A 288,358-nucleotide genomic window follows, 5' to 3' on the forward strand; every position below is an offset into this window, starting at 1 on the left:
CAGAGATTTCCTGTTCCAACTCTTTGATTAAAGCTTCAGCCTTTTTTTCAGTTGTTTTCTTCTTCGTTTTGATCGTGTTGATGAGATTGGCCTGGCCTCTCTCAACAGACTTCTTCAGAGCAGTGAAGACCTGAACACCTTCTGCTATCTCTCTGTCTGCTTCTTTCTGACTGAGGTCCACTGAGTGTTTGATCTCCTCAATCTTCAGTTGTCTCTTCCAGATCATCTGCTGAGTTTCAGCCTCTTTCTTCCCCAACTCTGCCTTCTTTCTTTCATATCCTTCTTTGAGAGGAACCACATCATGCATCTTGTGGTCTGAAACATGGCAGAGCATACAGACACATGTCTGGTCGGTCTTACAGAACAGCTCCAGAGGTTTATCGTGCTTCGGACACATCCTGTCTTCCAGGTTCTCCACAGGGTCGATCAGCTGATGTCTTTTCAGGCTTGAAGCTGTCAGATGAGGCTCCAGGTGAGTCTCACAGTAGGAGGTCCGACACACCAGGCAGGACTTCAGGGCCTTCAGTTTGGTTTCAGTGCAGACGTCACAGGGAACTTCTGCTGGTTTGAAGACTTGTTGCACTGAGCTGCTGCTGCTGCTGCTGCTGGCTTTCTGTTGAGCCGACTGTCTGAACTGAGCTACCATCTCAGAGATTAAAGGGTTAACGTGCAGCTCAGGTCTTGTGTAGAATTTGTTATTACACATGGGACACTGGCACCAGTAACTTGTATCCCAGTGTTCTTCGATGCAGTCTTTACAGAAGTTGTGCCCACATGGTATAGTGACTGGATCAGTGAACAAATCCAGACAGATGGTGCAGAAAAACTGATCTTCAGATGGCAGGTAGCTTGCAGCAGCCATATCTACACACATAATGAGAAAGAAAACAATTCATATCATATATTGTTTTAAAGAAAGAAGTGTGATAACTTGTAACAAACCATGAGCAACCGTGACCATTTAACTCTGACAGGGTCAAGCATGCAACTCTGGCTTACAGCAATGAAAATATAGGTTCTCGTTTTTTTCTATTGAAAAATAACACTGCTCTTACTTTGTGTCTTGTGTGTGTGATGGACCGTTGGAGCTATGTGCAACTCAAGGCATATGCTCGAACAGGAAGTGCCTGGACGCTGCAATCATGTTGCGCGCACTATCCGTGCTGAGTAGTGATGGGAATTCCGGCTCTTCTTGGTGAGCCGGATCATTTGGCTCGGCTCACCAAGAAGAGCCGGCTCTTTCGGCTCCCAAACGGCTCTTCAGTGTGCCACATATTATACCTTTTATAATTAAATCAAATGTAGCCCTGTTTTGATGTGTATAGGCCTATGTGTACACATATATCACTTAAATTAATCAATTTATCCTTTATACTGAAGTATTCAAAAGTAAAAATTACATAAATACGTAAATGATTTGCTGTGGCCAAATGTTTTCATTGCATTTACAGACTCTTATAACTCTCTGATACCACCCCATGAATGCACTGACTTGCTTGTAGAACCACGCTACACAAAACAGATAGCAACACCTATAAAAACTATTTTTAAAAGGGCTACTGTATCGACATTTTAAAATTATTTTTAAAGAAAAGGCCGATTCTGTGAGCTGCAGCTGACCACGCTCCCCTGCAGGAGAGGGGAGCGTGCTCTGAGATCAGCTGCTGGGCTCTCAGAAGAGGGGGAGAAAAAGAGATCTCCCTCCTCCGTGCTTTATTCTTTGAAGTAAGAGAAGCAACGGAGCAGAAACCCTCCTTTTTACGCAGCGGTCCAGACATAGACATCAAACGGCGACACATATTCAGTTGATATTTACTTTGGCATTATGGCAGGGATATCTAGATACTTTCCAAGGTTTGACATAATGAATTGTGCTACTTTTAAAGCAAGCAACGATGTTTTCAAATCTGTAATCAAAAAGCTCCTCAAAAATACTATTGAAGCAGTTCCTGCCGTTGCTACGTTAGTTCAAACAGTAACAACGGACTATTTTTCTTTAGCAATCAATAAAATCATCTTCTAAATCCATAAAAGCATTTCAATTAATATTGGGAGTCATGCCGTTACTTTGTTGAGAATGTGGCCATGTAATAAGCGGGATAATGTGCACATTGCACATTGCATAATGTGACTTCATGCCGATCTAGATCCCTCCGCAAAAAAGAAGAAGAACCGGCTCGTTCGCGGGCGCGAACCGGCTCCCGTCGTTCACTTAAAAGAGCCGGCTCTTGGAGCCGACACATCACTAGTGCTGAGTGTGAATCAGAATCAGAACACCTTTTATTAGTCCCACAGAGGGGAAATGTGCATCGTTACAGCAGAAAAGAGCCACAGACAGCTTAATGTTACCTATGTTAAGTGTGCTGACTTTTGTATAATGTCCCACTGTCTGGCTACCTGCATAAAGTCAAGTGCTCGGCGCAGTTGTCGGCGAAATGTCGCTCCTCTGTTTTCATTGAAACAGCTCCTTATATCCGTTAGCGCAGCTAGCTAGCAGCGGGCGGCAGGAGCGGGGCTGTCAGCATCAGCTTGTAGATGGTATTTTAAACTCGATGCGCTCTGAAACTACGGGGCGACCGAGGACAAAAAATACACATGCGTTAATCGCGTTAATATAATTAGTGGCGTTAATTTTTTTTTGCGTTAACGCATTAAAAAAATGAAAAGCCCTAGTCAGAAGTGATCAGCCAAATGTAACTAGAGAATGCAATTCCTGAAGACATTTTTAGTGGGAATGCTTTATGCTGAAAAGCTGACGCTAAACTGCTAAGCTGAAATGTAATGTGTAAGAAGAAAGTGAAGAATTTAGATTGAAATGATACATGAACATTGGGGGCTTGAATGTGTGATGAGAGAAGAAAAGAAAGTAAAAAGCCTCGGAAAAGCAGTAGAGTATTTGAACTGCAAACTTTTGAACTAACTTGATGGCGAATGATCCGTCGCCATGCCAACAGCATTTGATGACATCCCATAATACGCTTAGATGAGTAGATGGCTGCATCGTTACCAAACCTGTGAAGTTTTGGGCCGTTTGGAGCATTTTCACTGAAGTTATGAGAAAACCATGTTTCATGGCGAGCATTGTGTTGCCATGGCAACGGCATTTGAAGAAATCTCAAAACTGTCCCGTAAATGTCTTCACGGCTGGACTGTTAGCACACATGTGAAGTTTGAACATTTTCATAGGAGTTATTGCAACATCGTCTTTTATGGCGAGGGATACGCCATAAAAGACATGGAAACGGCATATGATGAAACCCCATAATTGACGTAGAGCTGTTGAGGTATGGAGAGGTGATATACAGATGAAGATTGTGGGACGACCGGACCGTGTCCATTGGAGCTACAGCGACATCGTGTTTTTTGGCGAGGGATGCGTTTCCATGGAAACAGCCTATGGTGAGATCCCAGATTTGGCGTAAAGCTGTTGAGGCATGGACCGGTGATATACAAGCAAAGTTTAGGGGACGATTGGACCGTGTCCATTGGAGTTACAGCAACATCGTGTTTTATGGCGAGGGATGCGTTTCCATGGAAACGGCATATGATGACACCCCATAATTGACGTAGAGCTGTTGAGGGCAGGACCATTAACCATTATCTGAAGTCTGCTGCTCTGAGCATGTCAGTTGGAGTTATGACATCATCATGTTCCATGACACAGGTGTTTATATTTGAGCTAACGACGTGTCAAGAGATCGAAGGTTTCCATGTATGGTGATCAGTGAGAGGAGAGCATTTTCATTGTTCTGAATGACAGATAAACCTCTTACATGTGAACGCTTTTTGAAGAACCGTAACAGATATCTGTGAAATTTCAAAGCGTGAAGCATGTCAAGGAACTTGAGCATCTGAAGTTTGCTTTTTGTGTACTTTCAGGTTAATAATGTGGCCTTTTTAGTAGATTAACTAAAAGGTGTGCGGCTGCTGTGGTGGGGAAAGATGAGGCTGAACTTACAATGGGGTTTAATGGAGACATGTTGAATGTTTTTGTCACTTCATGCACTCAAGAGGCATTTTGTTTAATTTTTTTGCTTAATTTTTTTATATATTTCAAGCTACGAGATGTTTTCCTACGTTTGTCATAAACAATTATGTCTCAGGAATGTAGGGTTTGGGAATTATGGCAGTTTAAAAGAAAATATGAAGGCACAATTAAATCTTTCCTCCACTCTAACTGTGACATCACGCACTCTAAAATCTGAAGAAGGCCTCTGTACCAAGGTTTGAACAATGTTTAATATATCTAAAAGTAAGAATCAGATTTAAAAGTTGTGTTACACGAATAATGTCAGAAAGATGTGTAACATTTTAAAGTTGGAATGAGGTTTATGAGTGAAAGTATGAAGGAGCAGTTAGCAGTTGAAGAAGGAGCAGTTGAAGTTGCATGAAGATTGTTGAAGTCTGAAGAGTTTCTCCATTGACTTCCATGTTAAAAATGTAATGAATGATGGGATGTCTCTCTGGAACTATGAAACTTATGAATGATAAAAGCAATAGCCATCGATTCCCGACCGAGCTGAACGTTTTGATGTTCGAACGGAGTTTCTGCGATGTGGGAGAAGAAGAAGCGCAAAATAACCTGGCGGAATAATAAAGAATTTTGTGCGTAGCATAACAGATAGTTGGAATGCTGTGTCAGCATTCCCAATAAATAAGAGCAGGAGAGCAGAAGTGAATCAAAACTCCTCACCACAGAGATTCAGTTACAAGTAGTGTTGTAGTCGAGACAACCTTATCCGAGACCAAGACATTACCAATACATTACCAAGACCGAAGAGTAGCAAGACCAAGACAAGACCAAGACTTTAAGAGGGCGAGACCGAATCAAGACCGGAACCTGACTACTGTGAATCCAACACTACATGATACACTTACAATACCATGTGTAAGATACCATAGTCAATTTGATCTGAAAGATCCACATCATCATAAAAAGATAAAATATATAAATTCAACTTCATCATATTTATTCAAAAAGTTATCCTTTTCATATAAAAACAGTAACATAGTAAGAACATAATATAAAACATCATAATATAAATGTTACGGTATATAGGTCTAAGCAACAAAGAACAAAACAACCAACCAGGAACCCCCACACACACACACACACACACACACACACACACACACACACACACACACACACACACACACACACACACACACACACACACACACACACACCCCTTCACTGCAAGACCGTTTGAGTGTAGCAGCTGGTATAGACCATAGCAACATGAATGTCGCCAGTTGTCATGACTCAACTTATACTGCAACACAAGTCTCGAGTACTACAACACAAGTTACAAGTTACTAAATCAGAATCAGAATACCTTTATTAGTCCCACAGAGGGACATTTTACAAAGTACTAAAAGCTGATACAAAGAGACTGTTTAAGCTGTTTAAAGTGGACTCTATATATGGTCATGTTGTTAGAGTTGGGTGGAGATTTCGTCTGAGTAGAGCTGAAGTTTTGTGTTAATCCTGCTTGTTTAAGGGTAAATATAATCAGATGTACTCACCAGTGTTTGACAGAGACTCTGCTGTGTTGTTGAGAAAGATCTGATGAACTCAGTTTGTATTTTCTTTAGACAGAAACAGAGACTAGTCTCGACTGCAGTGTGGCTGCCTCTCTAAATAACATAACTTTCGTTTCCTGAGTGTGACGTGTAAGCTCTCCTCTTTCCACTGTAGCTCCTCCTCTCACTGCAGCTGGTGCTTCCCTCCCTCTGATCTGCATGGGTATTGAGAAATACCAGGTTTTCTCTGATAGTTAGGGAGCAAAGGCTCTGCTTCACAGGTGTGTCAAGCTGTTTCTTATCTTTATTATGATCAGGTTTTACTTTAATCAGAAGAGTTCAGTTACATTTATTGGACACACATGTCAGTTAAATGTCAGGGATGACATAATCCACATCCATACAACAAGTACAATATGTATCTACTCTAAAACAGAAATCTATATACAATAAAATAAACTAAAGGCCTTTTAGACATTGAATATGTAACATTAGTTGTCATGATAACAAGGAAGAGGAGTGTTTTCTCTCAGGCAGCATCCCTTATGGATCATTATGGCATTTTGTTGCCTGAATTAAAGCAATCATGTTATCCTGTTCTCACTTTTTCCTCGTGAGATATTGGGTCTCGATTGATGAGGTTGTTAGGAAACATAACAACATGTTAAATTCCCTCATTAAGCTAAGAAAATATTGTTTTAGCTACATCATAACTAACTTATTGTGCATTCACAACTGTACAATCCAGTTGTAATTTTATTTTATGGCCCCAAAACACATCACACCACATATTTAAGTAAGACGTTTGATTATATTCGCTCATTATATTCCTTATAGTGAAGACAGTGGATAATAATGTTATCTGACTATAATAGACTTAATAGACTGACAATTATTGTTACAGTGGATGAAGGGGGTGGGGTGTCTAAAGTCAAAGATGAATCTTGATTGGGCCAAATTTGACCCCGAGTCACTCAAAACAATGCTGCTGGGTCTTCCCAGACCCGAACACCAAATTATACACTTTTTTTTTTGAGACCTTCAAACTTAGCTAAAATTGTAAAAATCCGTTTTGTAGTGTTTATATGGCTGTTGTGGAGGATATCATGAAGCCTTGTTCCGATAAAAAAAACTAGTGCGTAGTTATTATATAATTTGAACTTGAAACGGGTCACGGGAGACCCGAACACAACACTAGGGTTAAAGTGACGTGCACATTTTCCCTGGCTTAAAAGCAAAAGGGGATACTGTTCCAGTTTAAATTTGACGTTTTTAATATGTGAATTTCTGATTCCAATTGTGTGTACTGGTCATTTAAAAAACAAACAAACAAGGAAACTGTTTACCGATTCAAATCACAGACCAGTTTAGTCGACTTGTATTGTTACAGGTCTACGTGTTGCAAGGACCTTTGATAGTCTGATCATTTGATGTCCCCACATCTGGACCAATTAACAAAAAGCTTTGCCAACTAGATGAGTTTAGAATACAAACTCTAAGTCTGATAATCGCTAATGATACATGACCAATGCAATGTGTGCTTATTGAAAGTAGGACGAAAAACATGTTGTAATACTGTTTGCAGTCTACACAGGCCTAAAACTTCCTTTATCGTTCAGACATCTCCAAACAAACCAGTTGTTAAATGTCAGTGAACTGATGCCAAAGTTAATGCCCTGCCCAGAGGCTGAGTTTCCACAGAGGAAAGTTGTCGGATGGCTGCATTAATCAAAATTCATAGGCTATAGTATATTATTTATTCAAACAGAGGAGAATCAAAATATTATGTTGGGTAACACTTTATATTAAGGTACACAATTTCACCATCAACTAGTTGTTAATTAACATGCATATTAGCAGTATATTGGCTCTTTATTAGTCATTATAAAACAAATATTAATGCCTTATTCTACATGACCATATTCTACAAGTAATAGGCCATTAGTTGAGAGATTTCCTCAATAACCCTCTAATTAGTGCTTACTTATTGCAAGTAAGGAAGTTGTTGTACATGAGGTTTGGTCTTAATATGCTCTGCTCAATATGGGCCTAATAAGGCAGTTGTACCACAAGAATAGTAATTCTCCCATAATAAAACTTAACAAATATGATCTGTTCTTATGTAACAAGACATGGTACTATAAGTGTTAATTAAGTCCAAATAACTCAAAATTAGGTATTTCTATCTAAGGATATGTTCCCTATTTTAAAGTCAAGTCTTGTTCATAACCAATAAGCTAGTAATTTGACTCTAATTGACCTGAACAGGTTCCCTATTCTAAAGTTGCCTCCTTTTCACACTTTGTAAATACATGATAGCACACAACTACTGAAATTAACCTCAACAGTACATGAACAAAGTAGGCTCACGTTGAAATATCTGTTTTATTAATGAACAACTAAAGAGAGGTTCAGACACATCCCAAAACATGTCAAGTTTCTCCAAGGCTGAGAACACATATGCAGCCTGTACTTTTTAACAAAAACTGATTTTTAACAGTTTATGTATTTGTGATCATACTGTGTGACCTGCGTGTATGTACTTACACAATAGCTGTACTGTTCTCCCTATGTGTTTTACTGTCTCAGTGTGAACATAGATTAAACAGCCAGCCAAACTCTTTTGAGAGCCAGGGAATGAGCAGCCATGCTCCTTTATTGACTTATCTGACATTCAAACGGAGTGAAACTATAAAAAAAGTTAAAAAGGCACTTACTAACCTTTTTTATAATTTTCGAATCATAAATCTAATCGATAGATTTAATTATGATCAATAGATTTATGATTAGAAAATTATAAAAGTAGGGTAGACATGTGGAGATGATCCGACTGAACAAAACGTGATCCGTCTCTTAAAAGTGTTTCAACCACAGACCTTATTTCGAGCTATTTTCCAAAATCCTATGGAGAAATTTCATTGGGTTTTTTTCGAGGGAACCGGAAGAAACGTACTTCTGGGTTTTAGGACGCGTCACTGTGGCACTCTATTGAGGAAAAACTCTCAACTAATGACCTATTACTTGTAGATTACGGTCATGTAGAATAAGGAATTAACAAGTGTTTTATAATGACTACTAAAGCGCCAATATACTGCAATATGCATGTTAATTAACAGCTAATTGACGGTGAATTTGTGCACCTTAATATAAAGTGTTACCAACCTGATGAACTCAGTTAGTTTTAGGTTCCTTTTGAGAGAAACCAATGTGTCTTATTCCTTTCAACTACTACCTGTTACTGAAGCTCTTTTTAGAGGGATTTTGATTCACAAACTTTAGAGTTGAAGATGTTACTGTACCTATAGATGAGTTAATTTTGTTAAAGCAAATCACTGAGCTCTGTAGGCACTCTATGAGAAGCAGAAGTGTAAGAATACTTCATATCACTTGCTACCCTTAGCCCAAAAAATCTTCCTGGTTAATTAGGATCATTGATGGATGCCTTTAAGCATTTTTAGGGTTGTTAGAAAAATGTAAACTCTTGTAACATCAGGCTTATTTTTTGCCACCAACTAAAATCTCTTGACAAAGACATATACATATGCAGGTAGCATGGTCATAGTTGAACTATTACATCGACCACCATTGAAAAAACCCATTTGTCCTTGGTCATGATGAGAGGTTATCCTGTACATGTGTAACACAAACTGTGTCTCCTCATCAGTGTTTGGTTTACAGTACAGTGACTCCATTTATCTTTCCTTTGTGTTGTGCTCCATCCAGTGGACACTCTGTGCCATAACACCAGGAAGTGGTGGAAGTGTGTCATTATAGTGTAGTACAACAACAGCAACAAAAACACAATGAACTCAGTGCTGAGGACTATAAGGTATTATCCTGTTAAGTTTGCATTAAATAGCAGAGTACTATTTTTGCAATACCTTTTACTGACTTTTTTAAAATCTGGCTTGAAAGGCCTTATGAAAATGTTAGGAGATGTTTCATGCATAACTTCGAACAACACATAAAACAGCAGTTATTGTTGTTTAGAATCTAAAATCAGCTAACATGTAATCCTGCTTACCTTAAAATATATATACTGTATACTGAGATTTGAACCACTGAAATATAAAATAAAATAAAAGGCTATTTGCCATGTTTTTTAAAATCTTGCCTGATTTATAGATTTGTTTTTGATCCTTGACATACGGAGACCCAACAAGTTTTCCTATTGTGTTTTTAAGACTTGTTTCCTGTCATCTGAAATAACACTGAACACATTACTCAGACGAACAACAAAGACCAGTGACCTTGAAATTAGTATATTTGTATTTTTTATTTAAAATTGTGCTTGTGAAGATTGTTATCTTGGATGAAAGACAACATATTTAATCCGTTTCACATTGAGTTCTTGTTGAGTTCAGTGATTATAAAAATGTGCTGGGAGGGAAATCATTTGAAAAGGCATTTTTGCAAAGTATAAGAAAAGGAGGGTTTTGTGTATGCATGATGAGTTAAAACTGAGAACCTGGGAAGAGGTATATTCTGGCTTTTTGCCAATCACGTTAGTCATGTGACCCTCATCACATTTCACCCAGTTGTTTCTACCCCCCCTACCAAACACACATGAGTGTTGACACAATGCAAACAAATGTAGGACATCATGTTGATTCAGCGTTTTATATCACAAAGGAGGAAACTAGTTTTATAAAGATATGGCAAAACTACAGGAAGTAAATGGTAGGTCTAATTGTTATACCCTTAAAGAGTATCATTCAATAAATTTAAATGTTTCCTTATATGAGTTGTTGCCATACATACTCGTATAATGCTAAACTCTGTAGTTAGTTACTTATTTGTACTCATCAAAGTGAATGCTATCTCACTGATATCAGCCCCACTGTGTTCTGCTCGACAGCCGTACAATATCCAATCACTGATAGTGGAAACAAACATTTCTTCCTACAAACTTTTACACAAAAATACATCAACTTATATTTTTTTAATTATGAATTAGCCACAGGAAATGTGTCATGAAATACAGATGATGTGTAAACCAGGCCTTCCTGTTCAGTGTTTAGTGCTCGAGTCTCTGCTTTCTCAGACCAAACATCTAGTTTATTTGACTGTTTTCTTAACTCACAATCACATTACAGATGTCTTTGATTCATAAGCCATTTTACCAGTAATCAATTATAAAACCTGGAATGTAAATATACAAGTTAACAGTTATTAACCAAACACATTTTAACACAAATGAGGATTTATCATATTATTTAGCTTCATTTGAGTTTTTCTAGCAGTATAACTATTACACATATTGTATTAAGTACACAGTAGAGGCATTAATAGGCCTTTCTATTAAATGAAGCTTTATAACAATTTATTATAAAACATTTAATGTTATTATCAATTCTAACTATAGCTTGACAAATTTGATGTCATTAGAAACAACCTTTTTTTTTTTTTAAAGTTACAATAAATCTTTAGCTTTACCAACGATCATAGATATTCTCCATATGTGTTACGATTAATTGTTGAAGAGATAATTATTGGATTGTTGAGTAGATTAATGAATCCACTTATGTGTTGTATACAGAATCTAAACCATATGTTAATCAGTCACCACAGTAAACGTATCTTTTGGAAAATAAGATGGAAACTATACAGTTTTGACTCTAAAAATCGATGTTCGTTTCCTTGAATGAAAACAAATCAACAGATGAAATAAGATGAGTGATTAGGTGACTCTGACAGGAGAGATGATCAGAGGTGCAGTGTTTTCACGGCCACATTTAAGACCAGGACTAAAAAATGGGTAGAGTTTCTCAGTGAAGGAGCAGCCAGTGAAGGAGTAGATCAGAGCTGCAGCATCTACGTCAAAAAAGGAGACCAGACCCTTCTCATAATCCACAAACACCCCCACCTTCTTTGGCCTTGACTTCAGAGAGAGACGGACAGAATGAGCATCATTGGCTTCGTACTCATTTCCATTTGTCAGACATATAGTCCAGTAACCGAACTGAGAGCTCAGTGTGATCTCTCCCTTCCTGTTGATCGACTCTCTGGCCACTCCTAAATACCATTCAGTCTTTCTTTTAACTTGAACCTCAAAGTAAAATCTGCCTGAAGAGAAACTCTGCTTTCCTAAAACACAGATATCATCAGAGAATCTCTCTGGGTTGTCTGGGAGCCTTATCTTTACATCACCATACCTCACTTGTTTCCCATCATCAGACAGGATGAAAGTGGGATTTGCAGTATCAGGATCAAGAGTCACATCCACTGCGTACCTCTGGACCCTCTTCAGCTCAGCTTCAATCAGCTTCTTCATCTCTTTACTGAGTGTCTCCTCCAGCTGAACCACAGCTCTCACCACAGCTCCCTTCACAGTCCCTTCATATGATGATGGAGGGATGCTGACCTTTGTCCAGTCCTTGGTGGGTGATGGGTGTTGGAGGTTTAGGGACTGGACACCCTGGAGAACGTGGAGGTGGTCTTCAGACCGTGAGAGATGCTCAACCTTTGCAACTCTCTTCTTCAGCTGAGAGATTTCCTGTTCCAGCTCTTTGATGAAGTCTTCAGCCTGTTTCATTCTCATGTTCTGCTTCCCTTCTATTGTTTGGATGAACTCATTCAGGTTTCTCTCAACAGACTTCTTCAGAGCAGTGAAGACCTGAACTCCTTCTGCTTTCTCTCTGTCTGCTACTTTCTTACTGAGGTCGACTGAGTGTTTGATCTCCTCAATCTTCAGTCGTCTCTTCCGAATCATTTCCTCACTTCTAGCCTCTTTATTTCCCAGCGCTGCCTTCTCCCCTTCATATCCTTCTTTCAGAGGAACCACATCATGCATCTTGTGGTCTGAAACATGGCAGAGCATACAGACACATGTGTGGTCGGTCTTACAGAACAGCTCCAGAGGTTTATCGTGCTTCAGACACATCCTGTCTTCCAGGTTCTCCACAGGGTCGATCAGCTGATGACTTTTCAGACTTGAGGCTGTCAGGTGAGGCTCCAGGTGAGTCTCACAGTAGGAGGTCAGACACACCAGGCAGGACTTCAGGGCCTTCAGTTTGGTTTCAGTGCAGACGTCACAGGGAACCTCTGCTGGTTTGAAGACGTGTTGCTCTGAGCTGCTGCTGCTGCTGGCTTTCTGTTGAGCCGACTGTCTGAACTGAGCGACCATCTCAGAGATGAAAGTGTTGACCCTCAAATCTGGTCTTGTATTAAAAGCCTCTTTACACATTGGACACTGGCACCTGTCACTTGTATCCCAGTGTTCAGTGATGCAGGTTTTACAGAAGTTGTGTCCACATGGTATAGTGACTGGATCAGTGAACAAATCCAGACAGATGGAGCAGAGAAACTGATCTTCAGATGGCAGGTAGCTTGCAGCAGCCATATCTACACACATAATGAGAATGAAAAGAAAAAACATTTAAAACATCAATCATCAATTCAAATCATATATTGTTTTAAAGAAAGAAGTGTGATAACTTGTAACAAGCCATGGGCAACCGTGACCATTTAACTCTGACAGGGTCAAGCATGCAACTCTTCAAATCATTTCTATTGAAAAATGGCACTGCTCTTCTTACTGTGTGACCATAACAATTAATTTCTACGAGCTGCTTCACATTAAAAGCCTCCAACTGTTTCTCTAATGGAAAGACTTTATTTTGAAACAGCTAGAGGAAATGGGTAAAAGCATTATGTAGGAAGTGATCAGCAAACCATAATAATAGCAAGAAAGCAGAAGTGAAAACAAATTCCTCACAACATAGATTCAGTTACAAGTTACTAAAGCACTAAGAGCCAGTGGCGGCCAGCCCATAGGGGCGCTAGGGGCGCCACCCCCCCTCTTCCCACATGTTTGATTGTCATTAAAAATATATTTGTAAAAAAAAAAAATTATTTTATTTTTGTATCATCAGTCAAATGTATAATTTACAATAAAATCTCGTTTAAAATTGTTTTACGATGTCTAAAGTTACTGATACGTCACATGTTTCCCGCCTGGCGTGTATCATTACCCTCTCTCGTCCGGGCGGTAAGAAAGGAGCCCTCAGCCAGAGCAGCAGCAGCCAAGCTGACTGTTGCTATCTGTAAACTATGCCGCCGAAACATAATTTCCGCCAATCAGCGTCGTCAGATCTGATGCTCAAAGGGCGCCCTGTCAGCGCCCTGGCCTGTGTGTCTGTGAGTTGTTTAGACTCGTATCCAAGGTGACGCTACAGTAGTTGTCGAGGATGGCTGCGTCTGCAGGTGGAGACTTTGGTGCTAGTGGATCGCCGGAGCTGTAGATTAACATTTACATGCTTATTGTAGTTGTAAGGGCAATGCCTGTAGCACCATGGAGCAGCATATGTGTGGGCTGGACCTGTATTTTACAGGAAAGGAGTGATCAGAGGGTCGAGTTGTTGATTCTTGTTCAGTTTTCATCTTCCTCATCCTCTCAGACTTTGAGTTGCGCGTGCTGCTAAAGAGACGCGCTACCATGGAAACCAAACAATGGTGTAGCTAAAGTCAGAGTGGAAACAGACGTGAGTAAACCTGTTTTACGTCAGAAATCGGGAGAAATGCGGGAGTCTCCCGCAAAAAATCGGGAGGGTTGGCAAGTATGACACACACACACACACACACACACACACACACACACACACACACACACACACACACACACACACACAAAATAATAATTTGAGTGTTCCCAAAAGCACCAGTGTTCTGTTTGTGTGGGCCTACTGTACTGTTGCACAGTTTTGGAAGATTCATAGCTAACCACACTGAAGATTATGGATTATCTCGTATTTTTAAGCCCACCCTCTAACATAACCAGAAGTCATAATTTAAGGGGTCATTTCTCAAAAGATATTTCCGGGGGACGATCCCCCGGACCGCCCTAGTATGGTTTGGTCACCATTTCCATAGCCCCACCAAAAATATTTTCCGCCAGCCGCCACTGCTAAGAGCTGATACAAAGAGACTGTTTAAAGTGGACTCTATATCATATGTATGGTCATGTTGTTAGAGAAAAACAAGTTGGACGAAAAGGGTGGAGCTTTCTCCTGAGAATGGCTGTTTTGTGTTAATCCTTCTTGTTTAAGGGTAAATATAATCAGCTGTACTCACCAGTGTTTGACAGAGACTCTGCTGTGTTGTTGAAAAAGATCTGATGAACTCAGTTTGTATTTTCTTTAGACAGAAACAGAGACTAGTCTCGACTGCAGTGTTGCTGCCTCTCTGACTAACTTAACTTTCGTTTCTTGTGTGTGACGTGTAAGCTCTCCTCTTTCCAGTGTAGCTCCTCCTCTCACTGCAGCTGGTTTGTTCCCTCCCTCTGATCTGCATGGGTATTGAGAAATACCAGGTGTTCTCTGATAGTTAGGGAGCAAAGGTGGTGCTTTACACGTGTGAGGAGTGAGGTGTGTCAAAGCTGTTTCTAATCTTTATTATGATGAACCTTTTCAGTTACATTCATTTGAAACACATGTCAGTAAAATGTCATGGATGACATAATCTACATAGTTAAAGACTTATTTCCATTGTAGAACTTAAACTTGAACTATACTGGTTTCCCGTCTCCCACCGCATCAACTACAAAATACTGCTCCTTACTTACAAAGCCCCCCCCCTACCTCACTGACCTCCTCACCCCCTACCAACCCCAACGGTCCCTCAGATCGACCTCAGCCGGTCTCCTTTCCATCTCTAAACCCAAACTCTGCAGCTTCTGGGACATGTTTTATTATTATGATTAGTAATGTAGACAACATAGCTTCATCAAATGTACAACAAGTACAATATGTATCTACTCTAAAACAGGAATCTACGGTATATACAATCAAATGAACTAAAGGCCTTTTAGACATTGAATATGTAACGTTAGTTGTCATGATAACAAGGAAGACGAGTGTTTTCTCTCAGGCAGCATCCCTTATGGATCATTATGGCATTTTGTTGCCTGAATTAAAACAATCATGTTATCCTGTTCTCACTTTTTCCTCGTGAGATATTGGGTCTCGATTGATGAGATTGTTAGGAAACATAACAACATGTTAAATTCCCTCATTAAGCTAAGAAAATATTGTTTTAACTACATCATAACTAACTTATTGTGCATTCACAACTGTACAATCCAGTTGTAATTTTATTTTATGGCCCCAAAACACATCACACCACATATTTAAGTAAGACGTTTGATTATATTCGCTCATTATATTCCTTATAGTGAAGACAGTGGATAATAAAGCTTATCTGACTATGATAGACTTAATAGACTGACAATTATTGTTGCAGTGGATGAAGGGGGTGGGGTGTCTAAAGTCAAAGATGAATCTTGATTGGGCCAAATTTGACCCCGAGTCACTCAAAACAATGCTGCTGGGTCTTCCCAGACCCGAACACCAAATTATACACTTTTTTTTTGAGACCTTCAAACTTAGCTAAAATTGTAAAAATCCGTTTTGTAGTGTTTATATGGCTGTTGTGGAGGATATCATGAAGCCTTGTTCCGATAAAAAAAACTAGTGCGTAGTTATTATATAATTTGAACTTGAAACGGGTCACGGGAGACCCGAACACAACACAAGGGTTAAAGTGACGTGCACATTTTCCCTGGATTAAAAGCAAAAGGGGATACTGTTCCAGTTTAAATTTGACGTTTTTAATATGTGAATTTCTGATTCCAATTGTGTGTACTGGCCATTTAAAAAAAAACAAACAAGGAAACTGTTTACCGATTCAAATCACAGACCAGTTTAGTCGACTTGTATTGTTACAGGTCTACGTGTTGCAAGGACCTTTGATAGTCTGATCATTTGATGTCCCCACATCTGGACCAATTAACAAAAAGCTTTGCCAACTAGATGAGTTTAGAATACAAACTCTGAGTCTGATAATCGCTAATGATACATAACCAATGCAATGTGTGCTTATTGAAAGTAGGACGAAAAACATGTTGTAATACTGTTTGCAGTCTACACAGGCCTAACACTTCCTTTATCGTTCAGACATCTCCAAACAAACCAGTTGTTAAATGTCAGTGAACTGATGCCAAAGTTAATGCCCCACCCAGAGGCTGAGTTTCCACAGAAGAAAGTTGTCGGATGGCTGCATCAATCAAAATTCATAGGCTATAGTATATTATTTATTCAGACAGAGGAGAATCAAAATATTATGTTGGGTAACACTTTATATTAAGGTACACAATTTCACCATCAACTAGTTGTTAATTAATATGCATATTAGCAGTATATTGGCTCTTTATTAGTCATTATAAAACAATTATTAATAGGCCATTAGTTGAGAGATTTCCTCAATAACCCTCTAATTAGCGCTTACTTATTGCAAGTAAGGAAGTTGTTGTACATGAGGTTTGGTCTTAATATGCTCTGCTCAATATGGGCCTAATAAGGCAGTTGTACCACAAGAATAGTAATTCTCCCATAATAAAACTTAACAAATATGATCTGTTCTTATGTAACAAGACATGATACTATAAGTGTTAATTAAGTCAAAATAACTCAAAATTAGGTATTTCTATCTAAGGATATGTTCCCTATTTTAAAGTGAAGTCTTGTTCATAATCAATAAGCTAGTAATTTGACTCTAATTGACCTGAACAGGTTCCCTATTCTAAATTTGCCTCCTTTTCACACTTTGTAAATACATGATAGCACACAACTACTGAAATTAACCTCAACAGTACATGAACAAAGTAGGCTCACGTTGAAATATCTGTTTTATTAATGAACAACTAAAGAGAGGTTCAGACACATCCCAAAACATGTCAAGTTTCTCCAAGGCTGAGAACACATATGCAGCCTGTACTTTTTAACAAAAACTGATTTTTAACAGAGTTTATGTATTTGTGATCATACTGTGTGACCTGCGTGTATGTACTTACACAATAGCTGTACTGTTCTCCCTATGTGTTTTACTGTCTCAGTGTGAACATAGATTAAACAGCCAGCCAAATTATTTTGAGAGCCAGGGAATGAGCAGCCATGCTCCTTTATTGACTTATCTGACATTCAAACGGAGTGAAACTATAAAAAAAGTTAAAAAGGCACTTACTAACCTTTTTTATAATTTTCGAATCATAAATCTAATCGATAGATTTAATTATGATCAATAGATTTATGATTAGAAAATTATAAAAGTAGGGTAGACATGTGGAGATGATCCGACTGAACAAAACGTGATCCGTCTCTTAAATGTGTTTCAACCACAGACCTTATTTCGAGCTATTTTCCAAAATCCTATGGAGAAATTGCATTGGTTTTTTTTCGAGGGAACCGGAAGAAACGTACTTCCGGGTTTTAGGACGCGTCACTGTGGCACTCTATTGAGGAAAAACTCTCAACTAATGACCTATTACTTGTAGATTACGGTCATGTAGAATAAGGAATTAATAAGTGTTTTATAATGACTACTAAAGCGCCAATATACTGCAATATGCATGTTAATTAACAACTAATTGACGGTGAATTTGTGCACCTTAATATAAAGTGTTACCAACCTGATGAACTCAGTTAGTTTTAGGTTCCTTTTGAGAGAAACCAATGTGTCTTATTCCTTTCAACTACTACCTCTTACCTCTTTTTAGAGGGATTTAGATTCTCAACCTTTAGAGTTGAAGATGTTACTGTACCTATAGATGAGTTTATTTTGTTAAAGTGAATCACTGAGCTCTGTAGGCACTCTATGAGAAACAGAAGTGTAAGAATACTTCATATCACTTGCTACCCTTAGCCCAAAAAATCTTCCTGGTTAATTAGGATCATTGATGGATGCCTTTAAGCATTTTTAGGGTTGTTAGAAAAATGTAAACTATTGTAACATCAGGCTTATTTTTTGCCACCAACTAAAATCTCTTGACAAAGACATATGCAGGTAGCATGGTCATAGTTGAACTATTACATTGACCACCATTGAAAAAACCCATTTGTCCTTGGTCAACCTGAGAGGTTATCCTGTACATGTTTAACACAAACTCTGTCTCCTCATCAGTGTTTGGTTTACAGTACAGTGACTCCATTTATCTTTCCTTTGTGTTGTGCTCCATCCAGTGGACACTCTGTGCCATAACACCAGGAAGTGGTGGAAGTGTGTCGTTATAGTGTAGTACAACAACAGCAACAAAAACACAATGAACTCAGTGCTGAGGTCTATAAGGTATTATCCTGTTAAGTTTGCATTAAATAGCAGAGTACTATTTTTGCAATACCATTTACTGACTTTTTTAAAATCTGGCTTGAAAGGCCTTATGAAAATGTTAGGAGATGTTTCATGCATAACTTCGAACAACACATAAAACAGCAGTTATTGTTGTTTAGAATCTAAAATCAGCTAACATGTAATCCTGCTTACCTTAAAATATATATACTGTATACTGAGATTTGAACCACTGAAATATAAAATAAAATAAAAGGCTATTTGCCATGTTTTTTTAAATCTTGCCTGATTTATAGATTTGTTTTTGATCCTTGACATACGGAGACCCATCAAGTTTTCCTATTGTGTTTTTAAGACTTGTTTCCTGTCATCTGAAATAACACTGAACACATTACTCAGACGAACAACAAAGACCAGTGACCTTGAAATTAGTATATTTGTATTTTTTATTTAAAATTGTGCTTGTAAAGATTGTTATCTTGGATGAAAGACAACATATTTAATCAGTTTCACATTGAGTTCTTCTTGAGTTCAGTGATTATAAAAATGTGCTGGGAGGGAAATCATTTGAAAAGGCATTTTTTCAAAGTATAAGAAAAAGAGGGTTTTGTGTATGCATGATGAGTTAAAACTTCAGAACTTGTGTTCAACATGCAGTTTATTTTAATGTTTTTAACTCACAATCACATATTTACAGATGTCTTTCATTCATAAGCCATTTGACCAGTAATCAATATAACACCTGGCATGTAAATATACAAGTAAACAGTTATTAACCAAACCGTTTTTGACACAAATGAGGATTTATCATATTATTTAGCTTCATTTTTCTAGCAGTATAACTATTACAGATATTGTATTTAATACACAGTAGAGGCATGTATAAGCCTTTCTCTTAAATGAAACTTCATGACACAATTAAATATAAAACATTTAATGTTCTTATCAATTCTAACTATAGCTTGACAAATTTGGCGTCATTAGAAACAACCTCTTTTTTAAAAGTTAAAATGAATAAAGCTTTATCCAACGTTCATAGATATTTTCTATATGTGTTACGATAAAGTGTTGAAGAGATCATTATTTGATTGTTGAGTAGATTAATGAATCCACTTATGTGTTGTATACAGAATCTAAACAATATGTAAATCATTCACCACATTAAACTTATTTTGTAGAAAATACTCTAAATATTGATATTTGTTCCCTTGAATGAAAACAAATCAACACATTAAATTAGATAAGTGATTAGGTGACTCTGACAGGAGAGATGATCAGAGGTGCAGCGTTTTTACGGCCACATTTAGCACCAGGATAGAAGTATGGGTAGAGTTTCTCAGTGAAGGAGCAGCCAGTGGAGGAGTAGATAAGAGCTGCAGCATCTACGTCATAAAAGGAGACCAGACCCTCCTCATAATCCACAAACACCCCCACCTTCTGAGGCCGAGACTTCAGAGAGAGAAGGACTGACGGACCAGAAAGAGCTTTGTACTAATTTCCATTTCTCAGACATATAGTCCAGAAACCATGTGCTGGGCTCAGTGTGATCGCTTCTTTCCTGTTGATCGACTCTCTGGCCACTCCTAAATCCCAGTCGGCCTTTCTTTTAACTTGAACCTCAAAGTAAAATCTGCCTGAAGAGAAATTCTGCTTTCCTAAAACACAAGTACACGTAGAAATCCTCTCTGGGTTGTCTGGGAGATTCTTTCTCACATCACCATCGCTGACTTGTTTTCCATCAACAGACAGGATGAGTTGAGGATGTGCTGTATCAGGATCAAGAGTCACATCCACTGCGTACCTCTGGACCCTCTTCAGCTCAGCTTCAAGCAGCTTCTTCACCTCTTGGCTGAAAGTCTCCTCCAGCTGAACCACAGCTCTCACCACAGTCCCTTCATATGATGATGGAGGGATGCTGACCTTTGTCCAGTCCTTGGTGGGTGATGGGTGTTGGATGTTTAGGGACTGGACACCCTGGAGAACGTGGAGGTGGTCTTCAGACCGTGAGAGATGCTCCGCCACAGAGCTTCTCTTCTTCAGCTCAGAGATTTCCTGTTCCAGTTCTTTGATGAAGTCTTCAGCCCGTTTCATTCTCATGTTCTGCTTCCCTTCTATTGTTTGGATGAACTCATTCAGGTTTCTCTCAACAGACTCCTTCAGAGCAGTGAAGACCTGAACTCCTTCTGCTTTCTCTCTGTATGCTTTTTTCTCACTGAGGTCAACTGAGTGTTTGATCTCCTCAATCTTCAGTCGTCTCTTCTGGATCATTTCCTGAATTCTAGCCTCTTTCTTTGCCAGCTCTGCCTTTTTACCTTCATATCCTTCTTTCAGAGGAACCACATCATGCATCTTGTGGTCTGAAACAGTGCAGAGCAAACAGACACATGTCTGGTCGGTCTTACAGAACAGCTCCAGAGGTTTATCGTGCTTCAGACACATCCTGTCTTCCAGGTTCTCCACAGGGTCGATCAGCTGATGTCTTTTCAGACCTGACATTGTCAGATGAGGCTCCAGGTGAGTCTCACAGTAGGAGGTCAGACACACCAGGCAGGACTTCAGGGCCTTCAGTTTGGTTTCAGTGCAGACGTCGCAGGGAACTTCTCCTGCTTTGAAGACTTGTTGCTCTGAGCTGCTGCTGGCTTTCTGTTGAGCCGACTGTCTGAACTGAGCTACCATCTCAGAGATGAACGTGTTAACCCTCAAATCTGGTCTTGTATTAAAAGCCTCTTTACACATGGGACACTGGCACCTGTCACTTCTATCCCAGTGTTCAGTGATGCAGTCTTTACAGAAGTTGTGTCCACATGATGTGGCGACTGGATCAGTGAACAAATCCAAACAGATGGAGCAGACAAACTGATCTTCAGATGGCAGGTAGCTTGCAGAAGCCATATCTATACACACAAGAAAGACAATAAAAAACATTTGAAACATCAATCATCAATTCATATTATATATTGTTTTAAAGAAAGAAGCATGAGCAACCGTGACCATTTAACTCTGACAGGGTCAAGCACGCAACCAGACAGCAATGAAAATATAGTTTTTGTCGATTATTTCTTTATTTAAAAATAACACTGCTCTTCTAACTGTGTGACCATAACCATTCATTTCCTCTAGCTGCATCAAATTAAAAGCCTCCAACTGTTTCTCTAATGGAAATGTTTTATTTTTAAACAGCTAGAGCAGGGGTGGCCAACCAGTCAGAGGTTAAGAGCCACATTTTGTCTATGTTACTGCAAAGAGCCACATCAAACACACAGTCACTGATACCGCTTGTTTCAGTTTTTTATTTTCTGGAGAAAAGATTTCAACCACGTCACTGATGCATTTTTGTGGCATTGGGATATATATTTTTTAAATCCTCTGGAGCAGAGAGAGAAGCTGTGGATTATTGTTATTGATTAATGCATCAGTGTTTCTTAGGGTCAAAAACACTAAACTCACAACTTAAAAAGAAAGCGTTTAGTTTATTTAATAAAAGAGCACATGTTCAATGTGAAAATCGACAGTAGTTATAGATTATTTGTAATTTGGTGCTATATATATATATTTTTTTTTTTTTTATATATAGGCTATATATTTTTTAAACACCTTGAATTTCAGGGGGGGCGCGGGGCTCTGTTGGCGCCCCTCCAAGACAATGGTAGGGGAAACACTGGATAGTGTTTCATCAACGATAGGTTTTCCCCCCCTCAAAGGTGATTGGTTCTCAGCATCCAGGTATTATTGTGATTGGCTCTTGGGCCACATCAAAATTAGACGCGCTGTCATCCTCTCATACTGACACCTGACACCACACATACACACTTAGGGAGAGCCGGGACGAAAGTAACGGAGCGATTTTATACGAGCCCAAACAACTTTGACCGGCCAAATTACGTCAGAATGATCAGCATTCAATACTTAACAGACCTACTAAATATCAGGTTTAACTGTCAGGAGTAGTGTTGTCACGATATCAACATTTTGGTTTCGATACCAAGTCAAGAATTACGATTCCAATTATTTTTCGATACTTTTCTTTAAAAAAGGGAAACAGTCTTAAATGTAATTAGTGTGCTTTATTTCACACCAGAACCATAACCATAACGCAAACTTTTAAAAAATGAGAACAATAAATAAAATAAATCACAAAAATTCTTATTAAATACAATTAATACATCTCTTACAGACAGGCCTCGTGTTGTCCGTAGGCTTGCCCTCACTGTCAGAGATATAGCTAAAATACATCAAAATGTCGCATCTGGCGTCTTTTTTGTCAACAAGCCGAGGCGCAGCGGCAGTTGCACTCCCACTTGCAGCCATGCTTCTCGTTTTCTCACATGCTCTGGTAGCTAGCGCGTGGACGAGAGAGGGGAGGCACTTGAGCGTGCTTGAGAGGGGCGGGACTGCAGGCACGGCTGCAGTGCAGGGATTGGAAGCAGAGCGCTGAACACACACGGCTCTTAATAAAACGGCGCATTCTCACCGGAGTACTTTCCCCCGTCATTCTTAAAGTACCGATACTAATGAAACGGAGGAATTGTAATGTTTTTAACGGCAGGGTATCGCGGTATACCTTTCAAGTATCGGTACACCGTGCAACACTAGTCAGGAGTCAGTGTCTCTCCCCCAAATTCACACATATACAACTCGATATGAACTGAAGAGCCGCATGAAACTAGGCAAAGAGCCGCATGCGGCTCGAGAGCCGCGGGTTAGCCATACCTGAGCTAGAGGAAATGGGTGAAAGCATTATGTAGGAAGTGATCAGCAAAATCTAATAAGAGCAGGAGAGCAGAAGTGAATCAAAACTCCTCACAACAGAGATTCAGTTTCAAGTTACTAAAGTACTTAGAGTTGATATAAAGAGACTGTTTAAAGTGGACTCTATGTCACATACTGGTTATGTTGTTAGAGAAAAACAAGTTGGACGTAAAGGATGGAGTTTTCGTCTGAGTAGAGCTGAACTTTTGTGTTAATCCTGCTTGTTGACAGTGTAAATATAATCAGCTGTACTCACCAGTGTTTGACAGAGACTCTGCTGTGTTGTTGAGAAAGATCTGATGAACTCAGTTTGTATTTTCTTTAGACAGAAACAGAGACTAGTCTCGACCGCAGTGTGGCTGCCTCTCTAAATAACTTAACTTTCGTTTCCTGAGTGTGACGTGTAAGCCCTCCTCTTTTCAGTGTAGCTCCTCCTCTCACTGCAGCTGGTGCTTCCCTCCCTCTGATCTGCATGGGTATTGAGAAATACCAGGTTTTCTCTGATAGTTAGGGAGCAAAGGCTCTGCTTCACAGGTGTGTCAAGCTGTTTCTTATCTTTATTATGATCAGGTTTTACTTTAATCAGAAGAGTTCAGTTACATTTATTGGACACACATGTCAGTTAAATGTCAGGGACGACATAATCCACATCCATACAACAAGTACAATATGTATCTACTCTAAAACAGAAATCTATATACAATCAAATAAACTAAAGGCCTTTTAGACATTGAATATGTAACATTAGTTGTCATGATAACAAGGAAGAAGAGTGTTTTCTCTCAGGCAGCATCCCTTATGGATCATTATGGCATTTTGTTGCCTGAATTAAAGCAATCATGTTATCCTGTTCTCACTTTTTCCTCGTGAGATATTGGGTCTCGATTGATGAGGTTGTTAGGAAACATAACAACATGTTAAATTCCCTCATTAAGCTAAGAAAATATTTTTTTAACTACATCATAACTAACTTATTGTGCATTCACAACTGTACAATCCAGTTGTAATTTTATTTTATGGCCCCAAAACACATCACACCACATATTTAAGTAAGACGTTTGATTATATTCGCTCATTATATTCCTTATAGTGCAGACAGTGGATAATAATGTTATCTGACTATGATAGACTTAATAGACTGACAATTATTGTTACAGTGGATGAAGGGGGTGGGGTGTCTAAAGTCAAAGATGAATCTTGATTGGGCCAAATTTGACCCCGAGTCACTCAAAACAATGCTGCTGGGTCTTCCCAGACCCGAACACCAAATTATACACTTTTTTTTTTGAGACCTTCAAACTTAGCTAAAATTGTAAAGATCCGTTTTGTAGTGTTTATATGGCTGTTGTGGAGGATATCATGAAGCCTTGTTCCGATAAAAAAACTAGTGCGTAGTTATTATATAATTTGAACTTGAAACGGGTCACGGGAGACCCGAACACAACACAAGGGTTAAAGTGACGTGCACATTTTCCCTGGCTTAAAAGCAAAAGGGGATACTGTTCCAGTTTAAATTTGAAGTTTTTAATATGTGAATTTCTGATTCCAATTGTTTGTACTGGCCATTTAAAAAAAAAAAAAACAAGGAAACTGTTTACCGATTCAAATCACAGACCAGTTTAGTCGACTTGTATTGTTACAGGTCTACGTGTTGCAGGGAGCTTTGATAGTCTGATCATTTGATGTCCCCACATCTGGACCAATTACCAAAAAGCTTTGCCAACTAGATGAGTTTAGAATACAAACTCTGAGTCTGATAATCGCTAATGATACATAACCAATGCAGTGTGTGCTTATTGAAAGTCGGACGAAAAACATGTTGTAATACTGTTTGCAGTCTACACAGGCCTAACACTTCCTTTATCGTTCGAACATCTCCAAACAAACCAGTTGTTAAATGTCAGTGAACTGATGCCAAAGTTAATACCCCACCCAGAGGCTGAGTTTCCACAGAGGAAAGTTGTCGGATGGCTGCATTAATCAAAATTCATAGGCTATAGTATATTATTTATTCAGACAGAGGAGAATCAAAATATTATATTGGGTAACACTTTATATTAAGGTACACAATTTCACCATCAACTAGTTGTTAATTAACATGCATATTAGCAGTATATTGGCTCTTTATTAGTCATTATAAAACTAATATTAATGCCTTATTCTACATGACCATATTCTACAAGTAATAGGCCATTAGTTGAGAGTGTTTCCTCAATAACCCTCTAATTAGTGCTTATTTAAGTAGTAAGGAAGTTGATGTACATGAGTTTTGGTCTTAATATGCTCTGCTCAATATTTGACTTCCTGTTGCTGATGGCTGTTTGTCCCGCAGCTCCCCGGCTAAACAGGCCGAAACTCGCTCAGCCAGTCCAACATCTACCAGCATCAACAGTCTTCAAATACCAACTGCTGCCATAGAAAAAGCCCCACCCAGAGTCCTGAAGCTTATTTGTACCTTTAGGAGATTGTGTCCAATATGTTTGACATATCCCTAATCGATAGATTTATGATCGATAGATTTATGATTATAAAATGATAAAAGTAGGGTAGACATGTGGAGATTATCCGACTGAACAAAACGTGATCCATCTCTTAAATGTGTTTCAACCAAAGACCTTATTTCGAGCTATTTTCCAAAATCCTATGGAGAAATTGCATCGCTTTTTTGTCGAGGGAACCGGAAGAAGCTTACTTCCGGGTTTTAGGACGCGTCACTGTGGCACTCTATTGAGGAAAAACTCTCAACTCATGACCTATTACTTGTAGAATACGGTCATGTAGAATAAGGCATTAATATTTTTTTTATAATGACTAATAAAGAGCCAATATACTGCAATATGCATGTTAATTAACAACTAGTTGAAGGTGAATTTGTGTACCTTAATATAAAGTGTTACCAACCTGATGAACTCAGTTAGTTTTAGGTTCCTTTTGAGAGAAACCAATGTGTCTTATCCCTCTCAACTACCACCTGTTACTGCAGCTCTTTTTAGAGGGATTTTGATTCACAACTGGATTCAGAGTTTTCCTGACTTCACATGAGGTGAAGATGTTACTGTACCTATAGATACTTTTATTTTCTTAAAGCGAATCACTGAGCTCTATAGGCACTCTATGAGAAGCAGAAGAGTAAGAATACTTTATATCACTTACTACCCTTAGCCCAACAAATCTTCCTGGTTAATTAGGATCATTGATGGATAGCTTTCCTGCCCTGAGCCTGTTTTTCAGGTCTCAGGCTCGAAAATGACATTACCTGAACAAATGAACATATCTTCCCTTCTAAAAGGGGAACATTAATAATATTTTTTCTCAAAGCAAGGATCTGTGAGTTGGATGTAGAACAGTCAGAATCAATACAGATGTTTTTATTTTAAAGTAAATTCAGATTGAACACAGTAAAAAAAAAAAAATTATTGTGTCCGTCCAAAAAAAAAAAGATTACTTACTGTATAGTGAAAACCACCCTTGAATGATGGGATGGTAGACTAAAAGCTTTAGGAATGTAAACTACAACATATAATTACCCTGTATCAAAATTGATGCAAAACAAAAGAAATGTGACCGTTTTAGAGAGATCTAGCAACAAAAAAACACTGCTAAACAGGCCGAAACTCTAGGGTAGGGTCATTTGGGTAGATTTGACATATCTCTGACCCCCCATGGTCGATTTTGATGATTGACATCTCTTTTTAACCGCTAGAGCCAATGGAATCGAGGGGAGGTTCCACATACACACACACATTAGCAAATAAGGAGTGAGAGTGATTTCCTAAATACCGAGGCCCCCCCCCTCTTCCTGTTCATCGCTCTCTCTGTCCTCTACTCTGTCTCTTTGTTCAATCTCTCCCTCCTTGTTCACTTTTTGCTCCTCCTCACTTGTTGCTCCTGCCAGTGACTTAAAACAATTCAGCAATTTAGTTAATTTCACTTGTTTGTTTGCATTATTTTTTTTAAATCTGTTTTGTTTGATTCTCAAAAGAGAAAAAAGATGTAAGCAAATTGTGTTTTATACAATTGTATGTTATTATGACATCATAACTGCAGTAGATGTATGTTGTTTAAAAAGTATGCCTATTGTCTATATTGTAAATGAAGACTACGTTATAGATGGATAGATCGATAGATGGATGGGGTTATTAAGCCTACATTATTTTTGTGTGACTTTACCTGCAGTTCATCCCTGACTTCCATCACTTTCTCTTTCTCTCTCTTTCTCTCTGCCTGTCCTGTCTCTTCCTTACCAAAGCTGAGCTTCGACTGACGTAGTGTTTTCATTATATCTGAGTCAGTGTAAAAAGAAAACAATACAATGTTATATCTTCAATGTTTTACTCAAATTGAAATGAAAGGAAAGCATTACAACGTTTGTTAAAAGGTAATCCTTCTGACATTGGATGAATGTAATTAACTTGGCTCTCTAGCTAGTTAATTCACGCAATTTAAACCAAAATATAGCCTATAGCAAAGTATAGCCTATAGCTGCAATATAAGTTAGTGTGCATGTTTTCGGACGTCCACTGACTAACGTAGTGCGTTCACACAGGATCTGCTGGTCATATGATGTCCTGATGAACAGAAACACAAGCAGCTGCTGGACTCAGATCTCTAGATACCTCATCACTCCTCCGCTGCTCCGACACAAGTCCGGGCTGCGGTGGTTTGTTGATACATGTCGTCTTCTTCTGTTTGCGTTAACTGAGGCTACGTAGTTATGCAGTGCCCCCATCGTCTGTAAATGGAAGTACTACAAAGAATCCCTTTTAGTGCAGTTATTTCACAAGTTTAGTTATACACAGCTCGGAAAAAATTACCGAGGTCCGGACCTCTGTGACCTCAATGGTGGATACGGCCCTGAAGGTGAGCATATCTCCGTGTTTTGCTAAAGCTACGTGTTGTGATGTCTGTGTTTGCTTCCCCTGTCGCGAGTTCTGATCGCTCAGTGATGATACTAATACCTATATAATCTGTGTAATCTCAGTTTTAATTGGATATCTTGTATGTGCAGTTACAATAAGTGATAAGGGTATCTTTACCTTGAGTTCTGTCCCAAGTGCGTTAGCATTTTTTCAATCAGGGTTCATTTAGACCAGAGGTGCCCAGTACGTCGACCGCGGTCGACCGGTCGACCGCGGGGGCAATACTGGTAGATCGCGAGTCATTCATAAAAAAAAAAAAATCCAGCTCCGTTAAAATAGGCAAAACAGGTTTTGATCCCTCCTCCCTTGGCCTCCCTGCCACTTAATTCAGGAGTTTACTTGATTGACAAAAAAAGCAACCTATCGCTTTCCAGTCTGTTAACCCAGAATGCAAAGCGATACAAAATCAGTCAAATGCCGGGAGAGACAAACAACAAAATGAGTGCGGGAACGAGCAAAAAGCTAAAGACATACCAGAGAATGTTTTTTTGTGATATCACATTCAAAGGTTATTTGCCTTATTTGTAAAGCAAGCGTCGCTCTGCCAAAGAAAGGTAACGTGGAGAGGCATTATCGGAGTGTTCACAAGGCATATGACAGCGACTTCCCTCCGAGTAGCGAGTTGAGAAAGAGAAAGGTCATGTATTATTGCTACACAAACATTATCTCTTAGTCTTAGTGTCGCCAACTCGTTTCTAACATGCAAAAAGACAAACAAATGCGTCTATGGTCGGTGTATTTTCTATCTTTCCAATCCAGAAGAGATCTCTCTCTCCCCCATCTGTTTGCAAGGGGGCGGTTTACACACACGCAGCTGCTACATGCAGCAACACACGGAGGAGATGGTGGAGAGAAGCGCTCCAAGGTGTGGTTACATGTTACCCATCTTGAGGTGGATAATGCTCGTCACCAAAAGTGTTTAGCATGTAAGGGCGGTAACACGAGCAATTTGTCTAAACATTTAGCAAAAGTGCACCACATTCGGACGGAGGAATGCACCGGGTTCGACTGTCTTTCTAGTAGCTCTGTAGCCCCATCCACGAGTAACGTTTCCACGTCAGGTGTTATGTATGCTAGCAGCAACACACGGAGTTAACTACATTATACAAACATGGGTTAATGATTAGAGGTAACTGAGTTATTTATTTTGTTAAAGCTTCAGCTATTCTGTTTACAGTTCTGTCATCAGATTATTTAATAAGATTTGTTAAAACATTGTTGTTTCTTTTGATGTGAAATATTATTTATTTAATTCAAATAAAAAGCAATGTTAATTTTGTTCACAATTTGTTAAGTTAATTTAATAATATATGTATTTTTGAATCAAGTATTCATCTTTATTGTCTTCATTGTTAGTTTCCACATGCCTAAAACAACCTCAAACTAAATCTAAAAGTTGATGGCTAAATAAGAACGTTTAAGAAATTGTGCAAGGCACACAGTAGTAGTCCGAATAGTCGATTAATCGTTTCATTAATCTATAGATTAATCGATAATCAAATTAGTCGTTTGTTGCAGCCCTATTGTAGTTATCCCATGTAAAAATAAAACGTGTTATTCAGCAACCCTTGCAATTTGGGATTTTATTTTTGGTTGGTAGACCTCGGTTAGCTGGTCATTTCAAAAGTAGCTCACCAGCCAAAAAAGTGTGGGCACCCCTGATTTAGACGCTTCTTATGAGACTTGTGTTTTGATTTGGTAAAAATGGTTCATATCGTCAGTTAGCTGAGTTTCTTCCCGTTAATCTGGTATAACACATTAATAGGTTTTTAAATATTAAGAAGCCCTGGGACACAGTTTCGTGAAAAAAAACTCGCAGCCCCCTCTACAGGGGGCTCTCGGGCTAAACAGGTTAAGCATTTTTAGGGTGGTTAGAAAAATGTAAACTGTTGTAACATCAGGATTATTTTTTGCCTCCAACTAAAATCTCTTGACAAAGAAATATGCAGGTAGCATGGTCATAGTTGAACTATTACATTGAAGACCATTGGAAAAACCCATTTGTCATTGGTCAACATGAGAGGTTATCCTGTACATGTTTGTCAAAAACTGTGTCTCCACATATATCAGTGTTTGGTTTACAGTACAGTGACTCCATGCTTATCTTTCCTTTGTGTTGTGGTCCATCCAGTGGACACTTTGCGCCATAACACCAGGAAGTGGTGGAAGTGTGTCGCTGTAGTGTAAAACAACCAAAACAAAATGAACTCAGTGCTGAGGTCTACAGTATTTTTAGAATGGTTTTGATCCTTGACATACGGAAAGCCATCAAGTTTACCTTTTGTGTTTTTAAGACTTGTTTCCTGTAAGCTGAAATAACACTGAACACATTACTCACAAAAATAAACGGTCCCACATTACCCCAATACTCAGATCTCTTCATTGGCTCCCTGTAGACTATAGGATCCAGTTCAAAATCCTCACCCTCACCTACAGAGCATTGCACGGTCAGACTCCTGCTTATGTGGCTGACCTAATTCATCCATACATCAGCCCGCCCACTCAGGTCACACATGCTCAATTGACTGTCTGTCCCACGCACTCACCTTAAGACTCGCGGTGATCGAGCGTTCGAGGCCGTGGCTCCTAAACTATGGAACGCTCTGCCCGCACACCTACGGTCCGCCGAATCTGTTGACTCCCTTTATAACGAATTTAAAGACATTCCTGTTTGGGCAGGCGTTTGGGTAACCGGTGCTTGATTTTATTCTATTTTATACTATGTTTTATTGTGTTTTTATTGTGTTTTGGGTGCATTTATGACTGCTTAATCACGTGGCTTGAGTGGTCATTTATTATTGTATGATTCCTATGATGTTTTATTGTTTTGTCAAGCACTTTGTGACTTATCTGTGAAAAGCGCATTATAAATAAACTTTACTTACTAACTTACTTACAAACAACAAATACCAGTGACCATGAAATTAATATGTTACTTTTGTTCTTTAAAATTGTGCTTCTGAAGATTGTTATCTTGGATGAAAGACAAAATATTTAACCCGTTTCACATTGAGTTCTTGTTGAGTTCAGTGATTATAAAAATGTGCTGGGAGGGAAATCATTGGAAAAGGCATTTTTTCAAAGTATAAGAAAAGGAGGGTTTTGTGTGTGCATGATGAGTTAAAACTGAGAACCTAGGAAGAAGTGTATTCTGGCTTTTTGCCAACCCCCGTTAGTCATGTGACCCTCATCACATTTCACCCAGTTGTTTCTACCACACACACAACAAACACACATGAGTGTTGACACAATGCAAAAATAAAACTAGTTTTATACAAATATGGCAAAACTAAGGAAGCTAATGGTAGGTCTTAAGTCCAACTATTATATCCCTAAAAATTACCATTAAACCCAACCCCATTTTTCTTTATATTAATTGTTGGCATTTATACTCTGTAGTTAGCTACTTCCTTGTAAAGAGTTGTTTTTGTCTTTGCGACTCGTAAAAGTGAATGCTATCTCACTGATATCAGCCCCACTGTTTTCTGCTCTACAGCCAATATCCAATCACTGCTAGTGGAAACAAACATTTCATCCTACAAACTCTTCACACAAAAAGCCATCAACTTGTATTTTTGTTTATGTGAATTAGCCACAGGAAATGTGTCATGAAATACAACTGATGTGTAAACCAGGCCTTCCTGCTCAGTGTTTAGTGCTCGAGTCTCTGCTTTCTCAGACCAAGCATCTAGTTTATTTGACTGTTTTCTTAACTCACAATCACATATTTACAGATGTCTTTGATTCATAAGCCATTTTACCAGTAATCAATTATAAAACCTGGAATGTAGATATACAAGTTAACAGTTATTAACCAAACCATTGTTAACATAAATGAGGATTTATCATATTATTTAGCTTCAATTAACTTTTTCTAGCAGTTTAACTATTACACATATTAAATGTAGTACACAGTACAGGCATTAATAGGCCTTTCTCTTTAATTAAGCTTTATAACACAATTAAATATGACACATGTAATGTTATTATCAATTGTAACTATGGCTTGACACATTTGGTGTCATTAGAAAAAACTTTTTTTTAAATAAATCTTCATATTATCCAACGTTCATAGATATTCTCCACATGTGTTACGATAAAGTGTTGAAGAGATAATTATTTGATTGTTGAGTAGATTAATGAATCCACTTATGTGTTGTATACAGAATCTAAACCATATGTTAATCAATCACCACATGAAACTTATGTTGTAGAAAATAAGATGGAAACAAAATAAAAATAAATCAATACATGAAATAAGATGAGTGATTAGGTGACTCTGACAGGAGAGATGATCAGAGGTGCAGCGTTTTTACGGCCATATTTATGACCAGGACAGAAGAGTGGGTAGATTTTCCCGTTGAAGGAGCAGCCAGTGAAGGAGTAGATAAGAGCTGCAGCATCTACGTCATAAAAGGAGACCAGACCCTCCTCATAATCCACAAACACCCCCACCTTCTTAGGTCGAGACTTCAGAGAGAGAAGGACTGGAGGATCATCAAGAGCTCCGTACTCGAATCCCTTTGTCAACAATATAGTCCAGTAACCGCACTGAGGGCTCAGTGTGATATCTCCCTTCCTGTTGATCGACTCTCTGACCACTCCTAAATCCCACTCGGTCTTTCCTTGAACTTGAACCTCAAAGTAAAATCTGCCTGAAGAGAAATTCTGCTTTCCTAAAACATAAATACATTCAGAAAACCTCTCTCGGTTGTTTGGGAGATTCTTTTCGACATCACTACATTGAACTCTTTTTTTATCATCAGACAGGATGAGACAGGGATGTGCTGTACGCGGCTCAAGAGTCACATTTACTGCATCTTTCTGGACCCTCTTCAGTTTAGCTTCAAGCAGCTTCTTCATCTCTTTACCGAGTGTCTCCTCCACCTGAGCCACAGCCTTTACCACCGTCCCCTCATATACCGCTGGGGTGAGGCTGAATTTTCTCAAGTCCTTGGAGGGTGGTCGGTGTTGAATGTTTAGGGACTTGACACTTTGTAGAAAATGCAGGTGGTCTTCAGAGTGTGTGACCTGCTCCACCTCAGAGCTTCTCTTCTTCAGCTCAGAGATTTCCTGTTCCAACTCTTTGATGAAAGCTTCAGCCTTTTTTTCAGTTGTTTTCTGCTTCTCTTTGATCGTGTTGATGAGATTGGCCTGGCCTCTCTCAACAGACGCCTTCAGAGCAGTGAAGACCTGAACTCCTTCTGCTATCTCTCCGTCTGCTTCTTTCTCACTGAGGTCCACTGAGTGTTTGATCTCCTCAATCTTCAGTTGTCTCTTCTGGATCATTTGCTGAGTTTCAACCTCTGTCTTCCCCAACTCGGCCTTCTTTCTTTCATATCCTTCTTTCAGAGGAACCACATCATGCATCTTGTGGTCTGAAACAGTGCAGAGCATACAGACACATGTCTGGTCGGTCTTACAGAACAGCTCCAGAGGTTTATCGTGCTTCAGACACATCCTGTCTTCCAGGTTCTCCACAGGGTCGATCAGCTGATGTCTTTTCAGGCTTGAAGCTGTCAGATGAGGCTCCAGGTGAGTCTCACAGTAGGAGGTCAGACACACCAGGCAGGACTTCAGGGCCTTCAGTTTGGTTTCAGTGCAGACGTCACAGGGAACTTCTCCTGGTTTGAAGACTTGTTGCTCTGAGCTGCTGCTGCTGCTGGCTTTCTGTTGAGCCGACTGTCTGAACTGAGCTACCATCTCAGAGATGAAAGTGTTGACGTGCAGCTCAGGTCTTGTGTTGAACTCTTTTTTACACATGGGACACTGGCACCTGTCACATCTATCCCAGTGTTCAGTGATGCAGTCTTTACAGAAGTTGTGTCCACATGGTATAGTGACTGGATCAGTGAACAAATCCAGACAGATGGAGCAGAGAAACTGATCTTCAGATGGCAGGTAGCTTGCAGCAGCCATATCTACACACATAATGAGAAAGAAAAGAGAAAACATTTGAAACATCAATCATCGATTCATCATACATGGTTTTAACGAAATAACTTTGATAACTTGTAACAAGCCATGAGCAACTGTGACCATTTAACTCTGACAGGGTCAAGCATGCAACTCTGGCAAACAGCAATGAAAATACAGGTTTTGTCGAAAACATTTCTATCGAAAAATGACACTGCTCTTCTTACTGTGTGACCATAATTATTAATTTCCTCTAGCTGCTTCACATTAAAAGCCTCCAACTGTTTCTGTCATGGAAATATATTTATTTTGAAAGAGCTAGAGGAAATGTGTGAAAGCATTATGTAGGAATTTATCAGCAAAATCTAATAAGAGCAGGAGAGCAGAAGTGAATTAAAACTCCTCACAACAGAGATTCAGTTACAAGTTACTAAAGTACTATGAGTTGATACAAAGAGACTGTTTAAGATGTTTAAAGTGGACTCTATATATATGGTTATGTTGTTAGAGAAAAACAATTTGGACGTAAAGGGTGGAGCTTTCTCCTGAGAATGGCTGTTTTGTGTTATTCCTTCTTGTTTAAGGGTAAATATAATCAGCTGTACTCACCAGTGTTTGACAGAGACTCTGCTGTGTTGTTGAGAAAGATCTGATGAACTCAGTTTGTATTTTCTTTAGACAGAAACAGAGACTAGTCTCGACTGCAGTGTGGCTGCCTCTCTGACTAACTTAACTTTTGTTTCTTGTGTGTGACGTGTAAGCTCTCCTCTTTCCAGTGTAGCTCCTCCTCTCACTGTCTGCTGGTTTGTTCCCTCCCTCTGATCTGCATGGGTATTGAGAAATACCAGGTGTTCTCTGATAGTTAGGGAGCAACGCTGGTGCTTTACCTGTGTGAGGAGTGAGGTGTGTCAAAGCTGTTTCTAATCTTTATTATGATAAACGTTTTCAGTTACATTCATTTGAAACACATGTCAGTAAAATGTCATGGATGACATAATCTACATAGTTAAAGACTTATTTCCATTGTAGAACTTGAACTTGAACTTTACTGGTTTCCCGTCTCCCGCCGCATCAACTACAAAATACTGCTCCTTACTTACAAAGCCCCCCCCCCCTACCTCACTGACCTCCTCACCCCCTACCAACCCCAACGGTCCCTCAGATCGACCTCAGCCGCTCTCCTTTCCATCTCTAAACCCAAACTCTGCAGCTTCTGGGACATGTTTTATTATTATGATTAGTAATGTAGACAACATACCTTCATCAAATGTACAACAAGTACAATATGTATCCACTATGAAACAGAAATCTATATACAATCAAATGAACTAAAGGCCTTTTAGACATTGAATATGTAAAACATTAGTTGTCATGATAACAAGGAAGAAGAGTGTTTTCTCTCAGGCAGCATCCCTTATGGATCATTATGGCATTTTGTTGCCTGAATTAAAGCAATCATGTTATCCTGTTCTCACTTTTTCCTCGTGAGATATTGGGTCTCGATTGATGAGGTTGTTAGGAAACATCACAACATGTTAAATTCCCTCATTAAGCTAAGAAAATATTGTTTTAACTACATCATAACTAACTTATTGTGCATTCACAACTGTACAATCCAGTTGTAATTTTATTTTATGGCCCCAAAACACATCACACCACATATTTAAGTAAGACTTTTGATTATATTCGCTCATTATATTCCTTATAGTGCAGACAGTGGATAATAATGTTATCTGACTATGATAGACTTAATAGACTGACAATTATTGTTACAGTGGATGAAGGGGGTGGGGTGTCTAAAGTCAAAGATGAATCTTGATTGGGCCAAATTTGACCCCGAGTCACTCAAAACAATGCTGCTGGGTCTTCCCAGACCCGAACACCAAATTATACACTTTTTTTTTTGAGACCTTCAAACTTAGCTAAAATGGTAAACATCCGTTTTGTAGTGTTTATATGGCTGTTGTGGAGGATATCATGAAGCCTTGTTCCGATAAAAAAACTAGTGCGTAGTTATTATATAATTTGAACTTGAAACGGGTCACGGGAGACCCGAACACAACACAAGGGTTAAAGTGACGTGCACATTTTCCCTGGCTTAATAGCAAAAGGGGATACTGTTCCAGTTTACATTTGAAGTTTTTAATATGTGAATTTCTGAGTCCAATTGTGTGTACTGGTCATTTAAAAAAAAAAAAAAAACAAGGAAACTGTTTACCGATTCAAATCACAGACCAGTTTAGTCGACTTGTATTGTTACAGGTCTACGTGTTGCAGGGAGCTTTGATAGTCTGGTCATTTGCTGTCCCCACATCTGGACCAATTACCAAAAAGCTTTGCCAACTAGATGAGTTTAGAATACAAACTCTGAGTCTGATAATCGCTAATGATACATAACCAACGCAATGTGTGCTTATTGAAAGTCGGACGAAAAACATGTTGTAATACTGTTTGCAGTCTACAAAGGCCTAACACTTCCTTTATCGTTCTGACATCTCCAAACAAACCAGTTGTTAAATGTCAGTGAACTGATGCCAAAGTTAAGGCCCTGCCCAGAGACCTGAGGCTGAGTTTCCACAGAGGAAAGTTGTCGGATGGCTGCATCAATCAAGTTCATAGGCGATAGTATATTATTTATTCAAACAGAGGAGAATCAAAATATTATGTTGGGTAACACTTTATATTAAGGTACACAATTTCACCATCAACTAGTTGTTAATTAACATGCATATTAGCAGTATATCGGCTCTTTATTAGTCATTATAAAACAAATATTAATGCCTTATTCTACATATTCTACAAGTAATAGGCCATTAGTTGAGAGTGTTTCCTCAATAACCCTCTAATTAGTGCTTATTTAAGTAGTAAGGAAGTTGATGTACATGAGTTTTGGTCTTAATATGCTCTGCTCAATATTTGACTTCCTGTTGCTGATGGCTGTTTGTCCCGCAGCTCCCAGGCTAAACAGGCCGAAACTCGCTCAGCCAGTCCAACATCTACCAGCATCAACAGTCTTCAAATACCAACTGCTGCCATAGAAAAAGCCCCACCCAGAGTCCAGAAGCTTATTTGTACCTTTAGGAGATTGTGTCCAATATGTTTGACATATCCCTAATCGATAGATTTATGATCGATAGATTTATGATTATAAAATTATAAAAGTAGGGTAGACATGTGGAGATTATCCGACTGAACAAAATGTGATCCGTCTCTTAAAAGTGTGTCAACCACAGACCTTATTTCGAGCTATTTTCCAAAATCCTATGGAGAAATTGCATCGCTTTTTTGTTGAGGGAACCGGAAGAAGCTTACTTCCGGGTTTTAGGACGCGTCACTGTGGCACTCTATTGAGGAAAAACTCTCAACTAATGACCTATTACTTGTAGATTACGGTCATGTAGAATGAGGAATTAATAAGTGTTTTATAATGACTAATAAAGAGCCAATATACTGCAATATGTATGTTAATTAACAACTAATGGACGGTGAATTTGTGTACCTTAATATAAAGTGTTACCAACCTGATGAACTCAGTTAGTTTTAGGTTCCTTTTGAGAGAAACCAATGTGTCTTATCCCTTTCAACTACTACCTGTTACTGCAGCTCTTTTTAGAGGGATTTTGATTCACAACTTTCAGAGTTTTCCTGACTTCACATGAGGTGAAGATGTTACTGTACATAGATAAGTTTATTTTGTTAAAGCGAATCACTGAGCTCTGTAGTTACTCTATGAGAAGCAGAAGAGTAAGAATACTTTATATCACTTATTACCCTTAGCCCAACAAATCTTCCTGGTTAATTAGGATCATTGATGGATGCCTTTCCTGCCCTGAGCCTATTTTTCAGGTCTCAGGCTCGAAAATGACATTACCTGAACAAATGAACATATCTTCCCTTCTAAAAGGGGAACATTAATAATCTTTTTTCTCAAAGCAAGGATCTGTGAGTTGGATGTAGAACAGTCAGAATCAATATAGATGTTTTTATTTTAAAGTAAATTCAGATTGAACACAGTAAAAAAAAAAAATTTATTGTGTCTGTCCAAAAAAAAAAGATTACTTATTGTGAAAACCACCTTTGAATGATGGGATGGTAGACTAAAAGCTTTAGGAATCTAAACTACAACATATAATAAGTACCCTGTATTAAGATCGATGTAAAACAAGAGAAATGTGACCGTTTTAGAGAGATCTAGCAACAAAAAAACACTTCTGGGGTCATTTGGGTAGATTTGACATATCTCTGACCCCCCTTGGTCGTTTTGATGATTGACATCTCCTTTTAACCGCTAGAGCCAATGGAATCGAGGGGAGGTTCCACATACACACACACATTAGCAAATAAGGAGTGAGAGTGAATTCCTAAATACCGAGGTCCAAACATGTTAGGGGGGTTCGGGGGTATACCGCCCCCCCCCCCCCCCCCCCCCCCCTCTTCCTGTTCATCGCTCTCTCTGTCCTCTACTCTGTCTCTTTGTTCAATCTCTCCCTCCTTGTTCACTTTTTGCTCCTCCTCACTTGTCGCTCCTGCCAGTGAATTAAAACAATTCAGCAATTTAGTTAATTTCACTTGTTTGTTTGCATTCTTTTTTTTAAATCTGTTTTGTTTGATTCTCAAAAGAGAAAAAGATGTAAGCAAATTGTGTTTTATACAATTGTATGTTATTATGACATCATAACTGCAGTAGATGTATGTTGTTTAAAAATTATGCCTATTGTCTATATTGTAAATGAAGACTACGTTATAGATGGATAGATCGATAGATGGATGGGGTTATTAAGCCTACATTATTTTTGTGTGACTGTACCTGCAGTTCATCCCTGACTTCCATCACTTTCTCTTTCTCTCCCTTTCTCTCTGCCTGTCCTGTCTCTTCCTTACCAAAGCTGAGCTTCGACTGACGTAGTGTTTTCATTATATCTGAGTCAGTGTAAAAAGAAAACAATACAATGTTATATCTTCAATGTTTTACTCAAATTGAAATGAAAGAAAAGCATTTCAACGTTTGTTAAAAGGTAATCCTTCTGACATTGGATGAATGTAATTAACTTTAGCTCTCTAGCTAGTTTATCCACACAATTTAAACCAAAGTATAGCCTATAGCTACAATATAAGTTAGTGTGCATGTTGTCGGACGTCCACTGACTAACGTAGAGCGTTCACACAGGATCTGCTAGTCATATGATGTCCTGATGAAGAGAAACACTAGCAGCTGCTGGACTCAGATCTCTAGATACCTCATCACTCCTCCGCTGCTCCGATACAAGTCCGGGCTGCGGTGGTTTGTTGATACATGTCGTCTTCTTCTGTTTGCGTTAATCGAGGCTACGTAGTTATGCAGCGCCCCCATCGTCAGTAAATGGAAGTACTACAAAGAATCCCTTTTAGTGCAGTTATTTCACAAGTTTAGTTATACACAGCTCGGAAAAAATTACCGAGGTCCGGACCTCTGTGACCTCAATGGTGGATACGGACCTGAAGGTGAGCATATCTCCGTGTTTTGCTAAAGCTACGTGTTCTGATGTCTGTGTTTGCTTCCCCTGTCGCGAGTTCTGATCGCTCAGTGATGATACTAATACCTATATAATCTGTGTAATCTCAGTTTTAATTGGATATCTTGTATGTGCAGTTACAATAAGTGATAAGGGTATCTTTACCTTGAGTTCTGTCCCAAGTGCGTTAGCATTTTTCAATCAGGGTTAATTTAGACGCTTCTTATGAGACTTGTGTTTTGATTTGGTAAAAATGGTTCATATCGTCAGTTAGCTGAGTTTCTTCCCGTTAATCTGGTAAAACACATTAATAGGTTTTTAAATATTAAGAAGCCCTGGGACACAGTTTGGTGAAAAAAAACTCGCAGCCCCCTCTACAGGGGGCTCTCGGGCTAAACAGTTTAAGCATTTTTAGGGTGGTTAGAAAAATGTAAACTGTTGTAACATCAGGATTATTTTTTGCCTCCAACTAAAATCTCTTGACAAAGAAATATGCAGGTAGCATGGTCATAGTTGAACTATTACATTGAAGACCATTGGAAAAACCCATTTGTCATTGGTCAACATGAGAGGTTATCCTGTACATGTTTGTCAAAAACTGTGTCTCCACATCAGTGTTTGGTTTACAGTACAGTGACTCCATGCTTATCTTTCCTTTGTGTTGGGGTCCATCCAGTGGACACTTTGCGCCATAACACCAGGAAGTGGTGGAAGTGTGTCGCTGTAGTGTAAAACAACAAAAACAAAATGAACTCAGTGCTGAGGTCTACAGTATTTTTAGAATGGTTTTGATCCTTGACATACGGAAAGCCATCAAGTTTTCCTTTTGTGTTTTTAAGACTTGTTTCCTGTAAGCTGAAATAACACTGAACACATTACTCACAAAAATAAACGGTCCCACATTACCCCAATACTCAGATCTCTTCACTAGCTCCCTGTAGCCTATAGGATCCAGTTCAAAATCCTCACCCTCACCTACAGAGCATTGCACGGTCAGACTCCTGCTTATGTGGCTGACCTAATTCATCCATACATCAGCCCGCCCACTCAGGTCACACATGCTCAATTGAATGTCTGTCCCACGCACTCACCTTAAGACTCGCGGTGATCGAGCGTTCGACGCCGTGGCTCCTAAAGTATGGAACGCTCTGCCCGCACACCTACGGTCCGCAGAATCTGTTGACTCCCTGTATAACGAATTTAAAGACATTCCTGTTTGGGCAGGCGTTTGGGTAACCGGTGCTTGATTTTATTCTATTTTATACTATATTTTATTGTGTTTTTATTGTGTTTTGGGTGCATTTATGACTTCTTAATCACGTGGTTTGAGTGGTCATTTATTATTGTATGATTCCTATGATGTTTTATTGTTTTGTCAAGCACTTTGTGACTTATCTGTGAAAAGCGTGTTATAAATAAACTTTACTTACTAACTTACTTACAAACAACAAATACCAGTGACCATGAAATTAATATGTTACTTTTGTTATTTAAAATTGTGCTTCTGAAGATTGTTATCTTGGATGAAAGACAAAATATTTAACCCGTTTCACATTGAGTTCTTGTTGAGTTCAGTGATTATAGAAATGTGCTGGGAGGGAAATCATTGGAAAAGGCATTTTTTCAAAGTATAAGAAAAGGAGGGTTTTGTGTATGCATGATGAGTTAAAACTGAGAACCTGGGAAGAGGTGTATTCTGGCTTTTTGCCAATCCCCGTTAGTCATGTGACCCTCATCACATTTCACCCAGTTGTTTCTACCACACACACAACAAACACACATGAGTGTTGACACAATGCAAACAAATGATTCAGCGTTTTGTATCACAAAGGAGGAAACTAGTTTTATAAAAATATGGCAAAACTACAGGAAGTAAATGGTAGGTCTAATTGTTATATCCTTAAAGAGTATCATTCAATAAATTAAAATGTTTCCTTATATGAGTTGTTGCCATACATACTCGTATAATGCTAAACTCTGTAGTTAGTTACTTATTTGTACTCATCAAAGTGAATGCTATCTCACTGATATCAGCCCCACTGTTTTCTGCTCGACAGCCGTACAATATCCAATCACTGATAGTGGAAACAAACATTTCTTCCTACAAACATTTACACAAAAATACATCAACTTATATTTTTTTAATTATGATTTAGCAACAGGAAATGTGTCATGAAATACAAATGATGTGTAAACCAGGCCTTCCTGCTCAGTGTTTAGTGCTCGAGTCTCTGCTTTCTCAGACCAAACATCTAGTTTATTTGACTGTTTTCTTAACTCACAATCACATATTTACAGATGTCTTTGATTCATAAGCCATTTTACCAGTAATCAATTATAAAACCTGGAATTTAAATATACAAGTTAACAGTTATTAACCAAACACATTTTGACACAAATGAAGATTTATCATATTATTTAGCTTCATTTTAGTTTTTCTAGCACTATAACTATTACACATATTGTATTAAGTACACTGTAGAGGCATTAATAGGCCTTTCTATTAAATGAAGCTTTATAACAATTGATTATAAAACATTTAATGTTATTATCAATTCTAACTAGCTTGACAAAGTTGGTGTCATTAGAAACAACCTTTTTTTTTTTTTAAAGTTACAATAAATCTTTAGCTTTACCAACGATCATATAGATATTCTCCATATGTGTTACGATTAATTGTTGAAGAGATAATTATTGGATTGTTGAGTAGATTAATGAATCCACTTATGTGTTGTATACAGAATCTAAACCATATGTTAATCAGTCACCACAGTAAATGTATCTTTTGGAAAATAAGATGGAAACTATACAGTTTTGACTCTAAAAATCGATGTTCGTTCCCTTGAATGAAAACAAATCAACAGATGAAATAAGATGAGTGATTAGGTGACTCTGACGGGAGAGATGATCAGAGGTGCAGTGTTTTCACGGCCACATTTAAGACCAGGACTAAAAAATGGGTAGAGTTTCTCAGTGAAGGAGCAGCCAGTGAAGGAGTAGATCAGAGCTGCAGCATCTACGTCATAAAAGGAGACCAGACCCTCCTCATAATCCACAAACACCCCCACCTTCTTAGGCCTTGACTTCAGAGAGAGACGGACAGAACGAGCATCATTGGCTTCGTACTCATTTCCATTTGTCAGACATATAGTCCAGTAACCGAACTGAGAGCTCAGTGTGATCTCTCCCTTCCTGTTGATCGACTCTCTGGCCACTCCTAAATACCATTCAGTCTTTCTTTTAACTTGAACCTCAAAGTAAAATCTGCCTGAAGAGAAACTCTGCTTTCCTAAAACACAGATATCATCAAAGAATCTCTCTGGGTTGTTTGGGAGCCTTATCTTTACATCACCATACCTCACTTGTTTCCCATCATCAGACAGGATGAAAGTGGGATGTGCAGTATCAGGATCAAGAGTCACATCCACTGCGTACCTCTGGACCCTCTTCAGCTCAGCTTCAATCAGCTTCTTCATCTCTTTACTGAGTGTCTCCTCCAGCTGAACCACAGCTCTCACCACAGTTCCCTTCACAGTCCCTTCATATGATGATGGAGGGATGCTGACCTTTGTCCAGTCCTTGGTGGGTGATGGGTGTTGGATGTTTAGGGACTGGACACCCTGGAGAAGCTGGAGGTGGTCTACAGACCGTGAGAGGTGCTCAACCTTTGCAACTCTCTTCTTCAGCTGAGAGATTTCCTGTTCCAGCTCTTTGATGAAGTCTTCAGCCTGTTTCATTCTCATGTTCTGCTTCCCTTCTATTGTTTGGATGAACTCATTCAGGTTTCTCTCAACAGACTCCTTCAGAGCAGTGAAGACCTGAACTCCTTCTGCTTTCTCTCTGTCTGCTACTTTCTTACTGAGGTCCACTGAGTGTTTGATCTCCTCAATCTTCAGTCGTCTCTTCCGGATCATTTCCTCACTTCTAGCCTCTTTCTTTCCCAGCGCTGCCTTCTCCCCTTCATATCCTTCTTTCAGAGGAACCACATCATGCATCTTGTGGTCTGAAACAGTGCAGAGCATGCAGACACATGTCTGGTCGGTCTTACAGAACAGCTCCAGAGGTTTATCGTGCTTCAGACACATCCTGTCTTCCAGGTTCTCCACAGGGTCGATCAGCTGATGTCTTTTCAGACCTGACATTGTCAGATGAGGCTCCAGGTGAGTCTCACAGTAGGAGGTCAGACACACCAGGCAGGACTTCAGGGCCTTCAGTTTGGTTTCAGTGCAGACGTCACAGGGAACTTCTCCTGGTTTGAAGACTTGATGCTCTGAGCTGCTGCTGCTGCTGCTGATGGCTTTCTGTTGAGCCGACTGTCTGAACTGAGCGACCATCTCAGAGATGAAAGTGTTGACGTGCAGCTCAGGTCTTGTGTAGAACTCTTTTTTACACAAGGGACACTGGCACCTGTCACATCTATCCCAGTGTTCAGTGATGCAGTCTTTACAGAAGTTGTGTCCACATGGTATAGTGACTGGATCAGTGAACAAATCCAGACAGATGGAGCAGAGGAACTGATCTTCAGATGGCAGGTAGCTTGCAGCAGCCATATCTACACACATAATGAGAAAGAAAAGAGAAAACATTTGAAACATCAATCATCAATTCATCATACATGGTTTTAACTAAATAACTTTGATAACTTGTAACAAGCCATGAGCAACTGTGACCATTTAACTCTGACAGGGTCAAGCATGCACCTCTGGCTAACAGCAATGAAAATACAGGTTTTGTCGAAAACATTTTTATTGAAAAATGACACTGCTCTTCTTACTGTGTGACCATAATTATTAATTTCCTCTAGCTGCTTCACATTAAAAGCCTCCAACTGTTTCTGTCATGGAAATATATTTATTTTGAAACAGCTAGAGGAAATGGGTGAAAGCATTATGTAGGAAGTGATCAGCAAAATCTAATAAGAGCAGGAGAGCAGAAGTGAATTAAAACTCCTCACAACAGAGATTCAGTTACAAGTTACTAAAGTACTATGAGTTGATACAAAGAGACTGTTTAAGCTGTTTAAAGTGGACTCTATATCAGATGTATGGTCATGTTGTTAGAGAAAAACAAGTTGGACGTAAAGGGTGGAGCTTTCTCCTGAGAATGGCTGTTTTGTGTTAATCCTTCTTGTTTAAGGGTAAATATAATCAGATGTACTCACCAGTGTTTGACAGAGACTCTGCTGTGTTGTTGAGAAAGATCTGATGAACTCAGTTTGTATTTTCTTTAGACAGAAACAGAGACTAGTCTCGACCGCAGTGTGGCTGCCTCTCTGACTAACTTAACTTTTGTTTCCTGAGTGTGACGTGTAAGCTCCTGTAGCTCCTCCTCTCACTGCAGCTGGTTTGTTCCCTCCCTCTGATCTGCATGGGTTTTGAGAAATACCAGGTGTTCTCTGATAGTTAGGGAGCAACGCTGGTGCTTTACACGTGTGAGGAGTGAGGTGTGTCAAAGCTGTTTCTAATCTTTATTATGATGAACATTTTCAGTTACATTCATTTGAAACACATGTCAGTAAAATGTCATGGATGACATAATCTACATAGTTAAAGACTTATTTCCATTGTAGAACTTGAACTTGAACTATACTGGTTTCCCGTCTCCCACCGCATCAACTACGAAATACTGGTCCTTACTTACAAATCCCCCCCCCTATCTCACTGACCTCCTCACCCCCTACCAACCCCAACGGTCCCTCAGATCGACCTCAGCCGGTCTCCTTTCCATCTCTAAACCCAAACTCTGCAACTTCTGGGACATGTTTTATTATTATGATTAGTAATGTAGACAACGTACCTTCATCAAATGTACAACAAGTACAATATGTATCCACTATGAAACAGAAATCTATATACAATCAAATGAACTAAAGGCCTTTTAGACATTGAATATGTAACATTAGTGGTCATGATAACAAGGAAGACGAGTGTTTTCTCTCAGGCAGCATCCCTTATGGATTATAATGGCATTTTTTTGCCTGAATTAAAGCAATCATATTATCCTGTTCTCACTTTTTCCTCGTGAGATATTGGGTCTCGATTGATGAGGTTGTTGCCTAATGCTGAATCATAACAACATGTTAATTGTCCTCAATGCACTGTATAAAAAGAGACAATACAGAATGATATCTCCCAGTGATTGAACCTCTTAAATCAAGGTCACTTTAAATATTAAAAGAAACAGTTAAAACCATGAACAAATAAAAATCTTGCTGTTTTACAGGTGGCTGTTAAATCCATTTCTTGGTTTTTAATTTTGACTTTTTTGTGTCTCTGTTGCAGGAAGGAGAAAGCAGCAGGTAGCCATAGAGATGGCGGGCATGGCAAAGGTGAGCACAAACAGTTCTTATCGTGTTGTAACGCTTCCTCTTATCTCCTGTCAATCATTTACAGTGTGCTTCATAGTAAGAGGAAAATGATCAAGTTGCAAAATATATACAAATATTTCTTAGTTTCTCAAATATATAAAACATTTTACCTGAGGAAATCTCTGTGCAAACATCTCTGTATATTATCTACCATATTGGTGTTGTTGTTGTTGTTGTTGTTGTTGTTGTTGTTGTTGTTGTTATTGTTGTTATATCACTGATATTTAGTTTTCCCCATAAACCCATCAATTCAAGAATTCCATTAAAATGCAATCCATAATTCAGATTATGTACCAACATTAATTATTATTATTATTGTTAGTAGTAGTGTTATTAATATTAGGCATGATAAAAGTGATTCTTAAAACATTATTTCTATTATTATTTTTATTTTAATACAAATATTGTTTAATTATTATTATTCTAATAAAAATAATAATAATAATACTAATAATATTTTAGTAGAATTGGTAAGCACTATTTTTAGGTTTTATTTTAAAAGCTTTACTTCCTGTATTAGTCTTTTATTTTATATTATGATTTATCTAGTCCGATCACGATCGACCGGTCGATCAAGAGTGTGGTGCGGGTAGATCGCGGACCGTTAAAAAAAAAAGTAACAAAAGAAAGAAAAATAAAATTAAAATAATAATGTTTGAAAAATACGTTTTTAGATATAAACCTATCATCCACCACCCCATTAGCAGGTGCCACTTGATTGACGTATATTTGAGACACCTCAATAATATAATACATTAACCGTGCTTTACGTGAACCTCATCATGACACAAGAGACAACGGCAGGACTGTAATTTCCCGTGTTCAGTGAACGCAACAGAGGCAAGACACCAGACCAATCAGAGAGTTGCATGGAAATACACGTGTGCTTGTGTCATTAAAGCTCGGCTCTGTGTGTGTGTGGCAATAGCGCATTTAGTGTGATAGAGAGGGAGAGAGAGAGGGAGAGAGGGAGAGAGGGAGAGAGGGAGAGAGGGAGAGAGAGGGACCGGTGCTAGCAGGGACCGTGATGTTAGCATCTGGTTAGCTAGCTGCACTAACGGACATAAGGAGCTGTTTCCACAACAAGCTGGAGGACAGTCCTCTCCTGTCAGACAGAGGGGCTCAGGTGAGCTGAAGGACCCTGAGTGTTTAGAACGGTTTTGTCACAAATTATTCAAAAGATTATTTGCGCGGCACACCTTCATATGATCATTATAGTTATACAAACAATAAGAGAATAAATGAAAACCAGGTATGAAATAGCCTACTCGATGGCAGTAAAACAAGAATACAGTTTAAAAGTAATGTAATGTAATGTAAAAAGGGGAGTGATTTGTAAAATATCCATAAAGAAAAAGAAAATCTGTTTACAGTTCTGTTTCATATGGGTGCGTGGAGAGGTATCCATAGATCTCTTCATGTTGCTCTCAAAGTGCACCAGATTGATGCTTTCAACCCTCAATATTTAAAAAAAAATCTTCCCGGGGGAGCATCCCCCCGGACCCCCCTAGAGGAGGTGAGGTCCGCCCCCCAATAGCACTTTACCCCTGCCTATATGCCGTGAGCTGATTATGGAGCCTTCATTGTAACAGTAATTCAGATGCAATTAGCCTATATAAAAGGCCTCAAATTGGAAGCATTGTCTGGGCCGTCTTTTTCACTCAATTCTGCAATAGGTATATCTCGCCTTTCACTTAGGCCGAGGTCGGTGATCTTGGGCTTAAAAAGGTTGGTGACCACTGATCTAGTCTATATCAATATCAATATGTCAAACTCAAATACACAGTGGGCCAAGAAAAAATCTGTACTAGTCGAGGGCCGGACTGGATCAATTTTTATTGCAAAACTTATTGAAATGAACTTATTGCACATATTATACCTGGAACTAACAAAGCTTAAATTATTGCCTATAAAAACATTAAACATTAAATAATCAGTTGCATTCATTTCTTATGGCTCTATCTGCAGATTTTCTGGAGTCATTTCTTATGATTACATTTTTCCACAGGCCAACAACAGCTTCAAAGAACTTTTCCCTCAAAGAAAAAAACAAACATGCCCTGTTGTCTCAAGAAAGAAAGTGCAGAAGGAAACATTGAAACTCAGTTTGCTGCTCTGCTATGCTAGTTCAGATACTTGGCATCTCATCTTGGGTGCAAGGTCATCAATGTTTGGGGCCAGGCTCTGAGCGGAGGTGTGCGTGCAATATACCGGAGGGCCAGATCTAATAGTAATTAGAAATTATCCTGCGGGCCGAAATTAAATCCACCACGGGCCGGATTTGGCCCCCGGGCCTTGAGTTTGACACATGTGCTCTAAGGTTTCCCTTGACAAAGCTGTGCTGTATCGAGTGTGCATTTCACAATAAGCGTTTGCATCTTGAAAAGTACGAGTGGCTCACAGATCAGATCTGATTATTGATCACTCAGAAACAGTTTGACTTCCTGTTGCTGACGGCTGTTTGTCCCGCAGCTCCCCGACCTGAAGGACGCTGAGGCGGTGCAGAAGTTCTTCCTGGAGGAGATCCAGCTGGGGGAGGAGCTGCTGGCTCAGGGTAACACACACACACACACACACACACACACACACACACACACACACACACACACACACACACACACACATACACACACACACACACACACACACACACACACACACACACATACCTCCACACACACAAACAGAGCTATTGGCTAGCTAACCAACCAGAGGCAGACTGGGCTCTGGTTTCAGACAGAGGGTGAAAAGAGGTGCTGCAGCACAGACAGTATGAGAATAATAAAGAGCTTTTCGAACATTAAAGGATGGAGACATGTCACAGTAGAGTTACTACATACTGATATGAACCTGAAAATGAGCATAATAGGGCCCCTTTAATAACAATGTTGAGATACTTGTACTTGAGGTAGTTGTACTTAAGTAATACTTTAGTATTCTAGTTTAGTTTGACAAAGTGTTACCCTTTAAATAACAAAAACACATTGACTTACATCATATGATGCAGTACTGTACTACCAAGTAATGGCTCCATAATGACAAACTACAACTTTGGAAAACATTATGCTGATAATACTTCTTTACTTTTACTTAATTAACATTTTGAATGCATGACTATTTTTAGGCTGGCTTATTAAGTGAAGTGTCTGAGTACTTCCCTCACCTGTGTGTCCTCTCCACAGGAGACTATGAGAAAGGCGTGGACCACCTGACCAACGCCATCGCAGTGTGTGGGCAGCCCCAGCAGCTGCTGCAGGTGTTGCAGCAGACTCTGCCTCCACCCGTCTTCCAGATGCTGCTCACCAAACTGCCCAGCATCAACCAGGTAGCACAACTCTTACAAAAACAAAATCAAACTGCTGCTGTTGCACCAGGTATCACACGTTGCTGCTGGGATAAGGTCCTTTGTCCAGGCAAGAATTTTAGCTGTGCAGTTTATTTTCTTACGTTTCATCAATTAAAAGAAAAAGGAATAATGTTCTTACATCTTCTCTTGTCTTGGTCAAAGAAAACATATATTCTATTTCTCCACATATCTACCATTAAGCACCAAATCCCCCGTTTCCACCTTCAATCGAAAACATAAACATATACTCTAAATTAATGAATTAAAATGACACTAAATAGGACTTCCGGAAGATGGCGACATGAGTAGCAACACTATCTTCTACCTCTCGCAAGTTGGACAAAATAAACCCTCATAAATGCTCAACTCGATACCTAAAACCAGGAAATGAGGAGAGGGATCAGACGAAGTAGCCGAAGAAATAACAGAAAACAAGAAACAGCGAAAGATCAACCAGGAGTGACAGAAAACTCGAAGCAAGAAAACAACGGAGACGAGGACGAAGAAGCTAAAATTACGGAGACGGGCCATTCCGAGACACTGCGAGCCGGTCGGAGGCGAAAGAAACAATGATTGAAATGTCGAATCCGACTCACCAGATGCAGGAAAAAATGGTAGACCTTGAAGGAAGATCAAGGAGGAATAATATCCGAATATTCGGGGTGCCAGAGGAAACAGAGGGGGAGTCGGTTACCAAATACGTGGAGCAACTCCTGAGCACTGAGCTGGAGCTACAGGAGGGTAACGTTATTAATCTCAACATTCAAAGAGCGCACAGAGCCCTCGCTCAAAAGCCGCCTCCGACCGCTACCCCCAGGTCAATAGTGGTCCATTTCTTGCAATTCGACACGAAAGAAGTCATTCTTAAGAAAGCATGGCAGAAGAAAATGAGTGTAGGGGGCACACGCATATTCTTTGACCACGACTATGCAACCGAGTGGTCCAGAAAAGAAAGTCATATCTAGGCATCAAGAAAGTATTGAAGGACAGAGGAATACGTTTCCAGACACCACTCGCTAAAATATGCATTTATTGGGAAGCCGGAGTGAAGACCTATGATGACGCCATAGACGCCGCCAGGGACCTGAGGGAGAGGGGACCCGAGATGGAGGTACCAGGCGGAGCCGCCGCACCTGTGGAGGAGAGGAGGGCGCAAAGCGGTCTGGCAACGAGTCAAGGGAAAGGAAGGAAGACACGACGAGAGAAATGTTGCAAAAATGGAAAGCGTAGGACTGTTTTGCTTGAATAACTTTCATTGAGGATTGAAGAAATATACAGGCTTTTTTTTTGTATTGGATACCAACGGAGAGAGGTAGGCCAGTGTTAATGTTGGACATGCCTAGACAGCACGTAACCCCATGAGTTGGGTATAGTCTCAAGTCTAGAGAGGGGTCCTCTTACGGGAGGATTTCCCCTGCACCCACCAACGGGGTATTGGGGATGTTAGAACCCATTTTTGTTTATTATTACATGCTACTTGTTGGACGCTTTTATTCAAAGCAACTTACATACTGTGGACAATCCACACAGGAGCAATTTGGGGTGAAGTGTCTTGCCCAGGGACACAACAAGATGCTGACTGCAGTGGGGTTTGAACCTGTGACCCCCTGATCCCAACACCAAGGCGTTAACCACTGCGCCACACGCTTATGTGTGTTTTGTTAACGACTGTTTAGCCCAGAGCTTTGAGGGAGCATACCAGAAGAATAACCTACCAATACACATAAATGGTTAACACTAAGATATTGTCGCTAAATGTGAATGGTCTTAACGTACCAAAGAAGAGAGAAAAGGTTATTACAAAGTTGAAAAAGGAAAATGTGCAAATTATATTCCTCCAAGAGACTCATTTAACATATTTGGAACATGAGAAATTAAAGAAATAGGTCTAGAATGTGTGTGTGTGTGTATAGGTCAAAAGTTCAGAATGTTCTATCTAGTTTCACATGCCTGGTTTCACATGCCTGAAACAACAAAGAAGGAAACATACATCCTTTCCATTCACAGCCAATTTAGCATCTTTTTATCAATGGTAAGCTTAATAGAGGTAGGTGAGGTAAAGGTCAGGTCTGACACGCCCACTTACACAGCAGAACAGTCAACAATTGACTATTTTTAAATCTGACTTGAAAGGCCTTGTGAAAATGTGAGATGTTTCATGCATAACTTTGAGCAACAAATGAAACAGCAGTTATTGTTGTTTAGATTCTAAAATGAGATACAATATAATCCTGCTTACCTTAACATATACTCAGTTTTTAACCACTGAAATATAAAATAAAATAAAAGGCTATTTTGCCATGTTTTTTAAAATCTTGCCTGATTGATAGATTGGTTTTGATCCTTGACATACGGAAACATATCAAGTTTTCCTATTGTGTTTTTAAGACTTGTTTCCTGTCATCTGAAATAACACTGAACACATTACTCAGACAAACTAAGACCAGTGACCTTGAAATTAGTATATTGATTTTTTATTTAAAATTGTGCTTGTGAAGATTGTTATCTTGGATGAAAGACAAAATATTTAACCCGTTTCACATTGAGTTCTTGTTGAGTTCAGTGATTATAAAAATGTGCTGGGAGGGAAATCATTTGAAAAGGCATTTTTTCAAAGTATAATAAGGAGGGTTTTGTGTATGCATGATGAGTTAAAACTGAGAACCTGGGAAGAGGTGTATTCTGGCTTTTTGCCAATCACGTTAGTCATGTGACCCTCATCACATTTCACCCAGTTGTTTCTACCACACACACAACAAACACACATGAGTGTTGACACAATGCAAACAAATGTAGGACATCATGTTGATTCAGCGTTTTATATCACAAAGGGGGAAACTAGTTTTATAAAAATATGGCAAAACTACAGGAAGTAAATGGTAGGCCTAATTGTTATATCCTTAAAGAGTATCATTCAATAAATTCAAATGTTTCCTTATATGAGTTGTTGCCATACATACTCGTATAATACTAAACTCTGTAGTTAGTTACTTATTTGTACTCATCAAAGTGAATGCTATCTCACTGATATCAGCCCCACTGTGTTCTGCTCGACAGCCGTACAATATCCAATCACTGCTAGTGGAAACAAACATTTCTTCCTACAAACTTTTACACAAAAATACATCAACTTATATTTTTTTAATTATGAATTAGCCTCAGGAAATGTGTCATGAAATACAAATGATGTGTAAACCAGGCCTTCCTGCTCAGTGTTTAGTGCTCGAGTCTCTGCTTTCTCAGACCAAACATCTAGTTTATTTGACTGTTTTCTTAACTCACAATCACATATTTACAGATGTCTTTGATTCATAAGCCATTTTACCAGTAATCAATTATAAAACCTGGAATGTAAATATACAAGTTAACAGTTATTAACCAAACACATTTTTAACACAAATGAAGATGTATCATATTATTTAGCTTAATTTTACTTTTTCTAGCACTATAACTATTACACACATTTAATTTAGTACAAAGTAGAGGCATGTAAATGCCTTTCTCTTTGACAAAGCTTTATGACAAAATTAAATATAATACATTTAATGTTATTATCAAATCTAACTATAGCTTGACAAATTTGGCGTCATTAGAAACAACCTTTTTTTTAAGTTACAATAAATCTATAGCTTTATCCAACGTTCATATATTCTCCACATGTGTTACGATAAAGTGTTAAAGAGATAATTATTTTATTGTTGAGTAGATTAATGCATCCAATTAAATGTTATTATGTAAATCAACCACCACATTAATCTTATTTTGTAGAAAATAAGATGCAAACTATACAGTTTTGACTCTAAATATCGATGTTTGTTCCCTTGAATGAAAACAAATCAACAGATAAGTGATTAGGTGACTCTGACAGGAGAGATGATCAGAGGTGCAGCGTTTTTACGGCCATATTTAAGACCAGGACTGAAGTATGGGTAGAGTTTCTCAGTGAAGGAGCAGCCAGTAAAGGAGTAGATAAGAGCTGCAGCATCTACGTCATAAAAGGAGACCAGACCCTCCTCATAATCCACAAACACCCCCACCTTCTGAGGCCGAGACTTCAGAGAGAGAAGGACTGACGGATCATCATTGGCTTTGTACTCGAATCCCTTTGTCAGCCATATAGTCCAGAAACCATCCTCAGGGCTCAGTGTGATCTCTCCCTTCCTGTTGATCGACTTTCTGGCCACTCCAAAATCCCACTCTGTCTTTCCTTTAACTTGAACCTCAAAGTAGAATTTGCCTGAAGAGAAACTCTGCTTTCCTAAAACACTATTAGCTTCTGAAAATCTCTCTGGGTTGTCTGGGAGATTATTTTCAACATCACCATCACAGACATGTTTCCCATCACCGGACAGGATGAGATCAGGATGTGCTGTATTAAGATCAAGAGTCACATCCACTGCGTACCTCTGGACCCTCTTCAGCTCAGCTTCAAGCAGCTTCTTCATCTCTTTACTGAGTGTCTCCTCCACCTGAACCACAGCTCTCACCAGAGTCCCTTCATATGATGATGGAGGGATGCTGACCTTTGTCCAGTCCTTGGTGGGTGATGGGTGTTGGATGTTTAGGGACTGGAAACCCTGGAGAAGCTGGAGGTGGTCTTCAGAGCGTGAGAGATGCTCAACCTTTGCAACTCTCTTCTTCAGCTGAGAGATTTCCTGTTCCAGCTGTTTGATGAAGTCTTCAGCCCGTTTCATTCTCATGTTCTGCTTCCCTTCTATTGTTTGGATGAACTCATTCAGGTTTCTCTCAACAGACTTCTTCAGAGCAGTGAAGACCTGAACTCCTTCTGCTACCTCTCTGTCTGCTTCTTCCTTACTGAGGTCCACTGAGTGTTTGATCTCCTCAATCTTCAGTTGTCTCTTCTGGATCATTTCCTGAATTCTAGCCTCTTTCTTTCCCAGTGCTGCCTTTTTACCTTCATATCCTTCTTTCAGAGGAACCACATCATGTATCTTGTGGTCTAAAACAGTGCAGAGCATACAGACACATGTCTGGTCGGTCTTACAGAACAGCTCCAGAGGTTTATCGTGCTTCGGACACATCCTGTCTTCCAGGTTCTCCACAGGGTCGATCAGCTGATGTCTTTTCAGACCTGACATTGTCAGGTGAGGCTCCAGGTGAGTCTCACAGTAGGAGGTCAGACACACCAGGCAGGACTTCAGGGCCTTCAGTTTGGTTTCAGTGCAGACGTCACAGGGAACTTCTCCTGGTTTGAAGACTTGTTGCTCTGAGCTGCTGCTGCTGCTGGCTTTCTGTTGAGCCGACTGTCTGAACTGAGCCACCATCTCAGAGAACAAAGTGTTGACCCTCAAATCTGGTCTTGTATTAAAAGCCTCTTTACACATTGGACACTGGCACCTGTCACTTCTATCCCAGTGTTCAGTGATGCAGGTTCTACAGAAGTTGTGTCCACATGATGTGCTGACTGGATCAGTGAACACATCCAGACAGATGGAGCAGAGAAACTGATCTTCAGATGGCAGATAACTTGCAGCAGCCATATCTACACACATAATGAGAAAGAAAAGAAAAAACATTTAAAACATCAATCATCAATTCATATCATATATAGTTTTAAAGAAAGAACTTTGATAACCGCAGTAGACAAAGGGTGTTGCTATAGCAACACATCATGTCTTTGTTTACACCTATGGTTTACACGCGAAATCGGGGTGGGGTCATATGACCCGCTGGCGGAAATAGGTATAAATGGCAATTTCTTTGGCGATTTCTTCAATCTGACTTCATATTGACAATTTTTAACAACAGAGGGTGCTACATAACACACTTTCAGGAAAAGTCACGGACTGGGAGACTTTAATATTTTATTGAAAAAAAGTTACATACAATAAAAAAACAGCTGTGGGTCAAATTGACCCGATGGCGGTTCTAATCCCATGTAATTGTAGAATGAACACAGTCTTCCTTTGAATATGTATAAGTCAGGTGTCTTGAGTAGTCAAAATTACCTACAAATCATTGTACACATTTGTAAATATTATTTTCCACTTGTTACCATTGTGAGTCTATTTTTATGCAGCTCTGCGTGAATTTGTGGCTACAATTCAGGCTAATACGCTACCAGAGGTGGAATAAGTACTCAGATGTTGTACTTGAGTAAAAGTAGAAGTACTCAGATCTTGTAGTGAAAGTAGAAGTACTCAGATCTTGTACTTGAGTAAAAGTAGAAGTACTCAGATGTTGTACTTGAGTAAAAGTAGAAGTACTCAGATATTGTACTTAGGTAAAAGTAGAAGTACTCAGATCTTGTACTTGAGTAAAAGTAGAAGTACTCAGATGTTGTAATTGAGTAAAAGTAGAAGTACTCAGATATTGTACTTAAGTAAAAGTAGAAGTACTCAGGTCTTGTACTTGAGTAAAAGTAGAAGTACCAGAGTGTAGGAATACTCTGTTACAGTAAAAGTCCTGCATTCAAAATGTTCCTCAAGTAAAAGTAGAAAAGTATTCTCATCAAAATATAGTTGAAGTAGATACAGTAAAAGTAGTCATTGTGCAGATTGGTCCATTTCAGAATAACATATGATATGTTTTATAATGATTGATCATTAAAGTGTTATCAAAGCTGGTAAAGGTGCAGCTAGTTTGAATGACTTTGTATACTGCAGGGTAGCTTGTGGATTTACTCCAGGTGGAACTGATTTAACACTTGATTAGATTTCACATCATTCATCCACATCTGTGAAGTAACTGAAGGTATTAAATACATTTAGTGGAGGAAAAGTACACCATGTACCTCTGACTCGTGTTTACTGCCAACCTAAAAGTACCTAAAAAAATAGTAATCAATAATGTATTGAAAAGTTATTTGGCTGATTGTTGTATATCGGCTCCGCCAGGTTATATGGGATGCCCAGTCTACGTACAGATGGGTTACTCATTTTGAAATATTAAACTTAGTTTTCTTTTCTTTAATTTTTCATCCTCATGTAGAATGCTATCACGAAACACACATTTGGTTGTTTATAGCATAAAGAACATCTGATTTAATATGAGGTAGGGAAATAATAATTTGAGTATAAGTACGTGTATATAAATATGTCATTTACAACAGCTGTAAGATGCTTGAAAATGCACCTTGAAAATGCTGGAAAAGTGCTTGAATTTGACTTTGGAAAAGGTGTAAGAACCCTGAATCAACCTCACAACAAGATGTGTGTATATTACAATTATTAATGTCATATTTCAAGATGATTACTTAGATATTACAATATGGTTGGTTGAGCTGGAGTTCATTATTGAGCTTACACGTTAACATCACAGTCATCTGAAGAACAAACCCAAACCTTGTTCTTTTTATGAATTGCATCACCAAATTGGTATCAAATAAACAGTAAGCATTGGTAACACAACTTCCAAAGTTACAGTAAAATAAAAAGGACCCTGACTCGGACAATACACAATCCAACATGTTCAACGAAGAGAATCAGTTATATTGTTTGTACACATGGTACTTTACATATATCTGTTTGTTTAAGGTGTCCAGGTGATGCAGACAGGCTGGACCAGAGAGTGAGAGACAGAACTGGACTCCTCACAGCAGTGAACTTCAGCACAGGTACAAATACTATTTTTTTCATACTGTACAAAGAATCAAGAAAGTATTGACTTTAATACACTGATATACATTCCATTAAACAATACTAGATCACCTACACATCAGTGAAGTTGAGGGTTTTTTCTGTGCAAAAAGTTACATTTAGATGTTAACAAGCAATATGATTTTGTCAGCTTTCTAATTTAATGTATTAAAGGCAAAGATATTTAACACATAGTGAGAACTGCTACTATTTATCTCTCAATATTGTCTGTAAAAAACGTGGTAAAAGTTATTGTTTCAGTGAGACAACAGAGCAAGCTTCTACAGTTGCACTACGTTTTGATAACAGTTCAATATTATTTTGATAATAACATATATTTCAATGTTGATGAACTTCATACTTTTCATTCATAATCTGATTGTCTTTGTAGCTCACTGTTGAAATAAATAAAAAAACATTACAATTACAAAATAATTATATCTACAGCCCCTAAACACACAAACACACCGCTTTCATAAATAACACACTTCTTCTGCAATAATATGTTTTATGTTTCCTGTAATTTTTGTTAGGAAAGGACATGCCTGAAAGACACGACATTTTCTCCTTCTCTGAGGGTCAAGAAGAACATCCAAGAGGAAAATTAAAAGCTGATGCTATGAGATTTTAAGACCAGTACACTACTTTTATTGTAACAACAGTCAGCTGATCGAATGCACCTATTTCCACATCTACAATCCATCAGCTGATTATTTCTATTTGCCTCGCTTTATGAGCTTCACATCACTTGTACCACAGAGTTTGCAACGTCACAAATAAATGGGGCCAATCTTCAGTCAGATATGAATGTGTAATCTAACATTTTCAGTAAGAATAATGGACAAAAGGAGTGCAAATACAATTTATTGAAATGTGAACCAAAAGTTAATCAAATGTTTTGAATTAAACGCACATATGGACAGAAGGTGTAAACCTATTAAATGTATAAGTAAACACATTTAGTCAAATAAAGTGACAGATTAGGCCTGTGCAGTTGGTATCAGCTTTGCCCAGCATGGGCTCCTCCATCAGTCCCTCCCCCCAGTCCCCCCAGTCCCCCACACAGAGGTTTCTCCCTGAAGTCTCTGCAACTTTCTGGACACCACGCTGTCTCAATCCGTCCACACTGAATATGAGAGGGGGAAAATGAAAATAACAAATGCTTGAGACAATAAGAAACATAAAGTTGACTGTTGAGTTGCTCAGTTTTTTTAGATTGTCAATACTATTACTGTATAACTAATGTATCAGGTTAAGAGGCACATTCAAATAAAGATTGGTCTTTAAATACATGTTGTCTTTTGAATTGTTTGTCTAAAGTCAAGGATCTAGAACTGGTACTTAGTTTTAATGATACAGTCTGGTTATTATGCTGTTTGGAGGAGACCTCACAGCTAAGAGCACTAACTAGCTACCATCACATGTACCTTAGCTTGACTTAAATGTATTAAACGTATAATTAAGTGATATCAAAATATAAATAACTAATGTCATGCAAACATATTAATATTTGCTTGATTCCAATGTTGAATTTAGCACAATTGCATACAAACGTTAAGGGATTTTAAGATTCTGAAGTATTAAGCTAAAAACTCAATAACTTAGATTATTATTTATAGTTTTGCTGAATAGTTTCATGTCCGCTTACCTTAGAAACGTAAAATACCACGACAGTGTGCCTTTGGGGAGCATGTTAGCTTAGCTTGGTAGCTTCAGCTAGCTCTGGAACTTTCAGCTCGGTGGCACCAGGTCCCGCCTCGGCTCCGCCTCTTTGCCCTTATTTGGAGCAGGCGGGAGTTGAACTCTGACGTCACTGTCGAGCCGTTAGTGGCCGACTCCGCCTAAGGGCTTCTCGGCAACTCTGCAGAATCCTATGGGTGACGTCACGGACCCTACGTCCATTTATATATACAGTCTATGGTTTGATTGTCATTACAAATTAAAAATATATTTACATTTTTTTTTTTTTTTTTTTTTTATCATCAGTAAAATGTATAATCTACAATAAAATCTCGTTTAAAATTATTTTACGATGTCTTAAACTACTGATAAGTCACATGTTTCCTGCCTGGCCCCAGCGTGTATCATTACCCTCTCTCGTCCGGGCGGTAAGAAAGGAGCCCTCAGCCAGAGCAGCTGCAGCCAACAAGCTGACTGTTGCTATCTGTAAACTATGCCGCCGAAACATAATTTCAGCCAATCAGCGTCGTCAGATCTGATGCTCAAAGGGTGCCCTGTCAGTGCCCTGGCCTGTGTGTCTGTGAGTTGTTTAGACTCATATCCAAAGTGACGCTACAGTAGTTGTCGAGGATGGCTGCGTCTGCAGGTGGAGACTCCGGTGCTAGTGGATCGCCGGAGCTGTAGATTAACATTTACATGCTTGTTGTAGTTTTAAGGGCAATGCCTGTAGCACCATGGAGCAAATGTGTGGGCTGGACCTGTATTTTACAGGAAAGGAGTTAGCAGAGGGAGTTGTCGATTCTTGTTCAGTTTTCATCTTCCTCACCCTCTCAGACTTTGAGTTGCGCGCGCTGCTAAAGAGACGCGCTACCATGGAAACCAAACAATGGTGTAGCTGTATTAAAGTCCGAGTGGAAACAGTGAGTAAATCTGATTTTGTCAGAAATCGGGAGAAATGTGGGAGTCTCCCGCGAAAATCGGGAGGGTTGGCAAGGATCTCACACACACACACACACACACACACACACACACACACACACACACACACACACACACACACACACACACACACACACACACTGCAAGACCGTTTGAGTGTAGCAGCTGGTATGGACCATACCAACATGCAACATGAATGTCGCCAGTTGTCATGACTCAACTTATACTGCAACACCGGTCTCGAGTACTACAACACAAGTAACAAGTTACTAAATCAGAATCAGAATACCTTTATTAGTCCCACAGAGGGACATTTTACAAAGTACTAAGAGCTGATACAAAGAGACTGTTTAAGCTGTTTAAAGTGGACTCTATATATGGTCATGTTGTTAGAGTTGGGTGGAGATTTCGTCTGAGTAGAGCTGAAGTTTTGTGTTAATCATGCTTGTTGAAAGTGTAAATATAATCAGCTGTACTCACCAGTGTTTGACAGAGACTCTGCTGTGTTGTTGAGAAAGATCTGATGAACTCAGTTTGTATTTTCTTTAGACAGAAACAGAGACTAGTCTCGACTGCAGTGTGGCTGCCTCTCTAAATAACATAACTTTCGTTTCCTGAGTGTGACGTGTAAGCTCTCCTCTTTCCACTGTAGCTCCTCCTCTCACTGCAGCTGGTGCTTCCCTCCCTCTGATCTGCATGGGTATTGAGAAATACCAGGTTTTCTCTGATAGTTAGGGAGCAAAGGCTCTGCTTCACAGGTGTGTCAAGCTGTTTCTTATCTTTATTATGATCAGGTTTTACTTTAATCAGAAGAGTTCAGTTACATTTATTGGACACACATGTCAGTTAAATGTCAGGGATGACATAATCCACATCCATACAACAAGTACAATATGTATCTACTCTAAAACAGAAATCTATATACAATAAAATAAACTAAAGGCCTTTTAGACATTGAATATGTAACATTAGTTGTCATGATAACAAGGAAGAAGAGTGTTTTCTCTCAGGCAGCATCCCTTATGGATCATTATGGCATTTTGTTGCCTGAATTAAAGCAATCATGTTATCCTGTTCTCACTTTTTCCTCGTGAGATATTGGGTCTCGATTGATGAGGTTGTTAGGAAACATCACAACATGTTAAATTTCCTCATTAAGCTAAGAAAATATTGTTTTAACTACATCATAACTAACTTATTGTGCATTCACAACTGTACAATCCAGTTGTAATTTTATTTTATGGCCCCAAAACACATCACACCACATATTTAAGTAAGACTTTTGATTATATTCGCTCATTATATTCCTTATAGTGAAGACAGTGGATAATAAAGCTTATCTGACTATGATAGACTTAATAGACTGACAATTATTGTTACAGTTAATGAAGGGGGTGGGGTGTCTAAAGTCAAAGATGAATCTTGATTGGGCCAAATTTGACCCCGAGTCACTCAAAACAATGCTGCTGGGTCTTCCCAGACCCGAACACCAAATTATACACTTTTTTTTTTGAGACCTTCAAACTTAGCTAAAATTGTAAAAATCCGTTTTGTAGTGTTTATATGGCTGTTGTGGAGGATATCATGAAGCCTTGTTCCGATAAAAAAAAACTAGTGCGTAGTTATTATATAATTTGAACTTGAAACGGGTCACGGGAGACCCGAACACAACACAAGGGTTAAAGTGACGTGCACATTTTCCCTGGCTTAAAAGCAAAAGGGGATACTGTTCCAGTTTAAATTTGAAGTTTTTAATATGGGAATTTCTGATTCCAATTGTGTGTACTGGTCATTTAAAAAAAAAAAAAACAAGGAAACTTTTTACCGATTCAAATCACAGACCAGTTTAGTCGACTTGTATTGTTACAGGTCTACGTGTTGCAGGGAGCTTTGATAGTCTGATCATTTGATGTCCCCACATCTGGACCAATTACCAAAAAGCTTTGCCAACTAGATGAGTTTAGAATACAAACTCTGAAGTCTGATAATCGCTAATGATACATGACCAATGCAATGTGTGCTTATTGAAAGTAGGACGAAAAACATGTTGTAATACTGTTTGCAGTCTACACAGGCCTAAAACTCCCTTTATCGTTCAGACATCTCCAAACAAACCAGTTGTTAAATGTCAGTGAACTGATGCCAAAGTTAATGCCCCGCCCAGAGGCTGAGTTTCCACAGAGGAAAGTTGTCGGATGGCTGCATCAATCAAAATTCATAGGCTATAGTATATTATTTATTCAGACAGAGGAGAATCAAAATATTATGTTGGGTAACACATTATATTAAGGTACACAAATTCACCATCAACTAGTTGTTAATTAACATGCATATTAGCAGTATATCGGCTCTTTATTAGTCATTATAAAACAATTATTAATGCCTTATTCTACATATTCTGCAAGTAATGGGCCATTAGTTGAGTGTTTCCTCAATAACCCTCTAATTAGTGCTTATTTAAGTAGTAAGGAAGTTGATGTACATGAGTTTTGGTCTTAATATGCTCTGCTCAATATTTGACTTCCTGTTGCTGACGGCTGTTTGTCCCACAGCTCCCAGGCTAAACAGGCCGAAACTCGCTCAGCCAGTCCAACATCTACCAGCATCAACAGTCTTCAAATACCAACTGCTGCCATAGAAAAAGCCCCACCCAGAGTCCTGAAGCTTATTTGTACCTTTAGGAGATTGTGTCCAATATGTTTGACATATCCCTAATCGATAGATTTATAATCGATAGATTTATGATTATAAAATTATAAAAGTAGGGTAGACATGTGGAGATTATCCGACTGAACAAAATGTGATCCGTCTCTTAAAAGTGTGTCAACCACAGACCTTATTTCGAGCTATTTTCCAAAATCCTATGGAGAAATTGCATCGCTTTTTTGTCGAGGGAACCGGAAGAAGCTTACTTCCGGGTTTTAGGACGCGTCACTGTGGCACTCTATTGGGGAAAAACTCTCAACTAACGACCTATTACTTGTAGATTACGGTCATTTAGAATGAGGAATTAATAAGTGTTTTATAATGATTACTAAAGCGCCAATATACTGCTAATATGCATGTTAATTAACAACTAATTGACGGTGAATTTGTGTACCTTAATATAAAGTGTTACCAACCTGATGAACTCAGTTAGTTTTAGGTTCCTTTTGAGAGAAACCAATGTGTCTTATCCCTCTCAACTACTACCTGTTACTGCAGCTCTTTTTAGAGGGATTTTGATTCACAACTTTCAGAGTTTTCCTGACTTCACATGAGGTGAAGATGTTACTGTACCTATAGATAAGTTTATTTTGTCAAAGCGAATCACTGAGCTCTGTAGGCACTCTATGAGAAGCAGAAGAGTAAGAATACTTTATATCACTTGCTACCCTTAGCCCAACAACATTTCCTGGTTAATTAGGATCATTGATGGATAGCTTTCCTGCCCTGAGCCTGTTTTTCATCTCTGACTTCCATCACTTTCTCTTTCTCTCTCTTTCTCTCTGCCTGTCCTGTCTCTTCCTTACCAAAGCTGAGCTTCGACTGACGTAGTGTTTTCATTATATCTGAGTCAGTGTAAAAAGAAAACAATACAATGTTATATCTTCAATGTTTTACTCAAATTGAAATGAAAGAAAAGCATTACAACGTTTGTTAAAAGGTCATCCTTCTGACATTGGATGAATGTAATTAACTTTAGCTCTCTAGCTAGTTAATTCACGCAATTTAAACCAAAGTATAGCCTATAGCTACAATATAAGTTAGTGTGCATGTTGTCGGACGTCCACTGACTAACGTAGTGCGTTCACACAGGATCTGCTGGTCATATGATGTCCTGATGAACAGAAACACTAGCAGCTGCTGGACTCAGATCTCTAGATACCTCATCACTCCTCCGCTGCTCCGATACAAGTCCGGGCTTCGGTGGTTTGTTGATACATGTCGTCTTCTTCTGTTTGCGTTAATCGAGGCTACGTAGTTATGCAGCGCCCCCATCGTCAGTAAATGGAAGTACTACAAAGAATCCCTTTTAGTGCAGTTATTTCACAAGTTTAGTTATACACAGCTCGGAAAAAATTACCGAGGTCCGGACCTCTGTGACCTCAATGGTGGATACGGCCCTGAAGGTGAGCATATCTCCGTGTTTTGCTAAAGCTACGTTTTGTGATGTCTGTGTTTGCTTCCCCTGTCGCGAGTTCTGATCGCTCAGTGATGATACTAATACCTATATAATCTGTGTAATCTCAGTTTTAATTGGATATCTTGTATGTGCAGTTACAATAAGTGATAAGGGTATCTTTACCTTGAGTTCTGTCCCAAGTGCGTTAGCATTTTTTCAATCAGGGTTAATTTAGACGCTTCTTATGAGACTTGTGTTTTGATTTGGTAAAAATGGTTCATATCGTCAGTTAGCTGAGTTTCTTCCCGTTAATCTGGTAAGACACATTAATAGGTTTTTAAATATTAAGAAGCCCTGAGACACAGTTTCGTGAAGAAAAAAAACTCGCAGCCCCCTCTACAGGGGGCTCTCGGGCTAAACAGGTTAAGCATTTTTAGGGTGGTTAGAAAAATGTAAACTGTTGTAACATCAGGATTATTTTTTGCCTCCAACTAAAATCTCTTGACAAAGAAATATGCAGGTAGCATGGTCATAGTTGAACTATTACATTGAAGACCATTGGAAAAACCCATTTGTCATTGGTCAACATGAGAGGTTATCCTGTACATATTTGTCAAAAACTGTGTCTCCACATATATCAGTGTTTGGTTTACAGTACAGTGACTCCATGCTTATCTTTCCTTTGTGTTGGGGTCCATCCAGTGGACACTTTGCGCCATAACACCAGGAAGTGGTGGAAGTGTGTCGCTGTAGTGTAAAACAACAAACACAAAATGAACTCAGTGCTGAGGTCTACAGTATTTTTAGAATGGTTTTGATCCTTGACATACGGAAAGCCATCAAGTTTTCCTTTTGTGTTTTTAAGACTTGTTTCCTGTAAGCTGAAATAACACTGAACACATTACTCACACAAATAAACGGTCCCACATTACCCCAATACTCAGATCTCTTCATTGGCTCCCTGTAGCCTATAGGATCCAGTTCAGAATCCTCACCCTCACCTACAGAGCATTGCACGGTCAGACTCCTGCTTATGTGGCTGACCTAATTCATCCATACATCAGCCCGCCCACTCAGGTCACACATGCTCAATTGACTGTCTGTCCCACGCACTCACCTTAAGACTCGCGGTGATCGAGCGTTCGAGGCCGTGGCTCCTAAAGTATGGAACGCTCTGCCCGCACACCTACGGTCCGCAGAATCTGTTGACTCCCTTTATAACGAATTTAAAGACATTCCTGTTTGGGCAGGCGTTTGGGTAACCGGTGCTTGATTTTATTCTATTTTATACTATGTTTTATTGTGTTTTTATTGTGTTTTGGGTGCATTTATGACTTCTTAATCACGTGGTTTGAGTGGTCATTTATTATTGTATGATTCCTATGATGTTTTATTGTTTTGTCAAGCACTTTGTGACTTTGTCTGTGAAAAGCGCGTTATAAATAAACTTTACTTACTAACTTACTTACAAATAACAAATACCAGTGACCATGAAATTAATATGTTACTTTTTTTATTTAAAATTGTACTTGTTAAGAACGTTATCTCGGATGAAAGACAAAATATTTAACCCGTTTCACATTGAGTTCTTGTTGAGTTCAGTGATTATAAAAATGTGCTGGGAGGGAAATCATTGGAAAAGGCATTTTTTCAAAGTATAAGAAAAGGAGGGTTTTGTGTATGCATGATGAGTTAAAACTGAGAACCTGGGAAGAGGTGTATTCTGGCTTTTTGCCAATCACGTTAGTCATGTGACCCTCATCACATTTCACCCAGTTGTTTCTACCACACACACAACAAACACACATGAGTGTTGATACAATGCAAAATAAAACTAGTTTTATACAAATATGGCAAAACTAAGGAAGCTAATGGTAGGTCTTAAGTCCAACTATTATATCCTTAAAAATTATCATTAAACCCAACCCCATTTTTCTTTATATTAATTTTTGGCATTTATACTCTGTAGTTAGCTACTTCCTTGTAAAGAGTTGTTTTTGTCTTTGCGACTCGTAAAAGTGAATGCTATCTCACTGATATCAGCCCCACTGTTTTCTGCTCTTCAGCCAATATCCAATCACTGCTAGTGGAAACAAACATTTCAACCTACAAGCTCTTCACACAAAAAGCCATCAACTTGTATTTTTTTTATGTGAATTAGCCACAGGAAATGTGTCATGAAATACAAATGATGTGTAAAACAGGCTTTCCTGTTCAGTGTTTAGTGCTCGAGTCTCTGCTTTCTCAGACCAAACATCTAGTTTATTTGACTGTTTTCTTAACTCACAATCACATATTTACAGATGTCTTTGATTCATAAGCCATTTTACCAGTAATCAATATAAAACCTGGTGTGTAAATATACAAGTTAACAGTTATTAACCATACACATTTGAACACAAATGAGGATTTATCATATTATTTAGCTTCAATTAACTTTTTCTAGCAGTTTAACTATTACACATATTAAATGTAGTACACAGTAGAGGCATTAATAGGCCTTTCTCTTTAATTAAGCTTTATAACACAATTAAATATGACACATTTATGTTATTATCAATTGTAACTATGGCTTGACACATTTGGTGTCATTAGAAAAAACTTTTTTTTAAATAAATCTTCATATTATCCAATGTTCATATTATATATATTCTCCACATGTGTTACGATAAAGTGTTGAAGATATAATTATTTGATTGTTGAGTAGATTAATGAATCCACTTATGTGTTGTATACAGAATCTAAACCATATGTAAATCATTCACCACATTAAACTTATTTTGTAGAAAATACTCTAAATATTGATATTTGTTCACTTGAATGAAAACAAATCAACACATTAAATTAGATGAGTGATTAGGTGACTCTGACGGGAGAGATGATCAGAGGTGCAGCGTTTTTACGGCCATATTTAAGTCCAGGATAGAAGTATGGGTAGAGTTTCTCAGTGAAGGAACAGCCAGTGAAGGAGTAGATAAGAGCTGCAGCATCTACGTCATAAAAGGAGACCAGACCCTCCTCATAATCCACAAACACCCCCACCTTCTTAGGTCGAGACTTCAGAGAGAGACGGACTGGAGGATCATCACTGGCTTCGTACTCAAATCCCTTTCTCAGACATATAGTCCAGTAACCATCTTCTGGGCCCAGTGTGATCTCTCCCTTCCTGTTGATCGACTCTCTGGCCACTCCTAAATCCCACTCGGTCTTTCCTTGAACTTGAACCTCAAAGTAAAATCTGCCTGAAGAGAAACTCTGCTTTCCTAAAACACAAGGACAATCAGAAAACCTCTCTCGGTTGTTTGGGAGATTCTTTTCGACATCACTATATTGAACTCTTTTTTTATCATCAGACAGGATGAGACAGGGATGTGCTGTACGCGGATCAAGAGTCACATTTACTGCATATTTCTGGATCCTCTTCAGTTTAGCTTCAAGCAGCTTCTTCATCTCTTTACCGAGTGCCTCCTCCACCTTAGCCACAGCCTTTACCACCGTCCCCTCATATACCGCTGGGGTGAAGCTGAATTTTCTCAAGTCCTTGGAGGGTGGTCGGTGTTGAATGTTTAGGGACTTGACACTTTGTAGAAAATGCAGGTGGTCTTCAGAGTGTGTGACCTGCTCCACCTCAGAGCTTCTCTTCTTCAGCTCAGAGATTTCCTGTTCTAACTCTTTGATTAAAGCTTCAGCCTTTTTTTCAGTTGTTTTCTGCTTCTCTTTGATCGTGTTGATGAGATTGACCTGGCCTCTCTCAACAGACGCCTTCAGAGCAGTGAAGACCTGAACTCCTTCTGCTATCTCTCCGTCTGCTTCTTCCTGACTGAGGTCTACTGAGTGTTTGAGCTCCTCAATCTTCAGTTGTCTCTTCTGGATCATCTGCTGAGTTTCAACCTCTGTCTTCCCCAACTCAGCCTTCTTTCTTTCATACCCTTCTTTTAGTGGAACCACATCATGCATCTTGTGGTCTGAAACATGGCAGAGCATACAGACACATGTCTGGTCGGTCTTACAGAACAGCTCCAGAGGTTTATCGTGCTTCGGACACATCCTGTCTTCCAGGTTCTCCACAGGGTCGATCAGCTGATGTCTTTTCAGGCTTGACTTTGTCAGATGAGGCTCCAGGTGAGTCTCACAGTAGGAGGTCAGACACACCAGGCAGGACTTCAGGGCCTTCAGTTTGGTTTCAGTGCAGACGTCACAGGGAACTTCCCCTGGTTTGAAGACTTGTTGCTCTGAGCTGCTGCTGGCTTTCTGTTGAGCCGACTGTCTGAACTGAGCGACCATCTCAGAGATGAAAGTGTTGACGTGCAGCTCAGGTCTTGTGTTGAACTCTTTTTTACACAAGGGACACTGGCACCTGTCACATCTATCCCAGTGTTCAGTGATGCAGTTTTTACAGAAGTTGTGTCCACATGGTATAGTGACTGGATCAGTGAACAAATCCAGACAGATGGAGCAGAGAAACTGATCTTCAGATGGCAGGTAGCTTGCAGCAGCCATATCTACACACATAATGAGAAAGAAAAGAGAAAACATTTGAAACATCAATCATCGATTCATCATACATGGTTTTAACTAAATAACTTTGATAACTTGTAACAAGCCATGAGCAACTGTGACCATTTAACTCTGACAGGGTCAAGCATGCAACTCTGGCTAACAGCAATGAAAATACAGGTTTTGTCGAAAACATTTTTATTGAAAAATGACACTGCTCTTCTTACTGTGTGACCATAATTATTAATTTCCTCTAGCTGCTTCACATTAAAAGCCTCCAACTGTTTCTGTCATGGAAATATATTTATTTTGAAACAGCTAGAGGAAATGGGTGAAAGCATTATGTAGGAAGTGATCAGCAAAATCTAATAAGAGCAGGAGAGCAGAAGTGAATTAAAACTCCTCACAACAGAGATTCAGTTACAAGTTACTAAAGTACTATGAGTTGATACAAAGAGACTGTTTAATATGTTTAACGTGGACTCTATATATATGGTTATGTTGTTAGAGAAAAACAAGTTGGACGTAAAGGGTGGAGCTTTCTCCTGAGAATGGCTGTTTTGTGTTAATCCTTCTTGTTTAAGGGTAAATATAATCAGATGTACTCACCAGTGTTTGACAGAGACTCTGCTGTGTTGTTGAGAAAGATCTGATGAACTCAGTTTGTATTTTCTTTAGACAGAAACAGAGAGTAGCCTCGACTGCAGTGTGGCTGCCTCTCTAAATAACATAACTTTTGTTTCTTGTGTGTGACGTGTAAGCTCACCTCTTTCCAGTGTAGTTCCTCCTCTCACTGTCTGCTGGTTTGTTCCCTCCCTCTGATCTGCATGGGTATTGAGAAATACCAGGTGTTCTCTGATAGTTAGGGAGCAAAGGTGGTGCTTTACACGTGTGAGGACTGAGGTGTGTCAAAGCTGTTTCTAATCTTTATTATGATGAACGTTTTCAGTTACATTCATTTGAAACACATGTCAGTAAAATGTCATGGATGACATAATCTACATAGTTAAAGACTTATTTCCATTGTAGAACCTGAACTTGAACTATACTGGTTTCCCGTCTCCCACCGCATCAACTACAAAATACTGCTCCTTACTTACAAAGCCCCCCCCCTACCTCACTGACCTCCTCACCCCCTACCAACCCCAACGGTCCCTCAGATCGACCTCAGCCGGTCTCCTTTCCATCTCTAAACCCAAACTCTGCAGCTTCTGGGACATGTTTTATTATTATGATTAGTAATGTAGACAACGTACCTTCATCAAATGTACAACAAGTACAATATGTATCCACTATGAAACAGAAATCTATATACAATCAAATGAACTAAAGGCCTTTTAGACATTGAATATGTAACATTAGTTGTCATGATAACAAGGAAGACGAGTGTTTTCTCTCAGGCGGCATCCCTCATGGATTATAATGGCATTTTGTTGCCTGAATTAAAGCAATCATATTATCCTGTTCTCACTTTTTCCTCGTGAGATATTGGGTCTCGATTGATGAGGTTGTTGCCTAATGCTGAATCATAACAACATGTTAAATGTCCTCAATGCACTGTATAAAAAGAGACAATACAGAATGATATCTCCCAGTGATTGAACCTCTTAAATCAAGGTTACTTTAAATATTAAAAGAAACAGTTAAAGCCATGAACAAATAAAAATCTTGCTGTTTTACAGGTGGCTGTTAAATCCATTTCTTGGTTTTTAATTTTGACTTTTTTGTGTCTCTGTCGCAGGAAGGAGAAAGCAGCAGGTAGCCACAGAGAGGGCGGGCATGGCAAAGGTGAGCACAAACAGTCCTTATCGTGTTGTAACGCTTCCTCGTATCTCCTGTCAATCATTTACAGTGTGCTTCATAGTAAGAGGAAAATGATCAAGTTGCAAAATATATACAAATATTTCTTAGTTTCTCAAATATATAAAACATTTTACCTGAGGAAATCTCTGTGCAAACATCTCTGTATATTATCTACCATATTGGTGTTGTTGTTGTTGTTGTTATTGTTGTTATATCACTGATATTTAGTTTTTCCCATAAACCCATAAATTCAAGAATTCCATTAAAATGCAATCCATAATTCAGATTATGTACCAACATTAATTATTATTATTATTGTTAGTAGTAGTGTTATTAATATTAGGCATGATAAAAGTGATTCTTAAAACATTATTTCTATTATTATTTTTATTTTAATACAAATATTGTTTAATTATTATTATTTTAATAATAATAATAATAATAATAATATTTTAGTAGAATTGGTAAGCACTATTTTTAGGTTTTATTTTAAAAGCTTTACTTCCTGTATTAGTCTTTTATTTTATATTATGATTTATCTAGTCTATATCAATATCAATATGTCAAACTCAAATACACAGTGAGCCAAGAAAAAATCTGTACTAGTTGAGGGCCGGACTGGATCAATTTTTATTGCAGAACTTATTGAAATGAACTTATTGCACATATTAAACCTGGAACTAACAAAGCTTAAATGATTGCCTATAAAAACATTAAACATTAAATAATCAGTTGCATTCATTTCTTATTGCTCTATCTGCAGATTTTCTGGAGTCATTTCTTATGATTACATTTTTCCACAGGCCAACAACAGCTTCAAAAAACTTTTCCCTCAAAGAAAAAAACAAACATGCCCTGTTGTCTCAAGAAAGAAAGTGCAGAAGGAAACATTGAAACTCAGTGTGCTGCTCTGTGATGCTAGTTCAAGCAGATACTTGGCATCTCATCTTGGGTGCAAGTTCATCGATGTTTGGGGTCAGGCTCTGAGCTGAGGAAACCCTCAGGGTGGAGTGAAGGTGTGCGTGCAATATTCCGGCGGGCCAGATCTAATAGTAATTAGAAATTATCCCGCAGGCCGAAATTAAATCCACCACGGGCCTGATTTGGCCCCAGGCCTTGAGTTTGACACATGTGCTCTAAGGTTTCCCTTGCCAAAGCTGTGCTGTATCGAGTGTGCATTTCACAATAAGTGTTTGCATCTTGAAAAGTACGAGTAGCTCACAGATCAGATCTGATTATTGATCACTCAGAAACAGTTTGACTTCCTGTTGCTGACGGCTGTTTGTCCCGCAGCTCCCCGACCTGAAGGACGCTGAGGCGGTGCAGAAGTTCTTCCTGGAGGAGATCCAGCTGGGGGACGAGCTGCTGGCTCAGGGTGACACACACACACACACACACACACACACACACACATGCACACACACACACACACACACACACACACACACACACACACACACACACACACACACACACACACACACACACACGCACCTCCACAGAGCTATTGGCTAGCTAACCAATCAGAGCAGACTGGGCTCTGGTTTCAGACAGAGGGTGAAAAGAGGTGCTGCAGCACAGACAGTATGAGAATAATAAAGAGCTTTTCGAACATTAAAGGATGGAGACATGTCACAGTAGAGGCACTACATACTGATATGAACCTGAAAATGAGCATAATACATTTATAACAATGTTGAGATACTTGTACTTGAGGTAGTTGTACTTAAGTAATACTTTAGTATTCTAGTTTAGTTTGACAAAGTGTTACCCTTTAAATAACAAAAACACATTGACTTACATCATATGATGCAGTACTGTACTACCAAGTAATGGCTCCATAATGACAAACTACAACTTTGGAAAACATTATGCTGATAATACTTCTTTACTTTTACTTAATTAACATTTTGAATGCATGACTATTTTTAGGCTGGCTTATTAAGTGAAGTGTCTGAGTACTTCCCTCACCTGTGTGTCCTCTCCACAGGAGACTATGAGAAAGGCGTGGACCACCTGACCAACGCCATCGCAGTGTGTGGGCAGCCCCAGCAGCTGCTGCAGGTGTTGCAGCAGACTCTGCCTCCACCCGTCTTCCAGATGCTGCTCACCAAACTGCCCAGCATCAGCCAGGTAGCACAACTCTTACAAAAACAAAATCAAACTGCTGCTGTTGCACCAGGTATCACATGTTGCTGCTGGGATAAGGTCCTTTGTCCAGGCATGAATTTTAGCTGTGCAGTTTATTTTCTTACGTTTCATCAATTAAAAGAAAAAGGAATAATGTTCTTACATCTTCTCTTGTCTTGGTCAAAGAAAACATATATTCTATTTCTCCACATATCTACCAATAAGCACCAAATCCCCCGTTTCCACCTTCAATCGAAAACATAAACAAATACTCTAAATTAATGAATTAAAATGACACTAAATAGGACTTCCGGAAGATGGCGACGTGAGTAGCAACACTATCTTCTACCTCTCGCAAGTTGGACAAAATAAACCCTCATAAATGCTCAACTCGATACCTAAAACCAGGAAATGACGAGAGGGATCAGACGAAGTAGCCGAAGAAATAACAGAAAACAAGAAACAGCGAAAGATCAACCAGGAGTGACAGAAAACTCGAAGCAAGAAAACAACGGAGATGAGGACGAAGAAGCTAAAATTACGGAGACGGGCCATTCCGAGACACTGCGAGCCGGTCGGAGGCGAAAGAAACAATGATTGAAATGTCGAATCAGATGCACCAGATGCAGGAAAAAATGGTAGACTTTGAAGGAAGATCAAGGAGGAATAATATCCGAATATTCGGGGTGCCAGAGGGGGAGTCGGTTACCAAATACGTGGAGCAACTCCTGAGCACTGAGCTGGAGCTACAGGAGGGTAACGTTATTAATCTCAACATTCAAAGAGCGCATAGAGCCCTCGCTCAAAAGCCGCCTCCGACCGCTACCCCCAGGTCAATAGTGGTCCATTTCTTGCAATTCGACACGAAAGAAGTCATTCTTAAGAAAGCATGGCAGAAGAAAATGAGTGTAGGGGGCAAACGCATATTCTTTGACCACGACTATGCAACCGCAGTGGTCCAGAAAAGAAAGTCATATCTGGGCATAAAGAAAGTATTGAAGGACAGAGGAATACGTTTCCAGACACCACTCGCTAAAATACGCATTGATTGGGAAGCCGGAGTGAAGACCTATGATGATGCTATAGACGCCGCCAGGGACATGAGGGAGAGGGGACTCGAGATGGAGGTACCAGGCGGAGCCGCCGCACCTGTGGAGGAGAGGAGGGCGCAAACCGGTCTGGCAACGAGTCAAGGGAAAGGAAGGAAGACACGACGAGAGAAATGTTGCAAAAATGGAAGGCGTAGGACTGTTTAGCTTGAATAACTTTCATTGAGGATTGAAGAAATATACAGGCTTTTTTTTTGTATTGGACACCAACGGAGAGAGGTAGGCCAGTGTTAATGTTGGACATGCCTAAACAGCACGTAACCCCATGAGTTGGGTATAGTCTCAAGTCTAGAGAGGGGCCCTCTTACGGGCAAGCCCGCCTTAACCTGCCATCAGGCCCTGGGGCTGATAGTTTTTGTAGGCCCCCTATTTAAACAACAAATCCAAGTCATTTATAGCCTCGGCAGGCTCTGTGATCGCACTTCTCCACTCTGCTCTACACGCGCCTGGTCCTCTCTTCCATATGAGTGACGTATCGGGCCTCCCTCATGTATTTGTCCGGTTGCCGTTGGCTCCCCTCCACGTAGCAAGTCCTCGTCGTCCTCTCCATCTCCTCCAACAGATAATGTCCCTCCTGTCTGTTTTTCCTCTCCCGCTACTCCATCGCTATGAGAACCAGACGGCCTACTTGTCTCCGAGGCCCCGCGGCCGGCACCGCTCGCTCGGTACAGAACTCATCTGTCCTTCCTCCTCATCCTGGCCTACAGGTTTAAAATAACCTGTAAGCTTCGGCATTTTTTGTAACAGCTGCTTGTCTCGAAACTCCTTTTCCCTCAACAATTTCCTTTTCCGAGCGCCACTCTCAAACTTTTTCTTCACTCAATCACTCGCAATTTGAATAAGTCACATGTGAAACATATTCTCATTCTGACGTGTGTGTGTGTTTGTGTATATTTGCGTTTGTGTGTATTGTGTTTGTTTCCCGGGGAAAACACTCACGAGAAACACCGGCTGTTGTAACGCCTGCTGTGACCTCAAGTTACTCCGTTCTCCGCTTGTAATTATGCCTTTACAAACTTCAAAGTTGTATTTATCATCTGAATCTGCCGAAACAAGTTTAATATTCTGAAAGCCAAGACTTTGTTTTTTTAAATCAGATGAAGACAAACTGTAACGGACCTTGCTTTGTTATCTATGATTACTATAGGTCTTACATTAATAATTTCAGTGGAGGGAGGGGGGCGGCGCTGTGGAACAGCAGAGTGGTGAGGGAGAGCTGTTGCCTTCCCTTTACAAGCTTCAAAAATGTATTTATCGTGTGATTTTGGAAATTAAAGTTTCATATTCTGAAAGCCAAGACTTTGTTTATTTAACTTTTTTTTTTAAAACACCCGAAATAAAAAAAATAAAAAATTGAATTTTTTTTTTTTTTTTAATTGGCTCATGATAGGCCCCCGATCTCCGTAGGCCCCTGGGCTTCAGCCCAGGTCAGCCCGTGCATTAAGGCGGCCCTGCTTACGGGAGGATTTCCCCTGCACCCACCAACGGGGTATTGGAGATGTTAGAACCCCAGGGTTGGAACCCATTTTTGTTTTATGTTTATTATTACATTATTACATGCCACTTGTTGGACGCTTTTATCCGTAGCAACTTACATACTGAATACTGAAGCTGAATACATACTGAATCCCCACAGGAGCAATTTGGGGTGAAGTGTCTTGCCCAGGGACACAACGACAGTGGGGTTTGAACCTGTGACCCCCTGATCCCAACACCAAGGCTCTATCCACTGCGCCACACGCCTATGTGTGTTTTTTTAACGACTGTTTAGCACAGAGCTTCGAGGGAGCATACCAGAAGAATAACCTACCAATACACATAAATGGTTAACACTAAGATACTGTCGCTAAATGTGAATGGTCTTAACGTACCAAAGAAGAGAGAAAAGGTTATGACAAAGTTGAAAAAGGAAAATGTGCAAATTATATTCCTCCAAGAGACTCATTTAACATATTTGGAAAATGAGAAATTAAAGAAATATGGTCTAGAATGTGTGTGTGTATAGGTCAAAAGTTCAGAATGTTCTATCTAGTTTCACATGCCTGGTTTCACATGCCTGAAACAACAAAGAAGGAAACATACATCCTTTCCATTCACAGCCAATTTAGCATATTTTTATCAATGGTAAGCTTAATAGAGGTAGGTGAGGTAAAGGTCAGGTCTGACACGCCCACTTACACAGCAGAACAGTCAACAATTGACTATTTTTAAATCTGACTTGAAAGGCCTTGTGAAAATGTGAGATGTTTCATGCATAACTTTGAGCAACAAATGAAACAGCAGTTATTGTTGTTTAGATTCTAAAATGAGATACAATATAATCCTGCTTACCTTAACATATACTCAGTTTTTAACCACTGAAATATAAAATAAAATAAAAGGCTATTTTGCCATGTTTTTTAAAATCTTGCCTGATTGATAGATTGGTTTTGATCCTTGACATACGGAAACATATCAAGTTTTCCTATTGTGTTTTTAAGACTTGTTTCCTGTCATCTGAAATAACACTGAACACATTACTCACACAAACAACAAAGACCAGTGACCTTGAAATTAGTATATTGATTTTTTATTTAAAATTGTGCTTGTGAAGATTGTTATCTTGGATGAAAGACAAAATATTTAACCCGTTTCACATTGAGTTCTTGTTGAGTTCAGCGATTATAAAAATGTGCTGGGAGGGAAATCATTGGAAAAGGCATTTTTTCAAAGTATAAGAAAAGGAGGGTTTTGTGTATGCATGATGAGTTAAAACTGAGAACCTGGGAAGAGGTGTATTCTGGCTTTTTGCCAATCCCCGTTAGTCATGTGACCCTCATCACATTTCACCCTGTTGTTTCTACCACACACAAAACAAACACACATGAGTGTTGACACAATGCAAACAAATGATTCAGCGTTTTGTATCACAAAGGAGGAAACTAGTTTTATAAAAATATGGCAAAACTACAGGAAGTAAATGGTAGGTCTAACTGTTATATCCTTAAAGAGTATCATTCAGTAAATTCAAATGTTTCCTTATATGAGTTGTTGCCATACATACTCGTATAATGCTAAACTCTGTAGTTAGTTACTTATTTGTACTCATCAAAGTGAATGCTATCTCACTGGTATCAGCCCCACTGTGTTCTGCTCGACAGCCGTACAATATCCAATCACTGATAGTGGAAACAAACATTTCTTCCTACAAACTTTTACACAAAAATGCATCAACTTATATTTTTTTAATTATGAATTAGCAACAGGAAATGTGTCATGAAATACAAATGATGTGTAAACCAGGCTTTCCTGTTCAGTGTTTAGTGCTCAAGTCTCTGCTTTCTCAGACCAAGCATCTAGTTTATTTGACTGTTTCTTAACTCACAATCACATATTTACAGATGTCTTTGATTCATAAGCCATTTTACCAGTAATCAATTATAAAACCTGGAATTTAAATATACAAGTTAACAGTTATTAACCAAACACATTTTAACACAAATGAGGATGTATCATATTATTTAGCTTCATTTTAGTTTTTCTAGCACTATAACTATTACACATATTGTATTAAGTACACTGTAGAGGCATTAATAGGCCTTTCTATTAAATGAAGCTTTATAACAATTTATTATAAAACATTTAATGTTATTATCAATTCTAACTATAGCTTGACAAATTTGATGTCATTAGAAACAACCTTTTTTTTTTTAAAGTTACAATAAATCTATAGCTTTATCCAACGTGCATAGATATTCTCCATATGTGTTACGATTAATTGTTGAAGAGATAATTATTGGATTGTTGAGTAGATTAATGAATCCACTTATGTGTTGTATACAGAATCTAAACCATATGTTAATCAGTCACCACAGTAAATGTATCTTTTGGAAAATAAGATGGAAACTATACAGTTTTGACTCTAAAAATCAATGTTCGTTCCCTTGAATGAAAACAAATCAACAGATGAAATGAGATGAGTGATTAGGTGAATCTGACGGGAGAGATGATCAGAGGTGCAGTGTTTTCACGGCCACATTTAAGACCAGGACTAAAAAATGGGTAGAGTTTCTCAGTGAAGGAGCAGCCAGTGAAGGAGTAGATCAGAGCTGCAGCATCTACGTCATAAAAGGAGACCAGACCCTCCTCATAATCCACAAACACCCCCACCTTCTGAGGCCGAGACTTCAGAGAGAGAAGGACTGAAGGAGCATCATCGGCTTCGTACTCATTTCCATTTGTCAGACATATAGTCCAGTAACCGAACTGAGAGCTCAGTGTGATCTCTCCCTTCCTGTTGATCGACTCTCTGGCCACTCCTAAATACCATTCAGTCTTTCTTTTAACTTGAACCTCAAAGTAAAATCTGCCTGAAGAGAAACTCTGCTTTCCTAAAACACAGATATCATCAGAGAATCTCTCTGGGTTGTTTGGGAGCCTTATCTTTACATCACCATACCTCACTTGTTTCCCATCATCAGACAGGATGAAAGTGGGATGTGCTGTATTAGGATCAAGAGTCACATCCACTGCGTACCTCTGGACCCTCTTCAGCTCAGCTTCAATCAGCTTCTTCATCTCTTTACTGAGTGTCTCCTCCAACTGAACCACAGCTCTCTCCACAGCTCCATTCACAGTCCCTTCATATGATGATGGAGGGATGCTGACCTTTGTCCAGTCCTTGGTGGGTGATGGGTGTTGGATGTTTAGGGACTGGACACCCTGGAGAACGTGGAGGTGGTCTTCAGACCGTGAGAGATGCTCAACTTTTGCAACTCTCTTCTTCAGCTGAGAGATTTCCTGTTCCAGCTGTTTGATCAAAGCTTCAGCCCGTTTCATTCTCATGTTCTGCTTCCCTTCTATTGTTTGGATGAACTCATTCAGGTTTCTCTCAACAGACTTCTTCAGAGCAGTGAAGACTTGAACTCCTTCTGCTATCTCTCTGTCTGCTACTTTCTCACTGAGGTCCACTGAGTGTTTGATCTCCTCAATCTTCAGTCGTCTCTTCCGGATCATTTCCACACTTCTAGCCTCTTTATTTCCCAGCGCTGCCTTCTCCCCTTCATATCCTTCTTTCAGAGGAACCACATCATGCATCTTGTGGTCTAAAACAGTGCAGAGCAAACAGACACATGTCTGGTCGGTCTTACAGAACAGCTCCAGAGGTTTATCGTGCTTCAGACACATCCTGTCTTCCAGGTTCTCCACAGGGTCGATCAGCTGATGTCTTTTCAGGCTTGAAGCTGTCAGATGAGGCTCCAGGTGAGTCTCACAGTAGGAGGTCAGACACACCAGGCAGGACTTCAGGGCCTTCAGTTTGGTTTCAGTGCAGACGTCACAGGGAACTTCTCCTGGTTTGAAGACTTGTTGCTCTGAGCTGCTGCTGCTGGCTTTCTGTTGAGCCGACTGTCTGAACTGAGCTACCATCTCAGAGATGAAAGTGTTGACCCTCAAATTTGGTCTTGTATTAAAAGCCTCTTTACACATGGGACACTGGCACCTGTCATTTCTATCCCAGTGTTCAGTGATACAGTCTTTACAGAAGTTGTGTCCACATGGTATAGCGACTGGATCAGTGAACACATCCAGACAGATGGAGCAGAGGAACTGATCTTCAGATGGCAGGTAGCTTGCAGCAGCCATATCTACACACATAATGAGAAAGAAAAGAGAAAACATTTGAAACATCAATCATCAATTCAAATCATATATTGTTTTAAAGAAAGAAGTCTGAGTCTGAGTCTCTCTCTCTCTCTCTCTAAGCCCCCCCCCACACACACAATTTTTTGAGTGTAGCAGCTGTTATGTTAAAGGGCCCATGTCATGCTTTTCCGGTTATTACCCGTCCCCTTGTGTGTTATTAAGGTTTTTATGCATGTGAACGGTCTGCAGAGTCAAAAAACCTCAAAGTACACCCTGTAGGGCAGGGATGGGCAACTTTGATGGTGGTGGGGGCCACATCATTTATGTACTGGACACCAGGGGGCTGCAGATTCACTTGGCTGACACACACACACACACACACACACACACACACACACACACACACACACACACACACACACACACACACACACACACACACACACACACACACACACACACACACACACACACACACACACACACACACACACACACACACACACACACACACACACACACACACACACACACACACACACACACACACACACACACACACACACACACACACACACACACACACAAATTCCATGTATTGTATGTAATTATTAACAAATATGCTCAGTCTTCATTGACATTTTACAATCTTTCAGGGAACATCCTCTAATAAGCTCACTAAACAAATATCAGTTCACAGAAATGTTATTTAATTTGTGCAAGTGGCATGTTTGTATTGAACAGGTTATTTAACAGTGGAATAAGACTATTTTTAAACTATTGGAAAGCACGGAAAATGTGTGTGCATTGAGATTAAACATTAAGATGACATAAACATGAAGTCATGAACACTAACCCAGACATTAGTTGTCTAACTTGAACCTAAGACACTTGTAGCCTGTCTCTGCATTCCCCTTATTCCACAATAAGGGGAATGTGAACACAGACACCTGTCAACCCACACTCTGCTGTTCCTCAGCGCCGCTCCCCCTCCCTCCCGCTGAAATTATGAATGAAAAGTGTAGTAATCATAGATAACACGGCAGGGTCCGTGACAGTTTTTTTCATCTGATTTCAAATAAACAAAGTCTTGGTTTTTAGAATATTAAACTTGTTCCGCCAAATTCAGATGATAAATACAGCCTTTAAGCTTGCAAAGGCATAATTACAAGCGGTAACTTAACGTCACAGCAGGCATAACAACAGCCGGTGTTTCATGTGAGTGTTTCCCTGGGAAATGGAATTGCAAGGAATCTGGGTGTGACCCTAGATAACAAACTGTCCTTCACTGCAAACATCGCTGCTACAACCCGCTGCTGCAGAGACACTCTTTACAACATCAGGAGGATACGTCGGACCCAGAAAACAACGCAGGTTCTGGTCCAGGCTCTCGTGATCTCACGCCTAGACTACTGCAACTCCCTCCTGTCTGGTCTGCCTGCATGTGCCATCCGACCTCTGCAACTCATCCAGAATGCAGCGGCTCGTCTGGTCTTCAACCTTCCAACATTTCCCCACACCACCCCTCTCCTCCGCTCCCTTCACTGGCTTCCGGTAACTGCTAGAATCCATTTCAAGACAATGGTACTTGCGTACCATGCTGCGAATGGATCTGGCGCTTCCTACATCCAGGACATGGTTAAACTGTACACCCCAGCACGTGCACTCCGCTCTGCATCGGCCAAACAGCTCGCTGCACCCGCACTGCGAGGGGGACCCAAGTTCCCATCAGCAAAAACACGTGGGTTTGCTATCCTGGCTCCAAAATGGTGGAATGAGCTCCCCATTGAAATCAGGACAGCAGAAAGCTTACACATCTTCCGGCGCAGACTGAAAACTCATCTCTTTCGACTCCACTTCGAGCGATATAATTACTAACAAATAACTGCTAACAGAGCACTTATATACTAATAAAGGACTTGCTTATCTAAAGCCAGTTGAGTTAGTAGCACTTGAAATGTTTGGCTCTATTAAACCTGATGTAGGCCTACTTATATGATTCTGTTTTCTTCAAGGTTGTATCTTCCTGGTCGAATGTATTTACTGTAAGTCACTTTGGATAAAAGCTTCAGCTAAATGCAATGTAATGTAATGAAACAAACACAATACACACAAACGCGTCACAGATAATTTCGCGATTTATTTCTGTCCATCTCGCATGCGGCCGTTGTATTTCATTTGGACGTCGCGTCTATATGGCTACACGCACCACCTAAGGTATGGAAGGGTAAATATAATCAGATGTACTCACCAGTGTTTGACAGAGACTCTGCTGTGTTGTTGAGAAATATCTGATGAACTCAGTTTGTATTTTATTTAGACAGAAACGGAGACTAGTCTCGACCGCAGTGTGGCCGACGCTCTAACTAACATAACTTTCGTTTTCTGAGTGTGACGTGTAAGCTCTCCTCTTTCCAGTGTAGCTCCTCCTCTCACTGCAGCTGGTGTTTCCCTCCCTCTGATCTGCATGGGTTTTGAGAAATACCAGGTATTCTCTGATAGTTAGGGAGCAAAGGCCAGGGCCGTGGGAAGTAGGGGTGCTGAGGGTGCTGCAGCACCCCATGGTGGAGGACAGGGGATCTGCACTTCCACAAAATTAAATACAAATAAAAAAAATAAAAAAAATCAATTTTCAGCCTTGATGTAACAACATTCATAATTAAGTAAAGATAACACCCTTTTCACCCCAGTTACATTTTCCATTTGCCCCGTACGATGGGCGCTGTAAGTGATGAAAGTGGGGGATGTTGGCTTATCAGGCACCCGCAGCTCACCAGCGTGAGAGAGAGAGAGAGAGGGATAGATAGATTGATAGAGGGGGTGCACCGGTACCGGCTGGGATTGTTGTTAGCTTCTGCTGCGCTAACGGATATAAGAAGATGTTTCTACAATAATGTGGAGGGAGAGCTCTCCTGTCAGACTGAGAGGTTCAGTGAGGTAAAGGACTCTGAGTGTTTAGATAGTTGAGTGGGTCTCAAATGTTTTGATCACAATTTATGTAAACAAATATTTCCAAGGCACTCCTTTATAATTATAAGACTGAATAAAAACAGGTTTGAAATCATTCCAATGTATACTATAGGACAGTAAACCAAAAATATTGTTTAAAACTGGAGAGATTTAAAAATATGCATAAATAAATAAATGTTAACAAAAATAAAACAAGTTAGCCTACATTTATTTGTTATTGGCTATGGTAGGTTATTGGTTATGTTCACATATATTATTTGATTATTAAAATGCAAACCGATCATTTTCATATGGGTGTTTAGAGTTGTATCCCCTAGATCAGTCTCTAGCAATTGGGCGCTCTAAGTGCACCAGATTGAAGCATTTTACTTTAAAATGTTAAAAAAAATCTTCCCGGGGGTGCACCCGCGGACCGCCCAAGAGGATGTGAAGTCCACCCCCTAAATTAAAACATGTTCATGCAATACTAAATACATTTGAAGCCTTTTTATATAAGCTGTCCACCATGTCAATACGTTTCTCTTTTTGTAGTGTATTGGTCTTTTGTAGAGGTTTTTCAATGCCAGCTAAAATCTTGCCTTGGGCAGCACATTGGTCAAAACCGGCCCTGGTGTCATCCCCACAGCACCCCCCATTTGAAACATGTTCCCACGGCTATGAGCAAAGCTTGTGCTTTACAGATGTGTCAAGCTGTTTCTAATCTTTATTATTATGAACGTTTTCAGTTACATTTATTGGAAACACATGTCAGTAAAATGTCATGGATGACATAATCTACATAGTTAAAGACTTATTTTCATTGTAGTAGGCTACTTAATGAACTTGAACTATACTGGTTTCCCGTCTCCTACCGCATCAACTACAAAATACTGGTCGTAGCCACAGAGAGGGCGGGCATGGCCAAGGTGAGCACAAACAGTCCTTATTGTGTTGTAACCATGGTTGTAACTTTTCCTCTTATCTCCTGTCAATCATGTACAGTGTGCTTCATAGTAAGAGGAAAATGGTTAAATTGAAAAATATATACAAATATTTCTCAGTGACTCAAATATATAAAACATTTTACCTTAGGAAATCTCTGTACAAACATCTCTGTATCTTATTTACCATATCATTGTTGTTGTTGTTGTTATATCACTGATATTTAGTTTTCACAATAAGCGTTTGCATCTTGAAAAGTACGAGTGGCTCACAGATCAGATCTGATTATTGAAAAGAAAGAGTTTGACTTCCTGTTGCTGACGGCTGTTTGTCCCGCAGTCCCGACCAGAAGGACGCTGAGGCGGTACAGAAGTTCTTCCTGGAGGAGATCCAGCTGACACACACACACACACACACACACACACACACACACACACACACACACACACACACACACACACACACACACAAACACACACACACACACACACACACACACACACACACACACACACACACAGCTATTGGCTAGCGCTCCAACACATTGTACGCAATAGGCTAAGGATAAGGGGCAGGACATCTCTAAGCGGTTGACCAATCACAACAGAGCCGGCCAGCTAACCAATCAGAGCGGACTGGGCTCTGGTTTCAGACAGAGGGTGAAAAGAGGTGCTGCAGCACAGGCAGTTTGAGAAAAATAAAGAGCTTTTTGAAAATTAAAGCATGGAGACATGTCACAGTAGAGACACTACATACTGATATGAACCCTGCCACTGAGGCCGGTGAGCCACCTGCGTCAGGGGTTCTACGGCCCGGCTCATCCGGCGCAGCCGGCCTTCGTTTCACCCCCCCTGCCAGACATCTGGCGGTGTGTGACAGCCACTGAGAACGAAGGCTCCGGTGGCGACATGGGCTTGAATCCTCAGAGTGCAGGGCCACTCAGACACGGAGTGTCCCGGTGTGCCCCCACTGGATGAAAGCCTAGCGGCCCATCTGCTTCCACAGACAGCCGGGTGGGCAGAGGGGAGAAGGCCCCTGCACCCACTGATGCTTGGACTCGGACAGCTGCATGGGCTAGATGAATAATCTGGTCCACTGTATGGCTACCGCAGCCGGTCGTGTGATGTCCCTGGCCACCGTGGCGTTGCGTTGCCACGGAAGGGCTCTTCGGATCGATATCCTCGTTCACCCAGCGCTTGTTGGGGCAGAACCTCTGCTCCGCGCGTTCCTCTATGAGTTTGTTTTAAAAGAAGGAAAAGTCAAAGCAGTGAACAAATCCAGACAGATGGAGCACAGGAACTGATCTTCAGATGGCAGGTAGCTTGCAGCAGCCATATCTACACACATAATGAGAATGAAAAGAAAAAACATTTAAAACATCAATCATCAATTCAAATCATATATTGTTTTAAAGAAAGAAGTGTGATAACTTGTAACAAGCCATGGGCAACCGTGACCATTTAACACACACACACACCATTTAAGGGTAAATATAATCAGATGTACTCACCAGTGTTTGACAGAGAATCTGCTGTGTTGTTGAGAAAGATCTGATGAACTCAGTTTGTATTTTCTTTAGACAGAAACAGAGAGTAGTCTTGACTGCAGTGTGGCTGCCTCTCTAACTAACATAACTTTCGTTTCTTGTGTGTGACGTGTAAGCTCTCCTCTTTCCACTGTAGCTCCTCCTCTCACTGTCTGCTGGTTTGTTCCCTCCCTCTGATCTGCATGGGTATTGAGAAATACCAGGTGTTCTCTGATAGTTAGGAAGCAAAGGTGGTGCTTTACATGTGTGAGGAGTGAGGTGTGTCAAAGCTGTTTCTAATCTTTATTATGATGAACGTTTTCAGTTACATTTATTTGAAACACATGTCAGTAAAATGTCATGGATGACATAATCTACATAGTTAAAGACTTATTTCCATTGTAGAACTTGAACTTGGACTATACTGGTTTCCCGTCTCCCACCGCATCAACTACAAAATACTGCTCCTTACTTACAAAGCCCCCCCCCCTACCTCACTGACCTCCTCACCGCCCTACCAACACCAACGGTCCCTCAGATCGACCTCAGCCGGTCTCCTTTCCATCTCTAAACCCAAACTCTGCAGCTTCTGGGACATGTTTTATTATTATGATTAGTAATGTAGACAACATACCTTCATCAAATGTACAACAAGTACAATATGTATCCACTATGAAACAGAAATCTATATACAATCAAATGAACTAAAGGCCTTTTAGACATTGAATATGTAACATTAGTGGTCATGATAACAAGGAAGACGAGTGTTTTCTCTCAGGCAGCATCCCTTATGGATCATTATGGCATTTTGTTGCCTGAATTAAAGCAATCATGTTATCCTGTTCTCACTTTTTCCTCGTGAGATATTGGGTCTCGATTGATGAGGTTGTTAGGAAACATAACAACATGTTAAATTCCCTCATTAAGCTAAGAAAATATTGTTTTAACTACATCATAACTAACTTATTGTGCATTCACAACTGTACAATCCAGTTGTACTTGTATTTTATGGCCCCAAAACACATCACACCACATATTTAAGTAAGACTTTTGATTATATTCGCTCATTATATTCCTTATAGTGCAGACAGTGGATAATAATGTTATCTGACGATAATAGACTTAATAGACTGACAATTATTGTTACAGTGGATGAAGGGGGTGGGGTGTCTAAAGTCAAAGATGAATCTTGATTGGGCCAAATTTGACCCCGAGTCACTCAAAACAATGCTGCTGGGTCTTCCCAGACCCGAACACCAAATTATACACTTTTTTATTTGAGACCTTCAAACTTAGCTAAAATTGTAAAAATCCGTTTTGTAGTGTTTATATGGCTGTTGTGGAGGATATCATGAAGCCTTGTTCCGATAAAAAAAACTAGTGCGTAGTTATTATATAATTTGAACTTGAAACGGGTCACGGGAGTCCCGAACACAACACAAGGGTTAAAGTGACGTGCATATTTTCCCTGGCTTAAAAGCAAAAGGGGATACTGTTCCAGTTTAAATTTGACGTTTTTAATATGTGAATTTCTGATTCCAATTGTGTGTACTGGTCATTTAAAAAACAAACAAACAAGGAAACTGTTTACCGATTCAAATCACAGACCAGTTTAGTCGACTTGTATTGTTACAGGTCTACGTGTTGCAGGGAGCTTTGATAGTCTGATCATTTGATGTCCCCACATCTGGACCAATTAACAAAAAGCTTTGCCAACTAGATGAGTTTAGAATACAAACTCTGAGTCTGATAATCGCTAATGATGATACATAACCAATGCAATGTGTGCTTATTGAAAGTAGGACGAAAAACATGTTGTAATACTGTTTGCAGTCTACACAGGCCTAACACTTCCTTTATCGTTCAGACATCTCCAAACAAACCAGTTGTTAAATGTCAGTGAACTGATGCCAAAGTTAATGCCCCGCCCAGAGGCTGAGTTTCCACAGAGGAAAGTTGTCGGATGGCTGCATCAATCAAAATTCATAGGCTATAGTATATTATTTATTCCGACAGAGGAGAATCAAAATATTATATTGGGTAACACTTTATATTAAGGTACACAATTTCACCATCAACTAGTTGTTAATTAACATGCATATTAGCAGTATATTGGCTCTTTATTAGTCATTATAAAACAATTATTAATGCCTTATTCTACATATCCTACAAGTAATAGGCCATTAGTTGAGAGTGTATCCTCAATAACCCTCTAATTAGTGCTTACTTATTGCAAGTAAGGAAGTTGTTGTACATGAGGTTTGGTCTTAATATGCTCTGCTCAATATGGGCCTAATAAGGCAGTTGTACCACAAGAATAGTAATTCTCCCATAATAAAACTTAACAAATATGATCTGTTCTTATGTAACAAGACATGGTACTATAAGTGTTAATTAAGTAAAAATAACTCAAAATTAGGTATTTCTATCTAAGGATATGTTCCCTATTTTAAAGTCAAGTCTTGTTCCTAACCAATAAGCTAGTAATTTGACTCTAATTGACCTGAACAGGTTCCCTATTCTAAAGTTGCCTCCTTTTCACACTTTGTAAATACATGATAGCACACAACTACTGAAATTAACCTCAACAGTACATGAACAAAGTAGGCTCAAGTTGAAATATCTGTTTTATTAATGAACAACTAAAGAGAGGTTCAGACACATCCCAAAACATGTCAAGTTTCTCCAAGGCTGAGAACACATATGCAGCCTGTACTTTTTAACAAAAACTGATTTTCAACAGTTTATGTATTTGTGATCATACTGTGTGACCTGCGTGTATGTACTTACACAATAGCTGTACTGTTCTCCCTATGTGTTTTACTGTCTCAGTGTGAACATAGATTAAACAGCCAGCCAAACTCTTTTGAGAGCCAGGGAATGAGCAGCCATGCTCCTTTATTGACTTATCTGACATTCAAACGGAGTGAAACTATAAAAAAAGTTAAAAAGGCACTTACTAACCTTTTTTATAATTTTCGAATCATAAATCTAATCGATAGATTTAATTATGATCAATAGATTTATGATTAGAAAATTATAAAAGTAGGGTAGACATGTGGAGATGATCCGACTGAACAAAACGTGATCCGTCTCTTAAATGTGTTTCAACCACAGACCTTATTTCGAGCTATTTTCCAAAATCCTATGGAGAAATTGCATTGTTTTTTTTCGAGGGAACCGGAAGAAACGTACTTCTGGGTTTTAGGACGCGTCACTGTGGCACTCTATTGAGGAAAAACTCTCAACTAATGACCTATTACTTGTAGATTACGGTCATGTAGAATAAGGAATTAATAAGTGTTTTATAATGATTACTAAAGCGCCAATATACTGCAATATGCATGTTAATTAACAACTAATTGACGGTGAATTTGTGTACCTTAATATAAAGTGTTACCAACCTGATGAACTCAGTTAGTTTTAGGTTCCTTTTGAGAGAAACCAATGTGTCTTATTCCTTTCAACTACTACCTGTTACTGCAGCTCTTTTTAGAGGGATTTAGATTCTCAACCTTTAGAGTTGAAGATGTTGCTGTACCTATAGATGAGTTTATTTTGTTAAAGCGAATCACTGAGCTCTGTAGGCACTCTATGAGAAGCAGAAGTGTAAGAATACTTCATATCACTTGCTACCCTTAGCCCAAAAAATCTTCCTGGTTAATTAGGATCATTGATGGATGCCTTTAAGCATTTTTAGGGTTGTTAGAAAAATGTAAACTGTTGTAACATCAGGCTTATTTTTTGCCACCAACTAAAATCTCTTGACAAAGACATATGCAGGTAGCATGGTCATAGTTGAACTATTACATCGACCACCATTGGAAAAACCCATTTGTCCTTGGTCATGATGAGAGGTTATCCTGTACATGTTTAACACAAACTCTGTCTCCTCATCAGTGTTTGGTTTACAGTACAGTGACTCCATTTATCTTTCCTTTGTGTTGTGCTCCATCCAGTGGACACTCTGTGCCATAACACCAGGAAGTGGTGGAAGTGTGTCATTATAGTGTAGTACAACAACAGCAACAAAAACACAATGAACTCAGTGCTGAGGTCTATAAGGTATTATCCTGTTAAGTTTGCATTAAATAGCAGAGTACTATTTTTGCAATACCATTTACTGACTTTTTTAAAATCTGGCTTGAAAGGCCTTATGAAAATGTTAGGAGATGTTTCATGCATAACTTCGAACAACACATAAAACAGCAGTTATTGTTGTTTAGAATCTAAAATCAGCTAACATGTAATCCTGCTTACCTTAAAATATATATACTGTATACTGAGATTTGAACCACTGAAATATAAAATATAATAAAAGGCTATTTGCCATGTTTTTTAAAATCTTGCCTGATTTATAGATTTGTTTTGATCCTTGACATACGGAGACCCATCAAGTTTTCCTATTGTGTTTTTAAGACTTGTTTCCTGTCATCTGAAATAACACTGAACACATTACTCACACAAACAACAAAGACCAGTGACCTTGAAATGAGTATATTGATTTTTGATTTAAAATTGTGCTTGTGAAGATTGTTATCTTGGATGAAAGACAACATATTTAATCCGTTTCACATTGAGTTCTTGTTGAGTTCAGTGATTATAAAAATGTGCTGGGAGGGAAATCATTTGAAAAGGCATTTTTTCAAAGTATAAGAAAAAGAGGGTTTTGTGTATGCATGATGAGTTAAAACTTCAGAACTTGTGTTCAACATGCAGTTTATTTTAATGTTTTTAACTCACAATCACATATTTACAGATGTCTTTCATTCATAAGCCATTTGACCAGTAATCAATATAACACCTGGCATGTAAATATACAAGTAAACAGTTATTAACCAAACCGTTTTTGACACAAATGAGGATTTATCATATTATTTAGCTTCATTTTTCTATCACTATAACTATTACAGATATTGTATTTAATACACAGTAGAGGCATGTATAAGCCTTTCTCTTAAATGAAACTTCATGACACAATTAAATATAAAACATTTAATGTTCTTATCAATTCTAACTATAGCTTGACAAATTTGGCGTCATTAGAAACAACCTCTTTTTTAAAAGTTAAAATGAATAAAGCTTTATCCAACGTTCATAGATATTTTCTATATGTGTTACGATAAAGTGTTGAGATCATTATTTGATTGTTGAGTAGATTAATGAATCCACGTATGTGTTGTATACAGAATCTAAACCATATGTAAATCATTCACCACATTAAACTTATTTTGTAGAAAATACTCTAAATATCGATGTTTGTTCCCTTGAATGAAAACAAATCAACACATTAAATGAGATGAGTGATTAGGTGACTCTGACGGGAGAGATGATCAGAGGTGCAGAGTTTTTACGGCCACATTTAGCACCAGGATAGAAGTATGGGTAGAGTTTCTCAGTGAAGGAGCAGCCAGTGAAGGAGTAGATAAGAGCTGCAGCATCTACGTCATAAAAGGAGACCAGACCCTCCTCATAATCCACAAACACCCCCACCTTCTGAGGCCGAGACTTCAGAGAGAGAAGGACTGACGGACCAGAAAGAGCTTTGTACTCATTTCCATTTCTCAAATGTATAGTCCAGAAACCATGTGCTGGGCTCAGTTTGATCGCTTCTTTCCTGTTGATCGACTCTCTGACCACTCCTAAATCCCAGTCGGCCTTTCTTTTAACTTGAACCTCAAAGTAAAATCTGCCTGAAGAGAAATTCTGCTTTCCTAAAACACAACTACATTTAGAAATCCTCTCTGGGTTGTCTGGGAGATTGTTAATTACATCACCATCGCTGACTTGTTTTCCATCAACAGACAGGATGAGTTGAGGATGTGCTGTATCAGGATCAAGAGTCACATCCACTGCATACCTCTGGACCCTCTTCAGCTCAGCTTCAAGCAGCTTCTTCACCTCTTGGCTGAAAGTCTCCTCCAGCTGAACCACAGCTCTCACCACAGTCCCTTCATATGATGATGGAGGGATGCTGACCTTTGTCCAGTCCTTGGTGGGTGATGGGTGTTGGATGTTTAGGGACTGGACACCCTGGAGAACGTGGAGGTGGTCTTCAGACCGTGAGAGATGCTCCGCCACAGAGCTTCTCTTCTTCAGCTCAGAGATTTCCTGTTCCAGTTCTTTGATGAAGTCTTCAGCCCGTTTCATTCTCATGTTCTGCTTCCCTTCTATTGTTTGGATGAACTCATTCAGGTTTCTCTCAACAGACTCCTTCAGAGCAGTAAAGACCTGAACTCCTTCTGCTTTCTCTCTGTATGCTTCTTCCTTACTGAGGTCCACTGAGTGTTTGATCTCCTCAATCTTCAGTCGTCTCTTCCGGATCATTTCCTGAATTCTAGCCTCTTTCTTTCCCAGCGCTGCCTTTTTACCTTCATATCCTTCTTTCAGAGGAACCACATCATGCATCTTGTGGTCTGAAACAGTGCAGAGCATGCAGACACATGTCTGGTCGGTCTTACAGAACAGCTCCAGAGGTTTATCGTGCTTCAGACACATCCTGTCTTCCAGGTTCTCCACAGGGTCGATCAGCTGATGTCTTTTCAGACCTGACTTTGTCAGATGAGGCTCCAGGTGAGTCTCACAGTAGGAGGTCAGACACACCAGGCAGGACTTCAGGGCCTTCAGTTTGGTTTCAGTGCAGACGTCACAGGGAACTTCTCCTGGTTTGAAGACTTGTTGCTCTGAGCTGCTGCTGCTGGCTTTCTGTTGAGCCGACTGTCTGAACTGAGCCACCATCTCAGAGATGAACGTGTTAACCCTCAAATCTGGTCTTGTATTAAAAGCCTCTTTACACATGGGACACTGGCACCTGTCACTTCTATCCCAGTGTTCAGTGATACAGTCTTTACAGAAGTTGTGTCCACATGATGTGGCGACTGGATCAGTGAACACATCCAAACAGATGGAGCAGACAAACTGATCTTCAGGTGGCAGGTAGCTTGCAGAAGCCATATCTATACACACAAGAAAGACAATAAAAAACATTTGAAACATCAATCATCAATTCATATTATATATTGTTTTAAAGAAAGAAGCATGAGCAACCAGACAGCAATGAAAATATAGTTTTTGTCGATTATTTCTTTATTGAAAAATAACACTGCTCTTCTAACTGTGTGACCATAACCATTCATTTCCTCTAGCTGCATCAAATTAAAAGCCTCCAACTGTTTCTCTAATGGAAATGTTTTATTTTTAAACAGCTAGAGCAGGGGTGGCCAACCATTCAGAGGTTAAGAGCCACATTTTTTCTATGTTACTGCAAAGAGCCACATCAAACACACAGTCACTGATACCGCTTGTTTCAGTTTTTTATTTTCTGGAGAAAAGATTTCAACCACGTCACTGATGCATTTTTGTGGCATTGGGATATATATTTTTTAAATCCTCTGGAGCAGAGAGAGAAGCTGTGGATTATTGTTATTGATTAATGCATCAGTGTTTCTTAGGGTAAAAACACTAAACTCACAACTTAAAATGAAAGCGTTTAGTTTATTTAATAAAAGAGCACATGTTCAATGTGAAAATCGACAGTAGTTATAGATTATTTGTAATTTGGTGCTATATATATATTTTTTTTAAAATGTATATATAGGCTATATATTTTTTAAACACCTTGAATTTCAGGGGGGGCGCGGGGCTCTGTTGGCGCCCCTCCAAGACAATGGTAGGGGAAACACTGGATAGTGTTTCATCAACGATAGGTTTTCCCCCCCTCAAAGGTGATTGGTTCTCAGCATCCAGGTATTATTGTGATTGGCTCTTGGGCCACATCAAAATTAGACGCGCTGTCATCCTCTCATACTGACACCTGACACCACACATACAGGACTGTCTCAGAAAATTAGAATATTGTGATAAAGTTCTTTATTTTCTGTAATGCAATTAAAAAAACAAAAATGTCATACATTCTGGATTCATTACAAATCAACTGAAATATTGCAAGCCTTTTATTATTTTAATATTGCTGATTATGGCATACAGCTTAAGAAAACTCAAATATCCTATCTCTAAATATTAGAATATCATGAAAAAGTATACTAGTAGGGTGTTCAACGAATCACTTGAATCGTCTAATTAACTCGAAACACCTGCAAGGGTTTCCTGAGCCTTGAAAAACACTCAGCTTGGTTCAGTAAACTAAATCACAAGTATGGGGAAGACTGCTGATCTGACTGCTGTCCAGAGGACCGTCATTGACACCCTCCATCAGGAGGGTAAGACACAAAAAGACATTTCTCAAAGAGCAAGCTGTTCACAGAGTGCAGTTTCAAAGCACATCCACAAAAAGTCTGTTGGAAGGGGGAAATGTGGCAGGAAACGCTGCACAACCAAGAGAGATGACCGCAGCCTTAACAGCATTGTGAAGAAGAGTCGCTTCCAGAATTTGGGGGAGCTTCAAAGACAGTGGACTGAAGCTGGAGTCCAGGTATCAAAAGTCACTGTTCACAGACGTGTCCGGGAAATGGGCTACAATAGCCGTATTCCCATGGTCAAGCCACTTCTGAACTCAAGACAACGGAAGAGGCGTCTGACTTGGGCTAAGGAAAAGAAGCACTGGACAGTTGCACAGTGGTCCAAAGTCCTCTTTTCAGACGAAAGCAAGTTTTGTATTTCATTTGGAAGTCAAGGCGCCAGAGTCTGGAGAAAGGCTGGAGAGGAGCAAAATCCAAGTTGCTTGAAATCCAGTGTGAAGTTCCCACAGTCAGCGATGGTTTGGGGAGCCATGTCAGCTGCTGGTGTTGGTCCACTGTGTTTCATCAAGCCCAGAGTAAATGCAGCTGTGTACCAAGAGATTTTAGAGCACTACATGCTTCCGTCTGCTGAAAAGCTCTATGGAGATGAGGAATTCATTTTCCAGCATGATCTGGCACCTGCCCACAGTGCCAAAACCACCAGTAACTGGTGTACTGACCATGGCATTACTGTCCTCGATTGGCCTGCAAATTCCCCTGACCTGAACCCCATAGAGAATATGTGGGGTATTGTGAAGAAGAAGCTGAAAGACACCAGACCCAACAATGCTAATGAGCTAAAGGCCGCTATTGAAGCATCCTGGGCATCCATAACACCTCAGCAATGCCACAGGCTGATTGCCTCCATGCCACGCCGCATTGATGCAGTAATCCGTGCAAAAGGATTCCCAACCAAGTACTGAGTGCATTAATGGACATTTTCAAATGTTTGATTGTGTTTTGCTGTTATAAATCTTTTTTTTTTACTTGGTCTGATGAACTATTCTAATTTTTTGAGATAGGATTTTTGAGTTTTCTTAAGCTGTATGCCATAATCAGCAATATTAAAATAATAAAAGGCTTGCAATATTTCAGTTGATTTGTAATGAATCCAGAATGTATGACATTTTTGTTTTTTTAATTGCATTACAGAAAATAAAGAACTTTATCACAATATTCTAATTTTCTGAGACAGTCCTGTACACACTTAGGGAGAGCCGGGACGAAAGTAACGGAGCGATTTTATACGAGCCCAAACAACTTTGACCGGCCAAATTACGTCAGAATGATCAGCATTCAATACTTAACAGACCTACTAAATATCAGGTTTAACTGTCAGGAGTAGCGTTGTCACGATACCAACATTTTGGTTTCGATACCAAGTCAAGAATTACGATTCCAATTATTTTTCGATACTTTTCTTTAAAAAAGGGAAACAGTCTTAAATGTAATTAGTGTGCTTTATTTCACACCAGAACCAGAACCATAACGCAAACTTTTAAACAATGAGAACAATAAATAAAATAAATGACAAGAATTCTTATTAAATACAATTAATACATGTCTTACAGACAGGCCTCGTGGTGTCCGTAGGCTTGACCTCACTGTCAGAGATATAGCTAAAATACATCAAAATGTCGCTTCTGGCGTCTTTTTTGTCAACAAGCCGAGGCGCAGCGGCAGTTGCACTCCCACTTGCAGCCATGCTTCTCGTTTTCTCACATGCTCTGGTAGCTAGCGCGTGCACGAGAGAGGGGAGGCACTTGAGGGTGCTTGAGAGGGGCGGGACTGCAGGCACGGCTGCAGTGCAGGGATTGGAATCAGAGCGCTGAACACACACGGCTCTTAATAAAACGGCGCATTCTCACCGGAGTACTTTCCCCCGTCATTCTTAAAGTACCGATACTAATGAAACGGAGGAATTGTAATGTTTTTAACGGCAGGGTATCGCGGTATACCTTTCAAGTATCGGTACACCGTGCAACACTAGTCAGGAGTCAGTGTCTCTCCCCCAAATTCACACATATACAACTCGATATGAACTGAAGAGCCGCATGAAACTAGGCAAAGAGCCGCATGCGGCTCGAGAGCCGCGGGTTGGCCACACCTGAGCTAGAGGAAATGGGTGAAAGCATTATGTAGGAAGTGATCAGCAAAATGTAATAAGAGCAGGAGAGCAGAAGTGAATCAAAACTCCTCACAACAGAGATTCAGTTTCAAGTTACTAAAGTACTTAGAGTTGATATAAAGAGACTGTTTAAAGTGGACTCTATGTCATATACTGGTTATGTTGTTAGAGAAAAACAAGTTGGACGTAAAGGGTGGAGTTTTCGTCTGAGTAGAGCTGAACTTTTGTGTTAATCCTGCTTGTTGACAGTGTAAATATAATCAGCTGTAGGCCTACTCACCAGTGTTTGACAGAGACTCTGCTGTGTTGTTGAGAAAGATCTGATGAACTCAGTTTGTATTTTCTTTAGACAGAAACAGAGACTAGTCTCGACTGCAGTGTGGCTGCCTCTCTCAATAACATAACTTTCGTTTCCTGAGTTAGACGTGTAAGCTCTCCTCTTTCCAGTGTTGAAGAAACACACTCCTCAATGTCAGTTTCGGTGATTTATTGACAAGGATGACGACACCCTAAAACAGAATAATGCAGCAAGATAAGCTGACAAAGTATTACATCCATGCAATTCAATCAACACAAATATATACCACGAAACAGAGTATAGTAGTATAATAGTATAATATATATATAGTATAATATATGGTATAATATAATAGTGGAAACAGTCTTACATGAATGAGTGGACGAACGTCTCAACTCGAGGCAGAGTGCATGAACAATGTTTGAACTAAAATGGCCGCTCGGCACTTCCGGGTCAGAGCACGGCATAACCGGGCAGCGACAGCAGTGACACTGCCCTCTAGTGGCCGGCGATAAACTCTTCATCCCCCCCAGACCGGAAAGCTATGGGCCGGAATAGGTTAACGGTCTACATCCCGTATCCAGCTGCCAGACTCGGGCTCGTAACGTGCAGGCGGCCTCCTCAAGCGGCCCGGCCGAGTCGGCTGGGGCAGCGTCGGCGGCGACTGCGGCACCGGGAGCGGTGCACCCAGGAAGGCACCCGTAGGAACAGCGAGGTCAGAGGACGCCCCATCAGCAGGCGTCGGTGGGGAAGCGCCAATAGCCGAGTCGCGGGGCCCGACAGCAGGCCGCTGAGCAATCCCCTGGGGCGTCGCCCAGCCCGGGTGGATAGGTGGGGGCTGATGACCCAGGGCAGCGGGCGGCGACGACGGCGCAGCCGACCGCTCGCGGGCGCAGGGTGTGGCCGGCGTGTAGGCACGGAGGAACCGCCGGTTGCGCAGTGTCAGACGTCCCGAACCGTCAACCCTGACCCGATACTGGTCGTGGCCCGGCGACTCCACCACGATCCCCGACCTGTCCCATTTGTGGGGGCTCGGGCCTTGCTGGTTCTGGAGGAATACCCTTTCGCCGAGTGCCAATGGGCGGAGCGGTCTCGAGTGAGTCCCCAGAGACTCGGTGGTACGGGACATACGGGTCCGAAGGGCGTCCTCCTTCGCCGCCCATGCCTCGCGCCATAGCAGGCGGATATGCGGGTTCGAGAACTTCTCGAGGCGGTTCACGAAGGAGAGCGAGCCACGAAGTGGGCGGCCGAAGATGATCTGTGCTGGCGAGAGGTCGCAGTCGGGGTCAGGCGTGTTACGCAACTGCAGCATAGCGCGCAGGAAGCGGTCCTGATCAAGGCTGCCCGACGGGCCGGTGTTGGACATCAAGAGGCGCTTAGCAGTCTTAACCGCAACCTCCGCCCTCCCATTCGACTGCGGAAAGCTAACGGAAGACACACGGTGTTCGACGTGCCATAAGCGGAGGAAGTCCTCGGTGTGGCTCGCCTTGAATTCCGGACCACCGTCGCTCGAGAGCTCCTCCGGTACGCCGAAGGTGGCGAAGAACGACCGGAGGTGTTGGACCAGGCCAGCTGAGCCCGCCAGGGCAGTACCCGCCGTAGAGCTCAGGACCTCTACCCAGCCCGAGAGCCGATCCCCGACAACTAGGTAGTGACGGCCCCCATAGTCGAAGAAGTCAGCAAACACCGCCTCGAATGGCGTGGACGGGGGTGGGGACGGCCGGGGGGGTGTAGCCGCCTGTGACGGAGCATTGCGGTTGCAGTCTGCACACCCGTCCCTGGTGGCCTGAATGTCCCCGGACATCCCGGGCCAGTAAACTATGGCTCGGGCATGCTGCCCCATGGCTGAGGTCCCCTGGTGAGCGGCATGGAGATGCCGAAGGACCCTCCCACGGAGGGATGGGGGAACCACGACGCGGTCCCGATAGAGCAGGACGCCGTCCTGGGCGTAGACGGACTCACAGACCGATGACAGACTCGCCAGGGCAGGGTCGTTAACGTCAATCCCACCCTCTTGCTCGATGAGTTGGAGGAGGTGGCCGAGGCATCCATCAGCCGCTGTTTCCCGTGCGAGGAGGGGCCAAGAGACGGCTCCGAGCTCCCGTGCGTCGTCGCGGATGGAGGCCATGAGTGCTGACTCCATGGCGTCAGGCCCGCTCGGCAGCCCCAATGAGAGGCCGTTCGCTGAACCCGAGGGGGAAGGATGCCTCGACGTGGCATCAGCGGCATAGTTGCTCTTGCCAGGCAGATGCACAATGTCGAAGCGCCATGGGAGGGTGCGCTGCTTCAGTCTAAACAGACGCGAGTTTGTGATCTCATCCAGCGTACGGTCGCCAAAGATTTTCACCAACGGCTTATGGTCGGTGACCACGACGAGGTTGTCGGACCCCTGCGTGAAGTACCGCGTCTGTTCCAGGCCCCATGCCACAGCTAGGGCCTCTCCCTCGACGGCTGCATAGCGCTGCTCCGCAGGGGACAGGAAACGCGAGCCCGCGAGGGTGACCCTCCACCCTCCTGGACAGCAGTCCGGTATGCCCGAGGCACAGTGACAATGTTGCTGGAGCAGGAAGTAGCCAATGCCACGCATGGACCAGTCAGGGCGGAGGCAGGTACGCTTCTGCATGTCGTAGATCTCCACGCCCTCGCGGATGGCCTCCATTATGGCTTGCTTGGACGTCTGGAAGGCCTCCTCCAGAACGGGGGACCATAGGAACGCACAGCGTGGGCTGAGGAACGGCTTAAATGGAGCCATCGTGTCACGCAACTGGGCGTAGTTAGCCACCTGGTTGACAAGGCCGAACCAACTCCTGATGTCCGTCGTGGAGCCTGGGGTGGGGAAGTCCCGGATGGCGTCCAAGTATTTTGGGAGCGGTTCGATGGTAGATTCCGACACCCTGAAGCCAGCGAAGTCGACGCACCTCTCCGCGAACTGAAGCTTGTCCGGATTCAGCACGATCCCCGATCGGCCGACACGCGTCAGGAAGTCGATGGTCCTCCACCAGTGTTGCTCCAGGTCGGTGTCATAGTGGATGGTGTCATCCACACAACGTTCCTTGCGTTCATAGTCCGAGAGGACGGCGTCAAACCGACGGTTGTAGCCATCCCCTGACGACAGGAAACCCTGTGGTGCCCTGGTGTAGCGCCAACGGCCGAAGGGCGTGATGAAGGTAGTGAGGTGGCGATCCGACTCACGCAGGGGAACACTGTGGTAGCCGTTCCAGGCGTCCGTGACGGTCTTCCAGGTGCCCTTCGGGACGCGGCGTGCGAGGTGGAACGGGGACTCAGTGGCGAAGGTCTCACGTTGGCAGAACTTGTTGAGGGGGGAGAGGTCCACGGTCCTGCGGGGGGAACCGTCGTGCTTCCGTGTGACTACCATACGATGGCACCACGTCACCGGCTCGCCGTACGGCACGCGTTCAATGACCCCAAGGGCTTCGTCCCGCAGGAGGTCATCGTGAACCCTCCGCTGCCAGTGTAGAGGCACCGTAGCCGCGGTGTGGCATGCCTTAGGCGTAGCTGCGGGGTCCACGTGCATCTCGATAGGCGGCCCCTCCATGCATGGTAGTGCCCGATGGGGGCAAGTATTGAATGTCGACGAGGCATATCTCCCGAGTAGCCAACCTTTCATCCGGTTATTGTTCTCTGGCGTACAAGGGAACGGCAGTGCTGCGGGGCGCGCCGGGGGGACCGTGCGCTGAGGACATGAGCATTGGGCGTCCCCGGGGTCACTTGGCCCCACGCAGCCGCCGTTGGTTGACCTCGTCGCATTGATGGACAGGGGCTGGACTGGCGTGTCAGCCGTGTCAGGGCTACGCCTGTCCTTGGGCCCCCTTGCAACGTCGTCCGACGGGAAGTTAATGGGCAAGAGGCCGAGGTTGAGCAACGACTCGTAGGAGAGGTACATGGCCCGGACTGAGCTGCTCACATATACCATGGAACGGCAGGATGTAGTACGGCCCCCGCTGCAGGTCGTCGAGAGCCTAGCGAAGAACGCTCCCTCGATGGCTATAGGGGAGCGGTTGGCGGCCAACAGGCTGAGGCTGACGGGTCGCAGGTCGTCCCGCGCGAAACCGCAGGCCAGGAACTCCTCCAGAGACCAAAGGTCCGACTGCGCGCCAGTGTCTGCGACGGCGGATATTCGAGCTCCGTCGGCCGAGCCCCGGTTGCTGGTGCCATCCCTCGGCCCGACTGGCATGTCCATCGAGATGGTGATTAACGCCCGGGGGTGGTCTTTCAGCCTGGCTCGCCTCCATTCGCCCTTGGAGAAGATGTGGTGCTCGAGTATGATAGGTGAAGGCCTGTCGACACAGCCGTGCGACGTAGGGGCGCGGCGTCGGCGAAGGCTCCCGCGACGTCGGCCAGGGCGGGCTCCAGCTTGCACCGACGAGACCTGGGATACCAGCTCCGACCCCATGGCGGCCTGTTGACTGTCGGATGACGGCTGTTGACGCCTCTGTTGTCGGCGGGCCCTGTAGCAGCCGATGCACACCTGGTGAGGCTTAGGATTCCACCCGCGAGGCCCCTCCGTGAAGACGTTAAAGACGTTCTTACATTCCGGACACGAGGCACGTTTAGCCCCGTCCGCGGGGCTCGGGGCGGGGCTCGCCTGTGGAGTCGTCTTCAAGCGCCGGAATGACGACATGGCTGATAGGGAGGACGACGGGAGAGCGTTACGGGCCATCTCTTTGTTCTCGACGAGTGCAATCACGTCATTAACTGGCTTGACCAGGACGTCAGTTGTCCCTAGCGTCTCGCGGCGTATGTCCGAGTCATAGATGCCATTGAGCAGCACATCGCGGATAATGTGGTCGGTATAGTCCACGTCCTTACCACACTCGCATACCGCATTATATGCGCATGTCTCTGCTTTACCCCGCACTCTGGCAGCGAATGCGCGGAATGTCTCGTCGCGTTCCTGGCGTAACTGAAGTAGTTCGGTGCGCAGGACGCATGTAGCAACTGGGATGACAGCTAGGGAACGCATGACGGTGATCAGGTCTGGCAAGGGTCCGGAAGCGGCGTCGGGGACGGCTTTCAACAGGCTGTCTCCAAGTACAGGCCCAGCGCACTGAAACAGCTGGAAGGGGGCCTGTGCGTCCCCTATGCCTGAGCCGGCGCGGAATACATTCCAACGGCGGATGAACACGTTCCATTCCTCTATTGACACGCCCACATCAACTTTGGGCCGATCGAGTCTCGGGCCGTGAGGGGCTGGGGCCTGGGCTGGCGCGGCCATGACAGGCGCTGCGTGCTGGTGGCTACATCCATGAATCGTCAATATAGCAATGACGAGTGCTTCAGACAAGTCATCGGATTTGAACTCGCAGCCGGGGACAGGGCATCCAACAACGACCATGGTGTCGTCATGAAGAAACACACTCCTCAATGTCAGTTTCGGTGATTTATTGACAAGGATGACGACACCCTAAAACAGAATAATGCAGCAAGATAAGCTGACAAAGTATTACATCCATGCAATTCAATCAACACAAATATATACCACGAAACAGAGTATAGTAGTATAATAGTATAATATATATATAGTATAATATATGGTATAATATAATAGTGGAAACAGTCTTACATGAATGAGTGGACGAACGTCTCAACTCGAGGCGGAGTGCATGAACAATGTTTGAACTAAAATGGCCGCTCGGCACTTCCGGGTCAGAGCACGGCATAACCGGGCAGCGACAGCAGTGACACTGCCCTCTAGTGGCCGGCGATAAACTCTTCAAGTGTAGCTCCTCCTCTCACTGCAGCTGGTGTTTCCCTCCCTCTGATCTGCATGGGTATTGAGAAATACCAGGTTTTCTCTGATAGTTAGGGAGCAAAGGCTCTGCTTCACAGGTGTGTCAAGCTGTTTCTTATCTTTATTATGATCAGGTTTTACTTTAATCAGAAGAGTTCAGTTACATTTATTGGACACACATGTCAGTTAAATGTCAGGGATGACATAATCCACATCCATACAACAAGTACAATATGTATCTACTCTAAAACAGAAATCTATATACAATCAAATGAACTAAAGGCCTTTTAGACATTGAATATGTAAAACATTAGTTGTCATGATAACAAGGAAGAAGAGTGTTTTCTCTCAGGCAGCATCCCTTATGGATCATTATGGCATTTTGTTGCCTGAATTAAAGCAATCATGTTATCCTGTTCTCACTTTTTCCTCGTGAGATATTGGGTCTCGATTGATGAGATTGTTAGGAAACATAACAACATGTTAAATTTCCTCATTAAGCTAAGAAAATATTGTTTTAACTACATCATAACTAACTTATTGTGCATTCACAACTGTACAATCCAGTTGTAATTTTATTTTATGGCCCCAAAACACATCACACCACATATTTAAGTAAGACGTTTGATTATATTCGCTCATTATATTCCTTATAGTGAAGACAGTGGATAATAAAGCTTATCTGACTATAATAGACTTAATAGACTGACAATTATTGTTGCAGTGGATGAAGGGAGTGGGGTGTCTAAAGTCAAAGATGAATCTTGATTGGGCCAAATTTGACCCCGAGTCACTCAAAACAATGCTGCTGGGTCTTCCCAGACCCGAACACCAAATTATACACTTTTTTTTTTGAGACCTTCAAACTTAGCTAAAATTGTAAAAATCCGTTTTGTAGTGTTTATATGGCTGTTGTGGAGGATATCATGAAGCCTTGTTCCGATAAAAAAACTAGTGCGTAGTTATTATATAATTTGAACTTGAAACGGGTCACGGGAGACCCGAACACAACACAAGGGTTAAAGTGACGTGCACATTTTCCCTGGCTTAAAAGCAAAAGGGGATACTGTTCCAGTTTAAATTTGACGTTTTTAATATGTGAATTTCTGATTCCAATTGTGTGTACTGGCCATTTAAAAAAAAAAAAACAAGGAAACTGTTTACCGATTCAAATCACAGACCAGTTTAGTCGACTTGTATTGTTACAGATCTACGTGTTGCAAGGACCTTTGATAGTCTGATCATTTGATGTCCCCACATCTGGACCAATTACCAAAAAGCTTTGCCAACTAGATGAGTTTAGAATACAAACTCTGAGTCTGATAATCGCTAATGATACATAACCAATGCAATGTGTGCTTATTGAAAGTAGGACGAAAAACATGTTGTAATACTGTTTGCAGTCTACACAGGCCTAAAACTTCCTTTATCGTTCGGACATCTCCAAACAAACCAGTTGTTAAATGTCAGTGAACTGATGCCAAAGTTAATGCCCCGCCCAGAGGCTGAGTTTCCACAGAGGAAAGTTGTCGGATGGCTGCATCAATCAAAATTCATAGGCTATAGTATATTATTTATTCAGACAGAGGAGAATCAAAATATTATGTTGGGTAACACTTTATATTAAGGTACACAATTTCACCATCAACTAGTTGTTAATTAATATGCATATTAGCAGTATATTGGCTCTTTATTAGTCATTATAAAACAATTATTAATAGGCCATTAGTTGAGAGATTTCCTCAATAACCCTCTAATTAGTGCTTACTTATTGCAAGTAAGGAAGTTGTTGTACATGAGGTTTGGTCTTAATATGCTCTGCTCAATATGGGCCTAATAAGGCAGTTGTACCACAAGAATAATAATTCTCCCATAATAACACTTAACAAATATGATCTGTTCTTATGTAACAAGACATGATACTATAAGTGTTAATTAAGTCAAAATAACTAAAAATTAGGTATTTCTATCTAAGAATATGTTCCCTATTTTAAAGTGAAGTTTTGTTCCTAACCAATAAGCTAGTAATTTGACTCTAATTGACCTGAACAGGTTCCCTATTCTAAAGTTGCCTCCTTTTCACACTTTGTAAATACATGATAGCACACAACTACTGAAATTAACCTCAACAGTACATGAACAAAGTAGGCTCACGTTGAAATATCTGTTTTATTAATGAACAACTAAAGAGAGGTTCAGACACATCCCAAAACATGTCAAGTTTCTCCAAGGCTGAGAACACATATGCAGCCTGTACTTTTTTAACAAAAACTGATTTTTAACAGTTTATGTATTTGTGATCATACTGTGTGACCTGCGTGTATGTACTTACACAATAGGTGTACTGTTCTCCCTATGTGTTTTACTGTCTCAGTGTGAACATAGATTAAACAGCCAGCCAAACTCTTTTGAGAGCCAGGGAATGAGCAGCCATGCTCCTTTATTGACTTATCTGACATTCAAACGGAGTGAAACTATAAAAAAAGTTGAAAAGGCACTTACTAACCTTTTTTATAATTTTCGAATCATAAATCTAATCGATAGATTTAATTATGATCAATAGATTTATGATTACAAAATTATAAAAGTAGGGTAGACATGTGGAGATGATCCGACTGAACAAAACGTGATCCGTCTCTTAAATGTGTGTCAACCACAGACCTTATTTCGAGCTATTTTCCAAAATCCTATGGAGAAATTGCATTGTTTTTTTTTCGAGGGAACCGGAAGAAACGTACTTCCGGGTTTTAGGACGCGTCACTGTGGCACTCTATTGAGGAAAAACTCTCAACTTATGACCTATTACTTGTAGATTACGGTCATGTAGAATAAGGAATTAATAAGTGTTTTATAATGACTACTAAAGCGCCAATATACTGCAATATGCATGTTAATTAACAACTAATTGACGGTGAATTTGTGTACCTTAATATAAAGTGTTACCAACCTGATGAACTCAGTTAGTTTTAGGTTCCTTTTGAGAGAAACCAATGTGTCTTATCCCTCTCAACTACTACCTGTTACTGAAGCTCTTTTTAGAGGGATTTAGATTCTCAACCTTTAGAGTTGAAGATGTTACTGTACCTATAGATGAGTTTATTTTGTTAAAGCGAATCACTGAGCTCTGTAGGCACTCTATGAGAAGCAGAAGTGTAAGAATACTTCATATCACTTGCTACCCTTAGCCCAAAAAATCTTCCTGGTTAATTAGGATCATTGATGGATGGCTTTAAGCATTTTTAGGGTTGTTAGAAAAATGTAAACTCTTGTAACATCAGGCTTATTTTTTGCCACCAACTAAAATCTCTTGACAAAGACATATGCAGGTAGCATGGTCATAGTTGAACTATTACATCGACCACCATTGAAAAAACCCATTTGTCCTTGGTCAACCTGAGAGGTTATCCTGTACATGTTTAACACAAACTGTGTCTCCTCATCAGTGTTTGGTTTACAGTACAGTGACTCCATTTATCTTTCCTTTGTGTTGTGCTCCATCCAGTGGACACTCTGTGCCATAACACCAGGAAGTGGTGGAAGTGTGTCATTATAGTGTAGTACAACAACAGCAACAAAAACACAATGAACTCAGTGCTGAGGACTATAAGGTATTATCCTGTTAAGTTTGCATTAAATAGCAGAGTACTATTTTTGCAATACCTTTTACTGACTTTTTTCAAATCTGGCTTGAAAGGCCTTATGAAAATGTTAGGAGATGTTTCATGCATAACTTCGAACAACACATAAAACAGCAGTTATTGTTGTTTAGAATCTAAAATCAGCTAACATGTAATCCTGCTTACCTTAAAATATATATACTGTATACTGAGATTTGAACCACTGAAATATAAAATAAAATAAAAGGCTATTTGCCATGTTTTTTTAAATCTTGCCTGATTTATAGATTTGTTTTTGATCCTTGACATACGGAGACCCATCAAGTTTTCCTATTGTGTTTTTAAGACTTGTTTCCTGTCATCTGAAATAACACTGAACACATTACTCAGACAAACAACAAAGACCAGTGACCTTGAAATTAGTATATTGATTTTTTATTTAAAATTGTGCTTGTGAAGATTGTTATCTTGGATGAAAGACAACATATTTAATCCGTTTCACATTGAGTTCTTGTTGAGTTCAGTGATTATAAAAATGTGCTGGGAGGGAAATCATTTGAAAAGGCATTTTTTCAAAGTATAAGAAAAGGAGGGTTTCATGTATGCATGATGAGTTAAAACTGAGAACCTGGGAAGAGGTGTATTCTGGCTTTTTGCCAATCCCCGTTAGTCATGTGACCCTCATCACATTTCACCCTGTTGTTTCTACCACACACACAACAAACACACATGAGTGTTGACACAATGCAAACAAATGATTCAGCGTTTTGTATCACAAAGGGGGAAACTAGTTTTATAAAAATATGGCAAAACTACAGGAAGTAAATGGTAGGTCTAATTGTTATACCCTTAAAGAGTATCATTCAATAAATTCAAATGTTTCCTTATATGAGTTGTTGCCATACATACTCGTATAATGCTAAACTCTGTAGTTAGTTACTTATTTGTACTCATCAAAGTGAATGCTATCTCACTGATATCAGCCCCACTGTTTTCTGCTCGACAGCCGTACAATATCCAATCACTGATAGTGGAAACAAACATTTCTTCCTACAAACTTTTACACAAAAATACATCAACTTATATTTTTTTAATTATGAATTAGCATCAGGAAATGTGTCATGAAATACAAATGATGTGTAAACCAGGCTTTCCTGTTCAGTGTTTAGTGCTCGAGTCTCTGCTTTCTCAGACCAAACATCTAGTTTATTTGACTGTTTTCTTAACTCACAATCACATATTTACAGATTTCTTTGATTCATAAGCCATTTTACCAGTAATCAATTATAAAACCTGGAATTTAAATATACAAGTTAACAGTTATTAACCAAACACATTTTAACACAAATGAGGATGTATCATATTATTTAGCTTCATTTTAGTTTTTCTAGCACTATAACTATTACACATATTGTATTAAGTACACTGTAGAGGCATTAATAGGCCTTTCTATTAAATGAAGCTTTATAACAATTTATTATAAAACATTTAATGTTATTATCAATTCTAACTATAGCTTGACAAATTTGATGTCATTAGAAACAACCTTTTTTTTTTTTTAAAGTTACAATAAATCTTTAGCTTTACCAACGATCATATAGATATTCTCCATATGTGTTACGATTAATTGTTGAAGAGATAATTATTGGATTGTTGAGTAGATTAATGCATCCACTTATGTGTTGTATACAGAATCTAAACCATATGTTAATCAGTCACCACAGTAAATGTATCTTTTGGAAAATAAGATGGAAACTATACAGTTTTGACTCTAAAAATCAATGTTCGTTCCCTTGAATGAAAACAAATCAACAGATGAAATAAGATAAGTGATTAGGTGAATCTGACAGGAGAGATGATCAGAGGTGCAGCGTTTTCACGGCCACATTTAAGACCAGGACTAAAAACTGGGTAGAGTTTCTCAGTGAAGGAGCAGCCAGTGAAGGAGTAGATCAGAGCTGCAGCATCTATGTCATAAAAGGAGAACAGACCCTTCTCATAATCCACAAACACCCCCACTTTCTTTGGCCTTGACTTCAGAGAGAGACGGACAGAACGAGCATCATTGGCTTCGTACTCATTTCCATTTCTCAGAGATATAGTCCAGTTATCCCACCCAGGGCCCAGTGTGATCTCTCCCTTCCTGTTGATCAACCTTCTGGCCACTCCTAAATCCCACTCGGTCTTTCTTTTTACTTGAACCTCAAAGTAAAATCTGCCTGAAGAGAAACTCTGCTTTCCTAAAACACAGATATCATCAGGGAATCCCTCTCGGTTGTTTGGGAGCCTTATCTTTACATCACCATACCTCACTTCTTTCCCATCATCAGACAGGATGAAAGTGGGATGTGCAGTATTAGGATCAAGAGTCACATCCACTGCGTACCTCTGGACCCTCTTCAGCTCAGCTTCAATCAGCTTCTTCATCTCTTTACTGAGTGTCTCCTCCAGCTGAACCACAGCTCTCTCCACAGCTCCATTCACAGTCCCTTCATATGATGATGGAGGGATGCTGACCTTTGTCCAGTCCTTGGTGGGTGATGGGTGTTGGATGTTTAGGGACTGGACACCCTGGAGAACGTGGAGGTGGTCTTCAGACCGTGAGAGATGCTCAACTTTTGCAACTCTCTTCTTCAGCTGAGAGATTTCCTGTTCCAGCTGTTTGATCAAAGCTTCAGCCTGTTTCATTCTCATGTTCTGCTTCCCTTCTATTGTTTGGATGAACTCATTCAGGTTTCTCTCAACAGACTTCTTCAGAGCAGTAAAGACCTGAACTCCTTCTGCTTTCTCTCTGTCTGCTACTTTCTTACTGAGGTCCACTGAGTGTTTGATCTCCTCAATCTTCAGTCGTCTCTTCCGGATCATTTCCACACTTCTAGGCTCTTTATTTCCCAGCGCTGCCTTCTCCCCTTCATATCCTTCTTTCAGAGGAACCACATCATGCATCTTGTGGTCTAAAACAGTGCAGAGCAAACACACACATGTCTGGTCGGTCTTACAGAACAGCTCCAGAGGTTTATCGTGCTTCAGACACATCCTGTCTTCCAGGTTCTCCACAGGGTCGATCAGCTGATGTCTTTTCAGGCTTGAAGCTGTCAGATGAGGCTCCAGGTGAGTCTCACAGTAGGAGGTCAGACACACCAGGCAGGACTTCAGGGCCTTCAGTTTGGTTTCAGTGCAGACGTCACAGGGAACTTCTCCTGGTTTGAAGACTTGTTGCTCTGAGCTGCTGCTGCTGGCTTTCTGTTGAGCCGACTGTCTGAACTGAGCCACCATCTCAGAGATGAAAGTGTTGACCCTCAAATTTGGTCTTGTATTAAAAGCCTCTTTACACATGGGACACTGGCACCTGTCATTTCTATCCCAGTGTTCAGTGATACAGTCTTTACAGAAGTTGTGTCCACATGGTATAGCGACTGGATCAGTGAACACATCCAGACAGATGGAGCAGAGGAACTGATCTTCAGATGGCAGGTAGCTTGCAGCAGCCATATCTACACACATAATGAGAAAGAAAAGAGAAAACATTTGAAACATCAATCATCAATTCAAATCATATATTGTTTTAAAGAAAGAAGTCTGAGTCTGAGTCTCTCTCTCTCTCTAAGCCCCCCCCCACACACACAATTTTTTGAGTGTAGCAGCTGGTATGTTAAAGGGCCCATGTCATGCTTTTCCGGTTATTACCCGTCCCCTTGTGTGTTATTAAGGTTTTTATGCATGTGAACGGTCTGCAGAGTCAAAAAACCTCAAAGTACACCCTGTAGGGCAGGGATGGGCAACTTTGATGGTGGTGGGGGCCACATCATTTATGTACTGGACACCAGGGGGCTGCAGATTCACTTGGCTGACACACACACACACACACACACACACACACACACACACACACACACACACACACACACACACACACACACACACACACACACACACACACACACACACACACACACACACACACACACACACACACACACACACACACACACACACACACACACACACACACACACACACACACACACACACACACACACACACACACACACACACACACACACACACACACACACACATTCCATGTATTGTATGTAATTATTAACAAATATGCTAAGTCTTCATTGACATTTTACAATCTTTCAGGGAACATCCTCTAATAAGCTCACTAAACAAATATCAGTTCACAGAAATGTTATTTAATTTGTGCAAGTGGCATGTTTGTATTGAACAGGTTATTTAACAGTGGAATAAGACTATTTTTAAACTATTGGAAAGCACGGAAAATGTGTGTGCATTGAGATTAAACATTAAGATGACATAAACATGAAGTCATGAACACTAACCCAGACATTAGTTGTCTAACTTGAACCTAAGACACTTGTAGCCTGTCTCTGCATTTCCCTTATTCCACAATAAGGGGAATGTCAACACAGACACCTGTCAACCCACACTCTGCTGTTCCTCAGCGCCGCTCCCCCTCCCTCCCGCTGAAATTATGAATGAAAAGTGTAGTAATCATAGATAACACGGCAGGGTCCGTGACAGTTTTTTTCATCTGATTTCAAATAAACAAAGTCTTGGTTTTTAGAATATTAAACTTGTTCCGCCAAATTCAGATGATAAATACAGCCTTTAAGCTTGCAAAGGCATAATTACAAGCGGTAACTTAACGTCACAGCAGGCATAACAACAGCCGGTGTTTCATGTGAGTGTTTCCCTGGGAAATGGAATTGCAAGGAATCTGGGTGTGACCCTAGATAACAAACTGTCCTTCACTGCAAACATCGCTGCTACAGAGACACTCTTTACAACATCAGGAGGATACGTCGGACCCAGAAAACAACGCAGGTTCTGGTCCAGGCTCTCGTCATCTCACGCCTAGACTACTGCAACTCCCTCCTGCCTGGTCTACCTGCATGTGCCATCCGACCTCTGCAGCTCATCCAGAATGCAGCGGCTCGTCTGGTCTTCAACCTTCCAACATTTCCCCACACCACCCCTCTCCTCCGCTCCCTTCACTGGCTTCCGGTAACTGCTAGAATCCATTTCAAGACAATGGTAGGCCTACTTGCGTACCATGCTGCGAATGGATCTGGCGCTTCCTACATCCAGGACATGGTTAAACTGTACACCCCAGCACGTGCACTCCGCTCTGCATCGGCCAAACAGCTCGCTGCACCCGCACTGCGAGGGGGACCCAAGTTCCCATCAGCAAAAACACGTGGGTTTGCTATCCTGGCTCCAAAATGGTGGAATGAGCTCCCCATTGAAATCAGGACAGCAGAAAGCTTACACATCTTCCGGCGCAGACTGAAAACTCATCTCTTTCGACTCCACTTCGAGCGATATAATTACTAACAAATAACTGCTAACAGAGCACTTATATACTAATAAAGGACTGGCTTATCTAAAGCCAGTTGAGTTAGTAGCACTTGAAATGTTTGGCTCTATTAAACCTGATGTAGGCCTACTTATATGATTCTGTTTTCTTCAAGGTTGTATCTTCCTGGTCGAATGTATTTACTGTAAGTCACTTTGGATAAAAGCTTCAGCTAAATGCAATGTAATGTAATGAAACAAACACAATACACACAAACGCGTCACAGATAATTTCGCGATTTATTTCTGTCCATCTCGCATGCGGCCGTTGTATTTCATTTGGACGTTGCGTCTATATGGCTACACGCACCACCTAAGGTATGGAAGGGTAAATATAATCAGATGTACTCACCAGTGTTTGACAGAGACTCTGCTGTGTTGTTGAGAAATATCTGATGAACTCAGTTTATATTTTATTTAGACAGAAACGGAGACTAGTCTCGACCGCAGTGTGGCCGACGCTCTAACTAACATAACTTTCGTTTTCTGAGTGTGACGTGTAAGCTCTCCTCTTTCCAGTGTAGCTCCTCCTCTCACTGCAGCTGGTGTTTCCCTCCCTCTGATCTGCATGGGTTTTGAGAAATACCAGGTATTCTCTGATAGTTAGGGAGCAAAGGGCAGGGCCGTGGGAAGTAGGGGTGCTGAGGGTGCTGCAGCACCCCATGGTGGAGGACAGGGGATCTGCACTTCCACAAATTTAAATACAAATTAAAAAAAAAAAAAAATCAATTTTCAGCCTTGATGTAACAACATTCATAATTAAGTAAAGATAACACCCTTTTCACCCCGGTTACATTTTCCATTTGCCCCGTACGATGGGCGCTGTAAGTGATGAAAGTGGGGGATGTTGGCTTATCAGGCACCCGCAGCTCACCAGCGTGAGAGAGAGAGAGAGAGGGATAGATAGATTGAGAGAGGGGGTGCACCGGTACCGGCTGGGATTGTTGTTAGCTTCTGCTGCGCTAACGGATATAAGAAGATGTTTCTACAATAATGTGGAGGGAGAGCTCTCCTGTCAGACTGAGAGGTTCAGTGAGGTAAAGGACTCTGAGTGTTTAGATAGTTGAGTGGGTCTCAAATGTTTTGATCACAATTTATGTAAACAAATATTTCCAAGGCACTCCTTTATAATTATTAGACTGAATAAAAACAGGTTTGAAATCATTCCAATGTATACTATAGGACAGTAAACCAAAAATATTGTTTAAAACTGGAGAGATTTAAAAATATGCATAAATAAATAAATGTTAACAAAAATAAAACAAGTTAGCCTACATTTATTTGTTATTGGCTATGGTAGGTTATTGGTTATGTTCACATATATTATTTGATTATTAAAATGCAAACCGATCATTTTCATATGGGTGTTTAGAGTTGTATCCCCTAGATCAGTCTCTAGCAATTGGGCGCTCTAAGTGCACCAGATTGAAGCATTTTACTTTAAAATGTTAAAAAAAATCTTCCCGGGGGTGCACCCGCGGACCGCCCAAGAGGATGTGAAGTCCACCCCCTAAATTAAAACATGTTCATGCAATACTAAATACATTTGAAGCCTTTTTATATAAGCTGTCCACCATGTCAATACGTTTCTCTTTTTGTAGTGTATTGGTCTTTTGTAGAGGTTTTTCAATGCCAGCTAAAATCTTGCCTTGGGCAGCACATTGGTCAAAACCGGCCCTGGTGTCATCCCCACAGCACCCCCCATTTGAAACATGTTCCCACGGCTATGAGCAAAGCTTGTGCTTTACAGATGTGTCAAGCTGTTTCTAATCTTTATTATTATGAACGTTTTCAGTTACATTTATTGGAAACACATGTCAGTAAAATGTCATGGATGACATAATCTACATAGTTAAAGACTTATTTTCATTGTAGTAGGCTACTTAATGAACTTGAACTATACTGGTTTCCCGTTTCCCACCGCATCAACTACAAAATACTGGTCGTAGCCACAGAGAGGGCGGGCATGGCCAAGGTGAGCACAAACAGTCCTTATTGTGTTGTAACCATGGTTGTAACTTTTCCTCTTATCTCCTGTCAATCATGTACAGTGTGCTTCATAGTAAGAGGAAAATGGTTAAGTTGAAAAATATATACAAATATTTCTCAGTGACTCAAATATATAAAACATTTTACCTTAGGAAATCTCTGTGCAAACATCTCTGTATCTTATTTACCATATCATTGTTGTTGTTGTTGTTATATCACTGATATTTAGTTTTCACAATAAGCGTTTGCATCTTGAAAAGTACGAGTGGCTCACAGATCAGATCTGATTATTGAAAAGAAACAGTTTGACTTCCTGTTGCTGACGGCTGTTTGTCCCGCAGTCCCGACCAGAAGGACGCTGAGGCGGTACAGAAGTTCTTCCTGGAGGAGATCCAGCTGACACACACACACACACACACACACACACACACACACACACACACACACACACACACACACACACACACACACACACACACACAGCTATTGGCTAGCGCTCCAACACATTGTACGCAATAGGCTAAGGATAAGGGGCGGGACATCTCTAAGCGGTTGACCAATCACAACAGAGCCGGCCAGCTAACCAATCAGAGCGGACTGGGCTCTGGTTTCAGACAGAGGGTGAAAAGAGGTGCTGCAGCACAGGCAGTTTGAGAAAAATAAAGAGCTTTTCGAAAATTAAAGGATGGAGACATGTCACAGTAGAGGCACTACATACTGATATGAACCTGAAAATGAGCATAATACATTTATAACAATGTTGAGATACTTGTACTTGAGGTAGTTGTACTTAAGTAATACTTTAGTATTGTAGTTTAGTTTGACAAAGTGTTACCCTTTAAATAACAAAAACAGATTGACTTACATCATATGATGCAGTACTGTACTACCAAGTAATGGCTCCATAATGACAAACTACAACTTTGGAAAACATTATGCTGATAATACTTCTTTACTTTTACTTAATTAACATTTTGAATGCATGACTATTTTTAGGCTGGCTTATTAAGTGAAGTGTCTGAGTACTTCCCTCACCTGTGTGTCCTCTCCACAGGAGACTATGAGAAAGGCGTGGACCACCTGACCAACGCCATCGCAGTGTGTGGGCAGCCCCAGCAGCTGCTGCAGGTGTTGCAGCAGACTCTGCCTCCACCCGTCTTCCAGATGCTGCTCACCAAACTGCCCAGCATCAGCCAGGTAGCACAACTCTTACAAAAACAAAATCAAACTGCTGCTGTTGCACCAGGTATCACACGTTGCTGCTGGGATAAGGTGCTTTGTCCAGGCAAGAATTTTAGCTGTGCAGTTTATTTTCTTACGTTTCATCAATTAAAAGAAAAAGGAATAATGTTCTTACATCTTCTCTTGTCTTGGTCAAAGAAAACATATATTCTATTTCTCCACATATCTACCAATAAGCACCAAATCCCCCGTTTCCACCTTCAATCGAAAACATAAACAAATACTCTAAATTAATGAATTAAAATGACACTAAATAGGACTTCCGGAAGATGGCGACGTGAGTAGCAACACTATCTTCTACCTCTCGCAAGTTGGACAAAATAAACCCTCATAAATGCTCAACTCGATACCTAAAACCAGGAAATGACGAGAGGGATCAGACGAAGTAGCCGAAGAAATAACAGAAAACAAGAAACAGCGAAAGATCAACCAGGAGTGACAGAAAACTCGAAGCAAGACAACAACGGAGATGAGGACGAAGAAGCTAAAATTACGGAGACGGGCCATTCCGAGACACTGCGAGCCGGTCGGAGGCGAAAGAAACAATGATTGAAATGTCGAATCAGATGCACCAGATGCAGGAAAAAATGGTAGACTTTGAAGGAAGATCAAGGAGGAATAATATCCGAATATTCGGGGTGCCAGAGGGGGAGTCGGTTACCAAATACGTGGAGCAACTCCTGAGCACTGAGCTGGAGCTACAGGAGGGTAACGTTATTAATCTCAACATTCAAAGAGCGCACAGAGCCCTCGCTCAAAAGCCGCCTCCGACCGCTACCCCCAGGTCAATAGTGGTCCATTTCTTGCAATTCGACACGAAAGAAGTCATTCTTAAGAAAGCATGGCAGAAGAAAATGAGTGTAGGGGGCAAACGCATATTCTTTGACCACGACTATGCAACCGCAGTGGTCCAGAAAAGAAAGTCATATCTGGGCATAAAGAAAGTATTGAAGGACAGAGGAATACGTTTCCAGACACCACTCGCTAAAATACGCATTGATTGGGAAGCCGGAGTGAAGACCTATGATGACGCTATAGACGCCGCCAGGGACATGAGGGAGAGGGGACTCGAGATGGAGGTACCAGGCGGAGCCGCCGCACCTGTGGAGGAGAGGAGGGCGCAAACCGGTCTGGCAACGAGTCAAGGGAAAGGAAGGAAGACACGACGAGAGAAATGTTGCAAAAATGGAAAGCGTAGGACTGTTTTGCTTGAATAACTTTCATTGAGGATTGAAGAAATATACAGGCTTTTTTTTTGTATTGGACACCAACGGAGAGAGGTAGGCCAGTGTTAATGTTGGACATGCCTAAACAGCACGTAACCCCATGAGTTGGGTATAGTCTCAAGTCTAGAGAGGGGCCCTCTTACGGGCAAGCCCGCCTTAACCTGCCATCAGGCCCTGGGGCTGATAGTTTTTGTAGGCCCCCTATTTAAACAACAAATCCAAGTCATTTATAGCCTCGGCAGGCTCTGTGATCGCACTTCTCCACTCTGCTCTACACGCGCCTGGTCCTCTCTTCCATATGAGTGACGTATCGGGCCTCCCTCATGTATTTGTCCGGTTGCCGTTGGCTCCCCTCCACGTAGCAAGTCCTCGTCGTCCTCTCCATCTCCTCCAACAGATAATGTCCCTCCTGTCTGTTTTTCCTCTCCCGCTACTCCATCGCTATCAGAACCAGACGGCCTACTTGTCTCCAAGGCCCCGCGGCCGGCACCGCTCGCTCGGTACAGAACTCATCTGTCCTTCCTCCTCATCCTGGCCTACAGGTTTAAAATAACCTGTAAGCTTCGGCATTTTTTGTAACAGCTGCTTGTCTCGAAACTCCTTTTCCCTCAACTATTTCCTTTTCCGAGCGCCACTCTCAAACTTTTTCTTCACTCAATCACTCGCAATTTGAATAAGTCACATGTGAAACATATTCTCATTCTGACGTGTGTGTGTTTGTGTATATTTGCGTTTGTGTGTATTGTGTTTGTTTCCCGGGGAAAACACTCACGAGAAACACCAGCTGTTGTAATGCCTGCTGTGACCTCAAGTTACTCCGTTCTCCGCTTGTAATTATGCCTTTACAAACTTCAAAGTTGTATTTATCATCTGAATTTGCCGAAACAAGTTTAATATTCTGAAAGCCAAGACTTTGTTTTTTTAAATCAGATGAAGACAAACTGTAACGGACCTTGCTTTGTTATCTATGATTACTATAGGTCTTACATTAATAATTTCAGTGGAGGGAGGGGGAACAGCAGAGTGGTGAGGGAGAGCTGTTGCCTTCCCTTTACAAGCTTCAAAAATGTATTTATCGTGTGATTTTGGAAATTAAAGTTTCATATTCTGAAAGCCAAGACTTTGTTTATTTAACTTTTTTTTTTAAAACACCCGAAATAAAAAAAATAAAAATTTTTTTTTTTTTTTTTTTTTTAATTGGCTCATGATAGGCCCCCGATCTCCGTAGGCCCCTGGGCTTCAGCCCAGGTCAGCCCGTGCATTAAGGCGGCCCTGCTTACGGGAGGATTTCCCCTGCACCCACCAACGGGGTATTGGAGATGTTAGAACCCCAGGGTTGGAACCCATTTTTGTTTTATGTTTATTATTACATTATTACATGCCACTTGTTGGACGCTTTTATCCGTAGCAACTTACATACTGAATACTGAAGCTGAATACATACTGAATCCCCACAGGAGCAATTTGGGGTGAAGTGTCTTGCCCAGGGACACAACGACATGCTGACTGCAGTGGGGTTTGAACCTGTGACCCCCTGATCCCAACACCAAGGCTCTATCCACTGCGCCACACGCCTATGTGTGTTTTTTTAACGACTGTTTAGCAAAGAGCTTCGAGGGAGCATACCAGAAGAATAACCTACCAATACACATAAATGGTTAACACTAAGATACTGTCGCTAAATGTGAATGGTCTTAACGTACCAAAGAAGAGAGAAAAGGTTATGACAAAGTTGAAAAAGGAAAATGTGCAAATTATATTCCTCCAAGAGACTCATTTAACATATTTGGAACATGAGAAATTAAAGAAATATGGTCTAGAATGTGTGTGTGTATAGGTCAAAAGTTCAGAATGTTCTATCTAGTTTCACATGCCTGGTTTCACATGCCTGAAACAACAAAGAAGGAAACATACATCCTTTCTATTCACAGCCAATTTAGCATCTTTATATCAATGGTAAGCTTAATAGAGGTAGGTGAGGTAAAGGTCAGGTCTGACACGCCCACTTACACAGCAGAACAGTCAACAATTGACTATTTTTAAATCTGACTTGAAAGGCCTTGTGAAAATGTGAGATGTTTCATGCATAACTTTGAGCATTAAATGAAACAGCAGTTATTGTTGTTTAGATTCTAAAATGAGATACAATATAATCCTGCTTACCTTAACATATACTCAGTTTTTAACCACTGAAATATAAAATAAAATAAAAGGCTATTTTGCCATGTTTTTTAAAATCTTGCCTGATTGATAGATTGGTTTTGATCCTTGACATACGGAAACATATCAAGTTTTCCTATTGTGTTTTTAAGACTTGTTTCCTGTCATCTGAAATAACACTGAACACATTACTCACACACACAACAAAGACCAGTGACCTTGAAATTAGTATATTGATTTTTTATTTAAAATTGTGCTTGTGAAGATTGTTATCTTGGATGAAAGACAAAATATTTAACCCGTTTCACATTGAGTTCTTGTTGAGTTCAGTGATTATAAAAATGTGCTGGGAGGGAAATCATTTGAAAAGGCATTTTTTCAAAGTATAAGAAAAGGAGGGTTTTGTGTATGCATGATGAGTTAAAACTGAGAACCTGGGAAGAGGTGTATTCTGGCTTTTTGACAATCCCCGTTAGTCATGTGACCCTCATCACATTTCACCCTGTTGTTTCTACCACACACAAAACAAACACACATGAGTGTTGACACAATGCAAACAAATGTAGGACATCATGTTGATTCAGCGTTTTATATCACAAAGGAGGAAACTAGTTTTATAAAAATATGGCAAAACTACAGGAAGCAAATGGTAGGTCTAATTGTTATATCCTTAAAGAGTATCATTCAATAAATTAAAATGTTTCCTTATATGAGTTGTTGCCATACATACTCGTATAATGCTAAACTCTGTAGTTAGTTACTTATTTGTACTCATCAAAGTGAATGCTATCTCACTGATATCGGCCCCACTGTTTTCTGCTCGACAGCCGTACAATATCCAATCACTGATAGTGGAAACAAACATTTCTTCCTACAAACTTTTACACAAAAATACATCAACTTATATTTTTTTAATTATGAATTAGCAACAGGAAATGTGTCATGAAATACAAATGATGTGTAAACCAGGCTTTCCTGTTCAGTGTTTAGTGCTCGAGTCTCTGCTTTCTCAGACCAAGCATCTAGTTTATTTGACTGTTTTCTTAACTCACAATCACATATTTACAGATGTCTTTGATTCATAAGCCATTTTACCAGTAATCAATTATAAAACCTGGAATTTAAATATACAAGTTAACAGTTATTAACCAAACACATTTTAACACAAATGAGGATGTATCATATTATTTAGCTTCATTTTAGTTTTTCTAGCACTATAACTATTACACATATTGTATTAAGTACACTGTAGAGGTATTAATAGGCCTTTCTATTAAATGAAGCTTTATAACAATTTTATTATAAAACATTTAATGTTATTATCAATTCTAACTAGCTTGACAAAGTTGGTGTCATTAGAAACAACCTTTTTTTTTTTTTAAAGTTACAATAAATCTTTAGCTTTACCAACGATCATATAGATATTCTCGATATGTGTTACGATAAAGTGTTGAAGAGATAATTATTGGATTGTTGAGTAGATTAATGAATCCACTTATGTGTTGTATACAGAATCTAAACCATATGTTAATCAGTCACCACAGTAAACGTATCTTTTGGAAAATAAGATGGAAACTATACAGTTTTGACTCTAAAAATCGATGTTCGTTTCCTTGAATGAAAACAAATCAACAGATGAAATAAGATGAGTGATTAGGTGACTCTGACAGGAGAGATGATCAGAGGTGCAGCGTTTTTACGGCCATATTTAAGTCCAGGATAGAAGAGTGGGTAGAGTTTCTCAGTGAAGGAGCAGCCAGTGAAGGAGTAGATAAGAGCTGCAGCATCTACGTCATAAAAGGAGACCAGACCCTCCTCATAATCCACAAACACCCCCACCCTCTGAGGCCGAGACTTCAGAGAGAGAAGGACTGGAGGTTCATCATTAGCTTTGTACTCGAATCCCTTTCTCAGACATATAGTCCAGTAACCATCTTCTGGGCTCAGTGTGATCTCTCCCTTCCTGTTGATCGACTCTCTGGCCACTCCTAAATCCCAGTCTGTCTTTCCTTTAACTTGAACCTCAAAGTAGAATTTGCCTGAAGAGAAACTCTGCTTTCCTAAAACATTAATATAGTAAGAAAATCTCTCCGGGTTGTCTGGGAGATTCTTTCTCACATCACTATCCCGGACTTGTTTTCCATCAACAGACAGGATGAGATCAGGATGTGCTGTATCCGGATCAAGAGTCACATCCACTGCGTACCTCTGGACCCTCTTCAGTTCAGCTTCAAGCAGCTTCTTCATCTCTTTACTGAAAGTCTCCTCCAGCTGAACCACAGCTCTCACCACAGTCCCTTCATATGATGATGGAGGGATGCTGACCTTTGTCCAGTCCTTGGTGGGTGATGGGTGTTGGATGTTTAGGGACTGGACACCCTGGAGAAGCTGGAGGGGGTCTTCAGACCGTGAGAGGTGCTCAACTTTTGCACTTCTCTTCTTCAGCTGAGAGATTTCCTGTTCCAGCTGTTTGATGAAGTCTTCAGCCTGTTTCATTCTCATGTTCTGCTTCCCTTCTATTGTTTGGATGAACTCATTCAGGTTTCTCTCAACAGACTTCTTCAGAGCAGTGAAGACCTGAACTCCTTCTGCTACCTCTCTGTCTGCTTCTTCCTTACTGAGGTCGACTGAGTGTTTGAGCTCCTCAATCTTCAGTTGTCTCTTCTGGATCATTTCCTGAATTCTAGCCTCTTTCTTTCCCAGCGCTGCCTTTTTACCTTCATATCCTTCTTTCAGAGGAACCACATCATGCATCTTGTGGTCTGAAACAGTGCAGAGCATACAGACACATGTCTGGTCGGTCTTACAGAACAGCTCCAGAGGTTTATCGTGCTTCAGACACATCCTGTCTTCCAGGTTCTCCACAGGGTCGATCAGCTGATGTCTTTTTAGACCTGACGTTGTCAGATGAGGCTCCAGGTGAGTCTCACAGTAGGAGGTCAGACACACCAGGCAGGACTTCAGGGCCTTCAGTTTGGTTTCAGTGCAGACGTCACAGGGAACCTCTGCTGGTTTGAAGACTTGTTGCTCTGAGCTGCTGCTGCTGGCTTTCTGTTGAGCCAACTGTCTGAACTGAGCGACCATCTCAGAGATGAAAGTGTTGACCCTCAAATCTGGTCTTGTATTAAAAGCCTCTTTACACATGGGACACTGGCACCTGTCACTTGTATCCCAGTGTTCAGTGATGCAGGTTTTACAGAAGTTGTGTCCACATGGTATAGTGACTGGATCAGTGAACAAATCCAGACAGATGGAGCAGAGAAACTGATCTTCAGATGGCAGGTAGCTTGCAGCAGCCATATCTACACACATAATGAGAATGAAAAGAAAAAACATTTAAAACATCAATCATCAATTCAAATCATATATTGTTTTAAAGAAAGAAGTGTGATAACTTGTAACAAGCCATGGGCAACCGTGACCATTTAACTCTGACAGGGTCAAGCATGCAACTCTACAAATCATTTCTATTGAAAAATGACACTGCTCTTCTTACTGTGTGACCATAACAATGAATTTCCACTAGCTGCTTCACATTAAAAGCCTCCAACTGTTTCTCTAATGGAAAGATATTATTCGGAAACAGCTAGAAGAAATGGATAAAAGCATTTTGTAGGAAGTGATCAGCAAACCATAATAATAGCAAGAAAGCAGAAGTGAAAACAAATTCCTCACAACATAGATTCAGTTACAAGTTACTAAAGCACTAAGAGCCAGTGGCGGCCGGCCCATAGGGGCGCTAGGGGCGCCGCCCCCCCTCTTCCCACATGTTTGATTGTCATTAAAAATATATTTGTAAAAAAAGAAAAAATTTTTTAATTTTTTTATCATCAGTAAAATGTATAATTTACAATAAAATCTCGTTTAAAATTGTTTTACGATGTCTAAAGTTACTGATACGTCACATGTTTCCTGCCTGGCGTGTATCATTACTGTGGTGGCTGTCCATTTCCAGCCGCCTCCTTGGGGATGTTTTCCCTTTGCCTGTTGTGTGGGCGTGGTGGCTGTCACTCTGGCTCCCGGCTCACCTGCTGCAATCAGCTGTTCACCCTCACACCTGATTCTCATCAGCCATCTACAACGGCATATCAGCAGAGGCTCCACAACCTGTCGGCGCCAGATCGTTGTTAAACCACAGTGGTAAACCTCCAGGCTACTCAGCATTATCAGCTACCTTATTTCTGGATGTTCTGACGCTAACGTGTTTTCTTCCTGTGCTCCAGGATCATTCTCTGTCCGCCGTGTTGTCGTCACCAGCCTCCACTTCCTCGCCACTCCTGCCGGATTATCCTTCCCGCACCTTTTGTTCACTAATAAACCCTTTTTGAACAACCTGCCGTGTCCTGCGTTTGGGTCCTCTCAGATACCGTAACAATTACCCACTCTCGTCCGGGCGGTAAGAAAAGAGCCCTCAGCCAGAGCAGCTGCAGTCAACAAGCTGACTGTTGCTATCTGTAAACTATGCCGCCGAAACATTATTTCAGCCAATCAGCGTCGTCAGATCTGATGCTCAAAGGGCGCCCTGTCAGCGCCCTGGCCTGTGTGTCTGTGAGTTGTTTAGACTCGTATCCAAGGTGACGCTACAGTAGTTGTCGAGGATGGCTGCGTCTGCAGGTGGAGACTTTGGTGCTAGTGGATCGCCGGAGCTGTAGATTAACATTTACATGCTTATTGTAGTTGTAAGGGCAATGCCTGTAGCACCATGGAGCATATGTGTGGGCTGGACCTGTATTTTACAGGAAAGGAGTGAGCAGAGGGTCGAGTTGTTGATTCTTGTTCAGTTTTCATCTTCCTCATCCTCTCAGACTTTGAGTTGCGCGCGCTGCTAAAGAGACGCGCTACCATGGAAACCAAACAATGGTGTAGCTAAAGTCAGAGTGGAAACAGACGTGAGTAAATCTGATTTTGTCAGAAATCGGGAGAAATGCGGGAGTTTCCCGCAAAAAATCGGGAGGGTTGGCAAGTATGACACACACACACACACACACAGACAGACAGACAGACAGACAGACAGACAGACAGACACACAATAATAATTTGAGTGTTCCCAAAAGCACCAGTGTTCTGTTTGTGTGGGCCTACTGTTGCACAGTTTTGGAATATTCATAGCTAACCACACTGAAGATTATGGATTATCTCGTATTTTTAAGCCCCCCCTCTAACAAAACCAGAAGTCATAATTTAAGGGGTCATTTCTCAAAAGATATTTCCGGAGGACGATCCCCCGGACCGCCCTAGTATGGTTTGGTCACCATTTCCATAGCCCCACCAAAAATATTTTCCGCCAGCCGCCACTGCTAAGAGCTGATACAAAGAGACTGTTTAAAGTGGACTCTATATCATATGTATGGTTATGTTGTTAGAGAAAAACAAGTTGGACGAAAAGGGTGGAGCTTTCTCCTGAGAATGGCTGTTTTGTGTTAATCCTTCTTGTTTAAGGGTAAATATAATCAGATGTACTCACCAGTGTTTGACAGAGACTCTGCTGTGTTGTTGAGAAAGATCTGATGAACTCAGTTTGTATTTTCTTTAGACAGAAACAGAGAGTAGTCTCGACTGCAGTGTGGCTGCCTCTCTAACTAACTTAACTTTTGTTTCTTGTGTGTGACGTGTAAGCTCTCCTCTTTCCAGTGTAGCTCCTCCTCTCACTGTCTGCTGGTTTGTTCCCTCCCTCTGATCTGCATGGGTATTGAGAAATACCAGGTTTTCTCTGATAGTTAGGGAGCAAAGGTGGTGCTTTACACGTGTGAGGAGTGAGGTGTGTCAAAGCTGTTTCTAATCTTTATTATGATGAACGTTTTCAGTTACATTAATTTGAAACACATGTCAGTAAAATGTCATGGATGACATAATCTACATAGTTAAAGACTTATGTCCATTGTAGAACCTGAACTTGAACTATACTGGTTTCCCGTCTCCCACCGCATCAACTACAAAATACTGCTCCTTACTTACAAAGCCCCCCCCCTACCTCACTGACCTCCTCACCCCCTACCAACCCCAACGGTCCCTCAGATCGACCTCAGCCGGTCTCCTTTCCATCTCTAAACCCAAACTCTGCAGCTTCTGGGACATGTTTTATTATTATGATTAGTAATGTAGACAACATACCTTCATCAAATGTACAACAAGTACAATATGTATCCACTATGAAACAGGAATCTATATACAATCAAATGAACTAAAGGCCTTTTAGACATTGAATATGTAACATTAGTGGTCATGATAACAAGGAAGACGAGTGTTTTCTCTCAGGCGGCATCCCTCATGGATTATAATGGCATTTTTTTGCCTGAATTAAAGCAATCATATTATCCTGTTCTCACTTTTTCCTCGTGAGATATTGGGTCTCGATTGATGAGGTTGTTGCCTAATGCTGAATCATAACAACATGTTAATTGTCCTCAATGCACTGTATAAAAAGAGACAATACAGAATGATATCTCCCAGTGATTGAATCACTTAAATCAAGGTTACTTTAAATATTAAAAGAAACAGTTAAAGCCATGAACAAAATAAAAATCTTGCTGTTTTACAGGTGGTTGTTAAATCCATTTCTTGGTTTTTAATTTTGACTTTTTTGTGTCTCTGTTGCAGGAAGGAGAAAGCAGCAGGTAGCCACAGAGAGGGCGGGCATGGCAAAGGTGAGCACAAACAGTCCTTATCGTGTTGTAACGCTTCCTCTTATCTCCTGTCAATCTTTTACAGTGTGCTTCATAGTAAGAGGAAAATGATCAAGTTGCAAAATATATACAAATATTTCTTAGTTTCTCAAATATATAAAACATTTTACCTGAGGAAATCTCTGTGCAAACATCTCTGTATATTATCTACCATATTGGTGTTGTTGTTGTTGTTGTTGTTGTTGTTGTTGTTGTTGTTGTTACAGGTATATCACTGATATTTAGTTTTTCCCATAAACCCATAAATTCAAGAATTCCATTAAAATGCAATCCATAATTCAGATTATGTACCAACATTAATTATTATTATTATTGTTAGTAGTAGTGTTATTAGTATTAGTATGATAAAAGTGATTCTTAATAAAACATTATTTCGATTATTATTTTATTTTAATACAAATATTGTTTAATTATTATTCTAATAATAATAATAATAATAATATTTTAGTAGAATTAGTAAGCACTATTTTTAGGTTTTATTTTAAAAGCTTTACTTCCTGTATTAGTCTTTTATTTTATATTATATTATGATTTATCTAGTCTATATCAATATCAATATGTCCAACTCAAATACACAGTGGGCCAAGATTCCAAATCTGTACTAGTCGAGGGCCGGACTGGATACATTTTTATTGCAAAACTTATTGAATTGAACTTATTGCACATATTAAACCTGGAACTAACAAAGCTTAAATGATTGCCTATAAAAAAAACATTAAACATTAAATAATCAGTTGCATTCATTTCTTATGGCTCTATCTGCAGCTTTTCCGGAGTCATTTCTTATGAGTACATTTTTCCACAGGCCAACAACAGCTTCAACAAAACTATTTCCCTCAAAGAGAAAACCAAACATGCCCTTTTGTCGCAAGAAAAAAAGTGCAGAAGGAAACATCCATTAAACTCAGTGTGCTGCTCTGATGCTAGTTCAAGCAGATACTTGGCATCTCAACCAGCATCAGCCAGGTAGCACAACTCTTACAAATCAAAGTCAAACTGCTGCTGTTGCACCAGGTATCACACGTTGCTGCTGGGATAAGGTCCTTTGTCCAGGCAAGAATTTTAGCTGTGCAGTTTATTTTCTTAGGTTTCATCAATTAAAAGAAAAAGGAATAATGTTCTTACATCTTCTCTTGCCTTGGTAAAAAAAAATATATATTCTATTTCTCCACATGTCTACCAATAATAACCAAATCCCTCGTTTCCACCTTCAATCGAAAACATAAACATATACTCTAAATTAATGAATTAAAATGACACTAAATAGGACTTCCGGAAGATGGCGACGTGAGTAGCAACACTATCTTCTACCTCTCGCAAGTTGGACAAAATAAACCCTCATAAATGCTCAACTCGATACCTAAAACCAGGAAATGAGGAAAGGGATCAGACGAAGTAGCCGAAGAAATAACAGAAAACAAGAAACAGCGAAAGATCAACCAGGAGTGACAGAAAACTCGAAGCAAGAAAACAACGGAGAAGAGGACGAAGAAGCTAAAATTACGGAGACGGGCCATTCCGAGACACTGCGAGCCGGTCGGAGGCGAAAGAAACAATGATTGAAATGTCGAATCAGACGCACCAGATGCAGGAAAAAATGGTAGACCTTGAAGGAAGATCAAGGAGGAATAATATCCGAATATTCGGGGTGCCAGAGGAAACAGAGGGGGAGTCGGTTACCAAATACGTGGAGCAACTCCTGAGCACTGAGCTGGAGCTACAGGAGGGAAACGTTATTAATCTCAACATTCAAAGAGCGCACAGAGCCCTCGCTCAAAAGCTGCCTCCGACCGCTACCCCCAGGTCAATAGTGGTCCATTTCTTGCAATTCGACACGAAAGAAGTCATTCTTAAGAAAACATGGCAGAAGAAAATGAGTGTAGGGGGCAAACGCATATTCTTTGACCACGACTATGCAACCGCAGTGGTCCAGAAAAGAAAGTCATATCTGGGCATCAAGAAAGTATTGAAGGACAAAGGAATACGTTTCCAGACACCACTCGCTAAAATACGCATTTATTGGGAAGCCGGAGTGAAGACCTATGACGACGCCATAGACGCCGCCAGGGACATGAGGGAGAGGGGACTCGAGATGGAGGTACCAGGCGGAGCCGCCGCACCTGTGGAGGAGAGGAGGGCGCAAACCGGTCTGGCAACGAGTCAAGGGAAAGGAAGGAAGACACGACGAGAGAAATGTTGCAAAAAGGGAAAGCGTAGGACTGTTTTGCTTGAATAACTTTAATTGAGGATTGAAGAAATATAGAGGCTTTTTTTTTTTTTATTGGATACCAACGGAGAGAGGTAGGCCAGTGTTAATGTTGGACATGCTTAGACAGCACGTAACCCCATGAGTTGGGTATAGTCTCAAGTCTAGAGAGGGGCCCTCTTACGGGAGGATTTCCCCTGCACCCACCAACGGGGTATTGGGGATGTTAGAACCCATTTTTGTTTATTATTACATTATTACATGCTACTTGTTGGACGCTTTTATCCAAAGCAACTTACATACTGTGGACAATCCCCAAAGGAGCAATTTGGGGTGAAGTGTCTTGCCCAGGGACACAACAACATGCTGACTGCAGTGGGGTTTGAACCTGTGACCCCCTGATCCCAACACCAAGGCTCTATCCACTGCGCCACACGCCTATGTGTGTTTTGTTAACGACTGTTTAGCCCAAAGCTTCGAGGGAGCATACCAGAAGAATAACCTACCAATACACATAAATGGTTAACATTTTCGCTAAATGTGAATGGTCTTAACATACCAAGGAAGAGAGAAAAGGTTATGACAAAGTTGAAAAAGGAAAATGTGCAAATTATATTCCTCCAAGAGACTCATTTAACATATTTGGAACATGAGAAATTAAAGAAATATGGTCTAGAATGTGTGTGTGTGTGTAGGTCAAAAGTTCAGAATGTTCTATCTAGTTTCACATGCCTGGTTTCACATGCCTGAAACAACAAAGAAGGAAACATACATCCTTTCCATTCACAGCCAATTTAGCATCTTTTTATCAATGGTAAGCTTAATAGAGGTAGGTGAGGTAAAGGTCAGGTCTGACACGCCCACTTACACAGCAGAACAGTCAACAATTGACTATTTTTAAATCGGACTTGAAAGGCCTTGTGAAAATGTGAGATGTTTCATGCATAACTTTGAGCAACAAATGAAACAGCAGTTATTGTTGTTTAGATTCTAAAATTAGATACAATATAATCCTGCTTACCTTAACATATACTCAGTTTTTAACCACTGAAATATAAAATAAAATAAAAGGCTATTTTGCCATGTTTTTTAAAATCTTGCCTGATTTATAGATTGTTTTTGATCCTTGACATACGGAAACATATCAAGTTTTCCTATTGTGTTTTTAAGACTTGTTTCCTGTCATCTGAAATAACACTGAACACATTACTCAGACAAACAACAAAGACCAGTGACCTTGAAATAGTATATTGATTTTTTATTTAAAATTGTGCTTGTGAAGATTGTTATCTTGGATGAAAGACAAAATATTTAACCCGTTTCACATTGAGTTCTTGTTGAGTTCAGTGATTATAAAAATGTGCTGGGAGGGAAATCATTTGAAAAGGCATTTTTTCAAAGTATAATAAAACAGGGTATATAAAGGAATCCTGAAGTCAAATTTAATACCTTTTAAGACCTTTTTTAAAAGGTATTAAAAAAGCCATACATTCTAAGACCTCATCGCAACTTTGAGTTCTAACCGGTTACATTGGCAACACACTTTACCTCACATTTACTATATTGATTGTAAGATAGCAAAACTAAACAGAGTGCAGACAGACTACTGAAGCCTCCTTTCTACATGAACTTCAACCTCTCTGTGAAGGTCAGGTTTAATGCAGTATGCTGCTTTTTTGCTTCTGTAGACTCTGTGCTCTTTCATTCCAGTAAAACTCCTCAGAAAACATTAGAAACCAGTATTTGACCAATAAACAAAACAATTGACAAAACTTTGAACTATGAAATATGTTAAACTTTGGTGAGCTTCAGCAGGGTAATGCCATATAGGAGCTCCCTCACAAATACCCAGGGGTTAAATTGGGCTGGGGCTGTCCGGGGCTAAGCCCTGGCACATAAGACGATGCTCTGACGTCATCACCCTCACACATTTGTCATATGTTTACAAAAAAGGATATATATCTTAAGACTTTTCTCGTTCTTAATATAGACTATATTTAGGGTCTATATGTGTTGACTTTACTTTAAAATAGCAGATCTCTGTGACCGGATATAGTTTGGCTTAGACCCCGGCCCCACACGGTAAAACGCATACGCAAACGCAAAAAAGGCTTCCATTCACACGCATTCGATTCATTAACGTGTCCGTTCACACTAGACCGCTGGAAATGCTGGAAACATGTAGTACATATGTCAGGCCTGTAAGTGGCGCTGCTTCCGCCCGAAATACACCAAAAGCAGCGAAGAAGACACCGGAGCATGGTTGCCATGGTTGCCCTTCTGTTTATTCTCCGCGGTGGACGGCGTGTTCTCCTGCTGTATCTCTCAGGTAGTCCACCAGCAGATGAAAAACACCCACCTCTCCGCCTCTTCCAAGGAACGAGGGGACCGTGCGGCAGTTTCCGTAAAAAAAATGTTCCGCCGGTCAACATGTCCGTTAAAGTTGAAATCTTCCGTACAAAATTAGGAAAGTGCCGGTCAGAGGTCTTCTTTGTTATTTATTGAGCTTTAAAACAAATTGATAACGACTCTGTTCTCTGTATAATAATATAATAATATTTAATAAACGGTGACTGCCTCTCTTTTTCTCCTCTTCTGACAACCCAGCAGCAGCAGGAGACGTGGGGAGAGGGAGGCGGGCTCTTTCATCGTTATCAGAAAATGATCATAGGGCACACACGGAGCCGTTGGACCCCCAGAGCGTTGCGTATGCCAGTCTACCCACCTTGGGACCCGTTACCGTAGCCGTTTATTCCCCCCCCCACACACACACACAGAGCGGAGCAAGGCAACGAAACTTAAAATAATAAGCAGCATTTTACGGCGCGCTATGCATGGGGCCGCCTTGTGGGGTTTCCCGACATGTCGTTTCAGTAAATGAAAGGGTGTTTCATGTTTTCGTTGCTGTGAACCTTCTTAATACCCTGGAAAATGCCGTTTAATACTTTTTAATAGCCTTAATTTTCGCTAAATTGATTTATCAACTTTTAATACTTTTTAAGACCCCGCGGACACCCTGGAAAAGGAGGGTTTTGTGTATGCATGATGAGTTAAAACTGAGAACCTGGGAAGAGGTGTATTCTGGCTTTTTGCCAATCACGTTAGTCATGTGACCCTCATCACATTTCACCCAGTTGTTTCTACCACACACACAACAAACACACATGAGTATTGACACAATGCAAACAAATGTAGGACATCATGTTGATTCAGCGTTTTATATCACAAAGGAGGAAACTAGTTTTATAAAAATATGGCAAAACTACAGGAAGTAAATGGTAGGTCTAATTGTTATACCCTTAAAGAGTATCATTCAATAAATTCAAATGTTTCCTTATATGAGTTCTTGCCATACATACTCGTATAATGCTAAACTCTGTAGTTAGTTACTTATTTGTACTCATCAAAGTGAATGCTATCTCACTGATATCAGCCCCACTGTGTTCTGCTCGACAGCCGTACAATATCCAATCACTGATAGTGGAAACAAGAATTTCTTCCTACAAACTTTTACACAAAAATACATCAACTTATATTTTTTTAATTATGAATTAGCCTCAGGAAATGTGTCATGAAATACAAATGTGTAAACCAGGCTTTCCTGTTCAGTGTTTAGTGCTCGAGTCTCTGCTTTCTCAGACCAAGCATCTAGTTTATTTGACTGTTTTCTTAACTCACAATCACATATTTACAGATGTCTTTGATTCATAAGCCATTTTACCAGTAATCAATTATAAAACCTGGAATTTAAATATACAAGTTAACAGTTATTAACCAAACCATTGTTAACATAAATGAAGATGTATCATATTATTTTGCTTAATTTTACTTTTTCTAGCACTATAACTATTACACATATTGTATTAAGTACACTGTAGAGGCACGTAATAAGCCTTTCTCTTAAATGAAGCTTTATAACAATTGATTATAAAACATTTAATGTTATTATCAATTCTAACTAGCTTGACAAAGTTGGTGTCATTACAAACAACGTTTTTTTCTTAAAGTTACAATAAATCTTTAGCTTTATCCAACGTTCATAGATATTCTCCACATGTGTTACGATAAAGTGTTGAAGAGATAATTATTTGATTGTCGAGTAGATTAATGAATCCACTTATGTGTTGTATACAGAATCTAAACCATATGTAAATCATTCACCACATTAAACTTATTTTGTAGAAAATACTCTAAATATTGATATTTGTTCCCTTGAATGAAAACAAATCAACACATTAAATGAGATGAGTGATTAGGTGACTCTGACAGGAGAGATGATCAGAGGTGCAGAGTTTTTACGGCCATATTTAAGTCCAGGATAGAAGAGTGGGTAGAGTTTCTCAGTGAAGGAGCAGCCAGTGAAGGAGTAGATAAGAGCTGCAGCATCTACGTCATAAAAGGAGACCAGACCCTCCTCATAATCCACAAACACCCCCACCTTCTTTGGTCGAGACTTCAGAGAGAGAAGGACTGCAGGATCATCATTGGCTTCGTACTCGAATCCCTTTCTCAGACATATAGTCCAGTAACCGAACTGAGAGCTCAGTGTGATCTCTCCCTTCCTGTTGATCGACTCTCTGGCCACTCCTAAATCCCAGTCTGTCTTTCCTTTAACTTGAACCTCAAAGTAGAATTTGCCTGAAGAGAAACTCTGCTTTCCTAAAACATTAATACAATCAGAAAATCTCTCTGGGTTATCTGGGAGATTCTTTCTCACATCACTATCCCGGACTTGTTTTCCATCAACAGACAGGATGAGATCAGGATGTGCTGTATCCGGATCAAGAGTCACATCCACTGCGTACCTCTGGACCCTCTTCAGTTCAGCTTCAAGCAGCTTCTTCATCTCTTTACTGAAAGTCTCCTCCAGCTGAACCACAGCTCTCACCACAGTCCCTTCATATGATGATGGAGGGATGCTGACCTTTGTCCAGTCCTTGGTGGGTGATGGGTGTTGGATGTTTAGGGACTGGACACCCTGGAGAACGTGGAGGTGGTCTTCAGACCGTGAGAGATGCTCAACTTTAGCACTTCTCATCTTCAGTTGAGAGATTTCCTGTTCCAGCTGTTTGATCAAAGCTTCAGCCTGTTTCATTCTCATGTTCTGCTTCCCTTCTATTGTTTGGATGAACTCATTCAGGTTTCTCTCAACAGACTCCTTCAGAGCAGTGAAGACCTGAACACCTTCTGCTACCTCTCTGTCTGCTTCTTCCTTACTGAGGTCCACTGAGTGTTTGATCTCCTCAATCTTCAGTTGTCTCTTCTGGATCATTTCCTGAATTCTAGCCTCTTTCTTTCCCAGCTCTGCCTTTTGCCCTTCATATCCTTCTTTCAGAGGAACCACATCATGTATCTTGTGGTCTAAAACAGTGCAGAGCAAACAGACACATGTCTGGTCGGTCTTACAGAACAGCTCCAGAGGTTTATCGTGCTTTGGACACATCCTGTCTTCCAGGTTCTCCACAGGGTCGATCAGCTGATGTCTTTTCAGACCTGACATTGTCAGGTGAGGCTCCAGGTGAGTCTCACAGTAGGAGGTCAGACACACCAGGCAGGACTTCAGGGCCTTCAGTTTGGATTCAGTGCAGACGTCGCAGGGAACTTCTCCTGCTTTGAAGACTTGTTGCTCTGAGCTGCTGCTGCTGGCTTTCTGTTGAGCCGACTGTCTGAACTGAGCTACCATCTCAGAGATGAACGTGTTAACCCTCAAATCTGGTCTTGTATTAAAAGCCTCTTTACACATGGGACACTGGCACCTGTCACTTCTATCCCAGTGTTCAGTGATGCAGTCTTTACAGAAGTTGTGTCCACATGATGTGGCGACTGGATCAGTGAACAAATCCAAACAGATGGAGCAGACAAACTGATCTTCAGATGGCAGGTAGCTTGCAGAAGCCATATCTATACACACAAGAAAGACAATAAAAAACATTTGAAACATCAATCATCAATTCATATTATATATTGTTTTAAAGAAAGAAGCATGAGCAACCGTGACCATTTAACTCTGACAGGGTCAAGCACGCAACTCAGACAGCAATGAAAATATAGTTTTTGTCGATTATTTCTTTATTGAAAAATAACACTGCTCTTCTAACTGTGTGACCATAACCATTCATTTCCTCTAGCTACATCAAATTAAAAGCCTCCAACTGTTTCTCTAATGGAAATGTTTTATTTTTAAACAGCTAGAGCAGGGGTGGCCAACCAGTCAGAGGTTAAGAGCCACATTTTGTCTATGTTACTGCAAAGAGCCACATCAAACACACAGTCACTGATACCGCTTGTTTCAGTTTTTTATTTTCTGGAGAAAAGATTTCAACCACGTCACTGATGCATTTTTGTGGCATTGGGATATCTTTTTTTTTTTAAATCCTCTGGAGCAGAGAGAGAAGCTGTGGATTATTGTTATTGATTAATGCATCAGTGTTTCTTAGGGTCAAAAACATTAAACTCACAACTTAAAAAGAAAGCGTTTAGTTTATTTAATAAAAGAGCACATGTTCAATGTGAAAATCGACAGTAGTTATAGATTATTTGTAATTTGGTGCTATATATATATTTAAAAAAATGTTTTATATATAGGCTATATATTTTTTTAAACACCTTGAATTTCAGGGGGGGCGCGGGGCTCTGTTGGCGCCCCTCCAAGACAATGGTAGGGGAAACACTGGATAGTGTTTCATCAACGATAGGTTTTCCCCCCCTCAAAGGTGATTGGTTCTCTGCATCCAGGTATTATTGTGATTGGCTCTTGGGCCACATCAAAATTAGACGCGCTGTCATCCTCTCATACTGACACCTGACACCACACATACACACTTAGGGAGAGCCGGGACGAAAGTAACGGAGCGATTTTATCCTAGCCCAAACAACTTTGACCGGCCAAATTACGTCAGAATGATCAGCATTCAATACTTAACAGAACTACTAAATATCAGGTTTAACTGTCAGGAGTAGTGTTGTCACGATACCAACATTTTGGTTTCGATACCAAGTCAAGAATTACGATTCCAATTATTTTTCGATACTTTTCTTAAAAAAAGGGAAACAGTCTTAAATGTAATTAGTGTGCTTTATTTCACACCAGAACCATAACGCAAACTTTTAAACAATGAGAACAATAAATAAAATAAATCACAAAAATTCTTATTAAATACAATTAATACATGTCTTACAGACAGGCCTCGTGGTGTCCGTAGGCTTGCCCTCACTGTCAGAGATATAGCTAAAATACATCAAAATGTCGCTTCTGGCGTCTTTTTTGTCAACAAGCCGAGGCGCAGCGGCAGTTGCACTCAGTAGCGTGGCGTGGGGAAAAAATTAGGGGAAGCCAATAATACGTCCTTTCTTTTGGGGTGGGGGGGGGGGTGTGTTGGTCAATGTAATAACGTAACCAGATGAGTGATTACAGCGCCCGGTATCATTTTACACACATTTGTATCATACAGATGCAGGACTTACACACGCCTGTTATCTGACCGACAGGTCCGCACGCACTCTCCAGCCGAAATTCTAATAAGCATTCATTCACAAACTAAATCAGGAGACCTTTAACGTTTTACGTCCGGTTCGCTCCTTTGTTCCTCGCTGTAAACGGCTCCAGTTTGGGCATTGGCCTGTCATCAGATTGTATTTGTTGTTGCTGCTGCAGCGGAAGTTTAGTCCAATTATTTTTGATTAAATACTCCAAATCTCCACCCTCCATAATTGCACTTGCTTCAGTTGCTTGCTACTTTCTAACGGCGGTGGAGTGGTGCAGTGACGCTATCTATCTTCTATCGATTAGATTTATCATTCGAAAATTATAAAAGTAGGGTAGACATGTGGATATTATCCGACTGAACAAAACGTGCATTTACCGAACAGGTTCGTTTTCCACTGACCTTTTTTCGAGCTATTTTCCAAAATCCTATGGAGAAATCCCATTGCTTTTTTGTCGAGGGAAACCGGGCGCAGCTTACTTCCGCTTTTTGGGACGCGTCACTGCACCATTAAATTGATGCGATTTGATTGGATTGTGAGGCAAGGGAAGCCAGCCGCCTCTGGCTTCCCTTGGCATGGCCCTGACCAATCACAGGTTGGCAGGGACATGACGTGAGCCTCATCTGATTGGTCAATCCCTCCATTTTTTTTCACCAAGGGAAGCAAATTTCGGCTGGCCTCCTCTCGCAACAGAGAGTGCAATCTACTGTTTCACCATAACATCTAGAGGGGCGCTGTTTCACTATTTGTAAAATACTCAATGAGAATGGGGGAGAGACGGGCCGGCAGCAACACACAACAATGAATTTCCGAAACTAAACGAAGTGTTTTTATTTATTTATTAAAATTATAACTACAATCCGAAAAAACAGGGGAAGCCTGGCTTCCCTTGGCCTCCAGGAGAAAACGCCACTGGTTGCACTCCCACTTGCAGCCATGCTTCTCGTTTTCTCACACTAGCGCGTGCACGAGAGAGGGGAGGCACTTGAGCGTGCTTGAGAGGGGCGGGACTGCAGGCACGGCTGCAGTGCAGGGATTGGAATCAGAGCGCTGAACACACACGGCTCTTAATAAAACGGCGCATTCTCACCGGAGTACTTTCCCCCGTCATTCTTAAAGTACCGATACTAATGAAACGGAGGAATTGTAATGTTTTTAACGGCAGGGTATCGCGGTATACCTTTCAAGTATCGGTACACCGTGCAACACTAGTCAGGAGTCAGTGTCTCTCCCCCAAATTCACACATATACAACTCGATATGAACTGAAGAGCCGCATGAAACTAGGCAAAGAGCCGCATGCGGCTCGAGAGCCGCGGGTTGGCCACACCTGAGCTAGAGGAAATGGGTGAAAGCATTATGTAGGAAGTGATCAGCAAAATCTAATAAGAGCAGGAGAGCAGAAGTGAATCAAAACTCCTCACAACAGAGATTCAGTTTCAAGTTACTAAAGCACTTAGAGTTGATATAAAGAGACTGTTTAAAGTGGACTCTATGTCATATACTGGTTATGTTGTTAGAGAAAAACAAGTTGGACGTAAAGGGTGGATTTTTCGTCTGAGTAGAGCTGAACTTTTGTGTTAATCCTGCTTGTTGACAGTGTAAATATAATCAGCTGTACTCACCAGTGTTTGACAGAGACTCTGCTGTGTTGTTGAGAAAGATCTGATGAACTCAGTTTGTATTTTCTTTAGACAGAAACAGAGACTAGTCTCGACTGCAGTGTGGCTGCCTCTCTAAATAACTTAACTTTCGTTTCCTGAGTGTGACGTGTAAGCCCTCCTCTTTTCAGTGTAGCTCCTCCTCTCACTGCAGCTGGTGCTTCCCTCCCTCTGATCTGCATGGGTATTGAGAAATACCAGGTTTTCTCTGATAGTTAGGGAGCAAAGGCTCTGCTTCACAGGTGTGTCAAGCTGTTTCTTATCTTTATTATGATCAGGTTTTACTTTAATCAGAAGAGTTCAGTTACATTTATTGGAAACACATGTCAGTTAAATGTCAGGGATGACATAATCCACATCCATACAACAAGCACAATATGTATCTACTCTAAAACAGAAATCTATATACAATAAAATAAACTAAAGGCCTTTTAGACATTGAATATGTAACATTAGTTGTCATGATAACAAGGAAGAAGAGTGTTTTCTCTCAGGCAGCATCCCTTATGGATCATTATGGCATTTTGTTGCCTGAATTAAAGCAATCATGTTATCCTGTTCTCACTTTTTCCTCGTGAGATATTGGGTCTCGATTGATGAGGTTGTTAGGAAACATCACAACATGTTAAATTCCCTCATTAAGCTAAGAAAATATTGTTTTAACTACATCATAACTAACTTATTGTGCATTCACAACTGTACAATCCAGTTGTAATTTTATTTTATGGCCCCAAAACACATCACACCACATATTTAAGTAAGACGTTTGATTATATTCGCTCATTATATTCCTTATAGTGCAGACAGTGGATAATAAAGCTTATCTGACTATGATAGACTTAATAGACTGACAATTATTGTGACAGTGGATGAAGGGGGTGGGGTGTCTAAAGTCAAAGATGAATCTTGATTGGGCCAAATTTGACCCCGAGTCACTCAAAACAATGCTGCTGGGTCTTCCCAGACCCGAACACCAAATTATACACTTTTTTTTTTGAGACCTTCAAACTTAGCTAAAATTGTAAAAATCCGTGTTGTAGTGTTTATATGGCTGTTGTGGAGGATATCATGAAGCCTTGTTCCGATAAAAAAAACTAGTGCGTAGTTATTATATAATTTGAACTTGAAACGGGTCACGGGAGTCCCGAACACAACACAAGGGTTAAAGTGACGTGCACATTTTCCCTGGCTTAAAAGCAAAAGGGGATACTGTTCCAGTTTAAATTTGAAGTTTTTAAAATGTGAATTTCTGATTCCAATTGTGTGTACTGGCCATTTTAAAAAAAACAAACAAGGAAACTGTTCACATCTGGACCAATTAACAAAAAGCTTTGCCAACTAGATGAGTTTAGAATACAAACTCTCAGTCTGATAATCACTAATGATAACCAATGCAATGTGTGCTTATTGAAAGTAGGACGAAAAACATGTTGTAATACTGTTTGCAGTCTACACAGGCCTAAAACTTCCTTTATCGTTCGAACATCTCCAAACAAACCAGTTGTTAAATGTCAGTGAACTGATGCCAAAGTTAATGCCCTGCCCAGAGACCTGAGGCTGAGTTTCCACAGAGGAAAGTTGTCGGATGGCTGGATTAATCAAAATTCATAGGCTATAGTATATTATTTATTCAGACAGAGGAGAATCAAAATATTATATTGGGTAACACTTTATATTAAGGTACACAATTTCACCATCAACTAGTTGTTAATTAACATGCATATTAGCAGTATATTGGCTCTTTATTAGTCATTATAAAACAAATATTAATAGGCCATTAGTTGAGAGATTTCCTCAATAACCCTCTAATTAGTGCTTACTTATTGCAAGTAAGGAAGTTGTTGTACATGAGGTTTGGTCTTAATATGCTCTGCTCAATATGGGCCTAATAAGGCAGTTGTACCACAAGAATAGTAATTCTCCCATAATAACACTTAACAAATATGATCTGTTCTTATGTAACAAGACATGATACTATAAGTGTTAATTAAGTCAAAATAACTCAAAATTAGGTATTTCTATCTAAGGATATGTTCCCTATTTTAAAGTGAAGTCTTGTTCCTAACCAATAAGCTAGTAATTTGACTCTAATTGACCTGAACAGGTTCCCTATTCTAAATTTGCCTCCTTTTCACACTTTGTAAATACATGATAGCACACAACTACTGAAATTAACCTCAACAGTACATGAACAAAGTAGGCTCACGTTGAAATATCTGTTTTATTAATGAACAACTAAAGAGAGGTTCAGACACATCCCAAAACATGTCAAGTTTCTCCAAGGCTGAGAACACATATGCAGCCTGTACTTTTTAACAAAAACTGATTTTTAACAGAGTTTATGTATTTGTGATCATACTGTGTGACCTGCGTGTATGTACTTACACAATAGGTGTACTGTTCTCCCTATGTGTTGTACTGTCTCAGTGTGAACATAGATTAAACAGCCAGCCAAACTCTTTTGAGAGCCAGGGAATGAGCAGCCATGCTCCTTTATTGACTTATCTGACATTCAAACGGAGTGAAACTATAAAAAAAGTTAAAAAGGCACTTACTAACCTTTTTTATAATTTTCGAATCATAAATCTAATCGATAGATTTAATTATGATCAATAGATTTATGATTACAAAATTATAAAAGTAGGGTAGACATGTGGAGATGATCCGACTGAACAAAACGTGATCCGTCTCTTAAATGTGTTTCAACCACAGACCTTATTTCGAGCTATTTTCCAAAATCCTATGGAGAAATTGCATTGTTTTTTTTTCGAGGGAACCGGAAGAAACGTACTTCCGGGTTTTAGGACGCGTCACTGTGGCACTCTATTGAGGAAAAACTCTCAACTTATGACCTATTACTTGTAGATTACGGTCATGTAGAATAAGGAATTAATAAGTGTTTTATAATGACTACTAAAGCGCCAATATACTGCAATATGCATGTTAATTAACAACTAATTGACGGTGAATTTGTGTACCTTAATATAAAGTGTTACCAACCTGATGAACTCAGTTAGTTTTAGGTTCCTTTTGAGAGAAACCAATGTGTCTTATCCCTCTCAACTACTACCTGTTACTGAAGCTCTTTTTAGAGGGATTTTGATTCTCAAACTTTAGAGTTGAAGATGTTACTGTACCTATAGATGAGTTTATTTTGTTAAAGCGAATCACTGAGCTCTGTAGGCACTCTATGAGAAGCAGAAGTGTAAGAATACTTCATATCACTTGCTACCCTTAGCCCAAAAAATCTTCCTGGTTAATTAGGATCATTGATGGATGGCTTTAAGCATTTTTAGGGTTGTTAGAAAAATGTAAACTCTTGTAACATCAGGCTTATTTTTTGCCACCAACTAAAATCTCTTGACAAAGACATATGCAGGTAGCATGGTCATAGTTGAACTATTACATCGACCACCATTGAAAAAACCCATTTGTCCTTGGTCAACCTGAGAGGTTATCCTGTACATGTTTAACACAAACTCTGTCTCCTCATCAGTGTTTGGTTTACAGTACAGTGACTCCATTTATCTTTCCTTTGTGTTGTGCTCCATCCAGTGGACACTCTGTGCCATAACACCAGGAAGTGGTGGAAGTGTGTCATTATAGTGTAGTACAACAACAGCAACAAAAACACAATGAACTCAGTGCTGAGGACTATAAGGTATTATCCTGTTAAGTTTGCATTAAATAGCAGAGTACTATTTTTGCAATACCATTTACTGACTTTTTTCAAATCTGGCTTGAAAGGCCTTATGAAAATGTTAGGAGATGTTTCATGCATAACTTCGAACAACACATAAAACAGCAGTTATTGTTGTTTAGAATCTAAAATCCGCTAACATGTAATCCTGCTTACCTTAAAATATATATACTGTATACTGAGATTTGAACCACTGAAATATAAAATAAAATAAAAGGCTATTTGCCATGTTTTTTAAAATCTTGCCTGATTTATAGATTTGTTTTTGATCCTTGACATACGGAGACCCATCAAGTTTTCCTATTGTGTTTTTAAGACTTGTTTCCTGTCATCTGAAATAACACTGAACACATTACTCAGACAAACAACAAAGACCAGTGACCTTGAAATTAGTATATTTGTATTTTTTATTTAAAATTGTGCTTGTGAAGATTGTGATCTTGGATGAAAGACAAAATATTTAATCCGTTTCACATTGAGTTCTTGTTGAGTTCAGTGATTATAAAAATGTGCTGGGAGGGAAATCATTTTTTCAAAGTATAAGAAAAAGAGGGTTTTGTTTATGCATGATGAGTTAAAACTTCAGAACTTGTGTTCAACATGCAGTTTATTTTAATGTTTTTAACTCACAATCACATATTTACAGATGTCTTTCATTCATAAGCCATTTGACCAGTAATCAATATAACACCTGGCATGTAAATATACAAGTAAACAGTTATTAACCAAACCGTTTTTGACACAAATGAGGATTTATCATGTTATTTAGCTTCATTTTTCTAGCAGTATAACTATTACAGATATTGTATTTAATACACAGTAGAGGCATTAATAGGCCTTTCTCTTAAATTAAGCTTCATGACACAATTAAATATAAAACATTTAATGTTCTTATCAATTCTAACTAGCTTGACAAATTTGGCGTCATTAGAAACAACCTCTTTTTTAAAAGTTAAAATGAATAAAGCTTTATCCAACGTTCATAGATATTTTCTATATGTGTTACGATAAAGTGTTGAGATCATTATTTGATTGTTGAGTAGATTAATGAATCCACGTATGTGTTGTATACAACATCTAAACCATATGTTAATCAATCACCACATGAAACTTATAGAAAATAAGATGGAAACTATACAGTTTTGACTCTAAATATCGATGTTTTTTCCCTTGAATAAAAATAAATCAATACATGAAATAAGATGAGTGATTAGGTGACTCTGACAGGAGAGATGATCAGAGGTGCAGCGTTTTTACGGCCATATTTAAGACCAGAACTGAAGTATGAGTAGATTTTCCCGTTGAAGGAGCAGCCAGTGAAGGAGTAGATAAGAGCTGCAGCATCTACGTCATAAAAGGAGACCAGACCCTCCTCATAATCCACAAACACCCCCACCTTCTGAGGCCGAGACTTCAGAGAGAGACGGACTGGAGGTTCATCATTGGCTTTGTACTCGAATCCCTTTCTCAGACATATAGTCCAGTAACCATCTTCTGGGCTCAGTGTGATCTCTCCCTTCCTGTTGATCGACTCTCTGGCCACTCCTAAATCCCATTCAGTCTTTCCTTTAACTTGAACCTCAAAGTAAAATCTGCCTGAAGAGAAACTCTGCTTTCCTAAAACACAAAGACAATCAGAAAATCTCTCTGGGTTATCTGGGAGATTCTTTCTCACATCACTATCCCGGACTTGTTTTCCATCAACAGACAGGATGAGACGGGGATGTGCAGTATCAGGATCAAGAGTCACATCCACTGCGTACCTCTGGACCCTCTTCAGTTCAGCTTCAAGCAGCTTCTTCATCTCTTTACTGAGTGTCTCCTCCAGCTGAACCACAGCTCTCATCACAGTCCCTTCATATGATGATGGAGGGATGCTGACCTTTGTCCAGTCCTTGGTGGGTGATGGGTGTTGGATGTTTAGGGACTGGACACCCTGGAGAAGCTGGAGGTGGTCTTCAGACCGTGAGAGGTGCTCAACTTTTGCACTTCTCTTCTTCAGTTGAGAGATTTCCTGTTCCAGCTCTTTGATGAAGTCTTCAGCCTGTTTCATTCTCATGTTCTGCTTCCCTTCTATTGTTTGGATGAACTCATTCAGGTTTCTCTCAACAGACTCCTTCAGAGCAGTGAAGACCTGAACTCCTTCTGCTACCTCTCTGTCTGCTTCTTCCTTACTGAGGTCCACTGAGTGTTTGATCTCCTCAATCTTCAGTTGTCTCTTCTGGATCATTTCCTGAATTCTAGCCTCTTTCTTTCCCAGCGCTGCCTTCTTCCCTTCATACCCTTCTTTCAGAGGAACCACATCATGCATCTTGTGGTCTAAAACAGTGCAAAGCAAACAGACACATGTGTGGTCGGTCTTACAGAACAGCTCCAGAGGTTTATCGTGCTTTGGACACATCCTGTCTTCCAGGTTCTCCACAGGGTCGATCAGCTGATGTCTTTTCAGACCTGACATTGTCAGGTGAGGCTCCAGGTGAGTCTCACAGTAGGAGGTCAGACACACCAGGCAGGACTTCAGGGCCTTCAGTTTGGTTTCAGTGCAGACGTCACAGGGAACCTCTGCTGGTTTGAAGACTTGTTGCTCTGAGCTGCTGCTGCTGCTGGCTTTCTGTTGAGCCGACTGTCTGAACTGAGCGACCATCTCAGAGATGAAAGTGTTGACCCTCAAATCTGGTCTTGTATTAAAAGCCTCTTTACACATGGGACACTGGCACCTGTCACTTCTATCCCAGTGTTCAGTGATGCAGGTTCTACAGAAGTTGTGTCCACATGATGTGCTGACTGGATCAGTGAACACATCCAGACAGATGGAGCAGAGAAACTGATCTTCAGATGGCAGATAGCTTGCAGCAGCCATATCTACACACATAATGAGAAAGAAAAGAAAAAACATTTAAAACATCAATCATCAATTCATATCATATATAGTTTTAAAGAAAGAACTTTGATAACCGCAGTAGACAAAGGGTGTTGCTATAGCAACACATCATGTCTATGTTTACACCTATGGTTTACACGCGAAATCGGGGTGGGGTCATATGACCCGCTGGCGGAAATAGGTATAAATGGCAAGCAATTTCTTTGGCGATTTCTTCAATCTGACTTAATATTGACAATTTTTAACAACAGAGGGTGCTACATAACACACTTTCAGGAAAAGTCACGGACTGGGAGACTTTAATATTTTATTGAAAAAAAGTTACATACAATAAAAAAACAGCTGTGGGTCAAATTGACCCGATGGCGGTTCTAATCCCATGTAATTGTAGAATGAACACAGTCTTCCTTTGAATATGTATAAGTCAGGTGTCTTGAGTAGTCGAAATTACCTACAAATCATTGTACACATTCGTAAATATTATTTTCCACTTGTTACCATTGTGAGTCTATTTTTATGCAGCTCTGCGTGAATTTGTGGCTACAATTCAGGCTAATACGCTACCAGAGGTGGAATGAGTACTCAGATGTTGTACTTGAGTAAAAGTAGAAGTACTCAGATCTTGTAGTGAAAGTAGAAGTACTCAGATCTTGTACTTGAGTAAAAGTAGAAGTACTCAGATGTTGTACTTGAGTAAAAGTAGAAGTACTCAGATATTGTACTTAGGAAAAAGTAGAAGTACTCAGATCTTGTACTTGAGTAAAAGTAGAAGTACTCAGATGTTGTACTTGAGTAAAAGTAGAAGTACTCAGATATTGTACTTAAGTAAAAGTAGAAGTACTCAGATCTTGTACTTGAGTAAAAGTAGAAGTACTCAGATGTTGTACTTGAGTAAAAGTAGAAGTACTCAGATATTGTACTTAAGTAAAAGTAGAAGTACTCAGATGTTGTACTTGAGTAAAAGTAGAAGTACTCAGATATTGTACTTGAATAAAAGTAGAAGTACCAGAGTGTAGGAATACTCTGTTACAGTAAAAGTCCTGCATTCAAAATGTTCCTCAAGTAAAAGTAGAAAAGTATTCTCATCAAAATATAGTTGAAGTAGCGACAGTAAAAGTAGTCATTGTGCAGATTGGTCCATTTCAGAATAACATATGATATGTTTTATAATGATTGATCATGAAAGTGTTCTCAAAGCTGGTAAAGGAGCAGCTAGTTTGAATGACTTTCTATACTGCAGGGTAGCTTGTGGATTTACTCCAGGTGGAACTAAAGTCTGATTTAACACTTGATTAGATTTCACATCATTCATCCACATCTGTAAAGTAACTAAAGGTATTAAATACATATAGTGGAGGAAAAGTACACCATTCACCTCTGACTTGTTTACTGCCAACCTAAAAGTACCTAAAAAAATAGTAATCAATAATGTATTGAAAAGTTATTTGGCTGATTGTTGTATATCGGCTCCGCCAGGTTATATGGGATGCTCAGTCTACGTACAGATCACTCATTTTGAAATATTAAACTTAGTTTTCTTTTCTTTAATTTTTCATCCTCATGTAGAATGCTATCACGAAACACACATTTGGTTGTTTATAGCATAAAGAACATCTGATTTAATATGAGGTAGGGAAATAATCATTTGAGTATAAGTACGTGTATATAAATATGTCATTTACAACAGCTGTAAGATGCTTGAAAATGCACCTTGAAAATGCTGGAAAAGTGCTTGAATTTGACTTTGGAAAAGGTGTAAGAACCCTGAATCAACCTCACAACAAGATGTGTGTATATTACAATGATTAATGTCATATTTCAAGATGATTACTTAGATATTACAATATGGTTGGTTGAGCTGGAGTTCATTATTGAGCTTACACGTTAACATCACAGTCATCTGAAGAACAAACCCAAACCTTGTTCTTTTTATGAATTGCATCACCAAATTGGTATCAAATAAACAGTAAGCATTGGTAACACAACTTCCAAAGTTACAGTAAAATAAAAAGGACCCTGACTCGGACAATACACAATCCAACATGTTCAACAGAAGAGAATCAGTTATATTGTTTGTACACATGGTACTTTACATATATATCTGTTTGTTTAAGGTGTCCAGGTGATGCAGACAGGCTGGACCAGAGAGTGAGAGACAGAACTGGACTCCTCACAGCAGTGAACTTCAGCACAGGTACAAATACTATGTTTTTCATACTGTACAAAGAATCAAGAAAGTATTGACTTTAATACACTGATATACATTCCATTAAACAATACTAGATCACCTACACATCAGTGAAGTTGAGGGTTTTTTCTGTGCAAAAAGTTACATTTGGATGTTAACAAGCAATATGATTTTGTCAGCTTTCTAATTTAATGTATTAAAGGCAAAGATATTTAACACATAGCGAGAACTGCTACTATTTATCTCTCAATATTGTCTGTAAAAAACGTGGTAAAAGTTATTCTTTCAGTGAGACAACAGAGCAAGCTTCTACAGTTGCACTACGTTTTGATAACAGTTAAATATTATTTTGATAATAACATATATTTCAATGTTGATGAACTTCATACTTTTCATTCATAAACTGATTGTCTTTGTAGATCACTGTTGAAATAAAAAAAAAACATTACAATTACAAAATAATTATATCTACATCCCCTAAACACACAAACACACCACTTTCATAAATAACACACTTGTTCTACAATAATATGTTTTATGTTTCCTGTAATTTTTGTTAGGAAAGGACATGCCTGAAAGACACGACATTTTCTCCTTCTCTGAGGGTCAAGAAGAACATCCAAGAGGAAAATTAAAAGCTGATGCTATGAGATATTAAGACCAGTACACTACTTTTATTGTAAAAACAGTCAGCTGATCGAAAGCACCTATTTCCACATCTACAATCCATCCGCTGATTATTTCTATTTGCCTCGCTTTATGAGCTTCACATCACTTGTACCACAGAGTTTGCAACGTCACAAGTAAATGGGGCCAATCTTCAGTCAGATATGAATGTGTAATCTAACATTTTCAGTAAGAATAATGGACAAAAGGAGTGCAAATACAATTTATTGAAATGTGAACCAAAAGTTAATCAAATGTTTTAAATTAAACGCACATATGGACAGAAGGTGTAAACCTATTACATTTATAAGTAAACACATTTGTTCAAATAAAGTGACAGATTAGGCCTGTGCAGTTGGTATCAGCTTTGCCCAGCATGGGCTCCTCCATCAGTCCCTCCCCCCAGTCCCCCCAGTCCCCCTCGCAGAGGAAAGACCCTCAGTCCTCTCCAAACCAACAGACAGAACGTCCATCAAACGGAGGTTTCTCCCTGAAGTCTCTGCAACTTTCTGGACACCACGCTGTCTCAATCCGTCCACACTGAATATGAGAGGGGGAAAATGAAAATAACAAATGCTTGAGACAATAAGAAACATAAAGTTGACTGTTGAGTTGCTCAGTTTTTTTAGATTGTCAATACTATTACTGTATAACTAATGTATCAGGTTAAGAGGCACATTCAAATAAAGATTGGTCTTTAAATAAATGTTGTCTTTTGAATTGTTTGTCTAAAGTCAAGGATCTAGAACTGGTACTTAGTTTTAATGATACAGTCTGGTTATTATGCTGTTTGAAGGAGGCCTCACAGGTAAGAGCACTAACTAGCTACCATCACATGTACCTTAGCTTGACTTAAATGTATTAAACGTATAATTAAGTGATATCAAAATATAAATAACTAATGTCATGCAAACATATTAATATTTGCTTGATTCCAATGTTGAATTTAGCACAATTGCATACAAACGTTAAGGGATTTTAAGATTCTGAAGTATTAAGCTAAAAACTCAATAACTTAGATTATTATTTATAGTTTTGCTGAATAGTTTCATGTCCGCTTACCTTAGAAACGTAAAATACCACGACAGTGTGCCTTTGGGGAGCATGTTAGCTTAGCTTGGTAGCTTCAGCTAGCTCTGGAACTTTCAGCTCGGTGGCACCAGGTCCCGCCTCGGCTCCGCCTCTTTGCCCTTATTTGGAGCAGGCGGGAGTTGAACTCTGACGTCACTGTCGAGCCGTTAGTGGCCGACTCCGCCTAAGGGCTTCTCGGCAACTCTGCAGAATCCTATGGGTGACGTCACAGACCCTACGTCCATTTATATATACAGTCTATGGTTTGATTGTCATTAAAAATTAAAAATATATTTACATTTTTTTTTTTTTAATTTTTTATCATCAGTAAAATGTATAATCTACAATAAAATCTCGTTTAAAATTATTTTACGATGTCTAAAACTACTGATAAGTCACATGTTTCCTGCCTGGCCCCAGCGTGTATCATTACCCTCTCTCGTCCGGGCGGTAAGAAAGGAGCCCTCAGCCAGAGCAGCAGCAGCCAAGCTGACTGTTGCTATCTGTAAACTATGCCGCCGAAACATAATTTCAGCCAATCAGCATCGTCAGATCTGATGCTCAAAGGGTGCCCTGTCAGTGCCCTGGCCTGTGTGTCTGTGAGTTGTTTAGACTCATATCCAAGGTGACGCTACAGTAGTTGTCGAGGATGGCTGCGTCTGCAGGTGGAGACTCCGGTGCTAGTGGATCGCCGGAGCTGTAGATTAACATTTACATGCTTATTGTAGTTGTAAGGGCAATGCCTGTGGCACCATGGAGCATATGTGTGGGCTGGACCTATATTTTACAGGAAAGGAGTTAGCAGAGGGAGTTGTCGATTCTTGTTCAGTTTTCATCTTCCTCACCCTCTCAGACTTTGAGTTGCGCGCGCTGCTAAAGAGACGCGCTACCATGGAAACCAAACAATGGTGTAGCTGTATTAAAGTCCGAGTGGAAACAGTGAGTAAATCTGATTTTGTCAGAAATCGGGAGAAATGCGGGAGTCTCCTGCGAAAATCGGGAGGGTTGGCAAGTAACACAAACACACACACACACACACACACACACACACACACACACACACACACACACACACACACACACACACACACACACACACACACACACACACACACACACACACACACACACACACACACACACACACACACACACACACACACACACACACACACACACACACACACACACACACACACACACACACACACACACACACACACACACACACACCTTCACTGCAAGACCGTTTGAGTGTAGCAGCTGGTATACACCATACCAACATGCAACATGAATGTCGCCAGTTGTCATGACTCAACTTATACTGCAACACCGGTCTCGAGTACTACAACACAAGTTACAAGTTACTAAATCAGAATCAGAATACCTTTATTAGTCCCACAGAGGGACATTTTACAAAGTACTAAGAGCTGATACAAAGAGACTGTTTAAGCTGTTTAAAGTGGACTCTATATATGGTCATGTTGTTAGAGTTGGGTGGAGATTTCGTCTGAGTAGAGCTGAAGTTTTGTGTTAATCCTTCTTGTTTAAGGGTAAATATAATCAGATGTACTCACCAGTGTTTGACAGAGACTCTGCTGTGTTGTTGAGAAAGATCTGATGAACTCAGTTTGTATTTTCTTTAGACAGAAACAGAGACTAGTCTCGACTGCAGTGTGGCTGCCTCTCTAAATAACATAACTTTCGTTTCCTGAGTGTGACGTGTAAGCCCTCCTCTTTTCAGTGTAGCTCCTCCTCTCACTGCATCTGGTGCTTCCCTCCCTCTGATCCGCATGGGTATTGAGAAATACCAGGTTTTCTCTGATAGTTAGGGAGCAAAGGCTCTGCTTCACAGGTGTGTCAAGCTGTTTCTTATCTTTATTATGATCAGGTTTTACTTTAATCAGAAGAGTTCAGTTACATGTATTGGACACACATGTCAGTTAAATGTCAGGGATGACATAACCCACATCCATACAACAAGTACAATATGTATCTACTCTAAAACAGAAATCTATATACAATAAAATAAACTAACGGCCTTTTAGGCATTGAATATGTAAAACATTAGTTGTCATGATAACAAGGAAGAAGAGTGTTTTCTCTCAGGCAGCATCCCTTATGGATCATTATGGCATTTTGTTGCCTGAATTAAAGCAATCATGTTATCCTGTTCTCACTTTTTCCTCGTGAGATATTGGGTCTCGATTGATGAGATTGTTAGGAAACATAACAACATGTTAAATTCCCTCATTAAGCTAAGAAAATATTGTTTTAACTACATCATAACTAACTTATTGTGCATTCACAACTGTACAATCCAGTTGTAATTTTATTTTATGGCCCCAAAACACATCACACCACATATTTAAGTAAGACGTTTGATTATATTCGCTCATTATATTCCTTATAGTGAAGACAGTGGATAATAAAGCTTATCTGACTATAATAGACTTAATAGACTGACAATTATTGTTACAGTGGATGAAGGGGGTGGGGTGTCTAAAGTCAAAGATGAATTCTGATTGGGCCAAATTTGACCCCGAGTCACTCAAAACAATGCTGCTGGGTCTTCCCAGACCCGAACACCAAATTATACACTTTTTTTTTTGAGACCTTCAAACTTAGCTAAAATTGTAAAAATCCGTTTTGTAGTGTTTATATGGCTGTTGTGGAGGATATCATGAAGCCTTGTTCCGATAAAAAAACGAGTGCGTAGTTATTATATAATTTGAACTTGAAACGGGTCACGGGAGACCCGAACACAACACAAGGGTTAAAGTGACGTGCACATTTTCCCTGGCTTAAAAGCAAAAGGGGATACTGTTCCAGTTTAAATTTGAAGTTTTTAATATGTGAATTTCTGATTCCAATTGTTTGTACTGGTCATTTAAAAAAAAAAAAAACAAGGAAACTGTTTACCGATTCAAATCACAGACCAGTTTAGTCGACTTGTATTGTTACAGGTCTACGTGTTGCAGGGAGCTTTGATAGTCTGATCATTTGATGTCCCCACATCTGGACCAATTAACAAAAAGCTTTGCCAACTAGATGAGTTTAGAATACAAAGTCTGAGTCTGATAATCACTAATGATACATAACCAATGCAATGTGTGCTTATTGAAAGTAGGACGAAAAACATGTTGTAATACTGTTTGCAGTCTACAAAGGCCTAACACTTCCTTTATCGTTCAGACATCTCCAAACAAACCAGTTGTTAAATGTCAGTGAACTGATGCCAAAGTTAAGGCCCCGCCCAGAGGCTGAGTTTCCACAGAGGAAAGTTGTCGGATGGCTGCATCAATCAAAATTCATAGGCTATAGTATATTATTTATTCAAACAGAGGAGAATCAAAATATTATGTTGGGTAACACTTTATATTAAGGTACACAATTTCACCATCAACTAGTTGTTAATTAACATGCATATTAGCAGTATATTGGCTCTTTATTAGTCATTATAAAACAAATATTAATGCCTTATTCTACATATTCTACAAGTAATAGGCCATTAGTTGAGAGTTTATCCTCAATAACCCTCTAATTAGTGCTTATTTGTTGCAAGTAAGGAAGTTGATGTACATGAGTTTTGTTCTTAATATGCTCTGCTCAATATTTGACTTCCTGTTCCTGATGGCTGTTTGTCCCGCAGCTCCCAGGCTAAACAGGCCGAAACTCGCTCAGCCAGTCCAACATCTACCAGCATCAACAGTCTTCAAATACCAACTGCTGCCATAGAAAAAGCCCCACCCAGAGTCCTGAAGCTTATTTGTACCTTTAGGAGATTGTGTCCAATATGTTTGACATATCCCTAATCGATAGATTTATGATCGATAGATTTATGATTATAAAATTATAAAAGTAGGGTAGACATGTGGAGATTATCCGACTGAACAAAATGTGATCCGTCTCTTAAAAGTGTGTCAACCACAGACCTTATTTCGAGCTATTTTCCAAAATCCTATGGAGAAATTGCATCGCTTTTTTGTCGAGGGAACCGGAAGAAGCTTACTTCCGGGTTTTAGGACGCGTCACTGTGGCACTCTATTGAGGAAAAACTCTCAACTAACGGCCTATTACTTGTAGATTACGGTCATTTAGAATGAGGAATTAATAAGTGTTTTATAATGATTAATAAAGCGCCAATATACTGCTAATATGCATGTTAATTAACAACTAATTAACGGTGAATTTGTGTACCTTAATATAAAGAGTTACCAACCTGATGAACTCAGTTAGTTTTAGGTTCCTTTTGAGAGAAACCAATGTGTCTTATCCCTCTCAACTACCACCTGTTACTGCAGCTCTTTTTAGAGGGATTTTGATTCACAACTTTCAGAGTTTTCCTGACTTCACATGAGGTGAAGATGTTACTGTACCTATAGATAAGTTTATTTTGTCAAAGCGAATCACTGAGCTCTGTAGGCACTCTATGAGAAGCAGAAGAGTAAGAATACTTTATATCACTTGCTACCCTTAGCCCAACAACATTTCCTGGTTAATTAGGATCATTGATGGATAGCTTTCCTGCCCTGAGCCTGTTTTTCATCCCTGACTTCCATCACTTTCTCTTTCTCTCTCTTTCTCTCTGCCTGTCCTGTCTCTTCCTTACCAAAGCTGAGCTTCGACTGACGTAGTGTTTTCATTATATCTGAGTCAGTGTAAAAAGAAAACAATACAATGTTATATCTTCAATGTTTTACTCAAATTGAAATGAAAGAAAAGCATTACAACGTTTGTTAAAAGGTCATCCTTCTGACATTGGATGAATGTAATTAACTTTAGCTCTCTAGCTAGTTAATTCACGCAATTTAAACCAAAGTATAGCCTATAGCTACAATATAAGTTAGTGTGCATGTTGTCGGACGTCCACTGACTAACGTAGTGCGTTCACACAGGATCTGCTGGTCATATGATGTCCTGATGAACAGAAACACTAGCAGCTGCTGGACTCAGATCTCTAGATACCTCATCACTCCTCCGCTGCTCCGATACAAGTCCGGGCTTCGGTGGTTTGTTGATACATGTCGTCTTCTTCTGTTTGCGTTAATCGAGGCTACGTAGTTATGCAGCGCCCCCATCGTCAGTAAATGGAAGTACTACAAAGAATCCCTTTTAGTGCAGTTATTTCACAAGTTTAGTTATACACAGCTCGGAAAAAATTACCGAGGTCCGGACCTCTGTGACCTCAATGGTGGATACGGCCCTGAAGGTGAGCATATCTCCGTGTTTTGCTAAAGCTACGTTTTGTGATGTCTGTGTTTGCTTCCCCTGTCGCGAGTTCTGATCGCTCAGTGATGATACTAATACCTATATAATCTGTGTAATCTCAGTTTTAATTGGATATCTTGTATGTGCAGTTACAATAAGTGATAAGGGTATCTTTACCTTGAGTTCTGTCCCAAGTGCGTTAGCATTTTTTCAATCAGGGTTAATTTAGACGCTTCTTATGAGACTTGTGTTTTGATTTGGTAAAAATGGTTCATATCGTCAGTTAGCTGAGTTTCTTCCCGTTAATCTGGTAAGACACATTAATAGGTTTTTAAATATTAAGAAGCCCTGAGACACAGTTTCGTGAAAAAAAAAACTCGCAGCCCCCTCTACAGGGGGCTCTCGGGCTAAACAGGTTAAGCATTTTTAGGGTGGTTAGAAAAATGTAAACTGTTGTAACATCAGGATTATTTTTTGCCTCCAACTAAAATCTCTTGACAAAGAAATATGCAGGTAGCATGGTCATAGTTGAACTATTACATTGAAGACCATTGGAAAAACCCATTTGTCATTGGTCAACATGAGAGGTTATCCTGTACATGTTTGTCAAAAACTGTGTCTCCACATATATCAATGTTTGGTTTACAGTACAGTGACTCCATCCTTATCTTTCCTTTGTGTTGGGGTCCATCCAGTGGACACTTTGCGCCATAACATCAGGAAGTGGTGGAAGTGTGTCACTGTAGTGCAGTGGTTCTCAAAGTGGGGGGCGCGCCCCCCCTGGTGGGCGCAGAGGCATGCCAGGGGGGGCGCGAGAGACCAGGAGGAAAAATGGTTATAAAAAAAAAAAAAAAAATTCATAATTTGAAAAATTATTGATTCGAAAATAATATGATGCAGTACAGTACTATTACGTCTGGGTCTCTGTTTCATTAAAGCTCGGCTCTGTGTGTGTGTGTGTGGAACGAGCCATTTTGTGTGCGCGTGAGAGAGAGAGAGCGCACCGGTACTGGAGATCGTTGTTGTTAGCTTCTGGTGCTAGCGAGCTACGCTAACGGATATAAGGAGTTTTTTCAACAACAAAGTGGAGGAGAGTCCTCTCCTGTCAGACTGAGAGCTAAAGGACTCTCTCAGTGTTATCTCAGTGGGTCTCAAATGTTTTGGTCACCATTAATGTAAATAATTATTTCCGAGGCACACGTTTATATGATCATTATAGTTATAAAAAAATAAGAGAATAAATGAAAAACAGGTATGAAATACTATATGACAGTAAAACAAGAATAAAGTTTAAAAGGGTGATTTGTAAAATATCCATCAAGAAAAAGTAAATCTGTTTACATTTCTGTTTCATATGGGTGTTGAGAGATGTATCCATAGATCTCTTCCTTTCGCTCTCAAAGTGCACCAGATTGATGCTTTTAACTTCAATATTTAAAAATAAATCTTCCCGGGGAAGCTTGCCCCCGCACCCCCCTATGTGACGTCCACAAATCACCTATAAAAATAGCACTTTATCCCTGCTTACACCTATATGCCGTGAGCTGAATATCGAGCCTTCATTGTAACAGTCGCGGGTACGTTGTGTATTTGCGTGGGGATTGTTGCAGTAGAAAATTCCACTGTAGCGACCGGTACATTAATGGGAAACCCTAAATGTTTGAGCACCCTCTATGAAACGTCAAGCTACCCCACAGCACCCCCAAAATAAATCTCTGGCGCCGCCACTGAGCCTGATTATTCGTTTTGGGGGGGCCCGACTTTTTTTTTTCTCCAAAGGGGGGGCCTGACAGAAAAAGTTTGAGAACCACTGCTGTAGTGTAAAACAACAAACACAAAATGAACTCAGTGCTGAGGTCTACAGTATTTTTAGAATGGTTTTGATCCTTGACATACGGAAAGCCATCAAGTTTTCCTTTTGTGTTTTTAAGACTTGTTTCCTGTAAGCTGAAATAACACTGAACACATTACTCACACAAATAAACGGTCCCACATTACCCCAATACTCAGATCTCTTCATTGGCTCCCTGTAGCCTATAGGATCCAGTTCAGAATCCTCACCCTCACCTACAGAGCATTGCACGGTCAGACTCCTGCTTATGTGGCTGACCTAATTCATCCATACATCAGCCCGCCCACTCAGGTCACACATGCTCAATTGACTGTCTGTCCCACGCACTCACCTTAAGACTCGCGGTGATCGAGCGTTCGAGGCCGTGGCTCCTAAACTATGGAACGCTCTGCCCGCACACCTACGGTCCGCAGAATCTGTTGACTCCCTTTATAACGAATTTAAAGACATTCCTGTTTGGGCAGGCGTTTGGGTAACCGGTGCTTGATTTTATTCTATTTTATACTATATTTTATTGTGTTTTTATTGTGTTTTGGGTGCATTTATGACTTCTTAATCACGTGGTTTGAGTGGTCATTTATTATTGTATGATTCCTATGATGTTTTATTGTTTTGTCAAGCACTTTGTGACTTATCTGTGAAAAGCGTGTTATAAATAAACTTTACTTACTAACTTACTTACAAACAACAAATACCAGTGACCATGAAATTAATATGTTACTTTTGTTATTTAAAATTGTGCTTCTGAAGATTGTTATCTTGGATGAAAGACAAAATATTGAACCCGTTTCACATTGAGTTCTTGTTGAGTTCAGTGATTATAAAAATGTGCTGGGAGGGAAATCATTGGAAAAGGCATTTTTTCAAAGTATAAGAAAAGGAGGGTTTTGTGTATGCATGATGAGTTAAAACTGAGAACCTGGGAAGAAGTGTATTCTGGCTTTTTGCCAATCCCCGTTAGTCATGTGACCCTCATCACATTTCACCCAGTTGTTTCTACCACACACACAACAAACACACATGAGTGTTGACACAATGCAAAATAAAACTAGTTTTATACAAATATGGCAAAACTAAGGAAGCTAATGGTAGGTCTTAAGTCCAACTATTATATCCTTAAAAATTATCATTAAACCCAACCCCATTTTTCTTTATATTAATTTTTGGCATTTATACTCTGTAGTTAGCTACTTCCTTGTAAAGAGTTGTTTTTGTCTTTGCGACTCGTAAAAGTGAATGCTATCTCACTGATATCAGCCCCACTGTTTTCTGCTCTACAGCCAATATCCAATCACTGCTAGTGGAAACAAACATTTCTTCCTACAAACTCTTCACACAAAAAGCCATCAACTTATATTTTTGTTTATGTGAATTAGCAACAGGAAATGTGTCATGAAATACAACTGATGTGTAAACCAGGCCTTCCTGCTCAGTGTTTAGTGCTCGAGTCTCTGCTTTCTCAGACCAAACATCTAGTTTATTTGACTGTTTTCTTAACTCACAATCACATATTTACAGATGTCTTTGATTCATAAGCCATTTTACCAGTAATCAATATAAAACCTGGAATTTAAATATACAAGTTAACAGTTATTAACCAAACCATTGTTAACATAAATGAGGATTTATCATATTATTTAGCTTCAATTAACTTTTTCTAGCAGTTTAACTATTACACATATTAAATGTAGTACACAGTACAGGCATTAATAGGCCTTTCTCTTTAATTAAGCTTTATAACACAATTAAATATGACACATGTAATGTTATTATCAATTGTAACTATAGCTTGACACATTTGGTGTCATTAGAAAAAACTTTTTTTTAAATAAATCTTCATATTATCCAATGTTCATATTATATATATTCTCCACATGTGTTACGATAAAGTGTTGATGAGATAATTATTGGATTGTAGATTAATGAATCCACTTATGTGTTGTATACAACATCTAAACCATATGTTAATCAATCACCACATGAAACTTATAGAAAATAAGATGGAAACTATACAGTTTTGACTCTAAATATCGATGTTTTTTCCCTTGAATAAAAATAAATCAATACATGAAATAAGATGAGTGATTAGGTGACTCTGACAGGAGAGATGATCAGAGGTGCAGAGTTTTTAAGGCCATATTTATTACCAGGACTGAAGTATGAGTAGATTTTCCCGTTGAAGGAGCAGCCAGTGAAGGAGTAGATAAGAGCTGCAGCATCTACGTCATAAAAGGAGACCAGACCCTCCTCATAATCCACAAACACCCCCACCTTCTGAGGCCGAGACTTCAGAGAGAGACGGACTGGAGGAGCATCATTGGCTTCATACTCAAATCCCTTTCTCAACAATATAGTCCAGTAACCGAACTGAGGGCCCAGTGAGATCTCTCCCTTCCTGTTGATCGACTCTCTGACCACTCCTAAATACCATTCAGTCTTTTCTTTAACTTGAACCTCAAAGTAAAATCTGCCTGAAGAGAAACTCTGCTTTCCTAAAACACAAATACATTCAGAAAACCTCTCTCGGTTGTCTGGGAGATTCTTTTCGACATCACTATATTTAACTCTTTTTTTATCATCAGACAGGATGAGACAGGGATGTGCTGTACGCGGATCAAGAGTCACATTTACTGCATCTTTCTGGACCCTCTTCAGTTTAGCTTCAAGCAGCTTCTTCATCTCTTTACCGAGTGTCTCCTCCACCTGAGCCACAGCCTTTACCACCGTCCCCTCATATACCGCTGGGGTGAGGCTGAATTTTCTCAAGTCCTTGGAGGGTGGTCGGTGTTTAATGTTTAGGGACTTGACACTTTGTAGAAAATGCAGGTGGTCTTCAGAGTGTGTGACCTGCTCCACCTCAGAGCTTCTCTTCTTCAGCTCAGAGATTTCCTGTTCTAACTCTTTGATTAAAGCTTCAGCCTTTTTTTCAGTTGTTTTCTGCTTCTCTTTGATCGTTTTGATGAGATTGGCCTGGCCTCTCTCAACAGACGCCTTCAGAGCAGTGAAGACCTGAACTCCTTCTGCTATCTCTCTGTCTGCTTCTTCCTGACTGAGGTCCACTGAGTGTTTGATCTCCTCAATCTTCAGTTGTCTCTTCTGGATCATCTGCTGAGTTTCAGCCTCTGTCTTCCCCAACTCAGCCTTCTTTCTTTCATATCCTTCTTTTAGTGGAACCACATCATGCATCTTGTGGTCTGAAACATGGCAGAGCATACAGACACATGTCTGGTCGGTCTTACAGAACAGCTCCAGAGGTTTATCGTGCTTCGGACACATCCTGTCTTCCAGGTTCTCCACAGGGTCGATCAGCTGATGTCTTTTCAGGCTTGAAGCTGTCAGATGAGGCTCCAGGTGAGTCTCACAGTAGGAGGTCAGACACACCAGGCAGGACTTCAGGGCCTTCAGTTTGGTTTCAGTGCAGACGTCACAGGGAACTTCTCCTGGTTTGAAGACTTGTTGCTCTGAGCTGCTGCTGCTACTGCTGGCTTTCTGTTGAGCCGACTGTCTGAACTGAGCTACCATCTCAGAGATGAAAGTGTTGACGTGCAGCTCAGGTCTTGTGTTGAACTCTTTTTTACACATGGGACACTGGCACCTGTCACATCTATCCCAGTGTTCAGTGATGCAGTCTTTACAGAAGTTGTGTCCACATGGTATAGTGACTGGATCAGTGAACAAATCCAGACAGATGGAGCAGAGGAACTGATCTTCAGATGGCAGGTAGCTTGCAGCAGCCATATCTACACACATAATGAGAAAGAAAAGAGAAAACATTTGAAACATCAATCATCAATTCATCATACATGGTTTTAACGAAATAACTTTGATAACTTGTAACAAGCCATGAGCAACTGTGACCATTTAACTCTGACAGGGTCAAGCATGCAACTCTGGCTAACAGCAATGAAAATACAGGTTTTGTCGAAAACATTTCTATTGAAAAATGACACTGCTCTTCTTACTGTGTGACCATAATTATTAATTTCCTCTAGCTGCTTCACATTAAAAGCCTCCAACTGTTTCTGTCATGGAAATATATTTATTTTGAAACAGCTAGAGGAAATGTGTGAAAGCATTATGGAGGAAGTGATCAGCAAAATCTAATAAGAGCAGGAGAGCAGAAGTGAATTAAAACTCCTCACAACAGAGATTCAGTTACAAGTTACTAAAGTACTATGAGTTGATACAAAGAGACTGTTTAAGATGTTTAAAGTGGACTCTATATATATGGTTATGTTGTTAGAGAAAAACAAGTTGGACGTAAAGGGTGGAGCTTTCTCCTGAGAATGGCTGTTTTGTGTTAATCCTTCTTGTTTAAGGGTAAATATAATCAGATGTACTCACCAGTGTTTGACAGAGACTCTGCTGTGTTGTTGAGAAAGATCTGATGAACTCAGTTTGTATTTTCTTTAGACAGAAACAGAGAGTAGTCTCGACTGCAGTGTGGCTGCCTCTCTAAATAACATAACTTTTGTTTCTTGTGTGTGACGTGTAAGCTCTCCTCTTTCCACTGTAGCTCCTCCTCTCACTGTCTGCTGGTTTGTTCCCTCCCTCTGATCTGCATGGGTTTTGAGAAATACCAGGTGTTCTCTGATAGTTAGGGAGCAAAGGTGGTGCTTTACACGTGTGAGGAGTGAGGTGTGTCAAAGCTGTTTCTAATCTTTATTATGATAAACGTTTTCAGTTACATTTATTTGAAACACATGTCAGTAAAATGTCATGGATGACATAATCTACATAGTTAAAGACTTATTTCCATTGTAGAACTTGAACTTGAACTATACTGGTTTCCCGTCTCCCGCCGCATCAACTACAAAATACTGCTCCTTACTTACAAAGCCCCCCCCTACCTCACTGACCTCCTCACCCCCTACCAACCCCAACGGTCCCTCAGATCGACCTCAGCCGGTCTCCCTTCCATCTCTAAACCCAAACTCTACAGCTTCTGGGACATGTTTTATTATTATGATTAGTAATTTGGACAACATACCTTCATCAAATGTACAACAAGTACAATATGTATCCAATATGAAACAGAAATCTATATACAATCAAATAAACTAAAGGCTTTTTAGACATTGAATATGTAACATTAGTGGTCATGATAACAAGGAAGAAGAGTGTTTTCTCTCAGGCAGCATCCCTTATGGATCATTATGGCATGTTGTTGCCTGAATTAAAGCAATCATATTATCCTGTTCTCACTTTTTCCTCGTGAGATATTGGGTCTCGATTGATGAGGTTGTTGCCTAATGCTGAATCATAACAACATGTTAAGTGTCCTCAATGCACTGTATAAAAAGAGACAATACAGAATGATATCTCCCAGTGATTGAACCTCTTAAATCAAGGTTACTTTAAAGATTAAAAGAAACAGTTAAAACCATGAACAAATAAAAATCTTGCTGTTTTACAGGTGGCTGTTAAATCCATTTCTTGGTTTTTAATTTTGACTTTTTTGTGTCTCTGTTGCAGGAAGGAGAAAGCCGCAGGTAGCCATAGAGATGGCGGGCATGGCAAAGGTGAGCACAAACAGTTCTTATCGTGTTGTAACGCTTCCTCTTATCTCCTGTCAATCATTTACAGTGTGCTTCATAGTAAGAGGAAAATGATCAAGTTGTAAAATATATACAAATATTTCTTAGTTTCTCAAATATATAAAACATTTTACCTGAGGAAATCTCTGTGCAAACATCTCTGTATATTATCTACCATATTGGTGTTGTTGTTGTTGTTGTTGTTGTTGTTGTTGTTGTTGTTGTTGTTATTGTTATTGTTGTTATATCACTGATATTTAGTTTTCCCCATAAACCCATCAATTCAAGAATTCCATTAAAATGCAATCCATAATTCAGATTATGTACCAACATTAATTATTATTATTATTGTTAGTAGTAGTGTTATTAATATTAGGCATGATAAAAGTGATTCTTAAAACATTATTTCTATCATTATTTTTATTTTAATACAAATATTGTTTAATTATTATTATTCTAATAATAATAATAATAATAATGCTAATAATATTTTAGTAGAATTGGTAAGCACTATTTTTAGGTTTTATTTTAAAAGCTTTACTTCCTGTATTAGTCTTTTATTTTATATTATGATTTATCTAGTCCGATCACGATCGACCGGTCGATCAAGAGTGTGGTGCGGGTAGATCGCGGACCGTTAAAAAAAAAAGTAACAAAAGAAAGAAAAATAAAATAAAAATAATAATGTTTGAAAAATACGTTTTTAGATATAAACCTATCATCCACCACCCCATTAGCAGGTGCCACTTGATTGACGTATATTTGAGACACCTCAATAATATAATACATTAACCGTGCTTTACGTGAACCTCATCATGACACAAGAGACAACGGCAGGACTGTAATTTCCCGTGTTCAGTGAACGCAACAGAGGCAAGACACCAGACCAATCAGAGAGTTGCATGGAAATACACGTGTGCTTGTGTCATTAAAGCTCGGCTCTGTGTGTGTGTGGCAATAGCGCATTTAGTGTGATAGAGAGGGAGAGAGAGAGGGAGAGAGGGAGAGAGGGAGAGAGGGAGAGAGGGAGAGAGGGAGAGAGAGGGACCGGTGCTAGCATGGACCGTGATGTTAGCATCTGGTTAGCTAGCTGCACTAACGGACATAAGGAGCTGTTTCCACAACAAGCTGGAGGACAGTCCTCTCCTGTCAGACAGAGGGGCTCAGGTGAGCTAAAGGACCCTGAGTGTTTAGAACGGTTTTGTCACAAATTATTCAAAAGATTATTTACGCGGCACACCTTCATATGATCATTATAGTTATACAAACAATAAGAGAATAAATGAAAACCAGGTATGAAATAGCCTACTCGATGGCAGTAAAACAAGAATACAGTTTAAAAGTAATGTAATGTAATGTAAAAAGGGGAGTGATTTCTAAAATATCCATAAAGAAAAAGAAAATCTGTTTACAGTTCTGTTTCATATGGGTGCTGAGAGAGGTATCCATAGATCTCTTCATGTTGCTCTCAAAGTGCACCAGATTGATGCTTTCAACCCTCAATATTTAAAAAAAAATCTTCCCGGAGGAGCATCCCCCCGGACCCCCCTAGAGGAGGTGAGGTCCGCCCCCCAATAGCACTTTACCCCTGCCTATATGCCGTGAGCTGATTATGGAGCCTTCATTGTAACAGTAATTCAGATGCAATTAGCCTATATAAAAGGCCTCAAATTGGAAGCATTGTCTGGGCCGTCTTTTTCACTCAATTTTGCAATAGGTATATCTCGCCTTTCACTTAGGCCGAGGTCGGTGATCTTGGGCTTAAAAAGGTTGGTGACCACTGATCTAGTCTATATCAATATCAATATGTCAAACTCAAATACACAGTGGGCCAAGAAAAAATCTGTACTAGTTGAGGGCCGGACTGGATACATTTTTATTGCAAAACTTATTGAAATGAACTTATTGCACATATTAAACCTGGAACTAACAAAGCTTAAATTATTGCCTATAAAAACATTAAACATTAAATAATCAGTTGCATTCATTTCTTATGGCTCTATCTGCAGATTTTCTGGAGTCATTTCTTATGATTACATTTTTCCACAGGCCAACAACAGCTTCAAAGAACTTTTCCCTCAAAGAAAAAAACAAACATGCCCTGTTGTCTCAAGAAAGAAAGTGCAGAAGGAAACATTGAAACTCAGTGTGCTGCTCTGCTATGCTAGTTCAGATACTTGGCATCTCATCTTGGGTGCAAGGTCATCAATGTTTGGGGTCAGGCTCTGAGCGGAGGAGACCCTCAGGATGGAGTGAAGGTGTGCGTGCAATATACCGGAGGGCCAGATCTAATAGTAATTAGAAATTATCCTGCGAGCCGAAATTAAATCCACCAAGGGCCTGATTTGGCCCCCGGGCCTTGAGTTTGACACATGTGCTCTAAGGTTTCCCTTGCCAAAGCTGTGCTGTATCGAGTGTGCATTACACAATAAGCGTTTGCATCTTGAAAAGTACGAGTGGCTCACAGATCAGGTCTGATTATTGATCACTCAGAAACAGGTTGACTTCCTGTTGCTGACGGCTGTTTGTCCCGCAGCTCCCCGACCTGAAGGACGCTGAGGCGGTGCAGAAGTTCTTCCTGGAGGAGATCCAGCTGGGGGAGGAGCTGCTGGCTCAGGGTAACACATACACATACACATACACATACACATACACATACACATACACATACACATACACACACACACACACACACACACACACACACACACACACACACACACACACACACACACACACACACACACACACACACACACACACACACACACACACACACACACACACACACACACACACACACACACACACACACACACACACACACACACACACACACACACACACACACACACACACACACACACACACACACACACACATACCTCCACACACCTCCACAGAGCTATTGGCTAGCTAACCAACCAGAGGCAGACTGGGCTCTGGTTTCAGACAGAGGGTGAAAAGAGGTGCTGCAGCACAGACAGTATGAGAATAATAAAGAGCTTTTCGAACATTAAAGGATGGAGACATGTCACAGTAGAGGCACTACATACTGATATGAACCTGAAAATGAGCATAATAGGGCCCCTTTAATAACAATGTTGAGATACTTGTACTTGAGGTAGTTGTACTTAAGTAATACTTTAGTATTCTAGTTTAGTTTGACAAAATGTTACCCTTTAAATAACAAAAACACATTGACTTACATCATATGATGCAGTACTGTACTACCAAGTAATGGCTCCATAATGACAAACTACAACTTTGGAAAACATTATGCTGATAATACTTCTTTACTTTTACTTAATTAACATTTTGAATGCATGACTATTTTTAGGCTGGCTTATTAAGTGAAGTGTCTGAGTACTTCCCTCACCTGTGTGTCCTCTCCACAGGAGACTATGAGAAAGGCGTGGACCACCTGACCAACGCCATCGCAGTGTGTGGGCAGCCCCAGCAGCTGCTGCAGGTGTTGCAGCAGACTCTGCCTCCACCCGTCTTCCAGATGCTGCTCACCAAACTGCCCAGCATCAACCAGGTAGCACAACTCTTACAAAAACAAAATCAAACTGCTGCTGTTGCACCAGGTATCACATGTTGCTGCTGGGATAAGGTGCTTTGTCCAGGCAAGAATTTTAGCTGTGCAGTTTATTTTCTTACGTTTCATCAATTAAAAGAAAAAGGAATAATGTTCTTACATCTTCTCTTGTCTTTGTGAAAGAAAACATATATTCTATTTCTCCACATATCTACCGTTAAACACCAAATCTCCCGTTTCCACCTTCAATCGAAAACATAAACAAATACTCTAAATTAATGAATTAAAATGACACTAAATAGGACTTCCGGAAGATGGCGACGTGAGTAGCAACACTATCTTCTACCTCTCGCAAGTTGGACAAAATAAACCCTCATAAATGCTCAACTCGATACCTAAAACCAGGAAATGAGGAGAGGGATCAGACGAAGTAGCCGAAGAAATAACAGAAAACAAGAAACAGTGAAAGATCAACCAGGAGTGACAGAAAACTCGAAGCAAGAAAACAACGGAGACGAGGACGAAGAAGCTAAAATTACGGAGACGGGCCATTCCGAGACACTGCGAGCCGGTCGGAGGCGAAAGAAACAATGATTGAAATGTCGAATCAGACGCACCAGATGCAGGAAACAATGGTAGACCTTGAAGGAAGATCAAGGAGGAATAATTTCCGAATATTCGGGGTGCCAGAGGAAACAGAGGGCGAGTCGGTTACCAAATACGTGGAGCAACTCCTGAGCACTGAGCTGGAGCTACAGGAGGGTAACGTTATTAATCTCAACATTCAAAGAGCGCACAGAGCCCTCGCTCAAAAGCCGCCTCCGACCGCTACCCCCAGGTCAATAGTGGTCCATTTCTTGCAATTCGACACGAAAGAAGTCATTCTTAAGAAAGCATGGCAGAAGAAAATGAGTGTAGGGGGCAAACGCATATTCTTTGACCACGACTATGCAACCGCAGTGGTCCAGAAAAGAAAGTCATATCTAGGCATCAAGAAAGTATTGAAGGACAGAGGAATACGTTTCCAGACACCACTCGCTAAAATACGCATTTATTGGGAAGCCGGAGTGAAGACCTATGATGACGCCATAGACGCCGCCAGGGACATGAGGGAGAGGGGACTCGAGATGGAGGTACCAGGCGGAGCCGCCGCACCTGTGGAGGAGAGGAGGGCGCAACCGGTCTGGCAACGAGTCAAGGGAAAGGAAGGAAGACACGACGAGAGAAATTTTGCAAAAATGGAAAGCGTAGGACTGTTTTGCTTGAATAACTTTCATTGAGGATTGAAGAAATATACAGGCTTTTTTTTGTATTGGATACCAACGGAGAGAGGTAGGCCAGTGTTAATGTTGGACATGCCTAGACAGCACGTAACCCCATGAGTTGGGTATAGTCTCAAGTCTAGAGAGGGGCCCTCTTACGGGAGGATTTCCCCTGCACCCACCAACGGGGTATTGGGGATGTTAGAACCCCAGGGTTGGAACCCATTTTTGTTTTATGTTTATTATTACATTATTACATGCCACTTGTTGGACGCTTTTATCCGTAGCAACTTACATACTGAATACTGAAGCTGAATACATACTGAATCCCCACAGGAGCAATTTGGGGTGAAGTGTCTTGCCCAGGGACACAACGACATGCTGACTGCAGTGGGGTTTGAACCTGTGACCCCCTGATCCCAACACCAAGGCTCTATCCACTGCGCCACACGCCTATGTGTGTTTTTTTAACGACTGTTTAGCCCAGAGCTTCGAGGGAGCATACCAAAAGAATAACCTACCAATACACATAAATGGTTAACACTAAGATACTGTCGCTAAATGTGAATGGTCTTAACGTACCAAAGAAGAGAGAAAAGGTTATGACAAAGTTGAAAAAGGAAAATGTGCAAATTATATTCCTCCAAGAGACTCATTTAACATATTTGGAAAATGAGAAATTAAAGAAATATGGTCTAGAATGTGTGTTTGTGTGTATAGGTCAAAAGTTCAGAATGTTCTATCTAGTTTCACATGCCTGGTTTCACATGCCTGAAACAACAAAGAAGGAAACATACATCCTTTCTATTCACAGCCAATTTAGCATCTTTATATCAATGGTAAGCTTAATAGAGGTAGGTGAGGTAAAGGTCAGGTCTGACACGCCCACTTACACAGCAGAACAGTCAACAATTGACTATTTTTAAATCTGACTTGAAAGGCCTTGTGAAAATATGAGATGTTTCATGCATAACTTTGAGCAACAAATGAAACAGCAGTTATTGTTGTTTAGATTCTAAAATGAGATACAATATAATCCTGCTTACCTTAACATATACTCCGTTTTTAACCACTGAAATATAAAATAAAATAAAAAGCTATTTTAGCATGTTTTTTAAAATCTTGCCTGATTTATAGATTGGTTTTGATCCTTGACATACGGAAACATATCAAGTTTTCCTATTGTGTTTTTAAGACTTGTTTCCTGTCATCTGAAATAACACTGAACACATTACTCAGACAAACAACAAAGACCAGTGACCTTGAAATTAGTATATTGATTTTTTATTTAAAATTGTACTTGTGAAGATTGTTATCTTGGATGAAAGACAAAATATTTAACCCGTTTCACATTGAGTTCTTGTTGAGTTCAGTGATTATAAAAATGTGCTGGGAGGGAAATCATTTGAAAAGGCATTTTTTCAAAGTATAAGAAAACAGGGTATATGCAGGAATCCTGAAGTCAAATTTAATACCTTTTAAGACCTTTTTTAAGACCCTTTCCATACATTTTAAGACCTCATCGCAACTTTGAGTTCTAACCGGTTACATTGGCAACACACTTTACCTCACATTTACTATATTGATTGTAAGATAGCAAAACTAAACAGAGTGCAGACAGACTACTGAAGCCTCCTTTCTACATGAACTTCAACCTCTCTGTGAAGGTCAGGTTTAATGCAGTATGCTGCTTTTTTGCTTCTGTAGACTCTGTGCTCTTTCATTCCAGTAAAACTCCTCAGAAAACATTAGAAACCAGTATTTGACCAATAAACAAAACAATTGACAAAACTTTGAACTATGAAATATGTTAAACTTTGGTGAGCTTCAGCGGGGTAATGCCATATAGGAGCTCCCTCACAAATACCCAGGGGTTAAATTGGGCTGGGGCTGTCCGGGGCTAAGCCCTGGCACATATAACGATGCTCTGACGTCATCACCCTCACACATTTGTCATATGTTTACAAAAAAGGATATATATGTTAAGACTTTTCTCGTTCTTAATATAGACTATATTTAGGGTCTATATGTGTTGACTTTACTTTAAAATAGCAGATCTCTGTGACCGGATATAGTTTGGCTTAGACCCCGGCCCCACACGGTAAAACGCATACGCAAACGCAAAAAAGGCTTCCGTTCACACGAATTCGATTCATTAACGTGTCCGTTCACACTAGACCGCTGGAAATGCTGGAAACAATGTAGTACATATGTCAGGCCTGTAAGTGGCGCTGCTGCCGCCCGAAATACACCAAAAGCAGCGAAGAAGACACCAGAGCATGGTTGCCATGGTTGCCCTTCTGTTTATTCTCTGCGGTGGACGGCGTGTTCTCCTGCTGTATCTCTCAGGTAGTCCACCAGCAGATGAAAAACACCCACCTCTCCGCCTCTTCCAAGGAACGAGGGGACCGTGCGGCAGTTTCCGTAAAAAAAATGTTCCTCCGGTCAACATGTCCGTTAAAGTTTAAATCTTCCGTACAAAATTAGGAAAGTGCCGGTCAGAGGTCTTCTTTGTTATTTATTGAGCTTTAAAACAAATTGATAACGACTCTGTTCTCTGTATAATAATATAATAATATTTAATAAACGGTGACTGCCTCTCTTTTTCTCCCCCTCTTCTGACAGCCCAGCAGCAGCAGGAGACGTGGGGAGAGGGAGGCGGGCTCTTTCATCGTTATCAGAAAATGATCATATAGGGCACACACGGAGCCGTTGGACCCCCAGAGCGTTGCGTATGCCGGTCTACCCACCTTGGGACCCGTTACCGTAGCCGTTTATTCCCCCCCCCTCCCCCCCACACACAGAGCGGAGCAAGGCAACGAAACTTAAAATAATAAGCAGCATTTTACGGCGCGCTATGCATGGGGCCGCCTTGTGGGGGTTCCCGACATGTCGTTTCAGTAAATGAAAGGGTGTTTCATGTTGTCGTTGCTGTGAACCTTCTTAATACCTTGGAAAATGCCGTTTAATACTTTTTAATAGCCTTAATTTTCGCTAAATTGATTTATCAACTTTTAATACTTTTTAAGACCCCGCGGATACCCTGGAAAAGGAGGGTTTTGTGTATGCATGATGAGTTAAAACTGAGAACCTGGGAAGAGGTGTATTCTGGCTTTTTGCCAATCACGTTAGTCATGTGACCCTCATCACATTTCACCCAGTTGTTTCTACCACACACACAACAAACACACATGAGTGTTGACACAATGCAAACAAATGTAGGACATCATGTTGATTCAGCGTTTTATATCACAAAGGAGGAAACTAGTTTTATAAAAATATGGCAAAACTACAGGAAGCAAATGGTAGTTCTAATTGTTTTATCCTTAAAGAGTATCATTCAATAAATGAAAATGTTTCCTTATATGAGTTGTTGCCATACATACTCGTATAATGCTAAACTCTGTAGTTAGTTACTTATTTGTACTCATCAAAGTGAATGCTATCTCACTGATATCAGCCCCACTGTTTTCTGCTCGACAGCCGTACAATATCCAATCACTGATAGTGGAAACAAACATTTCTTCCTACTAACTTTTACACAAAAATACATCAACTTATATTTTTTTAATTATGAATTAGCCACAGGAAATGTGTCATGAAATACAGATGATGTGTAAACCAGGCCTTCCTGTTCAGTGTTTAGTGCTCGAGTCTCTGCTTTCTCAGACCAAACATCTAGTTTATTTGACTGTTTTCTGAACTCACAATCACATATTTACAGATGTCTTTGATTCATAAGCCATTTTACCAGTAATCAATTAAAAAACCTGGAATTTAAATATATAAATTAAAAGTTATTAACCAAACACATTTTAACACAAATGAGGATTTATCATATTATTTTGCTTCATTTTAGTTTTTCTAGCACTATAACTATTACACATATTGTATTAAGTACACTGTAGAGGCATTAATAGGCCTTTCTATTAAATGAAGCTTTATAACAATTTATTATAAAACATTTAATGTTATCAACTCTAACTATAGCTTGACAAATTTGATGTCATTAGAAACAACATTTTTTTTTTTAAAGTTACAATAAATCTATAGCTTTACCAACGTGCATATAGATATTCTCCACATGTGTTACGATAAAGTGTTGAAGAGATCATTATTTGATAGTTGAGTAGATTAATGCATCCACTTATGTGTTGTAAAATAACACTGCTTACTGTGTGAGCATTACAATTGATTTCCTCTGCTTCACATTAAAAGCGGAAATGGGTAAAAGTAATATGTAGGAAGTGATCAGCAAACCATAATAATAGCAGGAAAGCGGAATTTATTCAAAACTCCTCACCACAGAGATTCAGTTACAAGTTACTAAAGTACTAAGAGCTGATACAAAGAGAGTGCTTAAAGTGGACTCTATATATATGGTTATGTTGATGGAGAAAAACAAGTATGATGTAAAGGGTGCAGCTTTCATCTGAGTAGAGCTGTTTTGTGTTAATCCTGTTTACAGGGTAAATATAATCAGCTGTACTCACCAGTGTTTGACAGAGACTCTGCTGTGTTGTTGAGAAAGATCTGATGAACTCAGTTTTTATTTTCTATACCACACACACCTCAAAGACACATACAGTAAGTGTTGACACAATGCAAACAAATGTATGACATCATGTTGATTCAGCGTTTTATATCACAAAGGGTGAAACTAGTTTGATAAAAAGATGGCAAAACTACGGGAAGCAAAAGGTAGGGCTTAAGTCCAACTGTTATATCCTTACAAATTGTCATTAAATCAAACCCCATTTTTCCTTACATTAGTTGTTGACATTACTACTCTGTAGTTAGGTACCTCATTATAAAGAGTAGTTTTTGAAAACCGAAATAAATCTCACTGATATCAGCCCCAAAGTTTTCTGCTCTACAGCCAATATCCAATCACTGCTAGTGGAAACAAACATTTCATCCTAAAAAAAAGGAGGCTAAAAAGCCATCAACTTGTATTTTTTTAATTATGAATTAGCCTCAGGAAATGTGTCATGAAATACAAATGATGTGTAAACCAGGCCTTCCTGTTCAGTGTTTAGTGCTCGAGTCTCTGCTTTCTCAGACCAAACATCTAGTTTATTTGACTGTTTTCTTAACTCACAATCACATATTTACAGATGTCTTTGATTCATAAGCCATTTTACCAGTAATCAATATAAAACCTGGCATGTAGATATACAAGTTTACAGTTATTAACCAAACACATTTTTAACACAAATGAAGATTTATCATATTATTTAGCTTCATTTGACTTTTTCTAGCACTTTAACTATTACACATATTGTATTAAGTACACTGTAGAGGCACGTAATAAGCCTTTCTCTTAAATGAAGCTTTATAACAATTGATTATAAAACATTTAATGTTATTATCAATTCTAACTAGCTTGACAAAGTTGGTGTCATTAGAAACAACGTTTTTTTCTTAAAGTTACAATAAATCTTTAGCTTTATCCAACGTTCATAGATATTCTCCACATGTGTTACGATAAAGTGTTGAAGAGATAATTATTTGATTGTCGAGTAGATTAATGAATCCACTTATGTGTTGTATACAGAATCTAAACCATATGTAAATCATTCACCACATTAAACTTATTTTGTAGAAAATACTCTAAATATTGATATTTGTTCCCTTGAATGAAAACAAATCAACACATTAAATTAGATGAGTGATTAGGTGACTCTGACAGGAGAGATGATCAGAGGTGCAGCGTTTTTACGGCCATATTTAAGTCCAGGATAGAAGAGTGGGTAGAGTTTCTCAGTGAAGGAGCAGCCAGTGAAGGAGTAGATCAGAGCTGCAGCATCTACGTCATAAAAGGAGACCAGACCCTCCTCATAATCCACAAACACCCCCACCTTCTTTGGTCGAGACTTCAGAGAGAGAAGGACTGCAGGTTCATCATTGGCTTCGTACTCGAATCCCTTTCTCAGACATATAGTCCAGTAACCGAACTGAGAGCTCAGTGTGATCTCTCCCTTCCTGTTGATCGACTCTCTGGCCACTCCTAAATCCCAGTCTGTCTTTCCTTTAACTTGAACCTCAAAGTAGAATTTGCCTGAAGAGAAACTCTGCTTTCCTAAAACATTAATACAATCAGAAAATCTCTCTGGGTTATCTGGGAGATTCTTTCTCACATCACTATCCCGGACTTGTTTTCCATCAACAGACAGGATGAGATCAGGATGTGCTGTATCCGGATCAAGAGTCACATCCACTGCGTACCTCTGGACCCTCTTCAGTTCAGCTTCAAGCAGCTTCTTCATCTCTTTACTGAAAGTCTCCTCCAGCTGAACCACAGCTCTCACCACAGTCCCTTCATATGATGATGGAGGGATGCTGACCTTTGTCCAGTCCTTGGTGGGGGATGGGTGTTGGATGTTTAGGGACTGGACACCCTGGAGAACGTGGAGGTGGTCTTCAGACCGTGAGAGATGCTCAACTTTAGCACTTCTCATCTTCAGTTGAGAGATTTCCTGTTCCAGTTCTTTGATGAAGTCTTCAGCCCGTTTCATTCTCATGTTCTGCTTCCCTTCTATTGTTTGGATGAACTCATTGAGGTTTCTCTCAACAGACTCCTTCAGAGCAGTGAAGACCTGAACACCTTCTGCTACCTCTCTGTCTGCTTCTTCCTTACTGAGGTCCACTGAGTGTTTGATCTCCTCAATCTTCAGTTGTCTCTTCTGGATCATTTCCTGAATTCTAGCCTCTTTCTTTCCCAGCTCTGCCTTTTGCCCTTCATATCCTTCTTTCAGAGGAACCACATCATGCATCTTGTGGTCTAAAACAGTGCAGAGCAAACAGACACATGTCTGGTCGGTCTTACAGAACAGCTCCAGAGGTTTGTCGTGCTTTGGACACATCCTGTCTTCCAGGTTCTCCACAGGGTCGATCAGCTGATGTCTTTTCAGACCTGACATTGTCAGGTGAGGCTCCAGGTGAGTCTCACAGTAGGAGGTCAGACACACCAGGCAGGACTTCAGGGCCTTCAGTTTGGATTCAGTGCAGACGTCGCAGGGAACTTCTCCTGCTTTGAAGACTTGTTGCTCTGAGCTGCTGCTGCTGGCTTTCTGTTGAGCCGACTGTCTGAACTGAGCGACCATCTCAGAGATGAAAGTGTTAACCCTCAAATCTGGTCTTGTATTAAAAGCCTCTTTACACATGGGACACTGGCACCTGTCACTTCTATCCCAGTGTTCAGTGATGCAGTCTTTACAGAAGTTGTGTCCACATGATGTGGCGACTGGATCAGTGAACAAATCCAAACAGATGGAGCAGACAAACTGATCTTCAGATGGCAGGTAGCTTGCAGAAGCCATATCTATACACACAAGAAAGACAATAAAAAACATTTGAAACATCAATCATCAATTCATATTATTTTAAAGAAAGAAGCATGAGCAACCGTGACCATTTAACTCTGACAGGGTCAAGCACGCAACTCAGACAGCAATGAAAATATAGTTTTTGTCGATTATTTCTTTATTGAAAAATAACACTGCTCTTCTAACTGTGTGACCATAACCATTCATTTCCTCTAGCTGCATCAAATTAAAAGCCTCCAACTGTTTCTCTAATGGAAATGTTTTATTTTTAAACAGCTAGAGCAGGGGTGGCCAACCAGTCAGAGGTTAAGAGCCACATTTTGTCTATGTTACTGCAAAGAGCCACATCAAACACACAGTCACTGATACCGCTTGTTTCAGTTTTTTATTTTCTGGAGAAAAGATTTCAACCACGTCACTGATGCATTTTTGTGGAATTGGGATATCTTTTTTTTTTTAAATCCTCTGGAGCAGAGAGAGAAGCTGTGGATTATTGTTATTGATTAATGCATCAGTGTTTCTTAGGGTCAAAAACACTAAACTCACAACTTAAAAAGAAAGCGTTTAGTTTATTTAATAAAAGAGCACATGTTCAATGTGAAAATCGACAGTAGTTATAGATTATTTGTAATTTGGTGCTATATATATATATTTAAAAAAATGTTTTATATATAGGCTATATATTTTTTTAAACACCTTGAATTTCAGGGGGGGCGCGGGGCTCTGTTGGCGCCCCTCCAAGACAATGGTAGGGGAAACACTGGATAGTGTTTCATCAACGATAGGTTTTCCCCCCCTCAAAGGTGATTGGTTCTCTGCATCCAGGTATTATTGTGATTGGCTCTTGGGCCACATCAAAATTAGACGCGCTGTCATCCTCTCATACTGACACCTGACACCACACATACACACTTAGGGAGAGCCGGGACGAAAGTAACGGAGCGATTTTATCCTAGCCCAAACAACTTTGACCGGCCAAATTACGTCAGAATGATCAGCATTCAATACTTAACAGAACTACTAAATATCAGGTTTAACTGTCAGGAGTAGTGTTGTCACGATACCAACATTTTGGTTTCGATACCAAGTCAAGAATTACGATTCCAATTATTTTTCGATACTTTTCTTAAAAAAGGGAAACAGTCTTAAATGTAATTAGTGTGCTTTATTTCACACCAGAACCATAACGCAAACTTTTAAACAATGAGAACAATAAATAAAATAAATCACAAAAATTCTTATTAAATACAATTAATACATGTCTTACAGACAGGCCTCGTGGTGTCCGTAGGCTTGCCCTCACTGTCAGAGATATAGCTAAAATACATCAAAATGTCGCTTCTGGCGTCTTTTTTGTCAACAAGCCGAGGCGCAGCGGCAGTTGCACTCAGTAGCGTGGCGTGGGGAAAAAATTAGGGGAAGCCAATAATACGTCCTTTCTTTTGGGGTGGGGGGGGGGTGTGTTGGTCAATGTAATAACGTAACCAGATGAGTGATTACAGCGCCCGGTATCATTTTACACACATTTGTATCATACAGATGCAGGACTTACACACGCCTGTTATCTGACCGACAGGTCCGCACGCACTCTCCAGCCGAAATTCTAATAAGCATTCATTCACAAACTAAATCAGGAGACCTTTAACGTTTTACGTCCGGTTCGCTCCTTTGTTCCTCGCTGTAAACGGCTCCAGTTTGGGCATTGGCCTGTCATCAGATTGTATTTGTTGTTGCTGCTGCAGCGGAAGTTTAGTCCAATTATTTTTGATTAAATACTCCAGATCTCCACCCTCCATAATTGCACTTGCTTCAGTTGCTTGCTACTTTCTAACGGCGGTGTAAGTGGTGCAGTGACGCTATCTATCTTCTATCGATTAGATTTATCATTCGAAAATTATAAAAGTAGGGTAGACATGTGGATATTATCCGACTGAACAAAACGTGCATTTACCGAACAGGTTCGTTTTCCACTGACCTTTTTTCGAGCTATTTTCCAAAATCCTATGGAGAAATCCCATTGCTTTTTTGTCGAGGGAAACCGAGCGCAGCTTACTTCCGCTTTTTGGGACGCGTCACTGCACCATTAAATTGATGCGATTTGATTGGATTGTGAGGCAAGGGAAGCCAGCCGCCTCTGGCTTCCCTTGGCATGGCCCTGACCAATCACAGGTTGGCAGGGACATGACGTGAGCCTCATCTGATTGGTCAATCCCTCCATTTTTTTTCACCAAGGGAAGCAAATTTCGGCTGGCCTCCTCTCGCAACAGAGAGTGCAATCTACTGTTTCACCATAACATCTAGAGGGGCGCTGTTTCACTATTTGTAAAATACTCAATGAGAATGGGGGAGAGACGGGCCGGCAGCAACACACAACAATGAATTTCCGAAACTAAACGAAGTGTTTTTATTTATTTATTAAAATTATAACTACAATCCGAAAAAACAGGGGAAGCCTGGCTTCCCTTGGCCTCCAGGAGAAAACGCCACTGGTTGCACTCCCACTTGCAGCCATGCTTCTCGTTTTCTCACACTAGCGCGTGCACGAGAGAGGGGAGGGACTTGAGCGTGCTTGAGAGGGGCGGGACTGCAGGCACGGCTGCAGTGCAGGGATTGGAATCAGAGCGCTGAACACACACGGCTCTTAATAAAACGGCGCATTCTCACCGGAGTACTTTCCCCCGTCATTCTTAAAGTACCGATACTAATGAAACGGAGGAATTGTAATGTTTTTAACGGCAGGGTATCGCGGTATACCTTTCAAGTATCGGTACACCGTGCAACACTAGTCAGGAGTCAGTGTCTCTCCCCCAAATTCACACATATACAACTCGATATGAACTGAAGGGCCGCATGAACCTAGGCAAAGAGCCGCATGCGGCTCGAGAGCCGCGGGTTGGCCACACCTGAGCTAGAGGAAATGGGTGAAAGCATTATGTAGGAAGTGATCAGCAAAATCTAATAAGAGCAGGAGAGCAGAAGTGAATCAAAACTCCTCACAACAGAGATTCAGTTTCAAGTTACTAAAGCACTTAGAGTTGATATAATATACTGGTTATGTTGTTAGAGAAAAACAAGTTGGACGTAAAGGGTGGATTTTTCGTCTGAGTAGAGCTGAACTTTTGTGTTAATCCTGCTTGTTGACAGTGTAAATATAATCAGCTGTACTCACCAGTGTTTGACAGAGACTCTGCTGTGTTGTTGAGAAAGATCTGATGAACTCAGTTTGTATTTTCTTTAGACAGAGACTAGTCTCGACTGCAGTGTGGCTGCCTCTCTAAATAACTTAACTTTCGTTTCCTGAGTGTGACGTGTAAGCCCTCCTCTTTTCAGTGTAGCTCCTCCTCTCACTGCAGCTGGTGCTTCCCTCCCTCTGATCTGCATGGGTATTGAGAAATACCAGGTTTTCTCTGATAGTTAGGGAGCAAAGGCTCTGCTTCACAGGTGTGTCAAGCTGTTTCTTATCTTTATTATGATCAGGTTTTACTTTAATCAGAAGAGTTCAGTTACATTTATTGGACACACATGTCAGTTAAATGTCAGGGATGACATAATCCACATCCATACAACAAGCACAATATGTATCTACTCTAAAACAGAAATCTATATACAATCAAATAAACTAAAGGCCTTTTAGACATTGAATATGTAACATTAGTTGTCATGATAACAAGGAAGAAGAGTGTTTTCTCTCAGGCAGCATCCCTTATGGATCATTATGGCATTTTGTTGCCTGAATTAAAGCAATCATGTTATCCTGTTCTCACTTTTTCCTCGTGAGATATTGGGTCTCGATTGATGAGGTTGTTAGGAAACATCACAACATGTTAAATTCCCTCATTAAGCTAAGAAAATATTGTTTTAACTACATCATAACTAACTTATTGTGCATTCACAACTGTACAATCCAGTTGTAATTTTATTTTATGGCCCCAAAACACATCACACCACATATTTAAGTAAGACGTTTGATTATATTCGCTCATTATATTCCTTATAGTGCAGACAGTGGATAATAAAGCTTATCTGACTATGATAGACTTAATAGACTGACAATTATTGTGACAGTGGATGAAGGGGGTGGGGTGTCTAAAGTCAAAGATGAATCTTGATTGGGCCAAATTTGACCCCGAGTCACTCAAAACAATGCTGCTGGGTCTTCCCAGACCCGAACACCAAATTATACACTTTTTTTTTTGAGACCTTCAAACTTAGCTAAAATTGTAAAAATCAGTTTTGTAGTGTTTATATGGCTGTTGTGGAGGATATCATGAAGCCTTGTTCCGATAAAAAAAACTAGTGCGTAGTTATTATATAATTTGAACTTGAAACGGGTCACGGGAGACCCGAACACAACACAAGGGTTAAAGTGACGTGCACATTTTCCCTGGCTTAAAAGCAAAAGGGGATACCGTTCCAGTTTAAATTTGACGTTTTTAATATGTGAATTTCTGATTCCAATTGTGTGTACTGGTCATTTAAAAACAAACAAACAAGGAAACTGTTTACCGATTCAAATCACAGACCAGTTTAGTCGACTTGTATTGTTACAGGTCTACGTGTTGCAGGGAGCTTTGATAGTCTGATCATTTGATGTCCCCACATCTGGACCAATTAACAAAAAGCTTTGCCAACTAGATGAGTTTAGAATACAAACTCTGAGTCTGATAATCGCTAATGATACATAACCAATGCAATGTGTGCTTATTGAAAGTCGGACGAAAAACATGTTGTAATACTGTTTGCAGTCTACACAGGCCTAACACTTCCTTTATCGTTCGAACATCTCCAAACAAACCAGTTGTTAAATGTCAGTGAACTGATGCCAAAGTTAAGGCCCCACCCAGAGGCTGAGTTTCCACAGAGGAAAGTTGTCGGATGGCTGCATCAATCAAAATTCATAGGCTATAGTATATTATTTATTCAGACAGAGGAGAATCAAAATATTATATTGGGTAACACTTTATATTAAGGTACACAATTTCACCATCAACTAGTTGTTAATTAACATGCATATTAGCAGTATATTGGCTCTTTATTAGTCATTATAAAACTAATATTAATGCCTTATTCTACATATTCTACAAGTAATAGGCCATTAGTTGAGTGTATCCTCAATAACCCTCTAATTAGTGCTGATTTAAGTAGTAAGGAAGTTGATGTACATGAGTTTTGGTCTTAATATGCTCTGCTCAATATTTGACTTCCTGTTGCTGACGGCTGTTTGTCCCGCAGCTCCCCGGCTAAACAGGCCGAAACTCGCTCAGCCAGTCCAACATCTACCAGCATCAACAGTCTTCAAATACCAACTGCTGCCATAGAAAAAGCCCCACCCAGAGTCCTGAAGCTTATTTGTACCTTTAGGAGATTGTGTCCAATATGTTTGGCATATCCCTAATCGATAGATTTATGATCGATAGATTTATGATTATAAAATTATAAAAGTAGGGTAGACATGTGGAGATTATCCGACTGAACAAAATGTGATCCGTCTCTTAAAAGTGTGTCAACCACAGACCTTATTTCGAGCTATTTTCCAAAATCCTATGGAGAAATTGCATCGCTTTTTTGTCGAGGGAACCGGAAGAAACGTACTTCCGGGTTTTAGGACGCGTCACTGTGGCACTCTATTGAGGAAAAACTCTCAACTAATGGCCTATTACTTGTAGATTACGTTCATGTAGAATAAGGAATTAATAAGTGTTTTATAATGACTAATAGAGAGCCAATATACTGCTAATATGCATGTTAATTAACAACTAATTGACGGTGAATTTGTGTACCTTAATATAAAGTGTTACCAACCTGATGAACTCAGTTAGTTTTAGGTTCCTTTTGAGAGAAACCAATGTGTCTTATCCCTTTCAACTACTACCTGTTACTGCAGCTCTTTTTAGAGGGATTTTGATTCTCAACTTTCAGAGTTTTCCTGACTTCACATGAGGTGAAGATGTTACTGTACATAGATGAGTTTATTTTGTGAAAGCGAATCACTGAGCTCTGTAGGCACTCTATGAGAAGCAGAAGAGTAAGAATACTTTATATCACTTGCTACCCTTAGCCCAACAAATCTTCCTGGTTAATTAGGATCATTGATGGATAGCTTTCCTGCCCTGAGCCTGTTTTTCAGGTCTCAGGCTCGAAAATGACATTACCTGAACAAATGAACATATCTTCCCTTCTAAAAGGGGAACATTAATAATATTTTTTCTCAAAGCAAGGATCTGTGAGTTGGATGTAGAACAGTCAGAATCAATATAGATGTTTTTATTTTAAAGTAAATTCAGATTGAACACAGTAAAAAAAATTAAATTATTGTGTCCGTCCAAAAAAAAAAGAAGATTACTTACTGTATAGTGAAAACCACCCTTGAATGATGGGATGGTAGACTAAAAGCTTTAGGAATGTAAACTACAACATATAATTACCCTGTATCAAGATTGATGCAAAACAAAAGAAATGTGACCGTTTTAGAGAGATCTAGCAACAAAAAAACACTTCTGGGGTCATTTGGGTGGATTTGACATATCTCTGACCCCCCTTGGTTGATTTTGATGATTGACATCTCTTTTTAACCGCTAGAGCCAATGGAATCGAGGGGAGGTTCCACATACACACACACATTAGCAAATAAGGAGTGAGAGTGATTTCCTAAATACCGAGGTCCAAACATGTTAGGGGGGTTCGGGGGTATACCGGCGCCCCCCCCCCCCCCCCTCTTCCTGTTCATCGCTCTCTCTGTCCTCTACTCTGTCTCTTTGTTCAATCTCTCCCTCCTTGTTCACTTTTTGCTCCTCCTCACTTGTTGCTCCTGCCAGTGACTTAAAACAATTCAGCAATTTAGTTAATTTCACTTGTTTGTTTGCATTATTTTTTTTAAATCTGTTTTGTTTGATTCTCAAAAGAGAAAAAAGATGTAAGCAAATTGTGTTTTATACAATTGTATGTTATTATGACATCATAACTGCAGTAGATGTATGTTGTTTAAAAATTATGCCTATTGTCTATATTGTAAATGAAGACTACGTTATAGATGGATAGATCGATGGATGGATGGGGTTATTAAGCCTACATTATTTTTGTGTGACTGTACCTGCAGTTCATCCCTGACTTCCATCACTTTTTCTTTCTCTCTCTTTCTCTCTGCCTGTCCTGTCTCTTCCTTACCAAAGCTGAGCTTCGACTGACGTAGTGTTTTCATTATATCTGAGTCAGTGTAAAAAGAAAACAATACAATGTTATGTCTTCAATGTTTTACTCAAATTGAAATGAAAGAAAAGCATTACAACGTTTGTTAAAAGGTAATCCTTCTGACATTGGATGAATGTAATTAACTTTTGCTCTCTAGCTAGTTAATTCACGCAATTTAAACCAAAGTATAGCCTATAGCTACAATATAAGTTAGTGTGCATGTTGTCGGACGTCCACTGACTAACGTAGTGCGTTCACACAGGATCTGCTGGTCATATGATGTCCTGATGAACAGAAACACTAGCAGCTGCTGGACTCAGATCTCTAGATACCTCATCACTCCTCCGCTGCTCCGATACAAGTCCGGGCTGCGGTGGTTTGTTGATACATGTCGTCTTCTTCTGTTTGCGTTAATCGAGGCTACGTAGTTATGCAGCGCCCCCATCGTCAGTAAATGGAAGTACTACAAAGAATCCCTTTTAGTGCAGTTATTTCACAAGTTTAGTTATACACAGCTCGGAAAAAATTACCGAGGTCCGGACCTCTGTGACCTCAATGGTGGATACGTCCCTGAAGGTGAGCATATCTCCGTGTTTTGCTAAAGCTACGTGTTGTGATGTCTGTGTTTGCTTCCCCTGTCGCGAGTTCTGATCGCTCAGTGATGATACTAATACCTATATAATCTGTGTAATCTCAGTTTTAATTGGATATCTTGTATGTGCAGTTACAATAAGTGATAAGGGTATCTTTACCTTGAGTTCTGTCCCAAGTGCGTTAGCATTTTTTCGATCAGGGTTCATTTAGATGCTTCTTATGAGACTTGTGTTTTGATTTGGTAAAAATGGTTCATATCGTCAGTTAGCTGAGTTTCTTCCCGTTAATCTGGTAAAACACATTAATAGGTTTTTAAATATTAAGAAGCCCTGAGACACAGTTTCGTGAAAAAAAACTCGCAGCCCCCTCTACAGGGGGCTCTCGGTCTAAACAGGTTAAGCATTTTTAGGGTGGTTAGAAAAATGTAAACTGTTGTAACATCAGGATTATTTTTTGCCTCCAACTAAAATCTCTTGACAAAGAAATATGCAGGTAGCATGGTCATAGTTGAACTATTACATTGAAGATCATTGGAAAAACCCATTTGTCATTGGTCAACATGAGAGGTTATCCTGTACATGTTTGTAAAAAACTGTGTCTCCACATATATCAGTGTTTGGTTTACAGTACAGTGACTACATCCTTATCTTTCCTTTGTGTTGGGGTCCATCCAGTGGACACTTTGCGCCATAACACCAGGAAGTGGTGGAAGTGTGTCACTGTAGTGTAAAACAACAAAAACAAAATGAACTCAGTGCTGAGGTCTACAGTATTTTTAGAATGGTTTTGATCCTTGACATACGGAAAGCCATCAAGTTTTCCTTTTGTGTTTTTAAGACTTGTTTCCTGTAAGCTGAAATAACACTGAACACATTACTCACAAAAATAAACGGTCCCACATTACCCCAATACTCAGATCACTTCACTAGCTCCCTGTAGCCTATAGGATCCAGTTCAAAATCCTCACCCTCACCTACAGAGCATTGCACGGTCAGACTCCTGCTTATGTGGCTGACCTAATTCATCCATACATCAGCCCGCCCACTCAGGTCACACATGCTCAATTGACTGTCTGTCCCACGCACTCACCTTAAGACTCGCCGTGATCGAGCGTTCGAGGCCGTGGCTCCTAAACTATGGAACGCTCTGCCCGCACACCTACGGTCCGCAGAATCTGTTGACTCCCTTTATAACGAATTTAAAGACATTCCTGTTTGGGCAGGCTTTTGGGTAACCGGTGCTTGATTTTATTCTATTTTATACTATGTTTTATTGTGTTTTTATTGTGTTTTGGGTGCATTTATGACTTCTTAATCACGTGGCTTGAGTGGTCATTTATTATTGTATGATTCCTATGATGTTTTATTGTTTTGTCAAGCACTTTGTGACTTATCTGTGAAAAGCGCGTTATAAATAAACTTTACTTACTAACTTACTTACAAACAACAAATACCAGTGACCATGAAATTAATATGTTACTTTTGTTATTTAAAATTGTGCTTCTGAAGATTGTTATCTTGGATGAAAGACAAAATATTTAACCCGTTTCACATTGAGTTCTTGTTGAGTTCAGTGATTATAAAAATGTGCTGGGAGGGAAATCATTGGAAAAGGCATTTTTTCAAAGTATAAGAAAAGGAGGGTTTTGTGTATGCATGATGAGTTAAAACTGAGAACCTGGGAAGAAGTGTATTCTGGCTTTTTGCCAATCCCCGTTAGTCATGTGACCCTCATCACATTTCACCCAGTTGTTTCTACCACACACACAACAAACACACATGAGTGTTGACACAATGCAAAAATAAAACTAGTTTTATACAAATATGGCAAAACTAAGGAAGCTAATGGTAGGTCTTAAGTCCAACTATTATATCCCTAAAAATTATCATTAAACCCAACCCCATTTTTCTTTATATTAATTGTTGGCATTTATACTCTGTAGTTAGCTACTTCCTTGTAAAGAGTTGTTTTTGTCTTTGCGACTCGTAAAAGTGAATGCTATCTCACTGATATCAGCCCCACTGTTTTCTGCTCTACAGCCAATATCCAATCACTGCTAGTGGAAACAAACATTTCAACCTACAAGCTCTTCACACAAAAAGCCATCAACTTGTATTTTGTTTATGTGAATTAGCCACAGGAAATGTGTCATAAAATACAACTGATGTGTAAACCAGGCCTTCCTGCTCAGTGTTTAGTGCTCGAGTCTCTGCTTTCTCCGACCAAGCATCTAGTTTATTTGACTGTTTTCTTAACTCACAATCACATATTTACAGATGTCTTTGATTCATAAGCCATTTTACCAGTAATCAATTATAAAACCTGGAATGTAGATATACAAGTTAACAGTTATTAACCAAACCATTGTTAACATAAATGAGGATTTATCATATTATTTAGCTTCAATTAACTTTTTCTAGCAGTTTAACTATTACACATATTAAATGTAGTACACAGTACAGGCATTAATAGGCCTTTCTCTTTAATTAAGCTTTATAACACAATTAAATATGACACATGTAATGTTATTATCAATTGTAACTATGGCTTGACACATTTGGTGTCATTAGAAAAAACTTTTTTTTAAATAAATCTTCATATTATCCAACGTTCATAGATATTCTCCACATGTGTTACGATAAAGTGTTGAAGAGATAATTATTTGATTGTTGAGTAGATTAATGCATCCACTTATGTGTTGTATACAGAATCTAAACCATATGTTAATCAATCACCACATGAAACTTATCTTGTAGAAAATAAGATGGAAACAAAATAAAAATAAATCAATACATGAAATAAGATGAGTGATTAGGTGACTCTGACGGGAGAGATGATCAGAGGTGCAGCGTTTTTACGGCCATATTTATTACCAGGAAAGAAGAGTGGGTAGATTTTCCCGTTGAAGGAGCAGCCAGTGAAGGAGTAGATAAGAGCTGCAGCATCTACGTCATAAAAGGAGACCAGACCCTCCTCATAATCCACAAACACCCCCACCTTCTTAGGTCGAGACTTCAGAGAGAGAAGGACTGGAGGATCATCAAGAGCTCCGTACTCGAATCCCTTTCTCAGAAATATAGTCCAGTTACCCCACTGAGGGCCCAGTGAGATCATTCCCTTCCTGTTGATTGACCCTCTGGCCACTCCTAAATCCCACTCGGTCTTTCCTTGAACTTGAACCTCAAAGTAAAATCTGCCTGAAGAGAAACTCTGCTTTCCTAAAACAAAAAGAGAATCAGAAAACCTCTCTCTGTTGTTTGGGAGATTCTTTTCGACATCACTATATTTAACTCTTTTTTCATCATCAGACAGGATGAGACAGGGATGTGCTGTACGCGGATCAAGAGTCACATCCACTGCATCTTTCTGGATCCTCTTCAGTTTAGCTTCAAGCAGCTTCTTCATCTCTTTACCGAGTGTCTCCTCCACCTGAGCCACAGCCTTTACCACCGTCCCCTCATATACCGCTGGGGTGAGGCTGAATTTTCTCAAGTCCTTGGAGGGTGGTCGGTGTTGAATGTTTAGGGACTTGACACTTTGTAGAAAATGCAGGTGGTCTTCAGAGTGTGTGACCTGCTCCACCTCAGAGCTTCTCTTCTTCAGCTCAGAGATTTCCTGTTCTAACTCTTTGATTAAAGCTTCAGCCTTTTTTTCAGTTGTTTTCTGCTTCTCTTTGATCGTTTTGATGAGATTGGCCTGGCCTCTCTCAACAGACTCCTTCAGAGCAGTGAAGACCTGAACTCCTTCTGCTATCTCTCCGTCTGCTTCTTTCTGACTGAGGTCCACTGAGTGTTTGATCTCCTGAATCTTCAGTTGTCTCTTCTGGATCATCTGCTGAGTTTCAGCCTCTGTCTTCCCCAACTCAGCCTTCTTTCTTTCATACCCTTCTTTCAGAGGAACCACATCATGCATCTTGTGGTCTGAAACATGGCAGAGCATACAGACACATGTCTGGTCGGTCTTACAGAACAGCTCCAGAGGTTTATCGTGCTTCGGACACATCCTGTCTTCCAGGTTCTCCACAGGGTCGATCAGCTGATGTCTTTTCAGGCTTGAAGCTGTCAGATGAGGCTCCAGGTGAGTCTCACAGTAGGAGGTCAGACACACCAGGCAGGACTTCAGGGCCTTCAGTTTGGTTTCAGTGCAGACGTCACAGGGAACTTCTCCTGGTTTGAAGACTTGTTGCTCTGAGCTGCTGCTGCTACTGCTGGCTTTCTGTTGAGCCGACTGTCTGAACTGAGCTACCATCTCAGAGATGAAAGTGTTGACGTGCAGCTCAGGTCTTGTGTTGAACTCTTTTTTACACATGGGACACTGGCACCTGTCACTCCTATCCCAGTGTTCAGTGATACAGTCTTTACAGAAGTTGTGTCCACATTGTATAGTGACTGGATCAGTGAACAAATCCAGACAGATGGAGCAGAGGAACTGATCTTCAGATGGCAGGTAGCTTGCAGCAGCCATATCTACACACATAATGAGAAAGAAAAGAGAAAACATTTGAAACATCAATCATCAATTCATCATACATGGTTTTAACTAAATAACTTTGATAACTTGTAACAAGCCATGAGCAACTGTGACCATTTAACTCTGACAGGGTCAAGCATGCAACTCTGGCTAACAGCAATGAAAATACAGGTTTTGTCGAAAAAATTTCTATTGAAAAATAACACTGCTCTTCTTACTGTGTGACCATAATTATTAATTTCCTCTAGCTGCTTCACATTAAAAGCCTCCAACTGTTGCTGTCATGGAAATATATTTATTTTGAAAGAGCTAGAGGAAATGTGTGAAAGCATTATGTAGGAAGTGATCAGCAAAATCTAATAAGAGCAGGAGAGCAGAAGTGAATTAAAACTCCTCACAACAGAGATTCAGTTACAAGTTACTAAAGTACTATGAGCTGATACAAAGAGACTGTTTAAGATGTTTAACGTGGACTCTATATATATGGTTATGTTGTTAGAGAAAAACAAGTTGGACGTAAAGGGTGGAGCTTTCTCCTGAGAATGGCTGTTTTGTGTTAATGCTTCTTGTTTAAGGGTAAATATAATCAGATGTACTCACCAGTGTTTGACAGAGACTCTGCTGTGTTGTTGAGAAAGATCTGATGAACTCAGTTTGTATTTTCTTTAGACAGAAACAGAGACTAGTCTCGACTGCAGTGTGGCTGCCTCTCTAACTAACTTAACTTTTGTTTCTTGTGTGTGACGTGTAAGCTCTCCTCTTTCCAGTGTAGCTCCTCCTCTCACTGTCTGCTGGTTTGTTCCCTCCCTCTGATCTGCATGGGTATTGAGAAATACCAGGTGTTCTCTGATAGTTAGGGAGCAACGCTGGTGCTTTACACGTGTGAGGAGTGAGGTGTGTCAAAGCTGTTTCTAATCTTTATTATGATGAATGTTTTCAGTTACATTCATTTGAAACACATGTCAGTAAAATGTCATGGATGATATAATCTACATAGTTAAAGACTTATTTCCATTGTAGAACTTGAACTTGAACTATACTGGTTTCCCGTCTCCCACCGCATCAACTACAAAATACTGCTCCTTACTTACAATACCCCCTCCCTAGCTCACTGACCTCCTCACCCCCTACCAACCCCAACGGTCCCTCAGATCGACCTCAGCCGGTCTCCTTTCCATCTCTAAACCCAAACTCTGCAACTTCTGGGACATGTTTTATTATTATGATTAGTAATGTAGACAACATAGCTTCATCAAATGTACAACAAGTACAATATGTATCCACTATGAAACAGAAATCTATATACAATCAAATGAACTAAAGGCCTTTTAGACATTGAATATGTAACATTAGTGGTCATGATAACAAGGAAGACGAGTGTTTTCTCTCAGGCAGCATCCCTTATGGATTATAATGGCATGTTGTTGCCTGAATTAAAGCAATCATATTATCCTGTTCTCACTTTTTCCTCGTGAGATATTGGGTCTCGATTGATGAGGTTGTTGCCTAATGCTGAATCATAACAACATGTTAAATGTCCTCAATGCACTGTATAAAAAGAGACAATACAGAATGATATCTCCCAGTGATTGAACCTCTTAAATCAAGGTTACTTTAAAGATTAAAAGAAACAGTTAAAGCCATGAACAAATACAAATCTTGCTGTTTTACAGGTGGCTGTTAAATCCATTTCTTGGTTTTTAATTTTGACTTTTTTGTGTCTCTGTCGCAGGAAGGAGAAAGAAGCAGGTAGCCACAGAGAGGGTGGGCATGGCAAAGGTGAGCACAAACAGTCCTTATCGTGTTTTAACGCTTCCTCTTATCTCCTGTCAATCATTTACTGTGTGCTTCATAGTAAGAGGAAAATGATCAAGTTGCAAAATATATACAAATATTTCTTAGTTTCTCAAATATATAAAACATTTTACCTGAGGAAATCTCTGTGCAAACATCTCTGTATATTATCTACCATATTGGTGTTGTTGTTGTTGTTATTGTTGTTATATCACTGATATTTAGTTTTTCCCATAAACCCATAAATTCAAGAATTCCATTAAAATGCAATCCATAATTCAGATTATGTACCAACATTAATTATTATTATTATTATTATTATTATTATTGTTAGTAGTAGTGTTATTAGTATTAGGCATGATAAAAGTGATTCTTAAAAAATTATTTCTATTATTATTTTAATTTTAATACAAATATTGTTTAATTATTATTCTAATCATAATAATAATAATAATAATAATAATATTTTAGTAGAATTGGTAAGCACTATTTTTAGGTTTTATTTTAAAAGCTTTACTTCCTGTATTAGTCTTTTATTTTATTTTATATTATGATTTATCTAGTCTATATCAATATCAATATGTCAAACTCAAATACACAGTGGGCCAAGAAAAAATCTGTACTTGTCGAGGGCCGGACTGGATCAATTTTTATTGCAAAACTTATTGAAATGAACTTATTGCACATATTAAACCTGGAACTAACAAAGCTTAGATTATTGCCTATAAAAATATTAAACATTAAATAATCAGTTGCATTCATTTCTTATGGCTCTATCTGCAGATTTTCTGGAGTCATTTCTTATGATTACATTTTTCCACAGGGCAACAACAGCTTCAAAGAACTATTTCCCTCAAAGAAAAAAACCAACATGCCCTGTTGTCTCAAGAAAGAAAGTGCAGAAGGAAACATTGAAACTCAGTGTGCTGCTCTGTGATGCTAGCTCAAGCCAGATACTTGGCATCTCATGTCAGGTGCAAGTTCATCGATGTTTGGGGTCAGGCTCTGAGCTGAGGAAACCCTCAGGGTGGAGTGAAGGTGTGCGTGCAATATACCGGCGGGCCAGATCTAATAGTAATTAGAAATTATCCTGCGAGCCGAAATTAAATCCACCACGGGCCTGATTTGGCCCCCGGGCCTTGAGTTTGACACATGTGCTCTAAGGTTTCCCTTGCCAAAGCTGTGCTGTATCGAGTGTGCATTTCACAATAAGCGTTTGCATCTTGAAAAGTACGAGTAGCTCACAGATCAGATCTGATTATTGATCACACTCAGAAACAGTTTGACTTCCTGTTGCTGACGGCTGTTTGTCCCGCAGCTCCCCGACCTGAAGGACGCTGAGGCGGTGCAGAAGTTCTTCCTGGAGGAGATCCAGCTGGGGGAGGAGCTGCTGGCTCAGGTTAACACACACACACACACACACACACACACACACACACACACACACACACACACACACACACACACACACACACACACACACATACCTCCACGCACCTCCACAGAGCTATTGGCTAGCTAACCAACCAGAGCAGACTGGGCTCTGGTTTCAGACAGAGGGTGAAAAGAGGTGCTGCAGCACAGACAGTATGAGAATAATAAAGAGCTTTTCGAACATTAAAGGATGGAGACATGTCACAGTAGAGGCACTACATACTGATATGAACCTGAAAATGAGCATAATAGGGCCCCTTTAATAACAATGTTGAGATACTTGTACTTGAGGTAGTTGTACTTAAGTAATACTTTAGTATTCTAGTTTAGTTTGACAAAAACACATTGACTTACATCATATGATGCAGTACTGTACTACCAAGTAATGGCTCCATAATGACAAACTACAACTTTGGAAAACATTATGCTGATAATACTTCTTTACTTTTACTTAATTAACATTTTGAATGCATGACTATTTTTAGGCTGGCTTATTAAGTGAAGTGTCTGAGTACTTCCCTCACCTGTGTGTCCTCTCCACAGGAGACTATGAGAAAGGCGTGGACCACCTGACCAACGCCATCGCAGTGTGTGGGCAGCCCCAGCAGCTGCTGCAGGTGTTGCAGCAGACTCTGCCTCCACCCGTCTTCCAGATGCTGCTCACCAAACTGCCCAGCATCAGCCAGGTAGCACAACTCTTACAAAAACAAAATCAAACTGCTGCTGTTGCACCAGGTATCACACGTTGCTGCTGGGATAAGGTGCTTTGTCCAGGCAAGAATTTTAGCTGTGCAGTTTATTTTCTTAGGTTTCATCAATGAAAAGAAAAAGGAATAATGTTCTTACATCTTCTCTTGTCTTGGTCAAAGGAAACATATTCTATTTCTCCACATATCTACCAATAAGCACCAAATCCCCCGTTTCCACCTTCAATCGAAAACATAAACAAATACTCTAAATTAATGAATTAAAATGACACTAAATAGGACTTCCGGAAGATGGCGACGTGAGTAGCAACACTATCTTCTACCTCTCGCAAGTTGGACAAAATAAACCCTCATAAATGCTCAACTCGATACCTAAAACCAGGAAATGAGGAGAGGGATCAGACGAAGTAGCCGAAGAAATAACAGAAAACAAGAAACAGCGAAAGATCAACCAGGAGTGACAGAAAACTCGAAGCAAGAAAACAACGGAGACGAGAACGAAGAAGCTAAAATTACGGAGACGGGCCATTCCGAGACACTGCGAGCCGGTCGGAGGCGAAAGAAACAATGATTGAAATGTCGAATCAGATGCACCAGATGCAGGAAAAAATGGTAGACCTTGAAGGAAGATCAAGAAGGAATAATATCCGAATATTCGGGGTGCCAGAGGAAACAGAGGGGGAGTCGGTTACCAAATACGTGGAGCAACTCCTGAGCACTGAGCTGGAGCTACAGGAGGGTAACATTATTAATCTCAACATTCAAAGAGCGCACAGAGCCCTCGCTCAAAAGCCGCCTCCGACCGCTACCCCCAGGTCAATAGTGGTCCATTTCTTGCAATTCGACACGAAATAAGTCATTCTTAAGAAAGCATGGCAGAAGAAAATGAGTGTAGGGGGCAAACGCATATTCTTTGACCACGACTATGCAACCGCAGTGGTCCAGAAAAGAAAGTCATATCTGGGCATCAAGAAAGTATTGAAGGACAAAGGAATACATTTCCAGACACCACTCGCTAAAATACGCATTTATTGGGAAGCCGGAGTGAAGACCTATGACGACGCCATAGACGCCGCCAGGGACATGAGGGAGAGGGGACTCGAGATGGAGGTACCAGGCGGAGCCGCCGCACCTGTGGAGGAGAGGAGGGCGCAAACCGGTCTGGCAACGAGTCAAGGGAAAGGAAGGAAGACACGACGAGAGAAATGTTGCAAAAATGGAAAGCGTAGGACTGTTTTGCTTGAATAACTTTCATTGAGGATTGAAGAAATATAGAGGCTTCTTTTTTTTTTATTGGATACCAACGGAGAGAGGTAGGCCAGTGTTAATGTTGGACATGCCTAGACAGCACGTAACCCCATGAGTTGGGTATAGTCTCAAGTCTAGAGAGGGGCCCTCTTACGGGAGGATTTCCCCTGCACCCACCAACGGGGTATTGGGGATGTTAGAACCCATTTTTGTTTTATGTTTATTATTACATTATTACATGCTACTTGTTGGACACTTTTATCCGTAGCAACTTATACTGAATACTGAAGCTGAATACATACTGAATCCCCACAGGAGCAATTTGGGGTGAAGTGTCTTGCCCAGGGACACAACAACATGCTGACTGCAGTGGGGTTTGAAACTGTGACCCCCTGATCCCAACACCAAGGCTCTATCCACTGCGCCACACGCCTATATGTGTTTTGTTAACGACTGTTTAGCCCAGAGCTTCGAGGGAGCATACCAGAAGAATAACCTACCAATACACATAAATGGTTAACACTAAGATACTGTCGCTAAATGTGAATGGTCTTAACATACCAAAGAAGAGAGAAAAGGTTATGACAAAGTTGAAAAAGGAAAATGTGCAAATGATATTCCTCCAAGAGACTCATTTAACATATTTGGAACATGAGAAATTAAAGAAATATGGTCTAGAATGTGTGTGTGTGTATAGGTCAAAAGTTCAGAATGTTCTATCTAGTTTCACATGCCTGGTTTCACATGCCTGAAACAACAAAGAAGGAAACATACATCCTTTCCATTCACAGCCAATTTAGCATCTTTTTATCAATGGTAAGCTTAATAGAGGTAGGTGAGGTAAAGGTCAGGTCTGACACGCCCACTTACACAGCAGAACAGTCAACAATTGACTATTTTTAAATCTGACTTGAAAGGCCTTGTGAAAATGTGAGATGTTTCATGCATAACTTTGAGCAACAAATGAAACAGCAGTTATTGTTGTTTAGATTCTAAAATGAGATACAATATAATCCTGCTTACCTTAACATATACTCAGTTTTTAACCACTGAAATATAAAATAAAATAAAAGGCTATTTTGCCATGTTTTTTAAAATCTTGCCTGATTTATAGATTGGTTTTGATCCTTGACATACGGAAACATATCAAGTTTTCCTATTGTGTTTTTAAGACTTGTTTCCTGTCATCTGAAATAACACTGAACACATTACTCAGACAAACAACAAAGACCAGTGACCTTGAAATTAGTATATTGATTTTTTATTTAAAATTGTGCTTGTGAAGATTGTTATCTTGGATGAAAGACAAAATATTTAACCTGTTTCACATTGAGTTCTTGTTGAGTTCAGTGATTATAAAAATGTGCTGGGAGGGAAATCATTTGAAAAGGCATTTTTTCAAAGTATAAGAAAAGGAGGGTTTTGTGTATGCATGATGAGTTAAAACTGAGAACCTGGGAAGAGGTGTATTCTGGCTTTTTGACAATCCCCGTTAGTCATGTGACCCTCATCACATTTCACCCAGTTGTTTCTACCACACACACAACAAACACACATGAGTGTTGACACAATGCAAACAAATGTAGGACATCATGTTGATTCAGCGTTTTGTATCACAAAGGGGGAAACTAGTTTTATAAAAATATGGCAAAACTACAGGAAGTAAATGGTAGGTCTAACTGTTATATCCTTAAAGACTATCATTCAATAAATTAAAATGTTTCCTTATATGAGTTGTTGCCATACATACTCGTATAATGCTAAACTCTGTAGTTAGTTACTTATTTGTACTCATCAAAGTGAATGCTATCTCACTGATATCGGCCCCACTGTTTTCTGCTCGACAGCCGTACAATATCCAATCACTGATAGTGGAAACAAACATTTCTTCCTACAAACTTTTACACAAAAATACATCAACTTATATTTTTTTAATTATGAATTAGCCACAGGAAATGTGTCATGAAATACAAATGATGTGTAAACCAGGCCTTCCTGTTCAGTGTTTAGTGCTCGAGTCTCTGCTTTCTCAGACCAAACATCTAGTTTATTTGACTGTTTTCTTAACTCACAATCACATTACAGATGTCTTTGATTCATAAGCCATTTTACCAGTAATCAATTATAAAACCTGGAATGTAAATATACAAGTTAACAGTTATTAACCAAACACATTTTAACACAAATGAGGATTTATCATATTATTTAGCTTCATTTTAGTTTTTCTAGCACTATAACTATTACACATATTGTATTAAGTACAGAGTAGAGGCACGCAATAAGCCTTTCTATTAAATGAAGCTTTATAACAATTTATTATAAAACATGTAATGTTATTATCAATTCTAACTATAGCTTAAAAAATTTGATGTCATTAGAAACAACCTTTTTTTTTTTTTAAAGTTACAATAAATCTATAGCTTTATCCATCGTTCATAGATATTCTCCATATGTGTTACGATTAATTGTTGAAGAGATAATTATTGGATTGTTGAGTAGATTAATGAATCCACTTATGTGTTTTATACAGAATCTAAACCATATGTTAATCAGTCACCACAGTAAACGTATCTTTTGGAAAATAAGATGGAAACTATACAGTTTTGACTCTAAAAATCGATGTTCGTTTCCTTGAATGAAAACAAATCAACAGATGAAATAAGATGAGTGATTAGGTGACTCTGACAGGAGAGATGATCAGAGGTGCAGCGTTTTTACGGCCATATTTAAGTCCAGGATAGAAGAGTGGGTAGAGTTTCTCAGTGAAGGAGCAGCCAGTGAAGGAGTAGATAAGAGCTGCAGCATCTACGTCATAAAAGGAGACCAGACCCTCCTCATAATCCACAAACACCCCCACCCTCTGAGGCCGAGACTTCAGAGAGAGAAGGACTGGAGGTTCATCATTAGCTTTGTACTCGAATCCCTTTCTCAGACATATAGTCCAGTAACCATCTTCTGGGCCCAGTGTGATCTCTCCCTTCCTGTTGATCGACTCTCTGGCCACTCCTAAATCCCAGTCTGTCTTTCCTTTAACTTGAACCTCAAAGTAGAATTTGCCTGAAGAGAAACTCTGCTTTCCTAAAACATTAATATAGTAAGAAAATCTCTCCGGGTTGTTTGGGAGATTCTTTCTCACATCACTATCCCGGACTTGTTTTCCATCAACAGACAGGATGAGATCAGGATGTGCAGTATCAGGATCAAGAGTCACATCCACTGCGTACCTCTGGACCCTCTTCAGCTCAGCTTCAAGCAGCTTCTTCATCTCTTTACTGAGTGTCTCCTCCAGCTGAACCACAGCTCTCACCACAGTCCCTTCATATGATGATGGAGGGATGCTGACCTTTGTCCAGTCCTTGGTGGGTGATGGGTGTTGGATGTTTAGGGACTGGACACCCTGGAGAAGCTGGAGGGGGTCTTCAGACCGTGAGAGGTGCTCAACTTTTGCACTTCTCTTCTTCAGCTGAGAGATTTCCTGTTCCAGCTGTTTGATGAAGTCTTCAGCCTGTTTCATTCTCATGTTCTGCTTCCCTTCTATTGTTTGGATGAATTCATTCAGGTTTCTCTCAACAGACTTCTTCAGAGCAGTGAAGACCTGAACACCTTCTGCTACCTCTATGTCTGCTTCTTCCTTACTGAGGTCCACTGAGTGTTTGAGCTCCTCAATCTTCAGTTGTCTCTTCTGGATCATTTCCTGAATTCTAGCCTCTTTCTTTCCCAGCGCTGCCTTTTTACCTTCATATCCTTCTTTCAGAGGAACCACATCATGCATCTTGTGGTCTGAAACATGGCAGAGCATACAGACACATGTCTGGTCGGTCTTACAGAACAGCTCCAGAGGTTTATCGTGCTTCGGACACATCCTGTCTTCCAGGTTCTCCACAGGTTCGATCAGCTGATGTCTTTTTAGACCTGACGTTGTCAGATGAGGCTCCAGGTGAGTCTCGCAGTAGGAGGTCAGACACACCAGGCAGGACTTCAGGGCCTTCAGTTTGGTTTCAGTGCAGACGTCACAGGGAACCTCTGCTGGTTTGAAGACTTGTTGCTCTGAGCTGCTGCTGCTGGCTTTCTGTTGAGCCAACTGTCTGAACTGAGCGACCATCTCAGAGATGAAAGTGTTGACCCTCAAATCTGGTCTTGTATTAAAAGCCTCTTTACACATGGGACACTGGCACCTGTCACTTGTATCCCAGTGTTCAGTGATGCAGGTTTTACAGAAGTTGTGTCCACATGGTATAGTGACTGGATCAGTGAACAAATCCAGACAGATGGAGCAGAGAAACTGATCTTCAGATGGCAGGTAGCTTGCAGCAGCCATATCTACACACATAATGAGAATGAAAAGAAAAAACATTTAAAACATCAATCATCAATTCAAATCATATATTGTTTTAAAGAAAGAAGTGTGATAACTTGTAACAAGCCATGGGCAACCGTGACCATTTAACTCTGACAGGGTCAAGCATGCAACTCTACAAATCATTTCTATTGAAAAATGACACTGCTCTTCTTACTGTGTGACCATAACAATGAATTTCCACTAGCTGCTTCACATTAAAAGCCTCCAACTGTTTCTCTAATGGAAAGATATTATTCGGAAACAGCTAGAAGAAATGGGTAAAAGCATTATGTAGGAATTGATCAGCAAACCATAATAATAGCAAGAAAGCAGAAGTGAAAACAAATTCCTCACAACATAGATTCAGTTACAAGTTACTAAAGCACTAAGAGCCAGTGGCGGCCGGCCCATAGGGGCGCTAGGGGCGCCGCCCCCCCTCTTCCAACATGTTTGATTGTCATTAAAAATATATTTGTAAAAAAAGAAAAAAATTTTTTATTTTTTTATCATCAGTAAAATGTATAATTTACAATAAAATCTCGTTTAAAATTGTTTTACGATGTCTAAAGTTACTGATACGTCACATGTTTCCTGCCTGGCGTGTATCATTACTGTGGTGGCTGTCCATTTCCAGCCGCCTCCTTGGGGATGTTTTCCCTTTGCCTGTTGTGTGGGCGTGGTGGCTGTCACTCTGGCTCCCGGCTCACCTGCTGCAATCAGCTGTTCACCCTCACACCTGATTCTCATCAGCCATCTACAACGGCATATCAGCAGAGGCTCCACAACCTGTCGGCGCCAGATCGTTGTTAAACCACAGTGGTAAACCTCCAGGCTACTCAGCATTATCAGCTACCTTATTTCTGGATGTTCTGACGCTAACGTGTTTTCTTCCTGTGCTCCAGGATCATTCTCTGACCGCCGTGTTGTCGTCACCAGCCTCCACTTCCTCGCCACTCCTGCCGGATTATCCTTCCCGCACCTTTTGTTCACTAATAAACCCTTTTTGAACACTCTGCCGTGTCCTGCGTTTGGGTCCTCTCAGATACCGTAACAATTACCCTCTCTCGTCCGGGCGGTAAGAAAAGAGCCCTCAGCCAGAGCAGCTGCAGTCAACAAGCTGACTGTTGCTATCTGTAAACTATGCCGCCGAAACATTATTTCAGCCAATCAGCGTCGTCAGATCTGATGCTCAAAGGGCGCCTTGTCAGCGCCCTGGCCTGTGTGTCTGTGAGTTGTTTAGACTCGTATCCAAGGTGACGCTACAGTAGTTGTCGAGGATGGCTGCGTCTGCAGGTGGAGACTTTGGTGCAAGTGGATCGCCGGAGCTGTAGATTAACATTTACATGCTTATTGTAGTTGTAAGGGCAATGCCTGTAGCACCATGGAGCATATGTGTGGGCTGGACCTGTATTTTACAGGAAAGGAGTGATCAGAGGGTCGAGTTGTTGATTCTTGTTCAGTTTTCATCTTCCTCATCCTCTCAGACTTTGAGTTGCGCGTGCTGCTAAAGAGACGCGCTACCATGGAAACCAAACAATGGTGTAGCTAAAGTCAGAGTGGAAACAGACGTGAGTAAATCTGATTTTGTCAGAAATCGGGAGAAATGCGGGAGTTTCCCGCAAAAAATCGGGAGGGTTGGCAAGTATGACACACACACACAGACACACACACACACACACACACACACACACACACACACACACACACACACACACACACACACACAATAATAATTTGAGTGTTCCCAAAGCACCAGTGTTCTGTTTGTGTGGGCCTACTGTACTGTTGCACAGTTTTGGAAGATTCATAGCTAACCACACTGAAGATTATGGATTATCTCGTATTTTTAAGCCCCCCCCCCCCTCTAACATAACCAGAAGTCATAATTTAAGGGGTCATTTCTCAAAAGATATTTCCGGGGGACGATCCCCCGGACCGCCCTAGTATGGTTTGGTCACCACTTCCATAGCGCCACCAAAAATATTTTCCACCAGCCGCCACTGCTAAGAGCTGATACAAAGAGACTGTTTAAAGTGGACTCTATATCATATGTATGGTCATGTTGTTAGAGAAAAACAAGTTGGACGAAAAGGGTGGAGCTTTCTCCTGAGAATGGCTGTTTTGTGTTAATCCTTCTTGTTTAAGGGTAAATATAATCAGATGTACTCACCAGTGTTTGACAGAGACTCTGCTGTGTTGTTGAGAAAGATCTGATGAACTCAGTTTGTATTTTCTTTAGACAGAAACAGAGACTAGTCTCGACTGCAGTGTGGCTGCCTCTCTAAATAACATAACTTTCGTTTCCTGAGTGTGACGTGTAAGCCCTCCTCTTTTCAGTGTAGCTCCTCCTCTCACTGCAGCTGGTGCTTCCCTCCCTCTGATCCGCATGGGTATTGAGAAATACCAGGTTTTCTCTGATAGTTAGGGAGCAAAGGCTCTGCTTCACAGGTGTGTCAAGCTGTTTCTTATCTTTATTATGATCAGGTTTTACTTTAATCAGAAGAGTTCAGTTACATTTATTGGACACACATGTCAGTTAAATGTCAGGGATGACATAATCCACATCCATACAACAAGTACAATATGTATCTACTCTAAAACAGAAATCTATATACAATCAAATGAACTAAAGGCCTTTTAGGCATTGAATATGTAACATTAGTTGTCATGATAACAAGGAAGAAGAGTGTTTTCTCTCAGGCAGCATCCCTTATGGATCATTATGGCATTTTGTTGCCTGAATTAAAGCAATCATGTTATCCTGTTCTCACTTTTTCCTCGTGAGATATTGGGTCTCGATTGATGAGATTGTTAGGAAACATAACAACATGTTAAATTCCCTCATTAAGCTAAGAACATATTGTTTTAACTACATCATAACTAACTTATTGTGCATTCACAACTGTACAATCCAGTTGTAATTTTATTTTATGGCCCCAAAACACATCACACCACATATTTAAGTAAGACGTTTGATTATATTCGCTCATTATATTCCTTATAGTGAAGACAGTGGATAATAAAGCTTATCTGACTATAATAGACTTAATAGACTGACAATTATTGTTGCAGTGGATGAAGGGGGTGGGGTGTCTAAAGTCAAAGATGAATTCTGATTGGGCCAAATTTGACCCCGAGTCACTCAAAACAATGCTGCTGGGTCTTCCCAGACCCGAACACCAAATTATACACTTTTTTTTTTTTGAGACCTTCAAACTTAGCTAAAATTGTAAAAATCCGTTTTGTAGTGTTTATATGGCTGTTGTGGAGGATATCATGAAGCCTTGTTCCGATAAAAAAAACTAGTGCGTAGTTATTATATAATTCGAACTTGAAACGGGTCACGGGAGACCCGAACACAACACAAGGGTTAAAGTGACGTGCACATTTTCCCTGGCTTAAAAGCAAAAGGGGATACTGTTCCAGTTTAAATTTGACGTTTTTAATATGTGAATTTCTGATTCCAATTGTGTGTACTGGCCATTTAAAAAAAAAAAAACAAGGAAACTGTTTACCGATTCAAATCACAGACCAGTTTAGTCGACTTGTATTGTTACAGGTCTACGTGTTGCAGGGAGCTTTGATAGTCTGATCATTTGATGTCCCCACATCTGGACCAATTAACAAAAAGCTTTGCCAACTAGATGAGTTTAGAATACAAACTCTGAGTCTGATAATCGCTAATGATACATGACCAATGCAATGTGTGCTTATTGAAAGTAGGACGAAAAACATGTTGTAATACTGTTTGCAGTCTACAAAGGCCTAAAACTTCCTTTATCGTTCAGACATCTCCAAACAAACCAGTTGTTAAATGTCAGTGAACTGATGCCAAAGTTAATGCCCCGCCCAGAGGCTGAGTTTCCACAGAGGAAAGTTGTCGGATGGCTGCATCAATCAAAATTCATAGGCTATAGTATATTATTTATTCAGACAGAGGAGAATCAAAATATTATATTGGGTAACACTTTATATTAAGGTACACAATTTCACCATCAACTAGTTGTTAATTAACATGCATATTAGCAGTATATTGGCTCTTTATTAGTCATTATAAAACAATTATTAATAGGCCATTAGTTGAGAGATTTCCTCAATAACCCTCTAATTAGTGCTTACTTATTGCAAGTAAGGAAGTTGTTGTACATGAGGTTTGGTCTTAATATGCTCTGCTCAATATGGGCCTAATAAGGCAGTTGTACCACAAGAATAGTAATTTTCCCATAATAACACTTAACAAATATGATCTGTTCTTATGTAACAAGACATGATACTATAAGTGTTAATTAAGTCAAAATAACTCAAAATGAGGTATTTCTATCTAAGGATATGTTCCCTATTTTAAAGTCAAGTTTTGTTCCTAACCAATAAGCTAGTAATTTGACTCTAATTGACCTGAACAGGTTCCCTATTCTAAAGTTGCCTCCTTTTCACACTTTGTAAATACATGATAGCACACAACTACTGAAATTAACCTCAACAGTACATGAACAAAGTAGGCTCACGTTGAAATATCTGTTTTATTAATGAACAACTAAAGAGAGGTTCAGACACATCCCAAAACATGTCAAGTTTCTCCAAGGCTGAGAACACATATGCAGCCTGTACTTTTTAACAAAAACTGATTTTTAACAGTTTATGTATTTGTGATCATACTGTGTGACCTGCGTGTATGTACTTACACAATAGCTGTACTGTTCTCCCTATGTGTTTTACTGTCTCAGTGTGAACATAGATTAAACAGCCAGCCAAACTCTTTTGAGAGCCAGGGAATGAGCAGCCATGCTCCTTTATTGACTTATCTGACATTCAAACGGAGTGAAACTATAAAAAAAGTTAAAAAGGCACTTACTAACCTTTTTTATAATTTTCGAATCATAAATCTAATCGATAGATTTAATTATGATCAATAGATTTATGATTAGAAAATTATAAAAGTAGGGTAGACATGTGGAGATGATCCGACTGAACAAAACGTGATCCGTCTCTTAAATGTGTTTCAACCACAGACCTTATTTCGAGCTATTTTCCAAAATCCTATGGAGAAATTGCATTGTTTTTTTTCGAGGGAACCGGAAGAAACGTACTTCCGGGTTTTAGGACGCGTCACTGTGGCACTCTATTGAGGAAAAACTCTCAACTAATGACCTATTACTTGTAGATTACGGTCATGTAGAATAAGGAATTAATAAGTGTTTTATAATGATTACTAAAGCGCCAATATACTGCAATATGCATGTTAATTAACAACTAATTGACGGTGAATTTGTGTACCTTAATATAAAGTGTTACCAACCTGATGAACTCAGTTAGTTTTAGGTTCCTTTTGAGAGAAACCAATGTGTCTTATTCCTTTCAACTACTACCTGTTACTGAAGCTCTTTTTAGAGGGATTTAGATTCTCAACCTTTAGAGTTGAAGATGTTACTGTACCTATAGATGAGTTTATTTTGTTAAAGCAAATCACTGAGCTCTGTAGGCACTCTATGAGAAGCAGAAGTGTAAGAATACTTCATATCACTTGCTACCCTTAGCCCAACAAATCTTCCTGGTTAATTAGGATCATTGATGGATGCCTTTAAGCATTTTTAGGGTTGTTAGAAAAATGTAAACTGTTGTAACATCAGGCTTATTTTTTGCCACCAACTAAAATCTCTTGACAAAGACATATGCAGGTAGCATGGTCATAGTTGAACTATTACATCGACCACCATTGAAAAAACCCATTTGTCCTTGGTCATGATGAGAGGTTATCCTGTACATGTTTAACACAAACTCTGTCTCCTCATCAGTGTTTGGTTTACAGTACAGTGACTCCATTTATCTTTCCTTTGTGTTGTGCTCCATCCAGTGGACACTCTGTGCCATAACACCAGGAAGTGGTGGAAGTGTGTCATTATAGTGTAGTACAACAACAGCAACAAAAACACAATGAACTCAGTGCTGAGGACTATAAGGTATTATCCTGTTAAGTTTGCATTAAATAGCAGAGTACTATTTTTGCAATACCATTTACTGACTTTTTTAAAATCTGACTTGAAAGGCCTTATGAAAATGTGAGGAGATGTTTCATGCATAACTTCGAACAACACATAAAACAGCAGTTATTGTTGTTTAGAATCTAAAATCAGCTAACATGTAATCCTGCTTACCTTAAAATATATATACTGTATACTGAGATTTGAACCACTGAAATATAAAATAAAATAAAAGGCTATTTGCCATGTTTTTTTAAATCTTGCCTGATTTATAGATTTGTTTTGATCCTTGACATACGGAGACCCATCAAGTTTTCCTATTGTGTTTTTAATACTTGTTTCCTGTCATCTGAAATAACACTGAACACATTACTCAGACAAACAACAAAGACCAGTGACCTTGAAATTAGTATATTGATTTTTTATTTAAAATTGTGCTTGTGAAGATTGTTATCTTGGATGAAAGACAACATATTTAATCTGTTTCACATTGAGTTCTTGTTGAGTTCAGTGATTATAAAAATGTGCTTGGAGATAAGGCATTTTTTCAAAGTATAAGAAAAAGAGGGTTTTGTTTATGCATGATGAGTTAAAACTTCAGAACTTGTGTTCAAAATGCAGTTTATTTTAATGTTTTTAACTCACAATCACATATTTACAGATGTCTTTCATTCATAAGCCATTTGACCAGTAATCAATATAACACCTGGCATGTAAATATACAAGTAAACAGTTATTAACCAAACCATTTTTGACACAAATGAGGATTTATCATATTATTTAGCTTCATTTTTCTAGCAGTATAACTATTACAGATATTGTATTTAATACACAGTAGAGGCATGTATAAGCCTTTCTCTTAAATTAAGCTTCATGACACAATTAAATATAAAACATTTAATGTTTTTATCAATTCTAACTATAGCTTGACAAATTTGGCGTCATTAGAAACAACCTCTTTTTTAAAAGTTAAAATGAATAAAGCTTTATCCAACGTTCATAGATATTTTCTATATGTGTTACGATAAAGTGTTGAGATCATTATTTGATTGTTGAGTAGATGAATGAATCCACGTATGTGTTGTATACAGAATCTAAACCATATGTAAATCATTCACCACATTAAACTTATTTTGTAGAAAATACTCTAAATACCGATGTTTGTTCCCTTGAATGAAAACAAATCAACACATTAAATGAGATGAGTGATTAGGTGACTCTGACAGGAGAGATGATCAGAGGTGCAGCGTTTTTACGGCCACATTTAGCACCAGGATAGAAGTATGGATAGAGTTTCTCAGTGAAGGAGCAGCCAGTGAAGGAGTAGATCAGAGCTGCAGCATCTACGTCATAAAAGGAGACCAGACCCTCCTCATAATCCACAAACACCCCCACCTTCTGAGGCCGAGACTTCAGAGAGAGACGGACTGGAGGATCATCATTGGCTTGATACTCAAATCCCTTTCTCAGACATATAGTCCAGAAACCATGTGCTGGGCCCAGTGAGATCGCTTCTTTCCTGTTGATCGACTCTCTGGCCATTCCTAAATCCCAGTCGGCCTTTCTTTTAACTTGAAACTCAAAGTAAAATCTGTCTGAAGAGAAATTCTGCTTTCCTAAAACACAAGTACACGTAGAAATCCTCTCTGGGTTGTCTGGGAGATTCTTTCTTACATCACCATCGCTGACTTGTTTTCCATCAACAGACAGGATTAGTTTAGGATGTGCTGTATCCGGATCAAGAGTCAAATCCACTGCGTACCTCTGGACCCTCTTCAGTTCAGCTTCAAGCAGCTTCTTCACCTCTTGGCTGAAAGTCTCCTCCAGCTGAACCACAGCTCTCACCACAGTCCCTTCATATGATGATGGAGGGATGCTGACCTTTGTCCAGTCCTTGGTGGGTGATGGGTGTTGGATGTTTAGGGACTGGACACCCTGGAGAACGTAGAGGTGGTCTTCAGACCGTGAGAGATGCTCCGCCACAGAGCTTCTCTTCTTCAGCTCAGAGATTTCCTGTTCCAGTTCTTTGATGAAGTCTTCAGCCCGTTTCATTCTCATGTTCTGCTTCCCTTCTATTGTTTGGATGAACTCATTCAGGTTTCTCTCAACAGACTCCTTCAGAGCAGTGAAGACCTGAACTCCTTCTGCTTTCTCTCTGTATGCTTTTTTCTCACTGAGGTCAACTGAGTGTTTGATCTCCTCAATCTTCAGTCGTCTCTTCTGGATCATTTCCTGAATTCTAGCCTCTTTCTTTGCCAGCTCTGCCTTTTGCCCTTCATATCCTTCTTTCAGAGGAACCACATCATGCATCTTGTGGTTTGAAACAGTGCAGAGCATACAGACACATGTCTGGTCGGTCTTACAGAACAGCTCCAGAGGTTTATCGTGCTTCGGACACATCCTGTCTTCCAGGTTCTCCACAGGGTCGATCAGCTGATGTCTTTTCAGACCTGACATTGTCAGGTGAGGCTCCAGGTGAGTCTCACAGTAGGAGGTCAGACACACCAGGCAGGACTTCAGGGCCTTCAGTTTGGTTTCAGTGCAGACGTCACAGGGAACTTCTCCTGCTTTGAAGACTTGTTGCTCTGAGCTGCTGCTGCTGGCTTTCTGTTGAGCCGACTGTCTGAACTGAGCTACCATCTCAGAGATGAACGTGTTAACCCTCAAATCTGGTCTTGTATTAAAAGCCTCTTTACACATGGGACACTGGCACCTGTCACTTCTATCCCAGTGTTCAGTGATGCAGTCTTTACAGAAGTTGTGTCCACATGATGTGGCGACTGGATCAGTGAACAAATCCAAACAGATGGAGCAGACAAACTGATCTTCAGATGACAGGTAGCTTGCAGAAGCCATATCTATACACACAAGAAAGACAATAAAAAACATTTGAAACATCAATCATCAATTCATATTATATATTGTTTTAAAGAAAGAAGCATGAGCAACCAGACAGCAATGAAAATATAGTTTTTGTTGATTATTTCTTTATTGAAAAATAACACTGCTCTTCTAACTGTGTGACCATAACCATTCATTTCCTCTAGCTGCATCAAATTAAAAGCCTCCAACTGTTTCTCTAATGGAAATGTTTTATTTTTAAACAGCTAGAGCAGGGGTGGCCAACCAGTCAGAGGTTAAGAGCCACATTTTTTCTATGTTACTGCAAAGAGCCACATCAAACACACAGTCACTGATACCGCTTGTTTCAGTTTTTTATTTTCTGGAGAAAAGATTTCAACCACGTCACTGATGCATTTTTTTGGCATTGGGATATATATTTTTTAAATCCTCTGGAGCAGAGAGAGAAGCTGTGGATTATTGTTATTGATTAATGCATCAGTGTTTCTTAGGGTCAAAAACACTAAACTCACAACTTAAAATGAAAGCGTTTAGTTTATTTAATAAAAGAGCACATGTTCAATGTGAAAATCGACAGTAGTTATAGATTTGTAATTTGGTGCTATATATATTTTAAAAAAAAAAAAGTATATATAGGCTATATATTTTTTAAACACCTTGAATTTCAGGGGGGGCGCGGGGCTCTGTTGGCGCCCCTCCAAGACAATGGTAGGGGAAACACTGGATAGTGTTTCATCAACGATAGGTTTTCCCCCCCTCAAAGGTGATTGGTTCTCAGCATCCAGGTATTATTGTGATTGGCTCTTGGGCCACATCAAAATTAGACGCGCTGTCATCCTCTCATACTGACACCTGACACCACACATACACACTTAGGGAGAGCCGGGACGAAAGTAACGGAGCGATTTTATCCTAGCCCAAACAACTTTGACCGGCCAAATTACGTCAGAATGATCAGCATTCAATACTTAACAGACCTACTAAATATCAGGTTTAACTGTCAGGAGTAGTGTTGTCACGATACCAACATTTTGGTTTTGATACCAAGTCAAGAATTACGATTCCAATTATTTTTCGATACTTTTCTTTAAAAAAGGGAAACAGTCTTAAATGTAATTAGTGTGCTTTATTTCACACCAGAACCATAACGAAAACTTTTAAACAATGAGAACAATAAATAAAATAAATCACAAAAATTCTTATTAAATACAATTAATACATGTCTTACAGACAGGCCTCGTGTTGTCCGTAGGCTTGCCCTCACTGTCAGAGATATAGCTAAAATACATCAAAATGTCGCTTCTGGCGTCTTTTTTGTCAACAAGCCGAGGCGCAGCGGCAGTTGCACTCCCACTTGCAGCCATGCTTCTCGTTTTCTCACATGCTCTGGTAGCTAGCGCGTGCACGAGAGAGGGGAGGCACTTGAGCGTGCTTGAGAGGGGCGGGACTGCAGGCACGGCTGCAGTGCAGGGAGTGGAATCAGAGCGCTGAACACACACGGCTCTTAATAAAACGGCGCATTCTCACCGGAGTACTTTCCCCCGTCATTCTTAAAGTACCGATACTAATGAAACGGAGGAATTGTAATGTTTTTAACGGCAGGGTATCGCGGTATACCTTTCAAGTATCGGTACACCGTGCAACACTAGTCAGGAGTCAGTGTCTCTCCCCCAAATTCACACATATACAACTCGATATGAACTGAAGAGCCGCATGAAACTAGGCAAAGAGCCGCATGCGGCTCGAGAGCCGCGGGTTGGCCACCCCTGAGCTAGAGGAAATGGGTGAAAGCATTATGTAGGAAGTGATCAGCAAAATCTAATAAGAGCAGGAGAGCAGAAGTGAATCAAAACTCCTCACAACAGAGATTCAGTTTCAAGTTACTAAAGTACTTAGAGTTGATATAAAGAGACTGTTTAAAGTGGACTCTATGTCACATACTGGTTATGTTGTTAGAGAAAAACAAGTTGGACGTAAAGGATGGAGTTTTCGTCTGAGTAGAGCTGAACTTTTGTGTTAATCCTGCTTGTTGACAGTGTAAATATAATCAGCTGTACTCACCAGTGTTTGACAGAGACTCTGCTGTGTTGTTGAGAAAGATCTGATGAACTCAGTTTGTATTTTCTTTAGACAGAAACAGAGACTAGTCTCGACTGCAGTGTGGCTGCCTCTCTAAATAACTTAACTTTCGTTTCCTGAGTGTGACGTGTAAGCCCTCCTCTTTTCAGTGTAGCTCCTCCTCTCACTGCAGCTGGTGCTTCCCTCCCTCTGATCTGCATGGGTATTGAGAAATACCAGGTTTTCTCTGATAGTTAGGGAGCAAAGGCTCTGCTTCACAGGTGTGTCAAGCTGTTTCTTATCTTTATTATGATCAGGTTTTACTTTAATCAGAAGAGTTCAGTTACATTTATTGGACACACATGTCAGTTAAATGTCAGGGACGACATAATCCACATCCATACAACAAGTACAATATGTATCTACTCTAAAACAGACATCTATATACAATCAAATAAACTAAAGGCCTTTTAGACATTGAATATGTAACATTAGTTGTCATGATAACAAGGAAGAAGAGTGTTTTCTCTCAGGCAGCATCCCTTATGGATCATTATGGCATTTTGTTGCCTGAATTAAAGCAATCATGTTATCCTGTTCTCACTTTTTCCTCGTGAGATATTGGGTCTCGATTGATGAGATTGTTAGGAAACATAACAACATGTTAAATTTCCTCATTAAGCTAAGAAAATATTGTTTTAACTACATCATAACTAACTTATTGTGCATTCACAACTGTACAATCCAGTTGTAATTTTATTTTATGGCCCCAAAACACATCACACCACATATTTAAGTAAGACGTTTGATTATATTCGCTCATTATATTCCTTATAGTGAAGACAGTGGATAATAAAGCTTATCTGACTATGATAGACTTAATAGACTGACAATTATTGTTGCAGTGGATGAAGGGGGTGGGGTGTCGAAAGTCAAAGATGAATCTTGATTGGGCCAAATTTGACCCCGAGTCACTCAAAACAATGCTGCTGGGTCTTCCCAGACCCGAACACCAAATTATACACTTTTTTTTTTGAGACCTTCAAACTTAGCTAAAATTGTAAAAATCCGTTTTGTAGTGTTTATATGGCTGTTGTGGAGGACATCATGAAGCCTTGTTCCGATAAAAAAACTAGTGCGTAGTTATTATATCATTTGAACTTGAAACGGGTCACGGGAGACCCGAACACAACACAAGGGTTAAAGTGACGTGCACATTTTCCCTGGCTTAAAAGCAAAAGGGGATACTGTTCCAGTTTAAATTTGAAGTTTTTAATGTGTGAATTTCTGATTCCAATTGTTTGTACTGGTCATTTAAAAAAAAAAAAACAAGGAAACTGTTTACCGATTCAAATCACAGACCAGTTTAGTCGACTTGTATTGTTACAGGTCTACATGTTGCAGGGAGCTTTGATAGTCTGATCATTTGATGTCCCCACATCTGGACCAATTAACAAAAAGCTTTGCCAACTAGATGAGTTTAGAATACAAACTCTGAGTCTGATAATCGCTAATGATACATAATCAATGCAATGTGTGCTTATTGAAAGTAGGACGAAAAACATTTTGTAATACTGTTTGCAGTCTACACAGGCCTAAAACTTCCTTTATCGTTCAGACATCTCCAAACAAACCAGTTGTTAAATATCAGTGAACTGATGCCAAAGTTAATGCCCCGTCCAGAGGCTGAGTTTCCACAGAGGAAAGTTGTCGGATGGCTGCATCAATCAAAATTCATAGGCTATAGTATATTATTTATTCAAACAGAGGAGAATCAAAATATTATGTTGGGTAACACTTTATATTAAGGTACACAAATTCACCATCAACTAGTTGTTAATTAACATGCATATTAGCAGTATATTGGCTCTTTATTAGTTAAATAAAACAAAACAAATATGAATGCCTTATTCTACATATTCTGCAAGTAATAGGCCATTAGTTGAGAGTGTTTCCTCAATAACCGTCTAATTAGTGCTTATTTAAGTTGTAAGGAAGTTGATGTACATGAGTTTTGGTCTTAATATGCTCTGCTCAATATTTGACTTCCTGTTGCTGACGGCTGTTTGTCCCGCAGCTCCCAGGGTAAACAGGCCGAAACTCGCCAGTCCAACATCTACCAGCATCAACAGTCTTCAAATGCCAACTGCTGCCATAGAAAAAGCCCCACCCAGAGTCCTGAAGCTTATTTGTATCTTTAGGAGATTGTGTCCAATATTATAATCATAAATCTATCGATTAGGGATATGTCAGACAGTCTGACATATCCCTAATCGATAGATTTATGATTATAAAATTATAAAAGTAGGGTAGACATGTGGAGATGATCCGACTGAACAAAACGTGATCCATCTCTTAAAAGTGTGTCAACCACAGACCTTATTTCGAGCTATTTTCCAAGATCCTATGGAGAAATTGCATCGCTTTTTTGTCGAGGGAACCGGAAGAAGCTTACTTCCGGGTTTTAGGACGCGTCACTGTGGCACTCTATTGAGGAAAAACTCTCAACTAATGGCCTATTACTTGTAGATTACGGTCATGTAGAATGAGGAATTAATAAGTGTTTTATAATGATTAATAAATCGCCAATATACTGCAATATGTATGTTAATTAACAACTAGTTGAAGGTGAATTTGTGTACCTTAATATAAAGTGTTACCAACCTGATGAACTCAGTTAGTTTTAGGTTCCTTTTGAGAGAAACCAATGTGTCTTATCCCTCTCAACTACTACCTGTTACTGCAGCTCTTTTTAGAGGGATTTTGATTCTCAACTTTCAGAGTTTTCCTGACTTCACATGAGGTGAAGATGTTACTGTAACTATAGATAAGTTTATTTTGTTAAAGCGAATCACTGAGCTCTGTAGGCACTCTATGAGAAGCAGAAGAGTAAGAATACTTTATATCACTTGCTACCCTTAGCCCAACAAATCTTCCTGGTTAATTAGGATCATTGATGGATAGCTTTCCTGCCCTGAGCCTGTTTTTCAGGTCTCAGGCTCGAAAATGACATTACCTGAACAAATGAACATATCTTCCCTTCTAAAAGGGGAACATTAATAATATTTTTTCTCAAAGTAAGGATCTGTGAGTTGGATGTAGAACAGTCAGAATCAATATAGATGTTTTTATTTTAAAGTAAATTCAGATTGAACACAGTAAAAAATTTTTAATTATTGTGTCCGTCCAAAAAAAAAAAGATGACATACTGTATAGTGAAAACCACCCTTGAATGATGGGATGGTAGACTAAAAGCTTTAGGAATCTAAACTACAACATATAATTACCCTGTATTAAGATTGATGCAAAACAAGAGAAATGTGACCGTTTTAGAGAGATCTAGCAACAAAAAAACACTTCTGGGGTCATTTGGGTGGATTTGACATATCTCTGACCCCCCTTGGTCGATTTTGATGATTGACATCTCTTTTTAACCGCTAGAGCCAATGGAATCGAGGGGAGGTTCCACATACACACACACATTAGCAAATAAGGAGTGAGAGTGATTTCCTAAATACCGAGGTCCAAACATGTTAGGGGGGTTCGGGGGTATACCGCCCACCCCCCCTCTTCCTGTTCATCGCTCTCTCTGTCCTCTACTCTGTCTCTTTGTTCAATCTCTTCCTCCTTGTTCACTTTTTGCTCCTCCTCACTTGTTGCTCCTGCCAGTGACTTAAAACAATTCAGCAATTTAGTTAATTTCACTTGTTTGTTTGCATTATTTTTTTAAAATCTGTTTTGTTTGATTCTCAAAAGAGAAAAAAGATGTAAGCAAATTGTGTTTTATACAATTGTATGTTATTATGACATCATAACTGCAGTAGATGTATGTTGTTTAAAAAGTATGCCTATTGTCTATATTGTAAATGAAGACTACGTTATAGATGGATAGATCGATGGATGGATGGGGTTATTAAGCCTACATAATTTTTGTGTGACTTTACCTGCAGTTCATCCCTGACTTCCATCACTTTCTCTTTCTCTCTCTTTCTCTCTGCCTGTCCTGTCTCTTCCTTACCAAAGCTGAGCTTCGACTGACGCAGTGTTTTCATTATATCTGAGTCAGTGTAAAAAGAAAACAATACAATGTTATATCTTCAATGTTTTACTCAAATTGAAATGAAAGAAAAGCATTACAACGTTTGTTAAAAGGTAATCCTTCTGACATTGGATGAATGTAATTAACTTTTGCTCTCTAGCTAGTTAATTCACGCAATTTAAACCAAAGTATAGCCTATAGCTACAATATAAGTTAGTGTGCATGTTGTCGGACGTCCACTGACTAACGTAGTACGTTCACACAGGATCTGCTGGTCATATGATGTCCTGATGAACAGAAACACTAGCAGCTGCTGGACTCAGATCTCTAGATACCTCATCACTCCTCCGCTGCTCCGATACAAGTCCGGGCTGCGGTGGTTTGTTGATACATGTCGTCTTCTTCTGTTTGCGTTAATCGAGGCTACGTAGTTATGCAGCGCCCCCATCGTCAGTAAATGGAAGTACTACAAAGAATCCCTTTTAGTGCAGTTATTTCACAAGTTTAGTTATATACACAGCTCGGAAAAAATTACCGAGGTCCGGACCTCTGTGACCTCAATGGTGGATACGGCCCTGAAGGTGAGCATATCTCCGTGTTTTGCTAAAGCTATGTGTTGTGATGTCTGTGTTTGCTTCCCCTGTCGCGAGTTCTGATCGCTCAGTGATGATACTAATACCTATATAATCTGTGTAATCTCAGTTTTAATTGGATATCTTGTATGTGCAGTTACAATAAGTGATAAGGGTATCTTTACCTTGAGTTCTGTCCCAAGTGCGTTAGCATTTTTTCGATCAGGGTTAATTTAGATGCTTCTTATGAGACTTGTGTTTTGATTTGGTAAAAATGGTTCATATCGTCAGTTAGCTGAGTTTCTTCCCGTTAATCTGGTAAGACACATTAATAGGTTTTTAAATATTAAGAAGCCCTGAGACACAGTTTCGTGAAAAAAAAATCGCGCTCTCGGGCTAAACAGGTTAAGCATTTTTAGGGTGGTTAGAAAAATGTAAACTGTTGTAACATCAGGATTATTTTTTGCCTCCAACTAAAATCTCTTGACAAAGACATATGCAGGTAGCATGGTCATAGTTGAACTATTACATTGAAGACCATTGGAAAAACCCATTTGTCCTTGGTCAACATGAGAGGTTATCCTGTACATGTTTGTCAAAAACTGTGTCTCCACATATATCAGTGTTTGGTTTACAGTACAGTGACTCCATGCTTATCTTTCCTTTGTGTTGGGGTCCATCCAGTGGACACTTTGCGCCATTACACCAGGAAGTGGTGGAAGTGTGTCGCTGTAGTGTAAAACAACCAAAACAAAATGAACTCAGTGCTGAGGTCTACAGTATTTTTAGAATGGTTTTGATCCTTGACATACGGAAAGCCATCAAGTTTTCCTTTTGTGTTTTTAAGACTTGTTTCCTGTAAGCTGAAATAACACTGAACACATTACTCACAAAAATAAACGGTCCCACATTACCCCAATACTCAGATCTCTTCATTGGCTCCCTGTAGCCTATAGGATCCAGTTCAAAATCCTCACCCTCACCTACAGAGCATTGCACGGTCAGATTCCTGCTTATGTGGCTGACCTAATTCATCCATACATCAGCCCGCCCACTCAGGTCACACATGCTCAATTGACTGTCTGTCCCACGCACTCACCTTAAGACTCGCGGTGATCGAGCATTCGAGGCCGTGGCTCCTAAAGTATGGAACGCTCTGCCCGCACACCTACGGTCCGCAGAATCTGTTGACTCCCTTTATAACGAATTTAAAGACATTCCTGTTTGGGCAGGCGTTTGGGTAACCGGTGCTTGATTTTATTCTATTTTATACTATGTTTTATTGTGTTTTTATTGTGTTTTGGGTGCATTTATGACTTCTTAATCACGTGGCTTGAGTGGTCATTTATTATTGTATGATTCCTATGATGTTTTATTGTTTTGTCAAGCACTTTGTGACTTTGTCTGTGAAAAGCGCGTTATAAATAAACTTTACTTACTAACTTACTTACAAACAACAAATACCAGTGACCATGAAATTAATATGTTACTTTTGTTATTTAAAATTGTGCTTCTGAAGATTGTTATCTTGGATGAAAGACAAAATATTGAACCCGTTTCACATTGAGTTCTTGTTGAGTTCAGTGATTATAAAAATGTGCTGGGAGGGAAATCATTGGAAAAGGCATTTTTTCAAAGTATAAGAAAAGGAGGGTTTCGTGTATGCATGATGAGTTAAAACTGAGAACCTAGGAAGAAGTGTATTCTGGCTTTTTGCCAACCCCCGTTAGTCATGTGACCCTCATCACATTTCACCCAGTTGTTTCTACCACACACACAACAAACACACAAGTGTATGTTGACACAATGCAAAAATAAAACTAGTTTTATACAAATATGGCAAAACTAAGGAAGCTAATGGTAGGTCTTAAGTCCAACTATTATATCCTTAAAAATTATCATTAAACCCAACCCCATTTTTCTTTATATTAATTTTTGGCATTTATACTCTGTAGTTAGCTACTTCCTTGTAAAGAGTTGTTTTTGTCTTTGCGACTCGTAAAAGTGAATGCTATCTCTCTGATATCAGCCGCACTGTTTTCTGCTCTACAGCCAATATCCAATCACTGCTAGTGGAAACAAACATTTCTTCCTACAAACTCTTCACACAAAAATACATCAACTTGTATTTTTTTTATGTGAATTAGCCTCAGGAAATGTGTCATGAAATACAAATGATGTGTAAAACAGGCTTTCCTGTTCAGTGTTTAGTGCTCGAGTCTCTGCTTTCTCAGACCAAACATCTAGTTTATTTGACTGTTTTCTTAACTCACAATCACATATTTACAGATGTCTTTGATTCATAAGCCATTTTACCAGTAATCAATATAAAACCTGGCATGTAAATATACAAGTTAACAGTTATTAACCAAACACATTTTAACACAAATGAGGATTTATCATATTATTTAGCTTAATTTTACTTTTTCTAGCAGTTTAACTATTACACATATTAAATGTAATACACAGTACAGGCATTAATAGGCCTTTCTCTTTAATTAAGCTTTATAACACAATTAAATATGACACATGTAATGTTATTATCAATTGTAACTATGGCTTGACACATTTGGTGTCATTAGAAAAAACTTTTTTTTAAATAAATCTTCATATTATCAACGTTCATATTATATATATTCTCCACATGTGTTACGATAAAGTGTTGATGAGATAATTATTGGATTGTAGATTAATGAATCCACTTATGTGTTGTATACAACATCTAAACCATATGTTAATCAATCACCACGTTAAACTTATCTTGTAGAAAATAAGATGGAAACAAAATAAAAATAAATCAATACATGAAATAAGATGAGTGATTAGGTGACTCTGACAGGAGAGATGATCAGAGGTGCAGCGTTTTTACGGCCATATTTATTACCAGGACCAAAGAATGGGTAGATTTTCCCGTTGAAGGAGCAGCCAGTAAAGGAGTAGATCAGAGCTGCAGCATCTACGTCATAAAAGGAGACCAGACCCTCCTCATAATCCACAAACACCCCCACTTTCTTAGGTCGAGACTTCAGAGAGAGAAGGACTGGAGGATCATCAAGAGCTCCGTACTCGAATCCCTTTGTCAAAGATATAGTCCAGTTACCCCACTGAGGGCCCAGTGCGATCATTCCCTTCCTGTTGATTGACCCTCTGGCCACTCCTAAATACCATTCAGTCTTTTCTTTAACTTGAACTTCAAAGTAAAATCTGCCTGAAGAGAAACTCTGCTTTCCTAAAACACAAAGAGAATCAGAAAACCTCTCTCTGTTGTTTGGGAGATTCTTTTCGACATCACTATATTTAACTCTTTTTTCATCATCAGACAGGATGAGACAGGGATGTGCTGTACGCGGATCAAGAGTCACATTTACTGCATCTTTCTGGATCCTCTTCAGTTTAGCTTCAAGCAGCTTCTTCATCTCTTTACCGAGTGTCTCCTCCACCTGAGCCACAGCCTTTACCACCGTCCCCTCATATACCGCTGGGGTGAGGCTGAATTTTCTCAAGTCCTTGGAGGGTGGTCGGTGTTGAATGTTTAGGGACTTGACACTTTGTAGAAAATGCAGGTGGTCTTCAGAGTGTGTGACCTGCTCCACCTCAGAGCTTCTCTTCTTCAGCTCAGAGATTTCCTGTTCCAACTCTTTGATTAAAGCTTCAGCCTTTTTTCCAGTTGTTTTCTGCTTCTCTTTGATCGTGTTGATGAGATTGGCCTGGCCTCCCTCAACAGACTTCTTCAGAGCAGTGAAGACCTGAACACCTTCTGCTATCTCTCCGTCTGCATCTTTCTCACTGAGGTCCACTGAGTGTTTGATCTCCTCAATCTTCAGTTGTCTCTTCTGGATCATCTGCTGAGTTTCAGCCTCTTTCTTCCCCAACTCGGCCTTCTTTCTTTCATACCCTTCTTTTAGTGGAACCACATCATGCATCTTGTGGTCTGAAACATGGCAGAGCATACAGACACATGTCTGGTCGGTCTTACAGAACAGCTCCAGAGGTTTATCGTGCTTCGGACACATCCTGTCTTCCAGGTTCTCCACAGGGTCGATCAGCTGATGTCTTTTCAGGCTTGACTTTGTCAGATGAGGCTCCAGGTGAGTCTCACAGTAGGAGGTCAGACACACCAGGCAGGACTTCAGGGCCTTCAGTTTGGTTTCAGTGCAGACGTCACAGGGAACTTTTCCTGGTTTGAAGACTTGTTGCTCTGAGCTGCTGCTGCTGCTGGCTTTCTGTTGAGCCGACTGTCTGAACTGAGCCACCATCTCAGAGATGAAAGTGTTGACGTGCAGCTCAGGTCTTGTGTTGAACTCTTTTTTACACATGGGACACTGGCACCTGTCACTTCTATCCCAGTGTTCAGTGATGCAGTCTTTACAGAAGTTGTGTCCACATGGTATAGTGACTGGATCAGTGAACAAATCCAGACAGATGGAGCAGAGAAACTGATCTTCAGATGGCAGGTAGCTTGCAGCAGCCATATCTACACACATAATGAGAAAGAAAAGAGAAAACATTTGAAACATCAATCATCAATTCATCATACATGGTTTTAACGAAATAACTTTGATAACTTGTAACAAGCCATGAGCAACTGTTACCATTTAACTCTGACAGGGTCAAGCATGCAACTCTGGCTAACAGCAATGAAAATACAGGTTTTGTCGAAAACATTTTTATTGAAAAATAACACTGCACTTCTTACTGTGTGACCATAATTATTAATTTCCTCTAGCTGCTTCACATTAAAAGCCTCCAACTGTTTCTGTCATGGAAATATTTTTATTTTGAAACAGCTAGAGGAAATGGGTGAAAGCATTATGGAGGAAGTGATCAGCAAAATCTAATAAGAGCAGGAGAGCAGAAGTGAATTAAAACTCCTCACAACAGAGATTCAGTTACAAGTGACTAAAGTACTATGAGTTGATACAAAGAGACTGTTTAAGATGTTTAAAGTGGACTCTATATATATGGTTATGTTGTTAGAGAAAAACAAGTTGGACGTAAAGGGTGGAGCTTTCTCCTGAGAATGGCTGTTTTGTGTTAATCCTTCTTGTTTAAGGGTAAATATAATCAGATGTACTCACCAGTGTTTGACAGAGACTCTGCTGTGTTGTTGAGAAAGATCTGATGAACTCAGTTTGTATTTTCTTTAGACAGAAACAGAGACTAGTCTCGACTGCAGTGTGGCTGCCTCTCTAAATAACATAACTTTTGTTTCTTGTGTGTGACGTGTAAGCTCTCCTCTTTCCAGTGTAGTTCCTCCTCTCACTGTCTGCTGGTTTGTTCCCTCCCTCTGATCTGCATGGGTATTGAGAAATACCAGGTTTTCTCTGATAGTTAGGGAGCAACGCTGGTGCTTTACACGTGTGAGGAGTGAGGTGTGTCAAAGCTGTTTCTAATCTTTATTATGATGAACGTTTTCAGTTACATTCATTTGAAACACATGTCAGTAAAATGTCATGGATGACATAATCTACATAGTTAAAGACTTATTTCCATTGTAGAACTTAATGAACTTGAACTATACTGGTTTCCCGTCTCCCACCGCATCAACTACAAAATACTGCTCCTTACTTACAAAGCCCCCCCCCCTACCTCACTGACCTCCTCACCCCTACCAACCCCAACGGTCCCTCAGATCGACCTCAGCCGCTCTCCTTTCCATCTCTAAACCCAAACTCTACAGCTTCTGGGACATGTTTTATTATTATGATTAGTAATGTAGACAACATACCTTCATCAAATGTACAACAAGTACAATATGTATCCACTATGAAACAGAAATCTATATACAATCAAATGAACTAAAGGCCTTTTAGACATTGAATATGTAACATTAGTTGTCATGATAACAAGGAAGACGAGTGTTTTCTCTCAGGCAGCATCCCTCATGGATTATAATGGCATGTTGTTGCCTGAATTAAAGCAATCATATTATCCTGTTCTCACTTTTTCCTCGTGAGATATTGGGTCTCGATTGATGAGGTAGTTGCCTAATGCTGAATCATAACAACATGTTAAATGTCCTCAATGCACTGTATAAAAAGAGACAATACAGAATGATATCTCCCAGTGATTGAACCTCTTAAATCAAGGTTACTTTAAATATTAAAAGAAACAGTTAAAGCCATGAACAAAATAAAAATCTTGCTGTTTTACAGGTGGCTGTTAAATCCATTTCTTGGTTTTTAATTTAGACTTTTTTGTGTCTCTGTTGCAGGAAGGAGAAAGCAGCAGGTAGCCACAGAGAGGGCGGGCATGGCAAAGGTGAGCACAAACAGTCCTTATCGTGTTGTAACGCTTCCTCTTATCTCCTGTCAATCATTTACAGTGTGCTTCATAGTAAGAGGAAAATGATCAAGTTGCAAAATATATACAAATATTTCTTAGTTTCTCAAATATATAAAACATTTTACCTGAGGAAATCTCTGTGCAAACATCTCTGTATATTATCTACCATATTGGTGTTGTTGTTGTTGTTGTTGTTGTTGTTGTTATTGTTGTTACATCACTGATATTTAGTTTTCCCCATAAACCCATCAATTCAAGAATTCCATTAAAATGCAATCCATAATTCAGATTATGTACCAACATTAATTATTATTATTATTGTTAGTAGTAGTGTTATTAATATTAGGCATGATAAAAGTGATTCTTAAAACATTATTTCTATTATTATTTTTATTTTAATACAAATATTGTTTAATTATTATTATTCTAATAATAATAATAATAATAATAATACTAATAATATTTTAGTAGAATTGGTAAGCACTATTTTTAGGTTTTATTTTAAAAGCTTTACTTCCTGTATTAGTCTTTTATTTTATATTATGATTTATCTAGTCCGATCACGATCGACCGGTCGATCAAGAGTTTGGTGCGGGTAGATCGCGGACCGTTAAAAAAAAAAGTAACAAAAGAAAGAAAAATAAAATTAAAATAATAATGTTTGAAAAAGACGTTTTTGGATATAAACCTATCATCCACCACCCCATTAGCAGGTGCCACTTGATTGACGTATATTTGAGACACCTCAATAATATAATACATTAACCGTGCTTTACGTGAACCTCATCATGACACAAGAGACAACGGCAGGACTGTAATTTCCCGTGTTCAGTGAACGCAACAGAGGCAAGACACCAGACCAATCAGAGAGTTGCATGGAAATACACGTGTGCTTGTGTCATTAAAGCTCGGCTCTGTGTGTGTGTGGCAATAGCGCATTTAGTGTGATAGAGAGGGAGAGAGAGAGGGAGAGAGGGAGAGAGGGAGAGAGAGGGACCGGTGCTAGCATGGACCGTGATGTTAGCATCTGGTTAGCTAGCTGCACTAACGGACATAAGGAGCTGTTTCCACAACAAGCTGGAGGACAGTCCTCTCCTGTCAGACAGAGGGGCTCAGGTGAGCTAAAGGACTCTGAGTGTTTAGAACGGTTTTGTCACAAATTATTCAAAAGATTATTTACGCGGCACACCTTCATATGATCATTATAGTTATACAAACAATAAGAGAATAAATGAAAACCAGGTATGAAATAGCCTACTATATGGCAGTAAAACAAGAATACAGTTTAAAAGTAATGTAATGTAATGTAAAAAGGGGAGTGATTTGTAAAATATCCATAAAGAAAAAGAAAATCTGTTTACAGTTCTGTTTCATATGGGTGCGTGGAGAGGTATCCATAGATCTCTTCATGTTGCTCTCAAAGTGCAACAGATTGATGCTTTCAACCCTCAATATTTAAAAAAAAATCTTCCCGGGGGAGCATCCCCCCGGACCCCCCTAGAGGAGGTGAGGTCCGCCCCCCAATAGCACTTTACCCCTGCCTATATGCCGTGAGCTGATTATGGAGCCTTCATTGTAACAGTAATTCAGATGCAATTAGCCTATATAAAAGGCCTCAAATTGGAAGCACTGTCTGGGCCGTCTTTTTCACTCAATTCTGCAATAGGTATATCTCGCCTTTCACTTAGGCCGAGGTCGGTGATCTTGGGCTTAAAAAGGTTGGTGACCACTGATCTAGTCTATATCAATATCAATATGTCAAACTCAAATACACAGTGGGCCAAGAAAAAATCTGGACTAGTCGAGGGCCGGACTGGATCAATTTTTATTGCAAAACTTATTGAAATGAACTTATTGCACATATTAAACCTGGAACTAACAAAGCTTAAATTATTGCCTATAAAAACATTAAACATTAAATAATCAGTTGCATTCATTTCTTATGGCTCTATCTGCAGATTTTCTGGAGTCATTTCTTATGATTACATTTTTCCACAGGCCAACAACAGCTTCAAAGAACTTTTCCCTCAAAGAAAAAAACAAACATGCCCTGTTGTCTCAAGAAAGAAAGTGCAGAAGGAAACATTGAAACTCAGTTTGCTGCTCTGTGATGCTAGTTCAGATACTTGGCATCTCATCTTGGGTGCAAGGTCATCAATGTTTGGGGTCAGGCTCTGAGCGGAGGAGACCCTCAGGATGGAGTGAAGGTGTGCGTGCAATATACCGGAGGGCCAGATCTAATAGTAATTAGAAATTATCCTGCGGGCCGAAATTAAATCCACCACGGGCCTGATTTGGCCCCCGGGCCTTGAGTTTGACACATGTGCTCTAAGGTTTCCCTTGCCAAAGCTGTGCTGTATCGAGTGTGCATTTCACAATAAGCGTTCGCATCTTGAAAAGTACGAGTGGCTCACAGATCAGATCTGATTATTGATCACTCAGAAACAGTTTGACTTCCTGTTGCTGACGGCTGTTTGTCCCGCAGCTCCCCGACCTGAAGGACGCTGAGGCGGTGCAGAAGTTCTTCCTGGAGGAGATCCAGCTGGGGGAGGAGCTGCTGGCTCAGGGTGACACACACACACACACACACACACACACACACACACACACACACACACACACACACACACACACACACACACACACAAACACACATACCTCCACGCACCTCCACAGAGCTATTGGCTAGCTAACCAACAAGAGCAGACTGGGCTCTGGTTTCAGACAGAGGGTGAAAAGAGGTGCTGCAGCACAGACAGTATGAGAATAATAAAGAGCTTTTCGAACATTAAAGGATGGAGACATGTCACAGTAGAGGCACTACATACTGATATGAACCTGAAAATGAGCATAATAGGGCCCCTTTAATAACAATGTTGAGATACTTGTACTTGAGGTAGTTGTACTTAAGTCATACTTTAGTATTCTAGTTTAGTTTGACAAAGTGTTACCCTTTAAATAACAAAAACACATTGACTTACATCATATGATGCAGTACTGTACTACCAAGTAATGGCTCCATAATGACAAACTACAACTTTGGAAAACATTATGCTGATAATACTTCTTTACTTTTACTTAATTAACATTTTGAATGCATGACTATTTTTAGGCTGGCTTATTAAGTGAAGTGTGTGAGTACTTCCCTCACCTGTGTGTCCTCTCCACAGGAGACTATGAGAAAGGCGTGGACCACCTGACCAACGCCATCGCAGTGTGTGGGCAGCCCCAGCAGCTGCTGCAGGTGTTGCAGCAGACTCTGCCTCCACCCGTCTTCCAGATGCTGCTCACCAAACTGCCCAGCATCAGCCAGGTAGCACAACACTTACAAAAACAAAATCAAACTGCTGCTGTTGCACCAGGTATCACATGTTGCTGCTGGGATAAGGTCCTTTGTCCAGGCAAGAATTTTAGCTGTGTAGTTTATTTTCTTAGGTTTCATCAATGAAAAGAAAGAGGAATAATGTTCTTACATCTTCTCTTGTCTTGGTCAAAGGAAACATATTCTATTTCTCCACATATCTACCAATAAGCACCAAATCCCCCGTTTCCACCTTCAATCGAAAACATAAACATATACTCTAAATTAATGAATTAAAATGACACTAAATAGGACTTCCGGAAGATGGCGACGTGAGTAGCAACACTATCTTCTACCTCTCGCAAGTTGGACAAAATAAACCCTCATAAATGCTCAACTCGATACCTAAAACCAGGAAATGAGGAGAGGGATCAGACGAAGTAGCCGAAGAAATAACAGAAAACAAGAAACAGCGAAAGATCAACCAGGAGTGACAGAAAACTCGAAGCAAGAAAACAACGGAGACGAGGACGAAGAAGCTAAAATTACGGAGACGGGCCATTCCGAGACACTGCGAGCCGGTCGGAGGCGAAAGAAACAATGATTGAAATGTCGAATCAGACGCACCAGATGAAGGAAACAATGGTAGACCTTGAAGGAAGATCAAGGAGGAATAATATCCGAATATTCGGGGTGCCAGAGGGGGAGTCGGTTACCAAATACGTGGAGCAACTCCTGAGCACTGAGCTGGAGCTACAGGAGGGTAACGTTATTAATCTCAACATTCAAAGAGCGCACAGAGCCCTCGCTCAAAAGCCGCCTCCGACCGCTACCCCCAGGTCAATAGTGGTCAATTTCTTGCAATTCGACACGAAAGAAGTCATTCTTAAGAAAGCATGGCAGAAGAAAATGAGTGTAGGGGGCAAACGCATATTCTTTGACCACGACTATGCAACCGCAGTGGTCCAGAAAAGAAAGTCATATTTGGGCATCAAGAAAGTATTGAAGGACAGAGGAATACGTTTCCAGACACCACTCGCTAAAATATGCATTTATTGGGAAGCCGGAGTGAAGACCTATGATGACGCACGCCATAGACGCCGCCAGGGACATGAGGGAGAGGGGACTCGAGATGGAGGTACCAGGCGGAGCCGCCGCACCTGTGGAAGAGAGGAGGGCGCAACCGGTCTGGCAACGAGTCAAGGGAAAGGAAGGAAGACACGACGAGAGAAATGTTGCAAAAATGGAAAGCGTAGGACTGTTTAGCTTGAATAACTTTCATTGAGGATTGAAGAAATATAGAGGCTTTTTTTTTTATTGGACACCAACGGAGAGAGGTAGGCCAGTGTTAATGTTGGACATGCCTAGACAGCACGTAACCCCATGAGTTGGGTATAGTCTCAAGTCTAGAGAGGGGCCCTCTTACGGGAGGATTTCCCCTGCACCCACCGACGAATTGGGGATGTTAGAACCCATTTTTGTTTTATGTTTATTATTACATTATTACATGCAACTTGTTGGACTTTTTTATCTGTAGCAACTTACATACTGAATACTGAAGCTGAATACATACTGAATCCCCACAGGAGCAATTTGGGGTGAAGTGTCTTGCCCAGGGACACAACAACATGCTGACTGCAGTGGGGTTTGAACCTGTGACCCCCTGATCCTAACACCAAGGCTCTATCCACTGCGCCACACGCCTATGTGTGTTTTGTTAACGACTGTTTAGCCCAGAGCTTCGAGGGAGCATACCAAAAGAATAACCTACCAATACACATAAATGGTTAATACTAAGATACTGTCGCTAAATGTGAATGGTCTTAACGTACCAAAGAAGAGAGAAAAGGTTATGACAAAGTTGAAAAAGGAAAATGTGCAAATTATATTCCTCCAAGAGACTCATTTAACATATTTGGAACATGAGAAATTAAAGAAATATGGTCTAGAATGTGTGTATAGGTCAAAAGTTCAGAATGTTCTATCTAGTTTCACATGCCTGGTTTCACATGCCTGAAACAACAAAGAAGGAAACATACATCCTTTCCATTCACAGCCAATTTAGCATCTTTTTATCAATGGTAAGCTTAATAGAGGTAGGTGAGGTAAAGGTCAGGTCTGACACGCCCACTTACACAGCAGAACAGTCAACAATTGACTATTTTTAAATCTGACTTGAAAGGCCTTGTGAAAATGTGAGATGTTTCATGCATAACTTTGAGCAACAAATGAAACAGCAGTTGTTGTTTAGATTCTAAAATGAGATACAATATAATCCTGCTTACCTTAACATATACTCAGTTTTTAACCACTGAAATAAAAAATAAAATAAAAGGCTAATTGCCATGTTTTTTTAAATCTTGCCTGATTTTTTAGAATGGTTTTGATCCTTGACATACGCAAAGCCATCAAGTTTTCCTTTTGTGTTTTTAAGACTTGTTTCCTGTAAGCTGAAATAACACTGAACACATTACTCACACAGATAAACGGTCCCACATTACCCCAATACTCAGATCTCTTCACTAGCTCCCTGTAGCCTATAGGATCCAGTTCAAAATCCTCACCCTCACCTACAGAGCATTGCACGGTCAGACTCCTGCTTATGTGGCTGACCTAATTCATCCATACATCAGCCCGCCCACTCAGGTCACACATGCTCAATTGACTGTCTGTCCCACGCACTCACCTTAAGACTCGCGGTGATCGAGCATTCGAGGCCGTGGCTCCTAAACTATGGAACGCTCTGCCCGCACACCTACGGTCCGCAGAATCTGTTGACTCCCTTTATAACGAATTTAAAGACATTCCTGTTTGGGCAGGCGTTTGGGTAACCGGTGCTTGATTTTATTCTATTTTATACTATGTTTTATTGTGTTTTTATTGTGTTTTGGGTGCATTTATGACTTCTTAATCACGTGGCTTGAGTGGTCGTTTATTATTGTATGATTCCTATGATGTTTTATTGTTTTGTCAAGCACTTTGTGACTTTGTCTGTGAAAAGCGCGTTATAAATAAACTTTACTTACTAACTTACTTACAAACAACAAATACCAGTGACCATGAAATTAATATGTTACTTTTGTTATTTAAAATTGTGCTTGTGAAGATTGTTATCTTGGATGAAAGACAAAATATTGAACCCGTTTCACATTGAGTTCTTGTTGAGTTCAGTGATTATAAAAATGTGCTGTGAGGGAAATCATTTGAAAAGGCATTTTTTCAAAGTATAATAAAAGGAGGGTTTTGTGTATGCATGATGAGTTAAAACTGAGAACCTGGGAAGAGGTGTATTCTGGCTTTTTGCCAATCCCCGTTAGTCATGTGACCCTCATCACATTTCACCCAGTTGTTTCTACCACACACACAACAAACAAACATGAGTGTTGACACAATGCAAACAAATGATTCAGCGTTTTGTATCACAAAGGGGGAAACTAGTTTTATAAAAATATGGCAAAACTACAGGAAGTAAATGGTAGGTCTAACTGTTATTTCCTTAAAGAGTATCATTCAATAAATTCAAATGTTTTCTTATATGAGTTGTTGCCATACATACTCGTATAATGCTAAACTCTGTAGTTAGTTACTTATTTGTACTCATCAAAGTGAATGCTATCTCACTGATATCAGCCCCACTGTTTTCTGCTCGACAGCCGTACAATATCCAATCACTGATAGTGGAAACAAACATTTCTTCCTACAAACTTTTACACAAAAATACGTCAACTTATATTTTTTTAATTATGAATTAGCCTCAGGAAATGTGTCATGAAATACAAATGATGTGTAAACCAGGCCTTCCTGTTCAGTGTTTAGTGCTCGAGTCTCTGCTTTCTCAGACCAAACATCTAGTTTATTTGACTGTTTTCTTAACTCACAATCACATATTTACAGATGTCTTTGATTCATAAGCCATTTTACCAGTAATCAATTATAAAACCTGGAATGTAAATATACAAGTTAACAGTTATTAACCAAACACATTTGAACATAAATGAGGATTTATCATATTATTTTGCTTCATTTTAGTTTTTCTAGCACTATAACTATTACACATATTGTATTAAGTACACTGTAGAGGCACGTAATAAGCCTTTCTATTAAATGAAGCTTTATAACAATTGATTATAAAACATTTAATGTTATTATCAATTCTAACTAGCTTGACAAAGTTGGTGTCATTACAAACAACGTTTTTTTCTTAAAGTTAAAATAAATCTTTAGCTTTACCAACGTTCATAGATATTCTCCACATGTGTTACGATAAAGTGTTGAAGAGATTATTATTTGATTTTTGAGTAGATTAATGAATCCACTTATGTGTTGTATACAACATCTAAACAATATGTAAATCATTCACCACATTAAACTTATTTTGTAGAAAATACTCTAAATATTGATATTTGTTCCCTTGAATGAAAACAAATCAACACATTAAATGAGATAAGTGATTAGGTGACTCTGACAGGAGAGATGATCAGAGGTGCAGCGTTTTTACGGCCACATTTAAGTCCAGGATAGAAGAGTGGGTAGAGTTTCTCAGTGAAGGAGCAGCCAGTGAAGGAGTAGATAAGAGCTGCAGCATCTACGTCATAAAAGGAGACCAGACCCTCCTCATAATCCACAAACACCCCCACCTTCTTTGGTCGAGACTTCAGAGAGAGACGGACTGGAGGATCATCATTGGCTTGATACTCGAATCCCTTTGTCAAAGATATAGTCCAGTTACCATCCTCAGGGCTCAGTGAGATCATTCCCTTCCTGTTGATCGACCTTCTGGCCACTCCTAAATCCCAGTCTGTCTTTCCTTTAACTTGAACCTCAAAGTAGAATTTGCCTGAAGATAAACTCTGCTTTCCTAAAACACAAATACAATCAGAAAATCTCTCTGGGTTGTCTGGGAGATTCTTTCTCACATCACTATCCCGGACTTGTTTTCCATCAACAGACAGGATGAGACGGGGATGTGCAGTATCAGGATCAAGAGTCACATCCACTGCGTACCTCTGGATCCTCCTCAGTTCAGCTTCAAGCAGCTTCTTCATCTCTTTACTGAGTGTCTCCTCCACCTGAACCACAGCTCTCACCACAGTCCCTTCATATGATGATGGAGGGATGCTGACCTTTGTCCAGTCCTTGGTGGGTGATGGGTGTTGGATGTTTAGGGAATGGACACCCTGGAGAAGCTGGAGGGGGTCTTCAGACCGTGAGAGATGCTCAACTTTAGCACTTCTCTTCTTCAGCTGAGAGATTTCCTGTTCCAGCTGTTTGATGAAGTCTTCAGCCTGTTTCATTCTCATGTTCTGCTTCCCTTCTATTGTTTGGATGAACTCATTCAGGTTTCTCTCAACAGACTCCTTCAGAGCAGTGAAGACCTGAACCCCTTCTGCTTTCTCTCTGTCTGCTTCTTTCTCACTGAGGTCCACTGAGTGTTTGATCTCCTCAATCTTCAGTTGTCTCTTCTGGATCATTTCCTGAATTCTAGCCTCTTTCTTTCCCAGCGCTGACTTCTTCCCTTCATATCCTTCTTTCAGTGGAACCACATCATGCATCTTGTGGTCTGAAACATGGCAGAGCATACAGACACATGTCTGGTCGGTCTTACAGAACAGCTCCAGAGGTTTATCGTGCTTCGGACACATCCTGTCTTCCAGGTTCTCCACAGGGTCGATCAGCTGATGTCTTTTCAGACCTGACATTGTCAGGTGAGGCTCCAGGTGAGTCTCACAGTAGGAGGTCAGACACACCAGGCAGGACTTCAGGGCCTTCAGTTTGGTTTCAGTGCAGACGTCACAGGGAACCTCTGCTGGTTTGAAGACTTGTTGCTCTGAGCTGCTGCTGCTGCTGGCTTTCTGTTGAGCCGACTGTCTGAACTGAGCGACCATCTCAGAGATGAAAGTGTTGACCCTCAAATCTGGTCTTGTATTAAAAGCCTCTTTACACATTGGACACTGGCACATGTCACTTCTATCCCAGTGTTCAGAGATGCAGGTTCTACAGAAGTTGTGTCCACATGATGTGCTGACTGGATCAGTGAACAAATCCAGACAGATGGAGCAGAGAAACTGATCTTCAGATGGCAGATAGCTTGCAGCAGCCATATCTACACACATTATGAGAAAGAAAAGAAAAAACATTTAAAACATCAATCATCAATTCATATCATATATAGTTTTAAAGAAAGAACTTTGATAACCGCAGTAGACAAAGGGTGTTGCTATAGCAACACGTCATGTCTATGTTTACACCTATGGTTTACACGCGAAATCGGGGTGGGGTCATATGACCCGCTGGCGGAAATAGGTATAAATGGCAATTTCTTTGGCGATTTCTTCAATCTGACTTCATATTGACCATTTTTAACAACAGAGGGTGCTACATAACACACTTTCAGGAAAAGTCACGGACTGGGAGACTTTAATATTTTATTGAAAAAAAGTTACATACAATAAAAAAACAGCTGTGGGTCAAATTGACCCGATGGCGGTTCTAATCCCATGTAATTGTAGAATGAACACAGTCTTCCTTTGAATATGTATAAGTCAAGTGTCTTGAGTCGTCAAAATTACCTACAAATCATTGTACACATTCGTAAATATTATTTTCCACTTGTTACCATTGTGAGTCTATTTTTATGCAGCTCTGCGTGATTTTGTGGCTACAATTCAGGCTAATACGCTACCAGAGGTGGAATAAGTAGTCAGATGTTGTACTTGAGTAAAAGTAGAAGTACTCAGATCTTGTAGTGAAAGTAGAAGTACTCAGATCTTGTACTTCAGTAAAAGTAGAAGTACTCAGATGTTGTACTTCAGTAAAAGTAGAAGTACTCAGATATTGTACTTAAGTAAAAGTAGAAGTACTCAGATCTTGTACTTGAGTAAAAGTAGAAGTACTCAGATGTTGTACTTGAGTAAAAGTAGAAGTACTCAGATATTGTACTTAAGTAAAAGTAGAAGTACTCAGATCTTGTACTTGAGTAAAAGTAGAAGTACTCAGATATTGTACTTAAGTAAAAGTAGAAGTACTCAGATCTTGTACTTGAGTAAAAGTAGAAGTACTCAGATGTTGTACTTGAGTAAAAGTAGAAGTACTCAGATATTGTACTTAAGTAAAAGTAAAAGTACTCAGATCTTGTACTTGAGTAAAAGTAGAAGTACCAGAGTGTAGGAATACTCTGTTACAGTAAAAGTCCTGCATTCAAAATGTTCCTCAAGTAAAAGTAGAAAAGTATTCTCATCAAAATATAGTGAAAGTAGCGACAGTAAAAATAGTCATTGTGCAGATTGGTCCATTTCAGAATAATATATATGATATGTTTTATAATGATTGATCATGAAAGTGTTCTCAAAGCTGGTAAAGGTGCAGCTAGTTTGAATGACTTTGTATACTGCAGGGTAGCTTGTGGATTTACTCCAGGTGGAACTAAAGTCTGATTTAACACTTGATTAGATTTCACATCATTAATCCACATCTGTAAAGTAACTAAAGGTATTAAATACATTTAGTGGAGGAAAAGTACACCATTCACCTCTGACTTGTTTACTGCCAACCTAAAAGTACCTAAAAAAATAGTAATCAATAATGTATTGAAAAGTTATTTGGCTGATTGTTGTATATCGGCTCCGCCAGGTTATATGGGATGCCCAGTGTACGTACAGATCACTCATTTTGAAATATTAAACTTAGTTTTCTTTTCTTTAATTGTTCATCCTCATGTAGAATGCTATCACGAAACACACATTTGGTTGTTTATAGCATAAAGAACATCTGATTTAATATGAGGTAGGGAAATAATAATTTGAGTATAAGTACGTGTATATAAATATGTCATTTACAACAGCTGTAAGATGCTTGAAAATGCACCTTGAAAATGCACCTTGAAAATGCTGGAAAAGTGCTTGAATTTGACTTTGGAAAAGGTGTAAGAACCCTGAATCAACCTCACAACAAGATGTGTGTATATTACAATTATTAATGTCATATTTCAAGATGATTACTTAGATATTACAATATGGTTGGTTGAGCTGGAGTTCATTATTGAGCTTACACGTTAACATCACAGTCATCTGAAGAACAAACCCAAACCTTGTTGTTTTTATGAATTGCATCACCAAATTGGTATCAAATAAACAGCAAGCATTGGTAACACAACTTCCAAAGTTACAGTAAAATAAAAAGGACCCTGACTCGGACAATACACAATCCAACATGTTCAACGAAGAGAATCAGTTATATTGTTTGTACACATGGTCCTTTACATATATCTGTTTGTTTAAGGTGTCCAGGTGATGCAGACAGGCTGGACCAGAAAGTGAGAGACAGAACTGGACTCCTCACAGCAGTGAACTTCAGCACAGGTACAAATACTATTTTTGTCATACTGTACAAAGAATCAAGAAAGATATTGGTTTACATAAATGAAGTATTGACTTTAATACACTGATATACATTCCATTAAACAATACTAAATCACCTACACATCAGTGAAGTTGAGGGTTTTTTCTGTGCAAAAAGTTACATTTAGATGTTAACAAGCAATATGATTTTGTCAGCTTTCTAATTTAATGTATTAAAGGCAAAGATATTTAACACATAGTGAGTACCGCTACTATTTATATCTCAATATTGTCTGTAAAAAACGTGGTAAAAGTTATTCTTTCAGTGAAACAACAGAGCAAGCTTCTACAGTTGCACTACGTTTTGATAACAGTTAAATATTATTTTGATAATAACATATATTTCAATGTTGATGAACTTCATACTGTTCATTCATAATCTGATTGTCTTTGTAGCTCACTGTTGAAATAAATAAAAAAACATTACAATTACAATATAATTATATCTACAGCCCCTAAACACACAAACACACCGCTTTCATAAATAACACACTTGTTCTACAATAATATGTTTTATGTTTCCTGTAATTTTTGTTAGGAAAGGACATGCCTGAAAGACACGACATTTTCTCCTTCTCTGAGGGTCAAGAAGAACATCCAAGAGGAAAATTAAAAGCTGATGCTATGAGATTTTAAGACCAGTACACTACTTTTATTGTAACAACAGTCAGCTGATCGAAAGCACCTATTTCCACATCTAAACTCCATCAGCTGATTATTTCTATTTGCCTCGCTTTATGAGCTTCACATCACTTGTACCGCAAAGTTTGCAACGTCACAAATAAATGGGGCCAACCTTCAGTCAGATGTGAATGTGTAATCTAACATTTTCAGTAAGAATAATGGACAAAAGGAGTGCAAATACAATTTATTGAAATGTGAACCAAAAGTTAATCAAATGTTTTGAATTAAACGCACATATGGACAGAAGGTGTAAACCTATTAAATGTATAAGTAAACACATTTGTTCAAATAAAGTGACAGATTAGGCCTGTGCAGTTGGTATCAGCTTTGCCCAGCATGTGCTCCTCCATCAGTCCCTCCCCCCAGTCCCCCACACAGAGGTTTCTCCCTGAAGTCTCTGCAACTTTCTGGACACCACGCTGTCTCAATCCGTCCACACTGAATATGAGAGGGGGAAAATGAAAATAACAAATGCTTGAGACAATAAGAAACATAAAGTTGACAGTTGAGTTGCTCAGTTTTTTTAGATTGTCAATACTATTACTGTATAACTAATGTATCAGGTTAAGAGGCACATTCAAATAAAGATTGGTCTTTAAATAAATGTTGTCTTTTGAATTGTTTGTCTAAAGTCAAGGATCTAGAACTGGTACTTAGTTTTAATGATACAGTCTGGTTATTATGCTGTTTGAAGGAGACCTCTCAGGTAAGAGCACTAACTAGCTACCATCACATGTACCTTAGCTTGACTTAAATGTATTAAACGTATAATTAAGTGATATCAAAATATAAATAACTAATGTCATGCAAACATATTAATATTTGCTTGATTCCAATGTTGAATTTAGCACAATTGCATACAAACGTTAAGGGATTTTAAGATTCTGAAGTATTATGCTAAAAACTCAATAACTTAGATTATTATTTATAGTTTTGCTGAATAGTTTCATGTCCGCTTACCTTAGAAACGTAAAATACCACGACAGTGTGCCTTTGGGGAGCATGTTATCTTAGCTTGGTAGCTTCAGCTAGCTCTGGAACTTTCAGCTCGGTGGCACCAGGTCCCGCCTCGGCTCCGCCTCTTTGCCCTTATTTGGAGCAGGCGGGAGTTGAACTCTGACGTCACTGTCGAGCCGTTAGTGGCCGACTCCGCCTAAGGGCTTCTCGGCAACTCTGCAGAATCCTATGGGTGACGTCACGGACCCTACGTCCATTTATATATACAGTCTATGGTTTGATTGTCATTACAAATTAAAAATATATTTACATTTTTTTTTTAATTTTTTTTTATCATCAGTAAAATGTATAATCTACAATAAAATCTCGTTTAAAATTATTTTACGATGTCTAAAACTACTGATAAGTCACATGTTTCCTGCCTGGCCCCAGCGTGTATCATTACCCTCTCTCGTCCGGGCGGTAAGAAAGGAGCCCTCAGCCAGAGCAGCTGCAGCCAACAAGCTGACTGTTGCTATCTGTAAACTATGCCGCCGAAACATAATTTCAGCCAATCAGCATCGTCAGATCTGATGCTCAAAGGGTGCCCTGTCAGTGCCCTGGCCTGTGTGTCTGTGAGTTGTTTAGACTCATATCCAAGGTGACGCTACAGTAGTTGTCGAGGATGACTGCGTCTGCAGGTGGAGACTCCGGTGCTAGTGGATCGCCGGAGCTGTAGATTAACATTTACATGCTTATTGTAGTTGTAAGGGCAATGCCTGTGGCACCATGGAGCATATGTGTGGGCTGGAACTATATTTTACAGGAAAGGAGTTAGCAGAGGGAGTTGTCGATTCTTGTTCAGTTTTCATCTTCCTCACCCTCTCAGACTTTGAGTTGCGCGCGCTGCTAAAGAGACGCGCTACCATGGAAACCAAACCATGGTGTAGCTGTATTAAAGTCCGAGTGGAAACAGTGAGTAAATCTGATTTTGTCAGAAATCGGGAGAAATGCGGGAGTCTCCCGCGAAAATCGAGAGGGTTGGCAAGTAACACACACACACACACACACACACACACACACACACACACACACACACACACACACACACACACACACACACACACACACACACACACACACACACACACACACACACACACACACACACACACACACACACACACACACACACACACACACACACTGCAAGACCGTTTGAGTGTAGCAGCTGGTATAGACCATACCAACATGCAACATTAATGTCGCCAGTTGTCATGACTCAACTTATACTGCAACACCGGTCTCGAGTACTACAACACAAGTAACAAGTTACTAAATCAGAATCAGAATACCTTTATTAGTCCCACAGAGGGACATTTTACAAAGTACTAAGAGCTGATACAAAGAGACTGTTTAAGCTGTTTAAAGTGGACTCTATATCATATATATGGTCATGTTGTTAGAGTTGGGTGGAGATTTCGTCTGAGTAGAGCTGAAGTTTTGTGTTAATCCTGCTTGTTGAAAGTGTAAATATAATCAGCTGTACTCACCAGTGTTTGACAGAGACTCTGCTGTGTTGTTGAGAAAGATCTGATGAACTCAGTTTGTATTTTCTTTAGACAGAAACAGAGACTAGTCTCGACTGCAGTGTGGCTGCCTCTCTAAATAACATAACTTTCGTTTCCTGAGTGTGACGTGTAAGCCCTCCTCTTTTCAGTGTAGCTGCAGCTGGTGCTTCCCTCCCTCTGATCTGCATGGGTATTGAGAAATACCAGGTTTTCTCTGATAGTTAGGGAGCAAAGGCTCTGCTTCACAGGTGTGTCAAGCTGTTTCTTATCTTTATTATGATCAGGTTTTACTTTAATCAGAAGAGTTCAGTTACATTTATTGGACACACATGTCAGTTAAATGTCAGGGATGACATAATCCACATCCATACAACAAGTACAATATGTATCTACTCTAAAACAGAAATCTATATACAATAAAATAAACTAAAGGCCTTTTAGACATTGAATATGTAACATTAGTTGTCATGATAACAAGGAAGAAGAGTGTTTTCTCTCAGGCAGCATCCCTTATGGATCATTATGGCATTTTGTTGCCTGAATTAAAGCAATCATGTTATCCTGTTCTCACTTTTTCCTCGTGAGATATTGGGTCTCGATTGATGAGGTTGTTAGGAAACATAACAACATGTTAAATTCCCTCATTAAGCTAAGAACATATTGTTTTAACTACATCATAACTAACTTATTGTGCATTCACAACTGTACAATCCAGTTGTAATTTTATTTTATGGCCCCAAAACACATCACACCACATATTTAAGTAAAACGTTTGATTATATTCGCTCATTATATTCCTTATAGTGAAGACAGTGGATAATAAAGCTTATCTGACTATGATAGACTTAATAGACTGACAATTATTGTGACAGTGGATGAAGGGGGTGGGGTGTCGAAAGTCAAAGATGAATCTTGATTGGGCCAAATTTGACCCCGAGTCACTCAAAACAATGCTGCTGGGTCTTCCCAGACCCGAACACCAAATTATACACTTTTTTTTTTGAGACCTTCAAACTTAGCTAAAATTGTAAAAATCCGTTTTGTAGTGTTTATATGGCTGTTGTGGAGGATATCATGAAGCCTTGTTCCGATAAAAAAAACTAGTGCGTAGTTATTATATAATTTGAACTTGAAACGGGTCACGGGAGTCCCGAACACAACACAAGGGTTAAAGTGACGTGCACATTTTCCCTGGCTTAAAAGCAAAAGGGGATACTGTTCCAGTTTAAATTTGAAGTTTTTAATATGTGAATTTCTGATTCCAATTGTGTGTACTGGTCATTTAAAAAACAAACAAACAAGGAAACTGTTTACCGATTCAAATCACAGACCAGTTTAGTCGACTTGTATTGTTACAGGTCTACGTGTTGCAGGGAGCTTTGATAGTCTGGTCATTTGCTGTCCCCACATCTGGACCAATTACCAAAAAGCTTTGCCAACTAGATGAGTTTAGAATACAAACTCTAAGTCTGATAATCGCTAATGATACATAACCAATGCAATGTGTGCTTATTGAAAGTAGGACGAAACACATGTTGTAATACTGTTTGCAGTCTACACAGGCCTAACACTTCCTTTATCGTTCTGACATCTCCAAACAAACCAGTTGTTAAATGTCAGTGAACTGATGCCAAAGTTAATGCCCCGTCCAGAGGCTGAGTTTCCACAGAGGAAAGTTGTCGGATGGCTGCATCAATCAAAATTCATAGGCTATAGTATATTATTTATTCAGACAGAGGAGAATCAAAATATTATATTGGGTAACACTTTATATTAAGGTACACAATTTCACCATCAACTAGTTGTTAATTAACATGCATATTAGCAGTATATTGGCTCTTTATTAGTCATTATAAAACAAATATTAATGCCTTATTCTACATATTCTACAAGTAATAGGCCATTAGTTGAGAGTGTATCCTCAATAACCCTCTAATTAGTGCTTATTTAAGTAGTAAGGAAGTTGATGTACATGAGTTTTGGTCTTAATATGCTCTGCTCCATATTTGACTTCCTGTTGCTGACGGCTGTTTGTCCCGCAGCTCCCAGGCTAAACAGGCCGAAACTCGCTCAGCCAGTCCAACATCTACCAGCATCAACAGTCTTCAAATACCAACTGCTGCCATAGAAAAAGCCCCACCCAGAGTCCTGAAGCTTATTTGTACCTTTAGGAGATTGTGTCCAATATGTTTGGCATATCCCTAATCGATAGATTTATGATCGATAGATTTATGATTATAAAATTATAAAAGTAGGGTAGACATCTGGAGATTATCCGACTGAACAAAATGTGATCCGTCTCTTAAATGTGTCTCAAACACAGACCTTATTTCGAGCTATTTTCCAAAATCTTATGGAGAAATTGCATCGCTTTTTTGTCCAGGGAACCGGAAGAAGCTTACTTCCGGGTTTTAGGACGCGTCACTGTGGCACTCTATTGAGGAAAAACTCTCAACTAATGACCTATTACTTGTAGATTACGTTCATGTAGAATAAGGAATTAATAAGTGTTTTATAATGATTACTAAAGCGCCAATATACTGCAATATGTATGTTAATTAACAACTAATTGACGGTGAATTTCTGTACCTTAATATAAAGTGTTACCAACCTGATGAACTCAGTTAGTTTTAGGTTCCTTTTGAGAGAAACCAATGTGTCTTATCCCTCTCAACTACTACCTGTTACTGCAGCTCTTTTTAGAGGGATTTTGATTCACAACTTTCAGAGTTTTCCTGACTTCACATGAGGTGAAGATGTTACTGTACATAGATAAGTTTATTTTGTTAAAGCGAATCACTGAGCTCTGTAGGCACTCTATGAGAAGCAGAAGAGTAAGAATACTTTATATCACTTACTACCCTTAGCCCAACAAATCTTCCTGGTTAATTAGGATCATTGATGGATAGCTTTCCTGCCCTGAGCCTGTTTTTCAGGTCTCAGGCTCGAAAATGACATTACCTGAACAAATGAACATATCTTCCCTTCTAAAAGGGGAACATTAATAATATTTTTTCTCAAAGCAAGGATCTGTGAGTTGGATGTAGAACAGTCAGAATCAATACAGATGTTTTTATTTTAAAGTAAATTCAGATTGAACACAGTAAATGTTTTTTAATTATTGTGTCCGACATATCTCTGTTCCCCCTTGGTCGATTTTGATGATTGACATCTCTTTTTAACCGCTAGAGCCAATGGAATCGAGGGGAGGTTCCACATACACACACACATTAGCAAATAAGGAGTGAGAGTGAATTCCTAAATACCGAGGTCCAAACATGTTACACACGAGATTTCTGGGATTTTCATGATCTAGTTAGGTGCTTTTTAAGTCCTGTGGGGGGGGGGGGTCACGGGTCACAGGTCACAAATTGGATAATATATCGATTTCAAACCATGTCAGTGGGCTGCAGCATCAATTATTTTTGAATAAGTTAATTGTTACTATTAATGATCTGGACATGCAGAAGAGCTAAGATGATCACAAAACATTGTCAACATTCATTTCCACGTCTCTCTCCTTTCCATAACCTGCAGCCTCTCTTCCATCTTCTTTAGTCTCTCTGTCTTCTTCCTGTTCATCGCTCTCTCTGTCCTCTACTCTTTCTCTTTGTTCAATCTCTCCGTCCTTGTTCACTTTTTGCTCCTCCTCACTTGTCGCTCGTGCCAGTGAATTAAAAAAATTCAGCAATTTAGTTAATTTCACTTGTTTGTTTGCATTCTTTTTTTTAAATCTGTTTTGTTTGATTCTCAAAAGAGAAAAAAGATGTAATCAAATTGTGTTTTATACAATTGTATGTTATTATGACATCATAACTGCAGTAGATGTATGTTGTTTAAAATGCCTATTGTCTATATTGTAAATGAAGACTACGTTATAGATGGATAGATCGATGGATGGATGGGGTTATTAAGCCTACATTATTTTTGTGTGACTGTACCTGCAGTTCATCCCTGACTTCCATCACTTTCTCTTTCTCTCTCTTTCTCTCTGCCTGTCCTGTCTCTTCCTTACCAAAGCTGAGCTTCGACTGACGTAGTGTTTTCATTATATCTGAGTCAGTGTAAAAAGAAAACAATACAATGTTATATCTTCAATGTTTTACTCAAATTGAAATGAAAGAAAAGCATTACAACGTTTGTTAAAAGGTCATCCTTCTGACATTGGATGAATGTAATTAACTTTTGCTCTCTAGCTAGTTAATTCACGCAATTTAAACCAAAGTATAGCCTATAGCTACAATATAAGTTAGTGTGCATGTTGTCGGACGTCCACTGACTAACGTAGTGCGTTCACACAGGATCTGCTGGTCATATAATGTCCTGATGAACAGAAACACTAGCAGCTGCTGGACTCAGATCTCTAGATACCTCATCACTCCTCCGCTGCTCCGATACAAGTCCGGGCTGCGGTGGTTTGTTGATACATGTCGTCTTCTTCTGTTTGCGTTAATCGAGGCTACGTAGTTATGCAGCGCCCCCATCGTCAGTAAATGGAAGTACTACAGAGAACCCTGTTTAGTGCAGTTATTTCACAAGTTTAGTTATATACACAGCTCGGAAAAAATTACCGAGGTCCGGACCTCTGTGACCTCAATGGTGGATACGGCCCTGAAGGTGAGCATATCTCCGTGTTTTGCTAAAGCTACGTGTTCTGATGTCTGTGTTTGCTTCCCCTGTCGCGAGTTCTGATCGCTCAGTGATGATACTAATACCTATATAATCTGTGTAATCTCAGTTTTAATTGGATATCTTGTATGTGCAGTTACAATAAGTGATAAGGGTATCTTTACCTTGAGTTCTGTCCCAAGTGCGTTAGCATTTTTTCAATCAGGGTTAATTTAGACGCTTCTTATGAGACTTGTGTTTTGATTTGGTAAAAATGGTTCATATCGTCAGTTAGCTGAGTTTCTTCCCGTTAATCTGGTAAGACACATTAATAGGTTTTTAAATATTAAGAAGCCCTGAGACACAGTTTCGTGAAAAAAAAACTTGCAGCCCCCTCTACAGGGGGCTCTCGGGCTAAACAGGTTAAGCATTTTTAGGGTGGTTAGAAAAATGTAAACTGTTGTAACATCAGGATTATTTTTTGCCTCCAACTAAAATCTCTTGACAAAGAAATATGCAGGTAGCATGGTCATAGTTGAACTATTACATTGAAGACCATTGGAAAAACCCATTTGTCATTGGTCAACATGAGAGGTTATCCTGTACATGTTTGTCAAAAACTGTGTCTCCACATATATCAGTGTTTGGTTTACAGTACAGTGACTCCATGCTTATCTTTCCTTTGTGTTGGGGTCCATCCAGTGGACACTTTGCGCCATAACACCAGGAAGTGGTGGAAGTGTGTCGCTGTAGTGTAAAACAACAAAAACAAAATGAACTCAGTGCTGAGGTCTACAGTATTTTTAGAATGGTTTTGATCCTTGACATACGGAAAGCCATCAAGTTTTCCTTTTGTGTTTTTAAGACTTGTTTCCTGTAAGCTGAAATAACACTGAACACATTACTCACAAAAATAAACGGTCCCACATTACCCCAATACTCAGATCTCTTCATTGGCTCCCTGTAGCCTATAGGATCCAGTTCAAAATCCTCACCCTCACCTACAGAGCATTGCACGGTCAGACTCCTGCTTATGTGGCTGACCTAATTCATCCATACATCAGCCCGCCCACTCAGGTCACACATGCTCAATTGACTGTCTGTCCCACGCACTCACCTTAAGACTCGCGGTGATCGAGCGTTCGAGGCCGTGGCTCCTAAACTATGGAACGCTCTGCCCGCACACCTACGGTCCGCAGAATCTGTTGACTCCCTTTATAACGAATTTAAAGACATTCCTGTTTGGGCAGGCGTTTGGGTAACCGGTGCTTGATTTTATTCTATTTTATACTATGTTTTATTGTGTTTTTATTGTGTTTTGGGTGGATTTATGACTTCTTAATCACGTGGCTTGAGTGGTCATTTATTATTGTATGATTCCTATGGTGTTTTATTGTTTTGTCAAGCACTTTGTGACTTTGTCTGTGAAAGGCGCGTTATAAATAAACTTTACTTACTAACTTACTTACAAACAACAAATACCAGTGACCATGAAATTAATATGTTACTTTTGTTATTTAAAATTGTGCTTCTGAAGATTGTTATCTTGGATGAAAGACAAAATATTTAACCCGTTTCACATTGAGTTCTTGTTGAGTTCAGTGATTATAAAAATGTGCTGGGAGGGAAATCATTGGAAAAGGCATTTTTTCAAAGTATAAAAAAAGGAGGGTTTTGTGTATGCATGATGAGTTAAAACTGAGAACCTGGGAAGAAGTGTATTCTGGCTTTTTGCCAATCCCCGTTAGTCATGTGACCCTCATCACATTTCACCCAGTTGTTTCTACCACACACACAACAAACACACATGAGTGTTGATACAATGCAAAATAAAACTAGTTTTATACAAATATGGCAAAACTAAGGAAGCTAATGGTAGGTCTTAAGTCCAACTATTATATCCTTAAAAATTATCATTAAACCCAACCCCATTTTTCTTTATATTAATTTTTGGCATTTATACTCTGTAGTTAGCTACTTCCTTGTAAAGAGTTGTTTTTGTCTTTGCGACTCGTAAAAGTGAATGCTATCTCACTGATATCAGCCCCACTGTTTTCTGCTCTACAGCCAATATCCAATCACTGATAGTGGAAACAAACATTTCTTCCTACAAACTCTTCACACAAAAAGCCATCAACTTATATTTTTTTAATTATGATTTAGCAACAGGAAATGTGTTATGAAATACAACTGATGTGTAAACCAGGCCTTCCTGCTCAGTGTTTAGTGCTCGAGTCTCTGCTTTCTCAGACCAAACATCTAGTTTATTTGACTGTTTTCTTAACTCACAATCACATATTTACAGATGTCTTTGATTCATAAGCCATTTTACCAGTAATCAATATAAAACCTGGCATGTAAATATACAAGTTAACAGTTATTAACCAAACCATTGTTAACATAAATGAGGATTTATCATATTATTTAGCTTCAATTAACTTTTTCTAGCAGTTTAACTATTACACATATTAAATGTAGTACACAGTAGAGGCATTCATAGGCCTTTCTCTTTAATTAAGCTTTATAACACAATTAAATATGACACATGTAATGTTATTATCAATTGTAACTATAGCTTGACACATTTGGTGTCATTAGAAAAAACTTTTTTTTAAATAAATCTTCATATTATCCAATGTTCATATTATATATATTCTCCACATGTGTTACGACAAAGTGTTGATGAGATAATTATTGGATTGTAGATTAATGAATCCACTTATGTGTTGTATACAACATCTAAACCATATGTTAATCAATCACCACATGAAACTTATAGAAAATAAGATGGAAACTATACAGTTTTGACTCTAAATATCGATGTTTTTTCCCTTGAATAAAAATAAATCAATACATGAAATAAGATGAGTGATTAGGTGACTCTGACAGGAGAGATGATCAGAGGTGCAGCGTTTTTACGGCCATATTTAAGACAAGGACTGAAGAGTGGGTAGAGTTTCCCGTTGAAGGAGCAGCCAGTGAAGGAGTAGATAAGAGCTGCAGCATCTACGTCATAAAAGGAGACCAGACCCTCCTCATAATCCACAAACACCCCCACCTTCTGAGGCCGAGACTTCAGAGAGAGACGGACTGAAGGATCATCATTGGCTTGATACTCAAATCCCTTTCTCAGACATATAGTCCAGCTACCCCACTGAGGCCCCAGTGCGATCATTCCCTTCCTGTTGATCGACTCTCTGGCCACTCCTAAATCCCACTCGGTCTTTCCTTTAACTTGAACCTCAAAGTAAAATCTGCCTGAAGAGAAACTCTGCTTTCCTAAAACACAAAGACAATCAGAAAACCTCTCTCTGTTGTTTGGGAGATTCTTTTCGACATCACTATATTGAACTCTTTTTTTATCATCAGACAGGATGAGACAGGGATGTGCTGTACGCGGATCAAGAGTCACATCCACTGCATATTTCTGGACCCTCTTCACTTTAGCTTCAAGCAGCTTCTTCATCTCTTTACCGAGTGTCTCCTCCACCTGAGCCACAGCCTTTACCACCGTCCCCTCATATACCGCTGGGGTGAGGCTGAATTTTCTCAAGTCCTTGGAGGGTGGTCGGTGTTGAATGTTTAGGGACTTGACACTTTGTAGAAAATGCAGGTGGTCTTCAGAGTGTGTGACCTGCTCCACCTCAGAGCTTCTCTTCTTCAGCTCAGAGATTTCCTGTTCCAGCTCTTTGATGAAAGCTTCAGCCTTTTTTTCAGTTGTTTTCTGCTTCTCTTTGATCGCGTTGATGAGATTGGCCTGGCCTCTCTCAACAGACGCCTTCAGAGCAGTGAAGACCTGAACTCCTTCTGCTAACTCTCTGTCTGCTTCTTCCTTACTGAGGTCCACTGAGTGTTCGATCTCCTCAATCTTCAGTTGTCTCTTCTGGATCATCTGCTGAGTTTCAACCTCTGTCTTCCCCAACTCGGCCTTCTTTCTTTCATACCCTTCTTTCAGAGGAACCACATCATGCATCTTGTGGTCTGAAACATGGCAGAGCATACAGACACATGTCTGGTCGGTCTTACAGAACAGCTCCAGAGGTTTATCGTGCTTCAGACACATCCTGTCTTCCAGGTTCTCCACAGGGTCGATCAGCTGATGTCTTTTCAGGCTTGACTTTGTCAGATGAGGCTCCAGGTGAGTCTCACAGTAGGAGATCAGACACACCAGGCAGGACTTCAGGGCCTTCAGTTTGGTTTCAGTGCAGACGTCACAGGGAACTTCTCCTGGTTTGAAGACTTGTTGCTCTGAGCTGCTGCTGCTGGCTTTCTGTTGAGCCGACTGTCTGAACTGAGCGACCATCTCAGAGATGAAAGTGTTGACGTGCAGCTCAGGTCTTGTGTTGAACTCTTTTTTACACATGGGACACTGGCACCTGTCACTCCTATCCCAGTGTTCAGTGATGCAGTCTTTACAGAAGTTGTGTCCACATGGTATAGTGACTGGATCAGTGAACAAATCCAGACAGATGGAGCAGAGAAACTGATCTTCAGATGGCAGGTAGCTTGCAGCAGCCATATCTACACACATAATGAGAAAGAAAAGAGAAAACATTTGAAACATCAATCATCAATTCATCATACATGGTTTTAACGAAATAACTTTGATAACTTGTAACAAGCCATGAGCAACTGTGACCATTTAACTCTGACAGGGTCAAGCATGCAACTCTGGCTAACAGCAATGAAAATACAGGTTTTGTCGAAAACATTTTTATTGAAAAATAACACTGCACTTCTTACTGTGTGACCATAATTATTAATTTCCTCTAGCTGCTTCACATTAAAAGCCTCCAACTGTTTCTGTCATGGAAATATTTTTATTTTGAAACAGCTAGAGGAAATGGGTGAAAGCATTATGGAGGAAGTGATCAGCAAAATCTAATAAGAGCAGGAGAGCAGAAGTGAATTAAAACTCCTCACAACAGAGATTCAGTTACAAGTGACTAAAGTACTATGAGTTGATACAAAGAGACTGTTTAAGATGTTTAAAGTGGACTCTATATCATATGTATGGTCATGTTGTTAGAGAAAAACAAGTTGGACGTAAAGGGTGGAGCTTTCTCCTGAGAATGGCTGTTTTGTGTTAATCCTTCTTGTTTAAGGGTAAATATAATCAGCTGTACTCACCAGTGTTTGACAGAGACTCTGCTGTGTTGTTGAGAAAGATCTGATGAACTCAGTTTGTATTTTCTTTAGACAGAAACGGAGGCTAGTCTCGACTGCAGTGTGGCTGCCTCTCTAACTAACTTAACTTTTGTTTCTTGTGTGTGACGTGTAAGCTCCTGTAGCTCCTCCTCTCACTGTCTGCTGGTTTGTTCCCTCCCTCTGATCTGCATGGGTTTTGAGAAATACCAGGTGTTCTCTAATAGTTAGGGAGCAAAGGTGGTGCTTTACATGTGTGAGGAGTGAGGTGTGTCAAAGCTGTTTCTAATCTTTATTATGATGAACGTTTTCAGTTACATTCATTTGAAACACATGTCAGTAAAATGTCATGGATGACATAATCTACATCGTTAAAGACTTATTTCCATTGTAGAACTTGAACTTGAACTATACTGGTTTCCCGTCTCCCACCGCATCAACTACAAAATACTGCTCCTTACTTACAAAGCCCCCCCCCTACCTCACTGACCTCCTCACCCCCTACCAACCCCAACGGTCCCTCAGATCGACCTCAGCCGGTCTCCTTTCCATCTCTAAACCCAAACTCTGCAGCTTCTGGGACATGTTTTATTATTATGATTAGTAATGTAGACAACATAGCTTCATCAAATGTACAACAAGTACAATATGTATCCACTATGAAACAGAAATCTATATACAATCAAATGAACTAAAGGCCTTTTAGACATTGAATATGTAACATTAGTTGTCATGATAACAAGGAAGACGAGTGTTTTCTCTCAGGCAGCATCCCTTATGGATTATAATGGCATTTTGTTGCCTGAATTAAAGCAATCATGTTATCCTGTTCTCACTTTTTCCTCGTGAGATATTGGGTCTCGATTGATGAGGTTGTTGCCTAATGCTGAAACATAACAACATGTTAAATGTCCTCAATGCACTGTATAAAAAGAGACAATAGAGAATGATATCTCCCAGTGATTGAATCACTTAAATCAAGGTTACTTTAAATATTAAAAGAAACAGTTAAAGCCATGAACAAATAAACATCTTGCTGTTTTACAGGTGGCTGTTAAATCCATTTCTTGGTTTTTAATTTTGACTTTTTTGTGTCTCTGTTGCAGGAAGGAGAAAGCAGCAGGTAGCCATAGAGATGGCGGGCATGGCAAAGGTGAGCACAAACAGTTCTTATCGTGTTGTAACGCTTCCTCTTATCTCCTGTCAATCATTTACAGTGTGCTTCATAGTAAGAGGAAAATGATCAAGTTGCAAAATATATACAAATATTTCTTAGTTTCTCAAATATATAAAACATTTTACCTGAGGAAATCTCTGTGCAAACATCTCTGTATATTATCTACCATATTGGTGTTGTTGTTGGATCAATTTTTATTGCAAAACTTATTGAAATGAACTTATTGCACATATTAAACCTGGAACTAACAAAGCTTAAATGATTGCCTATAAAAACATTAAACATTAAATAATCAGTTTTATTCATTTCTTATGGCTCTATCTGCAGATTTTCTGGAGTCATTTCTTATGATTACATTTTTCCACAGGCCAACAACAGCTTCAAAGAACTATTTCCCTCAAAGAACAAACCAAACATGCCCTGTTGTCTCAAGAAAGAAAGTGCAGAAGGAAACATTGAAACTCAGTTTGCTGCTCTGTGATGCTAGTTCAGATACTTGGCATCTCATCTTGGGTGCAAGTTCATCGATGTTTGGGGTCAGGCTCTGAGCTGAGGAAACCCTCAGGGTGGAGTGAAGGTGTGCGTGCAATATACCGGCGGGCCAGATCTAATAGTAATTAGAAATTATCCTGCGGGCCGAAATTAAATCCACCACGGGCCTGATTTGGCCCCCGGGCCTTGAGTTTGACACATGTGCTCTAAGGTTTCCCTTGCCAAAGCTGTGCTGTATCGAGTGTGCATTTCACAATAAGCGTTTGCATCTTGAAAAGTACGAGTGGCTACAGATCAGATCTGATTATTGATCACTCAGAAACAGTTTGACTTCCTGTTGCTGACGGCTGTTTGTCCCGCAGCTCCCCGACCTGAAGGACGCTGAGGCGGTACAGAAGTTCTTCCTGGAGGAGATCCAGCTGGGGGAGGAGCTGCTGGCTCAGGGTGACACACACACACACACACACACACACACACACACACACACACACGCACGCACGCACACACACACACGCACGCACGCACGCACACACACGCACGCACGCACGCACGCACGCACGCACGCACACACACACACACACACACACACACACACACACACACACACATACACACACACACGCACCTCCACAGAGCTATTGGCTAGCTAACCAACCAGAGCAGACTGGGCTCTGGTTTCAGACAGAGGGTGAAAAGAGGTTCTGCAGCACAGACACTATGAGAATAATAAAGAGCTTTTCGAACATTAAAGGATGGAGACATGTCACAGTAGAGGCACTACATACTGTTATGAACCTGAAAATGAGCATAATAGGGCCCCTTTAATAACAATGTTGAGATACTTGTACTTGAGGTAGTTGTACTTAAGTAATACTTTAGTATTCTAGTTTAGTTTGACAAAGTGTTACCCTTTAAATAACAAAAACACATTGACTTACATCATATGATGCAGTACTGTACTACCAAGTAATGGCTCCATAATGAAAAACTACAACTTTGGAAAACATTATGCTGATAATACTTCTTTACTTTTACTTAATCAACATTTTGAATGCATGACTATTTTTAGGCTGGCTTATTAAGTGAAGTGTCTGAGTACTTCCCTCACCTGTGTGTCCTCTCCACAGGAGACTATGAGAAAGGCGTGGACCACCTGACCAACGCCATCGCAGTGTGTGGGCAGCCCCAGCAGCTGCTGCAGGTGTTGCAGCAGACTGTGCCTCCACCCGTCTTCCAGATGCTGCTCACCAAACTGCCCAGCATCAGCCAGGTAGCACAACTCTTACAAAAACAAAAGCCAACTGCTGCTGATGCACCAGGTATCACATGTTGCTGCTGGGATAAGGTGCTTTGTCCAGGCAAGAATTTTAGCTGTGCAGTTTATTTTCTTAAGTTTCATCAATTAAAAGAAAAAGGAATAATGTTCTTACATCTTCTCTTGTCTTTGTCAAAGAAAACATATTCTATTTCTCCACATGTCTACCAATAAGCACCAAATCCCTCGTTTCCACCTTCAATCGAAAACATAAACAAATACTCTCAATTAATGAATTAAAATGACACTAAATAGGACTTCCGGAAGATGGCGACGTGAGTAGCAACACTATCTTCTACCTCTCGCAAGTTGGACAAAATAAACCCTCATAAATGCTCAACTCGATACCTAAAACCAGGAAATGAGGAGAGGGATCAGACGAAGTAGCCGAAGAAATAACAGAAAACAAGAAACAGCGAAAGATCAACCAGGAGTGACAGAAAACTCGAAGCAAGAAAACAACGGAGATGAGGACGAAGAAGCTAAAATTACGGAGACGGGCCATTCCGAGACACTGCGAGCCGGTCGGAGGCGAAAGAAACAATGATTGAAATGTCGAATCAGACGCACCAGATGCAGGAAAAAATGGTAGACCTTGAAGGAAGATCAAGGAGGAATAATATCCGAATATTCGGGGTGCCAGAGGAAACAGAGGGGGAGTCGGTTACCAAATACGTGGAGCAACTCCTGAGCACTGAGCTGGAGCTACAGGAGGCTAACGTTATTAATCTCAACATTCAAAGAGCGCACAGAGCCCTCGCTCAAAAGCCGCCTCCGACCGCTACCCCCAGGTCAATAGTGGTCCATTTCTTGCAATTCGACACGAAAGAAGTCATTCTTAAGAAAGCATGGCAGAAGAAAATGAGTGTAGGGGGCACACGCATATTCTTTGACCACGACTATGCAACCGCAGTGGTCCAGAAAAGAAAGTCATATCTAGGCATCAAGAAGGTATTGAAGGACAGAGGAATACGTTTCCAGACACCACTCGCTAAAATACGCATTTATTGGGAAGCCGGAGTGAAGACCTATGATGACGCCATAGACGCCACCAGGGACCTGAGGGAGAGGGGACTCGAGATGGAGGTACCAGGCGGAGCCGCCGCACCTGTGGAGGAGAGGAGGGCGCAAACCGGTCTGGCAACGAGTCAAGGGAAAGGAAGGAAGACACGACGAGAGAAATGTTGCAAAAATGGAAAGCGTAGGACTGTTTTGCTTGAATAACTTTCATTGAGGATTGAAGAAATATACAGGCTTTTTTTTATTGGATACCAACGGAGAGAGGTAGGCCAGTGTTAATGTTGGACATGCCTAGACAGCACGTAACCCCATGAGTTGGGTATAGTCTCAAGTCTAGAGAGGGGCCCTCTTACGGGAGGATTTCCCCTGCACCCACCAACGGGGTATTGGGGATGTTAGAACCCATTTTTGTTTTATGTTTATTATTACATTATTACATGCTACTTGTTGGACGCTTTTATCCGTAGCAACTTACATACTGAATACTGAAGCTGAATACATACTGAATCCCCACAGGAGCAATTTGGGGTGAAGTGTCTTGCCCAGGGACACAACGACATGCTGACTGCAGTGGGGTTTGAACCTGTGACCCCCTGATCCCAACACCAAGGCTCTATCCACTGCGCCACACGCCTATGTGTGTTTTGTTAACGACTGTTTAGCCCAGAGCTTCGAGGGAGCATACCAAAAGAATAACCTACCAATACACATAAATGGTTAATACTAAGATACTGTCGCTAAATGTGAATGGTCTTAACGTACCAAAGAAGAGAGAAAAGGTTATGACAAAGTTGAAAAAGGAAAATGTGCAAATGATATTCCTCCAAGAGACTCATTTAACATATTTGGAACATGAGAAATTAAAGAAATATGGTCTAGAATGTGTGTTTTTGTGTATAGGTCAAAAGTTCAGAATGTTCTATCTAGTTTCACATGCCTGGTTTCACATGCCTGAAACAACAAAGAAGGAAACATACATCCTTTCCATTCACAGCCAATTTAGCATCTTTTTATCAATGGTAAGCTTGATAGAGGTAGGTGAGGTAAAGGTCAGGTCTGACACGCCCACTTACACAGCAGAACAGTCAACAATTGACTATTTTTAAATCTGACTTGAAAGGCCTTGTGAAAATGTGAGATGTTTCATGAATAACTTTGAGCAACAAATGAAACAGCAGTTATTGTTGTTTAGATTCTAAAATGAGATACAATATAATCCTGCTTACCTTAACATATACTCAGTTTTTAACCACTGAAATATAAAATAAAATAAAAAGCTATTTTGCCATGTTTTTTAAAATCTTGCCTGATTTATAGATTGGTTTTGATCCTTGACATACGGAAACATATCAAGTTTTCCTATTGTGTTTTTAAGACTTGTTTCCTGTCATCTGAAATAACACTGAACACATTACTCAGACAAACAACAAAGACCAGTGACCTTGAAATTAGTATATTGATTTTTTATTTAAAATTGTGCTTGTGAAGATTGTTATCTTGGATGAAAGACAAAATATTTAACCCGTTTCACATTGAGTTCTTGTTGAGTTCAGTGATTATAAAAATGTGCTGTGAGGGAAATCATTTGAAAAGGCATTTTTTCAAAGTATAAGAAAAGGAGGGTTTTGTGTATGCATGATGAGTTAAAACTGAGAACCTGGGAAGAGGTGTATTCTGGCTTTTTGACAATCCCCGTTAGTCATGTGACCCTCATCACATTTCACCCAGTTGTTTCTACCACACACACAACAAACACACATGAGTGTTGACACAATGCAAACAAATGATTCAGCGTTTTATATCACAAAGGGGGAAACTAGTTTTATAAAAATATGGCAAAACTACAGGAAGTAAATGGTAGGTCTAACTGTTATATCCTTAAAGAGTATCATTCAATAAATTCAAATGTTTCCTTATATGAGTTGTTGCCATACATACTCGTATAATGCTAAACTCTGTAGTTAGTTACTTATTTGTACTCATCAAAGTGAATGCTATCTCACTGATATCAGCCCCACTGTGTTCTGCTCGACAGCCGTACAATATCCAATCACTGATAGTGGAAACAAACATTTCTTCCTACAAACTTTTACACAAAAATACATCAACTTATATTTTTTTAATTATGAATTAGCCTCAGGAAATGTGTCATGAAATACAACTGATGTGTAAACCAGGCTTTCCTGTTCAGTGTTTAGTGCTCGAGTCTCTGCTTTCTCAGACCAAACATCTAGTTTATTTGACTGTTTTCTTAACTCACAATCACATATTTACAGATGTCTTTGATTCATAAGCCATTTTACCAGTAATCAATTATAAAACCTGGAATTTAAATATACAAGTTAACAGTTATTAACCAAACACATTTTAACATAAATGAGGATGTATCATATTATTTTTGCTTCATTTTAGTTTTTCTAGCACTATAACTATTCCACAAATTGTATTAAGTACACTGTAGAGGTATTAATAAGCCTTTCTATTAAATGAAGCTTTATAACAATTTTATTATAAAACATTTAATGTTATTATCAATTCTAACTAGCTTGACAAAGTTGGTGTCATTAGAAACAACCTTCTTTTTTTTTTTAAAGTTACAATAAATCTTTAGCTTTACCAACGATCATATAGATATTCTCGATATGTGTTACGATAAAGTGTTGAAGAGATAATTATTGGATTGTTGAGTAGATTAATGAATCCACTTATGTGTTGTATACAGAATCTAAACCATATGTTAATCAGTCACCACAGTAAACGTATCTTTTGGAAAATAAGATGGAAACTATACAGTTTTGACTCTAAAAATCAATGTTCGTTCCCTTGAATGAAAACAAATCAACAGATGAAATAAGATGAGTGATTAGGTGACTCTGACAGGAGAGATGATCAGAGGTGCAGTGTTTTCACGGCCACATTTAAGACCAGGACTAAAAACTGGGTAGAGTTTCTCAGTGAAGGAGCAGCCAGTGAAGGAGTAGATCAGAGCTGCAGCATCTACGTCATAAAAGGAGACCAGACCCTTCTCATAATCCACAAACACCCCCACCTTCTTAGGCCTTGACTTCAGAGAGAGACGGACAGAACGAGCATCATTGGCTTCGTACTCATTTCCATTTCTCAGAGATATAGTCCAGTTATCCCACCCAGGGCCCAGTGTGATCTCTCCCTTCCTGTTGATCGACTCTCTGGCCACTCCTAAATCCCACTCGGTCTTTCTTTTTACTTGAACCTCAAAGTAAAATCTGCCTGAAGAGAAACTCTGCTTTCCTAAAACACAGATATCATCAGGGAATCCCTCTCGGTCTTTTGGGAGCCTTATCTTTACATCACCATACCTCACTTCTTTCCCATCATCAGACAGGATGAAAGTGGGATGTGCAGTATTAGGATCAAGAGTCACATGCACTGCGTACCTCTGGACCCTCTTCAGCTCAGCTTCAATCAGCTTCTTCATCTCTTTACTGAGTGTCTCCTCCAACTGAACCACAGCTCTCTCCACAGCTCCATTCACAGTCCCTTCATATGATGATGGAGGGATGCTGACCTTTGTCCAGTCCTTGGTGGGTGATGGGTGTTGGATGTTTAGGGACTGGACACCCTGGAGAACGTGGAGGTGGTCTTCAGACCGTGAGAGATGCTCAACTTTTGCAACTCTCTTCTTCAGCTGAGAGATTTCCTGTTCCAGCTCTTTGATGAAGTCTTCAGCCTGTTTCATTCTCATGTTCTGCTTCCCTTCTATTGTTTGGATGAACTCATTCAGGTTTCTCTCAACAGACTTCTTCAGAGCAGAGAAGACCTGAACTCCTTCTGCTACCTCTCTGTCTGCTACTTTCTCACTGAGGTCCACTGAGTGTTTGATCTCCTCAATCTTCAGTCGTCTCTTCCGGATCATTTCCACACTTCTAGCCTCTTTATTTCCCAGCGCTGCCTTCTCCCCTTCATATCCTTCTTTCAGAGGAACCACATCATGCATCTTGTGGTCTAAAACAGTGCAGAGCAAACAGACACATGTCTGGTCGGTCTTACAGAACAGCTCCAGAGGTTTATCGTGCTTCAGACACATCCTGTCTTCCAGGTTCTCCACAGGGTCGATCAGCTGATGTCTTTTCAGGCTTGAAGCTGTCAGATGAGGCTCCAGGTGAGTCTCACAGTAGGAGGTCAGACACACCAGGCAGGACTTCAGGGCCTTCAGTTTGGTTTCAGTGCAGACGTCACAGGGAACTTCTCCTGGTTTGAAGACTTGTTGCTCTGAGCTGCTGCTGCTGGCTTTCTGTTGAGCCGACTGTCTGAACTGAGCCACCATCTCAGAGATGAAAGTGTTGACCCTCAAATTTGGTCTTGTATTAAAAGCCTCTTTACACAAGGGACACTGGCACCTGTCATTTCTATCCCAGTGTTCAGTGATACAGTCTTTACAGAAGTTGTGTCCACATGGTATAGCGACTGGATCAGTGAACACATCCAGACAGATGGAGCAGAGGAACTGATCTTCAGATGGCAGGTAGCTTGCAGCAGCCATATCTACACACATAATGAGAAAGAAAAGAGAAAACATTTGAAACATCAATCATCAATTCAAATCATATATTGTTTTTAAGAAAGAAGTCTGAGTCTGAGTCTCTCTCTCTCTCTAAGCCCCCCCCCCACACACACAATTTTTTGAGTGTTGCAGCTGGTATGTTAAAGGGCCCATGTCATGCTTTTCCGGTTATTACCCGTCCCCTTGTGTGTTATTAAGGTTTTTATGCATGTGAACGGTCTGCAGAGTCAAAAAACCTCAAAGTACACCCTGTAGGGCAGGGATGGGCAACTTTGATGGTGGTGGGGGCCACATCATTTATGTACTGGACACCAGGGGGCTGCAGATTCACTTGGCTGACACACACACAAACACACACACACACACACACACACACACACACACACACACACACACACACACACACACACACACACACACACACACACACACACACACACACACACACACACACACACACACACACACACACACACACACACACACACACACACACACACACACACACACACACACACACACACACACACACACACACACACACACACACACACACACACACACACACACACACACACACACACACACACACACACACACACACACACACACACACACACACACACACACACACACACACACACACACACACAAATTCCATGTATTGTATGTAATTATTAACAAATATGCTCAGTCTTCATTGACATTTTACAATCTTTCAGGGAACATCCTCTAATAAGCTCACTAAACAAATATCAGTTCACAGAAATGTTATTTAATTTGTGCAAGTGGCATGTTTGTATTGAACAGGTTATTTAACAGTGGAATAAGACTATTTTTAAACTATTGGAAAGCACGGAAAATGTGTGTGCATTGAGATTAAACATTAAGATGACATAAACATGAAGTCATGAACACTAACCCAGACATTAGTTGTCTAACTTGAACCTAAGACACTTGTAGCCTGTCTCTGCATTCCCCTTATTCCACAATAAGGGGAATGTCAACACAGACACCTGTCAACCCACACTCTGCTGTTCCTCAGCGCCGCTCCCCCTCCCTCCCGCTGAAATTATGAATGAAAAGTGTAGTAATCATAGATAACACGGCAGGGTCCGTGACAGTTTTTTTCATCTGATTTCAAATAAACAAAGTCTTGGTTTTTAGAATATTAAACTTGTTCCGCCAAATTCAGATGATAAATACAGCCTTTAAGCTTGCAAAGGCATAATTACAAGCGGTAACTTAACGTCACAGCAGGCATAACAACAGCCGGTGTTTCATGCGAGTGTTTCCCTGGGAAATGGAATTGCAAGGAATCTGGGTGTGACCCTAGATAACAAACTGTCCTTCACTGCAAACATCGCTGCTACAACCCGCTGCTGCAGAGACACTCTTTACAACATCAGGAGGATACGTCGGACCCAGAAAACAACGCAGGTTCTGGTCCAGGCTCTCGTGATCTCACGCCTAGACTACTGCAACTCCCTCCTGCCTGGTCTGCCTGCATGTGCCATCCGACCTCTGCAGCTCATCCAGAATGCAGCGGCTCGTCTGGTCTTCAACCTTCCAACATTTCCCCACACCACCCCTCTCCTCCGCTCCCTTCACTGGCTTCCGGTAACTGCTAGAATCCATTTCAAGACAATGGTACTTGCGTACCATGCTGCGAATGGATCTGGCGCTTCCTACATCCAGGACATGGTTAAACTGTACACCCCAGCACGTGCACTCCGCTCTGCATCGGCCAAACAGCTCGCTGCACCCGCACTGCGAGGGGGACCCAAGTTCCCATCAGCAAAAACACGTGGGTTTGCTATCCTGGCTCCAAAATGGTGGAATGAGCTCCCCATTGAAATCAGGACAGCAGAAAGCTTACACATCTTCCGGCGCAGACTGAAAACTCATCTCTTTCGACTCCACTTCGAGCGATATAATTACTAAAAAATAACTGCTAACAGAGCACTTATATACTAATAAAGGACTGGCTTATCTAAAGCCAGTTGAGTTAGTAGCACTTGAAATGTTTGGCTCTATTAAACCTGATGTAGGCCTACTTATATGATTCTGTTTTCTTCAAGGTTGTATCTTCCTGGTCGAATGTATTTACTGTAAGTCACTTTGGATAAAAGCTTCAGCTAAATGCAATGTAATGTAATGAAACAAACACAATACACACAAACGCGTCACAGATAATTTCGCGATTTATTTCTGTCCATCTCGCATGCGGCCGTTGTATTTCATTTGGACGTCGCGTCTATATGGCTACACGCACCACCTAAGGTATGGAAGGGTAAATATAATCAGATGTACTCACCAGTGTTTGACAGAGACTCTGCTGTGTTGTTGAGAAATATCTGATGAACTCAGTTTGTATTTTATTTAGACAGAAACGGAGACTAGTCTCGACCGCAGTGTGGCCGACGCTCTAACTAACATAACTTTCGTTTTCTGAGTGTGACGTGTAAGCTCTCCTCTTTCCAGTGTAGCTCCTCCTCTCACTGCAGCTGGTGTTTCCCTCCCTCTGATCTGCATGGGTTTTGAGAAATACCAGGTATTCTCTGATAGTTAGGGAGCAAAGGCCAGGGCCGTGGGAAGTAGGGGTGCTGAGGGTGCTGCAGCACCCCATGGTGGAGGACAGGGGATCTGCACTTCCACAAAATTAAATACAAATAAAAAAAATAAAAAAAATCAATTTTCAGCCTTGATGTAACAACATTCATAATTAAGTAAAGATAACACCCTTTTCACCCCGGTTACATTTTCCATTTGCCCCGTACGATGGGCGCTGTAAGTGATGAAAGTGGGGGATGTTGGCTTATCAGGCACCCGCAGCTCACCAGCGTGAGAGAGAGAGAGAGAGGGATAGATAGATTGAGAGAGGGGGTGCACCGGTACCGGCTGGGATTGTTGTTAGCTTCTGCTGCGCTAACGGATATAAGAAGATGTTTCTACAATAATGTGGAGGGAGAGCTCTCCTGTCAGACTGAGAGGTTCAGTGAGGTAAAGGACTCTGAGTGTTTAGATAGTTGAGTGGGTCTCAAATGTTTTGATCACAATTTATGTAAACAAATATTTCCAAGGCACTCCTTTATAATTATTAGACTGAATAAAAACAGGTTTGAAATCATTCCAATGTATACTATAGGACAGTAAACCAAAAATATTGTTTAAAACTGGAGAGATTTAAAAATATGCATAAATAAATAAATGTTAACAAAAATAAAACAAGTTAGCCTACATTTATTTGTTATTGGCTATGGTAGGTTATTGGTTATGTTCACATATATTATTTGATTATTAAAATGCAAACCGATCATTTTCATATGGGTGTTTAGAGTTGTATCCCCTAGATCAGTCTCTAGCAATTGGGCGCTCTAAGTGCACCAGATTGAAGCATTTTACTTTAAAATGTTAAAAAAAATCTTCCCGGGGGTGCACCCGCGGACCGCCCAAGAGGATGTGAAGTCCACCCCCTAAATTAAAACATGTTCATGCAATACTAAATACATTTGAAGCCTTTTTATATAAGCTGTCCACCATGTCAATACGTTTCTCTTTTTGTAGTGTATTGGTCTTTTGTAGAGGTTTTTCAATGCCAGCTAAAATCTTGCCTTGGGCAGCACATTGGTCAAAACCGGCCCTGGTGTCATCCCCACAGCACCCCCCATTTGAAACATGTTCCCACGGCTATGAGCAAAGCTTGTGCTTTACAGATGTGTCAAGCTGTTTCTAATCTTTATTATTATGAACGTTTTCAGTTACATTTATTGGAAACACATGTCAGTAAAATGTCATGGATGACATAATCTACATAGTTAAAGACTTATTTTCATTGTAGTAGGCTACTTAATGAACTTGAACTATACTGGTTTCCCGTCTCCCACCGCATCAACTACAAAATACTGGTCGTAGCCACAGAGAGGGCGGGCATGGCCAAGGTGAGCACAAACAGTCCTTATTGTGTTGTAACCATGGTTGTAACTTTTCCTCTTATCTCCTGTCAATCATGTACAGTGTGCTTCATAGTAAGAGGAAAATGGTTAAATTGAAAAATATATACAAATATTTCTCAGTGACTCAAATATATAAAACATTTTACCTTAGGAAATCTCTGTGCAAACATCTCTGTATCTTATTTACCATATCATTGTTGTTGTTGTTGTTATATCACTGATATTTAGTTTTCACAATAAGCGTTTGCATCTTGAAAAGTACGAGTGGCTCACAGATCAGATCTGATTATTGAAAAGAAACAGTTTGACTTCCTGTTGCTGACGGCTGTTTGTCCCGCAGTTCCGACCAGAAGGACGCTGAGGCGGTACAGAAGTTCTTCCTGGAGGAGATCCAGCTGACACACACACACACACACACACACACACACACACACACACACACACACACACACACACACACACACACACACACACACACACACACACACACACACAGCTATTGGCTAGCGCTCCAACACATTGTACGCAATAGGCTAAGGATAAGGGGCGGGACATCTCTAAGCCGTTGACCAATCACAACAGAGCCGGCCAGCTAACCAATCAGAGCGGACTGGGCTCTGGTTTCAGACAGAGGGTGAAAAGAGGTGCTGCAGCACAGGCAGTTTGAGAAAAATAAAGAGCTTTTTGAACATTAAAGCATGGAGACATGTCACAGTAGAGACACTACATACTGATATGAACCCTGCCACTGAGGCCGGTGAGCCACCTGCGTCAGGGGTTCTACGGCCCGGCTCATCCGGCGCAGCCGGCCTTCGTTTCACCCCCCCTGCCAGACATCTGGCGGTGTGTGACAGCCACTGAGAACGAAGGCTCCGGTGGCGACATGGGCTTGAATCCTCAGAGTGCAGGGCCACTCAGACACGGAGTGTCCCGGTGTGCCCCCACTGGATGAAAGCCTAGCGGCCCATCTGCTTCCGCAGACAGCCCGTTGGGCAGAGGGGAGAAGGCCCCTGCACCCACTGATGCTTGAATATCTGGATAAGATATTCAGGCTCGGGGCGCAGATGGCGGCGGCGACCAGTAATCTAGGTGTGTTGGGAGTGTCGCTGATTTCCCTCAGCAGGACACTCCCGCTCCCCCGCCTGAGGACGGGAGTGATAACTCGGACAGCTGCATGGGCTAGATGAATAATCTGGTCCACTGTATGGCTACCGCAGCCGGTCGTGTGATGTCCCTGGCCACCGTGGCGTCGCGTTGCCACGGAAGGGCTCTTCGGATCGATATCCTCGTTCACCCAGCGCTTGTTGGGGCAGAACCTCTGCTCCGCGCGTTCCTCTATGAGTTTGTTTTAAAAGAAGGAAAAGTCAAAGCAGTGAACAAATCCAGACAGATGGAGCACAGGAACTGATCTTCAGATGGCAGGTAGCTTGCAGCAGCCATATCTACACACATAATGAGAATGAAAAGAAAAAACATTTAAAACATCAATCATCAATTCAAATCATATATTGTTTTAAAGAAAGAAGTGTGATAACTTGTAACAAGCCATGGGCAACCGTGACCATTTAACACACACACACACCGTTTAAGGGTAAATATAATCAGATGTACTCACCAGTGTTTGACAGAGAATCTGCTGTGTTGTTGAGAAAGATCTGATGAACTCAGTTTGTATTTTCTTTAGACAGAAACAGAGACTAGTCTCGACTGCAGTGTGGCTGCCTCTCTAACTAACATAACTTTCGTTTCTTGTGTGTGACGTGTAAGCTCACCTCTTTCCAGTGTAGCTCCTCCTCTCACTGTCTGCTGGTTTGTTCCCTCCCTCTGATCTGCATGGGTATTGAGAAATACCAGGTGTTCTCTGATAGTTAGGGAGCAAAGGTGGTGCTTTACATGTGTGAGGAGTGAAGTGTGTCAAAGCTGTTTCTAATCTTTATTATGATGAACGTTTTCAGTTACATTTATTTGAAACACATGTCAGTAAAATGTCATGGATGACATAATCTACATAGTTAAAGACTTATTTCCATTGTAGAACTTGAACTTGGACTATACTGGTTTCCCGTCTCCCACCGCATCAACTACAAAATACTGCTCCTTACTTACAAAGCCCCCCCCCCTACCTCACTGACCTCCTCACCGCCCTACCAACACCAACGGTCCCTCAGATCGACCTCAGCCGCTCTCCTTTCCATCTCTAAACCCAAACTCTGCAGCTTCTGGGACATGTTTTATTATTATGATTAGTAATGTAGACAACGTACCTTCATCAAATGTACAACAAGTACAATATGTATCCACTATGAAACAGAAATCTATATACAATCAAATGAACTAAAGGCCTTTTAGACATTGAATATGTAACATTAGTGGTCATGATAACAAGGAAGACGAGTGTTTTCTCTCAGGCGGCATCCCTCATGGATTATAATGGCATTTTGTTGCCTGAATTAAAGCAATCATATTATCCTGTTCTCACTTTTTCCTCGTGAGATATTGGGTCTCGATTGATGAGGTAGTTGCCTAATGCTGAATCATAACAACATGTTAAGTGTCCTCAATGCACTGTATAAAAAGAGACAATAGAGAATGATATCTCCCAGTGATTGAACCTCTTAAATCAAGGTTACTTTAAAGATTAAAAGAAACAGTTAAAGCCATGAACAAATAAAAATCTTGCTGTTTTACAGGTGGCTGTTAAATCCATTTCTTGGTTTTTAATTTTGACTTTTTTGTGTCTCTGTCGCAGGAAGGAGAAAGCAGCAGGTAGCCACAGAGAGGGCGGGCATGGCAAAGGTGAGCACAAACAGTTCTTATCGTGTTGTAACGCTTACTCGTATCTCCTGTCAATCATTTACAGTGTGCTTCATAGTAAGAGGAGAATGATCAAGTTGCAAAATATATACAAATATTTCTTAGTTTCTCAAATATATAAAACATTTTACCTGAGGAAATCTCTGTGCAAACATCTCTGTATATTATCTACCATATTGGTGTTGTTTTTGTTATTGTTGTTATATCACTGATATTTAGTTTTTCCCATAAACCCATAAATTCAAGAATTCCATTCAAATGCAATCCATAATTCAGATTATGTACCAACATTATTTATTATTATTATTATTATTATTGTTAGTAGTAGTGTTATTAATATTAGGCATGATAAAAGTGATTCTTAAAACATTATTTCTATTATTATTTTAATTTTAATACAAATATTGTTTAATTATTATTATTCTAATAATAATAATAATAATAATATTTTAGTAGAATTGGTAAGCACTATTTTTAGGTTTTATTTTAAAAGCTTTACTTCCTGTATTAGTCTTTTATTTTATATTATGATTTATCTAGTCTATATCAATATCAATATGTCAAACTCAAATACACAGTGGGCCAAGAAAAAATCTGTACTAGTTGAGGGCCGGACTGGATCAATTTTTATTGCAAAACTTATTGAAATGAACTTATTGCACATATTAAACCTGGAACTAACAAAGCTTAAATTATTGCCTATAAAAATATTAAACATTAAATAATCAGTTGCATTCATTTCTTATGGCTCTATCTGCAGATTTTCTGGAGTCATTTCTTATGATTACATTTTTCCACAGGCCAACAACAGCTTCAACAAAACTATTTCCCTCAAAGAAAAAAACCAACATGCCCTGTTGTCTCAAGAAAGAAAGTGCAGAAGGAAACATTGAAACTCAGTGTGCTGCTCTGTGATTCTAGTTCAAGCAGATACTTGGCATCTCATCTCGGGTGCAAGTTCATCAATGTTTGGGGTCAGGCTCTGAGCTGAGGAAACCCTCAGGGTGGAGTGAAGGTGTGCGTGCAATATACCGGCGGGCCAGATCTAATAGTAATTAGAAATTATCCTGCGGGCCGAAATTAAATCCACCACGGGCCTGATTTGGCCCCCGGGCCTTGAGTTTGACACATGTGCTCGAAGGTTTCCCTTGCCAAAGCTGTGCTGTATCGAGTGTGCATTTCACAATAAGCGTTTGCATCTTGAAAAGTATGAGTGGCTCACAGATCAGATCTGATTATGGATCACTCAGAAACAGTTTGACTTCCTGTTGCTGACGGCTGTTTGTCCCGCAGCTCCCCGACCTGAAGGATGCTGAGGCGGTGCAGAAGTTCTTCTTGGAGGAGATCCAGCTGGGGGAGGAGCTGCTGGCTCAGGGTAACACACACACACACACACACACGCACGCACGCACGCACGCACGCACGCACGCACGCACGCACGCACGCACGCACACACACACACACACACACACACACACACACACACACACACACACACACACACACACACACCTCCACACACCTCCACAGAGCTATTGGCTAGCTAACCAACCAGAGCAGACTGGGCTCTGGTTTCAGACAGAGGGTGAAAAGAGGTGCTGCAGCACAGACAGTATGAGAATAATAAAGAGCTTTTCGAACATTAAAGGATGGAGACATGTCACAGTAGAGGCACTACATACTGATATGAACCTGAAAATGAGCATAATAGGGCCCCTTTAATAACAATGTTGAGATACTTGTACTTGAGGTAGTTGTACTTAAGTAATACTTTAGTATTCTAGTTTAGTTTGACAAAGTGTTACCCTTTAAATAACAAAAACACATTGACTTACATCATATGATGCAGTACTGTACTACCAAGTAATGGCTCCATAATGACAAACTACAACTTTGGAAAACATTATGCTGATAATACTTCTTTACTTTTACTTAATTAACATTTTGAATGCATGAGTATTTTTAGGCTGGCTTATTAAGTGAAGTGTGTGAGTACTTCCCTCACCTGTGTGTCCTCTCCACAGGAGACTATGAGAAAGGCGTGGACCACCTGACCAACGCCATCGCAGTGTGTGGGCAGCCCCAGCAGCTGCTGCAGGTGTTGCAGCAGACTGTGCCTCCACCCGTCTTCCAGATGCTGCTCACCAAACTGCCCAGCATCAGCCAGGTAGCACAACTCTTACAAAAACAAAATCAAACTGCTGCTGTTGCACCAGGTATCACATGTTGCTGCTGGGATAAGGTCCTTTGTCCAGGCATGAATTTTAGCTGTGCAGTTTATTTTCTTAGGTTTCATCAATTAAAAGAAAGAGGAATAATGTTCTTACATCTTCTCTTGCCTTGGTCAAAGGAAACATATATTCAATTTCTCCACATGTCTACCAATAAGCACCAAATCCCCCGTTTCCACCTTCAATCGAAAACATAAACATATACTCTAAATTAATGAATTAAAATGACACTAAATAGGACTTCCGGAAGATGGCGACGTGAGTAGCAACACTATCTTCTACCTCTCGCAAGTTGGACAAAATAAACCCTCATAAATGCTCAACTCGATACCTAAAACCAGGAAATGAGGAGAGGGATCAGACGAAGTAGCCGAAGAAATAACAGAAAACAAGAAACAGCGAAAGATCAACCAGGAGTGATAGAAAACTCGAAGCAAGAAAACAACGGAGACGAGAACGAAGAAGCTAAAATTACGGAGACGGGCCATTCCGAGACACTGCGAGCCGGTCGGAGGCGAAAGAAACAATGATTGAAATGTCGAATCAGATGCACCAGATGCAGGAAAAAATGGTAGACTTTGAAGGAAGATCAAGGAGGAATAATATCCGAATATTCGGGGTGCCAGAGGAAACAGAGGGGGAGTCGGTTACCAAATACGTGGAGCAACTCCTGAGCACTGAGCTGGAGCTACAGGAGGGTAACGTTATTAATCTCAACATTCAAAGAGCGCACAGAGCCCTCGCTCAAAAGCCGCCTCCGACCGCTACCCCCAGGTCAATAGTGGTCCATTTCTTGCAATTCGACACGAAAGAAGTCATTCTTAAGAAAGCATGGCAGAAGAAAATGAGTGTAGGTGGCAAACGCATATTATTTGACCACGACTATGCAACCGCAGTGGTCCAGAGAAGAAAGTCATATCTGGGCATCAAGAAAGTATTGAAGGACAAAGGAATACGTTTCCAGACACCACTCGCTAAAATATGCATTTATTGGGAAGCCGGAGTGAAGACCTAAGACGACGCCATATACGCCGCCAGGGACATGAGGGAGAGGGGACTCGAGATGGAGGTACCAGGCGGAGCCGCCGCACCTGTGGAGGAGAGGAGGGCGCAACCGGTCTGGCAACGAGTCAAGGGAAAGGAAGGAAGACACGACGAGAGAAATGTTGCAAAAATGGAAAGCGTAGGACTGTTTTGCTTGAATAACTTTCATTGAGGATTGAAGAAATATACAGACTTTTTTTTTTTGTATTGGACACCAACGGAGAGAGGTAGGCCAGTGTTAATGTTGGACATGCCTAGACAGCACGTAACCCCATGAGTTGGGTATAGTCTCAAGTCTAGAGAGGGGTCCTCTTACGGGAGGATTTCCCCTGCACCCACCAACGGGGTATTGGGGATGTTAGAACCCCAGGGTTGGAACCCATTTTTGTTTTATGTTTATTATTACATTATTACATGCCACTTGTTGGACGCTTTTATCCAAAGCAACTTACATACTGAATGCTGTGGACAATCCCCACAGGAGCAATTTGGGGTGAAGTGTCTTGCCCAGGGACACAATGACATGCTGACTGCAGTGGGGTTTGAACCTGTGACCCCCTGATCCCAACACCAAGGCTCTATCCACTGCGCCACACGCTTATGTGTGTTTTGTTAACGACTGTTTAGCCCAGAGCTTCGAGGGAGCATACCAAAAGAATAACCTACCAATACACATAAATGGTTAATACTAAGATACTGTCGCTAAATGTGAATGGTCTTAACATACCAAAGAAGAGAGAAAAGGTTATGACAAAGTTGAAAAAGGAAAATGTGCAAATGATATTCCTCCAAGAGACTCATTTAACATATTTGGAACATGAGAAATTAAAGAAATATGGTCTAGAATGTGTGTTTGTGTGTATAGGTCAAAAGTTCAGAATGTTCTATCTAGTTTCACATGCCTGGTTTCACATGCCTGAAACAACAAAGAAGGAAACATACATCCTTTCCATTCACAGCCAATTTAGCATCTTTTTATCAATGGTAAGCTTAATAGAGGTAGGTGAGGTAAAGGTCAGGTCTGACACGCCCACTTACACAGCAGAACAGTCAACAATTTACTTTTTAAATCTGACTTGAAAGGCCTTGTGAAAATGTGAAATGTTTCATGAATAACTTTGAGCAACAAATGAAACAGCAGTTATTGTTGTTTAGATTCTAAAATGAGATACAATATAATCATGCTTACATTAACATATACTCAGTTTTTAACCACTGAAATATAAAATAAAATAAAAGGCTATTTTGCCATGTTTTTTAAAATCTTGCCTGATTGATAGATTGGTTTTGATCCTTGACATACGGAAACAAATCAAGTTTTCCTATTGTGTTTTTAAGACTTGTTTCCTGTCATCTGAAATAACACTGAACACATTACTCAGACAAACAACAAAGACCAGTGACCTTGAAATTAGTATATTGATTTTTTATTTAAAATTGTGCTTGTGAAGATTGTTATCTTGGATGAAAGACAAAATATTGAACCCGTTTCACATTGAGTTCTTGTTGAGTTCAGTGATTATAAAAATGTGCTGGGAGGGAAATCATTTGAAAAGGCATTTTTTCAAAGTAGAAGAAAAGGAGGGTTTTGTGTATGCATGATGTGTTAAAACTGAGAACCTGGGAAGAGGTGTATTCTGGCTTTTTGCCAATCCCCGTTAGTCATGTGACCCTCATCACATTTCACCCAGTTGTTTCTACCACACACACAACAAACACACATGAGTGTTGACACAATGCAAACAAATGATTCAACGTTTTGTATCACAAAGGAGGAAACTAGTTTTATAAAAATATGGCAAAACTACAGGAAGTAAATGGTAGGTCTAATTGTTATATCCTTAAAGAGTATCATTCAATAAATTAAAATGTTTCCTTATATGAGTTGTTGCCATACATACTCGTATAATGCTAAACTCTGTAGTTAGTTACTTATTTGTACTCATCAAAGTGAATGCTATCTCACTGATATCAGCCCCACTGTTTTCTGCTCGACAGCCGTACAATATCCAATCACTGATAGTGGAAACAAACATTTCTTCCTACAAACTTTTACACAAAAATACATCAACTTATATTTTTTTAATTATGAATTAGCCACAGGAAATGTGTCATGAAATACAAATGATGTGTAAACCAGGCCTTCCTGTTCAGTGTTTAGTGCTCGAGTCTCTGCTTTCTCAGACCAAACATCTAGTTTATTTGACTGTTTTCTTAACTCACAATCACATTACAGATGTCTTTGATTCATAAGCCATTTTACCAGTAATCAATTATAAAACCTGGAATGTAAATATACAAGTTAACAGTTATTAACCAAACACATTTTAACACAAATGAGGATTTATCATATTATTTAGCTTCATTTTAGTTTTTCTAGCACTATAACTATTACACATATTGTATTAAGTACAGAGTAGAGGCACGCAATAAGCCTTTCTATTAAATGAAGCTTTATAACAATTTATTATAAAACATGTAATGTTATTATCAATTCTAACTATAGCTTAAAAAATTTGATGTCATTAGAAACAACCTTTTTTTTTTTTTAAAGTTACAATAAATCTATAGCTTTATCCATCGTTCATAGATATTCTCCATATGTGTTACGATTAATTGTTGAAGAGATAATTATTGGATTGTTGAGTAGATTAATGAATCCACTTATGTGTTTTATACAGAATCTAAACCATATGTTAATCAGTCACCACAGTAAACGTATCTTTTGGAAAATAAGATGGAAACTATACAGTTTTGACTCTAAAAATCGATGTTCGTTTCCTTGAATGAAAACAAATCAACAGATGAAATAAGATGAGTGATTAGGTGACTCTGACAGGAGAGATGATCAGAGGTGCAGCGTTTTTACGGCCATATTTAAGTCCAGGATAGAAGAGTGGGTAGAGTTTCTCAGTGAAGGAGCAGCCAGTGAAGGAGTAGATAAGAGCTGCAGCATCTACGTCATAAAAGGAGACCAGACCCTCCTCATAATCCACAAACACCCCCACCCTCTGAGGCCGAGACTTCAGAGAGAGAAGGACTGGAGGTTCATCATTAGCTTTGTACTCGAATCCCTTTCTCAGACATATAGTCCAGTAACCATCTTCTGGGCCCAGTGTGATCTCTCCCTTCCTGTTGATCGACTCTCTGGCCACTCCTAAATCCCAGTCTGTCTTTCCTTTAACTTGAACCTCAAAGTAGAATTTGCCTGAAGAGAAACTCTGCTTTCCTAAAACATTAATATAGTAAGAAAATCTCTCCGGGTTGTTTGGGAGATTCTTTCTCACATCACTATCCCGGACTTGTTTTCCATCAACAGACAGGATGAGATCAGGATGTGCAGTATCAGGATCAAGAGTCACATCCACTGCGTACCTCTGGACCCTCTTCAGCTCAGCTTCAAGCAGCTTCTTCATCTCTTTACTGAGTGTCTCCTCCAGCTGAACCACAGCTCTCACCACAGCTCCATTCACAGTCCCTTCATATGATGATGGAGGGATGCTGACCTTTGTCCAGTCCTTGGTGGGTGATGGGTGTTGGATGTTTAGGGACTGGACACCCTGGAGAAGCTGGAGGGGGTCTTCAGACCGTGAGAGGTGCTCAACTTTTGCACTTCTCTTCTTCAGCTGAGAGATTTCCTGTTCCAGCTGTTTGATGAAGTCTTCAGCCTGTTTCATTCTCATGTTCTGCTTCCCTTCTATTGTTTGGATGAATTCATTCAGGTTTCTCTCAACAGACTTCTTCAGAGCAGTAAAGACCTGAACACCTTCTGCTACCTCTATGTCTGCTTCTTCCTTACTGAGGTCCACTGAGTGTTTGAGCTCCTCAATCTTCAGTTGTCTCTTCTGGATCATTTCCTGAATTCTAGCCTCTTTCTTTCCCAGCGCTGCCTTTTTACCTTCATATCCTTCTTTCAGAGGAACCACATCATGCATCTTGTGGTCTGAAACAGTGCAGAGCATACAGACACATGTCTGGTCGGTCTTACAGAACAGCTCCAGAGGTTTATCGTGCTTCGGACACATCCTGTCTTCCAGGTTCTCCACAGGTTCGATCAGCTGATGTCTTTTTAGACCTGACGTTGTCAGATGAGGCTCCAGGTGAGTCTCGCAGTAGGAGGTCAGACACACCAGGCAGGACTTCAGGGCCTTCAGTTTGGTTTCAGTGCAGACGTCACAGGGAACCTCTGCTGGTTTGAAGACTTGTTGCTCTGAGCTGCTGCTGCTGGCTTTCTGTTGAGCCGACTGTCTGAACTGAGCGACCATCTCAGAGATGAAAGTGTTGACCCTCAAATCTGGTCTTGTATTAAAAGCCTCTTTACACATGGGACACTGGCACCTGTCACTTGTATCCCAGTGTTCAGTGATGCAGGTTTTACAGAAGTTGTGTCCACATGGTATAGTGACTGGATCAGTGAACAAATCCAGACAGATGGAGCAGAGAAACTGATCTTCAGATGGCAGGTAGCTTGCAGCAGCCATATCTACACACATAATGAGAATGAAAAGAAAAAACATTTAAAACATCAATCATCAATTCAAATCATATATTGTTTTAAAGAAAGAAGTGTGATAACTTGTAACAAGCCATGGGCAACCGTGACCATTTAACTCTGACAGGGTCAAGCATGCAACTCTACAAATCATTTCTATTGAAAAATGACACTGCTCTTCTTACTGTGTGACCATAACAATGAATTTCCACTAGCTGCTTCACATTAAAAGCCTCCAACTGTTTCTCTAATGGAAAGATATTATTCGGAAACAGCTAGAAGAAATGGGTAAAAGCATTATGTAGGAATTGATCAGCAAACCATAATAATAGCAAGAAAGCAGAAGTGAAAACAAATTCCTCACAACATAGATTCAGTTACAAGTTACTAAAGCACTAAGAGCCAGTGGCGGCCGGCCCATAGGGGCGCTAGGGGCGCCGCCCCCCCTCTTCCAACATGTTTGATTGTCATTAAAAATATATTTGTAAAAAAAGAAAAAACATTTTTATTTTTTTATCATCAGTAAAATGTATAATTTACAATAAAATCTCGTTTAAAATTGTTTTACGATGTCTAAAGTTACTGATACGTCACATGTTTCCTGCCTGGCGTGTATCATTACTGTGGTGGCTGTCCATTTCCAGCCGCCTCCTTGGGGATGTTTTCCCTTTGCCTGTTGTGTGGGCGTGGTGGCTGTCACTCTGGCTCCCGGCTCACCTGCTGCAATCAGCTGTTCACCCTCACACCTGATTCTCATCAGCCATCTACAACGGCATATCAGCAGAGGCTCCACAACCTGTCGGCGCCAGATCGTTGTTAAACCACAGTGGTAAACCTCCAGGCTACTCAGCATTATCAGCTACCTTATTTCTGGATGTTCTGACGCTAACGTGTTTTCTTCCTGTGCTCCAGGATCATTCTCTGACCGCCGTGTTGTCGTCACCAGCCTCCACTTCCTCGCCACTCCTGCCGGATTATCCTTCCCGCACCTTTTGTTCACTAATAAACCCTTTTTGAACACTCTGCCGTGTCCTGCGTTTGGGTCCTCTCAGATACCGTAACAATTACCCTCTCTCGTCCGGGCGGTAAGAAAAGAGCCCTCAGCCAGAGCAGCTGCAGTCAACAAGCTGACTGTTGCTATCTGTAAACTATGCCGCCGAAACATTATTTCAGCCAATCAGCGTCGTCAGATCTGATGCTCAAAGGGCGCCCTGTCAGCGCCCTGGCCTGTGTGTCTGTGAGTTGTTTAGACTCGTATCCAAGGTGACGCTACAGTAGTTGTCGAGGATGGCTGCGTCTGCAGGTGGAGACTCCGGTGCTAGTGGATCGCCGGAGCTGTAGATTAACATTTACATGCTTATTGTAGTTGTAAGGGCAATGCCTGTAGCACCATGGAGCATATGTGTGGGCTGGACCTGTATTTTACATGAAAGGAGTGAGCAGAGGGTCGAGTTGTTGATTCTTGTTCAGTTTTCATCTTCCTCATCCTCTCAGACTTTGAGTTGCGCGCGCTGCTAAAGAGACGCGCTACCATGGAAACCAAACAATGGTGTAGCTAAAGTCAGAGTGGAAACAGACGTGAGTAAATCTGATTTTGTCAGAAATCGGGAGAAATGCGGGAGTTTCCCGCAAAAAATCGGGAGGGTTGGCAAGTATGACACACACACACACACACACAGACAGACAGACAGACAGACAGACAGACAGACAGACAGACAGACAGACAGACAGACAGACAGACAGACAGACAGACAGACAGACAGACAGACAGACAGACAGACACACAATAATAATTTGAGTGTTCCCAAAAGCACCAGTGTTCTGTTTGTGTGGGCCTACTGTTGCACAGTTTTGGAAGATTCATAGCTAACCACACTGAAGATTATGGATTATCTCGTATTTTTAAGCCCCCCCTCTAACAAAACCAGAAGTCATAATTTAAGGGGTCATTTCTCAAAAGATATTTCCGGGGGACGATCCCCCGGACCGCCCTAGTATGGTTTGGTCACCATTTCCATAGCCCCACCAAAAATATTTTCCGCCAGCCGCCACTGCTAAGAGCTGATACAAAGAGACTGTTTAAAGTGTATGGTTATGTTGTTAGAGAAAAACAAGTTGGACGTAAAGGGTGGAGCTTTCTCCTGAGAATGGCTGTTTTGTGTTAATCCTTCTTGTTTAAGGGTAAATATAATCAGATGTACTCACCAGTGTTTGACAGAGACTCTGCTGTGTTGTTGAGAAAGATCTGATGAACTCAGTTTGTATTTTCTTTAGACAGAAACGGAGACTAGTCTCGACTGCAGTGTGGCTGCCTCTCTAACTAACTTAACTTTTGTTTCTTGTGTGTGACGTGTAAGCTCTCCTCTTTCCAGTGTAGCTCCTCCTCTCACTGTCTGCTGGTTTGTTCCCTCCCTCTGATCTGCATGGGTTTTGAGAAATACCAGGTTTTCTCTGATAGTTAGGGAGCAACGCTGGTGCTTTACACGTGTGAGGAGTGAGGTGTGTCAAAGCTGTTTCTAATCTTTATTATGATGAACGTTTTCAGTTACATTCATTTGAAACACATGTCAGTAAAATGTCATGGATGACATAATCTACATAGTTAAAGACTTATTTCCATTGTAGAACTTGAACTTGAACTATACTGGTTTCCCGTCTCCCACCGCATCAACTACAAAATACTGCTCCTTACTTACAAAGCCCCCCCCCTACCTCACTGACCTCCTCACCCCCTACCAACCCCAACGGTCCCTCAGATCGACCTCAGTCGGTCTCCTTTCCATCTCTAAACCCAAACTCTACAGCTTCTGGGACATGTTTTATTATTATGATTAGTAATGTAGACAACGTACCTTCATCAAATGTACAACAAGTACAATATGTATCCACTATGAAACAGAAATCTATATACAATCAAATGAACTAAAGGCCTTTTAGACATTGCATATGTAACATTAGTGGTCATGATAACAAGGAAGAAGAGTGTTTTCTCTCAGGCGGCATCCCTCATGGATTATAATGGCATTTTGTTGCCTGAATTAAAGCAATCATATTATCCTGTTCTCACTTTTTCCTCGTGAGATATTGGGTCTCGATTGATGAGGTTGTTGCCTAATGCTGAATCATAACAACATGTTAAATGTCCTCAATGCACTGTATAAAAAGAGACAATACAGAATGATATCTCCCAGTGATTGAACCTCTTAAATCAAGGTTACTTTAAATATTAAAAGAAACAGTTAAAGCCATGAACAAATAAAAATCTTGCTGTTTTACAGGTGGCTGTTAAATCCATTTCTTGGTTTTTAATTTTGACTTTTTTGTGTCTCTGTTGCAGGAAGGAGAAAGCAGCAGGTAGCCACAGAGAGGGCGGGCATGGCAAAGGTGAGCACAAACAGTCCTTATCGTGTTGTAACGCTTCCTCTTATCTCCTGTCAATCATTTACAGTGTGCTTCATAGTAAGAGGAAAATGATCAAGTTGCAAAATATATACAAATATTTCTTAGTTTCTCAAATATATAAAACATTTTACCTGAGGAAATCTCTGTGCAAACATCTCTGTATATTATCTACCATATTGGTGGTGTTGTTGTTGTTGTTGTTGTTGTTGTTGTTGTTGTTGTTGTTGTTACAGGTATATCACTGATATTTAGTTTTTCCCATAAACCCATAAATTCAAGAATTCCATTAAAATGCAATCCATAATTCAGATTATGTACCAACATTAATTATTATTATTATTGTTAGTAGTAGTGTTATTAGTATTAGTATGATAAAAGTGATTCTTAAAACATTATTTCTATTATTATTTTATTTTAATACAAATATTGTTTAATTATTATTCTAATAATAATAATAATAATATTTTAGTAGAATTAGTAAGCACTATTTTTAGGTTTTATTTTAAAAGCTTTACTTCCTGTATTAGTCTTTTATTTTATATTATATTATGATTTATCTAGTCTATATCAATATCAATATGTCCAACTCAAATACACAGTGGGCCAAGAAAAAATCTGTACTAGTCGAGGGCCGGACTGGATACATTTTTATTGCAAAACTTATTGAATTGAACTTATTGCACATATTAAACCTGGAACTAACAAAGCTTAAATTATTGCCTATAAAAAAAACATTAAACATTAAATAATCAGTTGCATTCATTTCTTATGGCTCTATCTGCAGATTTTCCGGAGTCATTTCTTATGAGTACATTTTTCCACAGGCCAACAACAGCTTCAACAAAACTATTTCCCTCAAAGAGAAAACCAAACATGCCCTTTTGTCGCAAGAAAAAAAGTGCAGAAGGAAACTTCCATTAAACTCAGTGTGCTGCTCTGATGCTAGTTCAAGCAGATACTTGGCATCTCAACCAGCATCAGCCAGGTAGCACAACTCTTACAAATCAAAGTGAAACTGCTGCTGTTGCACCAGGTATCACACGTTGCTGGGATAAGGTCCTTTGTCCAGGCAAGAATTTTAGCTGTGCAGTTTATTTTCTTAGGTTTCATCAATTAAAAGAAAAAGGAATAATGTTCTTACATCTTCTCTTGCCTTGGTAAAAAAAATATATATTCTATTTCTCCACATATCTACCAATAATAACCAAATCCCCCGTTTCCACGTTCAAACGAAAACATAAAAATATACTCTAAATTAATGAATTAAAATGACACTAAATAGGACTTCCGGAAGATGGCGACGTGAGTAGCAACACTATCTTCTACCTCTCGCAAGTTGGACAAAATAAACCCTCATAAATGCTCAACTCGATACCTAAAACCAGGAAATGAGGAGAGGGATCAGACGAAGTAGCCGAAGAAATAACAGAAAACAAGAAACAGCGAAAGATCAACCAGGAGTGACAGAAAACTCGAAGCAAGAAAACAACGGAGATGAGGACGAAGAAGCTAAAATTACGGAGACGGGCCATTCCGAGACACTGCGAGCCGGTCGGAGGCGAAAGAAACAATGATTGAAATGTCGAATCAGACGCACCAGATGCAGGAAAAAATGGTCGACCTTGAAGGAAGATCAAGGAGGAATAATATCCGAATATTCGGGGTGCCAGAGGGGGAGTCGGTTACCAAATACGTGGAGCAACTCCTGAGCACTGAGCTGGAGCTACAGGAGGGTAACGTTATTAATCTCAACATTCAAAGAGCGCACAGAGCCCTCGCTCAAAAGCCGCCTCCGACCGCTACCCCCAGGTCAATAGTGGTCAATTTCTTGCAATTCGACACGAAAGAAGTCATTCTTAAGAAAGCATGGCAGAAGAAAATGAGTGTAGGGGGCAAACGCATATTCTTTGACCACGACTATGCAACCGCAGTGGTCCATAAAAGAAAGTCATATTTGGGCATCAAGAAAGTATTGAAGGACAAAGGAATACGTTTCCAGACACCACTCGCTAAAATATGCATTTATTGGGAAGCCGGAGTCATGAGGGACATGAGGGAGAGGGGACCCGAGATGGAGGTACCAGGCGGAGCCGCCGCCCCTGTGGAGGAGAGGAGTGCGCAAACCGGTCTGGCAACGAGTCAAGGGAAAGGAAGGAAGACACGACGAGAGAAATGTTGCAAAAATGGAAAGCGTAGGACTGTTTTGCTTGAATAACTTTCATTGAGGATTGAAGAAATATAAAGGCTTTTTTTTATTGGATACCAACGGAGAGAGGTAGGCCAGTGTTAATGTTGGACATGCCTAGACAGCACGTAACCCCATGAGTTGGGTATAGTCTCAAGTCTAGAGAGGGGCCCTCTTACGGGAGGATTTCCCCTGCACCCACCAACGAATTGGGGATGTTAGAACCCATTTTTGTTTTATGTTTATTATTACATTATTACTTGCTACTTGTTGGACGCTTTTATCCGTAGCAACTTACATACTGAATACTGAAGCTGAATACAAACTGAATCCCCACAGGAGCAATTTGGGGTGAAGTGTCTTGCCCAGGGACACAACGACATGCTGACTGCAGTGGGGTTTGAACCTGTGACCCCCTGATCCCAACACCAAGGCTCTATCCACTGCGCCACACGCCTATGTGTGTTTTTTTAACGACTGTTTAGCTCAGAGCTTCGAGGGAGCATACCAAAAGAATAACCTACCAATACACATAAATGGTTAACACGAAGATACTGTCGCTAAATGTGAATGGTCTTAACATACCAAAGAAGAGAGAAAAGGTTATGACAAAGTTGAAAAAAGAAAATGTGCAAATTATATTCCTTCAAGAGACTCATTTAACATATTTGGAACATGAGAAATTAAAGAAATATGGTCTAGAATGTGTGTGTGCAGGTCAAAAGTTCAGAATGTTCTATCTAGTTTCACATGCCTGAAACAACAAAGAAGGAAACATACATCCTTTCCATTCACAGCCAATTTAGCACCTTTTTATCAATGGTAAGCTTAATAGAGGTAGGTGAGGTAAAGGTCAGGTCTGACACGCCCACCTACACAGCAGAACAGTCAACAATTGACTATTTTTAAATCTGACTTGAAAGGCCTTGTGAAAATGTGAGATGTTTCATGCATAACTTTGAGCAACAAATGAAACAGCAGTTATTGTTGTTTAGATTCTAAAATTAGATACAATATAATCCTGCTTACCTTAACATATACTCAGTTTTTAACCACTGAAATATAAAATAAAATAAAAGGCTATTTTGCCATGTTTTTTAAAATCTTGCCTGATTTATAGATTGGTTTTGATCCTTGACATACGGAAACATATCAAGTTTTCCTATTGTGTTTTTAAGACTTGTTTCCTGTCATCTGAAATAACACTGAACACATTACTCAGACAAACAACAAAGACCAGTGACCTTGAAATTAGTATATTGATTTTTTATTTTAAATTGTGCTTGTGAAGATTGTTATCTTGGATGAAAGACAAAATATTTAACCCGTTTCACATTGAGTTCTTGTTGAGTTCAGTGATTATAAAAATGTGCTGGGAGGGAAATCATTTGAAAAGGCATTTTTTCAAAGTATAATAAAACAGGGTATATGCAGGAATCCTGAAGTCAAATTTAATACCTTTTAAGACCTTTTTTAAGACCCTTTCCATACATTTTAAGACCTCATCGCAACTTTGAGTTCTAACTGGTTACATTGGCAACACACTTGACCTCACATTTACTATATTGATTGTAAGATAGCAAAACTAAACAGAGTGCAGACAGACTACTGAAGCCTCCTTTCTACATGAACTTCAACCTCTCTGTGAAGGTCAGGTTTAATGCAGTATGCTGCTTTTTTGCTTCTGTAGACTCTGTGCTCTTTCATTCCAGTAAAACTCCTCAGAAAACATTAGAAACCAGTATTTGACCAATAAACAAAACAATTGACAAAACTTGAACTATGAAATATGTTAAACTTTGGTGAGCTTCAGCGGGGTAATGCCATATAGGAGCTCCCTCACAAATACCCAGGGGTTAAATTGGGCTGGGGGTGTCCGGGGCTAAGCCCTGGCACATAAGACGATGCTCTGACGTCATCACCCTCACACATTTGTCATATGTTTACAAAAAAGGATATATATGTTAAGACTTTTCTCGTTCTTAATATAGACTATATTTAGGGTCTATATGTGTTGACTTTACTTTAAAATAGCAGATCTCTGTGACCGGATATAGTTTGGCTTAGACCCCGGCCCCACACGGTAAAACGCATACGCAAACGCAAAAAAGGCTTCCGTTCACACGCATTCGATTCATTAACGTGTCCGTTCACACTAGACCGCTGGAAATGCTGGAAACAATGTAGTACATATGTCAGGCCTGTAAGTGGCGCTGCTGCCGCCCGAAATACACCAAAAGCAGCGAAGAAGACACCGGAGCATGGTTGCCATGGTTGCCATTTTGTTTATTCTCCGCGGTGGACGGCGTGTTCTCCTGCTGTATCTCTCAGGTAGTCCACCAGCAGATGAAAAACACCCACCTCTCCGCCTCTTCCAAGGAACGAGGGGACCGTGCGGCAGTTTCCGTAAAAAAAATGTTCCGCCGGTCAACATGTCCGTTAAAGTTTAAATCTTCCGTACAAAATTAGGAAAGTGCCGGTCAGAGGTCTTCTTTGTTATTTATTGAGCTTTAAAACAAATTGATAACGACTCTGTTCTCTGTATAATAATATAATAATATTTAATAAACGGTGACTACCTCTCTTTTTCTCCCCCTCTTCTGACAGCCCAGCAGCAGCAGGAGACGTGGGGAGAGGGAGGCGGGCTCTTTCATCGTTATCAGAAAATGATCATATAGGGCACACACGGAGCCGTTGGACCCGCAGAGCGTTGCGTATACCGGTCTACCCACCTTGGGACCCGTTACCGTAGCCGTTTATTCCCCCCCCCCCCCCTTCACACACACAGAGCGGAGCAAGGCAACGAAACTTAAAATAATAAGCAGCATTTTACGGCGCGCTATGCATGGAGCCGCCTTGTGGGGTTTCCCGACATGTCGTTTCAGTAAATGAAAGGGTGTTTCATGTTGTCGTTGCTGTGAACCTTCTTAATACCTTGGAAAATGCCGTTTAATACTTTTTAATAGCCTTAATTTTCGCTAAATTGATTGATCAACTTTTAATACTTTTTAAGACCCCGCGGACACCCTGGAAAAGGAGGGTTTTGTGTATGCATGATGAGTTAAAATTGAGAACCTGGGAAGAGGTGTATTCTGGCTTTTTGCCAATCACGTTAGTCATGTGACCCTCATCACATTTCACCCAGTTGTTTCTACCACACACACAACAAACACACATGAGTGTTGACACAATGCAAACAAATGATTCAGCGTTTTGTATCACAAAGGAGGAAACTAGTTTGATAAAAATATGGCAAAACTACAGGAAGTAAATGGTAGGTCTAATTGTTATATCCTTAAAGAGTATCATTCAGTAAATTAAAATGTTTCCTTATATGAGTTGTTGCCATACATACTCGTATAATGCTAAACTCTGTAGTTAGTTACTTATTTGTACTCATCAAAGTGAATGCTATCTCACTGATATCAGCCCCACTGTGTTCTGCTCGATAGCCGTACAATATCCAATCACTGATAGTGGAAACAAACATTTCTTCCTACAAACTTTTACACAAAAATACATCAACTTATATTTTTTTAATTATGATTTAGCAACAGGAAATGTGTCATGAAATACAAATGATGTGTAAACCAGGCCTTCCTGTTCAGTGTTTAGTGCTCGAGTCTCTGCTTTCTCAGACCAAGCATCTAGTTTATTTGACTGTTTTCTTAACTCACAATCACATATTTACAGATGTCTTTGATTCATAAGCCATTTTACCAGTAATCAATTATAAAACCTGGAATTTAAATATACAAGTTAACAGTTATTAACCAAACACATTTGAACACAAATGAGGATGTATCATATTATTTAGCTTCATTTTAGTTTTTCTAGCACTATAACTATTACACATATTGTATTAAGTACACAGTAGAGGTATTAATAGGCCTTTCTATTAAATGAAGCTTTATAACAATTTATTATAAAACATTTAATGTTATTATCAATTCTAACTATAGCTTGACAAATTTGATGTCATTAGAAACAACCTTTTTTTTTTTTTAAAGTTACAATAAATCTATAGCTTTATCCATCGATCATATAGATATTCTCCATATGTGTTACGATTAATTGTTGAAGAGATAATTATTGGATTGTTGAGTAGATTAATGAATCCACTTATGTGTTGTATACAGAATCTAAACCATATGTTAATCAGTCACCACAGTAAATGTATCTTTTGGAAAATAAGATGGAAACTATACAGTTTTGACTCTAAAAATCGATGTTCGTTCCCTTGAATGAAAACAAATCAACAGATGAAATAAGATAAGTGATTAGGTGACTCTGACAGGAGAGATGATCAGAGGTGCAGTGTTTTCACGGCCACATTTAAGACCAGGACTAAAAAATGGGTAGAGTTTCTCAGTGAAGGAGCAGCCAGTGAAGGAGTAGATCAGAGCTGCAGCATCTACGTCATAAAAGGAGACCAGACCCTTCTCATAATCCACAAACACCCCCACCTTCTTTGGCCTTGACTTCAGAGAGAGACGGACTGAAGGATCAGCAAGAGCTTTGTACTCATTTCCATTTCTCAGACATATAGTCCAGTAACCGAACTGAGAGCTCAGTGTGATATCTCCCTTCCTGTTGATCGACTCTCTGGCCACTCCTAAATCCCATTCAGTCTTTCTTTTAACTTGAACCTCAAAGTAAAATCTGCCTGAAGAGAAACTCTGCTTTCCTAAAACACAGATATCATCAGAGAATCTCTCTGGGTTGTTTGGGAGCCTTATCTTTACATCACCATACCTCACTTGTTTCCCATCATCAGACAGGATGAAAGTGGGATGTGCAGTATCAGGATCAAGAGTCACATCCACTGCGTACCTCTGGACCCTCTTCAGCTCAGCTTCAATCAGCTTCTTCATCTCTTTACTGAGTGTCTCCTCCAGCTGAACCACAGCTCTCACCACAGCTCCCTTCACAGTCCCTTCATATGATGATGGAGGGATGCTGACCTTTCTCCAGTCCTTGGTGGGTGATGGGTGTTGGATGTTTAGGGAATGGACACCCTGGAGAACGTGGAGGTGGTCTTCAGACCGTGAGAGATGCTCAACTTTTGCAACTCTCTTCTTCAGCTGAGAGATTTCCTGTTCCAGCTCTTTGATGAAGTCTTCAGCCTGTTTCATTATCATGTTCTGCTTCCCTTCTATTGTTTGGATGAACTCATTCAGGTTTCTCTCAACAGACTTCTTCAGAGCAGTGAAGACCTGAACTCCTTCTGCTTTCTCTCTGTCTGCTACTTTCTTACTGAGGTCCACTGAGTGTTTGAGCTCCTCAATCTTCAGTCGTCTCTTCCGGATCATTTCCTCACTTCTAGCCTCTTTATTTCCCAGCGCTGCCTTCTCCCCTTCATATCCTTCTTTCAGAGGAACCACATCATGCATCTTGTGGTCTAAAACAGTGCAAAGCAAACAGACACATGTCTGGTCGGTCTTACAGAACAGCTCCAGAGGTTTATTGTGCTTCAGACACATCCTGTCTTCCAGGTTCTCCACAGGGTCGATCAGCTGATGTCTTTTCAGACCTGACATTGTCAGATGAGGCTCCAGGTGAGTCTCACAGTAGGAGGTCAGACACACCAGGCAGGACTTCAGGGCCTTCAGTTTGGTTTCAGTGCAGACGTCACAGGGAACTTCTCCTGGTTTGAAGACTTGTTGCTCTGAGCTGCTGCTGGCTTTCTGTTGAGCCGACTGTCTGAACTGAGCGACCATCTCAGAGATGAAAGTGTTGACCCTCAAATTTGGTCTTGTATTAAAAGCCTCTTTACACATGGGACACTGGCACCTGTCATTTCTATCCCAGTGTTCAGTGATACAGTCTTTACAGAAGTTGTGTCCACATGGTATAGCGACTGGATCAGTGAACACATCCAGACAGATGGAGCAGAGGAACTGATCTTCAGATGGCAGGTAGCTTGCAGCAGCCATATCTACACACATAATGAGAAAGAAAAGAGAAAACATTTGAAACATCAATCATCAATTCAAATCATATATTGTTTTAAAGAAAGAAGTCTGAGTCTGAGTCTCTCTCTCTCTCTAAGCCCCCCCCCCACACACACAATTTTTTGAGTGTAGCAGCTGGTATGTTAAAGGGCCCATGTCATGCTTTTCCGGTTATTACCCGTCCCCTTGTGTGTTATTAAGGTTTTTATGCATGTGAACGGTCTGCAGAGTCAAAAAACCTCAAAGTACACCCTGTAGGGCAGGGATGGGCAACTTTGATGGTGGTGGGGGCCACATCATTTATGTACTGGACACCAGGGGGCTGCAGATTCACTTGGCTGACACACACACACACACACACACACACACACACACACACACACACACACACACAAATTCCATGTATTGTATGTAATTATTAATAAATATGCTAAGTCTTCATTGACATTTTACAATCTTTCAGGGAACATCCTCTAATAAGCTCACTAAACAAATATCAGTTCACAGAAATGTTATTTAATTTGTGCAAGTGGCATGTTTGTATTGAACAGGTTATTTAACAGTGGAATAAGACTATTTTTAAACTATTGGAAAGCACGGAAAATGTGTGTGCATTGAGATTAAACATTAAGATGACATAAACATGAAGTCATGAACACTAACCCAGACATTAGTTGTCTAACTTGAACCTAAGACACTTGTAGCCTGTCTCTGCATTTCCCTTATTCCACAATAAGGGGAATGTCAACACAGACACCTGTCAACCCACACTCTGCTGTTCCTCAGCGCCGCTCCCCCTCCCTCCCGCTGAAATTATGAATGAAAAGTGTAGTAATCATAGATAACACGGCAGGGTCCGTGACAGTTTTTTTCATCTGATTTCAAATAAACAAAGTCTTGGTTTTTAGAATATTAAACTTGTTCCGCCAAATTCAGATGATAAATACAGCCTTTAAGCTTGCAAAGGCATAATTACAAGCGGTAACTTAACGTCACAGCAGGCATAACAACAGCCGGTGTTTCATGTGAGTGTTTCCCTGGGAAATGGAATTGCAAGGAATCTGGGTGTGACCCTAGATAACAAACTGTCCTTCACTGCAAACATCGCTGCTACAACCCGCTGCTGCAGAGACACTCTTTACAACATCAGGAGGATACGTCGGACCCAGAAAACAACGCAGGTTCTGGTCCAGGCTCTCGTCATCTCACGCCTAGACTACTGCAACTCCCTCCTGCCTGGTCTGCCTGCATGTGCCATCCGACCTCTGCAGCTCATCCAGAATGCAGCGGCTCGTCTGGTCTTCAACCTTCCAACATTTTCCCACACCACTCCGCTCCTCCGCTCCCTTCACTGGCTTCCGGTAACTGCTAGAATCCATTTCAAGACACTGGTACTTGCGTACCATGCTGCGAATGGATCTGGCCCTTCCTACATCCAGGACATGGTTAAACCGTACACCCCAGCACGTGCACTCCGCTCTGAATCGGCCAAACAGCTCACTGCACCCGCACTGCGAGGGGGACCCAAGTTCCCATCAGCAAAAACACGTGGGTTTACTATCCTGGCTCCAAAATGGTGGAATGAGCTCCCCATTGAAATCAGGACAGCAGAAAGCTTACACATCTTCCGGCGCAGACTGAAAACTCATCTCTTTCGACTCCACTTCGAGCGATATAATTACTAACAAAGAACTGCTAACAGAGCACTTATATACTAATAAAGGACTGGGTTATCTAAAGCCAGTTAAGTTAGTAGCACTTGAAATGTTTGGCTCTATGAAACCTGATGTAGGCCTACTTATATGATTCTGTTTTCTTCAAGGTTGTATCTTCCTGGTCGAATGTATTTACTGTAAGTCACTTTGGATAAAAGCTTCAGCTAAATGCAATGTAATGTAATGAAACAAACACAATACACACAAACGCGTCACATATTATTTCGCGATTTATTTCTGTCCATCTCGCATGCGGCCGTCGTATTTAATTTGGACGTCGCGTCTATATGGCGACACGCACCACCTAAGGTATGGAAGGGTAAATATAATCAGATGTACTCACCAGTGTTTGACAGAGACTCTGCTGTGTTGTTGAGAAAGATCTGATGAACTCAGTTTGTATTTTATTTAGACAGAAACGGAGACTAGTCTCGACCGCAACACGTGTGGCTGCCTCTCTAACTAACTTAACTTTCGTTTTCTGAGTGTGACGTGTAAGCTCTCCTCTTTCCAGTGTAGCTCCTCCTCTCACTGCAGCTGGTGTTTCCCTCCCTCTGATCTGCATGGGTTTTGAGAAATACCAGGTTTTCTCTGATAGTTAGGAAGCAAAGCTTTTGCTTTAGAGATGTATCAAGCTGTTTCTAATCTTTATTATTATGAACGTTTTCAGTTACATTTATTGGAAACACATGTCAGTAAAATGTCATGGATGACATAATCTACATAGTTAAAGACTTATTTCCATTATAGTACTTAATGAATTTGAACTATACTGGTTTCCCGTCTCCCACCGCATCAACTACAAAATACTGGTCGTAGCCACAGAGAGGGCGGGCATGGCCAAGGTGAGCACAAACAGTCCTTATTGTCTTGTAACCATGGTTGTAACCTTTCCTCCTATCTCCTGTCAATCATGTACAGTGTGCTTCATAGTAAGAGGAAAATGGTTAAGTTGAAAAATATATACAAATATTTCTCAGTGACTCAAATATATAAAACATTTTACCTTAGGAAATCTCTGTGCAAACATCTCTGTATCTTATTTACCATATCATTGTTGTTGTTGTTGTTATATCACTGATATTTAGTTTTCACAATAAGCGTTTGCATCTTGAAAAGTACGAGTGGCTCACAGATCAGATCTGATTATTGAAAAGAAACAGTTTGACTTCCTGTTGCTGACGGCTGTTTGTCCCGCAGTCCCGACCAGAAGGACGCTGAGGCGGTACAGAAGTTCTTCCTGGAGGAGATCCAGCTGGGACACACACACACACACACACACACACACACACACACAAACACACACACACACACACACACACACACACACACACACACACACACACACACACAGCTATTGGCTAGCGCTCCAACACATTGTACGCGATAGGTTAAGGATAAGGGGTGGGACATCTCTAAGCGGTTGACCAATCACAACAGAGCCGGCCAGCTAACCAATCAGAGCGGACTGGGCTCTGGTTTCAGACAGAGGGTGAAAAGAGGTGTTGTCACAGTAGAGACACTACATACTGATATGAACCCTGCCACTGAGGCCGGTGAGCCACCTGCGTCAGGGGTTCTACGGCCCGGCTCATCCGGCGCAGCCGGCCTTCGTTTCACCCCCCCTGCCAGACATCTGGCGGTGTGCGACAGCCACTGAGAACGAAGGCTCCGGTGGCGACATGGGCTGGAATCCTCAGAGTGCAGGGCCACACAGACACGGAGTGTCCCGGTGTGCCCCCACTGGATGAAAGCCTAGCGGCCCATCTGCTTCCGCAGACAGCCGGGTGGGCAGAGGGGAGAAGGCCCCTGCACCCACTGATGCTTGAATATCTGGATAAGATATTCAGGCTCGGGGCGCAGATGGCGGCGGCGACCAGTAATCTAGGTGTATTGGGAGTGTCGCTGATTTCCCTCAGCAGGACACTCCCGCTCCCCCGCCTGAGGACGGGAGTGATAACTCGGACAGCTGCATGGGCTAGATGAATAATCTGGTCCACTGTATGGCTACCGCAGCCGGTCGTGTGATGTCCCTGGCCACCGTGGCGTCGCGTTGCCACGGAAGGGCTCTTCGGATCGATATCCTCGGTCACCCAGCGCTTGTTGGGGCAGAACCTCTGCTCCGCGCGTTCCTCTATGAGTTTGTTTTAAAAGAAGGAAAAGTCAAAGAAGCCAGGATAAGGGTTAAACAATAATCTGTTTTAATGGTAAAACATACAATACATCACCCAATCACCTAATCACGAAGCACTCTGCAACAGCAGCTTCAAAATGCAGAATGCTCCGGGCCCAAGTTCTACCACTGCGTGAGACACGTCTCAGGAACGGCAAGTCAAAAACAAGAGCGCCGATCTTCAAAATGATCACAACATTTATACACAGGTGGGGAGGAGTTGTATCGCTTGCTCCTCCCTAGCTATTTGTTATTGGCGAGTTCACTTCTGAGCGAGCTAGCCAGTGAGTTATCAGTGTTCCATTGGTCGGTTTCACTTCTGATGCTTTGGAGTAATATAATTTCACAGACAGAGGACTTTTTAACATAAATGAACACACGTTCTATCCTGCAGTTTATCACACAACAGTCACATGTTTTCCCCTCTGAAAGCTATGATTGTATAGATTTACCAGTCATCATCTCATGACATCTTTAGGATTAGGTAAATAACAAAGGTTAATTGTTCCCATACCCTAAGGCCATCTCTAAACTTCCCTTCCACTCCAAAGTTAGCTTTCTGGAACGGACACATTTAAAAATGAGAACAAAGGACTATGGTCTCTCTAACTTGGATGACCTAATTCTCAAAGCCTCTTTTGGGGTCTATAGGAAATGAATCATTAATTTAACAAGACTTTAATTGCATTATATTTGAGGAAAACCCCCTTTGGCTTAATCAATAATAGTTTTAGGAATTAACAGAGGAAGCCAGAGACTCAGGGCCTCTTCAGAGGTCTGGGAACCTCTAAGCAGATGTCAAAAGGTCATTTGTATTATACCTAACCACAGATAGCCAAAAAAAACACCCCTTTGATTACACATAAAAGTGGAAGAAAAGACTATTGCGATATATTTAAAAGAGGAAAAATTTACTTTGTCCCTTCAAATTTAACACACACAAATATATGTGGTGACATTAAAATGAATATACCAGAATGACATCTTATTGAACTTTCTGCTATAAACACGTTATTTTAATACTTCAAATTATACTTTACGCTTAAGTCGCCTGGAGGGGGAGAGGGCGCTGCTCAGCCGCATGCTGCCGCTGGCTCATGTGGCTCATGTCTCTCCGCGGTAAGGCGAAGAGAGAGGCGCCGGTACAGAGCCCCTAGAGCTCCTGACGCGCCCTCTGCCTCCGCGGTCCATCCCGAGGTACCGGCCTAGTACCGGCCCTCACGAGGACGGACTGACCAAACCCGGCGGGCTCCCGCTCTTTCTCCGGCTCCGCCACAGCGAAGGGGTACCGGGTGGGGAGCTCCGTCCTCCAGGAGTTGACTGGCGGCGGGGGGGAAGCGTCCTGGCGGAGAGAAGTGATTTCTCCGGCCAGGATGCAAGGGCGAATCTCGCCTCCTCCCTGTTTAACCCGTTGGTATCAAAGTCTTCTTTTTAAAAATAAAAAAGACCCACACAGCCAATTAATGTTGACCGTAAAGTTTCCTCACTCGCTGCCCAGGTTGTAACTCCAGTAAAGGAGGCATCTAGTGCACATGCGCGGGTGAGAGTGATAAACTATGCTGTTGAATGTTTGGGTGAAAGCATCATGGCGGAGCGCGCGCTCCCACGAGAGCGCTCCCACGAAAGCGCGCCGCGGCGCGTTCAAGGACCTCAGTAGAGAGTCGGCCCTTTCTGTGTCGACCTCCCATGGGCAGAGCTTCCCTTCGCGGGGGATTTTGCGGCGGGACGGGTCACCAGAGGATCAGGCCTTGGTGGAAAAACAGGCAGTCTCTGCTGTGTGTACGCAAGACAGAGAGGGGGGGCATTATTCCCTGTACTTTCTGGTTCCCAAAAAGACAGACGAATTCAGGCCCATTCTGGGTCTTCGCAGTCTGAATCTCCACATTGCACGCGGACAATTACGGATGTTAACTATAAAACAGTTACTGGGACTGGTGCAGCCAGGCGATTGGTTTACAACCATCGACCTGAGGGACGCTTACTTTCATGTCAAGATTGCTCCGAAAACACAGAAAGTATTTGCGTTTTGCCTTCCAGGGGATAGCCTGAGAGTACAACAGGCTACCGTTCGGCTACTCGCTGCCCCCACGCACGTTCAGCAAATGTGTGGCCACAGTGCTCCAGCCGCTGCGTGGCCATGGCATGAGAGTTTTCTTTTATCTGGACGACCTCATAGTTATCTGGGGAGAGCTATAGGTGGGTGCTGGTCTCTAACAGAGACACGGCACAGCAACCCCCTGGCGCTACGGGCAGTAGTGTTGGTCCTGCAGCATTTCAAACCCTTAATTCAGGGGAGACATGTAATGGTCAGGAGCGACAACAGCGCCACAGTGGCATATATCAACAGGCAGGGCGGAGTCCGCTCCGCCGCTTTGTTGAACACAGCAGAGGAATTATGGTTATGGGCTTCAGAGGTGGTGTTATCTCTGAGAGCCCTCCACATTCTGGGTCTGGAGAACAGGGGGGCCGACCTCATGTCGAGGGGCGGACCCCTGCCAGGCGAGTGGGCGCTTCACCCGGAGGTGGTGAAGTGGATCTGGGCCCGGTTCGGAACAGCAGAGGTGGGTCTGTTCGCCAGCCGGCGCAGCAGCCACTGCGCCCTGTCTCCATGGCTTTGAGCGACAACCCGCCCTCCTCGACGAACGGGGCCGCCTGGCTCCTCCATCCCCACCACGTCGAGGTCCTGGTCCTCCGCCTCTTCCAGCGCGACATATACTGCTCCTGGAAGTGCTCCAGACGTCGGCGGCGGCTGTGCCGCGGAATCAGGCGGCAGGCCGCCACGTGGTCAGACCCCAGGCACTCGAAGCATCGGCGGTGGAGATCGGCACCTACAATCAATCCCGGGCACGAAGGGCAGGGCCGTTGCTCCAAAAGTGGGGAGTCCATGATTCAACTTCTCCAAACTTTTCAAACTTTTGTCTCTCGTCTTAGCGCTCAGTTGTTCCTTGCTCACTGAAGAGGCCGCGAGGCAGCCTTATATACGGTGGGCTTGTGCGCGCATTCAGGTAGGCCCGCCCCAGGAGGCCGGCTACGGTTATAGATATGTCAGTTGGTGATGATTGAGAGGTAGTACTCATAGAGTCCAGTAGAGGGCGGAGCCTGTGTGAGATATAACCTATATTTTCCTTGCTGTTTGCCAGAGTTGCATGCTTGAGCCTGTCAGACTTAAATGGTCATGGTTGCTCATGGCTTGTTAGAAGTTATCAAACTTCTTTCTTTAAAACAATATATGATATGAATTGATGATTGATGTTTCAAATGTTTTTTCTTTTCCCCCCTCATTATGTGTGTAGATATGGCTGCTGCAAGCTACCTGCCATCTGAAGAGCCATTTCTTTGCTCCATCTGTCTGGACTTGTTCACTGATCCAGTCACCACATCATGTGGACACAACTTCTGTAAAGAGTGCATCACTGAACACTGGGATATAAATTACAGTTGCCCCATGTGTGTCCCATGTGTAACGAGGATTTTACCACAAGACCGGATTTGAGAGTCAATGCTTTTATCTCTGAGATGGTAGCTCAGTTCAGACAGTCGGCTAAACAGAAAGCCAGAAGCAGCAGCAGCTCAGAGCAACAAGTCTTCAAACCAAGGGAAGTTCCCTGTGACATCTGCACTGAAACCAAACCCAAACTGAAGGCCCTGAAGTCCTGCCTGGTGTGTCTGACCTCCTACTGTGAGACTCACCTGGAGCCTCATCTGACAATGTCAGGTCTGAAAAGACATCAGCTGATCGACCCTGTGGAGAACCTGGAAGACAGGATGTGTCCGAAGCACAATAAACCTCTGGAGCTGTTCTGTAAGACCGACCAGACATGTGTCTGTATGCTCTGCACTGTTTCAGACCACAAGATGCATGATGTGGTTCCTCTGAAAGAAGGATATGAAGGGAAGAAGGCAGCGCTGGGAAAGAAAGAGGCTAGAATTCAGGAAATGATCCAGAAGAGACGACTGAAGATTGAGGAGCTCAAACACTCAGTGGACCTCAGTAAGAAAGTAGCAGACAGAGAGGTAGCAGAAGGGGTTCAGGTCTTTACTGCTCTGAAGGAGTCTGTTGAGAAAAACCTGAATGAGTTCATCCAAACAATAGAAGGGAAGCAGAACATGAGAATGAAACGGGCTGAAGACTTCATCAAAGAGCTGGAACAGGAAATCTCTCAGCTGAAGAAGAGAGTTGCAAAAGTTGAGCATGTCTCACGGTCTGAAGACCACCTCCACGTTCTCCAGGGTGTCCAGTCCCTAAACATCCAACACCCATCACTCACCAAAGACTGGACAAAGGTCAGCATCCCTCCATCATCGTATGAAGGGACTGTGGTGAGAGCTGTGGTTCAGCTGGAGGAGACACTCAGCCAAGAGATGAAGAAGCTGATTGAAGCTGAACTGAAGAGGGTCCAGAGGTACGCAGTGGATGTGACTCTTGATCATAATACAGCACATCCTGAACTCATCCTGTCTGTAAAACATCAACTGTGATGGTGATGTGGAAAAGAATCTCCCAGACAAAAGAGAAAACATTTCTGAATGTCATCATGTTTTAGGAAAGCAGAGTTTCTCTTCAGGCAGATTTTACTTTGAGGTTCAAGTTAAAGGAAAGACCGAGTGGGATTTAGGAATGGCCAGAGAGTCGATCAACAGGAAGGGAGCGATCAAACCGAGCCCTCAGGGGGGTTTCTGGTCTTTTTGGTTGAGAGATGGAAATGAATACAAAGCTAATGATGATCTGTCGGTCAGTATCTCTCTGAAGTCTCAGCCTCAGAAGGTGGGGGCAGTGGTGGCGCCAGGGTATTGCTGGGGTAGGCTACAGCCATACCAAGAAATGGCTTAGCCCCACCATGAAAAATGATGTTAAAGTAGCAAAATAAAGTCTGCCAACTCGCACAGAGTAAATTGCACAGACAGCAGTTAGTAAGATTGATTCCAGTAGCCACTTGTCTGGAAATACCGAAGACTAGAAACGGTTTTGAAATCTTTTGTCACGTAGTGATCGTCTTCTCAATAGAACATCTTTGATAATGTCTTCTGGCCAATTAGAATTACAATAACGGCGTGGTGTTGTTGCAGGAAATCCCGATGGAGAATGCTTTTGCTGTAGTACATCTCTATATACATAGATACAACATTACGTGTTGATAGAAATCAACACGTAATGAAATAAGACCCCACGGTTTGATGATTGATAGGTGTGTGGGCTGTCTTTCATTTTGACACACAGAACAATGGGGGTTATCCACCCTTACCCACAATGCAAAGTAATTCACACAGCCTCTTCCCTCTTCTCTCTGTGAGCAGCAGCAGCTTCAGCTTTCAGAACAAAGTAACAAAAAACTAAAATGGCATTCATTTTTTAAAATGTATCGTGTAGTAATAGATTTATTTATTTTTCTTCTCAAGGGAGCACCATAATGTCTATTTTATAGTATTTCAAAAAATCTCCTGTGGGAGAATCTCCCCAGACCCCCTGCAGGGGTTGGGTTTTCAGCATGTCAACTCTTTCACTTGAAAGTTTAACGCAAACTCTAACGGTTAGAGTTTGCGTGGAGGACCGCAAATTTTCCCGTCAAGTTAGTATTTTATAAATCGCAAAACTTGCGTAGAAACTGGCGTACGCCATTTTTTCAGCATATATCCCTTTATAAATGAGGCCCCTGATCATCTCTCCTGTCAGAGCAGGCCCGGTTCTACGGGGGTGCATAAGGGTGCATTGCACCCTCACATCACATTTGTCAAGCTACAGTTAGAGTTGATAATAACATTAAATGTGTTATTGGTGTAAAGCTTAATTAAAGAGAAAGGCCTATTACATGCCTCTACTGTATATTTATTTTATATGTGTAATAGTTATACTGCTAGAAAAAGTAAAAATGAAGCTAAATAATTAGATAAATCCTCATTTGTGTTAAAAATTGTTTGGTTAATAACTGTTAACTTGTATATTTACACACCAGGTTTTATATTGATTACTGGTAAAATGGCTTATGAATCAAAGAACACAGTAAAATAAACTAGATGTTTGGTCTGAGAAAGCAGGGACTCGAGCACTAAACAGGAAACACTGGTTTACACATCAGTTGTATTTCATGACACATTTCCTGTGGCTAATTCACATAAAAGAAATATATAAGTTGATGGCTTTTTGTGTGAAGAGCTTGTAGGATGAAATGTTTGTTTCCACTATCAGTGATTGGATATTGTACGGCTGTAGAGCAGAAAACAGTGGTGCTGATATCAGTGAGATAGCATTCACTTTTATGAGTGAAGGCAGTCACTATAACACAAAGACTACTCTTTACTATGACGTAACTAACTACAGAGCTTAGTATTATACAAATATTTATGCCAACAAGTAATACAAGGAAGAATTAGGTTTGATGTCATGATATTTTTTAAGGATATAACAGTTAGACCTACCATTTGCTTCCTGTAGTTTTGCCATATTTTTATAAAACTAGTTTCCCCCCTTGTGATATAAAACGCTGAATCAACATGATGTCCTACATTTGTTTGCATTGTGTCAACACACATGTGTATTTGTTGTGTGTGGTAGAAACAACTGGGTGCAATGTGATCAGGGTCACATGACTAACGGGGGTTGGCAAAAAGCCAGAATACACCTCTTCCCAGTTTCTCAATGTTAACTCATCATGCATACACAAAACCCTCTTTTTCTTATAGTTTGAAAAAATGCCTTTTCAAATGATTTCCCTCCCAGCACATTTTTATAATCATTGAACTAAACAAGAACTCAATTTGAAACGGATTAAATATGTTGTCTTTCATCCAAGATAACAATCTTGATAAGCACCATTTTAAATTAAAAAAAATATATACTAATTTCAATTTGTTGTTTGTGTGATTAATGTGTTCAGCATTATTTATATGACAGGAAACAAGTCTTAAAAACACAATAGGAAAACGTGATGGGTTTCCGTATGTCAAGGATCAAAACTAATCTATAAATTAGGCAAGATTTTTTTTAAAACATGGCAAATAGCCTTTTATTTTTATTTTTATTTCAGTGGTTAAAAACAGAGTATATATTAAGGTAAGCAGGATTACATTTTATCTCATTTTAGATTCTAAAAAAAAAATATCTGCTGTTTTATTTGTTCTTCAAAGTTATGCGTGAAAAATCTCCTCACATTTTTATAAGGCCTTTTGAGCCAGATTTAAAAATACTAAATAAATGGTATTGCAAAAATAGTACTGTGGTATGTAATGCAAGTTTAACAGGATAATACGATATAGACCTCAGCACTGCTTCCATTATGTTTTTGTTGTTTTACTACAGTAACACACTTCCACCACTTCCTGGTGTTATGGTGCAGAGTGTCCACTGGATGGAGCACAGCACAAAGGAAACATAAGCATGGAGTCACTGTACTGTAAACCAAACACTGATATATGAGGAGACACAGTTTGTGATAAACATGTACAGGATAACCTCTCATGATGACCAAGGACAAATGGGTTTTTGCAATGGTGGTCAATGTAATAGTTCAACTATGACCATACTACCTGCATATGTCTTTGTCAAGAGATTTTAGTATTCACAGCTTTTGACACACCTCATCCCTCCCATCTGTAAAGTAGAAACTGTGCTTCCTAACTATCAGAGAACACCTGGTATTTCTCAATACCCATGCAGATCAGAGGGAGGGAACAAACCAGCAGACAGTGAGAGGAGGAGCTACAGTGGAAAGAGGAGAGCTTATACGTCACACTCAGGAAACGAATGTTGCGTTAGTCAGAGAGGCAGCCACACTGCAGTCGAGAATAGCCTCCGTTTCTGTCTACAGAAAATACAAACTGATTTAATCAGATCTTTCTCAACAACACAGCAGAGTCTCTGTCAAACACTGGTGAGTACAGCTGATTATATTTACACTGTCAACAAACAGGATTAACACAAAAGTCCAACTTGTTTTTCTCTAACAACATAACCATATAGACTATATGATATAGAGTCCACGTTAAACAGCTTAAACATTCTCTTTGTATCAGCTCTTAGTGCTTTAGTAACTTGTAACTGAATCTCTGTGGTGAGGAGTTTCACTTTCCTGCTATTATTATGGTTTGCTGATCACTTCCTACATAATGCTTTACCCATTTCCTCTAGCTGTTTCAAAATAATATCTTTCCATTGGAGAAACAGTTGGATGCTTTTAATGTGAAGCAGCCAGAGTAAATTAATTGTTATGGTCACGCAGTAAGAAGAGCATTGTTATTTTTCAATAAAAAAATGATCGAGAAAACCTATATTTTCATTGCTGTTTGCAGGGTCGGACTGGGGGGAAAAAGTGGCCCGGGGATTAATTGACAGACAGGCCCACTTAATGCGCAGCATGTATCGGCCGGCCGGCAACGAAAGTATGTTACTTAACAAAAAACCCTTTGCATTTAATGTTATTTTGGACCATTATTCATATAGTAATCACATTACCTGAGCCCTTGAGTTGCCTAGAGCAAAATAGTTACAGCATATATTTATTGATTTGAATGTTAACAGATCATTGATGCAATAACATTTGGACCCAATTTGCCTGACTTGACGCATGGAATAAAACATGGGCGTAGGAAGCATCCTCAATGTGGGTGAAACAATTTAACAGGGGGTGTGGGCCGGTGGTGGACCTCACCTCCTCTAGTGGGGTCCGGGGGCATGCTCCCCCGGGAAGATTTTGTTTTTTAAATGTTGAAGTGAAATGCATCAATCTGGTGCACTTTGAGAGCAACATTAGGGACTAAATCTATGGATACATCTCTCAACACCCATATGAAACAGAACTGTAAACAGAACTGTAAACAGATTGACTTTTTCTTTCAGCATTTATTTGAACAGCAAGTGGAGGAAAAAGTGACTGCACCCAAAACAATATACCTGCTAGCTAACTAGCCTAAACTCAGTAACAGAATGTGGGCAACACGTTCTACTCCACGGCCGCGCGACCTCTGAGTCAGTCTTCACTTCCCCCTTTTCTATCCTACGGACAGCCACTCCTCCTGAACCCCGTTTCCCAGCCACTCCCTGGAGGGGTGTGGCCACTTACAAATGTGGGCCGGTAGGATTTAGGCAAAACATTTTTTAATTCTTTTTTTTTTTTGGCCCTCCGGCCCACGCACAGCACCGGCCCACCAGGAAAACTCCCGGTATTCCCAATGGCCAGTCCGCCCCTGGCTGTTTGCCAGAGATGCATGCTTGACCCTGTCAGAGTTAAATGGTCACGGTTGCTCATGGCTTGTTACAAGTTATCAGACTTCTTTCTTTAAAACTATAATATGAATTGATGATTGATGTTTCAAATGTTTTTTCTTTTCTTTCACATGTGTGTAGATATGGCTGCTGCAAACTACCTGCCATCTAAAGATCAGTTCCTGTGCTCCATCTGTCTGGATTTGTTCACTGATCCAGTCACTATACCATGTGGACACAACTTCTGTAAAGACTGCATCACTGAACACTGGGATACAAGTGACAGGTGCCAGTGTCCCATATGTATAAAAGAGTTCAACACAAGACCTGAACTGCACGTTAACACTTTGTTCTCAGACATGGTCGCTCAGTTCAGACAGTCGGCTCAACAGAAAGCCAGCAGCAGCTCAGAGCAACAAGTCTTCAAACCAGGGGAAGTTCCCTGTGACGTCTGCACTGAAACCAAACTGAAGGCCCTGAAGTCCTGCCTGGTGTGTCTGACCTCCTACTGTGAGACTCACCTGGAGCCTCATCTGACAAAGTCAGTACTGAAAAGACATCAGCTGATCGACCCTGTGGAGAACCTGGAAGACAGGATGTGTCCGAAGCACGATAAACCTCTGGAGCTGTTCTGTAAGACCGACCAGACATGTGTCTGTATGCTCTGCACTGTTTTAGACCACAAGATGCATGATGTGGTTCCTCTGAAAGAAGGATATGAAGGTAAAAAGGCAGCGCTGGGAAAGAAAGAGGCTAGAATTCAGGAAATGATCCAGAAGAGACAACTGAAGATTGAGGAGCTCAAACACTCAGTGGACCTCAGTAAGGAAGATGCAGACAGAGAGGTAGCAGAAGGGGTTCAGGTCTTTACTGCTCTGAAGGAGTCTGTTGAGAGAAACCTGAATGAGTTCATCCAAACAATAGAAGGGAAGCAGAACATGAGAATGAAACGGGCTGAAGACTTCATCAAAGAACTGGAACAGGAAATCTCTGAGCTGAAGAAGAGAAGCTCTGTGGCGGAGCATCTCTCACGGTCTGAAGACCACCTCCATTTTCTCCAGGGTGTCCAGTCCCTAAACATCCAACACCCATCACTCACCAAGGACTGGACAAAGGTCAGCATCCCTCCATCATCATATGAAGGGACTGTGGTGAGAGCTGTGGTTCAGCTGGAGGAGACACTCAGCCAAGAGGTGAAGAAGCTGATTGAAGCTGAACTGAAGAGGGTCCAGAAGTACGCAGTGGATGTGACTCTTGATCCTAATACAGCAAATCCCGGTCTCATTCTGTCGCGTGATGGAAAACAAGTCCGTGATGGTGATGTTGAAAAGTATCTCCCAAACAACAGAGAAAGATTTTCTGATGATATCTGTGTTTTAGGAAAGCAGAGTTTCTCTTCAGGCAAATTTTACTTTGAGGTTCAAGTTAAAGGAAAGACAGAGTGGGATTTAGGAGTGGCCAGAAGGTCGATCAACAGGAAGGGAGATATTCCAATGAGCGCTGAAGATGGTTTCTGGATTATATGGCTGAGAGAGGGAAATGAGTACAAAGCCAATGATGAACCTGCAGTCCTTCTCTCTCTGAAGTCAAGGCCTAAGAAGGTGGGGGTGTTTGTGGATTATGAGGAGGGTCTGGTCTCCTTTTATGACGTAGATGCTGCAGCTCTTATCTACTCCTTTACTGGCTGCTCCTTCACTGAGAAACTCTACCCATACTTTAGCCCTGGTGGTAAATATGGCCGTAAAAACGCTGCCCCTCTGATCATCTCTCCTGTCTGAGTCACCTAATCACTGTTGTAGTCAGAACTGTATAGTTTCCATTTTATTTTCTACATAATAAGTTTACTGTGCTGATTGAATTAAATGTCATTCTTTATGTATAATTACATACAACACATTATTGGAAGCATTCATTTACTCAACAATTATCAAATCAACACTTATTCTAACACATATGGAGAATATATGTATTAAAGCTTTTATAAAGCCACAGGTAATTACTTTAACTTCAAGAAGGAGCCATTGTTTCCAAATACACCACATTTGTCAAGCTGAAGTTGTGATCAATAAGCAAAATAAATGTTTAACAGTGTGTCATAAAGGGTCATTTAAGAGAAAAGTCTATTCCATGCCTGTAGTGTCTACAAAATGAAATATGAATAATAGTATAGGTAAATGAAGCTAAATAATATGACATAAAAACGGTTTGGTTAATAACTGTTAACTTGTATATTTACATGCCAGGTGTTATAGTGAATACTGGTAAAAGGGCTTATGAATGAAAGACATCTGTAAATATGTGATTTTGAATTAAAAACATTAAAATAAACTGCATGTTGAACACAAGGTCTGAGAAAGCAGGGACTCGAGCACTAAACTGTGAACAGGAAAGCATAATTTACATATCATTTCTATTTCATGACACATTCCCTGTAGCTAATTCACAAATAAAATAATAACTTGTATTACATCTGGCTTTGAGTTTGAAGAGCTTGTAGGATGAAATGTGTGTTTCCACTAGCAGTGATTGGATATTGTGCGGCTGTAGAGCAGAAAACAGTGGGGCTGATATCAGTGAGATAGCATTCACTTTGATGAGTGAAGGCAGTCACTATAACACTAAACTACTCTTTACAATGAGGTAACTAACTACAGAGTTTAGTATTATACAAGTATTTATGCCAACAACTCATAAAAAGGAAAAAAAAGGGTTTGATTTAATGATAATCTTTAAGGATATAACAGTTTGACTTAAGCCCTACCATTTGCTTCCTGTAGTTTTGCCATCTTTTTATAAAACTAGTTT

The 288,358-nt window shown here is 40.3% G+C and overlaps 25 protein-coding genes and 4 long non-coding RNA genes across 33 annotated transcripts in view; 8 read left to right on the forward strand and 21 right to left on the reverse strand.

The window, feature by feature from the left end:
• LOC307045458 (uncharacterized protein) overlaps window positions 1–12,883 on the reverse strand; it is a 15,066-nt gene extending 2,183 nt beyond the window's left edge. Inside the window, exons 1-2 of the mRNA XM_079691137.1 lie at window positions 11,216–12,883; window positions 1–886 (exon numbers count right to left, since the gene is read on the reverse strand). The exon at window positions 1–886 is cut by the window's left edge and continues 2,183 nt beyond it. Coding sequence (XP_079547263.1) covers window positions 1–886; window positions 11,216–12,880 — 2,551 coding nt within the window. The 5' untranslated portion in view covers window positions 12,881–12,883. The remainder of the gene's footprint in view (window positions 887–11,215) is intronic.
• A 6,194-nt stretch (window positions 12,884–19,077) lies between these two features.
• Window positions 19,078–23,758, reverse strand: LOC307028450 (E3 ubiquitin-protein ligase TRIM11-like). Its single transcript, XM_079663489.1, has 2 exons — window positions 23,651–23,758; window positions 19,078–21,539 (listed from the first exon to the last, which is right to left on the reverse strand). The coding sequence occupies exon 2, from the start codon at window positions 21,535–21,537 to the stop codon at window positions 20,137–20,139; it is 1,401 nt and encodes a 466-aa protein (XP_079519615.1). The 5' UTR covers window positions 21,538–21,539; window positions 23,651–23,758; the 3' UTR covers window positions 19,078–20,136.
• Window positions 23,759–31,859: 8,101 nt separating this feature from the next.
• LOC307028478 (E3 ubiquitin-protein ligase TRIM39-like) lies at window positions 31,860–34,232 on the reverse strand (the record flags this gene model as incomplete). Its single annotated transcript, XM_079663532.1, has 1 exon — window positions 31,860–34,232. The coding sequence occupies one exon, from the start codon at window positions 34,230–34,232 to the stop codon at window positions 32,583–32,585; it is 1,650 nt and encodes a 549-aa protein (XP_079519658.1). The 3' UTR covers window positions 31,860–32,582.
• Window positions 34,233–41,327: 7,095 nt separating this feature from the next.
• On the reverse strand, window positions 41,328–60,244 carry LOC307045468 (uncharacterized protein). Its single transcript, XM_079691146.1, has 4 exons — window positions 60,132–60,244; window positions 53,289–54,937; window positions 49,252–49,395; window positions 41,328–44,298 (listed from the first exon to the last, which is right to left on the reverse strand). Exons 2-4 carry the CDS (start codon window positions 54,933–54,935, stop codon window positions 42,604–42,606), a joined length of 3,486 nt encoding a protein of 1,161 aa, XP_079547272.1. The 5' UTR covers window positions 54,936–54,937; window positions 60,132–60,244; the 3' UTR covers window positions 41,328–42,603.
• LOC307028492 (uncharacterized protein) lies at window positions 46,009–51,750 on the forward strand. The gene is made up of 3 exons (XM_079663562.1): window positions 46,009–46,049; window positions 48,561–48,642; window positions 49,271–51,750. Exons 1-3 carry the CDS (start codon window positions 46,032–46,034, stop codon window positions 49,672–49,674), a joined length of 504 nt encoding a protein of 167 aa, XP_079519688.1. The 5' UTR covers window positions 46,009–46,031; the 3' UTR covers window positions 49,675–51,750.
• A 5,644-nt stretch (window positions 60,245–65,888) lies between the features above and the next one.
• On the reverse strand, window positions 65,889–80,885 carry LOC307045475 (uncharacterized protein). Its single transcript, XM_079691157.1, has 2 exons — window positions 77,267–80,885; window positions 65,889–68,258 (listed from the first exon to the last, which is right to left on the reverse strand). The coding sequence occupies exons 1-2, from the start codon at window positions 78,960–78,962 to the stop codon at window positions 66,613–66,615; spliced, it is 3,342 nt and encodes a 1,113-aa protein (XP_079547283.1). The 5' UTR covers window positions 78,963–80,885; the 3' UTR covers window positions 65,889–66,612.
• On the forward strand, window positions 69,546–74,581 carry LOC307028499 (uncharacterized protein). The gene is made up of 3 exons (XM_079663571.1): window positions 69,546–70,041; window positions 71,350–71,431; window positions 72,047–74,581. The coding sequence occupies exons 1-3, from the start codon at window positions 70,033–70,035 to the stop codon at window positions 72,448–72,450; spliced, it is 495 nt and encodes a 164-aa protein (XP_079519697.1). The 5' UTR covers window positions 69,546–70,032; the 3' UTR covers window positions 72,451–74,581.
• A 2,335-nt stretch (window positions 80,886–83,220) lies between the features above and the next one.
• Window positions 83,221–84,434, reverse strand: LOC307028539. Its single transcript, XR_013805024.1, has 2 exons — window positions 84,319–84,434; window positions 83,221–84,145 (listed from the first exon to the last, which is right to left on the reverse strand). It is a non-coding gene; the product is annotated as an uncharacterized lncRNA (long non-coding RNA).
• Window positions 84,435–89,035: 4,601 nt separating this feature from the next.
• LOC307028413 (E3 ubiquitin-protein ligase TRIM39-like) lies at window positions 89,036–91,287 on the reverse strand (the record flags this gene model as incomplete). Its single annotated transcript, XM_079663406.1, has 1 exon — window positions 89,036–91,287. One exon carries the CDS (start codon window positions 91,285–91,287, stop codon window positions 89,641–89,643), a length of 1,647 nt encoding a protein of 548 aa, XP_079519532.1. The 3' UTR covers window positions 89,036–89,640.
• Window positions 91,288–104,783: 13,496 nt separating this feature from the next.
• Window positions 104,784–112,395, reverse strand: LOC307028319 (E3 ubiquitin-protein ligase TRIM39-like). 2 transcript variants are annotated; one of them, XM_079663246.1, is made up of 2 exons: window positions 110,100–112,395; window positions 104,784–107,859 (listed from the first exon to the last, which is right to left on the reverse strand). In XM_079663246.1, the coding sequence occupies exon 2, from the start codon at window positions 107,855–107,857 to the stop codon at window positions 106,199–106,201; it is 1,659 nt and encodes a 552-aa protein (XP_079519372.1). In that variant the 5' UTR covers window positions 107,858–107,859; window positions 110,100–112,395; the 3' UTR covers window positions 104,784–106,198. The 2 variants fall into 2 exon arrangements, with proteins under 2 accessions (XP_079519372.1, XP_079519371.1); XM_079663245.1 differs by lacking the exon at window positions 110,100–112,395 and adding an exon at window positions 109,445–109,968.
• LOC307045484 (uncharacterized protein) lies at window positions 111,791–161,639 on the forward strand (the record flags this gene model as incomplete). The annotated part of the gene is made up of 6 exons (XM_079691168.1): window positions 111,791–111,809; window positions 112,802–112,933; window positions 122,962–123,008; window positions 160,041–160,122; window positions 160,903–161,153; window positions 161,451–161,639. 6 exons carry the CDS (start codon window positions 111,791–111,793, stop codon window positions 161,637–161,639), a joined length of 720 nt encoding a protein of 239 aa, XP_079547294.1.
• On the reverse strand, window positions 117,261–119,850 carry LOC307028361 (E3 ubiquitin-protein ligase TRIM39-like). Its single transcript, XM_079663313.1, has one exon. The coding sequence runs from the start codon at window positions 119,698–119,700 to the stop codon at window positions 118,018–118,020; it is 1,683 nt and encodes a 560-aa protein (XP_079519439.1). The 5' UTR covers window positions 119,701–119,850; the 3' UTR covers window positions 117,261–118,017.
• Window positions 128,851–141,028, reverse strand: LOC307044883 (uncharacterized protein). The gene is made up of 3 exons (XM_079690308.1): window positions 139,324–141,028; window positions 134,068–134,119; window positions 128,851–131,154 (listed from the first exon to the last, which is right to left on the reverse strand). Exons 1-3 carry the CDS (start codon window positions 140,992–140,994, stop codon window positions 129,506–129,508), a joined length of 3,372 nt encoding a protein of 1,123 aa, XP_079546434.1. The 5' UTR covers window positions 140,995–141,028; the 3' UTR covers window positions 128,851–129,505.
• Window positions 142,376–144,710, forward strand: LOC307028532. The gene is made up of 2 exons (XR_013805022.1): window positions 142,376–143,173; window positions 143,728–144,710. It is a non-coding gene; the product is annotated as an uncharacterized lncRNA (long non-coding RNA).
• LOC307028536 lies at window positions 144,242–146,584 on the reverse strand. The gene is made up of 3 exons (XR_013805023.1): window positions 146,482–146,584; window positions 144,896–145,118; window positions 144,242–144,373 (listed from the first exon to the last, which is right to left on the reverse strand). It is a non-coding gene; the product is annotated as an uncharacterized lncRNA (long non-coding RNA).
• Window positions 153,397–156,327, reverse strand: LOC307028341 (E3 ubiquitin-protein ligase TRIM39-like). The gene has a single exon (XM_079663283.1). The coding sequence runs from the start codon at window positions 155,748–155,750 to the stop codon at window positions 154,053–154,055; it is 1,698 nt and encodes a 565-aa protein (XP_079519409.1). The 5' UTR covers window positions 155,751–156,327; the 3' UTR covers window positions 153,397–154,052.
• A 5,187-nt stretch (window positions 161,640–166,826) lies between the features above and the next one.
• Window positions 166,827–182,595, reverse strand: LOC307028395 (E3 ubiquitin-protein ligase TRIM39-like). Of its 2 annotated transcripts, none has more exons than XM_079663379.1 (2): window positions 182,488–182,595; window positions 166,827–169,631 (listed from the first exon to the last, which is right to left on the reverse strand). In XM_079663379.1, the coding sequence occupies exon 2, from the start codon at window positions 169,627–169,629 to the stop codon at window positions 167,983–167,985; it is 1,647 nt and encodes a 548-aa protein (XP_079519505.1). In that variant the 5' UTR covers window positions 169,630–169,631; window positions 182,488–182,595; the 3' UTR covers window positions 166,827–167,982. The 2 variants fall into 2 exon arrangements, with proteins under 2 accessions (XP_079519505.1, XP_079519504.1); XM_079663378.1 differs by lacking the exon at window positions 182,488–182,595 and adding an exon at window positions 172,805–172,888.
• Window positions 179,443–181,881, reverse strand: LOC307028383 (E3 ubiquitin-protein ligase TRIM39-like; the record flags this gene model as incomplete). Its single annotated transcript, XM_079663351.1, has 1 exon — window positions 179,443–181,881. One exon carries the CDS (start codon window positions 181,879–181,881, stop codon window positions 180,229–180,231), a length of 1,653 nt encoding a protein of 550 aa, XP_079519477.1. The 3' UTR covers window positions 179,443–180,228.
• A 110-nt stretch (window positions 182,596–182,705) lies between the features above and the next one.
• Window positions 182,706–192,410, forward strand: tomm20b (translocase of outer mitochondrial membrane 20b; the record flags this gene model as incomplete). Its single annotated transcript, XM_079691179.1, has 6 exons — window positions 182,706–182,739; window positions 183,620–183,666; window positions 185,000–185,081; window positions 185,659–185,801; window positions 192,044–192,228; window positions 192,312–192,410. 6 exons carry the CDS (start codon window positions 182,706–182,708, stop codon window positions 192,322–192,324), a joined length of 504 nt encoding a protein of 167 aa, XP_079547305.1. The 3' UTR covers window positions 192,325–192,410.
• LOC307028367 (E3 ubiquitin-protein ligase TRIM39-like) lies at window positions 188,315–191,695 on the reverse strand. Its single transcript, XM_079663320.1, has one exon. It carries the CDS (start codon window positions 191,422–191,424, stop codon window positions 189,742–189,744), a length of 1,683 nt encoding a protein of 560 aa, XP_079519446.1. The 5' UTR covers window positions 191,425–191,695; the 3' UTR covers window positions 188,315–189,741.
• A 5,422-nt stretch (window positions 192,411–197,832) lies between the features above and the next one.
• LOC307028404 (E3 ubiquitin-protein ligase TRIM39-like) lies at window positions 197,833–202,396 on the reverse strand. The gene is made up of 2 exons (XM_079663397.1): window positions 202,311–202,396; window positions 197,833–200,245 (listed from the first exon to the last, which is right to left on the reverse strand). Exon 2 carries the CDS (start codon window positions 200,241–200,243, stop codon window positions 198,597–198,599), a length of 1,647 nt encoding a protein of 548 aa, XP_079519523.1. The 5' UTR covers window positions 200,244–200,245; window positions 202,311–202,396; the 3' UTR covers window positions 197,833–198,596.
• A 6,939-nt stretch (window positions 202,397–209,335) lies between these two features.
• On the reverse strand, window positions 209,336–228,177 carry LOC307045502 (uncharacterized protein). The gene is made up of 5 exons (XM_079691186.1): window positions 228,074–228,177; window positions 220,971–222,607; window positions 216,355–216,498; window positions 215,862–215,892; window positions 209,336–211,392 (listed from the first exon to the last, which is right to left on the reverse strand). Exons 2-5 carry the CDS (start codon window positions 222,603–222,605, stop codon window positions 209,741–209,743), a joined length of 3,462 nt encoding a protein of 1,153 aa, XP_079547312.1. The 5' UTR covers window positions 222,606–222,607; window positions 228,074–228,177; the 3' UTR covers window positions 209,336–209,740.
• LOC307028543 lies at window positions 213,975–216,428 on the forward strand. Its single transcript, XR_013805026.1, has 3 exons — window positions 213,975–214,319; window positions 215,689–215,770; window positions 216,374–216,428. It is a non-coding gene; the product is annotated as an uncharacterized lncRNA (long non-coding RNA).
• Window positions 228,178–234,941: 6,764 nt separating the features above from the next.
• On the reverse strand, window positions 234,942–237,218 carry LOC307045510 (E3 ubiquitin-protein ligase TRIM21-like; the record flags this gene model as incomplete). Its single annotated transcript, XM_079691197.1, has 1 exon — window positions 234,942–237,218. The coding sequence occupies one exon, from the start codon at window positions 237,216–237,218 to the stop codon at window positions 235,572–235,574; it is 1,647 nt and encodes a 548-aa protein (XP_079547323.1). The 3' UTR covers window positions 234,942–235,571.
• Window positions 237,219–243,296: 6,078 nt separating this feature from the next.
• Window positions 243,297–252,077, reverse strand: LOC307028347 (E3 ubiquitin-protein ligase TRIM39-like). The gene is made up of 4 exons (XM_079663294.1): window positions 251,963–252,077; window positions 251,054–251,789; window positions 248,054–250,994; window positions 243,297–246,372 (listed from the first exon to the last, which is right to left on the reverse strand). Exon 4 carries the CDS (start codon window positions 246,368–246,370, stop codon window positions 244,712–244,714), a length of 1,659 nt encoding a protein of 552 aa, XP_079519420.1. The 5' UTR covers window positions 246,371–246,372; window positions 248,054–250,994; window positions 251,054–251,789; window positions 251,963–252,077; the 3' UTR covers window positions 243,297–244,711.
• A 2,465-nt stretch (window positions 252,078–254,542) lies between these two features.
• On the forward strand, window positions 254,543–288,022 carry LOC307028375 (E3 ubiquitin-protein ligase TRIM21-like). 3 transcript variants are annotated; one of them, XM_079663339.1, is made up of 2 exons: window positions 254,543–255,328; window positions 285,695–288,022. In XM_079663339.1, the coding sequence occupies exon 2, from the start codon at window positions 285,697–285,699 to the stop codon at window positions 287,329–287,331; it is 1,635 nt and encodes a 544-aa protein (XP_079519465.1). In that variant the 5' UTR covers window positions 254,543–255,328; window positions 285,695–285,696; the 3' UTR covers window positions 287,332–288,022. The 3 variants fall into 3 exon arrangements, with proteins under 3 accessions (XP_079519465.1, XP_079519464.1, XP_079519463.1); XM_079663338.1 differs by lacking the exon at window positions 254,543–255,328 and adding an exon at window positions 284,098–284,222; XM_079663337.1 differs by lacking the exon at window positions 254,543–255,328 and adding an exon at window positions 284,599–284,730.
• On the reverse strand, window positions 257,882–261,232 carry LOC307028352 (E3 ubiquitin-protein ligase TRIM39-like). The gene has a single exon (XM_079663301.1). The coding sequence runs from the start codon at window positions 260,951–260,953 to the stop codon at window positions 259,259–259,261; it is 1,695 nt and encodes a 564-aa protein (XP_079519427.1). The 5' UTR covers window positions 260,954–261,232; the 3' UTR covers window positions 257,882–259,258.
• On the reverse strand, window positions 270,037–272,836 carry LOC307028333 (E3 ubiquitin-protein ligase TRIM39-like). The gene has a single exon (XM_079663268.1). It carries the CDS (start codon window positions 272,494–272,496, stop codon window positions 270,796–270,798), a length of 1,701 nt encoding a protein of 566 aa, XP_079519394.1. The 5' UTR covers window positions 272,497–272,836; the 3' UTR covers window positions 270,037–270,795.
• On the forward strand, window positions 279,874–283,070 carry LOC307045517 (E3 ubiquitin-protein ligase TRIM47-like; the record flags this gene model as incomplete). Its single annotated transcript, XM_079691211.1, has 1 exon — window positions 279,874–283,070. One exon carries the CDS (start codon window positions 279,874–279,876, stop codon window positions 280,834–280,836), a length of 963 nt encoding a protein of 320 aa, XP_079547337.1. The 3' UTR covers window positions 280,837–283,070.
• Window positions 288,023–288,358: the final 336 nt, after the last annotated feature.

This window comes from Notothenia rossii (assembly GCF_949606895.1).
Source record: "Notothenia rossii genome assembly, chromosome: 1".
Lineage (NCBI taxonomy): Eukaryota > Metazoa > Chordata > Actinopteri > Perciformes > Nototheniidae > Notothenia > Notothenia rossii.

Excerpts from the sequence above, each read along its gene's own strand:
- LOC307028450 (XM_079663489.1), bottom strand. The coding sequence starts at position 21,537 with ATGGCTTCTGCAAGCTACCTGCCATCTGAAGATCAGTTTGTCTGCTCC.
- LOC307028492 (XM_079663562.1), top strand. Across the intron at positions 48,643-49,270 it reads GGAGGAGCTGCTGGCTCAGG|GAGACTATGAGAAAGGCGTG; the intron begins GTAACACACACA and ends TCCTCTCCACAG.
- LOC307045468 (XM_079691146.1), bottom strand. The coding sequence starts at position 54,935 with ATGGCTGCTGCAAGTTATCTGCCATCTGAAGATCAGTTTCTCTGCTCC. Across the intron at positions 49,396-53,288 it reads TCTCTCCTGTCAGAGTCACC|TTTGGTGAGCAGCATCTGGA; the intron begins TAATCACTTATC and ends GATGCTGGGCAG. Across the intron at positions 44,299-49,251 it reads CCTGTGGAGAGGACACACAG|CTTTTCTTTCTCATTATGTG; the intron begins GTGAGGGAAGTA and ends CAAATGTTTTCT.
- LOC307028499 (XM_079663571.1), top strand. Across the intron at positions 71,432-72,046 it reads GGACGAGCTGCTGGCTCAGG|GAGACTATGAGAAAGGCGTG; the intron begins GTGACACACACA and ends TCCTCTCCACAG.
- LOC307045475 (XM_079691157.1), bottom strand. The coding sequence starts at position 78,962 with ATGTTTCAAATGTTTTCTCTTTTCTTTCTCATTATGTGTGTAGATATG. Across the intron at positions 68,259-77,266 it reads GATCATCTCTCCCGTCAGAT|ATATGGCTGCTGCAAGCTAC; the intron begins TCACCTAATCAC and ends TTATGTGTGTAG.
- LOC307028319 (XM_079663246.1), bottom strand. The coding sequence starts at position 107,857 with ATGGCTGCTGCAAGCTACCTGCCATCTGAAGATCAGTTCCTCTGCTCC.
- LOC307028361 (XM_079663313.1), bottom strand. The coding sequence starts at position 119,700 with ATGTTTTTTCTTTTCATTCTCATTATGTGTGTAGATATGGCTGCTGCA.
- LOC307044883 (XM_079690308.1), bottom strand. The coding sequence starts at position 140,994 with ATGTTTTTTCTTTTCTTTCTCATTATGTGTGTAGATATGGCTGCTGCA. Across the intron at positions 134,120-139,323 it reads CACCTCTGATCATCTCTCCT|ATTTTGCTGATCACTTCCTA; the intron begins GTCAGAGTCACC and ends TGCTCTTATTAG. Across the intron at positions 131,155-134,067 it reads ACCCATTTCCTCTAGCTCAG|ATATGGCTTCTGCAAGCTAC; the intron begins GTGTGGCCAACC and ends TTGTGTGTATAG.
- LOC307028341 (XM_079663283.1), bottom strand. The coding sequence starts at position 155,750 with ATGTTTCAAATGTTTTCTCTTTTCTTTCTCATTATGTGTGTAGATATG.
- LOC307028395 (XM_079663379.1), bottom strand. The coding sequence starts at position 169,629 with ATGGCTTCTGCAAGCTACCTGCCATCTGAAGATCAGTTTGTCTGCTCC.
- LOC307028367 (XM_079663320.1), bottom strand. The coding sequence starts at position 191,424 with ATGTTTTTTCTTTTCATTCTCATTATGTGTGTAGATATGGCTGCTGCA.
- LOC307028404 (XM_079663397.1), bottom strand. The coding sequence starts at position 200,243 with ATGGCTTCTGCAAGCTACCTGTCATCTGAAGATCAGTTTGTCTGCTCC.
- LOC307045502 (XM_079691186.1), bottom strand. The coding sequence starts at position 222,605 with ATGGCTGCTGCAAGCTATCTGCCATCTGAAGATCAGTTTCTCTGCTCC. Across the intron at positions 215,893-216,354 it reads CCTGTGGAGAGGACACACAG|CTAGCCAATAGCTCTGTGGA; the intron begins GTGAGGGAAGTA and ends CTTGTTGGTTAG. Across the intron at positions 211,393-215,861 it reads CTCTGTGGAGGTGCGTGGAG|ATATGGCTGCTGCAAGCTAC; the intron begins GTATGTGTGTTT and ends TTATGTGTGTAG.
- LOC307028347 (XM_079663294.1), bottom strand. The coding sequence starts at position 246,370 with ATGGCTGCTGCAAGCTACCTGCCATCTGAAGATCAGTTCCTCTGCTCC.
- LOC307028352 (XM_079663301.1), bottom strand. The coding sequence starts at position 260,953 with ATGTTTTTTCTTTTCATTCTCATTATGTGTGTAGATATGGCTGCTGCA.
- LOC307028333 (XM_079663268.1), bottom strand. The coding sequence starts at position 272,496 with ATGTTTCAAATGTTTTCTCTTTTCTTTCTCATTATGTGTGTAGATATG.
- LOC307028375 (XM_079663337.1), top strand. The coding sequence starts at position 284,697 with ATGCGCAGCATGTATCGGCCGGCCGGCAACGAAA. Across the intron at positions 284,731-285,694 it reads TCGGCCGGCCGGCAACGAAA|ATATGGCTGCTGCAAACTAC; the intron begins GTATGTTACTTA and ends ACATGTGTGTAG.